The sequence below is a fragment of the Adelges cooleyi genome, unplaced genomic scaffold, assembly GCF_023614345.1.
Source record: "Adelges cooleyi isolate 19-005CV unplaced genomic scaffold, UGA_ACOO_1.1 ACOO_flye_CR_arks_rails_tigmint_CR_PRNA_574, whole genome shotgun sequence".
Classification (NCBI taxonomy): domain Eukaryota; kingdom Metazoa; phylum Arthropoda; class Insecta; order Hemiptera; family Adelgidae; genus Adelges; species Adelges cooleyi.
The window spans coordinates 7,579,564-7,826,589 of NW_026096268.1; the positions used below are offsets into that span (position 1 = coordinate 7,579,564).

At 34.0% G+C, this 247,026-nt stretch overlaps 3 protein-coding genes across 6 annotated transcripts in view; 2 read left to right on the forward strand and 1 right to left on the reverse strand.

The window, feature by feature from the left end:
- The window catches only part of LOC126842899 (CD63 antigen-like), a 20,967-nt gene extending 20,282 nt beyond the window's left edge, over positions 1–685 (forward strand). Inside the window, exon 5 of the mRNA XM_050580117.1 lies at positions 1–685. This exon is cut by the window's left edge and continues 33 nt beyond it. Within this exon, the coding sequence (XP_050436074.1) occupies positions 1–42 (42 nt within the window). The 3' untranslated portion in view covers positions 43–685.
- Positions 686–7,781: 7,096 nt separating this feature from the next.
- On the reverse strand, positions 7,782–235,327 carry LOC126843596 (uncharacterized). 3 transcript variants are annotated; one of them, XM_050581208.1, is made up of 14 exons: positions 234,946–235,327; positions 132,795–132,917; positions 123,977–124,271; positions 86,154–86,264; positions 43,096–43,229; positions 23,637–23,727; positions 13,397–13,486; positions 13,101–13,259; positions 12,487–12,666; positions 12,271–12,409; positions 12,009–12,204; positions 10,160–11,645; positions 8,785–9,055; positions 7,782–8,640 (listed from the first exon to the last, which is right to left on the reverse strand). In XM_050581208.1, the coding sequence occupies exons 1-14, from the start codon at positions 234,984–234,986 to the stop codon at positions 8,375–8,377; spliced, it is 3,582 nt and encodes a 1,193-aa protein (XP_050437165.1). In that variant the 5' UTR covers positions 234,987–235,327; the 3' UTR covers positions 7,782–8,374. The 3 variants fall into 3 exon arrangements, with proteins under 3 accessions (XP_050437165.1, XP_050437166.1, XP_050437167.1); XM_050581209.1 differs by lacking the exon at positions 234,946–235,327 and adding an exon at positions 177,328–177,380; XM_050581210.1 differs by lacking the exons at positions 86,154–86,264; positions 123,977–124,271; positions 132,795–132,917; positions 234,946–235,327 and adding an exon at positions 50,434–50,688.
- A 2,262-nt stretch (positions 235,328–237,589) lies between these two features.
- LOC126843597 (FACT complex subunit Ssrp1) lies at positions 237,590–242,063 on the forward strand. 2 transcript variants are annotated; one of them, XM_050581212.1, is made up of 13 exons: positions 237,591–237,782; positions 237,984–238,169; positions 238,241–238,456; positions 238,542–238,720; positions 238,804–239,043; positions 239,124–239,252; positions 240,220–240,511; positions 240,575–240,750; positions 240,812–240,920; positions 240,985–241,179; positions 241,255–241,515; positions 241,592–241,633; positions 241,816–242,063. In XM_050581212.1, exons 1-13 carry the CDS (start codon positions 237,642–237,644, stop codon positions 241,930–241,932), a joined length of 2,283 nt encoding a protein of 760 aa, XP_050437169.1. In that variant the 5' UTR covers positions 237,591–237,641; the 3' UTR covers positions 241,933–242,063. The 2 variants fall into 2 exon arrangements, with proteins under 2 accessions (XP_050437170.1, XP_050437169.1); XM_050581213.1 differs by lacking the exon at positions 241,592–241,633 and having other exon boundaries at positions 237,590–237,782.
- Positions 242,064–247,026: the final 4,963 nt, after the last annotated feature.

Below are 247,026 nucleotides of genomic sequence, written 5' to 3' on the forward strand. Positions count from 1 at the left end.
AGTAGCATAAAGAACGAGGAACGCAGACAAGGCTATGCTTAAGTATTCGCTGGAATCATAGTTTTCTGTCACATTTCATTCACGTCCCAAACGTTAATAATAATAATAATAATATTATTAAGTACACAAGACTATACCCGTTTCTCTGTTTTGGTTTTCTCCTACACATAAGTCTACAACGATACACAATCGCCGGACAATTTCACAAATACATTTTATATCATTATTTGTTTGTATAATTTATAGAAATGATAATTATTTATATTTATAGTGTATAAGTTAACGATAATCGTGTTGTGTGTACAATACAGGCATTTAGTTGAGTGTTTTTCTTTTTATATAAAAAAATTCTAGCACTAAAAATTCTAGTGTTGGCAAGTTGAATATAATATTTTATAAGTATATAACGTTACAATTTATTATTATTATTTTATATATTTCTATATTAAATTATTATCATTATTATTGTACAGATAGAAAACAACAACACTGAACTAGTATAAATTCATTATTTTGTTGTTAAATCTAATGATAATATAAGTTATGTACAATTCGCACGTGTCCTCGTCCGTTTGTTGGCGACCGTGTAGCTTTTATTTTTGTTTTTGTCACTTAATTTTAAAGCTTTAAGTTTGTTTAGCTTGATTTAAAAATAAAAAAAATCTATAACCTTATATAGTTATAATTTGACTGTTTTTATTTAGTTTGTACTAGCGTTTGAGTATCTAACATTTATTAGAAATCTTACAACGAAAACCGTTATAATGACATCATGTATAATATCAACATTATAATTTATAATAATAGATGAACCATTTATTGTGGTTTTCTTTTGTGAACGTAAAGCTCTAACAGATGTCTAGAATTATTGCATATTTCACTGTTATCTCCAGTGATGATTCCAAACAAATATTATTATGATTGTTTATTTAATTACAACAAATACTGTATAATTTAGATTGGATATGTATTCATATCCAAATTATAAAAAAAAAACATGATCAAATATTATCCAGTACCTATAATATTAAGTGGAGTTTTCATCGACTTTAGCGCCACCACCTAGGCGACCTCCCAGCATTTGTATTAACAATATTTGTCACCATACTTGTAATAGTGGATACACTATTATATTAATATTGGATGTAGCTTTGCCATTTTTTTAAAATAGTGTTAAATTCATTAAAGATATCGTCATCGATTAAATTTAGCGTATCGACTACGTTTTGTCTTATCGATTGAAAATTTGTCATGTGAAAGTCGAGGTTTTCTTTGAAACCAAAACTGTTTTTACATTCAACATATATGGTTTAAAATCATAATTTTCATACATTTTTTTTGTATTTTGGAGATTACTTTTAAATGATTTAAAAATATATATTCTTCGGTAGTATTTTTGATCAAATTACAATAAATAACGTGATACTTTAAATAGCAAATTTGCCTAGGGTAGGTCAGAAATATTTTAAAAGATATAAGAATGAATATTATTAAATAAAGAACAATTTTAACGAGTAAGAGTAACATTTTTCAACAAATTTTTTTTAGACAATTCCAAATGCCTTGTGTTGATTAAACATTGTAACTAAAAACAAACAATTGTATTTTTGAGAAAACATTTTATTCAAATGATAAAATTAACATGTGGCTAAAAGTAACATTCGTAGGTACCGTTAGTTAGTTTATTATAAGTACAGTATAGATAATGTAAAAATTATATGGTTTGAAAATTTAACATTGGCAACTCTATAACCTTAAAAATAACATAATATATTGTGATTTCAAAAACAAATGTAAGTCCACAAAAATATTTGTAAATGATTCAAACTAATTAATATATATTATAAACAAATTATAATAACATTGATTGATTTATAATGATTAATTTTAAAACAACAAATGAATTATTCTAAAAGACTTAAGAAGCTGTCTTAACAAACGTATCAATTACATTACTTAGGCAGGTTATTAATTTATATATGTATTCTATCATTATTAGATGATTCCATTTAAACTGTTTAAACTCTACAGTTAAAAAACGACAATTAATCAAGTTTTTCTGCAGTTTTAAAATTCAAAAACATCGAAATACGATCGCTATAGTCATTGAAAAACTTCAAGTACGATTGAAGTAATTTCAACTCCAATGAATCTTCAAACATTCTATTAATCGCATCACTTATCGATTTAGACCTACCTACGAGCATAAACATAACGATTCGTGGCTTTATATCTACAGGTGGGATATTTAATGATGAACATACAGAATCTAGTTCATTTTTGACTTTTCCAACAATATCATATTTAGGTTCAAAGCGATAGCGATGGCTTTTTTTATTATGTAATAATTCATTTTCAAAAAGTGTATATAGCTCATTGAAGACACTATCCTTTAAATTCAATTTATCCATAACGTTTGATAAAAACAGTTTGAACCTTGATATGTCAGAAATGAGATTTGGGGTATATTCATTCATTATGGCACTATTATGATATTTTGTAATTCTTAGTTCTATCAGGAATTTCCAAGTGATTCGAAGGCAAATAAATCTAAGTATGTCAATCATCATAAAATTAAGTTTTCCGAACATTAGTAATCCTCTCAATCCTTGGTTTTTAGAAATCTCTAAATGAGGCTTCATTGCTTGATTCAATGCTTCCCATGTACCTTCTTCCATATAAATAAAATAATATGATTCAAAATTGTTTTGAATCTTAATATATTTTTCGTCGATTACGTTTTTTAAATAAATTGTAGTGATCTTTGGGTTGATAACACTTTTAAGACCCTTTTCCAGATTGCCTTCGTGTGAATTGTTAAGCGATTTTTTATTATTAAATATTAACTTACGTGCGCGAGAATGAGAATATAACTTTTCAGGATTTATGTTGAAACGATTTTTACCTTTACAATTTGACTCGAGATATTTGTTGAGTTCAGTAATAACAAAACGATTTTGCTGCATTATGTTTTTTTGAATACCGCTTAGTCTCCACCGTGTTATCAAAGGTATTTGGAAGTAATTGTTCATGGTAAATGCGTGATTGTAAACTAACCATATTTCATTCATCTGTATTCCATTTACATCGAAAAAAGAGCTTACCATTTTCACGGATTCTTCTAAGAACGAAATAAAATCGGGTTTTAGTGAAAAATAGTTTTGTTTTTTAAAATTGTTGTAGACTATTAAAAAATGTAAATGTGCACTGAAAAGATTTCCACATTTAAGTTGGTCGAATTTGAAAATTATTGCTTGCCTTAGTTTTTCAATAGACAAACTAGCGTAATCGGGTGATAACTCATCGTTTTGCATCTCATACCCAGTATTAAGTAATTTTACTTGATTCCATTGTGTTAGGAGTTCTGCATGTTCATCGCACGACATTGATGTCAGTTTGAATATGAAAATTAAACATATTACACTGTACTTAGTGAAAACCATTTTCGTTTTGTTATATTTCTACAATTCAACTATAATTGTATATTAATTTAATAGATCCAAAATAAAATTGCAAACAAGTAACCTTATAGAACAGAAAGTACAAAGTGTGTGTATTTTGGAGATAAATATTCGAATAGATTATACATGTTTATATTAAATTATATAAGTTCAATTGTTTATCTAAATACACATTATTTTAAATAAATTTGTTTGTTTATGTATAATTTACAAGTGTTTTATTGATTATTGGTTTTGATACGAAGCTGCAAGGAATTGGTTTTACAGTGTTACGTTTATTTTAGTTGGTTTCGTAAGTGTACATATATTTTAGGAATAAAGAATATGCTAAGAATCGTGCTGGATTATTAATTGCGTTTTATGAAACCAGCAAAGATGAATCATTTTTCTTTGTTACTAAGCATTTAAAAAAAATATATTTTATTTTATAGTTGTGGAGTAATTTTTGATAATAATCAAATAATAAACCATTAGTAAAAGAAGTTTACAATTTTTCGATGACATTCGATTTGCTATCACCGTTTATAGCAATGCTTAGGTAATTGAAAAAGATCAGTTATTAAGGAATTTTATGTATATTTTTTATTCATACCTATTCTGTTGGAGGTTTAAGGGTTTTGTACAGTCTAAATTTATTTTGTGTAAAAAACAAAACAATAAAAAATCTGCATTAATTTACATTGTTGTAATTCCTACAAATATTGTACCTTTTTGATTGGATGTGTTTTCAATTCCTGCTAATAACCCAAAGTTCTATTTTATCAAGTAAAAAGACCGTTTCAATTAAATCTGAGCCGGTGCGACACATTTTTCATATCCATATTATAAAAAAACAATGATCAAATATTATCCGTTGATAACATTTTCAAGGCCTTTTACCACATTGTAATCATGGAAATTGTTTAGCGATTTTTTATTATCAAGTATTAGCTTACTTACGTGAGGAAGAAAATTTGTATTGTTCTTTAAAATAGAAAAATTCACTTCAATGCTTTCTAACGCAGCAGAATTTTTTCTGAAAATATTGTCACCGTCACAATTTTTTTCGAGATATTTTTCGAGTTCAGTAATAACGAATGATTTTGCTGCATCATGTTTTTCGGGATATTGGACAGTCCCCATCGACTTACCGAAAGTAAATGGAAGGAGTTGTTTATAGTGAACGCATGATAGTAAAGCAGCCATAATTCAGTCATCTGTATTTCTCTAACATCGAAAAACAAGCTAACCATTTTCACGGATTCTTCTAAGAATAAAATCAAATCGCTTTTTAGTAAATAATAGTCTTTTTGTTGAAAATTTTTTTCTACTACTGAAAAATGGAAATGTGCACAAAACAGATAACTACATTTGAGTTGGTCGAATCTGGAAATTATGGCTTGCCTTACTTCCTTGTTAGATAAATCAACTGGTGCCAACTCATCGTTCTGCGTGTCATACCCAGTCTTAAGTGAACTTACTTGATTCCACTGTGTTAGTAATTTTGCACGTTCTTCCGTTGAATTATCTCCGCACAACAGCGTCTTGTGTTGGAGTATGAAAAATATAAATAGGACACAAATCTTTGTGATGAAAATCATTTTCTATAATAGGTCAAAAAATTTACGAACTAGCAACCATCAAGAACGGGGACTTTGTACTGCATGTTTGTTTTGTTGGGTACAGATTTGAATAACATACTTTTCTGAAAATATTTAACTTAATACGTGAACGACAAGTATTTTTTGTTTTCGATATTGCGCTGAAATGGTATAAGTTGAAACATTTTTATGTTTTTGTATTTTTTTTATATGTTTTCGATCACGTTTGTTTTAGCCGCCTAACCACCATCTAACAATTCAATACAAGACACCAATAAAAAAAATAAATTAAATATAAATAAATATAAATTGCTATATGAGCCTATTTTTCTTAAAATTTTTCGAAAAAATGTGTTCAATACGTTCGAGCTTATTGAAAATTTTGTTTTATAAGACATAATTTACAATTGAATTTCTATAGTTTAAAATACAAAACTTCTTATTATCCCCACTACAATTGACACTACCTCCAAAATCCTTCTCCGCAGCCGAAGTGACAAAATTGAAATGAACTGTTAACACTTTTAATAATGGGTTTTTTTCTCTTTAGCGAATGTTATTCTGTTTAAACGCGTATCGGTGAATCAAATTATGACCCAAAAACCTCAAAATTTGATATTAAAACACTTGTTGAAACTTACGGGTAATCGTGGATTTGATTTTGGCCACTCGATTGATTACTACCTAGATATTTAACTGTATTTCTATAAAATTTTACAATATTATAACGTTTTTTTATGAATCAGCCAACCATTACAAGAAACTATTAATTAAAAAAACATAACTCCACTAAATTGGCCTAAGAAAATGTATTTCTAAAGTTAGACCTACGAAAAAACTCAGGATGTTCGTGTCGGGAACAGAGTCAGACGGACTTTAGTTTTTCTAGTCGAGTCGTTCACTCTGACACATAGCCTGATTAACCTTTTTAACGCATTGCCAACCGTAGTCATCGCACTCCTTATGATCTCTGCTTTGGCATTGACCACTTGGAACAGTCCGATCACAGCTCTAACGGGCTTCGACAGCATGGAGTGTAAGGTAGACGTCATGTTTCTGACACGGTCAAGCGTGGCAATAGCAATGGCGATCACCCTGTCTTGGATATCTCCCGGGCTCGAGGGCGATGCCAGGGGGGCTGCATTTGAGGGTTCGGGCACGGTAGATTGTCTTCCGGTGGATTTCGATAGACCCGGATCTACTGAGGGCAATGACTTGTCGCCCCTATTTTTCGTCTTCTCGAGACGCTCAGCACCTTCCAACCCTTCCGTTAAGGTGGCAATCGAGACTTTATCTCCGCTTCGCACTTTGTTGTACAATCCGTTCAATTCCATTAATTCGAACCTGCGAAAGTGTTCAGAGCTAAGCTAGAAGCGGTTGGCCTTAGAATCCATCGCTACAGACACCGATCAGATATCTGTAGCCACGATTTAAGGTAATACTCTAATAAATTTAATCCAAAAAACATATATTTCGAATAACTACTAGTGCTCCTATCGGTGATTCAAGATAACCATTCAGAAAATCATCTATTGGTAGCTGAGCAAACTCAGTTAAAAGTATCCACACTTCATGCAAATACATCAATACATGGATATGTCCTGTTTAAGACTATATATTGCAAGGAAATTATAGATCGGATAATGATAGCGGTTTGGTAACCATATTATCTTAAATCGTGCCCACGTGACCTAACCTGACCGAGACACTCGTATAACCTCCATGGGGACTACCGCAAATTTTTGGGGAAGCCACCCTATTTTTGTCCAGAAACAAGAATCAGAAGAGTCGGGGAGCTTCGTAAAACAATGTCAAGTCTGGTACTTGAGGGTCATTTGCAGTCTTCGCTTTTGGCGCATCATCTCGGTCAGTCGAACTGCGCAGGAGTCGAGCTTCTTCTGGATTGAATCCAACCGGGTGTTCTTGAACCCGGCTATTCGGTTGGCCATTACCTGCAGCTGTACGACAGGTGGAATTACCGGTTGGCCCTGTAGATCGTCTAACGCTTCGGTCCATACTTTTTTGGGTTTTTTCGGAAATAAGGCAGCAGGGTTTGCACCCATCACTACCAGTTTGGCGGCCAGGTCTTCCCTAATCATCAGCAGCACTATGAATCCGATCAACGTACCACAAACTACATACGAAACGAGTGTGAAAATATTTAATAAAATCGCCACAATCATAACCGAACGACAGACAAGTCGTGTCAGATACAGAAGTCACTTTTCATTTTCTATAAAATTAGAGTTCAAAATTTTCGTTTTAGATTTTTTTTAAATCATACACAATACTGACAGTTGTTTACAGCGTTGTCACGGTTAAATCTTTAGCGGTGCTTGAAACAAAAACGGATCAGTCGACATTCATAATTTAAGTTTATTTTACTATTAACGTTTTACCTTGATTGTTTTCGATAACTATAAGGCCAATAGATAATAACTAAAAACAAAATGTTTAAATGTCTTGGAAGTATATTAATACGAAATTATATTTAAAATGTTATGTTGATATTTATACAATAAATCTTATTTTAGTCCGAAATGCACAAGTAAATTTGAATGAAATAATTTAGTGTCATGGTGTGTCTGCTAAAATCATAATTAAATACTTCATAAACGGTAGATACAATCTTTGATTGTATTATTTGATCATTTGAGTGTTTAAGTAACTACACTAATGTTGAGATGGAACGATACCTAAGCATGATATGATGTAGTAAAATGAAATAAATTGCACAAAATTAAACATAAATCAAACGGTTTTATTTTGTACAAAAAGAAAACATGTCATAAGTTTACATATCGAGTCTAAATACTTAATTCTAAAAAAGAAAAAAAAACATTTTTTTTTTTTTTAGGTACAAGCACAGACTACCACCGCGAGTAAGCCGAGGTGTTAAAATCAATTATTCTGTTTAAAAATTATAATATTGTATTTTACCCTACGGATATATAAAATTTTATTTCGTGTTAATATCACACAAACAAAATAATTTAAAAACAAATAAAATATCATCGGTAAGTACAACGATGAACGTTGACAACAGGTAACCTAGGAGCGCTTAAAAAAAAAAAAAAACAATATAATATACTGTACACGACAATAGTAATAGTAATAATAATTGCAATAATATATTATTTAAAATAAATTTACACCTTTATATTATATATAATAATAATATATTGTAATAGCGTATCATTTTGTAAAAAATAATAATACAATTTGTTTAGTTTCTTAAAGGATTTCTTGGTGTGTAAATCCTAATAAGACACACTGTAGTAAACGATACAGATAAATCGGGAGGGAGGGAGGAGGGTCAAGCGTCGAGGACGTTCATTCGGAGTCGCCGCAAGAGTCGCTCAAGGACAAGCCGGAAAACCGGCGGTGGAGCGAGCCGTTTTGCTTGACGGCGGCTGGCGGGTCGCCGGAATCGGTGCTCAGCGAAGTGGTGGACAGTTCCTCGAGGAAGTCGAAGTTGGCGATGGCCTCGCGTTCCTTGTCGCCGAACCGGACGAAGAAGTCGCTGCGGCCCACGATGGACTGCCTGAGGCCGGCGGTCGGACACCGGATCACGCCGAAACCGTCCCGGATCGCCGAAGCTATAAGCAATAAGAAAACAACAAGCGTGAGAACCGCGTTTAACCGTATTATACATTGTTTGATTACACCTTTCGGCCGTGAATTCAATAAAAAATAAAAATAAAATAGTTAGACGTCCCATAAATTTGTCGTACGTCTCTCACCTTTTTTCTGTCTGCGAACGCGGTGCAGCCTGTGCAATTGGTTGTACGACTCGACGTTAGCACCGTCGACGGCCACCGCCGCCGCTCTGGTCGCGACGCACGTATGACCGCCACCGACGTCGGTCGTCCGCTCGTTGTCCGAACTGCTGTCGTCCGCTTCGCTACAGCTGCCGGACGAACTGCTGTCCACGCTGCTGTTGGACGGCGCGCTGGTACTGCTCGACGAGCTCCGGCTGGACGCCAACATCACGTCCAGCAGATTGGCCCTTTCCTGTGGACACAAAACGGCACGGCGGTCATTCATCGTGTGGTTTTTTTGTGTTATAGACTCAAAAAACAAAATCCAAAATCTAAGTACACCGTTAGTCGTCTACAGCGAAACGAGTATAAATACACAGTAAACAAAATCACAACAGAACGACATGCAATATTATTGAATACCGATTGCCAAGGTGACAAAAACGATAGTACACGCCAACTGACAAAGTAACAAAGATTTGTCATTCTCTCTCTTAAAAAACGCCACAATCGGGTTAGGTCGAACAATGAAAGTACAGCTAATGTAGACGATTATAGGCATAGGTAACATTAACGAACGCCATTGTTCAAAAAACGATACGAGATCGGTTCATCATAACATTGTTGGTCATTAAAAAAATATTTAACCCGGGTACCAATTTTCGGAAACTGAGAAATTATTGAAAAACAGTATCTAAACGCTATTGTGTACGGTAAAAACCGTTTGTCCGGCTTACAAATGACACCGCGTGTGGACGGTTTATTTGTTGTGACCATTATAAAATGTTAAACGTACAAATCGATTTTTAATGTCACGATTGCGGCTGATAAAACGCCATTAAGTTTAACGGCCCGTCGCAAGCATATTGCTTATTGATTTTCAATAACGGTAAATTGTACACACGGAGCACAACAATATTATCAGTTCCGATCAGACAAGAAAGTCTAAAAAAACGAGACGTAAAGGATTTTTGTTTTTGAAATGATATTTTAACGACCGAAAATGAAGCTGAAAATTGCCGAAAATAGTACATTTTGTGTTTAACAAGTATTATGATTTACATGCTGTGGTGATGCCAAAAATACCATCGCAAACACGGTGTAGTAAAGTTAGAAAGGCCAAATGAATAATGTAATGATTACCAACAACGACTGATAAATAATGCACGAGACAGAGACGAGAACTGTTAAACGTCGAGGGAGAGACTTTGTGAATAATATAAACCGAAAGCAAGACGTTGAATTAAGACCGCTGCGATATGTCAGAATTTTGCTTGTCTTGGAAAAACGGTTAAGTTCAATGGCAAAACAATCATAATGCATTATTGAATAATTGATTCAATGGCAAAATGTTCACCTTGGGGTCGGCGAAATCGATGTCCCGCTCGAGGTGCACCCAACCGGTGGGACAACAGCAAGCGGCGTCCAGGTCGGTTTGCAGCGGAGACGTCCGTTCGGCGGACATGGGCGACACGGTCATGCCATCGACGGGCGAACCGGAAGAACGGTGACCGCCGGTGTCGCCGACCACCATCCGGTTGAGTTGTTCGATGAAGTCTTTGGACGACGTCGGCCACAGCACGGTTTCGCCGGTGCACACGCTGCTGGAATCGAGACGGCCGGAAGACGGCTGTGGCGACGTTGACTTGGCCGACGAGTCTTCGTCCTCTTCGGGCACGGTGCGCAACAGTGCCGCGGTAGACGACGAAGACGTGCCGATCGGCGAGGACAGAGTCGACGGCCGGTACTGCGAACGGACCGGCGAGTGTTCGTCTTCGGGCAAACACTCGATTTCGACGTCACTGCCGCATAGTCCGCTGTCTTTGGAATTGAGCAGGTTGTCGCTATAGCTGTTGCTGACGGCCGCGGCCGACGGTTCGGGAGGACCGGCCGGTTTTGGGGTAGGTTCGACCACGTCTTCGGCCTGTCTGGTCAAACAGTATTGTTGCTGTTCCGCGATAAAGTCCAACACGCTCTGCAGCGCCTGTTCGCGTTCTTGCACGGCCATATCGGCGGGCCGCAGGTGTTCGCAGCAGCCAGTCACGCTCCTCGACGATGTGGACGCCAAGCTCTTGGAACTCTCGAACTTGACCAGCCGGTAAAAGTCTCGCGTGAAGTCGGTGCCGGCGATGGGCCCGGGCGGCGGCAACAAGTCGACGCTGTCGCAACAGCTCATCGATGACCGTTTCGACGGCGGCGTGTCGGCGGGCACGTATTCGTCCGCGCTCGACCAGGAATCGCCGCCCGGTGAACCGGTGTTCCGGCTAAAGTGGTGCCACGACAGTACGTCTTTGGTGGACAAACACTTATCGACACCACCACCGCCGTTGTCATCGACCCCGGCGTCCCACCGGCGAGGGTCGCCGTCGACGTCCGAACCGCCGTCCTCTTCGATACAGGGCAACGACTGTGGTTTGCCACCACCGTCGGCGGCCAATTTTTTCCATGCGCCGCCCGCACCACCACCGCCGTCGGCCGTCGCGTCCTCCATGCTCCAGTCCTCCAGCTCGGCCGCGTCGTATTCCATCCGTTGCTGTATGGCCGTCCGCGTCTCGTCCAGCCGCAGCCAGTGCTGCACGTAGTCCATGTCCCACAGTTCGCCGCCGCTGTACCACGACGTGCGGTCCTCGTCGTCGGCCAAAGCGGCGGCCGTTCCCGACGCTTTGGCCGCGGTGGCCAGTTTCAGGAACAGGTGCGAGTCCGAGTAGCTGCGCATGATGTGCTGCACATTCGGCACGTTCGATAGACAGCGCAGCGGCGGGTAACTGTGCCGCGGGTTGATGAAGCTGAACGACAGGCTGAGCGGCAAAAATATCACGTCCGTGTCTTCGCTGTTCGTTACTCTGAAAACAAAAAACAGTCGTTACTATAAAAAAAGCCAGTACAGTGAGGTCGGGACATAGTGGATCATTATGGGCAGGGGTCCGTAAGAATTATTAAAACTTAAAGTCATTGGCGGAGATCAGGAGGAGGGCTTAGGATTTTAAAAACCTTAAAACTTTTAATTAGTGCTTCATTTAATTGGATTTCAACAAACATCACTTAAAAATAAATGTAGGTATTTTGAAAAATACTATTTTAAGTGTTAAGGTTTTCAAGTATTCCAACCCCTGATCTCCGCGAATGATGAAATTGATAAAATAGTCTGTAAATAGTAAATGTTATTGCAATGATAATAGCTGTCTGGTCGAGTTGTGGTTTATTACCTGGAGCACGGCGAAGATTCCATGAGAGCGTTGGATTCGTTCTCGTTGGCTTCTTTCACGTCCTCCAGACCTTTGGTCGACGGGGCTTCGGTGGTGCCTTGCACGTCGCTGGACATGGTCGAGTACCCTTCGTCACGGTTACCGCTCTCGGGCGTCTCGTCTCCAAGCACTCGGTCGCATTTCGAAGATTCTTCGGCTGTGTCCGAGACAATAACGAAAATTATAAATTCAAAATTTTTAACAATATTTTAACAATACTCACCGTTGCGTGAACAAGATATTTCCAGGTTCAACGACTGCGGTCTGTGATAGGAAAACGCCTGCCGACCGACGTCGCCGTTGGCGAGTTTCTTAAGTCCTTTGGTAAGATCACAGCTGGCCGGCCGTTCGATGGACATTTTCTGAAAGCCACACAAAACGTCAATACCAGCTATTTTTGATTAAGTCCGGGAAACGCAGAAGCAGGCTAGAAGCTTACCAACGAGGGCGAACGATGAATATCGAACACCACGGACCTGGTCTCGGCCACGGGCATGACGGCCGGTGTGTAAGTGATTTTTTGCCCTAAACGCTGCACCAAAAGAGTGGACAGCGCACAGTTGCCGGTTTCCAACTCTTTGACTCTGTGCTGCAACGACGATATCTCTTCGCGCAAACCCTGATCGAACAACATGTGATTAGGCGATTAGCATCTTAATGCAATGAATGTCAATCGGTGCAAAATCATTGGACTTGCAAGAGTAATGCTAATCGTGGGGAAAGGACAATACAATCGGCATGGTAACACTTGATTTCTACTTTGGGAATATGGAATGAATATGAACGTAAGGATAAGTTTTAGGGTGTATCTGGAATTAGCCTCATTAATATTCCTTGACCCTTTTCCGGACAGCGATGAGAAACAGCTGATTATAGCTAGAAGAGGTGAGGATTTTGTAGATAGAGCGTGGGTAGTAAGGGAATTCATTGTTTTTCATAGCTAATTCACTAGATGTCGCTCCGGTTATAAGAGTATTAAATGATTTGGTGGAAGGTGCTACATCTGCAAGGAGGAGCTGTGGGCGATTTACTTCATCTCAGACGTGTACGTACCTTTTGCGACAGGACCGCTTTGACCACTTGTTTGGCCACGTCGTCCAGACACCTCTCGTACTGTTTGCGCTGCTGTTCGCCTTCCCTCTCGATGCGACTCTTCTCGTGCTCCAGTATCCTCAGGCGTTCGACCAGCGCCTTTTGTACCTGACTAATGCCCTGCGCAAACAAACAAACGTCGTATCCGATTACCAAAAGGAGATTTTGAGACAACAACCCCTCGGGGGGGGGGGGGGGGACAATGGTCTCTCTCTATCTAAAATACCAAACAATTTTGTCGGTCGTTCGACGCTTACCGTGGCCTCGAGCGTGTTGATCTGTTTCTTTAGCGTTTCGTTTTCGATTTTCAACTTGGTGATGGCGTTTTGCAATTGCAGTATTTGGTTCTGGAACATCAAAAAGACACAGCGTTAATGGAGTGGGTATATCACACACAACGTGTGTGGCCTCCGGGGAGGAGACCGCCGCGACGACGTTTTTTTGACAATAATTTGTTTTTTTCGCACAAATAGACATGTAAGACGCCGCCGCCCCGGTGAAGTCTCGCGGTTAGGTTTTGTGTAATATATTAATACTCCAGCCGACCGCATTAGAACGTGACGGTGGAAGATTTATAGACCTCCCGGCCGCCACGACGGTTTTCGGATGATTCGCCAAGACCCAAGAGAAGTGCCAAGGAGAAGAAGTAAAATAAAATAAAATATATTATAAACAAACGTCATTAATCTTGGCGTCCAATTTTACCCGCATACAGCAGAGGAGAGGGGGTACGAATAAATAAATAAATTGATATCCGCGGTTCTTACCGTATACCTTATCTCATCCGCATAACGATATCCCTATCCCCCCGTCCGGACGCTCATCGATCAGACAGAAAAGAAAGGTAATAATTTCCCTTTGTCTAAGCGACGAGGACCGAAGGCGGTGAAGAGTTTACACGTGACATTTCATTGCTTTTTATTTTCCCAAAGCGGTTTTCCGAAAAAACTAATAAATATTAAAAGTATTTACAGTTATACACCAACGTCACTTGTACCACGACCGCACTTCAATAATAATTACAGGTACATGTATAGTTTTTTCAAATGTATATTTTTCGCTATCGGATTAAAACAAAAAAACAAACGGACCTACTGCGAGCGACGCTTAAGTACGACGACCATCCCTCGGTGGTAAATTATTATTTTCATATTTTTGTCATACTCCGGACACGAAAGGCGGTTGTAATTTATAGCGTTCGCGTGACGTAAACGCATATAGAGCCACACAACCGAGTTGTTTGCCTTTGCCCACTAAACATATCATAACCATAATAATATAAAATAAATGCAAAAATCGCGATAAATATTGTGTTTTTATTTTCGATTTCAGAGTCGGTTCAACTGTTGCCGGCCAATTTCACATTAATAAAACGGTACACTTAAACTCAACCGAACGCATGTAAAATATTGTACAAAAACTACACACATTTTCTACTGTAATTACACACAATTGTACGAATCGGCTAACACCGCGTTTTTTTTGAATTTCAAAAGAAAGTACCAACGGAAACGGTCAACGCTTTAATGTCGATGTGATGATAACACTATGCGGAAATTAACATAATGCATACACTCTTGTGCTCGCTTGTGCTGTTGATCATAAATAAATGTGCAAACTTTTTCAGCCGTAAAGCTTTTAACATAATGGAAATGAATAATAGTTGTGACGCGTTACACGCGTTATTATTATAATATATACATAAGAGAGCTGTGTATATATACTGTCGGACAACCCGCCATATTTTCTTTAAATAAATTCATATTTATGATGATTCGCGCCAAAGTCGAGTGCTGTTACACAAATGCATTTTGCATGTAAAATTGCTATCCGTTTCGAAACGCGAACTCGTTGATTGCCGTATTATATTTTCATGCAAATATTGACACAAACAAATTGGCAAAAAAAAATCTCGTGTGTGATGTGAAATGGAAACTGTACCGTAGTTATCGATTTGTTAAGCAGATAACGACAACTAATAATAATAATAAAACAAAATGTCATTTTCAGATGCTCAACGCAGCCCGATCGGCTGAACCGGAAGTTCCAACGCCTATCACAACCGGAAGTAGTGAACAGTATATCGCATCTTTATTTGCAGAGTTTCAACAATTTCACATGATTGTTTTGCACGCTTCAAAATGTAAAATAAAATTACTTAAAACGTTTTGTCGTCGAATTTGTTTCTACTTCAATAGCAAATAATAACATTAGCAAACAAGCTTTGGGTAATAATTTAATTTGGAATAATTGTCTTCAGTGACCATTGTAGGAAAAATGCAAGATGTTTATTACAACATTCTATTTAGTTAGAAAAAATACATTTAATTTAATTCAAAACGCCAATTTAGTTATTAAAGAATTTATTTCTAATTACCAGATGTTATAAAGTAATTTAAAAATGTATGTATATTTACTTATTTTTCTTTTTATAAATTTGTTTTGTGCTTTTGGTCAGTGTACAAAGTGTGTCGAGTAGAGGACACGAAATGTTAACACAAACACACGGACTTGTCTTTGAACGGGTTTTTTGGCAGTATGGAGAGGACGGATATTTTTCCCAGGATCGTAAAGTCTCCGGGGATTTGGTCGGTAGGGGAAGAGTGGTGTGGGGGGGGGGGCGTAAGTATGGCGAGCAGATGTCCCCGGGACTGTATGGCCGGTCCGACCGGAACTACAATATAAATACTACTCGGTTAACACCTGCCCCGAGCCGCCGAGGATAATAGTACAGAGATAATGATTATATTGGCAAAAAAAAATTACCCCGAGATTAGATCTCGTTTACAAAGCCAAAGCGGGGGGGAAAACCGGCACGACGTTATACCGCGGGGGTGTTTTTTGTCTGTACCGGGCAAACAAATATATATATATATACATATATACATATGTAGTTATAGAAAACACTATTATACGCTAGGCCGGATTGGCTTTGTCAAAGGGGAATCGCGTAGACCGTGGAGGCTGCAAACAATTACCATAATATACGATAAACGTGATGTTGTACAAGTTTGTATCATATTGAAACGGTTAGGTCAGGGATGCGTTATAACCGACGGCAAAATCATAATAATTCGTTCGCAAAGAGGAAACGATAAAATTAAATATTAAAAAAACACTTTTTGTAGTTTACTGAAATAGATAAAAAAAAAAAAAAAAAAACGTTGAATTTAAGTGCAATTATAAATATTTAAATTAGAAAAGCGGAGGCGTTATGCTAATTTTTGAAGAAAAAAAATTACTTGTTTATCAATTTATTTCTAATTATAACAATATATTTTACGTGGAACGGCTTTAAGTCTTAAGGCGACTTAAAGGAATATTTATTGGATAGATTAAACTATTTAAGAAGAAACAAATAGAGAGAGGAAAGAAAATGAAACGAGCAGTTCTCAAACTTGGCTGTACATACATTGTATAGTTTAGTTTTTAGTAACATGAGTTTGAAAAAAACACACACTCACATCATTGTAGATTTTAATACCTTATCATCTCCGCGTTGAAGCTACAATACTTGGCTTGTATTGATTCCATTAGGGAAAATTAAAATGACTAAAGTAACTGGTTAAACAAACCAAAAGTCAGCTCTTTGTAAAAATAATTTTAGTGGCAGTTTCAAATTTAATAACTCTAAATCCTAACTATATCCTATGTGTATAACAAAATAGTTTACATACTACTAAAATTAAATTTCTTAATTTACACTTTTATGTAGTCTCACACAGCATAATTTCGTTAGCCAAACAAAAGTGTTTGGGAACCGCGCTTGGACGTTTGATGACTTTTCCCAAACGGTTACTATTTCGAAAGAAATAGGAATGGCTGTTCTTTGAAACGAATGATGATGGTAATAATACACCTGAAATCGGCGAGCACTGTCAGGGTTTAATAGGACTTGGCGTTATTGGTAAAGTTTCCAGGAAAAACATCATCGTTGTATGTATACTTTGTGCGTACGGGCTCGCCTGGGCACAATTATCGGGTCGTAAAAACCTTTCGGATCGATTAGCTCTGACACACAAATAATACTTTTTACAATCATCATCACGACTGCTCGCATACTGCTTAATAATGTACAACAGACTTGCGAAGGAGGAGAAAAGGGGAGATAGATCCGGCTGTATTCCCTAACCGGCGGTTTCGCTTATTTACCTGCACGCGCTAACGACGGTAGACTTCCTGCACGTAAACACTACAAGGCGCAATCCGGAACTACTATGCATTTGATAATTATTACACGGTCTTATCTAATATTAATCCCAGGGCCGCCGGTTAAGTGTAGGACCTAAAATCTCAGACCACAGTGTAATCCGCGCACGGTGTACACCGCACAAGACTCGAACCTCGAAGGATAGACAATCGAGAAAACAGTTAAGTGGGGTAGGGGCATGGGGGGTGGGGGGCACAGATCTACAGAATTATTACAACTGAAAATGATGGCATCTGCCAATGTGTAGATGCTAGAATCACAAACATTGATGATAAAAGCATTGCAAACTCTTCACACCGTCTAATGGACCCCAATCAAACGAAATTAACAGATCTCTGCAATAACGGTGGCCGTTGTTTATCGAAATACGTTGGCGTTTATTGGCAACAGTAGACTATTATAGGGATGAATCTTAATTTTCACAGCACCAGAGTATCATGCCGGCTCCGGATAAGGTTGTGTAGCGGGTGTTAAGGGGAGAGGAGCGGATGCGACAGCTGGGCTCCCCTTTTTTGGACGCGCATAAACGTCGACAGCATTTTTTTTTTTTTACGAATTTATTAAACGCGTTATATTATATAGCACACACACACACACACACATACGGGCACACATATAATAAATACATATATATAAACTGAGATGATAATGGCGCCCTTCTAGACACTCCCTGTCTAATTTCGAGCGGCATAATATGAAGACCTCGCGAATTCGCACCATGCGCAGTTTTTTTAATGTTATTATTATTATCAGAGTCGACGGATCGTACTTTTGCCCCATACGCCGCCATGATCGATTCGGTTTCAAAAAAACATATTTTCCTCCGTTTTTTCTGCCCCTCTAGACGTGTTATATCGACGCTATCTGCGTTCAGTGCAACTGCTCTTCCATCGATTCTCCAACAACACCTTTAGAGCAAACGGCGCGGCGCTCTTGTCTTCGGCGCGTTCAAGCTTTATCTCTGCGCTTAAAACTCCATACAGTCCATTAAATTCAAGTCGAAAACTTCCCGGTTCGTCGCCGTACATGATTTACTCCATAAATGAATCAAAATACGATTTCCATTTGGCGTATCGGTCGCTGGAAATCAAATATATGATTGCGACGGCACGAAGTGCGTGGTTGGCCGACACTAATGGACGAAGAGTTGATGGTAAATTCGGTTTCGCGTGGTCACCGACATTAGGGCGAGCTTATTAAGTACGTTTTCCAAAAAAGGGTTAGGTCGGACCTTTTGGAAATTGAATGAATGCGTAAACAGTTTACAAGGAGATTACTTGCGTACACGTCCGGGAGGTCAACCCGCGACAATGATAATTATAGTGGAATATGTTAAGGTGAACTCTAGGTAAAGGGGTGACGGCTAAATAAATCTCAGGACCGTGTCGACAACCAAGTATGTGGAATACATTGAGCCTAAGGGAGAAACTGTTACCGCCGGCAGTGAGCGAATGAGGTATATCATATATCGTTATCGACTGTATTAATAAGTTTGGGGCGTGTGCGTTTTATGGGTTCGACGGGAATTTTATAGTCCAAGGAATGATCGTATTAAGTTGGAGTATTAAATTGGGCATAGTCGTTTTATTTACGCGTGGCTTATTGTTTTTAATTCAATTCATAACGGCGCGGGCAAGTCGAATACGTGCGAGGGAAAATTAACAGCCGCGTTTGCGCCCTATTCCCCGTCGCATCCTTTCCGGGTCCTCCCCTTCGTTTCCCTCTTCTCCCGTTCATCGTGCTACCACCGCACCGGCTAAGGGGGAGAGTTCCATATAACTAACGACTTCGGGGGCAAACTGCAGCGGCCAATGCGCACACAAGTCACCGAGTGTTAATTAGCCGAGGATTTCCAAACAAACTTTACTACACTGGGCCGCAACACCTTCATATACAATACTTATAACCCATTAGCCCCGATAGGTACCGTATCCCGACAATGAATCGCTTAACGAGCGCATTCCGGCGACATTGATGGCCGTTTTATTACGGTAAATTAATAGTCTTATCGATTATATAGGTAGGTCGAAGGACGAAGCCGAAACTTTTGCGTTGTGTGCTTAAGGTTGACCCTCGAATCACCCTGTCCAAGTCCTGTGGGCACACCACGACTGCAAACATATTTGCGGTCCGTTTCATAATAACTGTTAAAAGTTGTTGTTTTACACACAAAGGTTATTCGTCATGGGAAACCGATTTAATTTGTTTTTTTGGAAATAGCTTAAATGACAGCATAGACCGTCATCAAACAATGTGACACGTGTCGGTCATGCATGACTAGCGCGTTTTGAACTTGCTGTGGGAATTTTTCTTCCGTTTGTAGTTTGAACGCACCAACGACGGTAATTAATACTTCAACGCTAATCCATATAGGCTTACGTCGAATTAAATTGGACCCCGGGCAAAGTCGGCGGGAAGTCAATTAATCAGGAACAACCGCCGCAACAATATGTATTAAATTCCTAACCATTGTGGAACGCGCTGACTGATGTCTACAATATAATTGGCGTTTCCGAAATAGACTTCCAGAGTCCAAGTTTTCTCGTAAAACATATTCTCCTAATTATATTCTTTTACATTGACAAATACGTTGACCGAAGTGACTCTAAAGACTCTTCTCTTGAAATAAGTGCACCTTTGTAGGGTTCCTTTTTGAAGACATTTTAGTTTATGTTATTTTAATTTTTTTCCAGAGCTATCTACTTTTAACGCTTAACTTTTTAAATAAAAAACTGACCGACAGACTGTTTCGCAAAAAAAATGTATACTGTCTCAAACCGTTATGCGCCATTTTGTCAGCGATGACACAGCGGGATCTCTATATTGATCTGCGAAACTTGTGTCGTCCGTGTGGTTTTACTTTTTGTCAATCTCCCAAAATGTTTGAAATGAAACATACGCCCTAAAAACGCCACGGGGGATGACGACGACCGGAATGATTTGTATTTGTGTACACACTAAACACTCGGTTAATGAACGGCCAACGCAAATATGTATACAGAACCCCCTCTGCGATTTTTTTCGTCAGAGATAATATAAGGGTTTTTACAATTATTTTTCAAGAGAGTAATTTCATATTATGCCGACATGATTAAAACGCCTGTACACGTTCCTCGTCAGCCAGGGTTGGCTCATAAACCAAAACGTCCGGCTAGGTTTGCTCAGCTGTTCGGTTGTTGGTCGGACGGTCAAGGATGCGACCGTGGTCGTGGTTGGATGGTGTTTCGAAATCTACGACCCTCCCCTTCTGCTGCCCCCGGAGGAGGGGTCACCGTTAAATCGCGAATAACTGTGTGAAATAAAATAAATATTAACTAAGGCTAATAATGATATTTTTAGGGGTGTCTCTATATGTGATGTTATATTGTCGTGTGTGGCCAAATAACAAGCAGGAGAATACAATATACAGGGTGGTAGTGTGGTGGCGGTGGTGGCAGTCACACGCAGGATTTGGGGTCCGGTAATGAAGCGACGGTGGTGCACGTCCCTCGGGATAAAGGAGAAGGGAAGCTGTTGTGTCGGTAGTGGCAGGATACGTGGTTGGCCGGCCGGCTGAACGCGAATATAAAATAGGCAATAAAATTGCTTTTCGGGATACAAACACACACAGACTAATTCATTACAGACTATATCTCGTTCTAGGACGGAAACGACCATCGACAACATTGCTATACATAACTTCATAGGTAGATACTGTAGGCGGTAGGGTAATTACCCAATAATATATATATATATCAATAGGAAACCGCCAAACATTGAATTCAGTCTAGCCTATAGGAAATTATAAACTTGATTATGTAAATAATTGCTGCGCTACATCATTGCCAAATACTTTCCAACATTAGAGCACAGAAATCAATTTGAAACATTCGCCGTACACAATAATAGCTGTTTCTAACGCTGACCCCTTCCAAATTGTCCGCCTGAAAACTGTGGTCTATCACGCTTAAGGTTCCCCTTGCAACCCCTTTGCACCCAACAGTAACAACAACAACAACAACCGGAAACGGCCGTAAATCCTGTCCGGGTTTCAAAATAATTGTTTTTCTTTGTGTAAACCGCGGTACGTGCGCTGCTTATGGAGCAGATTAATACGTTAAATTTTCGTGCCCACACTAGGGGGGTGACTAATTTTCTTAAAGAGCCGATCCGCAGATTGCCACGCGGCCGTTTTATACAGTTTTCAACGACGAAACGGCAACGGTAATGTATAAAATATTTTAATTGAACCTAAGGCAATCGTAAAACGTGTATAGGGCGCGCACACATACCACAAAAATAAAAAATCCGTTTTCCGTCAAACTTCCGAAATTAATATCGTTAAAAGGGTAGGTATACAATATAGAGCCCGGGAAAGTTTTAACCGTTCGGAGCACGTGTACTCGGGGGACTTGAGCGCTGGCAACTTGTTTTGACGTTTCGGCCAACGGCAGGCTGTAAACGCAACCCTTGTGTTTTTATCGGGTATTTCATTGAAACAATTTCCAGCTTATCTAAACGTGCGCCGGTCGCGTTTTGTCGTGCACATAAAAAAATTACTAAAATAACCGTAGATCTACAACATTTATGGGATTTCAGTCAGACAACGCGAGCTGTGCCCCCACAAAGAGATCCGCACGATTGAAGTGAACCGAACCGATTATGTGTGGTTAATTAGTTGTGATTAGGAGGACATCACAATATGGGCATGCGGCAAGGGATGCTTTCTATTTCTTAGTAAAAATATGTCATTGTTGGTTTATAGTACATAATATTATTCCATGTCTTTGGAGGGGCCAGAGGTATTTTGCGTGTGTGGTCTTATTCGATAAGTCTTGGTACAACCCACAGTGGAGTTTCACGACCAAACACTGCGGCTTTGTACACAGTGTACACACCGTGGAAGGGAAGCGGAGCCGGGGTATTATACGAACAAGAACAGGGGCGCGGTTATCGTCTCACCCCACAAAAAAACGCGGTATGAACCCGGAAAAAAAACTTTTAAACGGTTATGGCCCGTGAACCGTTCGCCGGAGATATGATTGTAATACATACCGAGAGATTCATAAAAACGAGCTTATCTATAATCCGCAGACCACGCGGAGAGGGTGGTGTGTACGAAAATTAAAAGACACTATACAACTACCCTTGTCGCAGCCCTCGGTTAAGTGGTAGACAAATTTACTACACGATCCAGACCTATGCCAAAAGCTCTGCGGCACAGAGGAGGAGCTTATATGGTTTCTTTCTCGAAGCCCCAATACTTCCAAGTCCATTTCCTTCGCCATCGAGGCCTAACCGTTTGCACCGCTTGTGCTATTACCACAACACCCGGAGTTTGTTAACATCTATCGTTCGACACCCCCTCTCGTGTGTGTGTGTATTTGCAATGCCCAAGGGGTTCTTAAGCGACCCGTCGTCTCGTCTGGGTCCGACAAGAACCGCGCGCACTATATCATTTGGCAGACACGCACTACACACGTCCGAGGGTTTCCGCAATTAATTCCGTATTCCCCGTGTCTGCTGTTTGTGCTGTGTTAGATGTGCCCCAAACGTTTCGTTTACAACAACTACGCAGAGCAGTACACCGACCACCAGACGAGGATGACGTCATTGTGTTTGTGTGTTGTCATACAACCGCCACAATCGATATACTCGCTGTAAACCCCTTTTTTTTGACAAGCTTGACAACACAGACTGACGCGGGAAGAGACCGGTTGGGGCCGGGGGGGGGGGGAATAAAAGAAAACAATAAACCCTCGGTGCTAAACGCGAAAACCGAATTCGGTTCTAAAAAAAAAGGGTCACGTTCACCGAGGGCATTGGAGAGACTGTGCACATCACCCTAATTTTGGCAGCCGCTCTAGGATTTCTTTGTATGTATGTGTGGGAGTATTGTACGGCCCGGAGCGGTCGATTAAAACATAACGAGTGGCGCAAATTCAATTTCCAACAATATTGAAAGAAACCTCGTTTGATAATAATCAAATCGGTCTCCCCCTTTACATGCGGAGACCGTCATAACGTCGTTTTTATCGACGCCTTATCTCGTTGCCCGCCCCTTGCAAGACTACTACTGGCCACGATTTAAGATGATATGGTTACCCGTCGGCCTACGACAATATTCTCATTCCACGGCCCTGAAAAACATCTGTTTCGATAGTTCATACGATTAGTGACAGTTGTTTTGGCGTTTATAAACTGCCCGCAGACTTCAGTCGATCCTGGGCCCTTGGCGACCATCGTTAACTCCACCCCCTCCTCTCTCTTACGCCATGTAAATTATTATTATTATTATGGAAACTTACTTCGTAGGAGTTGGCCGCAGAGTGACGGTCTTGTTTCAATTGTTCGAACTTGGATTTGTACTGCAGCAACGTCCGTACGGTTTCTTCCATTCTGTAAAATAATTTAAAAAAAAAAACAATAAGTGTTTATTGTCACATTGAAATCGATATATGAGCGTTGGCAACGTGTGGTGAGGGCGAAACCGAGTAGAAGTTTATGATTTTACCCTACGGAAGCGGCAAGAGGATAAAAAAAAATAAGTACAACGTCGCTCTCTGTGTCGGATGTAGATATCGGTTTTGTGTATTGTTTACAGCCTCGGCGCGGAACCGTCGAAGGAGAAAATTGAGTAGAAATTGAAAATGCTAAAAAGTGTTGGGTAAAAAAAAAAAGTGAATGAAATACAGACCTGGCTGGCTCGGCCGGATATGGGAAAATGATAATAAAATAAAATCGTCTGGTCGTGTATCGCACACACACACACACACACACCACTTGCAAGTGCTATACGACAGAAGCGAAAAAAATTATTATTTATTTATTTTAAAAAAAATATATATATACATAATATATTTAATAAATACAGAAAGTATGCGCAGTTCTTGGGCGGTTCACTTTATCCGACGTTCAAACGGTGTCGATTATATTATGTATTTTTTTTTTCGAGGGAAAATATAAAAAATTGTCCAAAGGCGCTCACGGTATGATATAAAATAGCCTATTATATTATTATGTCTTTATTATGAAGTGCTTTGGGAAACGTTAAATGGAGGCGGGCGAAATGCACGGTATTAAATAATAATAAAAGGAAAATATTATGTAATTTTATGGAAAAAATAAAATTTGCAATTTTCTCGCATCGACAGAGACACTGTGCTGTCGCATAATACATTACACGGTGCAAAAAATTATTTGTATGTAAGCTTTTTATATTATATTAAATATTATTAACCCTCCCCCGCTGTAGGAAAAACAAATTGTAAAATTAGCCATCTTGGCCGTCTTGGCGTGATCCCCGTTTTGCGAGACAAACTCTAAAATCAAGTATCGACCGGCTAATAAACGTTATTGACTAGATTATTATTATTATAATGAAATCGTCATCGGATAATTTAATAATACTCTCCAAAAGAGGGTCGTCCCGCTGGCGAGAGGCTCATTAAAATCCGTGAGTCATGTTTGGCAAATCCTTTACCCTTCTTTTATTTTTTTATCATACACTGTCGTTGCACCGGGTTCGTTAATATTGCAATAATAATAATGACGATGACGATAATGGTAAAATTGAATATTATAATACACAAAATATAAGTTAATAGTAACATTGGGAAACCCCTTGGGAAAATCACTGGGCAACGTCGCGGGTTTTCTTTAGGGCCAATGATTTTGTTTTCATTCATTCGACGATGACTTTTATTCGGTTCTTTGGTAACCGTCGCCGAAAAATAATCGAGTTTTCCAATAGCGATTAACCGGAATGACAAAACCAAAAGTGCACTCACAAGTACAAGTAAGTTGTGTTTAAATTTAATAACAAAAAAAAATACAGGGAAAAGCTCTTTGCGCCAAGACAAGCCGTCGCCACGACAAATATATGTTATATTTATTTTATTTAGTTATTTAAATCCAACCCGGTCGTCGGCGATAAATTGTTATTTTTCATTCAAGCGAATCGCGTTAATCATAATAATAGTAATTAAAGTTAATCACAAATTGTTCATCAACTCAAAAACACCGTCGACGAACAACCGACCCCTCCCCCTGCCCTTTAGTCGAATTATCGTTGATTCAAAAATCTTTTGCGAAGCATACACGAGATAAATAATATTAATGTGCAATTTACATAATGACACATTGAGGCGTCTTGTCCGTGAGTAATTAGCGAGGGAGCGTTATGAGGGAATTTGATGGATGACTTTTGAAACAAAATCAAAAAACGCCATTTTGTCTGTAATTAAATCATGTATTTATGAGAAAAAAGGGTTTTGAAGAAAACAAATCTACCTATAGCATCCTACAAGACCATGATGATATTTTTTTTTATGCAAACTTTATAAACTTCAGTTTACTTGTTTTAAAAGTTTTTGGAAATTAAGCAACCTCACCTTGAGCGTTTTATTCGATGAACAATAAACCTTATTAAAGTTGAACGATTACAGAATTTTCATTACTAAAAAAAACTTTTCGGCTTCGACGCTGAGCTGACTAAAGGTGTTGTTTTTAATTGAAAGCCGTTGTTGTTTTTACCGTCTAATCGGGGGGTTTCCACAATTTAAAACAACTTGGATTTATTTTCTTTAAGTAGGACGTCGTTCGCTATCAAATGGTTTCAGTGTGCATGAACGTCGATTATAGGTTTATGAGAACTTATGTATGAAAACATTACACGTGGCCGATGTAGGTCTTCTTAAAGTTGTGTGTAATATGAAACCAGTTAAGCTGTCCAACAACGCGCATAGTACCTGAACCAATAAATTGACTTAACACCGACACAGTTTATTTCATTTGCCGATAAATGTAAAAATATTACCAGTGGAGTGTAGGTCACGTCATGAGTATAATATATTAAAGTAGCGTTTGTTAAATTAAGTTTAGGAAGGAGATCGTAGACTTATAGAGCAACAAGTAAATAGACCGGGGTAATTTAAGTGTTAGAATGAAGTGTGTCTGAACAAGACGGAAACAGGCCACAAGTAAATCGAATATAGAATTTTTCAGAGGAACCAGCAATAGTACATATGAATACTAGTGTTGGTAATGGTGTCAGTTCGACCAAACTAGGAAACAGTTGAAATAAGGTAGCAAAATCTCTAAGAAACCGTGTAAATAATATTAAGGATTTAAATGGTAGGATAATGTGAGAATTGAATAAAAATAAACATACAAATGTCGCCATCTAAACGTCTTGAGCACTTTTTTTTTTTATGTACAGTTTCCGTGTTTACTTTCCGTCGAAACGCGTTTCCGGTAAATGAAAATTTATATACATTACAATATATTCCATCTCAGAGAACGCATTGAGTTATAATCTAGTACCATATATAGTTCAACGACAGCTAGCTGCTGTAAGAAATATCTTTGAAGGCTATAAGTTTTGCGCTTCAGACTTCCGGTTCGGGGTGGTTCGAAATTGAATTCAAGCATAGACACACAGATAACACCGCCGTCGGTCGTTCCGGCAACACGGGAAATTAACTTCCGATGTTTGAAATTCCTCCGAGCACGTGTAACAGAGACAAAGACCATGGTATCTAGCCAGCGAATGGCGAGCAAAACACAACCCTTTGCATATTATTATTACTATTATTATTGGGCCGTGAGTATACATATATAGAGCCGGCTGTATTATACAGAGAAATAATTCCTACACAGTGTTGTGCGCGCAACCGGAAAAGGAATTTCTGGGCGAGCAATACCGTTTTAATTAGTCTGCTGACTGTGCGGTAGGTGCTGTCTGTAACGAACGAACTGTTCTTTATTGCAACACGACAATGTGTATAATATGTATATATATATATTATCTACAAAGAGTACAAGTACACTCGTAATGACTAGTATATTAACATCATGCGGATATAGACTGGGTCGTCGACGTTTCAAAAACTTTGCACCACCTTCCGGGGTTAACAGTAATAATTTCTATCTCTTATGCTAGGTAGTTAAAGATGCCGCATTGAGAATCTACAGGGAACTGAAAAGACTGACCAATTACAGAGAAGAGTGGAGGGAGTATGGAAGAATGCTGTAGAACCCACCTTAGGGTTGATTACTAAAGAAGAAGACGCTTGGTATGATTATATTGAGCCGGCCATTTCAAAAACTACGCATATAACGTTTTTAACAATTATTCTGAGTTTAAAATGGAGTTTTGTAAATTATTCCTTTTTTCAAATGCCATTGCCTACTTCGAGTATTAGGAATAGGAATAAGGATGGTAGTATTTATGACATCATAGAAAGGCGAGCAAAGTATTCCCGTGCGCATATTTTTGTGTACAAACAACACATCATGTACCATTAAATAATATTTAAAAAAAAAATCCGTTCATACACAGCAGAAACTACAAGTCCAAAACATAGTTTGTGGTTTTCTCATAAAATCAGAAAAACGTTACAAGTGTCTGGATCAATTGACGGTTAGTCGAGGAACCAGGAATGTTCGTTTAGTAAAGTATAATAAGACTGTTAATGACTTTGGGATGGTGCGCGCGGTATGCTTTGAGGTGGCCGGCTAAATTAACAGGTATATAAGAGTTCCTTTAGGATTAAATTTTTAAACGAATTAATACCATACCGAGTGCTTTGTGTGACGGAATGCGGGCGCGGGGTGCTTAAACTCGAAATGAAAAATCGATATTGTCTCGAAAGAAGTTTTCCACGAACTTACTTTGGGCTATTATCGCAGTCGTCTACGGCCAGTGCGATTCACACAGGCAGGTCGGATCGAATTTATCGTTTGCCAAAGTCGTCGTGAATCTTTAATACGTTGTTTAAGCGGGCTAAAGTACCTACGTTTTTTTATCTTCTCTCCGCCCTTTACTCGGCTAATGCACATTTTAAAGAAAATGGCCATTCTCCCAACGGCCAGACGATTTACAATTGACGTTTCGACAGAGTTTACAGTGGCGAAAAGCGTGCACAACACATTATTATCCGTATTGTATATTATACCTTTTGAATAACTATTATACTTGGCCGGCGTCGTTAGAATTTTCAGACCGTTTAACCCGTTTATATTTGGGGCAAAAAAATAAAATAAAACGTTACCACCCCGCAAATGTATCGGCAATAAATCCGGCTTCTTTCAACGTGTCACCGGCAACCGCCACGGCTGTAAATCATTAATAGCTCTACTCTCTCTCTCTCTCTCTCTCTCGTGCACACGTGTACATGCAATATTATCGTACCGCGATATCATTTGTAAACTTCAGAGAAACTTAAACTTATCTGCGCTGTGGATTTTCGCGCTCCGTTGCTGATTACGTTATAACATATAACTTTGTCGAGGAGTTCACTGCGGTTACCGTGAAAACACCAAAAGCGCAGTTAATGGATTCAAAGCGCAGAGACCGCGTTTATCCAAGTCGAAAACGGCAGTAATTTTGTGGGCCGAGTAATTTATATTATTATGTGTAATTAAAGGCAAGTCACTCGGCGACCAAAAGCGATGGCGATTAATATTCCATCGATATTATTAGATTATGGTCCGTGGTATTCCCCTCAGACGAACGTTTTATTCTTTAAAAAAATAAAGGAAATTTCCGTAGAGATTCTGCCCCCTCGTTTACTACTATAAAACCATAGCTTTGTATCTGAGACCACTGACTACTGCTGCTCTACAAGCGACCGGAATCAGCCAATAAGTTCGTCCGGAAGCAGCGACCGGCCGGCGAAACTTAAGTTGTGCGCCGATGGCTTTTAACGCCATATAGCAAGTTTACAGCCGGCTGGAGTGATAATAATATATTCCCACGGCATAGTCACCGGCGGCGAAAATCCAACCGATCCTATGTGAAACTTGTGTGTGGGAAGTAACCGACGAAAGTTTTAAACGGCTCCGGCAACAAAAGAATTTACCCGACTGGGAAGTTTGTACACCACAAACGTCGTTCGAATACTTTTCAAACGGTTATCGGGTACGGTTTAATCCGGTGTTAAACGCCAAGATACAAAAGTGGCTATTATTATGAAGAAGGGTCAAACTCGTAGTTGGCAGCAACGCGGTCGTGACGAAGGTTGATTTAAAATATATAATTTGACATTGAAATCGGTGTGACGTTTAGGAGCTGATCCAAAGTCCTAACCGTTGTGCGCCATTATATTATTACCGGAAAGCGTTTTCTCAAACACTAACAAACCATATTATTACCGTATCCGCTTGTCTTCTGACCGGTTGGTGACGTCGTTCCGGTGGCAAGACACTTTAATTATTATTATCATATTATTGTAGTTTGTTGACAAAGGGCGCCGAACAAATACCGATAAAACTTTTGGCCGTCAAACGATACACCCGAGGACAATGTCTTAGAGTTTAACTAAACGATACAGAGTTTTATTTTTTTTTTATACTTCAATATTTTTTATGACAGCTTTAGCCGGAAATCGGGTGGCCTTTTCAAGGTTTTTTTTTTTTGGATGTTATGGCGTTTACCCGGAAGGCGCATATAGTATTCCTCGGAGAGAGTCGCCGGATAAGGGCCGTAGGCTCCAGAATCGCGGTCGGACAAAGTTTGTAGCAACAGCAAAAGGGGACGGTCGGGTGTATGGAAAATCGCGTTTAAGTGCACACAAATACATGTATGTATATGCCTACATCACATAATCCACCGCCGACCGGTCGAATATAATATAGCCGGCAGCTGTATTATCTATCCCGATAACTCCCGGCAAGATTTTTACGACGATCCGGGCCACCGATAAAAAACAAAAGGATAAAATATATACCAAACAGAAACAAGAAAATATAAGAAACACTCATGTTATGACCTAACACGCAACAGAGCACCCGTATCCTGACCGTCCATCCGTAGGATATTTTTAACGATTAATATTTGTTTAGTTTTGTTTCTGTTTTAATTTCACTAAAAATCCGAAGTAGACTATCCGAGTTGGCGGTTACTCGGCGATTAGACGTGCTTAGATTTATGTACACAGCAACGACAACCGTTGGGCTATTATCCCTCGAACGATCAGAAGCGACGAGCACGAGTTTGGCAAGTCATACATTGAACTGTATTTGACTTGTGTACTCACACACACTCGACTTACGGGTTGTTGCGCGGGTGTGATTTCAACGGCAAACAGCCGGAGGGGCTTATAAACAAGTAAAAAAAAAAAAATCGCCCTCCCCTGCGAACCGAATGTGTGTGTTTTGTTTGCTCCAACGCTTTTGCCCGCAGAAACAAGGGGACGAAATCCGCCGTCGTCTCAGGTGCACCGGCGATTACGTTGAGCTGTCAGATTATATAAAATACACACAAGCGCAATGACATGATAAAACGTCGTCGGCCGAATTCGATTTCCTCCCCTTACACAACGCGGCTTAACCCGTTACTCCGTGCTAGGGGAGGCAGAAGAGTCGCCCGTTTCCCGTACAAAGTATTTAATTTGTTTTTGACGAAAAAACCCTTTTTACCGAGGCCCGTCCACGCGGGGACAAAGTTAATGAAGGTGTCACGGACATACGACGGCGATGATTTATTTGCAAACGCACTCCGTTCCCCTTGCAAATGGAACTGGCCACTTTTTTTTTTCTTCTGCTGCACTTTGGACTCTCGATGCAAAGTTGAAAATGGTTACAAACAATAATTGTAGGTACACAACAGGAAATGGAGAGAGAGAGAGAGAGAGAAATATTCACTGTCCTCCTAAAGAGAAACGCAGTCAACGCCAAATTTAAAAAATTGAGATTATTTCATAAGCCGGGTAATTGGATAGTTTAGTGCTTATTTTTCCTAAGGTCAAACGCAGTAAGTACAAAACAAAACTTTCAATATTTTCAAGGTGCAAAACAAAGAAATAATATTTTCCCAAAAACTTGACTTTTGGAGATACCACATGTCTGAGGGCAGTAGTACACTGGGCGTTCACACGAGTTGCTGCTTGTTTGTGGGATGGTTTTTGGGTTGTTAACAAATTTGGAAATCGAGAGCCCTCGATGGCGAGGGGGGCCGACGGAAACGGTCAACTTCGGTAATGACTATGCGCACACACACCGGAAACCGGCTGTATAATAAAGGTACCCCATCATTATATTATTATTACTATAGTAATTGTTCATCGACGAGACCCGAATCGTTTTCGACGTGTGTACACCATAAACACCGCTGTGATATGAAGGCGAACGCCGTAATGGAAACGCCTTTGTTGTTTTGTATATAAATATAATATAATAATTGTTTAGTTTGCTCACGAAGGACTCTAGTTTGTCAGACTTTTCATTCCAATGCACTGTGTAACGGTATGGGGCGATTCGCCATACTTTCAGTTTACTTGTACCTTGTTTTAACTAATATAATACATAATTCGTGCGCGACTATGCGGTATTTTTTTTGACATTTGTTTTTTCCATAGCATAATATATCTGTATTCCATAAATGTACAATAAGTTTCAACAAGTTTAGTTTGAAGCTATTCCATTGTGAGACACAAAGTCTGGCTTCTGGAAGTATAAACTCGAGTGTTGCGCGTGGCCTAGTTTGGTGAAATTAATTTTGTAAGAAAGACAATAAACCGACTGATTATTATGAACGACCAAAGTTGTTGTGCTCTTGTGTATACATTTTTCATAGTACAACCGTATTAACATAATATGTATATTGAGTTACAAGCGCTAAGATTTCATTAACACTGGTAAACTTTCTAATCGATAAGTCGACAAGCAGAAGGGCGATTGATGTGATCTGTTAACAATCAATAACTATGGCAATGAGATTTTTTCGTGTCCTTCGAGGGAGACACTAAATAACACGGTTCGACAAAACTTAGGGTGGGTTTTGACCAAAGGACGAATAGATTTTTTGACGAGAAATCCAAATTAGTATTCAAAAAATCTACCGGATGAAGTTAGATCAAACCCCACCCTAAATTTTGTCGAACCGTGTAAATCGGTTTCCCCTCGTGGCATGCGTCTTTGACTCCTAACGGAACCTCCCTTTCCGTGTTGTCGGGTTTGAAAAGAAAAAAATAACCGGATTACTTAAAACATAATCCGTTGGCTCTCGATTATTGCACCACATGCAGAGTTAACGCGCTGGGAAAACCCATGGCCGGAACATCATGTGATGCGAGGAGATCCGTCCGTGGGAGAGGTCATCTGTTAATGAAACTATGGCCGAACATCATCCGAAACGAATGCTTAATGAAAGCCCATTACTTCGGTCGGCCCATAACTTTTTCACTGCCGCCGTATTATGAGCGGAATCCGCCGGCACACGTACCTTTTTTTTTTTTATAGACCTTTTTAGTGCGAGGGGAAGAGAAAATGCAAAGAAAAAGAACAAGCCGAGGGGCAGGCACTTGATGTCCGCCCCCCCCTCCCGACAAAAAGGTCGTATAATTCCCCTTTTGGGTCTCCGCTCTCCCTGGGCCGGTCCCCTATATTCTATGCTTTTTAAGTGCGGCACCTGCAGCAACCGGGTCCGGGAGAGATTGCTCGCTTACCCTGCACAAAGTCCTAACCGCCGTCCGCCGACGACAATGGCACAAGATAGGTGTATACGAAAATCGACGTTAAGTAGTCAAGGGTACTTACAGCTCCGGTTAGTAGTAAGATGGAAATACGTTTTTTTTATACGCGTCTGCCGCCGTCCAATACTTTTGGGAGGATTTTTTACGATAGTTTTCTTACTCTGTATCCTTAAGAACACCCCCCCCCCCCATCCTCCTTTCCTATTTGGTCCTCGGCAGGGGATTCATTAAGTCGACCATGCAGGTGGGTAGACCCGAAAAACCCTTTTAGGATATGACGGGCTCGGACGTGTGTACTTACTATATCGGCGAACGAGGGGGAGTACATCTTTTACCGGCAGTGATAAAATGTCATCAAGCCCGTCCATTAACGCATCGCATTTTTCTACCGCGCTTTAATTATCAAAATTCCACGAGGGGACACGTCTCCGCTGGAACCGTAAGGCTCTCTATGAATTCGGTACACAGCTCGTCATTTAATAGAAACGTTTAAGTCGAACAGCCCCACGAGGAAACCTAAAAACTCTTATAGGATACAAATTGAAATTTTGCACAAAAAAAACCGCCCTTTTCTTCACCGTTTAAAGTCAACCCTAATAAATTAGTATTAAATAAAAACATTTTACTAATTGAAAATAACAGTTTGTAAGAATGTTGTCTATTATCAGTTAATTCTTAGCCCAAATAATTTTGAAGAAATATGAATGTAATTAGCGGCATAGATGATGGTTATTGGAAAATAAAAGCGTTAGCTGTTTTTGGTCTAGAAACTTCTAACCTAATGAAACGATTCAGAATGTTTTCATTCTATAATAGTATTTTTTTTTTATACATTTACAATATTTTCAAAGTTAACTCTTAACTGTTAAAGGCCGCCTTATTTTTCATCATTATTTTATGATCCTTTTATCGTCGCAATAAAATAAACGCTGTGATCGCGTTAAAATTGTTTTGATTTTAAACAATAACAATAATAATGATGTTCAATGACTATGAGTATATATAATATTATTTTAGTACAAGCACATTGGTGGGTTTCGCGGGCACGTCCCTTGGGAATTTCTACAGATGAGCTGATTTAAACGCACAGTTGCCGTCATCCCTGCTACTATCACCGCCGCGGGTGGGTAATAAAATACATATTATATTATATATTATTATATTATACACACAACCGAGATGAGCCCGAGGTCGAAGCTCACTCAGCATGGGCACAACGCAAGTTATTAAACGACAAATAATAATAATGATAATAACGCAAGAGAGACGTTCAAAGAGCCTAAGTGCTACACCGAGCACATTATTCGCGGTCGGTCGGATAGAACCAACGTCGTTAATTAAAAAATAAGGGATAGCATAAAAAAATACATCCTGTACGATAAACATAAATATATATATTGTAGTTTTAATTCGGTTAAAAAAAATCATAAAAAAAATGACATTAAACCGTACGGGCGCGCGATTTAGGGTCGACAATAACACACTGTTAACGCAACAACGTTTATTTAAGTCCTGGGGAAAAAAACTAAAATAAAAAAACCTGATTTAATTATGGAAAATAATACATAACAATAAACGCCATCCGAAACTCGATTGTGTTTTGTGAATCAATTGAATTAACTCTCCTCCGCAGTTGTTATCTGTGGGTTATTGAACGGAGAGCCCCACCACACAAAAAAAAAAAAAAAACCTTTCTTGATTTTTACATTATTTTTTTTCTTTAAAATTACAATCTTCTACTCATAGTACAATCGCAGGTCGAGTTCGTCTCTATTCGGCTGCCTAGGGCTAATCACGAACAAAGGCTCCCTACGAATGGGGTGGGTATGAATTATTTAGATGGAATAAAAATATCTTAAGAGGCCCGGCGCCTCTAGGCGGATAGTATTGTCGGCAAAAACTGATTTGTAAAACGGTTCAAATAATTCATTTTTAAACAGAGACAAATAATATTGTACTCTACGAATAAACTCTAACAAATATGTCTTTTATGCTTCAAAAAAATAAGTACAACTGATCCGCTTGATTCGGAGTCGGCAACGGGTTTTTGATACGGCCGTCCCTCGAGGTTTCATTAAAGCATTTTAGATATTATTATTACTTTTTTCTGAAAAGATATAATATTTTAACGAAATCCCTTAAGGAATAAGAAATCACAAAGCAAAAGGGTTACAACATTACTACTAAAATCTTGACAGGTCAATCACTATAAAACTTTTCGATTACCTAGATTTGTAGGGGAAAAACTGATTACCGTGAATAAAATTAAAAACGCCAAACGACAGAAAAGTTTATGAAAACAAATGTATACATATTGTACAGAGCTTGCAAAGCCCTATTTAAGGGAAGGTGCTGGGAGGCAGAAACCCTCCCCAAAATGGTTTTTTCGACAATGACTAGTTAAAAAAAAAAAATCATATCAATCCTCTGGATGCGAATAAATATAATAGACAATTTGAGACGCTTCTCCGAAAAATTGGTCGAGCAGTAGTCTTGATGACATGTATATAGCCTAGTATCAGTCAGGAACACAGTGCAATGCCTACTGGTACAAGATGGATCTGTAACTACCGTGCTAAGTACGGTGAAGTGTCATTGGAGGGTAACGGCAGCGGTCGAGTGATTAATGACGGCGGCAGGAGATCTCTATAAGAATCGGTGGACTTTCAAGACGGTCGCCCCGGGACGGTGTTGGCCGGAGATTTTAATCGGTGGTGAGGACTTGATATTTTTTTGTCGTTTTTTTGCTCCACTCGAAAGTCAGATGTACGGTATTTGCAATGAGGGGAAAAAACGCGACCGATCGCCCTCGAAATTCGAAAAGACCCTCGGGCCGACTTGCAGGTCCTCTCTATAAAATATATCTAAATTATGGGCACCGAATGTTTATGACAGCCTGCAGCCGAGGTAATTTGTCTAACTGTTCACCGATAAGTACTCTTCGGAGAGGGCGGGCAACCGTTTTCAATAGGCCCCCTCACCCTCCCCTACCGAGCTCTAAAGTCGACGGTTAAACGGCACTTGCTAGCCGGTACTTGTTCTTCATTCCAAACCCCAACACTTCCGGCCGTTGTACATGTGATATATTGTTATTAGAAATTCTTTTGGACTAGGCCTCTTCGTTTTTTTTTTGTCTTTTTCCACTCACATGACGGCCAACAGATTTGATATATTCAAATGAAATGTTTTTGTGTTTTCACCAAGTTCACCGCCAAGAGACCGCCGGAATGTCTTTTTGTTGTCCCCCGTGCATTCCGTACCGTCGGGAAAGGTAATTTATGTGATTCCCCTGACTTTTTAGTTTTCCCCACAATTTTATTAAAATAGTAACCCGAGAAAACTGCAGACGGAATTTTACCGGGTGCCCGTTGAAACGTAGGTACTATGCCACTCCGGTTAGGTTGGCAGCACTAGTCGAGTGAACCGGGTTTTAAACATGAGGTTTTGTACTTGAAAAATCAATAACATTTAAATGTGGGTTTCTTTTTAGCATTTCAATTTAGTATAGTTTTAATTTATAGAGGATAGGATAAAACGGCGGTTGATAAATTTATGGACACTGTATAATGGCATTGCCCTTCATGCGGTTTTCTCCAACGAATAAATAAATTAGTTAAGAATATTACGTAGGTATGTATTGGGTATTGATATTGGTAAAAGTGTTTAGAAAGAACACATATTGACATGACGGACAAATGTATAAGCCAACAGTCTAGTCGACCGGACTTGGCTATGCACCTGCGAAACCGACAAATAAATATTTACGACTTAACTAAAAAATTGTTTTAAAAAAATATGTCAGTCGACGTGTCGTAATTTAGTGCCATGTTGCAACAATAAATAGCTACAAGTCCAACACGTTTTTTAGCCTTACAAGTTTTTTTACAATGTTTTCATTGTATTAATTACGTTTTTTTGTTGGTCTTTTATGAGTTTTTTACATTTGTACCGACAGCATTATTTGTCCATTAGTCGTCGGCAAACAAACAGTAATCAACTGTGAACTTGAAACTGCTCGGCTGTGATGTGTCCGTTATGTACTATGTCACTATGACCCAAATAATGTGTAGGTAATATTATAATCCGAAATAACAAGTATAATATTATGTGCATGTGCTAGCCACTACAATCTAGTCAACGTGTATCTATAACGATAAAAAGTAAATCATAATACCAAAAATTATTGTGTTCAATTTCCAGACGCCAACAAGTCCTTCCAAATGTCTTTTGGACAAATATTGGACCCCCTAAACGACTAACGCCCCTTATACCTATAATAGTAGCAATATTGACTGTAGGAAAAAGCTCTGCCTAAGAGTTTTGAAAAATTAAACCGTTTAATTTTGTATAGACTTCTGAGCGAATCGTTTTCCACGCAATAACGACCACGGCGATTATACACTTACTAAAGCAGTCAAACGGCGATGCACTACCCAAATTTTGAAAAGCCAGTCGCATGCGGTTCGTGACAAAGTCCAATAAGACTTGTGAGAGGGGAGGAAACCGAAAAACTGTCGACTCGGTTTAGTTAATGCAAAGGAGGCGGATGGTTGGGTAGCAGCAGTTGCCTTCGGTTGACTTAAAGGGTCAAACAAAGTTTTACCGGGCGAAAAACAATAACGCTTTTTTTATTTGACTTTTCCCGGCGCTGGACCGCGAGACGAACAATACACTTGAAGAGATTCTTTTTTCAAAAAGTATTTAAGTATTGCAATTTCGTTTGAGCGCGGGTACACGTGCTTATATACTCGGTCGCCATCGCGTGATGTTCGCCTTGTGTTCAATCATTCGTATCGAAGAGCACGCACCGCAACGGCTGTACATATTATTATTGTTCAGTATACTTATGTGTGTGTGTGTACAACGATAATACCATACTTATACTTGAACGCACGACACGAGTAAGTATAGGTACACGGGCAGGGCTTACGGTGTATCGCTGGAGCCGTGGGCACGCATCAATCACCGCGACTGCACCGGCAATGACAACGGCTTCACGACTCGCCCATAACTTACAGCGGCCGTCTCGGCGTTATACTTATACTTATAAAATATGTTATACTTGGAATATCGTACGGAAGAAAAGGGAAAGAAATCACACTCGAAAGGCCCGTCGCGTCCGGTTGTGGACCCGTCACACAAGCTGAGACCTCATTTTTGCGTTTAACCGGTCGAGAAGGTTAAGCACAAAATTATAATTTATTATTATAATGCATGTACAGTAGTGTAGGTTAAACGCACATAAAATGTAAGCTCAACCATTGTAAAAAAAAAAAAATGTAAAATAATAAGCGGGTGTCAGCTCGAAAAGGCATCGTTAACAAAACAGAATATATTATCATGTTGTACTTTAAATTGAATATTAAGCGTAAACAACGCCTTATTCGTCATTGGGATATGGGATATAGATCCCTCCCTTACCCCCTGTTCTTGAGCTAAGGAGTGAAATGGCCGAAGAAAATAAATTATCATTGTTTAAAATTTATCTTGATTGAGTTACATTAAATGGGCATCTATCCCGCCCCTCTTAAATATGCAACTTAATTAGACAGTGTATAGTAATCAATCGCTTTTGACTTGGCACGATTAACATTGAATAAATGTTATTTTATTTGTTGTGAAGACTTTACTTTTTTTTATATATTTTTTCACGTCTCATAAAGTTATCGTTAATGCTTTTCGGTTGTATACAATTTCACTTGATTATTCTTTACACAATGTTACTGGGTAATTATTTAAGGGTATAATGTAATTTTGCTATCAGTTTTCATTAATTAGACTCATTTAATATCCGGCACAGCCTATTGGCTTTGTAGGTAACCAACAAATGTCAAAATTATATTGTATATTATTGTTATTAGAAATAAACATAATTGTTATTATTATAAATAGCCATCTGTTAACTATCGTATGTATCATGCAAAAAGTGTCACTTAGAATAGAATTTACTTCTTTAATAATATCTTCTCATAGCTGATGTGGTATTCTACTGGGTCAGGTTAGGTCGAGTCATCATATTAACTCAATAAACCCACAACACGGTAACATGACGTTGTGATTAATGATTTCTCGCCTAGTAAGTAATAATAAAAAAAAACATTTATGGGTACAAGTTTTATATATTTTTTTGGGTAGGCGGATTAGTGGCAGTGGCAATACGGTGGCCGGGTTCGAAAGCAATTACCTACTACATGTTATTTGTATGTACAACGTGACGGCAATTACATATCCGGAAGGACTTTTATACAACAGATGGTGGACTGTAATCGTTTAGGCTTGTGTTTGTGCACTGGCGGGCGAGTATATAACAAACGACCGGCGTACGAAATAAGATGCCGGTAAACACCGCCAAGACGTTGATGGTGGCGGGGTGGAAACGCGAACTTCGGGCCGACCCTCAACAAAACCGTGGCCGTGAAAAGAAGAAACGCAATAAAATATTATGTCTTGCACTCGAACGAGGGTGCCGGAAGTCGATATCCGGGGGACCTATTTGCTTTTGCGCTGCCATTATCCTAGCACCGGTTTTCCCGGTGTAATGGTAGGCAGACCACCGCTGCCGGTAACGTCTACACGACATTATCCTAGGAGACGCGTTTTTATTGTCTTAGAGAGTCTCCGTTTGAAGGGCGAAGGGACAACTGACAATCCACAGCGACCGCACTTTGGAAAAAATAAAAGGCCAATGTCGGAAGCGAAAGTCCTATCAATGTGGTTAACATCGTTTTCGAAACACCCAAATTAACAACTGTCGATCGAAGCCTTAACGGTAGGTTAACTACGGTGGGACCTTGCTGTTTTTTAATTGGTGTAAGGACCAAAATAAACATACTGAAAATAACTACGAGTTATTTAAAATATTAAAGGCGTTTTTTTAAAACTAGTTGTGCTAAAACAATTCTAAAGTCTGATCGAGCAAAAAAAAAAAAGACTCCAAAGAAGTAATAACAGTAGTTGGGTTTTCTTTTATTCAAAACCTTTATCACAAATACCCTTGCCCTGAAGAGACTGCTCCGGTCGGGTTCTGTAGATTCATATATAAAAGGAAATATTATAGTCTTTAAAAGTGACGAGCCAACCAGTGACAATTTGTTTTTTTTACACTCTTTAAATGCATTAATTTAATGAATTTTGTTCGACAACTGTGCAGGTGTTGGGAAACAATGAACGAACTACGCGCTAAATTCTAGTAAACAATAAGAGATCCGGTTAACAACAGCTGTACTAACACGGAGCGACGGTTTAAAAGAGTTTGTGCAAATATTTTGGCAAATGAAATACAGCAACGACAGTGGTGTTAACTTAAACCTTACTATTAAAACGCATGTACAACGGTGTATACTTGTCAGTGTCTACTCGGCGGTCGGTGCTGTTCGAGAAAAATAGCTAACACAGCGGCTGTTGATAATAATAATATATAAATTTAATGGTGTACGCCCTTCCAGCCGTCTGTCGCAGCTTTATAGGTGTACCACACGACGGTTCTCGCTTGGCCCTCCTCCGAGAAGCCCCTTTTCGCCCCCGTCAACTGTATATTTTCTATTTCTGGGCATAATAATAATATTTTGGTGGGCAGGCAGCATCATAATACACATATTCAAAACAGACGTCTACGGCAGACGTTTATTATTTATACATTACACACACACACACACACACCTCTCTAACGACTGGAGATTTAGTGTCCCGTGTGTGTGTGTTTGTGTGCGTTTTATACCTAAAAACATTGGAAAAAAAATAATTGATTCATTTCCTAGCCGGGTGATGCTGCCCAGTATAATCTCCACGTATGCCTAGAAATAATTACTTACCGGTCACCGTATTTCACCCACCTTCGTCTCAAAAAAAATGAAAAAAGGAAGAAACCGAAATGTGAATGTGAAGGCGACGATTAGAATTTTCCGGTGGATAACGCTTTGGAGAGAGTAGGTTTTCGCCGCCGAATAAATGGCCCGTGCCGAGGACCTTTGCCCCGTGAAAATATCCCCAAAGGGCTGTGTGGACGAGAAAGGGGTTGTGGCAAAATGCCGTATAATTAATATTCAAGGCGCGCCAGGCGACTATGGGGAATTTTCGCATTGCTCCGAAATTATTATTATTATTATAATTGTTCATACTATTGCAGTGCACGCAGACGGCAGATGAGAGAATGAGCCGTTGTGCTTGCCACCCACACACCCGGCGGAAAGGTGTAAAACCGCGAGATTTATGTAAACGTTTTAATTGAGATTTCGTCGGTATATATATGGCTAATGGTTTTTCTTTACTTTTGTTTTCCACCGTCGAACAGCACGGTAAACGGCGGCAGCTGCCAGGTGCTCCAAACCACCGTTAAGCGCACTTATTATGTACACACCTCCTACTTACATCTACTAAATCACCGGTTGTGACACCCCACAACACGTGTCGACGAACCCGCTCGTTAATTTATTCAAACAATGCGGTGTTTTTTTTTTTGATATTGTTAATTTATGTAATATTTTTTTATCTAAAAATAAAGGCGTGACAAACCGTTTCTCTATAAGTACTGTATAAACGTGCCGCTCTACGGTTTAGGATGCTTGTTGTTGTGGTGCAATACCAAAAACGGAGGACAATAGCCGGTGTAGGATTGATCGATAGTCAGAACGCGGCGCCGTCAGAGATTTACTATCGTCAGCATTGACTATTTGAATTGAAGTTTAAACACTTTTACAGTAGCAAAACCGTGCAGTTCGGTGTTAAGAATGAAGGGTCACAACATGTGCAATAGAGGACTTGAATTTTATACAACGTGTCAAGTGCCAGTTTTGAGTTGTTGCCGCACACGCTATTTATCAGAATTCGAATTGACCAAAGCGGGGTTTACATAGTTACCTTGGCTTAGATTTTAGTATAATATAATCTAGGTATGGACATAATCGGATGGAGTTCTCTGGCAGACTAATGTACATATAGCCTGGATCGGGTGGTCGCAGTAAGTAAAATAGAGTCGATAAGGATTATCACACTGTCGCTCGCCTTTTGGATTGCCTCGTTGCCGAGTACAGGACATTATATGGTTTTTACTCTAGACCCCCACAATTGGTTATTAAGTCCCGTATCAGACCAATGCTGGCCTTATCAGAGTTCTCACACGGCTAAACGATTCAACAAATCTGCACTTGTACGCGTTTTATCGCGCCGGCCGAAATTTAATCAAATTCAACGGTGCAGTCGTTTGGCATATTTTACTATTGGATTAGAACGACAGTCGGTTGTGGAAGTCGAGATCAGTTTTATCTTTATAAACGGAGTTTGGGGAGGAGGTGAGGTGGATTTAAACGGAATCGGCAGCAGCGTTGCCGTTTTAGGGAAAACGCGGCAGAGACAATAATTATGTAAATTCTCGGACGGTTTTGCGGGCGATCGTCCGATAAAAACTAGCAGGAGCAGAAGATAAGGTTTAAAACGGATTTTGCTCGGTACACGGTGACTATCGAAAGACATAAAGTACAAGTATAAGTACGGGCGCCCAAAGTCTTTCTTTTTTCCCCTTCTAAACGACCGGCGGCTGACCATCACCAGGATTACCTTAGCTGCACGTCCCATCTATCAGCTCGCTTTGTCTCTGTCTGCTGCGACGGTAATAATTATTATTAAGTCTGGCGAAAAGTGTAAAAGAGGTGCTCGATTTATCACGGCTGTCCTATGCGGGCGACTACGGGGTTGGCTTTGTGCCCGCACCGCGTTGATAATATTCGTGCGGTTGAAAATCCTCTGGAAACGTCCCCCCTCAAGGATTGTTAGAAAAGGCGCCAGAAAAAGTCCACCGGGGCGGTCTTGGGTTTTTTCCCGAAATCCTAGGCCGAAAGCACAAATGGTCGCGTGCAAATCCCAAATGAAAAAAAGCCAAGGCGTATATTCCTATTTAATGGGAAAACCGTGTCTTTGTGTCGAATAAAAAGCCGAGCGAATATTGGCGCTTTTTAAACAGAACAAAGGAAACCCGAATCCGACGAAACACTTGCCCCCGATAAGTTATTATCACTGCTGTTAATAAACAACACACCGAAGCGTTTCACCGATGCCTCCAATCTGACGCCGATACGGTTCGAAATACCAATCTTGTCGTAGAAAGTAAAAATATTTATAACATAATGTGTAACAGTATCAAATTATAAACCATGATGAATACGTTTTTTAAACAACCGCAAACGAGCGAATGCATTCTCCGGGGTCGTGATGTTGTGTACTTGAAACTTTTGTACTTATCATTTTTGCCGCCCACGCTCTTATTAAGCAACCTTAATATGACTGGCTGGATACTTACTTGGAGAAGTCTCTCTGCAAAGATGACAACTTGGCCCGGCATCGGTCCGCCTCGCAACTGGTACCTTTGAGTCTGGCCTCAGTGTCCAACCGCAAACGCCTTTCTCTGTCCACATCCCTCTGCAACCACTCTCGCTGTAAGCAAACGAATAAAACATTAATATCACCACTGTCTTGGAACACATACCATATTATTATATTCCGAATAGATAATAAAAAATAAAAAACCAACACGGTGGCGCGACAACCCGGATACACCACATTTAATGGATCGTAAATAATTCCATCCAAAGCAAACCAATGTACACTGGTATGAGCACACAAAATAACGCGTCAAATAATATGTCAGCATTATCGTTATTATTATTATTGTTTTTGTTGCCATATTAATATTTATGGTGCGCACTTACAGCGTTGTCGTCGTCGACAATGGCCATATGAATATTTATGCAACACTAGCTGCCGTATTGTGTAAAGGTACGCTCGTGTGTTCAGTGCATCCTCGTTATATATGGACCATTAGTCTTGTGTTAACAAACAAAAAAAAATGAATGAAATCGGTCCGACTCCATCATCTCTTGTGTTGCGTTATCTCTTATCGCATCAGAAATAACGATAGATTTTCGACTGATAACGCGCAGTGCTGACTTTTGGAATTGATTCATAGGTTTATTTTTTTTTAAAAAACTCACATTTTTCACATACCGGTGCAGGGTCAGACTGGTCGACTGTGGTCGGTTTAGTATATACTAATCTATCAAACTGTAATCTCTACTTACAATCATCGACAGTAGAAAATTATTGTTTAAAAATAAACGATTAGGTAAAACATGAGACACCATTGTACTAGTGCACCGTGTACCAATCAACATAACGTTATATACGCTGTCTGATTGTGTTGACCCGACCATTTTAGTCGTTGATTTTACGATCCTTCGCACGTTTATGCTATATTGTAAATCTCAGACGACGGTGTACAGAAGGAAGGTTTACATTAGTGCTAGTATAATTATTATTGCTGTTGTCTGCGGTAGGTAAAACAACGACCGACACCGCATATTTCGCTTGTCATTGTAATTCATAACAACAAAAATAATTATTATTATTATCTCGAAAGCATTTCAGCAGTGCTGCCGGACGACCGCACATGTTTTATATGCCAACCGGACAACCGCAAAACATTAGTCATGCGTCCGTCAGCGACTTAAATTACACACCAGAAGAACGCAAACACTTGAGGGAAAGGTCGACCAAAAGATTATCCACGGTGGCCGAGACAATCTAAAATCAACATCGAGCATGATAACACACCGTCTAGATCTCTTACACCTTAGATCCTCTCTGCTTAAGTATTTAGATGCTAGTCGTTGTGATGGGGCACATAGACTTAAGTTTCCGAATCGAGTCTTATTCAATGGCGTAGGTGCGATTAATTTTCTTCTCTAAAAATGATAACTTTGCTAAGACGTTATATTTAAGATCTTGAAGTTTGAAACTACACAATGTGGGTTCGAAGCCATTGTTTATCGTCGTCCTCGACAACTGGATGAAAGATTTACAATTGATTGGAATCAGCTTAAACTGGTGCTCAAGTTTGAAATTTAACTATACAAAATGGAAATTTTTAATTATCTGCTTAATAACACTACAAAATTGAATGTTAATAGGATCTCGGTTGTTGTCATCGACCCTTTTGAATAATATAATATAATACTTGACGGCTGCCGTCGGGGAGCAGCATTTGAAGAGCGTTTTTCTCCTGACTAGACACGTTGTTCCCCTACCGGAAACTAGTTCAAAAGGTATTTAACGAACACCCGGCAAAACTATTGGACAAATTAAACCGTTTTGTCCGTGTAATCATTTTTCCTGCGGCTAAACTTTTACTCGAAAAGGTCGCGCATTTTGTAAAACCAAAGAAATAAAATACTAACTTGGTGAAATGAAGTAATAATTTTTGGAAAACGCCACAAACCTGTGTGCGCGGAGGTGTAAAAGTTTTTCAGTCTTACCATTTTTTTTTTGGGTGGGTGCGCTTGCTGTATGACTCGTAATGCCTGCACGATGCTGTTGTACTAAAGGGAAAAAAATGTTTTCGAAACTTGATTCCTACCGGGTTCGACCAGCCGTAGTATCGCATTACGAGCGGGCGACAGACGTCATCGGCAGGACAACAAGACAGAGGATAACATAGCACTATACAATATACCCGCCCACAGAGCTGGATGTATGTCCCTTTTTGTATTTTTTAGGAGAGGTGAAGGAGAGAGAAGAAGAGCATTTTTCGTACATATCATAATTTTTATCGGGCCCTTCCGCCCGACTTGTTCGACGTGTTCTGGTTGATTAACCATCCACCGCCGCATTTTGCTGCCTTTTTTTTTTGTGTGTGTATTCTCTTCCCATCGTTTCACGTCTTTAGTACGGATTCGGCGAGGCTTAAGCTAATAAAGTCACCACCGTTTCGTCTCGTGTATTAAATAGTAGAAACTTTTTGCGAGACCTGTCATAGTGCGTCATCGTAACTACACTACCGAGTGAAGTGCCCTCGCGATCTAACCGGGCTACGAACTCACAAAAATGCCCACCGCCGAAAATTCGATATCAATTACTATAATAAATGACACTTTCAAAAATCGAACGCATCCACCACTACTTCTAATTTTTATACCGAGGGTCTTTTAACGTGTCTCGTGCACACACACACACACTATTAGCATAGTCATTTTGGGGGATGCCACGGAGACCGGTTGACAATGTCACATAACAACAAAAACGCATATTGGTCTTTTACATTTTTTTTTTAAGTGGTCTAAATATCAGGATCTAAAAACGGATTTTTTTTTTTAGTAGTAGTCTTATTCACGCTTTGATGTTTTTTTTAGTACTTAAACACATCACGGCCTTGACGGTACACGTGGCGCGGAAAGGGAGGACTGCACGTGGTCGTGTCCAGGGTGAGTAACGTCATTTTTATTCGTTTCTATTTTAAGAAAACGGAATGTCGGCTATGCCCATACGTCTCGGACAATATACAAAATATACACGGCCTCGTTTACACTGTGTCGTACAAACAAGTACCGGAGAAAACGAGACAATAAATTATTCGTCACTAATTGCTGGCACGCCGAATTTGTAAGGCTTACATTGCCCACGAGGTCTTGAATTAACGTACAAATCAGTTGGCAGACCGTCGGTTTTGTGATCAATTTTCAGCACCTGGATTTGACAGGTTTTCTTAAATGTGACATTGCAGCACGCGTTCCACGCCCTTCTAGCGTCTCGGCAAAGTTGTTATTTTCTTAAAAAAAAAAAGTAATACAAATCGCACCCGGTTTGACGAGCCTTGTACGTTGGCAGAGGGTGCTTTTTGCAAAACTATCCATCCGACAAACGAGGCTGCTTGTTTTGTACGACTATAATTGAACCGCGAGGGAATCCATCCAAGTCGCATAATATTTTAACGTCAAACAACGGAAAAGAGGAAAAAATTGATATTATGTGACTAACTGGAAAATAAAATGTAAAATAACGAATACTTGAGCGGTCCCCAGAATTATATTTTGTAATGATGCATGATGACAATGAAATCCAGCGATGAGTGTGAGAAATTAAATGCGAAAAATTCGAAACTACCGGTATTAAATATGTACATAATAATATATTCCAGATACGCGCACTTAAGACTCGCTGTAAAAGGATACTCGTCGAAAGTGTGCTGTAAAAGTCGCTTGACAATAGCAGACACCCGTCGCAACACGCCCATAATTTATCGCTGATCATCAGCTCTCCGTTGGAAGTTTTAATATACATTATTATAGTACCCTCGAGCGACTCGAGTAGCATAGGAACAAAAAAAAAAAGAATCTTCTCAGAAGCTCACGGACGACACTTCCAGGCGCGTTTTTAATGGAAGCGACCGCAGCACATCGATGCAGTTAAAAAAAATGAATTCCAGCAAAAAAAAAATAGAATAAATAAAAAAAGACAATTCTTCAGTATTGTAATATCCTTTGATCACCAACGTCAAACGATATATTATTATTGAACACACTTCAGGAGTATTCGAGAGGATCCTATCTTTGACGCGCTTCCGATTTCAGGTTATTGTTTGGAAAATGTTCAAAAAAAGATCAAAACATTTTTTTGTTTTAGATATGGTTGAAAACTTATTTGTCGTGCCACGGAAACGAAAATAGACGCTAAAACACATTCCACATAGCACAAACAATACAAAATGGTCGAAATTCAATACTAAGCAGATCATTTTTCTTGATACTTTAGGGCTAAGAAGTTCCATGATAGACGAGGAAGCGCAACAACTTAATAAGAATAATAAGACAACACTGTTCGTTTCGGAAGGCTGAACTTGATTTTCGGATTATGTCAACACAAGCCGTCGTCGTCGACGGATATAATATGATGTCATTAATCAGCGCACGGAATTACCGAAAAAATATTATGCAAAAACGCGACGTTCCGTTAAGTTGGCGAGATTAGATTTCTTTTTCTTTTAGTTATACTCATCCTCTTTGCCTATCCGGAAAATCCCAAAAGAAAGTGATCAGGCAAGCGATCATCCGTGATTCACCTGTAGTGTGACGTCACATCAAATATAACGTACATCTCGTTTGCTCGCTGATGATGTCTTCGGGACAGATAAGCAATTTGAAATTGTGGCAGAAGGGAGAAAGGTGGGGGAAAGTCTTGAACGCTGCGTTGATGAAATTGTTAGACATTTACTGTGAGTGTTTGTTAGATAACGTATCGAATAATTACTTTGTATTCAATCATAAACCAAACAAAAAACCAACAAAAATGATGGCGGTTAATTGATTTCCACACGTTTCGGATGATCTGAGATCATTGTATAACGCAGAGATAATGGGCGCTCTTTGTTTATCATAGCCGGTACACATAATGCACATTAGGAGAGACGTGATACGTGTCACCGATCCCTCTAAAGGCGCCAGGCAGACGCCTTTGGATTCGAGAACAAACTTTTACACGACCCCTTAAGGCGCGCCAAAGGATTATCTGTATTATGATAACCCGACGGTATTCAATGTCCACAATCACATTAAAGACCACGATTGTTGACCTACATCAGTGTATTGTGTTGAAAACGTTAAAACCCAAAAGTTTTCACCAAAAGTTCTCAAAGAATATCGCCGTTATTGTTGACGATGGCGTTTCTGGCACATTCTCCAACACGGTTCTTTGACATTCAAACCCTACTTATGCGGTTTCTTTTCACTAACGCTTAGCCAAACTTTAGCCTCGTGTCGTCCGGTCGAGTAATGCACAGCCAGAAGAGTGTACAATATCAGTTGTATGCAAGTCTCGTTTCACTTGACACGGACAAAGAAAACTACAAAAATAAATCTCAAAACTTCTCAGCCCACCACGATGGACTGTACGATTCTGCAACGCAGAATCTTCCGGGTTGTGAATTATTATAATGAATATTATATTAATAAATGCAAGCGCAAATATGGTTTATGATTTTCATAATATATTTTTTATCTCATAAAGTACTGATTGTATTCCAAATTATCATTGGCGTCCTACGAATTCTGATTGCACAGTATATAAGTTTTAAATTAATGAAAACTTACCATTTAAAGTCAACTCGTATGCAACGTTTTTGTTTTTTAAAATTTAAAATTCAGTTGACAATTTACAAAATTACTCCACAAAACTAGGGCTTGTGAGATAAAGTGGGTAAACAAATTCAAGTTAAACTATTATTATTTAGTAACGCGTTGATGTTTAGCATTGTGATTTTTTATCGATAAATTTCTTAGAAATTACAAAACGGTAGTTGTAAATTGAGCGAATGTGAATTTTTCTACAATTTTATGGCTTTTCAAAAATCATTATTATCTTATCTTTAACAATAATTATGACTATTATATTATTTTAACAGAATGACCAAGACCGTCCTTGGCTGATTTTCTGGCGCGTCAACGATGCTAAAACATTATTTTTTTTATAACATTTAACAGTCTAAAATAAGAGATGTTATGGATTTCCGCTGATTAGCCGAGTGGATGGGTCATCGCCGGATATATTTTAGAGACCGGTTAGATAATAATATTTATAATTAAAAACAAACAGAAATGTTTTATTGCGGCTTGTGACCGACGACGAATGTCGTAAAAACTAATATTAGCCTAATTAATATTAACGGTGGTATTCTGAGCACGCGACCAAATCCACCGCGTGTGCTTTGTGCACAACGAAGAATGTGTATTATTATTATTATTATCATTAAAATAATATATTATAATAATATGCACACACACGATGTAAACACCGGCAACTAAGCTATTCAGTGTTCACCGGGGCACATGTGGCCGACAAATGTAAAATAGCCTAAGCCTATGATTTTTTTTCCGGGTTGGTATCGTCTGACAAGCGAGTAAAAAATAAAAAAAAAATAAAATGATTTAAAAAACACCGACCTTTGTATCGGGGGAGACACACGTTTTACGATTGGAGTTTTACTGATCGACCGGCACAAAAAGTGTTCCTAACGGTTTGTCCCGGCTACAGCAGCTGTTGCACCCGGCTCTCGGTTCACTAACAACGATATTATCATAATCATATTATGTACTCTACCAGCAGACTACTGGCCACTGTCTGTGCAAGCTTGGCAATAAAAAAAATGTACTTACAGTTCTTTTTTTTTCATCCCTAGCAAGTTCAACTCGCTATACTGAAAACTTTTGCCACTTTTTCCCGTGCTTTTTATGCAGGTAACCAAATTTATAGCGCCTTAAAAGAATGGAAACTTGACATCAAAAAGATATTGTCTAAGAAACGTCTACCGTGCGATGCGTTGTACGATCAAGACAAATAGAAACGCTGTGGACAATTTTTATGTATAACAACATTAAACAAATTGGATGGTCGAGGCCACGTCTAAATGGATTAAATATAATATTTATCAAAGTTTTACTAATAGAAACATATTTGATTGGTCAGTTATTTATATAAAAAAAATTGTTCTACAAACAGACCAATAAAATTGCAACGAAAACTGAGAAGGTTTCGGTTTTGTCAAGATGTGTTCTTTTTTGTGTCTAACGTCGCCACAACTTAGTGTAATGTTCTAAATAATTGTCGTTGGATGATTTTTATGGATTTTTCCAGATGTAGATCAATATCGTTAGGTCAATGATTTTTCCACGCCTCTGCAAGCGCGTTTAAAGTGAACAGCGTCTAGACATTTTTAAACTTGAGCAACCCAAGCGCGTGCCCCGTCTCGCCGGCTTCGCAGGTCGGGCTCGGCGGGTGTCTTAAGCGTAACAAGAAAATATTAGCTCGGACTCACGTTTCTCCCTTTGGACAAGTTAGTTCCCATGCCATGAGTGTGACCACCGCGGCAGGCCACGTTGCTATCCCGGTGGTGCTCACATCGCGTATCCGTTAGCGAAGAAATCGTGCCGGCCGGAACGAACGCGAAACACCGCAGATTCGTCGTCGATATAATAATAATAATTAGTATTGTACAAGAAAAATTTCACGTTTACGACTTGTTAATTTTCTTATCTACAATGAACACAGTCCGCGGTCTGCCCGGCACACGTTCGGTTTCCTACTGAACGGTCCGACGGCGACCGGCGGCGGTGGCGTTGGCACACGCTGCTGGCGCACGCGGTGGCAATTTTTCCCTTATTAGTCGAGTAAAAATAAAAGCCCGTCCGGACCACGTTTACCCCCCCCCCATTTATCCCCCCCACCCATTTTCGCCCATAGATACTGACGGGACGTCAGTATCTATTAAAACATACATTAAAGGTGTAGCCGCTAAGCTCACGTGTGCACGGTCGTCGTCCGGAGACCGTCTTGTTGTGCCGTGAATATTGTCGATGTGACAAATTAATATATTAATAAAAAAATAAAAAACTTCAAAGCTTCGAACCGGCTACGATGGTAATTGAAATAAAAAATAAAAATCGACATTGAAAATGATGAGAGCATGTTGCGAATAATATGGAAAAAAAAACTAAGTGCTACTCGATAGTAAAAGAAATAATAGATATTCTTCTTAGCTTTAATAAACACCATTACCATCTTAATTTTCGATATTCTCTACTATAGGACCACAGGAGATACAAAAGAGATGAGCTTAACAGAAAGATAACAAATATGAACTAAATACAATTTTAGCTAAATTTTCCTTTAGCCACGCAAATATCTTTAACCCATGAAAGGATTTGGTTATTTAGGGTCTTTATGGAATCACTTTGGTATATAGAGGTGCAGTGAAGAGTTTCAGAGCTTTAAAGGGCCTCTACAACTGCATATTTTTGGTCGAAAACCACTCATGCTAATTCAAATGTATACCATAATACCTTCAGAAAATTATTACTACTATTTTTAATATTTGTTTCAAACCTACTCATGAAAACTTCCGCTAAGAAAGATGATAATGGATTACCCATCGCTGTGCCTTCAGTTTGTGCAAAGAAATCCTATTCTGAAACTGAAATACATTTCTACTCAAAACGATAATTTTGTTAATTTTATTAATTCATTGATTTTATCTTTTTCTATATTTAAATTATTTAACCAATCTATTAACAAACCTATTGTTATATTAATGGGAATACTTGGAAATAGAGATACCACGTCGAAAGATATCAGCCTGTCGTTTGGTTGGATTTTGTAATTAGCTGGCTTGTTAACTAGTTCAATGTTGTTCCTCTAACAATCAAATTTCTTAAAAGATGAAAAAACTTTAACTAAATACTTAGATAAATTATAAATTGGAGCATTCATATTTGGTACAATAAGTCTCATAGTGTTTCCTGGTTTGTAAATTTTTGGTAAAGTATATAATTTCGGCAATTAAGGATATTTTGAAACCCTAATAAGAAACCTACTTATTTCCTCAATTATAAGTTTTGAATTATGAATTACGTTGGTAACTCCTCTAATCATTTTACTTAAGGGATTCTTTCCTAATTCTTTATATGCGCCTTCATTAATCATTTCTGCATTTTTTTTATAAAGACCTGTTATTAATGTACGGGTGTAATCAAGTAAATATAATTACCCGACGCTTTTGTCGGGTGAACTGCAATTAAGGTGCTCTATAACGTTTAATCGAGGCTCTTTAGTTATATAAATAAAGCGTCCTAAGACGCACAATGCTCCAGCTCTATTTTTTTTTTTTAAGTTAAAAATGAATAACAAACCTCTTCACCTATTTTTAAAACGACAAACGCCATAGTTGACGGTTCAATACAAACATAATATTATGTACAGAGTGTACGATGCCTTGATGGTAGCACTGGAAGAGTTGTCCGTCAGTTTGCTCTGAACAATACCACAGTTGTTGGAAATATTTTACTTGAATTTCACTATGTTTTAAGAACATAAAAAAAAAAATGCACTATTTTAGTGTAAGCCAATTGTTGAATAAATGTAAATAACTAAAAAGCAATTATATTTTTATTTAGCAGAAATAATATTTAAACACAATTATGATACAGCATGCACACCTTACAAATGTACACTACATCGTCTACTACTAAGGATACAATTATTGTAATGATAATAATAATATTTTATGTAAGAAATAACATTCACACGATTCACCAAATCAAACATATTTTAATAGTACAATTTCGTTTTTTTACAAGTACAATCGATTTATTGTAAAATCAAAATAAATATATATGTTTTAAAAATTGTACATTAATGACTAAATAACCGTAATAATAATAACATGTATTCTGATATCGAAGATTGTTATCTACTATTGTAAGTCCGCCATAATAATTGTAAATGATTCAAAATGATGAACATTATTTTAAATTATTGCCAGTATAACAACAATAGTATTTTAAAGAAAATCTTTTATTTAAATTTTAAAATTATCATAAAACACAAACTTAATATAAGCCTTTAAAAACTATTATTATTACAGTATTTTTTACGAATACATTAAACTCTATAAAAACAATAAAATATGGATATATGTTTAAAATGTTAACGACAAAATAACATTATACTTTCTGATATCGAAGATAATAGAAAGTCCAAAAAAACAGTAGTTCCTAATTCATAATTATTAACATATATTATAAATAGGATATAATTAATTAAAAAACCTTTAAATTAATATTTATTAGAGAAAAACAAGATGTGTTTTAACAAAAGTGTCAATTACATTGAAGAAGGTTATTAGATTTTTTATTCTAAATCGAGTTTTCTCGGTAAATTAAACATATTTTAATTTTTATTACATGACTTATATTTTTTACTATAGCGATTGTTTTAAAAATGTAACTTTAACGACGAAATAAACTACCGAAAATACGGTATTCTCTATGTTTTAGAATATAATAATAATTAATGAACTTAAAAAACCTGTAGTTAATTCAAAATAGTTAATTAATAAAAAACCTTTAAAAATTATTGCTAATGCAAATTTACTCAATTCTGCAGTAAAAAAACAACATTTAAACATGTTGTACTGCAGTTTAAGAATTCAAAAACATCGAAATACGATCGCTATAGTCATTGATAAACTTTATGTAAGATTGATATAAATCGAATTCAAGAGAACCTCTATTATAGTACATGGCAATGTCCTTAATAACTGTGCTTGCTTTAACCGAAAGGCGATTAACTGATGACATATCAACTAACAGTGGGATATTTAAAACACGGCATACCGTATCATGCTCACATTTGAATTTTCTAAACATATAGCTTGTGTTTTGTTTATAATGATCTGCACCTTCTTTTAAGATGCTATTAAGTTCATAGAAGATATCGTCTTGGTTTAAATGTAAACTCTTAATAACGTCTGGTAATACCGACTGAAAATCTTTAATTAATAAATTAATGTCTTTTTCTGTGTTATTGTCGGTGTTAAATTTATCATCTGGGTTTAGCTGTGAGTTTATCATGTGATTTATTTGAATTATGAATTCAAAAGTGAGTCGTAACAACATGAATCTAAAAATATCAACAATCATAATATTAAGTTTTCCAAACATGAGTAACGCTTCCAACCCGTTATTTTTAGGAAACTTTAAATAATGACTCATCGATTGATTCAATGCATCCCAAATGTCTCTATCCATAATTAAACCTGGATAATTTGGAAATATTTCTAAGAACTGATTATATTTTTCGTCAATTGCGTTTTTTTAAAAAGTTTCACTGATATTTGTGTTGATAAATCCGTTAAATCCTTTTCTCAGATTATGGTCATGTAAATCGTTTAGCAATTTTTTGTTATCAACAATTACCTTATGTGCATAAGAACGAGAATATTTACTGTTCATTAAAGTAGGATCCCCTTCAATGCGTTCTAACATGAAAATATTGTCATCGTAACATTTTGCCTTGAGATATCTGTCGAGTTCAGTAATAACAAAATGATTCTGCTTCATCAAATGTTTCGGAACACCTTTTTGGCCCATTCGTCTTATCAAATTTAAACTGAAGTGGTTATACATGGCGAATGAGTGAATGTAAACTAACCATACTTCAGACATCTGTAGTCTTTTTACATCGAAAAAAGAGCTAACCATTGTCACGGATTCTTCTAAGTAAAAAGTCCAACTGTTTTTTAGTGAATCGTCTGTTTGAAACATTTTGTCGACTACTGAAAAATGAAAATGGGCGCTTGAAAGATAACCGCATTTAAGTAGGTCGAATCTGGTAGATATGTTTTCCCTTAATTCTTTATTGGATAAACTAGATAAATTGGGTCTCAACACATCGTTGTCATAGCCATTTTTAAACGAACTTACTTGCTTCCACTGTCTTACTAGTTTTTCATGCTCGACCAGTTCATTTTCTTCGCACAACAGCGGTTGATGTTGGATTATGAAAATTATAAATACGACACAACATTTCGTGAAAATCATTTTAGTAATGCTGGTCATTTTCCAATATCATACAAGACAATTAATCTTGTATACAATAAACTTAAGTTTTTTTTAAAACCTAGTGGCCTTTCAGATGCAAAAATATGTAGAACGAGCAACGTAATATACGAGAACTATGTAGTGAATGTTTTTCTGTGTTGGATAGAATTGAAAATATTATACACCACGTCTTAACATTTTCTAAACCAAATATTTTTTTTTTTTATTAAATAAAGTCCGCGACAGCTGTGGTCATTGGACTGTCATTATTTTACATAATTAAATAACAATCTTATGCATTATATATGAGTAATTATATGAAAGAAACAGTTATATTTTTAAATTTTGTTGATAAGCCAAACCAAATATTATTGAGTTTTGTACAGTCGTTTGTCTTTCCTATGACGTCAATCAAAAGTGTTTTTGTTTTCGGTTTCGATACGCGATACAATTTAGTATTGGTTTTATGGTGTACAATTTTCCGAGTTGTTGTTTTTCACAACTAAACCGACATCTTCACAACACACGTTACCGAAAGGGGCAAAAATAATAATTCTACCTTCAAAATCGGCTAAAAAACTCACTAGAAAACAAATAGCATATTTAAACGTAAAAATATGTGGCCCTATTGACTTTTACACACTTTTCGCGACAACAATTTTCAACATTAGGGTCAAAACTTTTCAACATTTTTACTAGGGGGGGAGGGTTAGTTTGTATCTATAAAACATTATATATACCAATTATTTCATAGTCAAACTTTATTTTTACTTCTATTTAATTCAAATAAACTGCACGAATATCTAACTATATTTTATTTTATTTGTTGGTATAACTGAACAACATTGTTTTTATGTTCACACGTTTTAGACGTGGTCAATTGTTTTTTTATAAATACTTAATAAGTAATAATACAAATAGGAATACCTATCTAAAATAGATTTGTATTTTATGCATCGAGTTATGTTTTTTTTGATAAATTTTGTACAGCAATATTTTATGATTTTTAGCTGTTTCAACTATATAATTTTAACTATGATCGTCCATGACATTGTGTTGTACTACAAAGAATATTGGGATGTATCTAAAAATATATATTTGGATGTGAAAGTAACAAAAAAGTGCCTATTACCAATAATAAATTTAAGCAAATATTATTTTTTTTAGAACAATGTAAAATATAATTGATTGAAACAACTCGGTTGTTAAGACTTACATTTTTATTCCTGTTTGAAGAGATATCTTAATTCGCCGTCTTACTGACCATCATGGCTGGATGTAGTTTTTATTTTAATTTTTTTTTTAATATTATTCTTAATCTACGTGTATTGTTTTTGTACAACGTCACAGCATGTCCCCCTGTGTATAATTTATTGCCTCTGTAAACCGCACACGTTCAGGGGTAAAAGAATTAAGAAATGATTAAATTCCCGTCGAACAAAAAGTTTGGTTTTTCGCTTAAGTACTATTTACATTAGACGGTTGCGGCATAGGTGGTCGAACTTTGTGTGGAACGGTGAAATTATTATTATTATTAAATAATATACTAAAATCCAATAAGGCCCGGAGGCAGAGTTCTTTTTTATTACACACACTATGTGCCGTTTAGGATTAGATTTACAGACTAAACTTTTACTCTTAATATTTTGTTTTTAATATCTATACCCAGCGAGCGAGCGACTCGAGGAAAACGTTTTATTTTTATTGTTACTGTTATTATTTTTGTGTTTTTTACTCTATCGGTTTTCTCGAATAAAACGGATTTTAGTTGCGATACTTTCACTTATCTCCGGGACGGGTGTCGATAAAAAACAGTTAAACCAACTTCGGGGAGGCAACCAATAACGTCTCGGCAGCGACGTTAAAAGCGTTAAAGCACATTAGGTTTTTTTATACTTTTCCAATAAAGACCGGCGCGCGCTATCCGAGTATATTATCAAACTGCAAGTCCAAGGCGAAAGGCGATTAAACTTTTTGTACCAGTCCGCATCGTACACAGTTAACGTTGTACTTTATATCGATTGACAATATTTAACTTGGCTATACAGAGTGGTCCGTCTAGATACTTGTTACCTTCAACCTTGTTAGCAAACGCGAACCGATTGGTGGTGGAAATAAGCTTTTGGCACCCTTACATACAATACTATTTTAAGTTAGGTTTTGCAAACCAACACGTGGTCATGGTCTGCTGCAAGATCCTAACCGGCCGGCCAATACACTTATTGTTGGCCGTGGAATACTTGTGTTTGTTGTGTACTGTAACTACTTAATGTCGTGCACGCCGTCGCGGTCGACGACAACTTGATGTGTTTACCCTTTGCTGGGGCGACAACGCGTTGCTTGTAATTATTTACATATATAGTATTGTGCGGGTGAATTTGTACTTGGGTGGCATTCGGCCGGGACCAACAGCTGAACAAGCCTGCACGTGAGCTCAATATTAATTTATCAATACCGTTTATGTATTTATGTACACGCAATATCGATTTTATACATATTTTTTTTAAATACCCAAATAGGCTCGACAGTATTGTCGGTGTTGTTGTTTGTTTTAATTGAGCTTTATCGGAGCGTTACTACTCGTGTGTGTGTGTGTGTGTGTTTTTTTAAAAATTATACTCCTCTATTGCTAAGCCCCGAGTGTTGAGGGGTGGGGAGGTGTGTGGTAGTGGTAGTGGATATGGTGGTTACCGTGGTCTGCGGGTGGTCCCCTTTGAAAACAACTGCGGCATTATACTACATTTCATCACACAATAATTGTTTTAATCTTCCGAACCGCCGTTTACTCTTTACCCCCCCCCCCCCCGTTCACGGACAATTTGTGAAATAAAACACGTTGTTATACGACCCGAAATTGTACGGTCGTCTCGAGACGGCACAGAGGACGGATAGCCCCATAAACTAAGACTAATTTGTCGTCGTTAAACTCATGTCGAGTACGGCGCTGTAGACAATTACTTTTTTTCCACCCGAAACGAATAAAAGTCCAAAACGCTGTTGCCGTGGTTATTTCATAAACCATTACAACGTTGCTGACGATTGTGTACTTGTTCAGCTGTTGTCCACTTGTCAACTGTTAAAACAAGACAAAAACAGTACACTTTTACCTGACCAAAATAAAGACTAGCTCCTTAAGTCGTTGAAATCGAGCGAATGAAAAACAAAAGTAACAGCGGATGTAATAAATTAAAATACGAAGTGCTACTTAAATGCCAAACGATTTAAGAAAAATCCAAAACAAACAAATGTATTATAAAAATGTTTCATCATTAATAATATGTCCTGTAAAATATGTATAAAAATACTTAAAAAATTATACACTGCGCTTTTGAGGCAATTGCAAGAATGTGTTTTGTTATAATATTATTATTTCACAAGTATTAAATATATATATATCTAAGCAAGTGTACTTATGTGTCAACCGCATACTGTCCACAAAGGTATATTTTTTTTCTTTAGTCGCTTTCGTTTACCATATTATTCTGGTGTCTGACCCCGTTTTGCCAAAGTTCAATTTTGGAAAAAAGAGCTAAAAAACTGGCAAACGCTCGTGTCAGTTTGCGTTACGTTTTAGACGGTTTAGAATAATGAAATTTCCTTTAGGATGTTTTCCATAATATATTGTTGATGTATGTGTATGTGTGGCCTTACAATGGCGCCCTCCCGCGAGTTTATACCCTCGTACTGACAGACCTCAAACGGACCAGTCAACATGCATTAGCTACTTGATTACTCTGTCCGGGATTAATCAAAAACCACGGCCATCCGTTTGGTCCAAACGATAGGTTTCCATACAAAGGCATGGTATACAAATCGAGTTCCAAATTTCGAAATTCTCCTCCTTACAAAGGACTCGCACAAATTCATTGACAAACTAGTCGCCAAATCCATCAGGTTAACCTAACGTAACCGCAAGACGACCGTCGTTAACGGTTGGTCTGCAAGTGGCAAATTACTTATGCCAATTATTGCCGTCGTAAACTTTAAATTAAACAATTTAATTCCTTTTTTTTGGGGGGGTAAATCGCTTATGTGACGATCGGCCGTCATAAAAAGTTTCGGATCGTTTGGACTTGCAAAACAAAAGCGGTACTGAGAAAAATAAAAATAATATACCTAATTATGCGAGTAGGGCTTTCAGAAATTGCCAGTTTTTCTTTCTAACCGCACGAGCCATTTAACGCGTGAGCTCACCATCTCCGAAGGCGAACACACTTAAACTCGAAACTGTTATTATTACAAATTGCTCGAACAAAGTAAGTCCAAGTTTTTGACAAACGTCGCCCATTTAGGCTGCCGGCGGTATGACTCATAACAACTTTAGTTACTAACGTGTACTTGTGATCTCGGCGAGCGGTCATACAAGGTCAAAACCAATACGGGCCAAGAGTCTTTAAACCAAAAAAAGAAAATATATCTAAAAAACCGGCGTTCACATATTGTAATGTAATAGCCCAGCTGGTTTCCCACCCTCCCGACACAGCAGCTCGCGCACAGATGGCCATACAATTTACAAACACAGCATCACTGTTGAGTACGGCTAGCATAAGGTTACCCCGGTATCGTTTTACCGGCTGCCACAATTATATACTTGTGTCCTGAGAGGTACCTCTCCCTTCAAGGTCAGCACAATCACGAGGGCTAATGTCTGGTTGAGTTTCGGACAAATCGATTATGTCCACCTTGTCACCTCGTCGACCCGTGTAACCGTACACCGCCGACCAGGTACACAAATTCGGTATACTACGCAGAACCCATATACCCTACAAGCAGATAATATGGTCTTTTCTTAAGTGGTCGACTATCCTAGCGACTGCGGGATCAGAAAAAACGACCACTTCCGTTTAGGGTGCCACCGATACATTTTCATAGACAACACGGCTATCGTCTCGGCTCTCCCTTCGGGTAAACACAACTGCAATAAATCCCGCGTGCACAGTATCTAAATTGCTTTTGTTAGTGACCATTAGTTTGACACGAGCACCCAACGAGATAACGCCGGCCAAACACTTGACAATTATTCAACATTTAAAAATATTCCTAAAACTCTAGGCAATTGGACATTGTCTATATTGTCTGAACCAATAAATAACATAGACAATCGGTTGTGCTTGAGCTATGCGCTCGATAGTTTCTGGTTTATATTGAAATATTTCACCAAGCGCTCCACAAGAATGTAAGTCGTAGAAAAATAAAGTAAAAGAATCGTGAGACGTAAACTCAATACGACGTTGGTGGTTTGTATCAAAGCTCCGGACGAAATTCAATTAAGGAATCGTCGAAACGGAGCGTGTCAAAAGGGTTTAACTTTAAAGGTTTCGACGGATCCAATTGTGTTACTCGCGTTACTACCGGGTTTTGTAGACATTTTTTTGAGATTTGAAACCCTAGACTAGCTCTGTACATCTACTGCATTCGTTCGACCATACCCGGGCCGTCGTCGTCTATTTTGTCGTCACAGCGCTTAACAAAGGAGCGTACTTAAATCTAAACTATAAAAACTACATTTTAGTGTTGTGCGCTTTTAACACTCGAACGATCAACTCGGCACGGCCGGGATGGGATTTATTACACGTTCAGGTGCGCGTTTATTCTACCAAAAAGTACATAATATAATATATAATATGTGCCGTATCATTTTACTAGGTATCGTTAAATCATGAAAACGATATCCCCCGCCCGATATTCGCTAAACGGAAATTACATTACAAAAAAAAAAAAAAAAATAAGATATTAAAGTATCGAAGAAGACAGCGTATATGTATTGGTATATTTTTTTATCGTTTGAATATAAAATCGGATCGTTGCGCGCGCGAAAGCCAAGCTCAGAATCTTCGAATTCAAACGCTAAAGGTTAAGCTGCTGGTAAATGTATTTGTTTTATGTTTTCGAAAAACAAACGCCGCATGTTTTACGATAAAGCGATATATTTTATTTGCCCAGCCCTTGCGATGACTTATCGATTTCAATATAATAAAACCTCATCAGGGCGCATAGACGCTCCCAAAAGAAATAAAGCGTTGAAAAATGTAAAATGTATTTGTTTATAATTTTAAAAATCGATTATTGTGCAATTGTTTGCACTAATCGAGATGTTTGATAACTTTCGAAAAATGGACAAACCATTAGAACAGCTGTAGCAGTTTTTAAAAATAGAAATTCCCATATTACATCACAAATATTCGAATAAGAGAACTTACGGATTCGCCCGCAAGGTCACGCTGTTTCCAATCGTTTGACGCTATTATTAAATCGTAGGCTTATCGTTCAGTTACTATTGATTACAAAACCGTATTGCAAACAGATCTTAAAAAACCAAATCCTACCGGCTGAATATCTCTGCGGTAGACGCAGTGCGCCGAGTGTCTTAATGGATCGAATCACATCAGCTGTCGGGGAAATAATAATTAACGGTCCGACGGTATTTTATAGGTTTTTATAGGATTATCGAAAAACTGTTTTTTAACGATAGCCATCCGTTTTGTTCGAGTCCGGCTAACGCTTTTCCGCTAACAAAGCGTACATACGAGGGGTGTGGGGGGGGGGTGGTTGTGAAAAAAGTCACCCTATTATATACGGTCTGGCGTTGTGGATTACTCGAAAATCACGTAGGGGGAACCCTGGACGGGCCTTGTTTGTTATTAATTAGAGAGTCGACAGGTCTGTCGGAATCGATACGACTGTGTTCACATAATTATTGATGCCTGCGGGGAGGTTGTGAGAGTTGCGTGCAACGTGCAACTCGCACGAGACCGTTGGCCGTCGTTGTTTATCTTGCGGTATATCGGTTACCATATTACGTACCTACGACCTCTAACCGACTGTTGCGGGTAACCATGGATACCACACACTACCCGGCTGCCGGATGCCACGCGGTGGTTGGGTATTGTGTTTTGACGGTGGCGAAACAATACACCTACATAGGACGCACGAAACAAAAATGATAGCGTCTCCATTTGGCTGGATGTCCGGAAGGCGTTTTGCCAGCGCAGCGTGACAGAGGAAACGACGATCCACGGCTTATACTCCTTCAACCGTCACTAAACAGTCCGGCGGCCCGAAAAATGTTAAAGAGGAGAGCTGCACACGACATGTTGATGTTTCCAACGTTTTATTTATGGAGAGCGAGCATTGTGTGTTTACCCGGCATCTACGGGGGCGAAACGCGCTAATGAAACTAAATATCCATGAGAGACGTTTACCCCAGTGACAGTGCAGTGCGTAATAGGATCTTGGGGCGGTGGAACGATGAGGGAGGGCCATTGCGCGCAGGGGAAGAAGAAGCGTGGTTTTAATGACACGAACAACGGTACACAAATAGCCGAGGGGCGATGGGAAGAACGGCACGGCTCTGTATGTACTACCGAAGGAGGGGAGGCAACAAAGCCCGTGAGGAGAGGGTGGGGAAAATCATAAGTTCGCCGGATTGCCGGAGAAGCGTCGGTAAATAATTTCGTGTCGACGATGCAGATGTTCTTGTAGAAACAGCTACCTAAATTCGCCAAAATTCTACACAACGCTTAACCTCCTCGTCGAAAGTCATTGGCTTGTTTAGTTCAGTCTAAACGGTTGCTGCTCCTGTGCATCTATAAACAGTTGTGTATTGTTGACCGATGGTGTGTCAGCAATGTGCAGAACGTGACAGCGCGCGTAAACGGTCTTGGGCTGACGAATACTCATCGACGACAGTTTATTATTCATACAGATACACACGTTGATCACGTGTCTAGTCAATGACCTACCCAAGATTGTGGTTTGATAGCCTAATAGCAGAAAAATAAACCTGAAATTCAATTGGACCTTTTATCTCCTGCACTTAACTCTTAAATTCTTGTCAATTCTTCCTTGGCCGTTAGTGTAAGTTGTACGTCTCTACTACAATAGAATAATCGTATTCGGTCGATATGGCCAAGATAGAAAACAGATACCAAACGGCCGTTCATAAAACATCAGGTCTGGTGTACCTACTGGGTGTGTACACCGTGGTAACCGTCCTAATGTAATTTCCACGGTTGTGATAAACAGTTATGCGGTACTTAGCCGAAATTAAATACCGTCTGGACGCACAAATCGATAAGCCATCGAGTCGGGGGAGGGGGGGAGGAGGTTTTTTTTTATACAAACACATACACCGTATCTCTATTGTTCTACATTATAAAGTTATGCGAGTCGGGGGGCGTTAATTTTTATCACGGTAATTGTTTTTTACTAGCTTTTGTTGGGACCGACGACGTTAAAAATATGTATACACGTCTGGTGTACAACGTTGGCGTTAATATCGAATCCTTTTTTTTTGCCCCCCCCCGCCCGCAGCCGAGTGTGTGAACCTATAGAATCGGAAGGGATTTTTTTTATGTATTTTTTTTTTTACTGAAATGATGTAATTGTACCAGCCCCGGCGGTATTGAATGCGCGACGAAAACATGCATTCAGCAACAGCAGGATGTTATCGTTGCAGATTTAAAATATTATACAAGAGCCTACCGCTAACCCCGCCGCCCGTCCGGACTTGTGTAATGTGTTTATTTTTTTTTATCCGGAAGGCCCACCCACACACGAGAAGCATACGTTCTTATTACATTGTGCAAGCGTTGTACGCGTTTTGCATTCCGCAATGCATTCGTTTAATGGAAAATTACGGATACGAGGGAGGCAGACACACACGCATAGATAGAGAGGACTACTATTTTCCGGCGACGTCACGTATCTCTGGAAAAACTCCCCTTTGTCTCCGCCGAAGCCCGTGCAGCCGTTTTCGTTCAATTTCGATAATGTTTTTTACATATTATTTTGGTATTATTTTTTTGCTTTACTTTGGTCTCGCATGATTCGGTTCGTTTTTGGGATGCCTACAAGAGCGTACTTTTTTTAATATATTATTATATTAAAGCTATATACTTCGGTGTTATTGCAAATGACAAACACTCACGTGCGCGTTAATTCATTTAACAGACAAGCGGGCGCTGGAAAAAATACAGTTTTTATTCGTTTAAATGTTCACTTTAAGACACTCCGAGTTGAGGAGGATTTCGGTTTGCTTACACTTTTAGCAACTACATTGCTGTAGTAGGGAGTGTACCATATTATACCTAATTTTATCTAATCTATGGCTGTGAACTTTTGGATCATATTCTAACTTTTAAGCAAACACAGTTTTCAATAAAAAATTAAAGATACTTTTAAATCGTTTCCTTAACATTTGTACAACTGCAACTGGGCGTTTTGCCGAACGACCGTCGTGTGTCGTCTTCAGGAGAACATGACAGATTTTTTCATGTCGCTGTTGTCATCACGGTCTGCTATAGCGAGAGCGGCCAAGTAATTATTGTGTGTACGCCGATGTATTAATAACAAACCGCGTAACCGTGACCTCGGTCGTGGTGGAGGTAAAAACAACGACCGAGCAATCAATCAAAACGGTCGAGAGTGTGTTCCAGTCAATCATTGAACAGGTTTTATATTTAGAACCGACCGAGGCGTTTGGACACATACACATGCGCTACAACCAAATGTAAAATGAGTATTTGATACCCGAAAACCTACGATCCCTCTATTTTTAAACTAGAGCAGAACCTTTAAGAACTCTCTCGGCCGATGGTTAAACGAATAACAAGTGCAAAACAGTTTAAAAAAACATATCTAACATCAAAACAGAACAATAAGGGGTATTTTCCATCACCGAAGAAAATTTTGTAAGGTTGCTCATTCAAAACAGACATGTAAAACTGAGGGACTTATCGTGGTAAGTTCTATACACATTGGGAATTTCTGCAATGTAAAAAATAAAAAATCGTATGGTTTTTTAGAAAGCGATAATTATTTGTCATCTAAGATAGAATGAACAAGAGGGGAAAATTATGCGTAAGCCCTACAAAATTGATTCTTTATTTTATGAGCATCAAATTAGTTTCAATTCCATAATAGTTTTTTTAATTTTGGAATAATAAACATATACAACTTATACTTTGTTATAAAAAATAATAAAATGAAAAAAACATTTCTGTACTTAGTCTTATTGGCAGCAAGTTGATCGTTGCTTCGCCAGCTCAGAAGACAGATTTTCAATGAAGTAAACGGTAAAAGGCCCGAATAAAGTAAACTTTGTTGAAGCGTTGTTGATAAGATTAGCGTGAGGAAGCCGATCAAAACGCTCGAATAACCTAACCGAGATGTCAGCTCAAGTTGTCATTCGGCAAAATGATTTTTTCTTTATTTCCGAGACGAACGGTAATGGGAATTCAGTTTTGACGCATTTCCATTTCGCTAAGCGAAAAATAATTTAGGTTTAAAAGCAAAGCAATGTCTACTCGACGAACCCCCGAAGAGCGACTTTGTCATAAACCCGACAGGTAAAAAGAACTCTGGGGATTTCATAAAAAAAAAAAAACGTATTACTAACTTGTATTGAAAGCCTAAAAACGTCATGCGTAAAATTATAAACTATTTTCTTACTGTAAGCTAATAAGAAACCTTAATGTTTATTTATTAAGCGAAATCTTACAAAATGACAACTAGTTTTGAATAAATTTAACGTCAATTAACTTAATTGACGTTAAATAAAAACAAAACTTATTTATTTATAACTTATACTGAATCAGGGATAATTAAAATATCGTTAGGAAAATAAAACAATGCCTGCTATACTTGCTAATTGCTTAAATAAAGCGTTGACCGAAAGCTTCTTAATATCAACCAGTACATTTTTCACAAAGAATCATTATCGTTTATGATTAGATTAGTAGGTCGGAAACCCGTTTGAGATGACTATTAACAACTGTTGACTTCAAGTGGTTTTTTTCGGATCCGATTGGAAGGTAGGCGGTGATTTCAAGACCGGCCAGCAAATAGCAGTATGCGCGGACGACTTGTGCCGTCATTATTGGCATATCATATTTTGTCGAATAATAAAAAAATAAGAAGATATTGTTGTAGCGCGCGTAAAGGAGCTGTCGGGTGGATATGAAAATGCATAGCGAGGGGACGGCGTGCCAGGTGGAATTCGCTTTCACCTTATTAAAACGAGGGAGAGACACACACACACATACACTCCAAGACGGAAGGGTGGCCGCGCTTTTCAAGGATACGCCCGTAAAGCGTCGCGTGCGGAGAAGACGACGACGGGGTATCTTTTAATCTAAGTTCTGAAAAAAAAATATCAAAAAAAAAAGAGTATAAACTACACAGGCGGGATCGAACGGCCAGGGGAAAAGAACGGTATCCGCTTAAGGGCGCACTTGGGAGGGACAGTATTTTCGGTACACAAACTTACCGGCCGAGGTGAACACTACAGGAGCGTTTCTCAGATTTGTTTGACCGAATTGACTACCGAGTCTTTGATGTCTACCATAACTGTTCGCCAGCGTCTGTCCTTGCCCGCGTTTAATCCTTAGCGGGGTGTAAAATTAATTATTCAGAGACGAGATTATACATTTTATTATAAACTCCCAAAGAGAGCGCGGCTACCGATTTTGACGAATGGCGCGAGTCACATACAAAGCCGAAGCCGGAAATTCTTGAGTAGGTATTCGGTATTCCACTTGTGTGCGCTCGCTTATTAGTTATTACGACGGTTTCGGATATTAATTAAAGTGAAAACTTTTCCATCAACACAACATTGTTGCAGCAAAGCGACGGGTAGTGTGATTAAGACAGAGCACATACAAGCACACCCGGAGACGGATTGTTCAGCAGCACCAACCCCATTTTGGACAAACCTTTTCCCGGAGATTATTCTGATAAAATGGTTTAGTTAGTAATAGACCTCTAAAGTGTGTATGTTTTATTATTATGTTTTATGTCTAGAAAAAAAAAATGTTTGGGACTCTATTTTAGATAAGGATGGATTAAGATACATGTATAAATAACATGTTATTCTGATAAATCATCTGGTGTAACAATAACACAAAACACTAAGCTGGAAAATGTTTAAAGTTAACTGTACAAGTTTTAGCAGAAAAAAGTTCTGAACACCATTTAGGCCGAATTTGAAAAACACATTAAGCCGTATAAAAGTGAAACGGAAGAAAAAATCAATAATAACAAACGAAATTTTAAAAACTTGATTGAAATAAATAAATTAAAAATTGTTTTGGTTCAATAAATTATAAAAGTCAGAATAAACTGGCTTTTCAAATTAATATTAGGCTCTATAACATTAAAACACTTGAAACGATTTCATTCACTGTGCATAATTTAACGATTTGCTTACATTCACTTCTCTACACCAAAATTCGTGAACAGAATCATACCGTCCGAGCAAACTCCGAGCTCGGTTTATTTGTTTCTCCAAAATCTCTGAATTAATTAAGATACTTAAACGATCCCGTTGACTCGCTTCTTATTTGTTCTATTTAAAGATTACACAGCATTAAAATATGAAATATTATTTACAAACTCATTTACCCGGGACTCGAGGCTCCTAATTAAAACAATTATCATAATTGAATTATTAATCCCACCTGGACGAGATAATGATTTATATTTATTTTCGTTAAAAACTACTATTTTAAAATAGTCTAATGTATTTAACATGTATGGAATGGTATCTAGCTAAGAGTTAACGCTAAATATAAGCTGAGTTTGGTTTTGGACGGTGCAAAGTAAAATTGGAAAACCAAATTCAAAGGTTTTTTTATGCGATACAACCAGCAAACTGCTTGAAAGTCGTTCGAAATATTGAAAATTCAAATTGAACTTTCATTTCAAACGTTATATTGTTGTTTTCAATATGCGCGCGTGGAATTAGGTGTGAAAACTTTTCGGTGCAAATAACACAACGCCTCTCTGGGGATGCTTACGGTTTCAAATTTCACAAAAGCAAAAATAAAATACCTACCTCATTTTGGATCAAACGGGGGCAAAAAAATACTGCATCACAATTCGATCAGTGTTGGAAAGTAACGGCCCCTTCCAGTTAGAATGCTTTTTATTGCAAGAGGTTGCTTTGAGAGTAAATTTTTAGCGTTTGTTAGATAACAAAGTCTGTTTGCATGATACGGCAAGTATTGTGGTTAGTAAGTTATTGTCTATTGAGTAAGTTAGTAGGCGCAGTTTGTGTTGTGACGGCGTTTCGTGTATGCAATATCGGTGCACGTGTGCGTGCCAGTGACATGCGCCTTGGGTCTTAGGTTTAATGTCGTATGAACGTGGGGAGAAAAATGTTATTGTTTCGCCGCCAAGGTTCCCAAGGGTGGAATAAAGCAGTCGCGGGGCTTAGGGGGGTAAAAAGTTAAAAGATCCCCGACATCGCAAGACAAATGCGCGCCGACACCCTCGCATAGGTGTGCAGTGCATGCAGCTGCAGTGGGTAGAGATTGGCAAAATATGGAAAGTACAATACAAAATAAACACATACAGCAGAAAAAAACGCCTTTACCAGTTCACCATTTACCACCTGTACACGTTCTGTGAATGTGTAGTGAGCAAATTATAGCTGCAAGGTTAACAAGGTTATTGCTGAAAATTCACTTCGGCCAAGAGGACTAACTCATCCCGAAAATGAGTCCTTATTTTGTCACTGTCGACAGCGCACAAGCAAAGTTGGTAATCAAAATTATTTTGACTAATATTGTTTTTGAGTTGAGCAAAAGTAAGTATCTAATCGGATGGGCAAATGCTGACTGAAAGATTAATTTGTTAGAGTCAGCCCGATAATAAAAAAATAAAACTGAAACAATAATAGGAAAACTGTAGCTTAAATATGAAAAGTTTTTTACTCAAAAACAATATCTAAACAACATGAAAATCAATTACTTATGGTAGAACGTATGAAAGTTCGTCGAGTGTCTTCCGGTTGAACAGATCCGTTTTCAGTATTAAATCAGGATGGGTAGTACCCTCCTCTGTAACAGTTTGTTGTGTGATGGGAGACACACTTATTGGTGGATCTCGAGAATGTTTGCTACATGTTTTAATAAACCTGTCTACTACACTTTGAAACGGCGTGAAGTATGTAAACTATACGACTCGAGCCAGCTAAAGTTTGGCGATTTCGGCATTGATTTATGAGCTACACATTTCTTCAGTTGAACGTCAAAAGTATCGTCAATGTCAATTGGGGTGGTCTCTGCAAAATAGCTGCGCTTCATTTTCAGGGGGACGTTGTATCTATATGTATATAGTATTCGAAAGTACTCCATTGTATAATCCGGACGATTACAGCGTTCTTAAGGACCGGGTACACTCGTATATTATCATAATAGTCGCCGCGTATGACTACTGCGGGGTATTCCCAGACTCAGCTTCTCCCCTTGGCCCCTTGGACCCTCCCCTGGTCGTGTGACCGCGGCCGCAGAAAGTTTTGCCGAGTCTGTTCCAAAAACCGGCGACGGCTATTGAAAATTCGCCCACGATCCGGCTTTTATGTCCGTTATTTATACTACTGCACTTTAAACGGCTCTCTCGGTAATCATAAACTCTCGGTGCCGGAACAAAACGTTATACGTGTGCTCTTCTCACAAGACCCGCGCCCTCCAGCCCTTTGCAAAGTCACAGAGGAGGTACGGAAGTTGGCCGTTATGATTTTGGGCGCCAAACATTATTATTATTATTATAAGACCGCGCCTCCCCCGTCGGGTTCCTATCTAGTGTTTACCCGGCATCGCATCTTGGTCGCACGGACAAAGTTTTAATCCGGAAAAAGTCGATCGGCAAATTGTATACCATAAAAGAAATTATAAAAGTTTTACGACGGAGGAGAGGGAGTTTAATCGAAACGAACACTCTTGGCGGTCTGACCCGGGACATCGCATAATTAAATACGTTTAGGTCATATTTTTGAATCTAAGAAAAAAAAATAACCGAGGAAAATGTTATTTTATCAATAAAAAACTTTGACAAAAAAAAAGTCCTAAATTATCCAAAAGGTATACATTGGTGAAAAAAAATGTATTATTTATTGTTATATTGTTACACGTGGTATGGTTGTCCCGTGACCGCGGTAACCCACGTGCGGTTGGTTGTGATTGCGGCGTATAAAAGGTTAAGGCAGCGGGTATAAAGTTATTAATAGACAATAACTCGAGGAATTACAACCATTAAACGATACCCGTATTAGCCGTATATAAATTATGCAAAAGCGGTTTTAGCATTTAAACCCAACGTCGTTAGGAAGGAAGGACGGCATACCCTTTATTTATTAAGGAGTTGGGTAGAGGCAATTTTTTTGCAACATTTTAATTTAAACGTTACCTAAGACGTGTAGTTGTTACCTATTATAGTTCAGTAATTAGCAATGTTTTTTCGGTTGTTAATTTACCACTTTTGAATGATTATGAAAAACTCATCAACGAGGCCACCTCGGATGTTCTATCTCTATACGGAACCAAGTCGGTGCCAAAATTTTGCTGGCAACAACTCGGTCATCAAAAACCGGATAACACCAACAGAGATAGGTGCGCTGGTTGGTACATAATATTATTATATCTTGTAATTATTATTATCATGCTATAGTGTGTGTGTGTGTGCATCGTTTCAAACGAATGAAAGTGAAAACCTCGAGGGTGTAATTGCCGAAGAAAATGTACATAACCGTGGACGAGGGTAGGTGGTCATTTTCTCCGGCCCACCTGTTATGTATGGGTTTCATTCCCCGGTGCAGCTCGCCTAACCGGCGTGCCATCGTCGCTAATTAATAGCCGCCAAACGTGTGTGTGCAGTAGTATTATAACCGTGCAAAGGGTTCCGTTGGTAGTTTTTTTTATTCCTTTATTACTTTGAGACACGAGCACACAAACAACAACGGACCGCCCCCGGGACGGTAGTGGTGACGGTGAAATTAATAACGAAAAAAAAAATAATGTAAAAGAGGCGCAAGTTTCCTGCATATTTCGCTGTCGGTCCAGGGATAGGGCGGGTTGTGCGATATCATTATTATTGTTATCTGCAGGGGGCTTTGTTTGAAAATAGATAATGGCGCAGACGGTCCAGTCGGGGTAGGCGGAGGCGTGTAACAAAAGAAGAAGAACATATATTATTATCAGCACACAAAAGACGGGCGATGAAAGGCAAGTTTTTTTCTCCAGTTAAAAAAAAAATGTATACAATATTAAAAGTTGAGTAAATCATCTCGAACTCTGTGAACATTCAGCGCCAGAAGAATCGGTAAAAAAAAAAAAATTTGATTTGATGATAACAAACTGGCGTTCTATTGTCTCATTTTATGTCTACCGGTTGAATCAGTTTTGCAATAACGGATTTATGAATACTAGCCACACCTACTTGCACTGATTTTAATAGTCAACACTACGGCCCCAGATTAGATAACACCAAACCGTGCACTCTATATTGAAATCAGTGTAAGAGTAACCAAAAGTAGGCAAAAATATTCTTTATATCCGGTTAGGCCGTCAGAGCAAAGTTTAATGTGCGCACGCGTTAACTTTGATATCGATGGTTTTTATCCCCGGCCGTTATTTTTAATTAAAAAATAAATATACTTATTTATTGTCAACGAGCTTTTCCGATTAAAACCTTTTAGGACAGTAAAATATAAATCCTGTGTTTTTAACAATATGATGTTGTAACAGTTGGCAGACCGTTTGAGACCAAAAACCGCTATTATTATTTTTCTGTCCGACTCGCCCAACCGATGCGTTAGGACAAACCAGAAATTGGATTTTAAAGCATAATAAATAATATAATACAAAAGCACTTAAATTACATGGTCAAAAATATTAGATTGCAAATCGTAAACATTCTTTAACAATACTGGATTATTAATAGAAATAACTACAAAAAAATAATTGGCAAATTAGTTTAAAATACTATGTAACATAAAGCAATTAGCAACAAAACGATTAGAAAAATTATCATTCTTTACAAAAGGTCAAATTGCCATATTGATGAGCTACTTTTGGTTAAATAAATAAATACTCATCAAAGATTCTTCAACCGAGATAATGATGCACTTGGAGTCTGAGACGATAAACAATAAACATACATATTTCGGTTGTTGTCATAGTCCAAACACACAAAAACCATTTTTCTTCGATGATAGTACTGATCTATAGATGACACCCATTTAATATGCTACCGATGACAGTGCAAAATGAATATTAAAAAAATATATATATACTGATTTAAAAGATATTCAGTAAGACACTATGATTTTTTTATTTCTACATTACATATTATTGTCTTATTTTGCATTTGTCAATACAGTTCAGACCATTCGACCAGACCGTGTATTTTCAACACTTTCTACTGCACTGTGTTTTTAAAAAGATGTTCCCCCAAACATTTTATACCGTTATAGCTGTTATTTTTAAAATGTATTATATATTTTCACACTTATAAAAGTATATTCTTTTTTAATGGACTTTTATTATTCTTTTCCCCTTTGGCCTTTGCTCTGCGCATGTTTTATGCATACCGGCCAAAGAACAGACAGACGGAGAGCTGGTCGTTTTAACATATATTATAAGATTTAAAAAAATATAAATAAATAATGCCCAAACCGCCGGGTGCAACAGCCACATACCTACATGTATTTGATTTTCTATGACCATACATAGTCTATCGCTTCGGCCGGGGTAGAATAAGGGCCCGGGTTAGGTTTTGTATGTATTATATTCTACGTATGAATTATTTATAAGTACAGTTTTCCACCACCGTGTTAAAAACAATCGAATGGTCGTTGGATTTCCGCCCGTTTGACGTACGGCCCGCACTCAGACCGGACAGTGAAAAACTCTTGTGGAAATCCGGCGGTGGTCGACCGTCCGCCAAAGGGCTTTTAAACCGAACGACCGCGGCCGTTTAAACGGTGTGTAAACCTTCGAGGTGAAAAACTGTGTGTACATGTGTATATATAGGTATATAATTCATTATTAATCTCCCGTGTAAGGGATAGCGTGACCGAGTTAATGTACATATCGGCGGGCAGCCCCCCGACGAGAGTTTAAGTAATTGAAGGGCCGGTGATAAACGACAGCGGTGTCGGAGGCGACCAAGTCCTGCTTACAAAAGGTCGTCGTACACAATATATTATATTTTGTACACGCCTAAATAGATCTTTCCCGGAGATCTTAACAATAGAAAAACATAATAATTTTAAATAAAAAATAAGTTTGAACACGTCAAACATACTTTACAAAGTTATTTCGTAGAAGGAAAAAATAATGTTTTTGCTTATGAGACTTATTCTCTTAACTTTACTTAATAGGCTCCACTTAAAAGCCTCCCCCCTCCTAGTCGGTAGTGTGAATACAGGGTTTATAGAAAAATGTCTATATTTTGGTTGTAATAATTTTTCGATGGATAGAATCATTTTTTTTTTTTTTTTTATATTTCAATGTACTTTTAAACGTTATAGTGGAATGAGTTCACGAAAATTGAAAAAAATTCTTAAGCACACGAAGTTTTCCTATGTTTTTCTGAGTTTTCCTCAATTTTCCAAATTTATTCTGATTATGATGATTTTTAAACCAATTAAATAAAAGCCCACCCGACTTAATCTGACTGCATTCTAGTTTACAGCATAAAAAATTACCTACATTTACTTGAAATAGTTTTATGATAATGGCACAAAAGTTAAAAAAAATTACTAAATAATATAAAATATATTCATGTACAATCGTTTTCAAAATACATTGTATTTTTAATATTTGCCACTTAACGTGGAAAAAGCATAATAAAATTATTTACATTTCTGAATAATAGCTCTATATATGCTGTATAGGGCGTTTATATTTTTTCAGTCGACCGCTAATCGGCTAAAAAAACACAATATCAATAACGCGTTTCAGCTGATATTTATTGTTTTAGACTATATTATTATAAACATTGTTTATGCGATAACACTAGTGTTGTTGACTGTTGTTTTAAACGCCACAGCTCGACGGGGTTAGGTTTATTTTGTTTTCAATAATAATTTATGTACACTCAATAATGAAAATAATAATATGTACTTTTTAATCCGCTTACAGGTTAAACGATTAAACCCGTGCCAAAGATTAATTATTGCCAACGTTGACCAGCCGAGTATAATTATTATTTAAAAAAAAAAAAAGTTACACACTGTTTTCGACATGTTGCCCTTAAACGTTTGGAAAATAATATATTATCATAACGATAATAATAATAATTTATCTTCCTGTGTACACTATATTATGGAACAAGGTTTGTCCGTTAATCATTATTAACAAAAAAAAAAAATTACTAAAAAACGAAGAAAATATCAATTTTTGCGACTGCTTTAATAAAGATTTCACTTTTATTTTGATTTTTTTTACTGAAATATTATACTTAATAGTTTGCGAAAAGATCATTTATCTTTTCAGTTAATTGTATTCTCGACCCGACAGCGTTAATTATTCAAACGATTAATCGGGTAACCGAGTTAAAATTTCAAAAAACAAATCTAAATAAATAATTAACTTATACTTGCGTTGTTGCCCGGTTGATACTCTCGGTATCTTTAACCCGCGACCCCTTTACTTTCGAAACATTATACATAACATTGTACTGTATATAGCTCTTAACCCAAAACTTCTTTAATACATTTATTATTACCTTGGAATCGACTTTATACTTATATACTCGTCGTTGTTCATCCGAGTGCGTTATCCGGCCGGCAAGTTAGTTAGCGCCAATTCTAAAGTAAAGCAGTGAGGAGAATCGCATAAATTTCGAATTTACCGTCCGGCCCTCGGCTAAAAAAAAACTTTCGGTTTGTTTGAGCGTTAATAATGCACGGCTAACGCTTGAAAAGAAGATAATATTTCTTATTCTTGGCATTTATATACAAATATATTATTGTGTTGTGCCCCGTTGATTTTCAAAGGTGTGCCCTTCTCTCTCGCATTGCCTAACCTAACTTGGCGTCTTAGCGGCTCATCGGTAGAACATACAGCATATATTATGAAACCTTGGTGGAGTCTTAGAGTAAAACATTTTGCGAGATAAATGCCATATAACTGTCAAATCGTTCGACCATATTGTCAAAAGTCACATTAGATGAAACTCAAACCAATACAACCTTAGGTACTATAGTGAAGTAAGCATAGAAGGATTAAAACCGATATGGCAACGCAATGACCAAAAACGTCTTCACTGTTCAGCGGGTGGTTAAATATAACATGATAAATAAGCTCCTCTTCTCCCTATAGTCTGAAATATAATTGTTTTTTTTTCTTCAAGATAATGTTATTTTCTCACTAAACAGACTGACTTTAGTCCTACAGTTAAAACATACCATAATAGAAAAAAGACAACCAGAGATTGCCTGCAACGGTTGGGCGCAATAACGAGCAAATCTTGTTGTTCTCGCAGAATGTGTACAATAGGTTTAAAGTAAATATTATGAAAATGTTGAACAGGAGACGTTAAACGCAGTATTAAAGTCAATAAAAAACACAGCCGGAGCAGCTTAAGACGCATTGTGCAAAGTAAACGAACCGTTAAAAAAATTATAAACAAATGCAGTTTAGGTTTTCCCGGCAGTGCGTAGCGCAAGACACTTATATTTGATACACTATATATTATTATAAGTATAAATGTATATACATTGAAGATATTAAAATTTAAACAGTGCAATAAATTTCAAAACAGAAACGCTTTACACACCAAAGGAGTCGGAAATATAATTTATATTATTACAGTTCGGTTAAACGGCTCGAAGGTATATCATTATACATATTATACACCATAAACATGATTTGCAAACGCTATTATTATTTGTTTGCAACTATCTCACTTGCAAAATACCGCTTTTGTGTTTTCTATAATTTCCCGGTGGGGAATAATTTGAAATGCGGTATTTAAACTTATGTATAGAATAAGAGACAAAGTCACTCATAGCTTGTCTCTTGCTCAATATAATTGCATCTGAAAGCAATGGAAATTTATATTTAAAGATTTTTCTTGTCGAAACTAAACGCAAGTATCAGCTATGTAAATGAGTTGTTTGAGGGGAAACAACTAAAAAAAACTTAATCTAATGTATACAACGGTGGAAGTGATTAAACTGGATGATCTAATCCGTCGCAGTTGCACAGTTTACATTATTATAATATCCTAGTCACGATTACATTATTCTCGGAGTAATTTAATTTCAAAAGGATTATAAAGACGGTTCCGTTTCTCTTAAAGTCTTATCTTCAACGGTGTGTTTTGTCAAGAGTTTTTTTCCAACAGAAATACACGGCGTTTATTATTCTAATATAAATTATGTACGTCCTTATCTTTAACGTGAACGTATTATTATTACCGTTGTTGTGAAGCCGCGTAATCGTGCAACACAACACAGTGTGCACACAACGACTTAAGTCACAAATATACACAAAAGTAAGTACACACAAGGAAATATGCGTCAACACGCTTCCGATTTTTTTCTCTCTAAAAAAAAAAAATATAACACCACATAAACAGTAACGCAATACGTTTTGGGCCAAACAAAATTCTTATGTTATTATTTTTTAACATTTTGTTTTTCAGTCATAATGCAAAAATACTTTCCAGTTTTTTTGGTAATATTAAAGTACCGTATAAAAAATTCCGCAAGCTTTTATATTGAAACAAAAGACAAATTAAAACTATTATAAAAAGCCTCGCCTTTTATTAAAAACAATATATATATATATGTATATTTTTTTCATCGAACTTCAAATAAACCCTAAATACCGAAGGGTATATTTTAATTTTGAACACAAAGCTTGTTTTTAATAACTGAATATCAAAAAACCGCCGAGGCTTTCTGTGGCCAATTAATTATTTTTACAAATTATTTAATTGGCATAATTTGTAGGTTATTGACCGTTTGCGCACAACTTCAACGTCAGTTTTAATTTTGTACAACATAAAACGCCGAAGACTTACAAAGTAAATTATACAATACTTATTATGAAATTACTGTTGGAACGGGTTTCTTAAAAAAAATCAATGGAAAGAAGTACGTTTCACGAGGGACATTCAAAAGAGTTCATTAAGGGAATTGAAAGCGGTTTGTGCTTTTGGACGTTTTGGACTAAGGAGCCTAACAAAATGTTGAATTCTTTGGCTAATTTATAAAGTAATGCTGAAAACGGATTTTAAAATTTTTGCTTTTTTGATTTACGAAAAATTCGTTGAAGCCGTTTCAATATTGAAATATTTTTTGAACTGCAAAACAACTGAATTCGTTAAATGATACTCATATTATTATACAGACCAGCTACCGGTAATTAGTTCAACGGACAAAACAAAACAACATGGTTGTATCAAAATGCATGGAAAGGTCGAGAGTTAACAGCTGTAAGTGGGTATTTCCGATGGATTTTCCTAGATTTTACTAAGAATTTACTAATTCGTTTTATAATCAACACTCGAGTCCACTTGGAATCGACCGAATAAGAGACACTTCGACCTCGCCGGTACAAGCACCGTCTGCGGTGGATAGCAAATATTTCACAGTAGTTTCTTTTGTTTTCTTTTCAAAATGAATCTCATCTCGGACACTACGTTACGCGGTTACCGGGACAAGACACGCTATATAATGTACTGTGCAGTGTAACAATATCCGTGTACAAGTGCGGTCTATGCCGGCTTAGGTGTGTGTGGTGTAAATTGTAATAACCGGAGAGCCGATGTAAGTGTAAAAAACGACCGCTTGTTTCCTCCGGGGAAGACGGCGACAGACGTGAGAGCATTAGGGTGAGAGAGAGAAAGAGAGATAGGTAGAGAGACAAGACCAAATAAAAAAAACAAACACAGCCTGGGCTCAGATCGTATACTGTGTAGTGTGTACGCAACAAGTACAACGCAACCGTGTACAGGGCACGACACGGATGTGCAAAATCAATTTCTTCCTAGACCGTTTCCCACGAAGATGATTGTGTGTGTATTTGCCAATAAAATACATAAAAGGACAGCGTGACACCGTCGACAAGTGCAATAACGACGAAATGGACAAATACCGAGATTCATATACACCATTTACTGTGCCGGTGGTACTACCTTTGTTCGAGGCATGTTCTACCATCAGTACAGTTTTTTTTGTTTTTATTTTTTTACGAAATAAATCTCATCTACTTAATTTTTCGTCGACGGACCGTTTTCGTATATGAAAATAAAAAATTACCGACTTGGATTTGGTAAATGGTCCGCCATTTAAATAGGTTTTATTCAAAGTTTTCGGCAACGCGAAGCCGTGCAAACGAAAGAGAGAGTAATTCAAAAGTGTCGAGTGGTAAGTCTTTTAAAGTTAAAAAATAACGAGAGATTTTTCAACCGAGGCTCGTGCGGCAAACAAAAGTAAATTGTTTGAACCGCAATGATTACTTCCACTCGATTTGATTACTGAAATCTCCAAAAAAAAAAGAAGACTTTAAAACGCCAAAACGCCTTTTACTTTAACTAAGCGGATTTTTGATTTGCTAGCTGACATTTCCAAAAACGTGATTGAGAGTTGAATATGATTTTTAATTGGCTACAACGACACTTAGTTTTTAAATTTGAGTACCCAAAATACGAGGGGGGCTCCCTCTATCTTACAAGCCCTGATTAGATTAAATTTTTAACAGTGTTCGGTGTAAACGGTTGTCGGATAAAACCTTAAGCGTTTCACAAGCATAATAAATATCACTTCGCGGCAACTGGTTAATCAAACGTCAGATGTGCATTGTGTACTACTGACGGATAACAGTATCACCGGTTGACATTCCTCGCGTGTCTATGTGATTTCCTAAGATAACAATATTACAATGAATGCATCTGTCGGACAATTAGATAACTTTAAAATGGGTTAGGTTCGACTGCGGTGGCGGTTGGAGCTTTGTATAATAGGTACAATCGGAGGTCAAAGGCCGTGACAAGCGCTGGCTGAGAAAAGACTAATGATTGTCTGAGCGTCAACGGCAGCGGATAAAAAAACCTTGAGCTGATGACGGACTACAATGTACATAGAAAAAAGAAACCGGAGGTGCCGAGAAATTAAACGCCTATTGATGATGTCTACCATATAGACACACAGTAATAGTATGCGGTAATGGCCTGGCGTGGCAGTAGCAGCAGAGGGAAGGTCACGGAGAAAAGCGCGTTGGGACAAAAAAAATAAAAGGCGTTTCGAATGAAATCAAGACACGAGAACAAAAATCAAATAAAATGTACTCCCGGTTATCGTCGCAGGGTTCAAAGCGGTCTATAAAACAAAATAATCCGTTTAAACAACGACAGAGAAATAAAACCGCGCCGGCGAATCTGTTTTATTGTTCACTAGACAGACAGTGATAATTTACAACGGTCTTAAATACAGTTTATATATTATAATAATATACAAGAGCATTCCGACATTGCACGTGGCCCGATTGGCTTCCTTTGCAGAGAGCGCAGATTTACATAAGTCCATCGACGGTTTTACCAAGACGGGTGTGCGTCGAAAAGAACTTTGACCAGAGCCGACAGGTACACTATTAAGATAATTATTGTTATTTGTGTTTCGCCAATGAAAACCTTTTTTTCCTAAACCCAAGTACGATTTCCAAAGTTCTCGTTGTGATTGACAAACGTGATGTTTAAAAATGACTCTAACATAATGCTTTCCTTTCGGCCCGCCTGTGTGTGTGTGCATCACGTCACATCCGAAGCAACAGCCCGGAAACAAGGATCAAAGATCACGAACACGCCCTCACGAACCCCATTAGACCTGACAGCAAACTATATTTTGGTTGTCGGTAAAAAAAAAATCAAATTCCTTTTACCGCACAAAGCGATGCGTTAAGATGACCGTAGGACACACTTATAGTGACGCTGTCGAATAATAGAACAGAAAAAAAGTGTTGATGTGCAGTTAGGCAAAGTCAATTGAATGCAGTAATAAATTTAAATAATTTGAATAGTACAATATCATTGTCAATCTTATGTTATTCGTTGTCTATTCCTTTAACTAGGAACTATGATGAAAACATAGTTTTCTTTTAGTGTCCATAAAAAAATATCTAAGATGGCTGTGACTTTAAAATTGGTTGGAAAATTAAAAAAAATTGCCAACCCCTGTGCAGGGGGTTGCAAGTTTTTTAGCAGTATGTTTAGGACCTTTCATTTGGAAAAAATTGCTAGGAGTCAGAATTCATAATATGTATCTATAACTTACTAGACGTAGAAAAAATTCGGGAATACTTTTTTTAATTGCCGGAAAAATGTTTTACGCCAGATGTTAATCTTAAAAAAAAAAATTATCAAATAATGCCAATATTTTTACAGATACTATTTAGAGTGGTCCCAGTAATTTTTGGTTGCTCAAGTACCAGTTTTAGGTTTTAATTACATTTTTCAAAAGTGAATTTATCACATTCAGTCAGCTCGGTCAACTAAATTCCCAACCCCAATTGTAATGGCTTTTTCTTTTGTGAATATCCGTCGATAGCCTTACTTAAGATTAGGTTACTATTTGTTTAATTGACTATTAAAGGCAGTAGTTAAAAACATATCTATGCGCACAAATCGTATGTAAATAGTATATCCGATTCGATAACATTTTCAAGTTTTGACAATTCGCTATGCCCTTCGAATTTTCAACGTAAAAAGTAACATTAAGATGTGCACAAAAGAAAAAATGTGAAATTCAAACATTGACAATTTTATTTACATATTGTTTTTGTCGTTAGATCGACGTATTTTTCTGCTTGAATTTATGAATATTTATCGATGGAAAAAAAAATGTACTAAGCCATTCAAATGTGTGCACGAGTGCCGAAATTGTATGATTTTCGAAAACATTTTCAATTTATTATAACCGTTGAATTTTCTGTTATCTATAAAATTGCACATGGAAAATCCCGAAATTTCGACAACCCACCGGGAGAAATGCTGAAAGTTTTAAAAATTTTATTTGGCGCAAATTTAAGATATTAGAACTGAAAATTAGCCTAAAGGCAGGTCTAACAACCATCATATAACACGTGTAGAAAAAAAATATCCACACCTACGCTTTATCGATGTAACTTAAAAGTAGGACAACGAATGATACGAATTTTGGTTGTACCTATATATTTTTAAATCATATATCCATTCATAGTAATTTGATAAATTATGGATAATTAGGGACACGTGTATAGGCATATATTTCAATCAAAATAACGCAAAGATTTCTAGTAATTTCAACCTAAAAAATACACTTAGTTAACTCAATGTAAATGGTCACTAAGTAAAAAAAAAAAAAAAAGAAATGTTTCAACATAAGCTTTAAAATACGTGATATAATAATACATCTAGTATCTGTTTTCAGATTAGCGACCTTATTGCCATTTGTTCGCAAGTTTATATATTCTTATAGAGTGGATGACAGTAAAAAAAAAACCTGTAAGGTAAGTAAAAAAAAAAACATTTACTATTCATCTAGAAGTTTTTTTTTTGATAAAACTCTTGTGCATAAAAACTCATCAATTATCAATTAAGAAATTATAATGCGACTACTAAAACTAAGTGTTGGATTAACTAATTTGTGTTAGTTCGACTTTGACACCTTTTCAGCAAACCATTGCGTTTTGTTTTTTTTGTTTTTTAGCACACCGACTCGAATAATATACTTTGGTGAAGACCGTGGGGAAAAAATTAAAAATATAAACTGATATATGACTAGACTAAGACCATAGAATTTACTAGGTAGCTATCGGGTCATAAGACATATATAGATCATAAGACAGATGTGGTACACGAGACGGGGGTTAAGTAAACATTGTATAGTGTGACAAATGCGCCGAGATTAAAAAAAAAGCCATAGTATATTGTTATAATATATGGTAAACAATTCCAATTTTTTGTTTTTTTGGTTTAGCCGTGTACGCTTTGGAGTGGCAAATCGACTACTTTTGCCGATATCTAAGTGCGGCCATGTATTTTTTCGCCAACAGAATGCGATTTAAACGTTCCGTTTGGTCGGTGGCGCGTTAAATCGGTCCCGAATTGACAAAAAGCTGTGGCGGCGAAGCGCTATTGAGGAAGAAAGCTCTTTTTTTAATGGCCACTAGATTTATCCATTTCCCGAGTAAGAGGGAATAAAAATGAGAAAAACAACAGAGACGCCGTGGCGAGATAGGGGAGTGTGCAATACAAAAAAAAAAGAAGCTTTTCTATTGCAGAGCAAAGAAAAAAAATATATATATATTTAATATCAGTTGGTCAGTTTCTGGTCGTAGGCCGGACTGTCCGTTCCAGCCTCGCCGCTATCGGACGCGTTCATCTAATTTAACGTTTCTATTTTCTCGTTTATTCCGTACGACTTGTTTTTAAACGATTTTCTGAGACGTTAAACTCCTCACGTTAGGCCGACCGTGTACGTTCATAGCATGTAAACAACATGGTCTCGCAAACGACTTTTGGAAAACTAATACGGAACCGGCGACTCTTCTCCAAATGGCCCAGATCATTTCTGACCAGAAGACACCTTAGACCAAACCTATCTATCATCAAGTGTCTCGCAAAACTGAATCCAGAATTTCGATATTTCTTCTGAAGTTATCGCCTAACAAAATGATTAAAAAAAAAAATTATATAGTCATATTATCTTTGAAGTATTTATAACTCATCAAACATACTATAAAAAACCTACGTTTTCTTACAATTATCAAGAAGGTTATATAAGACCATTTGACCTGTTTGACAAAACATTTTGTGAATCTGTTTATGAATCCTCTAAGATATTGATAACAAAATTAAATCTTTTAAAACCATCGAGACGTTTTTTTTTTTATTAAATCTATAACATTTTTTATACGTCTTATATTGGCTCGGACGAAGTGTAGTTTTTTTGGGCCTAAACTTGGTCTCCATTCTGCCGCTGTTTCTAGCACAAGCGTTTGGGCGATATTGGCCACGGATAAAGTGGTCATTTTTCTTTCGGTCGCTAACGGCCGCTAACAATATATTTATCGTTTTCTAAAAAAAGAAAAAACTCCCCTGCAAACTATTTTCCTCCCTGCTTTTTTTTTTTGTTTGTTATAAATTGGATTGGCCGCGTTAGAACGGTGTACTCGCATACAAACAACAAATACATTCCTATATATATGTATTGTCACCCCTCCCATTACCGAGAGGTTTTCGCCCGAAAGTCCTAAGAGAAAAAGGAGAAAGTGAAGGTGGAGTAGGGGGAAATATAAGAAGAAGTAATTTATATTAAAGACGAAGGGATTCGGGCGACTTACGATTGTATTTCCTATAGTTACGGCCTTTATTTTCCTCGGCCGTGATATAGAGAACTCGGCGGCCGCCTTTGATGATTGATGCTTTCCCGGGAAAATCCTTCTCCACGGCGGCCGGATGTTGTTCAAAGGAATTCCGCGGGGTTACAATCCAAGTATACAAACATACATACACACGGGTAGGTAAGACGGCCCTCATAGAAGGGAACCACCGACGGTATTTACCGGCTTATACCGCACGCGGTTCGTTGGCTTCCTGTTCGGGCGCGATAAATTTCCAGATAGAGAGAGAGAGAGTGTGTGTGTGTGTGTGCTGTGGCTAGACTCTTAAAAACGGGATTGCTTTTGAAAACGTAAATCAAAATTCAACTATACACTCGGGCGAGGGCGAATAAAGCTTAGGTACGCGTCCGCCGAGGGAGAATAGCGGTTTTTATTTCTTCCGAAATTAAGTTTACACGTGAACGGGCCAGGATCACCGTTCTATAACGTCCAAAAGATTAGATTTATTAACATAAAGAAAACATACGAAAAGAGCAGAAATGATATTTCATAGAGTACAGGCATGACGGCTGGAAGTCAAAAGTCACAAACCGTCCACTTCGTCAAACTTACTGATACGTCCGGGACTGAACGAGAGAAAGTAAGCAAGTGGGTTCTTATATTGCTGCCGTTGTACGAACCAAGCACAAGAGTGTAAAACAGCCGCCGACAAGTATTGTGTCGTTAAAATATTTATAAGCTATTTTTCCGGACGAACAAGTCGCGCTCCATGAATTTTTATCAAACGATTATCCGGCGGGTCCGATACGCAGCAATAGGGTGGTGGTACACACGACCGATACCCTTTGTGAGCCGAACACTTTGCTTCCCCAAAGTATTATACACACCTGTATATAATGTAATCCCGGACGCGTTTTGCATAACGTAATTATAGCCATAAATCGACAGCGGCCCAGAGAGGGGACGCGGCCAGGAGAGCATTCAAATACAGTATAAATCCGTAGTCCTTTAATCGAAAACCGGCAAGGTTAATTTCGGACTGGAATAATATACCGACCGGATTCGCGACACACATGCAAGTCGAAACTTTGGCTCGTGTTACAGTTGTGAGCATTTACTTAGCTAGACCAAACGCTCGTGTGGGTATTTTTTTGTTTTGGCAATTGAGTTGACCAACGGCCGTAAAGTCCAATTAAAACTACAACTTCAAACGAAACTTGAACCGCACGCATTAAGACTTTGCGCCGTCGTTGTTGTTAATCTCTTCGGGTTACACAGAAACGGCTTATCGTATAAATTCTACCAAGATCCGTCCAAGAGATTTCATATCTTCTTCCGTTATAGTCGTACATGACTAATCCACCCAACAATATGACCGTTTAAGCAAAAACTAATTATGTCCAGAAATTTTGTTGGCAACACCATAGCTGTTATTAATAGTATGCTATTATGCTCCTTAAATAAATTGATCTTAATATGCAATCTTATCTTGATGCAAACTATTTCTTTTGCGATTACGAATCATATTATCCTGTTTAAACTGACTTGCTTTTAACGACGAGGATAAATAGTAAAAATCTCCATCGAACATGTATGGTATTTTTGTTTTTAATTAGAAGCTTTCTGTCTCGAAAAAGAATGCATTTACACGGTTTTGTTTGCAAAGTCAATATCTGCGATTAGTTAATTCCGTCGACGAGATGTTCGTCAACTGTATATAATAACGCTATGCACATTATTATACATGTTCAGCAAACAAGGGATTTCCGGTCATTGTTGCGTCGTTATCCTTTTCGGTGTTGAGCTTTTGACGCTGTGCAGGGCGGTACTACCTTTATTGTTTCGGACAAACCGAACGGAGCACTTTTCAAAATTAAAAGAGGGGGCGGCACGTCAAACATACGAACATGAGGCATCGTATAAAAATAATCCTAAAGCTCTTTGTTGTCTTTGTACCTATATCGGTTACAAGCCGATGACGCGCTTACAAATTAATTACATTTTCTTCTTACCGAAAAAAACCGTAAAAAAAATTCAAACCCTACACTACCCAAAACCGTCCGGCGAGACAACTCGATTACAAGTTAAGATAAAGTATTGGTTTCGACTATGATAGGAAAAACTATTGTCGTGAGTTATGCGCGCCAAACGTTGTGCGATTTGGCAAAGTAAGCGAATTCTGAGTTGTCCAAAATATGTTTTATGCGCTGAGAGAAGAAAGAAAAAGAATTGACCCGCCGGCCCATATTTTATTATTATTATTATATGCTATACCACACGAATTCTATGTATAAATCATGCGTCGTTGACAGTCCGGGAGACCTCCGGAAAATTTAAATCCTTTTCAAATATAGATTTAAAAGATAGCAAAAGTTTTTGTTGCTCTCCCCCATCTCCTATTTTTGTCAACCGTCGGTGGCACCAAACTTTTATTTATTACCGATGTTGACACAACAGAAATTATTACTATTTCCATATTATTATCAGCTACTCTAGCCGTCGGGAAATATTTTCCCCGTAACTACTCACGGTGTCCGCATAGAAACCAAACCACCAGGCACCATAGTCCGTAATTCTGTTTCTGTTATCGAGGTTAAGTCCGGAATAAACGAAGATAGGTTTTTTTTGGTTTTTGCTTGACATGGGAAAAACATAAGCCGTTGTCTTGTATCCAATATGAAAAAAACCGTTCCCTATAGTCTAATTCGACTCAATTCGTTTAACGTGTAGAATATATTGTATTATTTTCCGGTACCGTATAGGGGAAGAGAGTCCGCGATAAAGATCAACGGGGAAGGCGACGTTTGCCGGAGAATTCAATATCGGCGGCCAGCACCCACAAAAGAGCTGCAGCACAAAAGGCTACACGGTTTTGTGTCGTCATGACAACGTGGGCAACCCTCATTTGCTTAACTGACCGACCGCTACTCGCTTCCCTCCGCCGAAGAATGATGATGATAATAGTAATAATAACATGCCACGTTTTCACGTCAGATCAGATACATGTGTGTCCGCTATAGACTATATTGCTTTGCAACACTTACCCGAGCCAGCTGCTTTTGAAGTTTGGAGTTCAACGTTTTTTCTCGCTGAGCGTTTCTGCGCTCGGTCACCAATTCCGATTCCAGTTGTACGATCTTCGCTTCCAAGTACTCCTGAAAGACAAATAAAAATAATTTAGAATTAGCATCGGATCATGTGTATGAAATCACAGACTGTACAATAACTTATTGATTGACTAATGAAAGTTGGTCCTTCGCACCAGACTACAAAACAAAATACCAATACGGGGAAAACAGTCGGATATCTATTTTACAACCGGTGTTCATCATTTGTTATCAAAGAACAGAGGGCCAAAAGCATAAAGACGAATGCATTCCTGTACGGTTTTTCGTTTGAGAAGAATGACTTACGGAGTTGATGGACCGGAAGTATCAATTGAATTTGTGAAAGAGGAAAACATTGTTGTTCGGTAAAAAAAAAAAGGGTCTGACGATGGCAAACGCGTCCGCCATATAAGAATCTAATAACGTCGTCCGAAAAAGGGCGACACAGGTGACTTGAAAAAAATCAATCACATATAAAGTAGATTGCAAAAAAAACAGTATCTGCTTTTTGAAATCGGAAGTCAATCGTTAACGGATTTCCAAGTCGCTTTTTAATTTGCGCAGAGATCTCCAAATATTGGTATTTTCAACATAATTTATGATTAAGTACTATGACCCTTATTTTTTAGCAATTACAGTCTTTGTGTGTGTATCGTTTTCAACAGTATCCAACGTTTTAAAACGTGGTACAATTTTGCTCAAACAATAATTATTGTCATGTGGTTTTCAAGCACCGGCCTTTTCCTGTGTGAAAGTTAATCGCGACCACTCAAATCCAAATTTTAGCATCATCTTACCGTGACCACAGTGTTGTCAGCAAACGATGCATCAGTGTTTTGATACGAATTTTGTAAGAAACATTGAGCATAATTAATAGCGTTTTGTAGCCCCCTAAACGCCCTGATCTATACTATTATGGAAATTAAATACGAACACCGGTGTTGTCACATCAAAGTGTTGCTACGCTGCGATTCAATTATTGAGAGGAGAGACCTTATGGTATTATGAAACACGGTCGGGGTTCGTTTTGCTTGTCAGACAAAGTGACGGGGCGAGACAAGGGTACGACGAGCTAAGTCCCGGACGCCGAACACTGTGAAATAGACGACCGTAAGAATAGGGAAAACGGGATTTTCAGGCTCTGTAATTGGACGGATTGCAGTACACGTTGACAAACGATTGCAACAGCCGTGGATGTGCCTGGCCGGGGAAGTAAAGATTTTCGGGATGCCATCAATAACGGTGCATTAATAAGTTGGCTGCTTAAACGGGAATTTGTCAAAACTAAGTGTCCCGGCAAAACCTTTTTCTGGGCGCTAACTTGATAATAAGTACACGGCTACGGTAGTGTTATGTGTACTATATTGTATTGTTCTATAATATGCTCGAGTTGTTGTTATACATCATTTTTCAATTGTCAGCAAGGCAGGACGACAATACAATCCGTGTACCCTCCGGGAATCGCGTCTTCTCTTGTTTTAGCAATTCCCCGGACGACCGCCGCTAAGATTAATCGATCCAAGGTCCGAGGTCGTCGATCACCGAGACAATATCCCATCGGACGTCCAAACGCCGTGGACCGTACAAAATACACCGACAACGAGCACACGTTAAATTGCCTAATAAAAACCATCGACAGATATCGTCTCGAAGACATTGCGACGATCCTGTGATCGACTTCCAGATCTCCAATAAACCATACACAGGTCTCAAACCATTAAGTCAGCTCTGCGGGTCGAGGTTAACTGACTATCAGATTTACAATTAGTCGCAGTGTCCGTCAAGAGAACGCGGCCAATGATGAATGACAATTGACCGTTTCCATTGAAATAGCTATTCACGTTGGACGTGATGTTTTTAAATTATTGGAATCTTTTGAGTTAAATACATTCAACGAAATTATCTGATACAAATTGGCCAATTATTCACATGTTAACAGAACAATCCATGTGCCATCTTCTTTGAAGAAGTTTGCAGTCTTCTTGGAAATTGTAACCGAATAATTGGATGAAGTCAAATATAGAATTCCTAAAAGTATCTGGCGTGGGTATCTGTGCAATATATTTACACAGAATAACTGCAGTAAATATTATGATATAGAGAGATTTACAAGGAAATGCGATACTTGAGAGTTGTAGGTATCTAATAATAATTTACCTAGAAATCCGTTGGCGTTTTTCTTCCTAAAATAAATGCTGTCAAACATTTTCAGTGTAAAATAATGTGTGAAAACTCGGGGCAACAACCAGACATATTCATTTTTATGAAAAATTTGGTTTTTCAGGGGAAATGATCTACATTTTGTGAAAAAAACAGTCAAATTAGACTATCACTTACAAATATAATACAAAACGCATTATCTCCAGCCAGTGTTAGTGTAAATGGGATAAAGAATTTTATTCATGTCTGATTGTTGCTGCATTTGATTTTCTGTATCCGACAAACATATAAACGACCGTGTCTACAATAAAAAACGGTCGGCAAAATCCAAGTAGTACAAAACGCGTTTTCAAATAAAACCGGCAAAACCTTATACTTAATGTGTGACGCTGAAATTTCTAGTCGTTTTTCAGAGTCCAATTATTATGAAAACCGTCGAAGCGAGTTGCCAGTACTGAGAAACGTCAAAAATTTAACGAGAAAGCTAACCCTTTGAAGTTTCCGTACACCCTCGTGCGTTTAACGCCAACGAAATTGGAAAAGTCATCCGGCGACGACAGTAACAAGTCATAAGTCTGTACTTCCCTAATAAAACATTTATATATTTTTTTCAGTTCCGCTTGAGCGTCACTCTTACATAACGCTAAAATGTAATACAACAACAAATGAATATTGCCATTAACAGTACATTAAAGTACAGCACAAACGGTGTTATTATCACAGCGCTGACGTTTTTTTTTTTTTTAGCATTTTGTAAACTAATGTAGAAAAAACTTTTTTATTATTATTGACAAACATCTTATTAACAAACCGTTTCGAATCTTCAGTTTCACTTTCGAGTAAATAACAACAAAAACTACAGAATAACAATAAAAAATTACCAATATTAAATGTTGGAAATGAAATGCAATATTGAAAGCTTCTTGCATTTTCGGCGAATAAGATTTTTTTTTCTATTTTCTTTGTTAAAGGTACTTTATTTGCTTGGTCGGAGAGACCAGGGCAAAATACATAATATTAAGACTGCCGCTTTGATGAATAATTCAATGAAATCCATTTTCCAAACTATTCGCAGCCGTTTCAATCGACAATAAAATATCGAGTAGGTAAACAATACAATATATTATTATAATCCCGTGCGAGGCTGTATCGAATAGAGCCGCGTCCGTTGGGTAAATACTTGCAATAAACAATCAGTTTAATTGAACACTAGACAGTCATAATTGTTGATGATTGATTGGTACGATGGAACATTAACATTGTAAATCGACTAGTGGTAAACTAAAGGTGGTTTACACAGTTACATAGAAAATCTTAAGTAACACATACTAGTATCGGGTCGGTCGATTCAGTTAAGATAATAACATTGAACAAACATCAGAGGAAACGACGATTGGGTTTAACTGCAAAACGTTGATGAACAAACAATTGATATGTGTTGATATTCTCAGCTAGGCAGCACGACACTGTTGTTGTACCAAGTCAGGAGAACGATCCGATAAAGGCATGTGAAAATTATGTGTTTAAGTAGCACAACTGCTGCTGTGATAGCCAGGTATCGCAGGGTGTAAAACTGTATATGCAGGTGTTCGAGGTACACTAACCCAAGTAGGAATACGGTATAACGTTATACCTTATAATACCGTATAATAACACACCGTGAGATTTACAACGTGTGTGTGTGTGTGTTATTAAACGACGCTCATCCGTGTGTTCTGATACGATGTAATGGTAAAAGATATTAATATAGCGCATGTAGGTAATGATGATAATAATAATAATAATAACATGAGGCTGTTTAACACTGTATGTACAAAGCAAACGGTAAAATAACGGCTCTGGGCGACCTAGAAGCTCGAGGGGGAGGGAGAAACGTTAAGTCCAAGGGTTAACTTAATGTAAATATGCGTCGCGCCATCGCCCAGGTGCATTGGTACGGGATTAATGGACCCTGAGCGTTGTTATTTGTACACGAGCAAACTGCACACGAGATAACGCCGTCAGCGACCGGGGGAGGGTTGACGACCCGATGGGTTTGTTTGATTATGGTATAGTCTCTGAGTAAACATTCAACCAGACAACGTCTGATAATTATTATTCATAATATTTCACCAGGAGCAACCTAGTACAAAGTCGTTCATTAGATCTCTCTCTGGCTCGCCAAAAGCTGTTCGTCAAAGATTTGCCAAACAGTATAGCTGTTACTAGTGATAAGGAGTCATCACATGATCCAATATATCCCGTCGGATACCTTTTTCTATAAAGTCAGGTGAATAAGTTCTATAACCGTTTTGAAACCTAATATTATGTTTTTCATAGATTGCGGTTTTTAAAGAAGTTGTAGTGATCATTGCGTTGATAATATTTTAGGGCCTTTTTCTAGATTGTAATCATAGAAAATTGTGTAGCAATACTTTATTGGAAAATATTAACTCACGTGAGTACGAGGAAATTTGTTATTCTTTTTTAAATAAAAATTTGCTACAATGTGTCTTAACTTTCCAGAATTTGAGCTGGTCAAATATTATCCAGTATAATATTATGTGGAGTATTATCATCGGCTTAAGCGCCACTATCTAGGTCACCTCCGGGTAATCATATTACTGTTATCATAGTACAATAATAAGCGACACATCTGTGTCGATAATGATAACGTATCGAAAATGAATAATCTCACAAGTCTCAGACAATATTATTATTACTATTTTATTGTTTCATGTGTGTTATTAGAATCAAACACCGACGAGTGATAATAAAATATTTGTTTAAAAAATAAACAAATAAAAAGATCGGTAACATTGTATTTTATGTTTTCCTGTAAGGTAAGATTCCAATAAAATAGTATTGTACCATATTTTAAATTATTACTTCTTTTCATTGCGGCATCAGTTCAGCGTTGTTTTTTTGGCCTTGACAGGCAGCTCAATAGTATGAGTCTTGCGGTACAATGTATTTCAATTTTTATTTTTTATGTGTCTTAGCCTACTGTTGTGTAAATAATTTAAAACGCGGGCTAACCTGAAAAGTGTAATGAATAATACCAGGTAAACTTGTGTTTGTGTATATTTTATTTACACACGAAGGGCCTGTCTATGTCATCGTTTTGGGCATGACACCATTAGGATAAAAAATACGATAGAACCAATGTATTTTAATTATTTACACTGAAGCTGAACAATTTTTTTAACCCCCTAAGAACAACTGTTCTTAGTAGTATTAAAGAGAGTTTGAAAAAAAAAATGTTGGCCCATCCCAAACCAATATTTTATAATAACTAATTGTTTTGTATGACCACTTCTATACAAAAGAACCTGTATGGTTTAAAATCAGTATTTTTATACATTTTATTTTATTTTAAAGACTACTTTAAAATGTTTAAATAATATATTTTCTTTGGTAGTGCTTTTAATCAAGCTACAATAAATGTATTGATACTTTAAATAGAAATTTAAAAGATATAAGAAAGAATTTTTTTAAAAAACAACAACTATAGGGAGTAAAAGCGATATATTTAAACAAATTTTTTTTTCAGACAATCCTAATAACCGTGTGTTTAGTAAAAAAATAAACTAAAACAAACAACTGTATTTTGAAGAAAATATTTTATTTTAATGATCAAATTAACATGTGGCTAATCAACTATATTTTATATGAAAAGTATCATTCGTACAATTAGTTAGTTTTTTATAAGTACAGTATATTTTATATGAAAATATGTTTTAAAAATTCAACATTGACAACTATATTATAACCTTATACATTGTGGTTTTGAAGACAACTGTAAGTCCACAAAAACATTTGTAAATTATATAAAATAATTAATATAGATTATAATAAACTTAGTTGATTTATAGTGATTAATTTAAAAACAACAAATTAATTATTCTAAGAGACTTAAGAAAGTGTCTCAACAAACGTATCAATCATATTTAATTAGATATGTTATTATTTATATATTAAAAACTGTTTAAATTCTGCAGTTAAAATACGACATTTAATCTAGATTTTCTACAGTTTTAGTATTCAAAAACATCGAAATACGATCGCTATAGTCGTTAATAAACTTCAGGTACGATTGAAGTAATTTAAACTCCAATGAATCTTCAAACATTCTATTAATCACTACACTAATCGATTTAGACCTACCTACGAGCATAGACATAACGATTCGTGGCCTTATATCATGAGGAGGTGGGATATTTAATGATGAAGATACAGAATCTAGTTCTATTTTTACTTTCCCAACCATATCATAATTAGGTTTAAAGAGATAGTCATGGTTTTTTTCATAACGTAATAAATCAGTTTCAAAAATTGTATATAGTTCATTGAAGACACTATCCTTTAAATTTAATTTATCAATAACGTTTGATAACAACGATTGGAACATTAATATGTCAGAGAAGAGATATTTTTTTACTTCTTGAGGTATTTGCTTAGATTTTTGTACGCCATCCTCATTTTTAGGTGTTTTAATGATGGCACAAAAATGATATTTTTGAAGACTTAGTTCTACTAGGATTTTCCAAATGATTCGAAGACAAATAAATCTAAGTATGTCAATAATCATAACGTTAAGTTTTCCGAACATGAGTAATCCTCTCAAACCTTCATTTTTAGGAATCTCTAAATGAGGCTTCATTGCTTGATCCAATATATCCCATGTATCTTCATCCATATAAAGTTTTAATGATCCAAAATTGTTTCGAAACTTAATATATTTTTCGTTGATTGCGGTTTTTAAATAAGTTGCAGTGATCTTTGGGTTGATAACACTTTTAAGGCCCTTTTCTAGATTGTCCTCGTGTGAATTGTTAAGCAAATTTTTATTATCAAGTATTACCTCACATGCGTGAGTATACGTATCTAACTTTTCAGAATTTTTGTTAAAACGATTTTTACTTTTACAACTTAAATCGAGATATTTGTTGAGCTCAGTAATAACAAAACGATTTTGCTGCATTATATTTTTCTGAAGACCGCATAGTCTCCACCGTGTTGTCAAAGGTAATTGGAAGTAATTGCTCATGGTAAATGCGTGATTGTAAACTAACCATATTTCATTCATCTGTATTCCATTTACATCGAAAAAAGAGCTAACCATTTTCACGGATTCTTCTAAGAACATAATAATTTCGGGTTTTGGTGATAATTGGCTTCGTATTTTAAAATATTTGTCGACTATTAAAAAATGTAAATGTGCACTGAAAAGATTTCCACATTTAAGTTGATTGAATTTGAAAATTATTGCTTTCCTAAGTTCTTCTATAGATAAACTAGCGTAATCGGGTGATAACTCATCGTTTTGCGTCTCATATCCAGTATAAAGTAATCTTACTTGATTCCACTGTGATAGTAGTTCTGCATGTTCATCGCACGACATTGAAGTCAGTTTAAATATGAAAATTAAACTTATTACACAATATTTTGTGAAAACCATTTTTGTAATGTTGTATTTTTATATGTTGTATTTCTACAATCCAACTATAATTGTATAATATATTTAATAGATCTTAAACAAAATTACAAACGAGTATTCTTATAGAACAGAAAGTACAAAGTGTGTGTTTTCTGAATTCGAATATATTATACCAAAGTTCAATTGTGTATTAATGTTGATACACATTATTTTGAACACATTTTCATATATTTTTATGTATGACGTATTTTGAAATATACTAACCAAATACGGCTTAGGTTTGTAAATAATCTGGCACACTAGCAAAACTACACAGTGTTAAGTACAATGCAATGTAGCCTTGTGATTTTGAATTAAATGGGTGAACTGTTAAAAGATAGAACCAATATATTTTAATTATTTACACTGAAGCCAAACAATTAATTTTAATAAAAAGATAAAAAAAGAGATTGGGGTGGTCTGAAAAATTTTTTTAACCCCGAAGAACAACTGTTCTTAGTAGTATTAAAGAGAGTTTGAAAAAAAAAAAATGTTGGCCCATCCCAAACCAATATTTTATAATAACTAATTTTTTTTTATGTCCACTTCTATACAAAAGAACCTGTATGGTTTAAAATCAGTATTTTTATATATTTTATTTTAAAGATTACTTTAAAATGTTTAAATAATATTTTTTTTTTGGTAGTGCTTTTAATCAAGCTACAATAAATGTCTTGATACTTTAAATAGTAATTTAAAAGATATAAGAAAGAATTTTATATAAAAAACAACAACTATAGGGAGTAAAAGCGATATATTTCAACAAATTTTTTTTTTCAGACAATCCCAATAACTTTGTGTTTAGTAAAAAAATAAAACTAAAACAAACAACTGTATTTTAAAGAAAATATTTTATTTTAATGATAAAATTAACATGTGGCTAGTCAACTATATTTTATATGAAAAGTATCATTCATATATTTAGTTAGTTTTTTATTAGTACAGTATATTTTATGTGAAAATATGTTTTGAAAATTCAACATTGTCAACTATATTATAACCTTATACATTGTGGTTTTAAAGACAACAGTAAGTCCACAAAAATATTTGTAAATTATATAAAATAATTAATATAATTTATAAATAGATTATAATAACGTTAGTTAATTTATAGTGATTAATTTAAAAACAACAAATTAATTATTCTAAGAGACTAGAGAAGCTGTCCCAACAAACGTATCAATCACATTAACTAGGCATGTTATTATTTTATATATTTATGTATTTTATCATTATTAGATGATTCCATAGGAACTGTTTAAATTCTGCAGTTAAAAGACGACATACAATCAAGTTTTTCTGCAGTTTTAGTTTCCAAAAACATCGAAATACGATTGCTATAGTCGTTAATAAACTTCAGGTAAGATTGAAGTAATTTAAACTCCAAAGAATCTTCAAAAATTTTTTTAATCGTTTCACTTATCGATGTAGCCACAGATAAGTGGTGAGACATAGGGTATTGTGGCCTTATACTTAAAAGAGGTGGGATATTTAATGATGAAGATACAGAATCTAGTTTATCTTTGACTTTTCTAACAATAGTATAACTAGGTTTAAAGCGATAGCTTTGGTTATTTTCATAACGTAATAAATCAGTTTCAAAATGTATATATAGTTCATTGAAGACACTATCCTTTAAATTTAATTTTTCAATAACGGTTAATAAAAACGGTTGAAGTTTTGACATGTAAGAGATGAGATTATTTATTACTTCTTGAGGTGTTTGCTTAGGTTCCTGTATGCCATCCTCATTTTTACGTGTTTTAATGAAAATAGAAAAATTATATTTTATAAGACTTAGTTCTACCAGGATTTTCCAAGTGTTTAGAAGACAAATAAATCTAAATATGTCAATAATCATAACGTTAAGTTTTCCGAACATGAGTAATCCTCTCAATCCTTGATTTTTAGAAATCTCCAAATGAGGCTTCATTGCTTGGTCCAATATGTGCCATGTATCTTCATCCATATAAAATATTACATCTGATCTAAAACTGTTTTGAAACTTAATATATTTTTCGTTGATTGCGGTTTTTAAATAAGTTGCAGTGATCTTTGGGTTGATAACACTTTTAAGGCCTTTTTTCAGATTGTCCTCGTGTGAATTGTTAAACAAATTTTTATTATCAAGTATTACCTCACATGCGTGAGTATACGTATCTAACTTTTCAGAATTTTTGTTGAAACGATTTTTACCTTTACAACTTAAATCGAGATATTTTTTGAGTTCAGTAATGACAAAACGATTTTGCTTCATTATATTTTTCTGTATACCGCATAGTCTCCACCGTATTATAAAAGGTATTTCGAAGTAATTGTTCATGGTAAATGCGTGATTGTAAACTAACCATATTTCATTCATCTGTATTCCTTTTACATCAAAAAAAGAGCTAACCATTTTCACGGATTCTTCCAAGAACATAATAATATCGGATTTTAGTGAAAAATGGCTTTGTATTTTAAAATGTTTGTCGACTATTAAAAAATGTAAATGTGCACTGAAAAGATATCCACATTTAAGTTGATCGAATTTGAAAATCATTGCTTGCCTTAGTTCTTCATTAGATAACCTAGCGTTATCAGGTGATAATTCATCGTTTTCCGTGTCATACCCAGTATTAAGTAATCTTACTTGATTCCACTGTGATAGTAGTTCTGCATGTTCATCGCACGACATTGAAGTCAGTTTGAATATGAAAATTAAACATATTACACAGTATTTTTTGAAAACCATTTTCGTTATGTTGTATTTCTATACGATACAATCCAAATTTAACTATATAGTTTATTATTTATTAGATTCAAAATAAAACTACAAACGAGTATCTTTATAGAACCGTAAGTACAAAGTATGTGTTTTTTGGACGAAGATATTCGAATAGATTATAGCGAAGTTCAATTGTTTATCTAAGTACGCGTCATTTTGAACAAATTTCTTCTATACATCATTTACAAGTGTTTTATTGATTATTGGTTTTGATACGAATATCTGCAAGGGTATTGGTTTTACAGTGTTACGTTTCTTTTTATTGGTTTTGTAAGTGTACATATCTTTCTCATTTAAGTTCTTCGAATTGTACTCGTATATGATTCATAAGTTTCGTATATTTTAATGTAGACCCACTTCGATGTATGTATTTTGAAATATACTAACCGATTACGGCTTAGGTTCCTAAATAATCTGGCACACTATCAAAACTACACAGTGTTAAGTTCAATGTAATGTAACCTTGTGATTTTGAACAAAATCGGTTAGCTGTTCAAAATACACAAATGATCAAGTTTTTGGACAAAAAGCCAACTAATAATGAATAAAACTAATCTAATATTTTTTACTTATTTACACACCTTGGGCTGAAGCTCAAAAAAATAAATAAATGGATGCACACACTATTGGTTAATTTTAACGTATCAATAAAGTTGAGCAACATCAGTTGAATATTTTTTATGTAATGTTTGAGGGTTTCTTCGAGTTTAGGACTGTTATTACATTCCTCAAATTCGTTTTGTTTTTTAATTATTATATTATTTAGTTGATTTATGAATTCCAAATGGTCCGTGACAATATAAATCTAAATTTGTCAAAAATCATAAAACTAAGTTTTCCAAACATCCTTCCAATCCATGATTTTTAGAAAACTCTAAAATTTGTATCTATTTGTACCGTTTTTCAAAGCGGTAATTGAATAGGATTTGCCGACAAAATTACAAGAAACCTACACCTCTGGTCTACAGTAAATTAGTTTTCTTGTCTATTTTACAGCTGATATAATTATGGTAAGTGTGGAATGTACACAAAACCTACATTATAAATTTAATGCTGCAGGAGCTTACGGGCGCCGAAAAAACAAACCTATTGTCATCCGAGTTGGACGGAATAAAATAGACTAAAAAATAAATGTTAAAACTGTATTATTTTTTAACAAGACAATATTGTAATTGTTTAGTGGGTGCGTGTGGAGGGTTTATATTCGAACTAAATGATGGAAACTCGCACAGCTCGAGAACAAGTCAAAAAGAAATAATTTAGATTAATAGGCGCACTCAGAGGTCGAGACGCAGCAGACGAATTACCAGAGAGAAAGAGTATTTTTTTTTCTTTTTTATTAGCCGAGGGCGGTTCATGTTGCAACCCCTTCACGAAAAATACATATTATTATGTATAATTATCATGTTTCCCGTTATTAATATTATTTGCCTTGCCGCACTCGCCCGTTTATATAACGGCACTGTGATTTAAAACAACGATTAATGGAATCATAAAAAAAAAATAATAATAATAATTTTTAAATTATAATGTTTTGTGGTACTTATGTAAGATATTTAATATTATTACTTGATCAGATTAAATTTAAAAACTATTACAACGCGTCAAACAAAATCGATTTTGATGAAACCCTTCTATCTAAGCTTACCTTTCGTAGTACGCCAGTTCTGGCGGTCCTGTGTCTTCACCGTACATCATCTTTTTTTGTATTTATATACATATATGATCAAAACATTACAAAGAACAAAAAGAAACTGCGAGCGCACTTTCAGATCCGCCGCTTGTTGCTCGGATGGATTACGGACGTGGTAATTTTTTTCTCCTTGTGTAGACTCTTCCAAAACGTTTCAAAGAGAGAGTCTCGTCATTTCGTCGGATTAAAAAGAGTATAACGTTATAATATATATATATTTTGCGGTTTTTTTTTTATCAAAAAGGGTGCGCTCCGGGTTTTCAGGAGCGTTTAGGTGGAAATATATTATATTAACGGACTTAAACAGAAGTAACAAAAAAAATAAATAAAAATGGAGTTGGGGTGGAACGAAAAAAAATGAAGCACCCGAAATCTGTCATTGTCGTTTGGACGGGAAGACCACGGTCTCCTCGTTAAGTTCCTTAACTCATTCAAGTCCCCGTGGGAGGGAAAGTAATTAAAACTATATAAATAAAAAAAAAACAAAGCTACAAACCGCATCGGTTCCTTGAAGTCTCGAGAATTCCATCAAAGATGAACGGAAAATAGTTCTAAACACAACAATCGTAGGCATTCAATTAAATGTTGCTTTATGGAAATCCATCTTAACGGTTGAATATTAAGACACTTGCGCCGCGCATACATAAAATTTAAATCAAGTAATTCCACTTTTGTTCAAAGCTGATAAACTATTTTTTTATTATATGCACAGTGCGTCGATCGCGATTCTATATTATAAATGAAAGCGTTATCTTTCGCTTCAAACTGCACATCCGTAAATAGGTATAAATTGAAACGATATCAGCAGTACAATAATAACACTGAATGGCGTTAATAAAATCTTGGCGTTGCTCGAAAGCTGTCGACGGGATTACCGACAAAGCCGGCAAATGCCTCGTTTTCTCAGTCTCTCTTCTTGGTCTTAAGAATACTATTACTATACGATTCAAATTGGATAAACAGACATTTTCCAACGACAGTGTTTTATCACACTGTCGCGAATGCAGTTGTCTGGTGTGATATGACACTTCCGGATGATCTTCTTGGTATTAGGCGAGAAGAAGTGGCTTTGTTTAAATGCGAACGTAAGGTAACAAATAATTTTACTAATTGAAACCTATCCGCCATATATATATATATATATATATATATTATTATCAGCGGATAAAAGCCGAGCTTAGCAGCTTTTGCAAAAATAATAAAATATCAAAACCAGCGGGTACAACAAAAGGAGAATAATGAGAAAACCTGGACAAACCATTCGACAGTTTGTGTTTGCATTACAATAATATCTGTGCTAATAGCTTTCACATATTCTGCCGTTTTTATCTACCAGGTTAGGTTAGGTTAGATAATTCAAGCACTCGGTATATTTCCTTTATAGATGTTATTGACTTTCCGTTTGGCACCAATTATTAGAATGATTTGGTAGTACTCACAGTGATACTCAACACAATATGCAATGCATATTCCATCTGTAATGAATCCTCTACAATTCTCTTTGTCCCGTGTTAATTTTGCTAAAATTATATGAATGATTTTTCGAAATAAAGAAACGTAGTGTAACGTCACAACAGACCGTCTCAGCGACCGCCCACGACATCATTATAAAATATGTGTTGCAATGGGTCGTTTGCATGTTTCGCGTCGTTGAGAAAAAAATCACACAAAACAAAAGCTCACCATAACTCAGACGGTTTGTCTTTGGTGCGTTATTTTTTTTACTATTATTCGTCTTTTTAGCTGTTAAATAAACAAAACAAAAAAGTGCCGGCCGTCGTGGGTAACGGTTTGTCCGGTGTAAGAGCAGAATATGCTGTCTTGGAATTTATTGCCTACCGTCACGGAATCCGGCGGCGGTTGTGCAGGTTCTTGCGACAACGTGGGAAAAACATCTTATACTCTTATTATATTATTATCATCCTCATGCGGTCGTTTTGTATTGCACGGTCAGACTGTATACATGATCTCATCTCGCCTGGGCTTCCACCTGGGAAGATTCCAGTATAATTCCATTGAGAATGTCACTGGCAATCGTTACAATTATCAAAACCCCGTGGATAATTGATCAGTTTTTTTTTATCATACCGCCAAAAGCAACGCGGCAAACCGTTTGTAAATTGTGGAAAAAAAACCACACTCGAAAAAGGTACGATTAACCGCGTTTGATCAGATCACATAGTAATTTCTATTATATATTTTGTTATCTTGGTCTGTTCCAAGGGCAATATGAATATTCATATTGGACACCAACGTTGTGCGACGGCTCTGAGGGTGGTGGGAGCTGTTCTCCTCGAGACTAACAGAATATTCATCTCATTATGTATTCTGCTAGCCGGCAAAGGGTGTTTTTCCGCTAGACTTTCTTTTGATATTGTACCACGCGCGTGCCGAGTAACAATATTTGTTTGCAAACAGAAAAGCTGTAGCAAAAAAAAAAACAAACACTAATAGCACAATTTACTCGGTCCCTTTTTTCTCAACTCAAAAAGACACATAAATAATTAAAATACAACCGTTTAACAATAAGTGGAATTCTCTAAACAAAAAAAGGACTATATTATCTGTTTCTTTGATGGAAAAAAATGCGCTGTCAAACGAAGGCCGATAACTAAATCTTTGTAAACATTAAATGCAGTTTTGACTGACAGCAGATTGTTTTTTTTCTGCAATTATTATTGGTATAATGACGTTACTTACTCCGATATAATAACGCTACATAATAATATATACTACTCACTACTATGACTAATCCGAATGGATTGGCACTGAAGGGTGGTTTTATTTTCTATTTTCTGTTCACATATAAAATGTATAATTTTCCGAGCGGAAATAAAAAAACACTACTCGCTCAGCGTCAATTCGGTTTTGCATACTTAACTAGAAAGCGCAAAAAGGCAAATCCGACCACAGCGAATCGTCATAATGGGAATTTTTATTTTTTAAACCCCTCTCTCCCCAAATGAAAAAGGTGGCTAGGAAAATACGGTACTCGCTACGTTGGCCGTTTACGTTTAATTTATAATGATATGATCAAATGGATCCATTACTATCAGGGCTCGGAAATTTTAGCACTGAAAAAAATAGAAAATATTTTTGAACGCTTTAGTATACACTTTAAAATACTAAAATTTTCGCATCCAATAAATAGCACCATCTAAGTATTGGGAAATATGCAAAATAAAATCTCTAAAAAAATGCATGTATATGTGCAAAAAATTGCGAAAAAAAACAATTTCGCTTACGACATCAGGTAAGTGTGAAAGAAAATTTGTATCTTACCTGAGATGTTTTAAGATTTACCAATGTATAAATAAAAAACCCATTCGTTAAAAGTTTAAAAGGAACGTACAAACACACGTCGGCTAACAATGTTTTTTTCTTTTTTCCTTTTTTATAATTATTATAAGCCTGTCGGCGGCCGTGTAGACGCATAAATCATTGATATTCAAATGTCGTTTCGCCGCTGCCGGTTCTGGAAGCGGTTTTTCGCTGGAGTGGAAACGTGCCAAGAAAAAACTTCAAAGTACACCGTGAAAACAATTATTTTCCTCTGAACGGCAAGAGAGAGAAAGAGAAAAAATAAGTAAAACGCTTGTATTTATTTTTGACTTTTTGGAATAATCAAACAGTGTGTAATTGGGAAAAATATCGATTCAGTATTACAACTCAGAACATATTCTCTGCTTTTGATTGAATAGCCACAGTCAACGACATCTTATATAGTAATTTTCAGATCTTAAATTGCAATGACTTTAAATTGGCAAGTCTGTATTCTATTATTCATTTTTAGTCTTGACGACTATGGTTTTTCAGAACCGAAGAATACATTAGCCAAATAGTAATTCAGACAAAACTACTAGTCTCCTGAGATTTAAGTATCCAACTAGTATTGACCCGAAAACCACCCCCCCCCTTTTTGGTGGTAGCGTTTTATCATGATAAAAGTAAAAACAAAACAGCCAAACCAAACAATCGTATTTCTCTCATTGCCTTTTTTACGTTATTATTTTTAATCAACTCCGAAATTGTTTATAACAAAGAAAATCTGTCGTTTAAAAAAAATACCGTAAAAAAAAAAAGATGATTTTTTTTTTCAACAGTCATCTTTAATTTTTAAATGGAAATTAAAAAAAAATAATAATAATAACAACGAATCGCTTCAGAGGCAAAGTGAATCGCCATAAAACGCCAACAAAAGTTTCTGAAATTTAATTTCGTATGATTTAATAACAAAAATATGCGTTTGTCGGTTTTTTATAAACAGAAGTTTTTTCTATAGTAAATAAGAAGAAGCCACGAAGACAATTATTATTTTAAAAAACAATATATATTTTTTAATAAACTTAAAAAAAAAAATACATTGAAACCAGTGTAATATTTAAAGACTCCTATTAGGTTTTTTTTTTGTTATTATAAAAATCAATAAATTGGCAAACAAAAATGTTGAAAAATGAAAATTTCTAACTATAGCAAACACTTTTTCTACGGTCGAGGTCGAGTATAATATTCATCTTGGTAATGAAAAAGAAAAACAATATGCTATAAAAACGACGGTGTACACAACTTAAGTTTATAATAATTAAAAAACACGTAAATGAAAAACGACTATCCGAGAGAGCACGTCGTAAAACAAGCTTTTATAAGACTTTTCATAAAACATGCAAAGTTTATTAATAAAGTCAAAGTTAACGGTTAAATTATAAAAACGGTTACAATCAACGCCGTAAACTCGAGTAATTTCAAATTTTGATCCGTTTGAACGGAAACCAAAGCAAATCTCGAATAACTAAATTTCTACTACCGAAACGGTTTAGGTAGGACTTGATTTATTTCAGATTTAGGTCACAGTGGACTTTATAATGATTAAAATAAACGCACATTTTCAAAAAAAAATTTATTTGAATCGCTTAAAGAACATACTATTTTTTCAATACTAAAACGCGCAATTCAAAACGTTAACGTTTGCTTTTATATATGTTTTTTTTTGTTTTTTACTCAGCCGGTGCCGACAAACAAACCGATGATGATTGACACTGTTTAATTATAAACATACACCGTCTTACAATATATTTTAAGTGTTTCCTTCGTCCCCGGTCGTACCATTCCCATTCCCATTCCGGTTTCCGACAAATGGATCTCTTCTGCCGCACCGGGGAAGTGACGTTTTCCCTTGGATACCTTCCAACGATAATACCAAACTACGTCGTCCGGACAATAATAATAATAATACTAATACTTTACAAACGGCCACATTTGTATATGTTTTTTTTAAGTCCACCTTCGCCATCGCAGAAGCAACACTTGGCCGGAGGCCATAATTAAGCAAAAAAAAAGCGACAAACGAGGGCTTTCGACCGACCGACCGAAACACAATAAGATAAAACTAAGACACAAACTAACACATGTAAGTGTAAATTACCAGTGAAGAATAAATTCGGTTATCAATAAAGTAAAAACTCAATTTAGTATAAACTCAGTACAATATAGCTCAATTTGGTGGTATGCATTATCTAGATAAATATTATTCAGATGTTATTAATTTTGCACTATTTAGATTTTAAAAAAAGGTTCTAAAAACAACCATCTAGATAATTCATATCTAAATACTCGGGGATTTTTATTAAACAAATTTTGTAAATTACTTTTTAATTTTAACTCCACAAGTAAAATTATTAGGTTTATATTCATAACAACAAGAAAAATCTACAGCAACAACAAATAACAGACAGTATAATACATCTGAGCACAGAATAATCAGTACAACTCAGTAATCAACACAATCTGGTCGATGTTAGGTTAGCTGATTGCTGGAGGAAGTCTCAATGAACTTGAATGTTTTTATTCGTCATTGTTAAACGTTTACAACGAGTATTTCGGTCTTCAGTGGAACCTTGGCACATATAAGTCAACCGGTTCAGCGTGGACTCGGTCAAAACCCAGCACAGATTGATAGCAGCAGTGGTAGAAATGTTAAAACAAAAAACCACCCACAACGTCCAACGGTCAAATCACAATAATTAACTTCGAACTAACGTTTTGTGAAGTCACGGGACTTCATGTCCGGAGGGGATACTATCAACCGTATACCGAGTAAGCACACAATAGGTAATTGGAAACCTTTTTCTCCCATGTAAATTAAAACGGTCGCGACAAAAATAATAATGTAATTAATGTTAAATTATACTTCTCTCCTCTCATTTCTTCCATTCCTATTATATTGCCTTTTTTTGTCATTTTATTTACAAATTGTGTTACAATTTCATTTTCAACTGCGACGGGTTTGAATTTGTTTTACGACCGTTATCTATACATTCACAAACATACACATAATATCATATTATAATATTTATTGAAGGTACTCTCGGCTTCATACCAGAGTGGCCGTTTCATATGAGTGTCGTCGGTTGGAATTTCTTTTTTGTTTGTCTCTCGTTTTTAGTCGTTTTCAACGCTAACAAATTAATTAAAAAAAAAAAAAGGTTAACTTATTATAATTACGGATCCTTTTTTTTACCGTTTTAAATTTGTAATTTAAAAAATAAATGAGTTGGTACGAACAGACTTAGGAAATCAACTATATTCGTTCGGTATGATAATAATATTATTATTATAAGGGAAAACTTAACAACAACAAAAAAAAACACAATTATTCGTGCCAGAACAGAGCACGTGCGATCCACGTGATAAAAAAAACAGACAAAAAAGATGAAATCCGATGACAGTTATTTTTACAGCTACCCGTTTCCGTTGCGGCGAAAATTTATTATTTTTGTCATAAATTATTCTTTTGAATAAACATAAATAAACGTTGAATTTTTACTGAAAGCATTATTGTGCACACGACTTCCGTTCCAAAAATCTCAAACGGTTTGATTTCTAGCCAAGGTCATGTGAGTTTGATTTAGTCTACTCATGTATAGGTTGATTTTTCTGGCACTTTTAGCCAGCCAACACCTGTATCGTCCTCAGCCTCAACTCATATTATTCGCAATTACCTTTTGCCGTCTTTGCTTTTTGGGTAGACGTTTTCTATACTAGAACTATTTTCGACGTTCACGGTTAGTATACGATATTATTATGCTTCTTGCTACTTCTCGAGACTACCTCCAAACGCGGAACAGTAATTTACTCTGCATGTGTGTTGTGACCGCAACTGGGATGCATAAGACGTCGATTATCGTTACTTCGGTCGGTTGCAGAGAACGGGGCGAATCATTTAATGCCACACTTGTCGTCGTGGGACAATACGACGATGCCTGGTGGTAGTTCCGGTACTTCCGGATCGAAGAGGCGCACACCAAAGTCATTAGGTAAACTCTAGATTTGGTTTCCGGTCGTTTTGACGCGGAAACGGTAAAAGAACGGCGATCGGCACGGCCATTAACCGTGTGAAATCGGCTTAACGTGAAAACTGCAAAAGTTACCGAAAAACATAAATGTATTCCTCGAGGCCTTTTCCACGCTTTCCAGTACCCAATATCGGTTGACTGGTACTAAAATTGTATGCATATTAAGTTACTAAATCGCAAGAACCGCTTATCTAGTACAGAGATAATCAATTTTGAAGCAGAATTCTGTTTGTTTATTTCCAATACTAATTTTTTTGTGACTGACTTTGAAAAGTGTATTATTTACTGAATAGTCTTGAATTATGTTTAAAACAACAAATTATAAAGTGTCAAATATATAAATATAAATATTGATATAAATCAAGAAGGGGAAATACTGCGATTGATGTACCTATTAGAGCAAAATTCTATGAATATCTTTTCTATCCATTCAATTAATGACGATGAGTCATACAGATATGGAGACCGAACGTTTAATCGAGAAAGGGATGTAATTTTGACGAGTGACTGACACGGTATTCGTGAGCTTTCCGCTAAACGTTAAACATCGCCCAGAGAGCTTAAATACCCTAAATTTAATGCTACTCGATCGCATACCAGTAATACTATACAATCTCTCTCTCCCTGTTCTATTAAATAAAAAACTGTCCGACGGATCCACTATCGCATCTGTGAAGGCATTCATCACTGTAATGCCCCTCGTTGCAACAATAACAACAAGTATAATAATTATCATAGCGGTTATTATGATATTTTTTTCTTCTTCTGCTGTTCCGGAGCCTCCGGCTTAAATCGAACGAAACGGAAACGACACGACGCGAGTTTCCGGTTTCCTCCTGGACGAATTTGTATAAAAGCACTTGGCTGTGGTGGCCGGTGTGCGGGGTCGAGAGGCCGGAGATAATATTAACAGCGAGCGGCGATGCGTTTTGCAACAAAACAAGACCCTCGTCGTAGTCGTCGAGGATATTTTAATAATCTCCAGACCCGGAGATTTAATTAGTTTTTCTCTTTTCCACCGCCACCGTGTAGGCGGCCCCTAAGACTATGTGCTGTTGAAAATAACATGCACATTACAAACGCCAGATAAAGACCGCATTAGAGGAGTGCATCGTTTGTTGTCGGAAAATCCGTCGTTCCGGCTTCCTGAAGAACTTTGGCGAATTATTTTTGCTATTAGCACCAAGTCGCGTTGAATCACAGTCCACAGAGCTCATCAGGGAGGTATCAAAAATCATTTAACGTAGGTGCATACGAGATCCACTATATATATATATATATATGTCTAATCTATTTTCATTTGCAAATATAACTCCAAACAGGGGTTTTCCAACCAACAGAACAAATGGGGTAGATAGTTTTTGAAAAATGATGCACAACCAGTTTATTTTATAAGCTTATTGACGACCCGATGGCCTGTTAACACCTCAAAAATGTAGGACTACACGTGTTAACGTGACACGAATAGCTTTTATTGCGTTTTTCCCTGAAATTCGGTCGAAAAATAAAATAATTTCATTGTCGTGCGTTTATGCATTAAAAAAAATATATGTTAAATACTCATACATCCTAATTGCGTTGAAAAATAATAACCCGGAATGGGATATTATGTTTAATAACGCTCGTCGTTTGTGAACACACGAGACACGCCCACTAAAATAACGTTCATAGTGGTTTATGGTCGGGTCAATTTTTTTATACAATAATAGTAGTTATTTTAATTTAGGTTTAACCGAGCTATTTCGTGTACTCTGAAACAACAAAAAAACTTGGAGGGAAAAAATCGGTCAAAGTATAATTTAATAATCCGTTTTTGGCGGCTGAAAAAATTAAGTCTTAATTATTACCTTTACATAACCCGAGGTGCGTTTTCATGTGGGCGCGTGGGCTGTACTTTTCACACTTAAAAAAATTAAATTAAATTACCACATCGAATAACTGGGTTGCTTACATAGTTCAAAGGAAATAAAATGTATATGTATGAATATAATTAGGCGATAAATTGCTGCAAGGTTTTCACGCACAATTTCACCGGGCCATTACGATCCTCTTCATATAGTTAAGTGCTATGCCTCTTGTCGTTAGGCCCGCGATGGTAATACTAATAATAATAGTAATAATAACAATAAAATGTTTTACTATGCCAAAAAACAAATTTGTAGGCATGTCCCACCAAAAATGATCACAAAAAAAAAGAATGTTGTGCGCTTAAGAACTAACATATTTTGATCCTGAGAAATCGATATGGCCTCTTAAATTTTCTCAAGTAAAACCATAGTAATATTTGTCATTCAATTTGTTTTTAATATATTTTAAATAGCCGCATAACAACGCTGTCAGGCTTTAATTTAATTTTTTTGTACCGAGTTTTTGTGTCAGCTCGAATAATTTAATTATGTTTTATCGGCAATAAGAGTATTACTTTTTTTTTTTAATTTTTGTCGAACAGATTTATTTTTTGTTTTTTTTTAACAGGTGAACGAGTAAGCCTTGTTAAGTTGTAGTTATGACTCCCAAATGACTGAGTGGGGGAGGATGAAATGCCTGTCGGCACTCAGCCCCTCTTATAGAACCACTGGGCCTTTTTTCTTCTTCTTGAGAACAACGTTATCCGTCCAAAAAGTCAAACCCGTCGTTCACTCATTCGCTAATATACACGGGTAACGACCGGGTAAAGACAGTTGTATATATTAATATGTGTTTAAAAAGGACATTAGACGGCGTTGGTGGTGGTTAAAAGACGGTCAGGTTAAGAACGTACCTACGTGCAAGAACGCATTCGGCGCAGTCACTGCAGTCACTTTGGACAAATAAAACGGCCATTAAGAACAAACGGAGACGAATAGTGTTTTATCTACACGTTGTTCGACACCGTGTAGAGAAGCCATTTTTTTTTTTTGAAAATTAAAAAGGATTTTTTTTTTTGGTACACAAGACACGTTTGCGGTGCGCGTGAGCCGACAACTCTAATGACGTCCGAGCTAAAGTCTCCCCACAAGACAATCTCATCAAACACAATAATAATTATATTCATGTCTGTCGGTTTGTGTGTTGCACGTGCGTCGCCCGCGTTCGGCTTGTGTATGTACATCATTAGCTATGTGGATTTTTTAAAAAATAAACATTTTTTTTTTTAATCACTCCAACGCCATTAGGATAGGATCCCGCCGGGATGCAACCGACCAGGCCTCCCAAGAGTTTATCGGTAAAGTTTTTGAGATACAGTTCTCCGGCTTGGCCACGAGGGGTGGCACTCCTCGTATCAACATCCCCATGTGTGTGTGTGTACATTAACCCTTTTGTGTTGGTCCCCAAGACTTGAACAAGCGCCGGTCGTAATATTGTATATTAATATTAATATAACTCGTCCGAAACATCCATTCGTCATTACAATATACAGGCATAAGACACGAGACGAGACGCATTTGCCTATACACACTATGTAAAAGGGGTGACAATACAATATTATAAATCAATCGTTTGCGATGTGAAAATGGATACTTGAATTTAAAAAAAATAATAATAATTAGAGCTTCCGAGAGACCGAGTTAACCGTTTAGTATGGCATACAGCGTCAGAACACAACAGCTTTGAAAAATCTGAAAACTACAGTAGTAAATACCAATGGGCAATTTTTTCCTTAAAACTGTACCAGGCGTAATCTACAATGGCATGATTATGTTAAGTTTAGTAAAAAAAACACTATCCTGACAAATGTAAAAATCAACTACTAATATAAAGTTTGAACGGTTAGGTAAAAATTCATTTTTGGATTTAGATCCCTGGAAAAAAAATCAAATATTGACTCCCTAAAAGCTAGCTAGTGACGGTATTATATTTTAATCAAGGGTCAAATTTATGAATTTGCTTTTATTATTTTTTAATTTTGACTTATTATTCGAGATTTACACGAATAAATGAAACTAAAAATAAACTACACATAATAATTACATACCATATTATACATTAATAGCTGGTAAATTAGTATGCATAGTTTTACAAAATTGTTAAGAATTTAAGTTTTTTTATTATTTTATTGCTTAAACACAATTAATCGCTGTTACCCAAGTAGATATTTAAATAGCAGCACTCGGAATGTATTTTACAACGCTGAGTCGATAATGTTATAACTATTTATGTAAAGCACTTTAGGGTCAATGTGTACCTAACATACATGCCATATTACAATTGTTTTATCATATTATAACACTGTATTGTGCTAAACTATAAAACAATAATTGTTGAACCCGCATAGTATAATGGCAATAAGCGTTGTTGACCGAATCAAATGCGGTCACGGTCTGGCCCGCAGTCGACTTAGTGTGTATTTTAATATTAGTGTTAAGTTTTATAAGCATCTCGATAAGAACCTGCATAACAAACTTATTCAGTAATATTTTATTAGCATAGCTTTTAAAACTGTATCCACTTAAGCGGGTTATAAATTCTTTAGAGGAAAAAAAATTGTACAAACAAGTACCAGGAAATAATACAAAGTATATTCATTAAGCGTGCGACGAATATAATGTCTTGAAAAACCACCAATAAGATCTGGGCGAGTATTTGTAAATTGCACGTACAAACCGATAAATGGTTTCAATAAAAAAATATGTTATAATTTTACAGTGAGCTTGTAACAGATAAAAATAACAATAAAATGTTGTGTTATAAATGATATAGTTCACCTTTTCCAAACGTTTCTATAGCTAGTAGATTTTGCAAATATTATCATAATATTAGAAAGCTACATTTCTGACGCCTGTTTGTACCCTTTTTACCTTGCCCGGCAACCTAAGTACGAAACCGACCTTTGGGTCTGAGCAAACCGGCTCCTTTGTGCGCTCCTCCTGTTAGACGCTGTACGACGATATCCAACCAAATCGTTCCATTCTAAAGGGTTCCCCATTGGGACCGAACACAAACGCGGTGGACTTAACGTCCGAAGGCCAGAGTATGGCGTTTTTTTATTGTATATTATGTTCTCTATATTCCTGACTGGATAATGACACTTGATAAACCCCGGTCGCAAAGGGCTAGTTTTTTTAACAATTTTTTTTTTTGTACCCGTCCAAACCCCGATCATTGGCACGCTCAGTGGACATTAAAAAAAAAACGCCATAACGCTCTCGGGCTTTTCACCGATCAATCACGACCTTTGTGGTCGGGCCTTTTCAATAAACACGGGCAACGACAGGCACGCGTACAACTCTATGATATAACACACTGGCCGTAATAACACAAAACGACCGCACTAATGGGTTTTCCCCGTGGCAAATTTACCGTCATCCCCTACAGATACAGAAGACACAAAAGCCACCAAAGTACGACCGTTCCGGACGATGTGTGTAAATCGTCTAGGACAAAAAAAAATCTGGCGATATTACATTATTACAACAGTGTAATATACATAAATTGGGTGTAGGTGAAGATGTGTCAAGAAAAATACAAAAAAATATATATACACAGACAATATAGAGAAAAAGGAAATTCCATAACGCCATGTGTGCCGTGGCAGTTCAGAATAGTGGTAGGCTGAGGGGCGGTAGAGGGGGTTACCCATTATATTGCATTTTCCGCCCCTCCACGCCTGCCGTTTTGCCGGCGTAGATAAGAGCAAAAAAAATCCTGTGTCGTACTTGTGTCTTTTTTGACAAACACGAAAAAAAAAAAAACACTACACATATAAATAACGTTATATTATTGTTCGCGTCAAAAGATAATAATACGTGTCAGTTTCAATGGCCGACCATAGCCGTGTGTACCCCACCCTCCCTGCCCCCAGAGAAGATATTGAACAAATCGCCAACCCTGGCGGACGTGGAAAATAAAAAACCCACCCCGTGGACCAAGCGAGTTTTTAGCAGTTGTTGTGTTGTCATTGTTAGCAGCGAAAAAATGATAAAGAAAATAAAACTAACACTATGGCTGCAGAGTTAACATTTTTTTTTTAGAATATGTCTTAGGGTACTTGTATAATGATTATAATAATATGTGTGTTTCACGCATAAGTTGACCGACCGTTCGGATTACACTGTCAATAAAGCGCTTTTTTTTTAAACCAGCAACTTAACTTACCTATAAAATATCTAACCATATCCAATAAAAGTAATAATATGTTCTGTTGGAAACTGAATTAAGACGTTTATACATTAACGGCAACATATACATATATTAGTATAGATTTTTCTGCGTCCTACATAGTGTTTGGATGGGATATTAAATTATATTATGCCGGCGTCGGCTCATCATCAACATTAACCGGGTTTAAATTTTCAGTAACAATAATAATAATTGTTTTTGTGTGGCACTGTCGGCTACCACCGGTGTGTGTTAATTTTTTCTGGGCAACGAAGGCAGTAGAAATAATAAAAAAGAAAATCCGGACCGACGGCTGTGAACAACGGTTAGGTAAATAATTATTTTAGGGAAGAACCATAATAATTATTAATATGGACAGCTATTGTTCTAACGGCGTCCCCGGCCCATAATATATCTAACTCCGGTCCGGTTAGGTATCCACATTGTGCATCACTATACACAACAATGTGCGCGGGCACGTCTCCGGCAATTTGTTAGCCCGTTCGTTAAGTACACACACACACATACCGGCTCGTCTAGTTTTGGGCAAGTGGAAAATTGAATTTATCGTTAAACACTGTGTGTAGTACGATTATATTATTATTATTGTTATTATGTACGACCGAACCCCGTGCACGAGCCCCGTTCAAATACTTCAACTGAAGAGTGGCTCTCGCTTTTTCAAAAATCGATACAAAAGTCGCCGTTTCATTACAATAGCCAAACGATTTTGTCGTCGACGACACGAGAAATTGGTCCACGGCTCCGGTTAGGTCAACGCTAGCATCGTCTTCCCTAAGGATTAAAATAGCCCACAAAAAAACGGTTTGTAAGTTTGGCTCCTGAAAAGAATTTTTCATTTTCTACTACTTAGAAAAAATAAAACGTTTGAGACGGTTTTGCATCCAAGGTCCCTCTTTTTAGCTCCTCCTCTAGCTTTTGTTATAAATATCAATACAATTCAATTATAATGTTTTTCTCTTTTTTTTTGTCAGAGATTCCAGAGAAAAGAAGACATATTTTTTAATTTCATACAATCCACATCTGTTTAAGATATTTCTATTCCTAAGTATCATTTTAAAATAAGAATAATTTTTTTTGCACCTATATTCGTTTACAGTATCTAATTGGATTCAACTGGATGAGCTGCTGTATGTTTTTTTTCACCCAATGTCTTCTCAATAGGTTTTTTTTCTAAATTACAAATTAGACTTACAGTTACTACATTAACAACAGTAGGCCTAGTATTTTACTGAAGCGGACTGTCTCGCTTTTGTGTCGAAGATAGCGCAAGTATTACTAGCTGGGCAAACAGCAACGGGCCAAATCAAATTATCGCCTTGAAATTAAATTGCATTTTTCCACTCCACTGGATCTTCACACCGTCACAGCACAGCAAAGGCAGTACTCGGACGACGATATCCGAATGCGATTAAATAAAAAATGAAATAAAACAACGGCCGTAAAGGTGAATTATTAGGTACAACGGTGTAGTTTATGTACTGGAAAAATGTAACGTTATTATCGGTTAAACGATTTTAATTATAAAAAGAAAATTTGTTTTATAAAAATGGTTATTTATTTCTATGTTGTTTTCTACAATCATTATGTATATAAATAGTAACTTTCAACGGCCGACACTTGGGCCAAATCTTATTCTACAAAAAAAAAAAACAGAAGACCACCTAAGCGGTTCTTCAGCCAAGTACAAATGTGTAATAATTTAAACGATTTGTTATTATTTTTTAAAGAGACTATCAGTGAACTCATTGCCAGCGACGATTTAAAATGGTCGATTTCCAAAAACAAAAAATATGACCCTTCGCTTTGACTAGTGTAGTATTTTTTAAAAATAATTACAGTCATTACGCAAAAAAAAGTGTTTTTTTGTTTAACCTAATCCGGAATGACCCGACAGACTTAGACCTGAGTAGTCGTCCTAAGCAGGTACTGTTTGCCGAATGGATATTATTCACCGGCAGAGATTCGTTAAACGCAGACAAACGAATGGGGCGCTATGTACACCGTATGTGATCGACAGCATTACTAATCCAATTGACGGACCCTCTTATTGAATTTATTTTTTTTGCATTTTTTACATTTTACACAAACAAGCCGTCACGAAATACAACAACCGATCAAAACGCGCGCGCTAATTGCTAACGTCATTAGACACACGTTTGTTTGTGACACATCAACGCCAAACACCGTTCACCGTAACAGACTTAACACAATGGACAAACGATGATGAAATTCGATTCAAAGCCGTCGGGGCGAGTAGTACGGATAATAGTATGCTTTTGAACATATTCGACAACTAGATTTTTCCCTTTGTAACGACATTATCGCACCCATGAAAATATGCAAATGCTTCTTGACATTGGATCCCGAGGGACCCTGTCAAGTCTGTTCGTACATAAACACTACCAGATTGTTACAACTTACACTTCACCGTTAAAAAAAACATAAATATTTTGGTCTGTAAACCCTCTCTCAGTCTTTGCTTTTCATAATTCATGCCAGCTCAAAATAATGATGAGTACCTCTGTGGTGATGAAACCATTAAAATGTACATTTGAACAAAGCCCACCTTTATTCAGGTACAACTTCTCGTTCCAATGACGTCGATATTTGCCTAACATTAGTAATTTGAACAAGCTGTTCCGTCGATTGGGTTGTTTTTAAAATTGAAATTTTTCTTCATGTTCGAAAATGTAATTTCCACGGTCATTCGAAATTAGTAGTTAACTAGTTGCTGTTTATGTATTTTTGTTTTCATTTCTAACGTCAGATATATGTACACACAATAGGTAATAATAATGTAAATTGAACTAAACAGATTACATTATTGCCACCAGCCAGCCGGTTCCATCCTGCACGACGGCGTCGGCAGCCCAAAACCGCATTAGTCAGGAAAACCGGAAGTAATGCGAACGATGACGAGGCTCTTTGTTGCTGAATATTATTACGTCCCTTTTCGGTGGTTTCCCCTATTTTTTTTTCCATTCAAGTCCGTTCAAAAGTCATTTTTTTCCTGATGGCGAAGCCCGGTGGGGCGTTGAAGTTGATAGGGGGGGGGAAGTCGACGGCGAAATAAAGAAAATCACCGAAAAGATGGAAGATCTTAAAGCCACTTGTGTATATCCGTGTATATATATATATATATATATATATATATTTATATTCTGCTGGATTTTTTTTTTATTTCCACCGCCTTTAGCTACCATTATTTCTTTAAAGACGTCATTTTTCCAGCAAACGTACAATGGCTTTTTTTTTCTAATGCTCGCTTAAAGGTCTCTCTTTTTTTTTTTACATTTAACAGTACAGTTACGGTACTGCAGTTACACACTGCAACGCACGCTGGCATAATATAAAATTATATATATATATTATTTGTACTTGAATCTCCGGTGACTTTTTATACAATTTCGAATGTACCGAATTGTACATCATACACAGTGAACATAATATATTATATTATATTCATAGACCAATTGCTACAATGAAAAATAGCCCCGAGGGGCAACCGTGTAGAGACCGTTCCGGATCCGGTCGACCGCATAACAGTGGAATAGGATTTTGTAAATAATATGATTTCAATAACTGCTGGCAAGCCGATAATAAACATTAGCTGATTAATGTCCCCGTCGAAATCACAGCCAGCCGGGGTGGTCTCAAGACGGTTGGAAAAAAAATCCAAAATGGCTTTTACGACTTTTATGGTGTCCTCTCCGCCGTCGCCCATAAAGCTTGCCCCGCCATATATTATTATACACACTGAAGTCCGCCGATCCGATGGGCAAAACTCTATATACTTACATAATATTAAAGGCGGCGCTAATACGATTCGTATGAAGATGTAGTGGCCGTTACAATCGCGAGGGCGTTATACTTAAGTGTAATAAATAAACACAGCCGATACGGCAGCATCGTTCACAGAGCTTAAGTGTTTTAGTGTTTTTCGCCAAATCAGCGACTGACGATTTATCACGAATATGACGGCTAAGGCGACGCTCACCGTCCACGCACACATAACGCCAGAAATCTTGTTACCCATTTTGAAATCATAAAATTTCACTTGAAAAAAAATAAATATCTTATCTCCGGCTATGCAAATTATTATCGCTCAATTACCTTTTTCCGTAGATGACGTTTGCCAAAATAGACAGATAGGTACTGTCATGGTGCAGTGCTTGTATGGTCTGAATCCAAAAGACGAATCAACGTCTTCGCCAAAACCCTCCCTCGACAATTACACTGTAGTAATAGCATCGGTGCACAGTATATTAGAGTCACCTAAAACGCCTAACATAATCCCCCGAACACAGACTCGGCCGACCTAATCCGGCCAACCCGGAGAGTCGACCTCGCCCCCTAAGTATATATAATATAAATAAAAGGATTACTCGTCGACAATCTAAAACAGTCTACAGTACACGCCGACTGGCAAACACACTCACTTACTGCCGGTTAAATCCGTTATGTGCGCGATTTTGAATTACGACCCGAATGCCGGTACGGTGCACGCCAAGGTCCCAGAGGACTTTCTTTATCCTCTTACCGCTCTCCCGAACGACGACGTCGTCGCCGAAGTCCCTCAGGACGGAACGGGCAACCTCGGAGGGAGCACACACACACACACACATAGGATAGAAGAACGCGCGACTAATTGTTTTTTTTAGGTAGATACACAATATAGGGACAAAAACCTCACACGCTAGAGCGGTAAAAAATTGATTTCGTTTCCACGTGCACGTGATGAGCTTATTGAAAACGCAATTCCCTCGAACGGCGGTAAACGGATTCGTCGATAAACCGTTCTGTCGACGGCACCGTATGGCCTTTTTTTTTTGTACTATTACTATTATGCGTAAATTGGCTTAATGTAAAAACCTCGTTACAGCAGTACAGCCGAACGAAAGAACGCAGCGTGCAGGATTGATCTATCTTCCCCTAAGAGCTTATGTCTATGCCTGCCTTAAGCCTAAGCCTCATCATTGTCGTTAAAGCCAAAAGCTAACCTACCGGTCATAAGCAGTTTCCTTGGGTGTCTTGTAATTTGCACAACTAGTGTGTCATATACCGCTCTGCTGTCCAAGTAACTTTGTCTTCCTAAAATTTATGGTTTTGATGATCACCCTCTTTTTTTTTATTCAGTAGCTAGTATCTGATTGTTTGCTTTCTACGCTGTCCAGCTGGTTTTGTAATTCTTCTCCAAAACCACATTTCTGCAGCTGTTTCTCTGGGATCCACGCTTGACACCAATAAGTCAAGATGCTAGAATATATTTGAGAACTTTTTCTTTGTAGTGCTTGACAGATTTTTGATTTACTAATAGGTTTCGTTTCTTCTGGAAGGCTAGTTTAGCAAGTGCTAACTAGTGCTTTGACTACCCAAATACAAATAAGTACTATTACTGCTAGTAGTGGATTTACTTTATGGCACGTGTATGACTTAATATCTCATCAAGTTATAGCACTATTAGGTAACTTGTGCGTGTAGTAAACTAGGCCAATAAAAGCAGAATTAAAGGTCAAGAGTGTCAAACCCATGTCGCTTTCCCTAGCTATTTTGCATGAGACTAAAAAGTAGTAGGTCGTTAGTTTTGTTGTACCGGTAACACTGATGCGTTTATGGACATTGGATCACTGATCGCCGCACGTGTGACTTTGGTTGTAATATGTTTGTGTGTCGATGGTTGTCTGACAACGGGTAGTCCCAGTGTGTGTTTGTTTGGAATCAGATATCGGTTTCAGTAACGGCAATACGTTAAATAAGCCCGTGTCGTCTCGGTTGTTGTTAATTAAAATACTCGAAACGGGCACGTGAGATGAAAGTCAAAGTACCTACGCCTTTTTTTTAATATTATTATTATTATTATATTTATACCCGAGACACGGTTGCTTTGGCCGTTTACACGCCGTGCACCACGCTGCGATGCAATTAAATAAACATCCAAGCTAATAGTAATAACCGTTGGCCGTTATCATCTCGAGTCTAGTATATAAAGCAATAAAACGTCCGCTGGCCTTGGAAATGAGTTTCAGATTTCTCTACAGTTCGGTAAGTGTAAAGGAAAACAATGCTTCGTCAAACCCAAAACGTGCATAATAATAATATTAGTCGAGACCATAAACGTTAGTATAATATTATTGTTCAAAATGGAGCGTTTTACCGCAACAAATGTGTCGACTTTGATTAGCTATTAACCAATGATAAGGCTCAATTTAGACCCATAAGAGCAGCTCAACTTTCTGCACCGCCGTTTATGTCTTGTCAGACGAATCAGCCAAGTTGAGAAACTCATTAAAGATGAAATTATACCAACGTTTTCTAAACTTGTTTTATTTTAATTTGCTTTATTAGTCAAAATTGATCTAAATATTAAACTGAAGCGACTGACCGCAATAATTTAGCCCAATCATGGAAGAAATGATAGTGTCTTTCCTTTATTTTAAATGCCAATTGAAAAATAACAGATTGGTAAAATAACCGGCTAAGGAAAAAACAACCAGGAAATTACATTACAAATTGATTGTGTTCACTTCGGCTATGAAAAGTGTGGATCTGGTCGTTGTCCAGATCCATAGATCCACGTCACGGTATGACGTCTTAAAAGAGTTTTCATTTTTAACTTTTATAGTAGTAGTTCCCAAAAAACGCACCTCGTGTGGGTTATTTCGCGAGCGACGGAAGTTTTTCCAATAAAGTTATACTTTGACCGTTTAGAGCGTTTACAAAAGCTACTACTGCACGCGATATTGTTAATAAAAACCCTATAGGTACGATATTATGTTGGCGGCAAAAAGGCGCTACCGGTATATTATTATTTTTGAAAACAGCAAGTATTACTTTCGACTGTACCGGAGTGAACATTGTTTATTTGTTTCCATGCCTATTCGAGGCATTGGCTATAATATTATGGCGAGGGGTATCCGAATTCGCCAGGGTGCTGTACGCAGGTTTTACGATTCATACGTGTGATCCTCCTTTATGACCATCACGTCATTGACCTCGTTCGGTACCAAAACAATTTTTGATCATGCCGGCGAAAAACGTTATTATCGTTGTGTCAACCCATGACCGAAACGTGAGAAAATAGTATGACAGAGTAAGAAGCTTGGCGAGAACAGCCAAGCTGTATTATTTTTTATTTTGTATCCGTAAACGTGATCATATTATTGTGGAATCGACGAACTTGGAATACCAAATAGGTACTACAAAATATATGTTGATTTATATTGTACAATTCTTGACAAGTGTCTTAATTGGTTATTATTGATCACAATAAGCAATAAACGCTTCAATTCGTTTTTAAAAAAGATATCAGTACAGATAGTGTAGAACGATTACACTGTTGTTTTGTTTAAAGTCGTTCAAGTAGAAGCAAAGAGCTGAGGCAGTTGGATATCATCTGATTATTTTATGTGGCCAAGTGGATCCACTGAAATTTGAACGACGTTCTTAGAGAGCAAAGAAAACGTGATCCGACGACAACATTAACCGAGCGTGGAAGATAAATAAATAAAGTTTGCTATCTCGAGATGCCTCTACTGCTGCTTACAGATGTTTTATTTTTTTAAGTACTTCACTGCGGGTGGAGGGTTCACTGGTTTACACAGCTCCGGTTCCGGTCGCCTTACAAGAAAAACTGATTGAAATCGTTACACGGCCGGAGAACAAAGGATATCGTTTATATTGTGTACTGTTTAATCGGATAACGAATAGGATCGAGCAGAGGAGAAAACCCGTATTGTTCTCCATCTGTTGGGCGTTTGGGAATATTAATTTGTTCATCGCTTTAGATTAGTTTTCCAACGCCGCGGTCTGAGTTTTGTGTATTCTTCTTATTATTATTATTTACCGTCGATAAACCAATCTGTTTTACTTTGAATCAATCCAAACCGAGCCCGGACGTCCGTCACTACTCCCACAGCATAATCAATCCCGGTATAGATTTTTCCACTTTCGACAAGTCGGTCGAGACTATGAGCTTACGAAAATCAAAACGAATTTTTTATAGGTTTCCAAGCCGCCCTACCATCGATCAGATAAAACCAGAGATATTGAAGCAATGCGATTGCTGAAAATTTAAACAAACCAAAACCCTTCTCAACTTATGAACTGTGTATTCTTTATCTCGACGATGAACATAGACAATAAAAGAATAGATAGGACATCGATCTTATCGCCTGAGATAACATTTTTAAGCTAATTCGGGGTACTTTATTTTCACATACATTTGCACAATAAATAATTATAGTTTATTAAAAATATCGAGCAATCAACAATTAAATAATAATATATCTGTCTTATACACGTACATACACGTGTGACCACACTCTGCACTGCCAGGAAATGCCATAAAACGGTCGGCGTAACGTTAAAACTGCAAAACGCCACAACCGGGAAAGAGAAAGAGGGGTTTATTCAATATATGTATATATATATATATATATATATTATAATAATATAGCACATATATGATCAGTTTTATCGCTTGAGGGATAGACAAAACTATAAATCTTAACGGAATAACATATACATATTATAAACGACTACTATATTGAATAACATTACCGGGCTAGACCTTAGGATGGGGGATGTCATGCGATTTTCAAGGTCCAACGAATCCGAAATTTATATTTTGAGTTTTGATAGAAAAAAAAAGCTGCAGCCGTTAGCTGTACTTGCCGGTTGTAAGTTGTGTGACTTGTGCCGAGTATAGAGAAAACAATATAATCGGCTAATGCGCGACACTACTCGACTTTAATAATAATAATCAATCCAAAGGCGTAAAGTGGTATTTTTATTGCTTGCACCGTCAAACGATAAATTAATGACCGTATACATAGCAACTAAATACACACTTTGAACGGTATTTACGACCCCTAGAGCATATATAGATCATTGATGACCGACGGAGCCTATACTATGCTATGTGTTATCGCCAACGACTCTCCCTCGTCCAATAAAACGATGATACAGATAAAGCCGTCGCAATTAGTATAATGTTATTAAACTTGAGCTAACGGCATTTTCCGAGTAGAGAGTATCCGAGAAAATGTATGAAATACTACTAATCGACAGAGTAGAAAAAATATTAAAGCCGTTAACAATGCAAAACGAATAAAAGTTTTGAGTACAGATTTCATGGAAAGTAAAGTGATGTTAGGTTACTTTTCCATGATCAATGTTAGATTAGGCGATGATAACATGATGATAACTCTGTTATATTGTTGATCAATCATAGAGAAAACAATAAATACCATGGACAATACAATAACTGTTTGCAAAAAGGGTAGTATAAAATGCTGAAATTCTTGCAAGTCAGATTATTGCCCCGCGGATATAGATTTACCGTGACTCGTTGCAAAGTCTATTTTTGGACGGCAAAACCCAAAGAAGATGACCGCCACTTTTTTCCGCGAGTAGCATTTACTTTGTTAATTATTATTATTGAATGTCGACGGTCCGATGGAAAGTCTTCTGAAAACGAATCGACCTCAATAAAAAAAAATAAAAAACGCTATTGATTTGCCCGGATAAGAAAACAATCCCGGACAAGTTCATCGCGCGCGCGTTTGCATTTTAAACAATAACTTAATCTCAACGTGATTACGCCTTCGGGCCGTTTGAAAGTAGATGGCGCAACGCTTTTGTGAGACACCACGTATTGGCCATTATACCTAGTATTATAATGTCATTTACACAGACCGGAATGATTAGCCTAAGGAGATTAATGTTCTTCGGCGTAATCGTTTAAAAGAAAAAATGTCACCGTCCTCAACTGGGCAAATCACTTTTGATCATAATGCGTACCGCACTGTGACGGCAGTTGGTAATATTCTCACGTGTCCGGCTTTCCCAACGATTTATTATCTTCCAGTCGATCACCTTGAATCAATTTTATTTTATAAGACCTATAATTGACCAATTACGGTAATTTCATTGTTCTAGCTTCGATTCGGAACTGAAAAGATTTTGTTTTTACAATGATGTGTTTTTTTTATTTTTGTGTGTCTGAGCTCACGATATCCTTTTAAACCGTTGAACCGATTTCTTCATGCGGCCAGTCTATAGATCAGAAATCGAACCTTCAAAAAGTTCACCCTTTTCCATTCAAATTCGAGAATGAATGTACATATTTTCAACTTAAAATTACGGTGCTCTAATACTTAAAAAAAACTAAATAGTCAAATTAGTGCCAAATTTGTTTGAGATATGCTTTAGGTACATAGTACTAACGATAAAAAATGTTATAGCCTTTTCACTTAGAACGGGTGGAAACTTTTTTCTTTTTAACATTTTTCAGTAGAATTTTAGGGATTAGGTTTGAAAATTAGACCAAAGGTCGATTGAGCGGATATATCATATACAATTTTCTCAAAAGTCTGTTTTAAAACTTGTTTTTAATAAGGAAAACCCCCTCTTTTGTGCGCCTACTAGATTTGTTTTCTTTTGAAATTCTCTGATTTCCCCATTTTTATTCTTTACAAAATAATCTTCATAGTCTGGTGGGCTCCGACCGAATAGGTTGTGTATGTGTTCTGCTAACGTCTTCTCATCGTTACCGCGTTAGAATTGCCTATCTGTTGCGCCGTCCGAACATGCGTTTGCCGCATATTATAGCAAGCATTGTAAATGGATACGCGGTACAGAAACCGATGCGGCAGAAATAACCCCCGGGACTTGATTATTATACCATAGCCGTGGAAGTTTTCGGCGAGAGGATATTATAACGGCTGAAAGTTTGACGGAAAACCACTGGAGTTCGCACTGTATAATAATCCATTACCGTTGTGAGTGTAATACACCGCAGAAGACCTTTTTGACGAATACATCACACGGTGGGAATCGAAAACCGTGTAGTTCGGCCTGAAAGTTGGTTGTCGGCTGATTGTGAAATCAGATGATGCTATAAGCTGCTATGCGCCACGTCGGGAGGGAAGGTTTTTGAAAAGCACCTCTGCTAGAATATTGCATCTCGCGTCGAGATAAAATACACTAACTACACCAGAAGGGCGAGAATTATATACGGTATAATGTTCCAAATTGAAAACTTTCACTACGCGCACAAGATTTCCGTATACAGCCGGCTTAAAATAATTTCACGACGAGAGGCTTAAATCCGCATATTTTGTTTTGTCGGAGCGCGGCTTAAGTATAACGCGAAGGCAACACAAACTCATGAAAGTCAAAAAGGAGGACACCGCCGCCGATGTATACTTGAGCGCGAAATGGCAGAAATTATGCATATTAATTGAATTTTTTACCAAATTAAATTTAATTCCCTGGCGAACACTTACAGTTGGACCATTTCAATTTTAGGATTTGTACTTCTCGTTAAACAAATAAATAAACAGCCACAACTAATACATTTTACTTATAAAGTTATTAAAAGCAATCATATTAGATCCACTAGTAAAAATATAATACAATCCGAGCATTAAAACTATACATTCCCTGGTAAATTTAAAGCAGCAGTTGTAGCTTCATTGTTCTAAGAAGTAAATCGGACAGATATAGGCCAATATCGATGATTGATTATTTTACAAAACTTGAAATTTCAATTCGATACAGACTGTAATATTAAAAACACAAACAAAAAGAAATAAAAAAACAAGCGTGTCCACCTTGGTCAATACTTGAATCACTGAATCGTAATTTAGGATGTGGCCCTTAAAAGAAAAAAAATAAGGAGAAATTGAAGGCCAGCGTACAAGACGAACGAGTAAATCGTTTGAAATCTTACATTTGTTTTTTCATCGCCGACCTTGCCAGTACAACAGTATCGATTTTCGCGGTCGATTATAAAATATCAAGAGGACGTAATACCCCCCCTCCTCTTATCTATATACTACGGAGTTTGGTAAAGGAGAATTTTTTATAAAATCTTAATTCAAAGGTTAAACCGCCATGTGTAACATTATTAGTACAATAAATTGAATTTTCTGATTGGTATTTTGAAAAACGCTTATTACGAGGTTCCCTCGAAAACCTATTTTTCTTATTAAAAGTGTTTTATCTCTAAAACTGTCACTTTGAAAGATCTGTTTCGTGTAAACATGTTTACACCATTGATAATCTTCGACGAGACGGCCCCTCCTTCGAAATATAACTAAAATCTAGATTTTTGATTTCTTCGTTCACAAGGTAAGGCGGTATACAACTAAACGTGCAAAACGACCTTTTGGCAAACCGACAGGACGGTCCATTTGGCGCACTCTATCCACAGCGTTTACTCACCTTCAGATAGTCCTGTTTCTCTTCGCCGCAATCTACCGGAGACTTGACGAATTCGATCCGACCGCCCTCGATGCATATGTTAGGGGCGGTAGTCGCGCCACCACCGCCGCCAAGGGTGGCAGCTTTGTTGCCCGAACGACTTCCGGCTCCAATAGGTGGCGACACTGATTCCGGTTTGCTGCAAACATTTCCGTTGTAGATGGAAATTTTCGAATCCGAAGACACCGAAATCGGTTTTAGAGTGTCGTAGGTCACCGAATAGTGCGAACCATCGTCGTGCACCGGATACAATTGTCTGCCAAACAAACAAACAAATCCAAAATCAAAGTTTATCCAAAAGAGTACAATATTTAAATCACAAAAGTACATTGTAAAAAAACACAATAGAAAATAGTGATAATAATAATAATAACTAAAATAAGAGTAAAACGCGCAATAAGCCGTAGTTTAGATAAATATTTAATATAGTTTAAATTAGATAGGGAATCAAATCAGCTTTTTTCTCTAAGTGAAATACAGGATTGTTTTCTGACTTTGGGCAGTTGATATGGATAGGTTTTCTTTAAAATAGTAATAATATCTATATTATTACCATTAGACTATTGTCTTTGTGAAAAGACCTAACGCGACGTACCTCGTGACACCTGACAACTTATATTAATTATTAACGTGGCTTTTATGGCCTTTATCGTTCAAAAGTCTACTTATACGATCGATAACGCGCACACTCAAGTCCACCGACTGAATTATTTGTTAGTTCCATTAGCGTGGGTAGACAATTCATAATTTCCAATGAGCGCATTGTGCTTTGTGTGTGCAGCTGACATTTCTAGTTAAACGCCAAAGGAATATTGTGTATTGTAATAAATAACTATACTGAAATGATTGCGCAATTTGTTAAGTTCAACGAAGTAGGTTGCATGCGATTCCGAAATCTAAACTAACATAATCTAGATGGGGAAGCATATAGGGTGATCCATTAAGGGTAAGACACTCACTTTCTCCTAAAAAAATCGCAATTTTGAAATTTTTTTTATTGAACACATTTTTGGTGTTTGTTTTTTTATAACACAAACAATTTTTCGTTTATAAAGTTGAGCGCAGTTATTTTATAAAAACTTAGATGGTTTAATAATTAAATATTGTTACGAAATTGCGCTAAACATATTATTGACAGGGGTTATATTGTGTAGATGCATAATTTGGTTCTTTGAAGTAATTAAAACCATTGCGGTGAGAAGAAAAGAGTTTCTAGAATTTATCCTTAAGGGAGTACAATAGTTGTTATGTACGTTATATTATACAACAAGCAGAAAATGTAATTTTTATTATGGTCTGTGAGGTTTTTTTTTCATATTTTCTCTTACACTTAACATTTTAAACTTCAAAGAACATTGTAATAAATCCCGAAAGCCATTAAATCTGCTGCAAGAATTGCACGCCAAGCAATACATAAACATCAAGTTAAATTTATTGTGTTCAAGTATGTATTATATTTCCATTACATTTTGCATTGTCGGAAGACGACACCATACCGATCGTATGAGATGGAAGTGCATTAAATAATGTTCACTCGATTTTTAGATTTTTTTCAAGTCCTGCCAGAGCAAAGCCCGCGCAAGAGTAGACTATTTCTTGGTGAGTTTTGACAACAAAACCGCAAGTTAATATTATAAAATACATCACACATTTTTTAACCTGCTCTGGCTCGCGTTTATTTGAGTGGAAAAACCAAAACAATTCCAATCTAATTACAATCGACCGCAGTGTTTTCGTTCACTCGAGAAATGACGCTAATAGTCATAATATTGTTAGCCGCATGGCACCGCGTGGGCTTCGACTTTTATTATCGTTGCACTCGAAGATTACGTACAAGGAAAGATGTATAAAAAGTAATTATTATTATTATTGTTGTTGTTACAACCGTGTAGGAGTACTATACGTTGGTCATGAGCCCACCACGGTCGTACCCCGTGATTTTAATGTGTTTTTGTGCGTTTGACGACGACAGTAATAATATTTTTATAAACGTGACAAAGCCGGCCCAGAGTAACGCATTTCTCCTTATCACTAGTCCTATTCGAAATACCATATTGTAAGTAAAATATGTACCCAAAAGTTAACAGGGAAAACACAATTGAGTGTCTTACGTCAAACGGATCACCCTGTATAATGATGACGTCGGTTTTACTCGATACTTTAGTAAACTAGGGAAACGACAATGTGAGTCCAGAAGTTATCGATCGCCGACGAGGAACCGTAATAACATAAGTAAAAGTGTTGTGTTTTTGGCGGTCGCAGCTGTTTTTGGCGGCCGAGGGTGTGCGCCATGACCGGGGATTAGTATAACCGTTAACCGTATTGCAGGGGTCGTTTATGCGGCAATGACCTTGGACTGTGTGTGCGCCGTCGCCGGGCATACCCTTTTGGCGGTGGCCTTAAAGGACACGAGCTAAGCATTGGCAATAACAATGTGTGTTAATGTGTTTTATAATTATTATCATGACCGAAGCGATTTTGACATTAATATAGGTTTTTATCCTCCTTGTAAGGGGAAAAAAACCCATTTGGGAGGTCGCTTAAATTCGGAAGCAGTTATACCGTCGAACATGTTATTATCATAACGTTGTGTTTTGACAGTGGTATAATTTATGATTTCCACTGCACCGAAGTCGTCGGCGATGGAGATTCGAAACGGAATATCATATTTTTTTGTACCGTGGGCGATTCATAATAAATGGTATTTTTTTTATTGCCCAAACGGAATAAAATAAAAACTTCTCAGTAGACATTTACTCTAGTCACAGAACGGGTTGATTGTGATAGAAAATACATCTATAATAAACTATTACGTTACCATATTATATAAACTTGTAGACTTTGACTGGTCAAGCGTCGAAATTATCATTCCATCAAGTATAGGTAAAAGGTGTGTATTGTGTCGATTTGAATAACTCGAGACACAGAAAAACAGAAGGTTAGCTGTGACTTGTCATCAAAATAACCTGTATTAGGTAATAGTGTAAATATTACAAAAAAATAATAATTAATAAACTCATCATTTCGAACGACGCACGAGGTTCACTTTAGCCTTACTATTATTATTATTGACTAATGTCGATGAAACGTCATTAACCAAACCGGTTTGCCCAACGACGACGCTTGCGGTTTGTACAACTTATACCTAAGTAGAAACTTACAATTTTGTTGAGATTGGAAACGGTCTGTTTTTTTTAAAAACTTTTTCAGTAGGTTAGATTGGTGGAAAATAACTTTATCTAAGCTTTACATAGTTCTAGGTCTTTATATGATTGTTTTCTTTTGTTTATCTGGAATGATCACAAAACAGTAATAACTGATATTAATAAGTATGAAGGGGAAAAATTTCACTCAAACCATAAAATTAACCTGAACAAAAAAATGACCTCATTGAAATCGATTTAGACTAGTTTTTTTTTTTATCAAATATTGTCCCAGTTTTTATAACCAACAAGCTCTTCTGTACAATAATAGTACAATAGAAACCGAACGGCCGACCACAGTACCTAAAGGCTTTGACCTATATAATAGCAACAATATGATTATTGTTATTTTGTTTAGAGCGAATCACTCCGAGCGGTTCAATTACCATCGATGATGTGTGTCAAGCTAAAAAGTCTGCAATGGCCAATGCTCCTTCACTATATTATTATGGTACATTGGTGTGTATGTAACTCATATACACATTTATATTATGGTATATTTGTATCAGTTAATAGCGCTGATTAAATAAACCTTGTTGTCGACACGTTGCATTTAAAATTCAAAATAAAAATATACAGGAAAATCGTTGGTGTTAGATGTACGTCTTGTTTTTATAATTTTTATCCGATTATACTTGTTTGATGCAGAAAAAACACTGTGTTATGGCTACTAATGGTTTTTATAATCAGAGAAAAAAACAACTTTTCAACAAACTTTGTAAAATGTTGAATAGGTAATTTTGCCATACGTTTACCTTTTTATTATTTAAAAAAAAAACTATACTTTCATTAAAACTCAATTTATGTTTTTAACATAAAATCGTTTCTATAGACGGTAAACTAAATTACTTTGGCCTCTTCGCCCTTCGGTATAACGTTTACCGTCGCGCACGTTACTGTAAAATAAATAATAATAAAAGACGGCTCGTGCAGTAAATCTTATAGATATAGAAATACAAATACACAGAGGGTCTTTGGCTTGGCCACAGCAGCATTGAAACACACACAAAATCACACATAATTTAAAGCTTTCCTCTGTTGTGAGTTGATAATACCGATATTCATTTTTTTTATTCAAACTAAACAAAACTCTAACAGCCACCTCCGTTTTTAAGAGTTTTTTTTTTTGGCTCCTTAAGTGGTTTAAAACACTATTTTACCAGAAAAATTGTTATACACAAATAATTCGATATTTTTCCTACTGTATTTACTCGGTTTGTAGATTATTTAAAGAGTCTTCGGTTATTTATTTGCATACAAATAAAAATATACAAAAGCTCTAAAAAAACAGACTTGTGTTTACTCGCCATTCTCATACATCGATTCTGTTATAAAACGTGTGTGCTCACGAGACACAATATGTGTCCTTGTAACCTAAAGCTGAAATCGAATAGTTGTTTTTCTTATTAAATTTGTAAAGAAGAGTTTAGGAATTATATTATTATTGTATTCGCAAGCAAAACGCCCACAATGAGCCGAGCATGTTATTTTGTTTGTTCGGCACACATTATAATATTATTATCTCTCAACCCCAAACGATAATAATAATTTTATGTCCGTTTCGTGGGAACGTCAAGAAGATGGCAAAAAAATAACACGTTTTTTTCTTTCTTCAAAAGACATGATTGATAGTCGCATAAAGTGTAACCACATCAAATCCAAGTCGCAGACGTGTGTGTGGTTTACAATTTAATGGATTTCTGTGTAATACTTAAGGCGCATCGCTTTAACTCATCCTTAGCTCACTACCGGTGGGAATTATTAAAGCCTCATAAGACGTTAAAAAAAAAACGGAAAATTCAAAGAAATAATATTGTTTGGGAATGTTAAGTTTTGAACAATCACATTCGAAATTGAATGCACTAATAAAACATCATAATAATTTATATTAAAACATAATATTAATACTGTAAAAGTTCCATTGAAATATTCAAAAACCAATTTAAATTATCTAATTAGACGGCGCGGCGTTGACACTTGAGGATGATAATCAGTTATAGTTAATTGATCTCGTTTATAATTTATATAATATCTGTACCTTAGATCTGAGTGCGCAAATACATATTATAATGGTTCATCATTTATTATTCAAAATACTGACAGACGGTCCTCGAATGTAGCGAAATGGTTTTTGTTTCAGACATTCGAGTAAGACAACTCCATAACAATACTTAGTGGTTCCCAGTTATCATTCTTGAAATTACATTTAATATTATAACTTGAAAACAATACTATTCATGAAAACGAAAGCTGTAATTTCTAAAGTTCAGTATTTTATTAGATTAAAAAAAACCAGTTATCACCTTGCACCACTTGCACCCCCCAAACCTTACCTTGAGTACCTTATCACAAATCTAATTGCGATTGTTTTAACGTTTTAAGTGTTGAGAAAGGGTAAGCGGTGTAGGATTCAGATGAAATAATTAGCGCGGTCGATAAAAGTGGAATGCTAACAAAACTATATTAGTGTTATAAAACAATTTTGCTATCCAATTTTGCGCGGCCCTTTTAAAACATATTTCCCTTTGACAAAATAAAACCATACCTATCCACTCCTGGCCCTAACCTTAACCCGCCTAGAAACAAGTAAGTTGGACTCCGTTTGCCTTAATGATGAAATACAAAACAAATAGACAAAATGATTGTACCTGTTCGCTGTTCACATACAGATTTTCTCTTTTCTTTTGGCTTTGATGTACCTACCTACCTCAGCTGTAATGACAAATGACCGTGTGTATTTTTTTACTACTTTTACCTACCGCCGGGTCTTTAATAATATCATGTAATATCATCGGTCAACCCGTCCGAAGGGGTTTGCATCCGATGACGGATATCTCACACCGCATGACGTCGTCAGCACGATGAAAGGCCGCATGAGTCACACACACAGACTCCACTGGGAACACATTACACATCACAAGAGGGATCGTCACCCTATATATTTGTATATATTATTATATTTAACCGAGTGACCGACTGAGTGTGTGTGTGTGTGGACTTAGACACCATTACCGTAAACGTTTAATGTCCTATTGACAAGGCACAATGACAACGCACGTACATCGTAAATGGATTCCGTCCAGACGATGTGACGCTGCTGTCTAGGGTAGACGATTCGAAAAATAAAAAACTAATAGTATATAATATTTTTAAATTTAACCGACAAGAGGTAGACGACGGATGACTTTCTAATTTTTTTTTAAATTATTTATTTACCGTATACCTCCTGAGAAGGATTATATTTTATCCCCAAGGAACTGCCGCCATATAATATTGTAAAGATCATAAAGCCGGTACACCAAACTCCAAAGAGCGCAAGATTACTCGTTCAAAGCTAATAACTGCAAAGTTTTCGAACAATAATATGCTCTGGGAGTTATTAATTAAACATCCGTATATTTTGGCAGCCAATGCGAATAGTAAAACGTGAAATTCGAACTGGCAAAATCTCTTCAAACGATATATTTATACTTACACGGTTTTAAGTTTTACCGCGGCTGAACATGGCAGTTTTGAAAACAAATTTAATTTGCATAAAATGTATAAATGTGCGTTTGCACTATACCTTAGAAAACCCATTTTGTACTTACTCAAGAGGTAAATCTCGATGAATTCAAAACAACCAAGTTTTCAGGGCAGGATTAAAAAAAAAACCCAAAACCTTTTATAAATAATAAAAATCAAATAAATATAATAATTGAAATTAATTTATCGAACAATTTGTTGAGATATTTTTTAATTACTTTTGACCATTATTTTTTTAATATAGATTTTGAAACATATTTCGATAGGAGAAAATTCAAATTTCTACCATGACATAATTCATTTAAAATATTAAAATTTACTTTTTACACTCATCGTGATTTGCCTGTTTCGAAATTTTGAAGGTAAAAACTATTCTATTAACATCTCAAGGTGTATTTTTTCAGAATGAAACGCGGTTCAGTCAAATAATTTTTGGCTTAATCTTTTCTCATAAAAAATGACTTTTGATGTCAAACTAATAACACCAAAATTCTTTGAAGTGGCCAACAAAAGATGTGTGTTGCAATCCATCACAGATGTTAATTAAAGTTTGTTTCGGGATCTGCCCACGTGTCAGTAATAATACCTATATTAAAAAATATAAATTACATAAAAAGACTATTGTGCACATTTATTAGTTGCAGTCCAGACGCGTATTGACCTCTTTACGACCGAGGCGAGGACTGTGTGTTTTGTTTTCAAAATAGACCGAACCCCGTTATTTTTCAATTTTGAATCCACCTAAATTTAGTTTAAAATAATAATATTGTTTTCGTACACACACCAGACGAACCCAGAAATGGCTAACAATACTGTTTTGATTGAGAAATAACATGATATATTTGTTATGCTATACACGTTTGCCCGGGCCAAAATAAATGTTTTTGTTTCACTTACCATATTATACTTGTATTGACTATACACACATGACATGCTACAATGGATAAAAAAAATCCGTCATAACAGTGGATTGTAATTTTCAAAACACTATTCATCGCAATGTAACTAAAGAAATACATTTCCCGAGTATTGTGTAATGCAATCTTTGCGTTATTGAATATATTTTCCTATTTTTGTTTATTTAGTGAACGCGCAAATTGCAAACGTATTGTTAGCAACTATCTCAATTGTAAGATAACTTTAAATAAATACAGAGAACTTGATACTGATGTTATGACATCTAAATGTGCTACAAAAAGTAGTTAAAGCACAATTTAAAAAAAATGTTACTCATGTAATCCTCTTAAATCTCAATCGAATCGTACTTCTGATTTATTTAAATTAGGATTGATTTAAATACAAAAGTAATTACAGAACAAACCTGACTACTTATATCTTGTACTCGGTTAAACAAAACCACTTTGCTGGCTAATGTTTCGTTCGGATTGCTGGCGTGGAGTGCGGCTCTTAACTTTTTCAGGGGTGGCGAATATTCAACTAAACACACCATTAGAGCATGCAAGTTGTGTCCTATAGATTTTTTTTTATCAAACCATTTTGCTGATTTTATCATTTTTAACTTGCCCCTTATTGGAGACATTTGTTGCCTTATGAACTGTTTTTCCCATTAGCCTTTGTGCTCTGCGAATTAAGTCCGGAAATAAATGTCAACCTTGATCTAATAAAAATTGTCTAAGTATAGTCAATAGTTTTTTTTACGCGTACAACATGAACACAAAAAATCGTTAGATACGGTTCGTAATGAATTTCAAATTAGATTAATCTGATAATGTTAATTTAACGCATATCTTTTGTGATCACAAATAGTCTATTGCGCTGTACTTTTATTATTTTTTTTTTTTTGCATATTTTCTTTACATTGTACACCATAGTAAATCAGTTATTGTTTGACTTCAGCTTATATGCCCACGCTGCATGTACACACTAACACCGCAAGTGACGGACACACTTGTATCCCATCAGGACAGCAGTATGGACTATAGTAATATTTGTACATAACAATAATGCTATGTAAAAGAAGGTTTTTTTTTAACAAGGCGGTTCGTTAAGGTACTTAATTGCCGTCACTAAACAAAAAATGTTTAATTTACCTGGCTGCACACAATTTGTCAATGTGGGTGTCCGGCAGTACATAGGCGTTGATCGGTTCTGAGTATAATTCGTTGCCGCAGTTCAACATGAGATCGTCGACGTGTTCGCCGCTTTTGGAAACCCTAAAACACATATTTTGAAAATTAATTATCGTCGACAAAGCATGGAACCGCTTTCAGTGTATTATTATTATTATAAGATTTCACTCATTAGGTCGATTAGATGCAATCGACGAGGCGCTGCAGTTAGACGCTGCTGCCAAAAAAACAACCGTCGAATCCGGAAGATGCGATTTAAAAATATTCAAATTAAATACAATAATAAATCTTCTCGTTTTGCCTGGTTCGTTAAAAACCGCCGTGTTCACCCAGTGTCGTTTTTCAAAGCGGTTCGAACGCGTATACGGGCAGATTTTTACAAGCATAAAGTATATATTTACAGCCACATTATTCAAATCAAGTGCGGCGCGACGTGACAACCGAAAATGAATACATTAGAAATAATAATAATATTAATAATTCATTACCTAATCGGTCTATTTAGGCCATCGAAACCGGAATGGTTCGAAGATAAAAATAACTCTTATATGATAATAATATAACGATAATTTATCAATAGCTTATCCGAGCATGGACAACACCGGGAGCAGCAGTATACACTCATATATTATCATTAAAAACGCAGCTATTTTTTCCATAGGATATGTTAATGCTACCGTATAACCCACTGAACTCCTTCTCTCAGTCACCACCATTTCCACTCTTAAGTATTTTATTTTAGACCTAACTCGCCTTAAGTGTCTCCATCTCCAATGCCCCCATTAATCGCCCTGGATTAACTGCTAAAATTTAAACATTGGCTCGGTGCCTAACCCTAGCCTTCTTTATGTTGGAATCTAATTGATATTTCATTAACGATACGACCCAGACAATTTTTATTTTTGAGTCTCAAAGAATCTTAAATTTTTCAATAACTTGCATTCAATCATTTCATGAAGAGGATGCTTTTACAACCACAATTTAAAAATAACTTAGTGTAAGAAAGCCAGCGAGAAGAAAAATATGTCATGTGTACAAATGAGTCAAATGTAATAATATTTCTCTAAGATGTCGAGAAAATATTTTCTTTCCTCGTGTTCACTATATTTAAGACATATTTACAAGTGTATATCTGTTTTGCTCACAGAAAATCACATCACCTCACTATAATGAGCGGCTTACTTTTATACTTACGGTATGAAATGCAAAAAATTTTTTTTTTTTTTTGAGGGAACGGGGTGCTAATTTCAAAACTAGGGAAACTTGACACACAAGAGTGCATTCAATATTGTGTTTGTTACGATTATTTTTTGATTGAAAATATCAAGCGGGTCCAAAGTCTTGGGTCCGGCCTAGCGCGTGGGTGTTGGGAAATTTAAAATTTACTTTTAATAACAACATATTATGATTTATGTGTACCATCGCACGTGTATTGACGGCCCACGATGGTGGTAATAATTAATATTTTAGCCGGCAGTGTAAAATAATATGGCGGAACCATTAGAACCGTTTTGGATGGCATTATATTTTAAGAAGCTATTTATCATCGGCGGCCGCACACGTCACACGGCGCTTCTATAATATTATACTCTATTTAATGTTATTACAACCATTAGACGAATCGGTTTATGTGTTCAAAACAAATTTCCTAGCACCGAGATTGTTGCGCTCGATTCTTGTCTACTATACACACACACACACGCGGATTAAACATTAAGAAAATCACCTTATCAACTGCGGCCGTGTTGTGTAAACCGACCGCGTGTAACACGTGAAAAGCATTATGTTAAGTCGTTAAAATAATACATACATACATATTATACCGTACACGTACGCGGGTGAATTAATGACATATGAATGGGTTACATAAAAAAAAAAAAAAAAGCCGGATAAATTAGATAAGCGACCTCATGACGGACGTGAGAGAAGAGTGTAGCTGTTGGATGCAACAAACAACGGTGTACTTATTATTTTATTTGTCTGTGAATAGATAAAACTGTTTGAAGATTATAAACTCGTGTAGGGAGCACGGGAAAAAAAATATGCGGTAGCCGTGTCTATGTGCTATAATGGTACATTGATTGTGTTGTAATTATTTACAAGTCAGAGCCCATTGTCGTTATTTTAACGGAGCGGATAATTGTCGAAAAAGACGTTTTAATAGGTACACTAAGTATTATACCGATGGCGTTGCGCACAGGACAGGTGTCATAAGTGCATATTTTCGAGACAATTAGTTATGTCTTGAAATAGATGTCCACTAGCACGTCTTACGCGCTGTGTACGAATATTGGTAGTCAGAAATAATTATAATAATATACTAGAGGTCATTTAAGTGGATTCACTACACATATTTAAAACTAATTAGAAATGATAATTTCAATAATAAACTAGTTGTGTAAAAAAAAAAAACAATGTTTAATTGTTGTGTTATTTGCCGTCTGTTGATATTAAACTACTATTAAACGATTGAGCATATTATTGCAACACAATTATTAATCATTAATATGTATTTTGATCGGCCGTCAGTCTGAAATAATATTATCAATTATCGACACCCGGATAACGTGTATTAGTATAATTTTTAATTGCTTAATCGACTTGTCATTATAGAGTAATAAAGTATTATTTCTTTTATAGGCAAGTCTTATAAAAATAAATATGTTTTATTGTATGTGTAAAATTTAAATTTGTATTCAAATTTGTTATTGTGTTTTGGTGAGTATGCGAAAATCCGTAACGGATCGAACTTTTAAATTTAATTTTTTATTTTTAATATACACTTTGTTTTGCCATTTTTATTTTTCACTCTATACAAGTGTTGCGCTCTTTAAACCCCAACAATAAACCGTATTACCAAAAATCTTAAAACTAGCGCTTTTCATAATACTTTTAGCTTAATTTTTTAGAGAGGTATTTGTTGAAAATAAAATAAATGTAGCACTAATTTTAAGTTTTAAATATTTTAGAATCCCAAGCCCCCTTCTGATCTCCTCCAATACAACAGGACTAGAGGTCCTTAGTTATTTTAGTTCTTGGACACTTAGTTGAGTTTCATCTGGTTAGGTGAAAATCACGATCCGCTGCAGTAAACTAATGGTATTAATATGAATTATTATAATGATATATTATTTAGGTAACACATAAAATAGGTAAAATATCTTGTTAGCCTGCACCAGACGTGTTCGTATTAAACATTAATAACACAAAATAGCGTTTCCGCGATTAATAATGATTATTATTATTATTTCTCGAGCTCGATGAACGACTAACGGACTGAGTAGGTATAGCCGACGATAGAAAATACATAATTATTATTATACACCGAGTACCTATACATAAATATTGGGTAATAGGAACGATGAGTTACACGAAATCAGCGTACAAGGATATTATGATTATCACACGGTCGAAGTGATTATCAACAAGAAAATATAGACTCGAGTAAGTTAAGCCAAGTAGAATGGAACAAAATAATTCATTTTTTATAATACGCGGAATTGCCTGCGCTGGTGTTAAAATGTAGTTCAATATTTGCCATATTATCGTACTTACTTGACTTAATGTACTTCTAAATATTTCCAATATTTTATAAAACAATTTTTCGAAACGTTCAATTTCGTGCAAATAAAAATAACATAGTTAAAAAATGTTCAAAACTGTTTAAATTTTGTTCAAAATATTCGACAGTTGGTTTTGTTTTTTTTTATATGTGTTACACTGAACAGTGTTCGAATGAAAGTACTTAATACTCGTGTGTCTTGACAACAAACAAATGATTATTATGCATAATATATATATATTACCATTGCGGCTAATGAAATGATAATACTTGGTTTGTATGACTGTAACTGACTGAATGATACTTTTGGTTTATTACCATTAAATTACTTTTGAAGTTTTGGCTTAGGTTTCAGTGTGGACGAATCCAAACGGTCGCTACGCTTTCACCTGAATGTAAATGCACTTCATTTGTAATAACTGTTTTACATTATTATTTTAATTATCGAATTATCCGTCGTAGTAAATACGATCCATCGAATCTCTATTGTTTTATTTTGTTTTAATTATCACAGAGCACAGCCCAAAGCAAATTATGTTACTCATAAACCAATAGCGTCCATTATGTTTTATACACACAGCCAGCGTGGCAGTCTCCTAAGCACAAATGAGAATTAAATATTTTCTGAATCCTTCCTTTTACGGAGGCGGTGAAATCGGTGTCAAATTCATATTGTATTGTTCTTCTTATTGTGTTGGCCACAACCAGGACCGCAATTACACTTGTAGAAACCTTTTTTTCTAATCTAATAATATTATATTATTGTATGCATTGCAATATGCAACCTAACCATTTTTTATATGGATTATAAGTAGCTGATGTTCGCTAAGAATTAATTAGTCTTATTTATATTTTTTTAAACAAAGTATATCTTATTACAGTCTGGAATTTGGATTGTAAAACTAAGCTGCTGAACCGCGTTTCGCTGATCGTAATAACGTATGAAATGCATCGATGGTTTGATGGAAAATGAAATTATATTGCAAATAATTCATGAATCGTTTTTAAATTTATAATATTATTAATGCAGGTGACGTTGCAAGTTAGTTTGAGATGGGTTTTGAATAAATTACAATAAAACGGAGGTTCGGATAATAATGATTCTTTTGTGGCGGCGCTAAGTCTGTGCGGTTCAAAAAAGCCATTGTAAACAATTGGAAAATTGATCGAGCACCTTACCTATACCGTCAAAGTACAGGTTAGGCGAGAACCGGCGCTTTCGAAGCTCCGGGTAGATTTATTTTCCGGTCTGGTTTCAATAAACTCTTGACGGCTGTTGGAAAATCTCCATCAATCAACGAAACTTGTCAGGAAAGGTGGGGGGGGGGGTGTTTTTTTGTATTGTTAGTTACCGTTCTGGAAATAATAAGTTTTCAATCCGTCACGAACGGGGTTGTATTGAAATAACCAAAAAAGTCCAGGGGTTCGTTGGCGTTTTCTATATTATATATATTTCAGGCTATAATATTATCATTATTATTATTATTACTATAAAGTGAGGCGATATTAAAAAAGCTTTGTGTAAAAATAAAAATTTGAAAAAAAATCACTTAACAACAATAACTTAACGGATAAAAGAAGACTGTATAATACTGTTTTTGGCGCCATCCGTCCGAGCGTAAGCGGACAGTGAAAGCCGACCGATTGTCTGCTCTGCCGCTTGGCCGTAATCAACGAAACGCTATTATATTCTTGTAATATATTATATTATATAGAAATATAGAAACTTATTTGTATTTTTGTGGGTTACCCGATTGTCCGGCCAAAGAGGAAATAACAAAGCCCCGAAACTATATTATTATAATAATATACTACTGCAACGCACTTTCGTTGGCCGCGAAATTTCAGTCACATCAAAACCTATCCAATCAATAATGATAATAATAATAATTTGAACAACTTAAAACGTTTTAACGAGTCATCCCCGCATTTATAGTATTAATATTATGATTTCGATGGGCTCTAAGAAATTTTCCATTAAAAAGCTCCTTCTTTTATTCTCTTATTTTCCATTTCACTTTCTTGTCAAATGCACAAAATAAATGTTTGCAAAAGCCCGCAGACAAACATTAAAAACACTGGTGGCGACAAAATAATATGGCGTTATTATTGTTTCCATTTTATTTTTTATAAGGTAGAAACGATTTCACATATAAAATAGACGGATTCGTTGGAGTGTTAAATTTAAATAATTGAGAAAGTTTAAGACTTAAATGCTGTACAATTCGACCTCGTTCAGAGAGGAAAGTTTCAGAAATGAGCGTTCCCCAAAATGGTTGTGCTCACTTGAAGTGCTTGTAACGAGCTGTCTTCAAATTATTTTTTTAAACTTACAAATGACGAAAACGACTGAAAAGTTCATTTTCTCTTGTAAACTTCACGTTTATAACAAATTTTTCAATACTCTGCCCTAAGTACATATTTAGCTTCAGTAGATTATACCGGTGCACTTGAGATAATAATCAAAAAGCTTTAGGCTATTGAGTGAAAAAATGTAATAATAATCTTTTTATAGTTCTATAAAAAAATTAATCTAATTGCTAATAATTCTAATTTAGAGGAAAAAGGCACATATTACCAGTATTCGTTGATTTTGAGGGATAATTGGTGATTTTAGCAACTTTGGATGACTTCTATTATAAAGATGTCGGTTAGGCGGTTAAAACATCCGTGTTCGAAAACACATAAAACGCATAATAAAAACCAATACTGAAATGGTATATATTGATATAAAAACCTAAAACACTTTTGATTGCCTTAGTAAACAATATATTTTTAAAATAATATGTTATTCTATGTTAATTCACGATAAGACTTGGAGTAAATGGGTGCTTTTTAGCAATTTTTATTATAAATATGTTGACTATGTCGTCAAAACAAGCGTATACTAAAACACAAAATAAACAAATACGACTTAAAACCATTACGTTTTCAACACTATATCAAAAACATAAAACAATTGTGATTGCCAAATAGTTTGTTGTTTAAATCTATATTAACAAAATAGTGTACAGTACAGAGTTCCCGTTCTATATGGTTGCTAGTTTGTAATTTTTTTAATCTATAATTGATTTCATAAAACATTATTTGAAAATGATTTTCGCAAAATTCTGTTTGCTTATAATAATTTTCATAATCCAACATAAGAAGCTCTTGGGCGAAGAAAATGAAAAGGACATACATGAAAAACTACTAAAACAATGGAATCAAGTAAGGCCATTTAATACTGGGTATAAGACGAAGAACGATGAGTTGGCAACTAATTTCGCTATTTTATCTACCGAACAACTAAGACAAGCAATAGTTGATAAATTCGGCCAACTTAAATGTGGCTGTCTTTACAGCGCACATTTTAATTTTTCAATAGCCGACAATATGTTTAAAGAAAAAAACCATTTATTACTAAAAAGACGTTCGAATTTATTTTTAGAAGAATCCCTGACAATGGTTAGCATATTTGTCAATATAAAAGAAGTAACGATGACTGAAATATGGTTTGTTTACTATCACGCACGTTTAATAAACAGCTACTTCAATCCACCAAAAAATATGAAGTTGAGCGTTTCGTGTTTGGAGATAATTATGGAACAGAATCATTTTGTTCTAACTGAACTCGACAGATACTTCCAGCAAAATTGTAGCAATGAAAATATTTTCTATATAAAATCTAATAAGTCAAAGCGCTATTTTTGTATTCTTAACACCGTAAAACATATTTATTCAGACACACTTAAGGTGTTGCTTGCTAAAAAAAATTCGCTATTTACGCATATGCATGAGTACAATCTAGCAAAAAGCCTTACAAGTTTTGTCAAATAAAACATCATTGAAAAATATCTGAGAAAAGAAATCCAAGAAAAACATAATAAGTTTCACAATAAATTTATATTATTATCTCTTGAGCGTATGGAAAGCCGCATTTGCATTAAATTGCAACAAGTATTGTATGATTCCTACACGGAGTTTGATAAATATTATTATGGGTTCAAAAAATTACTGATTTTCAGACAACACGATTTAAATATTATTCATATAATAAAATTGATGTGGTGTCAGATCACTTGGAATTTCTTAAAAGAAATAAATCAAATAATCGACGACAATTTTCCCCCAAATAAATCTTTAGCTTCGTGGATGCAAAACACTCCTAAAGACTTCGAAAAAAACCTCTATTATTACATATTAGAATTCCAAAATGCATTATCAAACGTTATTAATAAATTAAATTTAAAAGATAGTGTTTTCTATGAACTGAATACCATTTGAGGCAGTGATTTATCATGCTATACGAAAGACAATAGCTGTCGCTTTGAGGCTAAACATAATATGGTTGAAAAAGTCCAATATGAACTTGAAAATGTATCTTTGTTATTGAATATCCCACCTTCATATTATGATGCACAAAAACGAGAAAGTATAAAGGAGCTTTTAGAATTTACTAACTCGTTAAGAAACGGCATTAATAATGTCTTTTTTGATTTGTTCGAATTTGAATTACTTGAATCTTACTTGAAAATTATCGGTGACTATAGCCATCGTATTTCCATGTTTTTGAATTCTAAACCTATAACACAACAAGTTTTAAATGCTGATGAACATCTTGAATAATCTAAGCTGTCGATATGGAAACATTCAATGAAGATAGAATACATAAATACAAAAATTACTGACTTGCCTCAATGTAATTAATACTTTTATTAAAATAGCTTTTTATGTGTTTTAGAAGTACTAATTTGTGGTTCTATAACTAATTACGTCTTATTTATAATATACTATTTCAATTGTTTAAAATCATGTACAGCTATTGTTTGTGGGTTTACTGTTATCTACGATTATAAATTAAATAATATTATTTAGGTCGCAAATTTACTATAGTAATAAAATGTCGTTTAATAAATTTTGTTTTATGGTTATTTTATCACTCGAATAAAAGATTTTCTTCAAAATACTATTGATTGTTCTGTTTACTTTTATTTAACAATAGATTTACACTGAGTCCAGAGCATCTAGTTTTTTGGTTCAGTGGTTAAAATACAACCGTGTTCAAAAACAAATAAAAGTCTATATGGAAATAATTGATTATATTCTATTTAATTGTGTAAAGCGATACGTTTTTTAACACAAAAACGGCAACCACGATGTAAAACAATGAACGGATTAAACTTAAAATAGATTGAAATTATAAAAATTGATTAAAACAACTTGTTTCTCAAATATTGTCTACATTAACATTTTTAAAAACGGATGGTTTTCAATTCCTTATCACTGATTTAAGCGATTTTGAACTTCTTATACGAACACTAATGTTTTATTATTTAATAATTCATTGAAAAAACAATTATTTTTCGATAATTATAAAAAAAACTTTAGTCTAACTGATGTATTTTATTCAATACAATGTATTAAATATTTTGTTTTAAAGGCTTAGTGAGAAGAAATGATTCATTTTTACTCATTTCATATAACACACTAAATAAATGAGCATGTATGTACATTATTCCTAAAATATATGATGTACACCTACAAAACCAATAAAGAAAAACGTAACACTGTAAAACCAATACCCTTGCGGCTTCGTATCAAGACCAATAATCAATAAAATACTTGTAAATGATTTATAAAAAATAATATGTTTGCAACAATGCGTTATTTAGATAAACAATTGAACTTCGGTATAATCTATTCGAATATGTACAGCCAAATAACACACAATTTGTACTTTCCGTAAAATAAGAATGATCGTTTAACAACATAACGAAAATGGATTTCACAAAGTATAGTGTAGTATGTTTAATTTTTATATTCAAACTGCAGTCAATGTCTTGCGACGAACATGCAGAAATACTATCACAATGGAATCAAGTAAGATTACTTAATACTGGGTATGAGACAAAAAACAATGAGTTGGTGCCCGATTACACTAGTTTATCTATTGAAGAACTAAGGCAAGTAATAATTTCCAAATATGACCAACTTATATGCGGTTATCTTTTCAGTACATACTTCCATTTCTTAATAATCAATAAAATGTTTCACGCAGAAATATACTATTTACTAAAAAACCGTTTGATTTTGTTCTTAGAAGAATCCGTGAAAATGGTTAGGTCTGTTTTTGACGTAAAAGGAGTACGGATGACTGAAATATGGTTAGTTTACTATCACGCATTTACCATGAATAACTACTTCCATTATCCAACAGAACAACAGTTGAGTGATTTCTTTTTGGAAAAAACTATGGATCAAAATCATTTTGTACTTGTTGAGCTCAAGAGATATATCGATACAAACTGTCCCGGTGATAATATTTTCAGCATAAATTCTGGTATGTTTAATCGCATTGAAAATATTTTTTCTTCGTCAAAGAATAAGGTATGTTCTTGTCTTCTCGCACGGAAGCTAATATTTGATAATAAAAATTCGCTAAACAATTTACACGAGGTCAATCTGGAAGTTTTATCAAGTGTTATCAATCAAAAGATCAATAAAACACTTTTAAAAACCGCAATCGACGAAAAATATATTATGTTTCGAAACCGTTTTATAAAATATAAGCCTTTTTTTATCGAAATAGACATTTGGAATATATTGGATCAAAAAATGAGGACTCATTTAGAGATTTCTAAAAATCAGGAATTGAGAGGATTACTCAAGTTCGGAAAACTTAATTGTATGTCTATTAACATACTAAAATTTATGTGGTATCGAATTACTTTGAACTTCCTGACAGAAATAAATAGTATAATATACTATCAATATGACCCAATTATTGAAACATGTTCTCCAAATGATAATAACACACCTCAAGACATAGGAAAAAACCTCAACTCTTACATAGAAAGATTCCAACCGTTGCTATCAAACGTCATTGATAAAATGAATTTAAATGATGGAACCCTCTATGAACTGTATACTTTATTTAACATTGATTTATCACATTATCGAAATAACAACAGCTATCGTTTTACAGAAAAATGTTATTTGGCTAAAAAAGTAAAAAATGAACTTGATTCTGTATGTTCATCATTAAATATCCCACCTTCATGTTGCAGTATAAATAACCGATGGTATATGTTTTGGATTATAAGTAAGGTTCATATAATAAGTAAAGAGATTAGTATAGTCTTTGAAGATTCCGTGAAATTTAAATTACTTCAATCGTACTTAAATTTTATAAGTGACTATAACGGTCGTATATCCATGTTTTTGGATTCATTATACGCAAATAAACACGATTAAATGTAATTTTTTACGCATAATATTTACATTAATATTCTGTTCTAGTAAAAAATGCAACTGTATATTTTCATATTTGTTTGATTTGTAACATGTTAATTTTATCTCTTAAATTTGTCATTTCAATAAAAAACCATTTATTACCAAAAAGACGTTCGAATTTATTCTTAGAAGAATACCTGACAATGGTTAGCATATTTGTCAATATAAAAGAAGTAACGATGACTGAAATAGGGTTAGTTTACTATCACGCACGTTTAATAAACAGCTACTTCAATCCACCAAAAAATGTGAAGTTGAGCGTTTCGTGTTTGGAGATAATTATGGAACAGAATCATTTTGTTCTAACTGAACTCGACAGATACTTCCAGCAAAATTGTAGCAATGAAAATATTTTCTATATAAAATCTAAAAAGTCAAAGCGCTTTTTTTGTATACTTAACACCGTACAGAATTTTTTATTCAGGCACACTTGAGGTGTTGCTTGTTAAACAATTTTCGCTAATTAAGCAAATGCATGAGTACAATCTAGCAATTGGCCTTACAAGTTTTGTCAAATATAACATCACTGAAAAATATCTGAGAACGTCTTTTTTATAATATACTATTTTAGTTGTTTTAAATCGCGTGCATTTTTTGTTTGTGGTTTTACTGTTATCTACGATTATAAAATAAATAATATTACTTAGGTCGCAACTTTAGTATTAATAAAATGTCGTTTAATGAATTATTATATTTTATTTTATGGTAATTGTATCACTCAAATAAAAGATTTTCTTCAAAGACTATTTATTGTTATGTTTACTTTTATTCAAAAATAAATTTACACTGAGTCAGAGCATCCAGGTATTTATCTTTGGTTCAGTGGTTAAAATACAGCCGTGTTCGAAAACACATAAAATACAATAAACAACTGAAAATATAACGATTTAAACAAATACCCTTTTAGTTCCATATGGAAAAATAAAAACACTTGCTATTGACGTATTAAGTAAAATATTTTTATAATACTATGTTTTTTTTTATGTAGGTCGACGATAAAACTTGGAGTATAATTTGTTTGAATGTGTACCTAACAAAATAGGGATGCCGTTAAGTTCCGGAAAATATTGTCACAGACGATTGATTCACAATAGTGAATCCAAACATACCTATGACCTTAGCTAGACCGGTGCCTGGCTAATACTAAATAACATACTTATAGATCATTTAACCCGATAGTAGTGTTGTGGAGTGTAAAAAATCTGTACTGTTTACCTGAGTCTCGTCGGGACAGAAATTATTTTAGCAAATTTTTGATCAGATTAATATCGAGTTGATATACAAAATAGAGCACTCCGGTTTACAGAGGCGGATACTAGGTAGGGAGATAGAATACCATTTGTTTATTAACAAAATCACAAATAAAAATACTAAAAAATATAAATTTATAAATTTAATCTGTTTATCTGTTGGACGCTTTTTTTTATACTTTTCAACACTATATCGAAAACAGCCAAAACCAAAATTTCATGTGACTAACTTACAATTAATAAACAATATATTTTTTTAATAATATGTTATTATATGTAGGTTAACGATAAGACTTGGAGTAAATGGGTTCTTTTTAGCAATTTGTATTATAAAGACGTTGACTATGTCGTCAAAACATCCGTATACCAAAAGACAAAATAAACAAAAACGACCTTAAAACAATACTTTTTCAACACTATATCGAAAAAAAAAACACTTGTGATTGCCAAGTAATGTTGTTTAAATCTGTATTCACAAAGTAACATACAGTACAGAGTTCCCGTTCTTTATGGTTGCTAGTTTGCAATTGTTTGAACCTACTATAGATTTTATAAAACTTTAATTGGCACTGTAGTATCATATTGGAAAACGACATTACGAAAATGATTTTTACAAAATGTTGTTTCCTTATTATAATTCTCATAATCCAACATAAGAAGCTCTTGGCCGATGAAAAAGAAAAGGGCAAACAGGCGAAAATGCTAAAACAATTGCATCAAGTAAGTTCATTTAAGACCGGTTATGAGACGCTGAACGATGAGTTGGCAACTGATTTCGCTAGTTTATCTACCGGACAACTAGGAAAAGCAATAATTTATAAATTCGGTCAACTTAATGTGGTTATCTTTACAGTGCACATTTTATTTATTCAATTGCCCACAAAATGTTTCAAACAAAAAACTCTTCTATACTATAAAGCCGTTCGATGTTATTCTTAAAAGAATCCGTGACAATGGGTAGCTCTTTATTCAATAAAATCTAACCATATATTTTCGGTTCTTTAAACTCCATTTACATCAAAAAATGACTTAAACATTTTCGCGGATTCTTCTAAGAATAAAATCAAACGGCTTTTTAGTAAATAACAGAATTCTGCGTGAAACATTTTGTCGACTATTAAAAAATGGAAGTATGTACTGAAAAGATAACCGCATATAAGTTGGTCGAATCTGGAGTTTATTGCTTGCCTTGGTTGTTCTGTAGATAATCTAGCGTAATATGATGTATTTTTATATGATACTATCCAACTATAATTCTTGTATATCTAAATAACGCATTATTGTGAACATAGTTTTTTTTATGCATCATTTACAAGTGTTTTAGTGATTATTGGTTTTGATACGAATCTGCAAGGGTATTAGTTTTACAGTGTTACGTTTTTCTATATTGGTTTTGTAAGTGTAACATAATATACCATAATCTAGTCATCCTTAAAAAATTATATTATTATAAAAATTTGCTAAATAACCATCTGCGTAAGGACACTCTGGTAAAAGGCCTCAGGAGTTTTATCAATTAAAACACAACCAAATCTTAATTATTACCTTATTTATATTAATCATTTTGAGTCATGTACAACTGATTTTGTGATCTTAATGTTATCTTCGAAATCAGAATATATAATGTTATTTTTAAGGTTATTTAGTCATCATTAAGTCAAATTTAGTAGTAAAAAAACGCTACTGTACGAGTAATACTGTTTAATATGTTGGATTTGCAACATGTTAATTGTATTTCTCAAATAAAATATAATCTTCATCGATACAATAATTTTATCCTTAGTGATAGACGTAAATATATTGAATAAGTTACAGATTTTCAATGGTTAGTTTACCAGTGTAGTTTTAGTAAACTAAATTTTTTCAATGTAATCATAAAACGTATAGTCCATTTAGATTTATTTAGTCGTCCCAACAAATCTAACTTAAACACCGAAAATTCTTATTTTTTTTTCGTTATATTTATATACAGGAAAAATCGATTAAAACTGTTAAATGTTGGTCCCTTTTATATTAATTTGTTATTTTGGACCAAACAACAGCCAGACCATTTTTGAATACTTTTGTGAACTTTTTACACTATTACTAGGTAAAGCTAGTTAACTATGGTTAGCTGTGCAATAATTATTGGAAAAACGATTATACTTATTCTATTATAAAAAACTATATCTTAATTGATATTTTTTTTTTGAAATAGTGAGAAGCAAATGATTTATTTTTACTCGTTTCATAAAACGCATATATAATAATTCGGCATGAATATTGTTTATTCCTAAAAGATTTGTACACTGACAAAACCAAAAAAAAATACTTTTGAATGTCGTATACAAAAACATATGTTCACAATAATGCGTTAGGTACCTATTTTGTTAAACAATAGAACTTCGATTACCTACTCTATGGGAATATGTACCATAAAAACAGACATTATGTACTTTCTGTTCTTAAGAATAACTCGTTTGTAGTTTTATTTTGTACCTATTAAACATAATAAAAACTCATAGTTGGATTGTTTCATATAAAAGTACAAAATCATGAAAATGGTTTTCACAAAAAATGAGGTAGTATGATAAATTTTTATAATTTTCAAATTGCAGTCAATATCGTTCGGCGAACATGCAGAACTACTAACACAATGGAATCAAGTAAGTTTATTTCATACTGGGTATGACACGCAGAACGATGAGTTGGCACCCGATTACGCTAGTTTATCTAATGAAGAACTAAGGCAAGCAATAACTTCCAGATTCGATCAACTTAAATGTGGAAATCTTTACAGTGCGCATTTCCATTTTTCAATAGTCGACAAAATTTTTCAAACACGAGACTTTTTTTTACTAAAACCCGATTTGATTACATTCTTAGACGAATCAGTGAAAATGGTTAGCTATTTTTTCGACGTAAAAGGATTACAGATGAATGAAGTATGGTTAGTTTACAATCAAGCAGTTACCATGAACAGCTACTTCCAATTACCTTTGGTGGTACAACGGATGCCATGGTGTATTCAGAAAAATATAATGCAGCAAAATCATTTTGTGGTTATTGAACTCAACAAATATCTCGAGAAAAATTGTTACGGTGAAAATACTTTCGACATACATTTTGAAAAGTTAGGTACATATTCTAGTTCTAGCGCACATGAATTAATACTTGATAATAAAAAATTGCTAAACATTTTACACGAGCTCAATCTAGAAAAAGGTCTTAACAATTTTATCAACCCAAAGATCAATGAAACTCTCTTAAGAAAAGCTATAGACGAAAAATATATTTTGTTTCAAAACCGTTTCCGATCGTATGCACCTTGGTTTATGGATAAAAAAAATTGGAACATATTAGACCAAACAATGAAGCCTTATTTAAAGATATCTAAAAATCATGGATTGAAAGGATTACTCATGTTCCGAAGACTTAATTTTATGATTATTGACATACTTAGATTTACTTGGTTTCGGTTGACTTGGGAATTCCTGACAGAATTAAATCAAATAATAATCGAACATTTTGACCCAATTGAAACGTTTGCTCCAAAAAATGATAAAACACCTGAAGACATAGGAAAAAACATTAACAATTACATAACAAGATTCCAACAGCTTTTATCAAACGTGATTGATAAACTGAATTTAAATGATGGTATCTTCAATGAGTTGTACAACGTTTTTGAAACTGATTTATTACGTTATCAAGAAAACAAAAGGTATCGCTTTAAAGCTAAAAACGATATAGTAAGAAAAGTCAAATATGAAGTAGATTCTGTATCTTCAGCATTTTTTTATATCCCACCTTCGTTTTATAGTATAAAGACACGATACATTATGATTTGGAATTTATCTAAAGCTAAGTTGATAAGTTTTGAGATTGATAAAGTCTTTGAAGATTCGATGGAATATAAATTACTTGAATCGTTCTTGAAGTTTATCAGTGACTATAGAGATCATATATCGATTTTTTTGATTTCCTAAACTGCAGAATACCTTGATGAAATGTTGCTTTTAAACTCCAGAATTTCAAAATTTCATATAGCATATCTTAAAGATGATATGCCATATATGATAGATATTATTTTTTTTTAAAGTTTCGTTAAGCTTTGAAAAATATAAATTTAAAGGTTTTATAATTAATAATTATCCTATTTATAATATATAATTATCATTTTGGGTCATGTAAAACTATTTTTGTGGATCTACTGTTATCTTCAAAATCAAAATGTATAACGTTCTTTTTAAGGTTACTAAGTCGTTATAGTTAGTATATAAGTGTTATAACAGTTGTATTTTGATGTTTTTCAATTCTGAAACTGCAGAAAGTCATGTTCTAAATCTTGTTTTTTAATTATAGAATTTAAACAGTCTATATGGAAACAATTGATTATATTCAATTTATAATTAATAATAATCATTGGAAATTGTGTACAACTATTTTTGTGGTCTTACTGTTTTCTTCGAAATCGGAATGTATAATTTTATTTCTAAGTGAAGAGTTGTATTTCAATGTTACATTATATCTGTACCAGTTAAAATAAGTCTACTGTGCCAATAATAATGTGTGATATGTTTGGTTTTCCACATATTAATTATATTTCTCAAATAAAATAGAATCTTCATGAATACAAGATTTTTGTCTATATAATATAATGTATGGTCATAGTTACCCAAATACTGTAAATAACTATAAAATGAAAATATTGTCATTGCCAGTTGACTGTTGATTCACTCACACATAGCAAACTGGAAATTGACTACGGTCAAAGTGTAATTTTACTCATTTTTGGGAGTTTTCCTTGATTAAAAAAAAGTTTGACTACAGATGCGTTTTACTATTTTACTAAATTTTTCTACACATACGAAAAACTGAATTATTTAAATGAAAATCGGTTTGCCAATTTATAACTCAATAAAGAGGCCAAAAAATTCATATATTTTTACAAAATTGAAATTGGATCAGACAAAGTTTCACAATTTTGTTACAGCGATACGTTTTTTAACACAAAAACGGCAATATCTAAACAATGAACGGATTAAACTTAAAATACATTGAAATTATAGAAATTGATTAAAACAACTTGTTTTTTATACATTGTCTACATTAAACTCTTTAAAAGCGGATCGTTTTCAATTCCTTATCATTGATTCATACAATAGTTGTAAATCTGTAGATATTGAACTTCTTATACGAACACTGATGTTTTACTATTTAATAATTCATTGAAAAACAATTATTTTTCGTTATTTTAAAAAAAACTACAGCCTAATTGATATATTTTATTTAATACTATGTTTTGAATATTTTATTATAAAGGCACGACGAGTAGAAAATAAATCATTTTTACTCGTTTCATAAAACACAATAAATTGATAAGCATGCATATACATTATATCTAAATTTATTTATACTTACAAAACCAATAGTCAATAAAACACTTGTAAATGATTCATAAAAAAATAATACGTTCAAAATGATGCGTTATTTAGATAAACAATTGAACTTCGGTATAATCTATTCGAATATGTGCAGCCAAGTAACACACAATTTGTACTTTCCGTAAAATAAGAATAATCGTTTAACAACATAACGAAAATGGATTTCACAAAATATAGTGTAGTATGTTTAATTTTTATATTCAAACTGCAGTCAATGTCTTGCGACGAACATGCAGAAATACTATCACAGTGGAATCAAGTAAGATTACTTAATACTGGGTATGAGACGAAAAACAATGAGTTGGTGCCCGATTACACTTGTTTATCTATTGAAGAACTAAGGCAAGCAATAATTTCCAAATTCGACCAACTTATATGCGGTTATCTTTTCAGCACATACTTCCATTTCTTAATAATCGACAAAATGTTTCACGCAGAAATGTATTATTTACTAAAAAACCGTTTGATTTTGTTCTTAGAAGAATCCGTGAAAATGGTTAGGTCTGTTTTTGGTGTAAAAGGAGTACGGATGACTGAAATATGGTTAGTTTACTATCACGCATTTACCATGAATAACTACTTCCATTATCCAACAGAACAACAGTTGAGTGATTTCTTTTTGGAAAAAACTATGGATCAAAATCATTTTGTACTTGTTGAGCTCAAGAGATATATCGATACAAACTGTCCCGGTGATAATATTTTCAGCATAAATTCTGGTATGTTTAATCGCATTGAAAATATTTTTTCTTCGTCAAAGAATAAGGTTTGTTCTGGTCTTCTTGCACGGAAGCTAATATTTGATAATAAAAAATCGCTAAACAAATTACACAAGGTCAATCTGAAACTTTTATCAAATGTTATCAACCAAAAGATCAATAAAACACTTTTAAAAACCGCAATCGACGAAAAATATATATTTTTTCGAAACCGTTTTAAAACATATTCTCCTGACTTTGTAGAAAAAGACATTTGGAATATATTGGATCAAAAAATGAAGACTCATTTAGAGATTTCTAAAAATCAGGAATTGAAAGGATTACTCAAGTTCGGAAAACTTAATTGTATGTCTATTGACATACTAAAATTTATTTGGTATCGAATTACTCTGAAATTCCTGACAGAATTAAATCATCAAATATACTATCAATATGACCCAATTATTGGAACATGTGCTCCAAATGAGAATAACACACCTCAGGACATAGGAAAAAAGCTCAACTCTTACATAGAAAGATTCCAACCGTTTCTATCAAACGTTATTGATAAATTGAATTTAAATAATGGTACCTTCAATGAGCTGTATACTATATTCAACATTGATTTATCACATTATCAAAAAAACAACGGCTATCGCTTTAAAGAAAAACATAACTTGGTTAGAAAAGTCAAAAATGAATTAGATTCTGTATGTTCATCATTAAACATCTCACGTTCATGTTGCAGTATAAAGAAATTATGGTATATGTTTTGGATTATAAGTAAGGTTCATATAATAAGTGATGAGATTAGTATAGTCTTTGAAGATTCCGTGGAATTTAAATTACTTCAATCGTACTTAAATTTTATCAGCGACTATAGCGGTCGTATTTCGATGTTTTTGGATTATATTATTACATTATATGTAGAAAAACTTGATTAAATGTGTTTTTTTACGCATCATTTTTACATTAATATACTGTTCTAGTAAAAAAAAACGCAGCTGTATATTTTCATATGAACTGTTTGATTTGTAACACGTTAATTTTATCTCTTAAATAAAATATTTTCTTTAAAATACAATTGTTCCTATTAGTTACATATTTTATTTAACTCTATGCTTACATCGAGCTTATGTATCTATTAAAGAATGTCTAAAAAAGTTTTGCTTTTACGCCACTTAATTGTTCTTTGTATCATAAAAGTAAATTTTGCTAATCTAGTGCTAATTTAGTAAAATATATTGGTATTTTACTATTTTTTATCTTTAGGGTTTCTTGCCCAAAACTTTCTAATTTTTGACAGCTAATCGAGTTCATTACTTATCGGATCTGCAAATTTATAATAATAAAACGCTAAGTTACTTAAATGGATTACTAAATATAATGATAGCATCTCTCCTTCGCATCGAAACTAAAAGGAGCTTCAATAGGATATAAAGAGGTTTTGATTCGTTGCATTTATACAGCAACAACTTTTAAATTATAGTAGACAACCGCTTCGTGTGTAAAAAGTATACACAAACACAAGTCTACATGGCATTACTCATTACACTGTACAAGTTCACCTGTGTTCCAAATTATTTATGACCCTATGCTGCATTACTTAGAAATACATAAATCGACTAGCGCCTACAGTACGGTATTATTGGTATTGGTTTGGATTGTTTTTGTAGGTGTCGATATTTGCAAAATTCGGTTGTTGTCGAGATTTAGGTTAAAATGTTAAAATAAAATCGTAAGCTTAGACACATAAAAGATAAACAAAGAAAAAAATTGCACTGTAAGACTCATACTATTGAGCTGCCTATCGAAGCAAAATATAAGAATACTTATAGATGATATAATAAAAAGAACTAATAATTTAAAAAATTGTGCAATACTAATTTATTGGAATCTCACCTTACTGGAAAACATATACTACAAAGTATGTGACAAACTTACATTACATTAAATATAACACTGTGTAGCTTGGCTTGTGTCTCTGATTATTCATTAACCTAAGCCGTAATCGGTTAATATATTTCTAAATACATACATCGATTGGCGCATACAATGCAATAACATTTGAACATCATTCATTATTGATATACTATCATTATTCAGGTGGGAGGCTAATTACTAAACTATGATAATAATAATATGGGTGACATTATTTGATAATATCTTTCTATAGTTCTTGTCTGAATGTAAAATATAATTTATCATATTAATGGATACCTATAAAAAAAATGTAACTTATTGCTCATCTCAAAGAAAGTGTATAAAGCCACATTTTGAAGAAGAATGGGTGATTTTAGCATCTTCTGGTAACTTGTATTATAAAGATGTTTTTGGTTAAATCACAACCATGTTTCAAATCACAGAAAAAAACCAAAGGAAAACATAACAACGTAAAACCAATACCATTTCAGCAAGATACCGAGTGAACAAAAAACACTTGTAGTTGATTTCAAACGTAAAAAATGTTTAAAATAACAGTATGTTATTCGAATCTATACTTAAATAAAAAACATACAGTTAGATGTTCCCGTACTTTATGGTTGCTAGTTTGTAAATGTTTTGAATCTATTATAGATTTTATAAAACTTTAATTAGTTTCCATCATACTGCAAAACGACATTGCAGAAATGATATTCACAAAATTGTATTTCCTTATCACAATTTTCATATTCCAACATAAGACGCTCTTGGGAGAAGAAAATCAAAAGCACGAACATGTAAGACTACTGAAACAATGGAAACAAGTAAGTTCATTTAATACTGGGTATAGTAAACAGGACAGCAAGTTGGCAACTGATTTATCTACCGGACAACTAAGGCAAGCGATAATGTCCAAATTCAACCAAGTCAAATGCGGTTTGCTTTTTAGTGCACATTTACATTTTTCAATAGTCGACCATATTTTTCGAGCAGAAGACTATTGTTTACTAACAAACCGTTTGACTTCATTCTTAGAAGAATCCGTGAAAATGGTCAGCTCTTTTTTCGATGTAAAAGGAATACAGATGAATGAAGTATGGTTGGTTTACAATCACGCATTTACAATGAATAACTACTTCAGTCAAATGAGAAAACAAGAGTCGTGTGGTATTAAAATACTGGATATTATGAATCAAAATTATTTTGTTATTACTGAACTCAGCAAACATCTCGAAACAAATTGTGACGATGGCAACATTTTCAGCATACAATCTGGTAATTTAGAACGCATTGAAGACAATTATTTTTCATTTGTAAACATGAAGCGTTTCATTGGTTTAAGCACACGTGAGACACCAACAAAAAATAGATATTCTTGTTCTCGCGCATGTAAGATATTAAAAGTTAATAAAAATTATACGCTAAACAAGCGTTTGTATAAGGACAATTTGTTAAAAGGTCTTGACAATTTTATCAACCCAAAAATTACTAAAATATATTTAAAAAAGGCAATCGACGAAGGATATAAAAAGTTAAAACTCCATATTTATAATTATTCATCCAGGTTTATGTTAAAACATATTTGGACTACATTGAGGCAAACAATGTATCGTTATTTAAAGTTTTCCAGCAATCGCGGATTGAGACGATTACTCATGTACGGACAATTTTATTTGATACATATTGAAACACTTAGATTTCAGTGGATTCGACTCACTTGGGAATTTCTTACAGAAATAAATCGTATAATACACGACCATTATGATCCCCTTATTGAAATATTTGCACCAGATCAGGATAACATAGGAAGGTACCTTGAAACTAGCATATCAAATTTCCAACCGTTTTTATCAATCGTTATTGAAAAATTGACTTTTAGTGATAGCTGCTACGACCTACTACTACAACTACATGCTATTTTTAAAACTGAATTATATCTTTATAGAAAAAACCACAGCTATCGCTTTGAAGCTAAAGTTAATATGACTAAAAAATTCCAATATGAACTAAAAAATATATCTTCATCATTAGAGATCCCAACATCATATTGTTATATAAAGCCGGACACCGATATGCATTCAATGATAAATGATGCTCACTTGACAAGTAATGTGCTTAAGGATAACTTTGAAGATTCGTTGGAATTTAAATTACTTTACTCGTTCTTGGAGTATATCAGTGCATATAACAGTCGTATTTTGATGTTTTTGAATTCTGAAACTGCAGAAAGCCACGTTATAAATCTTGTTTTTTAATTTTAGAATTTAAACACTCTATGTGGAAATAATTGTTTATATTCTATTTATGATCAATAATAAAACAATTTAATCGTGTACAACTATTTTTGTAGTCTTATTGTTTTGTTCGAAATCGTTAATGGTAAAATATTAAAACATATATCTTATTTTTTCAATTTTACATTAAATCAACTGTAGTAGTAAAAAAACGGTACTGTGTGAATAATACTGTATAATATATTTGGTTTGCCACATGTTAATTTTATTTCTCAAATAAAATATTATCCTCATGGGTACAAGAATTTTATCCTAAGTGGCGATATATTATTATTTAAAAGGCTTAGTGAGAAGCCAATTAATCATTTTTTCTCGTTTCATAAAACGCAATAAATAATTCGGCATAAATATTCTTTTTTTTTAAAAGATGTAAACAATAAAACCAATAAAACAAATGTAACACTGTAAAACAATACCCTTGCAGCTTTAAATCATAACGAATAATAAATTATACACTTGCAAATGACTGTAAAAAGGAAAAAATTTTCACAATAACGATTCATATAATTAAACAATAATTGAACTTTTGTGTAACCAATTTGAATATGTACATCCAAAAAACACACACTTTGTACTTTTTGTTCTAAAAGTTTCTCGATTGTAATTTTATTTTGGATCTATTAAATATATTATACAATTATTATAGTTGGATTGTAAAAATACAACATAACGAAAATAGTTTTCAACAAATACACTGTACTATATTTAATTTTATACTTAAACTACGATCAATGTCGTGCGACGAACTACTAACACAGTGGAATCAAGTATATTCATTAACTACTGGGTATGCGACGCAAAACGATATTTTGGCGGCAACCGATTTTGCTAGATTATCTAATGAAGATCTAAGGCAAGCAATAACTTCCAGATTCAGCCAACTTAAATGCGGATATCTTTTCAGTGCGCGTTTCCATTATTCCTTAGTCGGCCAAATTTTTCAATCACTAAACTATTTTTAACTAAAACCCGATTTGAATTCATTCTTAGAAGAATCCGTGAAAATAGTTAGCTCTTTTTTCGACATTAAAGAAATACAGATGAATGAAGTATGGTTGGTTTACAATCACGCATTTACCATGAACAATTACATCCGAATACCTATGACAATACGGTGGAGACTATGCAATATTCAGAAAAATATAATAAAGCAAAATCGTTTTGTTGTTACTGAACTCAACAAATATCTTGATTCAAATTGTATCGGTGAAAATATTTTCAACATTAACTCCGGTAAGTAATCCACTAAAACGGAATTGACTAAAAAGTCAAAGTTAAAAAAAATGGAAATGATCGAAATTGATTAAAACAGCTTATTTTTTAAATATCGTCAACATAAAATTCCTTAAAAACTTCTAAACATTGTTTAGGGAATAAACTATAAAATGCAGTAAATTAAATATATTTTTTTGAAATGCTTAGTAAGAAAGAAAAATGATTAATTTTTACTGGTTTCATAAAATGCAATAAACAATTCAGCATTATATTTATTCTTAAAAGATATGTACATATAAAAACCAATAAAAAAACAGTAACACTATAAAACCAATACTCTTACAACTTTGAATTATAACTCGTTATAAATTAAACATTTGTAAACGACATATAAACAAAAGTATGTTTACAATGATGCGTTATTTAATCAAAAAAATATTGAACTTTGGAATAATTTATTCGAATTTGTACTTCCAAAAACACATACTTTGTACTGTCTGTTCTATAAGGTTACTCGTTTGTAGTTTTATTTTGGATATATTATACAACTATTATAGTTGGATTGTAGAAATACAACATATTAATATCATATTAAAATACAACATTACGAAAATGGTTTTCACAAAATACTGTGTAATATGTTTAATATTCATATTCAAACTGACTTCAATGTCGTGCGATGAACATGCAGAACTACTATCACAGTGGAATCAAGTAAGGTTACTTAATACTGGGTATGACACGGAAAACGATGAGTTATCACCCGATTACGCTAGTTTATCTAATGAAGAACTAAGGCAAGCAATAAACTCCAGATTCGACCAACTTAAATGTGGATGTCTTTTTAGTGCACATTTACATTTTTCAATAGTCGACAAAATTTTTCAAACACGAAACTATTTTTCACTAAAATACCATTTAATTTCGTTCTTAGAAGAATCCGTGAAAATGGTTAACTCATTTTTCGATGTAAAAGGAATACAGATGAATGAAATATGGTTAGTTTACAATCACGCATTTGCCATGAACAATTACATCCAAATACCTATGACAATACGGTGGAGACTATGCAATATTCAGAAAAATATAATAAAGCAAAATCGTTTTGTTGTTACTGAACTCAACAAATATCTTGATTCAAATTGTATCGGTGAAAATATTTTCAACATTAACTCTGGTAAGTTCGAACACTTTGTAGCAAATTTGTATTTAAAAAAAGAAAACAAATTTTCTTTTACTCAGTCACGTGAGATAATATTTGATAATAAAATATTGTTAAACAATTTATATGATTACAATCTGGAAAAGGGCCTTAAAAGTTTTATCAACCCAAAGATCACTTCAACTTATTTAAAAAACGCAATCGACGAAAAATATATTAAGTTTCAAAACAGTTTTAAATCGGTGTATTTGATGGAAGACGATGCTTGGCATATATTGAATCAAGCAATGAAGCCTCATTTAGAGATTTCTAAAAATCAAGGATTGGAAGGATTGCTTATGTTCGGAAAACTTAATTTTCTGATTATTGACATAATTCGATTTATTTGTCTTCAAATCACTTGGAAATTTCTGACAGATATAAGTATTATAAGATATAGTTATTGTTGCCGATTTGATAGAGATGATCCTAGCACACCTCCAAACATAGAAAACGAACTCGTCTCTTACATGTCAAAGTTCCAACCGTTTTTATCAACCGTTATTGATAAATTAAATTTAAAAGATAGTGTCTTCAATGAACTGTATACAATTTTTAAAACTGAATTATCACGTTTTGAAGAAAACCATGACTATCGCTTTGAACCTGAATATACTATAGTTGTAAAAGTAAAAAATGAACTAGATTCTTTGTCTTCATCATTAAACATCCCACCATTAAGTATAAGGCCACGAAGCAATGTTATTTCATTTTTAATAGTGGCTGAAGCGATAAGTGATGAGATTAAGAAAATCTTTGAAGATTCGTTGGAGTTTAAATTACTACAATCGTACTTGAAGTTTATTAACGACTATAGGGATCGTATTTCGATGTTTTTAAATATTAAAACTGAAGAAAAACTTGATTAAATTTCTTTTTTTAACTGTAAAATTTAAACAGTTTATATGAAATCATCTAATAATGATAGAATACATAATAATATATAAATTAATAATTTGCTAATTAATGTAATTGATACGTTTGTTGAGACAGCTTCTTAAATCTCTTAGAATAATTCATTATTTGTTTTAAAATTAATCACTTTAAACCAACTAAGGTTATTATAATCTAGTTATAGTATATATTAATTTTTTTGAATCATTTACAAATATTTTTGTGGACTTACAGTTGTCTTTGAAATCACAATATATAATGTTATTTTTAAGGTAATATAGTATTATAATTTAATTGTTTAGCTTCAGTGTAAATAAAAAAAATATATTGGTTCAATTTTACTTGTTATTCATTTGTTATACATAGTTTTATGCCCTAAACTTTATAACTTTGAATAGCCGATCAATTTCATTAGAAATCGGATCTGTACATCAGTTATCATGCAACGTCGAGTTACTTAAATGGATAAGAACTTGCCAAAATTAAAAAAAAAAAATTTCAATAGGATAAAAAAAAAAAAAATGTTCATTCGTTGCCTTGAGGCGACGATGACTTGAACAGGCCCTTCGTGTGTAAATATAATATACACAAACACAAGTTTACCGGGTATTACTCTTTACAGTTTTTAGGTTTACCCACGTTCCAAATTATTTATGACCCTAAGCTGTACACTTGGATATACATTTCAAAATACATATGTGAACTAGCACTGATAATTCAATACTATTTGTATTAGTTTGGATTTGTTCTTTTAAGTGTTGTCTGTTGTCTGTGTTGATATTTGCAAATTTTAGTAACTTGTTATGTCAAGATATCGGTTCAATTGTTAAAACACAACAGTAGGCTAATACACATAAAAAATAAATAAAGAAATACATTGCACCGAAAGACTCATACTATTGAGCTGCCTGTCGAAGCCAAGAAAAAAAACGCTGAATAATAATTCTGTGGCTTGGAGCAAGAAGGGCCAATGTCACTTTTTGCAACTTTCGGAAAATGAGCTTTGAAGTTTTTATTTTCCATTAGGCTCTATGTTAATTTTTTTATAAAATTCTTCATGAGTGATTCATTTTTTGGCCTCAGAGTGTGATTTTTTCACAGTATATAAAGAATGATTCAATTTTTGCAATTAGTGGACTAACTCCTTTATGCACAAAATTGACATTGGCCCTTCTAGCTCCAAGCTACAGAATTATAGATGACGTAATAAAAGAAATAATTTCAAATGGTACAGTACTAGTTTATTGGAATCTTAAAAAACATAAAATACAATGTCGCGCACAAATTTTTAGAATGATCCCCACTAAAAGACATATCCAGCATGACCAAAATATATTAAATACTTCCATTCTGTAGAACCATTTAGGTTCTTTGGCTACTTTACTAAGTAAACTCGTAATCGGGGTTTTTTTTTTGCTACTTTAATGAAAAAAATTGAGTTTTAATATTCAATATTTTTCTTTAATTACGAATAATTAAATTTTTTTAATGAAAATTGGTTACCCAAAAGAGTTCAACAAATTCACTCGCCGAATTTATTTAATACCACTAAAATATAATTTATTAAAAGGTTAACGTTAAAAAAAATTGAAATGATCGAAATTAATTAAAACAACTAATTTTTAAATATCGTCTTCATAAAATGCCTTAAAAACTACTCGTTTTCAATTCCATAAACATTTTTATAAACGGTGGTAGCAAATCGAATGTCATCGAAAAACTGTAAACTTCTTTTACTAGTGGGCTAGTAAGTATAAATTGAATGAATAAAAGATCATAATTTGTTAATTATAAAAAAATACTGTATAACTATAAAAAAAATGATTCATCTTTACTAGTTTCATAAAACGCAATAAAAAATCTGGCATGGATATTTTTTATTCCTAAAAGTTAAATAAACTTACAAAACCAATATAGATTAATGTAATACTGTAAAATCAATACCCTTGCAGCTTTGTGTAATCACTAATGATAAATTATACTTTTGTAAATGTCGTATAAACAAAAATATGTTTACAATAATGGGTTATTTAATCAAACAAAAACCGAACTTTGGTATCATATATTCGAATACGTACGTCCAAAAAACACATACTTTGTACTTTCTGTTCGATAAAGTTCTCGTTCGTAATTTTGTTTTGGATCTATTAATACTCTATACAATTATAGTTGGATTGTATCATATAGAAATACAACATAAGTCATACATACGTATTCTTATGTTTAGAAATGGACCTACAAAACAATTAAATAATATAAAAAATTGACCTGGGATAGGCCAAAAATACTTTTTTTCAAACACACTAATACCACCAAGAACAATAGGGGGTTAAAACAATTGTTTAGACCACCAAAATCTCTTTATTTTTTTTTTTATTATAATTCAATTTTTAAGCTTCAGTTTAGATAAATAAAATATATTAGTTTTACCCTATTTGTTATTCTAGTGGTTTCATGCCCAAAACTTTATAATTTTGAACAGCTGATCGATTTCATTTGGATTTTCATCAAAAATAGCATGATAAAAAAAATCCAATATGAATACAATAGTGTATCCACTGGTTTGAGTATCTCACCGTTAACAAATATGGTGACAAATTTTAACTATAGTTCGCTATCAGATAAATGCAAAATCATTTATTCGTGATAAAATTAAGTTGTACTTTGAGGATTCGTTTGAATTTAAATTATATTAATCGTACTTGAAGGTTATCAGTGAAAAGCAACATTGTATTTGGATGTTATTGAATTCTAAGACAGTAAAAAGCCATGTTTTAAATCTTGTATTTAAACAGTCGACGCATCGATGCAATGAATGATTTTGTTAAAATGGTAATAGAAATAATTATTAAAGGTTTTGGAATTAACTATTTTAAATTCACTACGAGTATTTAAAGTTGACTATTTATTATATTTAAAAAACTAAGTGAAGACTATATTTTCGGAAATTTATTTCGTCATTAAAGTTAAACGTTTAAAACAATAGTAATTGTAAAAAACATAAGGCTTGTAATAAAATATGTTTGATTTACCGAAAGCACTAGATAAATTGTTGTCTTCCAACTGTTTTATTGTAAAATGGTAATATAATATTTTGTTTAAAATACAATTGTTTTTAAATTTTTTTTCGCCTATTGATACACACCGAGTAGCATCGCTTGTGTCTGAAGGTTATGAATCACATACGATTCAAAATAAGAAGTCCAGAATAAGTATAAGCGTTCGTTGTTATTTTGATGAACCGACCATAAATAATTACAATAACTTGCCCCTGAATTTTGCAAATATTATGTAGGTATTAATCATTTCAATTTAAATTTAGATAAATATTACTCAGATGGTTGGCTTATTGTTATACTATGATATTAACAATACTATGATTACCCGCGTGATATTCTAGATACAATTGCTCGGAGGTGGCCTACACGGTGGTGCTTAAGTCGATGAATACTCCACATAATATTATACTGGATAATATTTGATCGTGGTCTTTTTGCTTGATATAATATAACTTTGAGTTATTAGCAGGAGTTGAAAACATATCCAATCAGAAAAAAAAATTTAAGCAATTATAATGTGTAAAATATATTTTTTTTAAATGCTTAGTAAGAAAGAAAAATGATTCATCTTTACTGGTTTCATAAAACGTAATTAATAATCCGGCATGAGTATTCTTTATTCCTAAAAGATATGTACACTTACAAAACCAATTTAAAAACCAATACCCCTGCAGCTTCGTATCAAAACCAATAATAAAATAAAACACTTGTAAATAATGTATAAACAAAAAAATGTGTTCAAAATAATGCGTATTTAGATAAACAATTGAACTTCGGAATTATCTATTCGAATATGTACGTCCAAAAAAACACATACTTTGTACTTTCGGTTCTATAAGGTTACTCGTCTGTAGTTTTATTTTAAATCTATTAAATAGTAAACTATACAATTATATTTGAATTGTATATAATACAACCTAACGAAAATGGTTTTCACAAAATATTTTGTAATATGTTTAATTCTTATACTCAAACAGCAGTCAATGTATTACTGTGTATTGTTTACACTGACAAAACAAGAAATAAAACACTTGTGAATGTCGTATACAAACACACGTTACCTATTTAGTTAAACAATAGAACTTCGATTAATATACCTACTCTGTCGGAATATGTACCATAGAAACACACATTATGTAAGTCTGGTCTTATGAGTAACTCGTTTGAAATTGTATTTTGTACCTTTTAAATATAATAAAATCACATAAGTGTATTGTTTCATATAAGAGTACAACATAATGAAAATGGTTTTCCTTAAACATCAGATAATATGTTTAATTTTTATATTTAAACTGCAGACAATGTCGTGCGACGAACATGCAGAACTATTATCACAGTGGAATCAAGTAAGGTTACTTAATACTGGGTATGAGACGCAAAACGATGAGTTATCACCCGATTACGCTAATTTGTCTATTGAAGAACTAAAGCAAGCAATAATTTTCAAATTCGACCAACTTAAATGTGGAAATCTTTTCAGTGCACATTTACATTTTTTAATAGTCGACAAACATTTTCAAACACGAAACTATTTTTCACTAAATCCCGATTTTATTTCGTTCTTAGAAGAATCCGTTAAAATGGTTAGCTCTTTTTTCGACGTAAATGGAATACAGATGAATGAAATATGGTTAGTTTACAATCACGCATTTACCATGAACAATTACTTCCAAATACCTTTGACAACACGGTGGAAACTAAGCGATCTTCAGAAAAATATAATGCAGCAAAATCGTTTTGTTATTAATGAACTCAACAATTATTTCGTGTCAAATTGTAACGGTGAAAATCTATTCAAAATAAATCCTAAAAAGTTAGGTTCATATTATCGTTGTCAAGCGCGTAAGATAATACTTAATAATAAAAATTCGCTTAACAATTCACACGTGGGCAATCTAGGAAAAGGCCTTAAAAGCGTTATCAACCCAAAGATCACTACAACTTATTTGAAAACCGCAATCGACGAAAAATATATTAAGTTTCAAAGCCGTTTTAAATTATATACCCCTATATATATGGATGAAGATACATGGGATATATTGAATCAAGCAATGGAGCCTCATTTAGAGATTTCCAAAAATCAAGGATTGAGAGGATTACTAATGTTCGGAAAAATTAATTTTCTGATTATTGACATATTTAGATTTATTTGTCTTCGAATCACTTGGAAATTCCTGGTAGAAATAAGTCTTATAAAATATAATTATTATAACCGATTTTCTAAAGATGACATGCCTCCGTACATAGATAGAGGAGGATACACCTTTTTTTCTTCCGATCTCCTCTCTGACTTATCAATTTTCCAGCCATTTTTATCAAAATTTATCGATAAATTAAATTTAAAGGATAGTGTCTTGAATGAAGTGTATACAATTTTTGAAACTGAATTATTACGTTATGGTGAAAACCGCTGCTATCACTTTGAACCTAAATATTATATTGTTGGAAGAGTAAAAAATGAACTAGATTCTTTATGTTTATCATTAAATATCCCACCTTTCAGTATAAGGCCACGAATCCGTATTTCTGAGGTCTTTATGGTGGCTAGATCGATAAGTTGTGAGATTCCGAGAGTATTTGAAGATTCGTTGCAGTTAAACTTACTTCAATCGTACTTGAAATTTATCAATGACTATAGCGAACGGATTTCGATGTTTTTGAGTCTTAAAACTAAAAAAAAACTTGATTAAATGTCGTTTTTAACTGCAGAATTTAAACAATTTATATGGAATTATCTAATAATGATAGAATACATAATAATATATAAATTAATAACATGCCTAAGTAATGTAATTGATACGTTTGTTGAGACAGATTCTTAAGTCTCTTAGACTAATTAATTTGTTGTTTTAAAATTTATCACCATGAATCATCTAAGGTTATTATAATTTATTTATAGTATATATGAATTATTTTGAATCATTTACAAATATTTTTGTGGACTTACAGTTGTCTTTCAAATCACAATATGTAATGTTATTTTTAAGGTTATTTCGTCGTCAATGTTGAATTTTCATAACAAATAGTTTTAACAAAATAAACTAACTGTACGAATAATACTTTTCATATAAAATATATTTGATTAGCCACATGTTATTATTATCAATAAAATATAATATTTTCTTTGAAATACAATTCTTTGTTTTTAGTTTTATTTTTTAATAAATACAAGGCTTACACTCAAAATAAGGTAATAATTTTACTTTTGGGATTTTGAAATGAAAAATTTTTATAATTTTGGCCAATTAATGTACTGTACAGGTACTATTTTCTGATCTCTGGAATTGCTTAACCAAGAAATCAGTTCAGCCGTTTAAAAGATATCGTGGGTCAAGAAACAAAATAGCTGGCTCAATGGTGTAAGGGCAGTGGGTAAAATAAGAATTTCAATGTAAAAAACTGAAATTTTAATCTTTTATAAATTGAAACAACTAAAAAACTAAAAATAATTTTAAAATGTATTACGCTACGATCCATGTCCTGAAAAATTAATAAAGAATACAGATATTTTTTCAAGCTCACATATGAGTATACTTAAGAAAAGTACATTTGAATTGAATGGGTTGTATTCGACCAAAAATACCCAGTTGTATAGACCCCTTAAAAGTACGATATACTTTTAAACAGTTTCAATAGATTTTTAAGGAAAATGGACAAATAATAGGAACTTTTGGTGATGTCTTTTTTAATGTTGGTTAGGCAGTTAAAGCATCTGTGTCCAAAAAAACATAAAAAAACAATAACGGTAAACATAACAACGTGAACCAATACCCTTTTAGCTATGTATCGGAACAAAAAACACTTGTGGTTAATGTATTAAGTAAAATATTTTCAAAAAGTATATTATTCAAATCTGTACCCAACAAAATAAAAAACAGTACAGAGTTCCCGTTTATTATGATTGCTAGTACATAGTTGTTCAGATCTATTATAGATTTTTAAAAACTTTATTTAATTGGCTTCTATCATATTGGAAAACGACATAACGAAAATGATTTTCACAAAATTTTGTTTCCTCTTTATAATTTTCATAATCCAACATAAGATGCTCGTGTGCGACGGCAATCATAAAGAAGACCGTGAAAAACTACTAACAAAGTTAAAACAAGTGAGTAAACTTAATACTGGATATAAGACGCAGAACAATGATTTAGCAGTAACCGATTTCGCTAGTTTATCTAATGAAAACCTAAGGCAAGCAATAACTTCTAGATTCGACCAACTTAAATTCGGTTATCTTTTCATTGCGCATTATCAATTTTCAATTGTCGACCAAATTTTTCAAGCAGCAGACTATTCTTTACTAGTAACAGATTTGATTTCATTCTTAGACGAATCCGTGAAAATGGTTAGTACTTTTATCGATGTAAAAGGAATACAGATGTCAGAAGTGTGGTTAGTTTACAATCACACATTAACCATGAACAAATACTTCCAATTACCATTGATAACAAGGTTGATATTATGTAGTATTAAGAGAAATATAATGCAGCAAAATAATTTTGTTGTTACCGAACTTAACAATTATCTCGAGACTAATAATTGTTACGGTGAAAATAATTTTAGCATAAACTCTGGAAAGTTAGTTACATATGATCGTTCTAGCGCACGTAAGTTAATACTTGATAATAAAAATTTGCTAAACGATTCACACAAGGTCAATCTGGAAAAAGGCCTTCAAAGTTTTATTAACCCAAACATTAATGAAGCTCTTTTGAAAACCGCAATCGACGAAAAATATATTAAGTTTCGAATCCGTTTTAGAACATATTATTCATATCGTTATATAGATGAAGAAAATTGGAATATTTTGAATCAAGCAATGAAGCCTTATTTAAAGTTTTCTAAACATCATGGTTTCAAAAGATTACAAATGTTTGGAAAACTTAATTTTATGATTATGGACATATTAAGATATGTATTGTTAAGAACCACATGGCAATTCTTAATAAAACTAAATGATATGATAGCTGAAAACTATGCCCCGTATGTTCATTATAGAACCAGATTTGAATTAGAAAAAAACGTCAATTTACACATACAAAATTTTCAGCTCATACTACAAAAGGGCATTGATACATTAAATTTAAATGATGACGATATCTTCCATGAACTCAATACTATCTTGAAAAAAGGTACAATACATTATAAAGTATACAAATACTTTATAGTGGAGAAAATTAAAAATGAATATAATAGAGTATCCACTATTTTAGGTCTGCCACCATTACAATGTATGGAACCACAAAATTTAATTCGCTTCTATTTGTTATTAGTAGAAGTGTTTATTAATGAGACTAAAATTTACATTGGAGACTCACTTGAGTTTAAATTATATCAATCATACTTGAAGTTTATCGGAAACTATAGCGATCGTATTTTGATGTTTTTGAATACTGAAAATGGAGAAAACCCCGTTTAAGCGTTTTTTTAACTGCTGAATTCAAACAGCCTATGCTTCCATACAATCAATGCATTTTGTCAAACTGGTATGAGAAGTCATTTTTAAAGTTTTCTTATTAACCATTTTAAATTAACTACAGGTATGTTTAGTTAACTAATTATTGTATCCAAAAACATAGTGAATACCGTATTTTTGGGAATTTATTTCGTCGTTAAAGTGTACTTTTTAAAACAATAGCAATTGTTAAAAAGTATTAGTCTTATGATAAATTATATTTGATTTGCCAATTGTTTTCATCCAGTTGCTGTATTGTACAATGTTAATAAAATATTTCGTTTAAACCACAATCGTTTGTTTCTCTTTATTCGACAAATGGTATACACCGATAGTCTATGAATCCATTTATTTATCTTTTTTATTTTGTAGCTTCAGCCTAACGTGTGTAAATAAGTAAAATATGTTAGTTTTATTTTATTTTTTCTTAGTTTGCATTTAGTCCGAATGCTTTGTTGATCGTTTGAACAGCTAACCTATTTTATTAACCTTACGATCTCTATACCGTTCGTACGGCAAGAAAATATACACATGTTTTTTTTATAATATGTATATGAAAAATGTATTGACAATATTTATGACTCTAGCACGTCTTATAAGCGCCTTACAAATTTTGAATAATTATCTATAAAGTATTTACAATATAGGTTTTAAGTTATTTTAATTATATTTTCTTCACTTAATTCAAAACTCGTCTCCTAAATAAATGTAGGATTTTTAGTGTTTCTTTTTTGTATACACAAAAAAAAATTAGACTTTATACAGAACCACGCACTGAACTTGTGAAGAAATAATTCTTTAAATATGCAAGTTTCTGGCTTTTGTTTTAGATATCCCAATGTTGAAGGACCTGTGCAGTTAACTTCCCTTGCCTCACCTGTTAATATCATACAGAGCGAATATTTTATGAGTTAATTTATTAAGATGTTAATAATCAGCTTTAATAATCGGTCGATGTTAAAATAAGATTTCAACACAAGAAAATATTGTAAGTTGACGAAATAAAACTGCAGACATTTTTTTTACAGTTGTGGTTTCATAATCATCAACACAACAAAATCTACAGGACAATAGTAGTTTTTTTTTAAATTTAGTTTATAGGCGATTAAATACAATGTACTATCATATAATATACATACAAGGTGTTCGAAAAGTATGCAATCACCTCCGGAGTATGAGTGTTTTTATCTTCCATACTTTTTATCACACTGATATAATAAATATTTTTGTATTATATCGATCCGCTGGCAAGTATAATTCACCCAGTCGTAGACACTATACGTTTTACTCAATATAATATGCTCCTAACCGTCTGACGAGTAATTTTTTATACACACATGAATAGGTACAAGGATTGATAAGCATCAGTCACTATATAAACCGTATTTTGTATTTTTTGAAATCTGAAACTGCAGGAAAACCCGTTTAAACGTGGTTCATTAACTGCTGAATTTAAACAATCGATGCTTCGATACTGTCAACAATTTTATTGAAATGGTATTAGAAAAAATCATTAAATGTATTGTAGTTAACTATTTTGAATTAAGTACAGGTATTTTAAGGTGAATAATTATTATATTCAAAAAACAAAGTGAATTTATTTCGTCGTTATAGTTATATTTTTTAAAAAATATCAATAGTAAAAAATATATGTCTTGTAATAAAATATGTTTGATTTGTAAATTGTTTTCTTCCAATTGTTGTATTGTACAATGTCAACAAAATGTTTCGTTTAAAACACATTTTTTTGTTTTGCAAATGGTACACACCAATAGCCTGAGTATCCATTTATTTATTTATTATTATTTTTTTTTTTGGGCTTCAACCTTCAGCCCTAGGTGTGTAAATAAGTAAAAAATATTAGATTATTCATTAATAGTTGGCTTTTTGTCCAAAAACCTGGTCGTTTGTGTCTTTTGAACAGCTAACCGATTTTATTCAGTGACTCAAAATCACAAGGTTACATGAAATTAAACATAACACTGTTTAGTTTTGCTGGTGTACCAGATTATTTACAAACCTAAGCCGTAATAAACATTAAAATATACGAAGATTATGAATCATATACGAGTACAATTCGAAGAACTTAAATAAGAAAGATAATATATAATTAGAGATAAAAAATGCAATTTGGTCCATTTTTGGACCAAAAGCCAGACCATATTTTGAATACTATTGTAAACTTTTATACTATTACTAGGTAATCGTTAACTGTGTAATAATTGTTTGAATAAACGATTACACTTTTTTATGTTACAAAAAAACCTATAGCCTAATTGATATATTTTTTTTTTGAAATGCTTAGTGAGAAGCAAATGATTTATTTTTACTCGTTTTATAAAACGCAAATAATAATTCGGCATGAATATTGTTTATTCCTAAAAGATTTGTACACTGACAAAACAAGAAATAAAACACTTGTGAATGTCGTATACAAAAACACGTTACCCGTTTAGTTAAACAATAGAACTTCGATTAATATACCTACTCTGTCGGAATATGTACCATAGAAACACACATTATGTAAGTCTGGTCTTATGAGTAACTCGTTTGAAATTGTATTTTGTACCTTTTAAATAAAATAAAATCACATAATTGGATTGTTTCATGTAAAAGTACAACATGATGAAAATGGTTTTCCTTAAACATCAGATAGTATGTTTAATTTTCATATTTAAACTGCAGGCAATGTCGTGCGACGATCATGCAGAACTATTATCACAGTGGAATCAAGTAAGGTTACTTAATACTGGGTATGAGACGCAAAACGATGAGTTATCACCCGATTACGCTAGTTTATCTACAGAAGAACTTAGGGAAGCAATAATTTCCAAATTCGACCAACTTAAATGTGGAAATCTTTTCAGTGCAAAATTACATTTCTTAATAGTCGACAAACATTTTCATACACAAAACTATTTTTTATTAAAACCCAATTTTATTTTATTCTTAGAAGAATCTGTGAAAATGGTTAGCTCTTTTTTTGATGTAAATGGAATACAGATGAATGAAATATGGTTAGTTTACCATCTCGCAGTTACCATGGACAATTTCTTCAAAATGCCTTTGAATGCACGGTGGAGACTAAGTGGTATTCAGAGAAATATAATGCAGCAAAATCGTTTTGTTATTACTGAACTCAACAAATATTTCGAGTCAAATTGTAAAGGTAAAATTCAATTCTACATAAATTCTGAATTGTTAGGTACATATTCTCATTGTTACGCACGTAAGATAATTTTTGATAATAAAAAATTTTTCATCGATTCACACAAGGTCAATCTGGAAAAAGGCCTTAAGAGTTTTATCAACCCAAAGATCACTACAACTTATTTAAAAACCGTAATCGACGAAAAATATATTAAGTTTCGAAACAGTTTTGAATCATTGAAACTTTTTATGGATGAAGATACATGGGATATGTTGAATCAAGCAATGAAGCCTTATTTAGAGATTTCTGAAAATCAGGGATTGAGAGGACTACTCATGTTCGGAAAACTTGGTTTTTTGATTATGGACATACTTAGTTTCAGTTGTCTTCGAATCACGTGGAAGTTCCTGATAGAACTTAGTCTTATAAAATATAATTATCTTGCCCGATTTTCTCGAGATGAGCGTTACGCACCATGCATCGAAGAGGAACTCATCTATTTCATATCAAAATTCCAACCGTCTTTATTAAACTTTATTGATAAATTAAATTTCAAGGATAGTGTCTTCAATGAAGTGTATACAGTTCTTGAAACTGATTTAATAAGTTATGGAAAAAGCCGTTTTTATTATCGTTTTAAACCTAAATCTACTATGGTTGGAAAAGTCAAAAATGAACTAGATTCTATATGTTCGTCATTAAATATCCCACCTTTAAGTATAAGGCCACGAGGCACCATATATCGACACATAAGTGTGGCTCAGTCGATAAGTGATGAAATTAAGTACATGTTTAAAGATTTGTTGGAGTTTAACTTACTTCAATCGTACTTGAAGTTTATCAATGACTATAGCGATCGTATTTCGATGTTTTTGAATTTAAAATCTGCAGAAAAACTTAATTAAATGTCTTTGTAAGCTGCTGAATCGTTTATATGAAACCATCCAATAATGATAGTATGATAATATATAAATTAATAACATGCTAATTAATGTAGTTGATACATTTGTTGAGACAGCTTCTTAAGTCTCTTAGATCAATTAATTTGTTGTTATAAAATTAATCACTATAAATCAACTAACGTTATTATAATCTATTTATAATATACATAAATTAACTATTTTTAATCATTTACAAATATTTTTGTGGACTTACAGTCTTTGAAATCACATTATATAATGTTATTTTTAAGGTTATTTTGTTGTCGATTTTCAAAACATATTATTTTTACATTAAATATACTCTATTTATAAAAAACTAACTGTATGAATGATACTTTTCATATTATAAAATATATTTGATTAGCCACATGTTAAAATGTTTTTTATCATTAAAATAAAATATTTACTTCAAAATACAATAGTTATTAGTTTATTTTTTTGTTAAACACAAGGCTTACACCCAAGTAAATGAGACTCAGAGCCAACAAATACCAAGTATATGCGTAAAAAAAATCTTTGTTGAAAAATATTGCTCTTACTCCCTATAATTGTTCTTTATTTAATAATATTTTTTCTTATCTTTTAAAATATTTCTGGCCAATCCCATGCAAATGTACTATTTGAAGTATCAAGATGTTTATTGTAGTTTGATCAAAAATACTGCTAAAGAAAAAGCATTTTTTAACATTTAAAAGTAATATCTAAATTACAAAAAAAAATATATATATAATCAATAATACTAATTTTAAGCCGTAAATGATCATATGCTTAAAAGTGGACAAACAAAACAATAAAATATTGAGTTGATATAGGCCAAAAATATGTATTTTAATATTTTTTTTTCAAACCCATTTGAATACTACAAAATACAACTAAGGGGGTAAAAAAAATTGCTCAGACCACCCAATATCTTTATTTATCTTTCTATTATAATTTTATTATTTATCTTCAGTGTAAATAATTAAAATATATTGGTTCTATTTTTTTTGTTATCCTAATGATTTCATGCCAAAAAAATTATAATTTTGATCACCTGATCGATTTCCAAGGAAATCGGAGCTGTACATCAGTAATCATTCAACGGCGAGTTACTTAAATGGATAAGAACTTGCCAAAACTAAAAAAAAAAATTTCAATAGGAAAAAAAAAAAAAAATTTTTATTCGTTGCCTTGAGGTGACGATGACTTGAACAGGCCCTTCGTGTGTAAATAAAATTTATACAAACACAAGGTAACCTGGTATTACTCATTTCAGTTTTTAGGTTCATCCGGGTTCGAAATTATTTATGACCCTAAGCTGTACACTTGGAAAAACATTTCAAAGTACATATTTGGACTAACACTGACAATTCAATATTATTTGTATTGGTTTGGATTTGTTTTTTTAAGTGTTGATACATTACAATTTTAGTAAGTTGCGATGACAAGATATCGGTTCAATTGTTTAAACACAACAGTAGGCTAAGACACATAAATAAAGAAAGAAAAACATTGCCCCGCTAAACTGATACTATTGAGCTGCATGTTAGGCCAAAACAAAAAACGCAGAACAATTATAGATAACGTAATAAAAATAAGTAATATAATTTCAACAATAATACAACACTATATTTTAGTGGAATCTTACTTTACAGAAAAATATAAAATACAATGTTACCAATCTTATTATATAGTTATTTTTTTAACATATATTTTATTATCATTCGTTATGAAACGGTGATAACAAATCGAAAAATTGTAAACTTCTTTTACTTGTGGCCCTTTATGTATAAATTATTTAAATAAAAGTTTATACTTGGGTAATTATAAAAAAACTACAGCATAACTATAAAATGAAATATATATATTTTTTAAATAATATGCTTAGTAAGAAAGAAAAATGATTCATTTTTACCGGTTTCATAAAACGTAATAAATAATCCGGCATGAACATTCTTTATTCCTAAAATATGTGTTCACTTACAAAACCAATAAAACACTAATAAACGTTAAAAAAATGGGTTTATAGATAAACAATTAAACTTCGGTATAATCTATTCGAATATTTACTTCCAAATAACATATACTTTGTACCTTCTGTTCGATAAGGTTCTCGTTCGTAATTTTGTTTTGGATCTATTAAATACATTATACAATTATAGTTGGATTGTATCATATAGAAATACAACATAACGAAAATGGATTTTACAAAATATAGTGTAATGTGTTTAATTTTCATATTCAAACTGGCTTCAATGTCGTGCAATGAACATGCAGAACTACTATCACAGTGGAATCAAGTAAGATTACTTAATACTGGGTATGAGACGCAGAACGATGAGTTAACACCCGACTACGCTAGTTTATCTAATAAAGAACTAAGGAAAGCAATAATTTTCAAATTCGACCAACTTAAATGTGGAAATCTTTTCAGTGCACATTTACATTTTTTAATAGTCGACAAACATTTTCAAACACGAAACTATTTTTCACTAAAACCCGATTTTATTTCGTTCTTAGAAGAATCCGTGAAAATGGTTAGCTCTTTTTTCGACGTAAATGGAATACAGATGAATGAAATATGGTTAGTTTACAATCACGCATTTACCATGAACAATTACTTCCAAATACCTTTGACAACACGGTGGAGACTATGGAATATTCAGAACAATATGATGAAGCAAAATCGTTTTGTTGTTACTGAACTCAACAAATATCTCCAGACTAATAATTGTTGCGGTGAAAATATTTTCAGCATAAATTCTAGAAAGTTAGAACGCATTGTAGCAAATTTTAATTCGAAAAATAAAAACAAATTGTTTCATACTCAGGTCCGTGAGATAATATTTGATAATAAAAAATTGCTAAACAATTTATATGATTACAATCTGGAAAAGGGCCTTAAAAGTTTTATCAACCCAAAGATCACTTCAACTTATTTAAAAAACGCAATCGACGAAAAATATATTAAATTTCGAAACAGTTTTAGATCATACAACATTTTTTATACGGATAAAGTTGAATGGACAATATTGAAACGAGCAATAAAGTCTCATGTAGTGATTTCTAAAAATCAAGGTTTGAGAGGATTACTTATGTTCGGGAAACTTAATTTTCTGATCATTGACATAATTCGATTTATTTGTCTTCGAATCACTTGGAAATTCCTGACAGAAATAAGTCTTACAAAATATCATTATTGTGCCCTATTTGATCGTGATAATCCTATAACACCTCCAAACATAGAAAACGAACTCATCATTTTCATGAAATTATTCCAACCGTTTTTATTAAACGTTATTGATAAATTAAATTTAAAGGATAGTGTCTTCAATGAACTGCATACAAGTTTTGAAACTGATATATCACGTTTTGAAGAAAACCATGACTATCGCTTTGAACCTGAATATACTATAGTTGGAGAAGTCAAAAATGAACTAGATTCGTTATGTTCATCATTAAATATCCCACCATTAAGTATAAAGCCACGAATCAATATGATTTGGCACTTAGGTACCGCCAGTTCGATAAGTAAAGAGGTTACGAGAATGTTTCAAGATTCGTTGGAGTTTAACTTACTTCAATCGTACTTGAAGTTTATCAATGTCTATAGCGAACGGATTTCGATGTTTTTAAGTCAAGTAAGCTAAAACCAAAGAAAAACTTGATTAAATGTCGTTTTTTAACTGGAGAATTGAAAACCATTTATATGAAAACATCTAATTATGATAGAATACGTAATAATATATAAACTAATAACATGCTAATTAATGTAATTGATACGTTTGTTGAGACAGCTTCTTAAGTCTCTTAAAATAATTAATTTGTTGTTTTAAAATTAATCACTATAAATCAACTAACGTTATTATAATCTATTTATAATATATATTAATTATTTTTAAACAATTACAAATATTTTTGTGGACTTACAAATATGTCTTTAAAATCACAATATATAATGTTATTTTTTTTTGGTAGTCGTTGATTTTCAAAACATATAATTTTTACCTTATATATACTTTCTTCACCCTATTCAAAACTCGTCTCCTAAATAAATGTAGAATTTTTAGTGTTTCTTTTTTGTATACACAAAAAAAAGTTAGACTACAAAACCCTTCAACCGCGCACAGAACTTATGTAAAGAAATAATTCTTTACTTAGAACATATTCAAGTTTTGTTTCTGGCTTTTATTTTATGTATCCCAATGTTGGCGGACCTGTGCAGTAAACTTCCCTTGCCTTCTCTGTTAATCTCATACAGAGCGAATACTTTATGAGTTAATTTATTAAGATGTTAATAATCAGCTTTAATAATCGGTTGATGTTAAAATAAGATTTCAGCACAAGAAAATATTGTATTGCTAACTTTTTTCTTACAGTTGAGGTTTCATACTTGTAAACACAACACAATCAATAGGATATTAGTAGTTTTTTTTTAAATTCAGTTTATAGGCGATGAAATACAGTGTACTATTATATAATATAAATACAAGGTGTTCGAAAAGTATACAATCACCTCCAGAGTATGAGTGTTTCTATCTTCCATACTTTTTTTCACACTGATATAATAAATATAATATGTGTATTATATCGATTCGCTGGCAAGTATAATTCACCCAGTCGTAGACGCTATACGTTTCACTCAATTTATTATGTTCCTAACCGTCCGACGAGTTATTTTTTATACACACATGAATAGGTACAAGGATTGATAAGCATCGAGTTTTTTTTATGAACTTTGTTTTTTTTTTTTACATCTTATATCTAGATTTTAAATCACTACGACGGGTACCACGGTGTACGGGTTTAGCTTGTGTACACCAAGAAGAGTTGTCGGCGGGCACTACTGTATTATAATGATAATAAAATAATGTATTACTTGAAAGTAACTCACTAAATTACAACCGTCGGACTCATATCGAAATCGTCATCGCACGCGTGTTTTTTTTTTTTTGGAATTTGAAACTTTTTTTTTTAACTGACAAAGAAAACGTGCATCACAAACGTCCACCGCACGATATACATTATATTATATACATATTATAAAAAATTGACAATATCACTACAATGGAACATAGGTACACGTGTTTTTTATATCCACCGAGTACAGACTGGCTTATGGGTATATATTTTTTCGCCGTGTGGCAGTCAGACGGACAGTGCCCGTATGGGATAAAAAAATAGACATTAATAGTACATACATAACAAGAATAACACTTTTTAAGTATACATAGAATATCATATAGGTAAATCGGTTAGTAAACGTACTGCGCATCGAGGCTCCAGTCATGATTGCATTCGAGTGAGGCACATAGTTTTGGAGTGTTTTATTTTTATTCCTATAGAGTACTGCACCTAATATAATTTATATATATAATTTCACAACAGTACAATCTAAGGCCACTCGGCTATATTTTAATTACCATCTAAAACAGAGAGGATGTTTAACCATCCAAAATTTACCGACTGGAGACGGTATAATTTTGCGGTACGCCTAAGTGCGTTCTTAGCGAATCGGAGAGTACAATGACAGTTACGGTGACAGTCACAGACACCTCAGAGTTCGCCTGCGACATACACTTGTATGTATATATATGTATATATGTCTAGATAATATACCGTTTGCCGCGAGTCATTGTCCTTGGACAAGACCAAGGAAATTGGATGCAATAAATTGTGAATGATTTAAGACGGTCTTGCGTACGGGTTGCCAGTTGACAAAAAAAAAAAAAATATATATATATATATATTGGAAGACGGGCGGACACGGCAAAGCGCTTGTAAAGACACATTTTTTTTCTTTACTAAAGCGAAATACAACATATGGAGTTCCTGCTAGTCTGCTTGTATATGACTGACTAGCGTACATCAATCAAACGCGCGAAGGAATGTCTTGAATACATCGCCAAACACGAATTTTACTTGAAAACTGTAACGTATAACCAAAAAGGTGATCGTACTCATAACGATAGTATTATGCCAAGATTAAGGTAGCGACCACTTGACTAGCCGGAACAAACTTAACACTTGTAATAATCTTTTATCCGTCTAAACAGTCCTGGCACTAACTAGACGATTTCCTCAAGTTGGATCGACCATTTTTCGCCTCTAGATAGAAATTGTTTACAAATATTTAAGTGACACGTGTGGCGGTCGTTTTTTACTCACCCAACGCCGTTAGTCATGCAGTCAAAAAAACATGTAACTCAGTGAAAAATGTCTTACCTGAAACAAAAATAAAAAACATTATTAATTTAAACATTTCGAATTTTTTTTTAGAATAAACTGGAGTCTGGAGCTTGATTGGACACGCTTCAAATGTTCATGATAATTTTATTATAATTTAATATTGATTAAAATACTATGTTGGATCATTACGATCATAATCAATGGCAAATAAACGTTTTATATCGCATATCTAACTTTTTATCGAATACAATTACTTCAATTACACGGACAGTTATTCAATTAAGTACGCTATAATTAATATGTAAACTGTTTAATTTAAAACTACACCAAAAACGCCTTAAACACCATATCGTTAACACTATTTTCTCATTCAATCTTGTAACACATTTAAATTACACGTTCAAAAAGGTTCATTGTAAATGTTAATGTATTTAATAACTCAATGCATGTAGAACTCACGGAACAGATTAAATTTAAATAATAATTGAAGGTATACTTGACACCAGCATACTTCCATATGAGGTTTAGAGCGGCAGGTTTTATGTGTTAAATTGTTTCATTAAAACTAAAACGACAAGCGGTTAAGGGTGGTACGATGGTTGTGGAATTCAGGGGATATTGTATTCCCCTCGTCCTTAGTCTAGTGGATACCTCTTGTAATATGTGCTCGTCACGCTCTACAGCCAATATAGCAATTATACATATAAATACCTCATACACGATTATAATAATATGTCGAAAATGTCCAACAAAGTGAATGCAATGAGGTTTACAGGGCTGGAAAAAGCCGAAAATTCAGGATTTTTGAAAAAAACTGACTATGCCATTGCGGAAGGAGGTTAAAACGTCAGTGTCCAAAAACCCATAAAAAACAATAATGGTAAATATAACAACGTGAACCAATACCCTTTTAGCTATATATCGGAACAAAAAACACTTGTGGTTGATGTATCAAGGTAAATATTTTCAAAAAAGTATGTTATTCAAACCTGCACCCAACAAAATAAAAAACTGTACAGAGTTCCCGTTCATTATGGTTGCTAGTTCATAACTGTTCTGATCTATTATAGGATTTATAAAACTTTAATTGACTTGCATCATTTTGGAAAACCACATAACGAAAATGATTTTTACAAAATGTTGTTTCCTCTTTATAATTTTCATAATCCAATATCAGACGCTCTTGTGCGATGATAACAAAAAGGAAGAACATGCAAAACTACTAACACAGTTGAAACAAGTAAGTTCACTTAATACTGGATATAAGACGCAGAACGATGAGTTGGCAGTAACTGATTCCGCTGGTTTATCTAATGAAAACCTAAGGCAAGCAATAACTTCCCGGTTCGACCAATTGAAATTCAGTTATCTTTTCAGTGCACATTATCATTTTTCAATTGTCGACCAAATCTTTCAAGCAGCAGACTATTCTTTACTAATAACAAATTTGATTTCATTCTTAGACGAATCCGTGAAAAAGGTTAGCACTTTTATCGATATGAAAGGAATACAGATGTCAGAAGTATGGTTAGTTTACAATCACGCATTAACAATGAACAAATACTTCCAATTACCTTTGATAACAAGGTGGAGACTAAGTAGTCTTCAGAAAAATATAATGCAGCAAAATAATTTCGTTGTCACTGAACTCAACAAATATCTCGAGATTAATAATTATTACGGCAAAAATAATTTCAGCATAAATTCTTAAAAGTCAGATGCATATTATGATCGTTCTAGCGCATGTAAGTTAATTCTTGATAATAAAACTTTGCTAAACCAATTACATAAGGGCAATCTGGAAAATGGCCTTAAAAGTTTTATCAACCCAAACATAAATGAAGCATTTTTAAAAACCGCAATCGACGAAAAATATATTAAATTTCGACAACGTTTTAGAACATATGAATCTCGTTATATAAATAAAGAGAAGTGGGATATATTGCATAAAGCAATGAAGCCTTATTTAGAGTTTCCTAAAGTTTCCTGTTTGGAAAACTTAACTTTATGATTATTGACATATTTAGATTTGTATTATTACGAACCGCATGGCAATTCTTAATTAAACTAAATGATATAATTAAGAGAACTTATAACCCGTATGTTCATTATAATACCAGGTTTGAATTAGAAGAAAGCATCAATATTTACATTAGAGATTTTCAATTGAGATACAAAACGGTATTGATACGTTAAATTTAAATGATGACGATATCTTCCATGAATTCAATACTATTTTAAAAGAAGGTAGAAGATGTTATAGCTCATACAGAATCATTATGGTGGAAAAAATTAAAAATGAATATAATATCCACTATTTTAGGTCTGCATCCATTAAAATATATGGAACCATTAAACTTTATTAACTCCCATTGAGTTTTCGCAGAAAGATTTATTGATGAGACTAAACGTTACATTGGAGACTCACTTGAGTTTAAATTATTTCAATCATACTTGAAGTTTATCAGGGACTATAGCGATCGTATTTCGATGTTTTTGAATCTTGAAACTGCAGAAAACCTCGTTTAAATGTTGTTTTTTAACTGCTACAATCTATGCATTTTATTAAATGCATTAAATTATGGAAATGTTTTGTATTTAATTTTTTTAAATTAACTACAGGTATTTTTAGTTGACTAATTATTATATTTAAAAACATAGTGAACACCGTATTTTTTGGAAATTAATTTCACCGTTAAAGTTAAGTTTTTATAACAATAGCAATTGTTCAAAAAACAAAAGTCTTACGATTATTTATGTTTGATGAAAATTGTTTTCATCCAATTGTGGTATTGTACAATGTTAATAAAATATTTAGTTTAAAACACAATCGTTTTGTTTTTCTTTTTATGACAAATGGTACACACCGATAGTCTATGTATCCATTTATTTATATTTTTTATTTTGTAGGTTCAGCCCAACATGTGTAAATAAGTAAAATATATTATTTTTATATTATTCATTTTTATGTTGCTTTTAGTCCGAATACTTTATCATACTTTTATAATATGGATATTAAAAATGAATTGCCAATACATAGGGGTCTGGCACGGTTTTTAAAGCGCCTTACAAAGTTGTGAAAAACTTTACTTTTGTATAATTATTTAAAAAGTATTTACAATATAAGTTTTAAGTTATTATAATTAAATTTTTTTTTACTTAATTTAAAACTATGCTCTTAACCATCCGACAAGTTTTATTTTATACTCACATTAATAGGTACAAGCATTGATTGATAAGCATGGAGTTTTTTTATGAACTTTTCCATATTTTACATTGTTGAGGTTTAACAAAAAAAAAAGACTCTTCATATTTGCCACCTTCCCCCCGGGGGATAGTAGGGTCAAGGAATAGTGTTAAAGGGGTTGTCACCTGATTACAGGAACTATTACAACTATAAAGTGATCAATTCACTTTCAAATTAAGAATTTATTAAAATATTTAATTTTTTTTTTCATCATTTATAACGCATATAGGATCTATTTTTTTGAAAAAACATGTTTCTACTTCGATCAGAACTTACGTAAAAATACTCTTGTTTAAGTCTTGAATAACATTAGAATTCCTAGAATTCCTAGAATTATTTCTAGTTAAATAATTATTTCAATGAAAGTATTCATCTTAAAATGAAACAACTAAATAACAAAAAAATAATTTTAAAAATGTATTACGCCACGATCGGTGTACCTATTGAAAATGTTATGAAGAATTCAAATAATTATTTTAAAACTCAAATAGAAGTATACTTAGCATCATCACGTTTGAATAGAATGAGTTATTTTTAACCAAAAATACCCAGTTGTTGACGCCCGTTAAAGGTACTACTTAAATTATACTTAAATTTGTTTAAAAAAGTACATTATTCAAATTTGTACCCAACAAAATAAAAAACAGTACAAAGTTCCCGTTCATTATGGTTGCTATTTCATAACTGTTCTGATCTATTATAGATTTTGTAAAACTTTAATTGACTTGCATCATATTGGAAAACGACATAACGAAAATGATTTTTACAAAATGTTGTTTCCTCTTTATAATTTTCATATTCCAATATTCCATATAAGACGCTCTTGTGCGACGATAATCGTAAAGAGGACCGTGGAAAACTACTAACACAGTTGAAACAAGTGAGTAAACTTAATACTGGATATAAGACACAGAACGATGAGTTGGTAGTAACCGATTTCGCTAGTTTATCTAATGTAAACCTAAGGCAAGCAATAACTTCCAGGTTCGACCAACTGAAATTCAGTTATCTTTTCAGTGCACATTATCATTTTTCAATAGTAGACCTAAATTTTCAAACAAAAGACTATTTTGATCTAAAACCAGGTTTTATTTCATTCATAGACGAATCCGTAAAAATGGTTAGCACTTTTATAGATGTAGAAGGAATACAGATGTCAGAAGTATGGTTAGTTGATAATCACGCATTAACCTTGAACAGCTACTTCCAATTACCTTTAATAATAAAATGGATACCATGGGGGATTCAGAAAAGTATAATGAAGCAAAATAACTTTGATGTTACTGAACTTAATAAATATCTTGAGACCAATAATAGTTACGGTGAAAATAATTTCATCATAAATTCTAAAAAGTCAGATAAATATAATATGTAAAATCATCTTGAAATTTTAATTCCTATTAGGCAGTGTTCCTTGTATATGGATTTTAGAGAGTTTTTATGTATTGGAGACCGTACATAATATCATACTTAATTCCAAAATCATGAGAAAAAATGTAATTTTCATGTTTTAATTGCACAATTTTTATTGAAGTTATTATTTATACATCGACTGGCGCCTACAATGCAAAAACTTTTGTATTTACAACAAAATATACGAAGGTTATGAGTCACACACGAACATAACTGTTCATTTACTAACACATTTACATAGCACGCCTGGAAATACTGTATTATATTTTTAAGCAGTTTCAATAGTTTTTGAAGCAGAATGGACGAAGTATAGGAACTTTTGGGAATATGTTTCTTAAAGTGTTGTCGGTAAAGAGGTTAAAACATCTGTGTCCAAAAACACATAAAAAACAATAATGGTAAACATAAAAACGTGACCCTTTTAGCTCTGTATCGGAAAACAAAAAACACTTTGTTGATAATGTACTAAATCAAATATTTTCAAGATAGTATGTTATTCAAATCTGTACCCAACAAAATAAAAACAGTACAGAGTTCGCGTTCTTTATGGTTTCTAGTTCGTAATTTTTTGTAACTATTATAGATTTTATAAAACTTTATATAATTGGCTTCTATCATATTGGTAAACGACATTACGAAAATGGTTTTCACAAAATTTTGTGTGCTGTTAATAATTTTCATAATCCAACAAAAAACGCTCATGTGCGAGGAAAATGAAACAGAAACACATAAAAAACTTTTGGCACAGTGGAATGAAGTGAGAAAACTAAATACTGGGTATGAGACGCAGAACGACGGTTTAAAAATAACCGATTTTGCCAGTTTGTCTAATGAAAATCTAAGGCAAGCAATAACTTCCAGATTTAGCAAACTGAAATGCGGATATGTTTTCATTTCCATTTTTCAATTGTCAGCAACATTTTTCAATCGCGAAATTATGTTTTACTAAAACCCGATTTGATTTCATTCTCAGAAGAATCCGTGAAAATGGTTAGCTCTTTAATCGATGTAAAAGGAATACAGATGTCAGAAGTATGGTTAATTTACAATCAAGCAATTACCATAAGCAACTACTTCCAATTACCTTTGATAATACAATGGATACCATGGGGTATTCTGAAAAATATATTGGAGCAAAATCATTTTGTTGTTACTGAACTCAACAAATATCTCGAGACACATTGTTACAGTGAAAATGCTTTCAACATAAATTCTGGAAAGTTTGGTACTTATTCTCGTTCTAGCGCACGTAAGTTAATTCTTGATAATAAAACATTGCTAAACCAATTACACAAGGGAAATCTGGAAAATGGCCTTAAAAGTATTATCAATCCAAACATTAATGAAGCATTTTTAAAAACCGCAATAAACGAAACATATACTAAATTTCGAATCCATTTTAGAACATATTATTCATATCGTTATATAGATGAAGATAATTGGAATATTTTGAATCAAGCAATGAAGCCTTATTTAAAGTTTCCTAAGCATAGTGGACTCAAAGGATTACTCATGTATGGAAAACTTAATTTAATGGTTATTGACATATTAAGATTTGTATTGTTACGGATCACATGGCAATTCGTGAACCATCTAAATAATATAATTGAAACTTACTATACCCCGTATGTTCATAGTGATGAATTAGAAAGAGACTTCAATGGTTACATAAGACATTTTCAATTTAAATTACAAAACGGTATTGATTTGTTAAATTTAAATGATGACGATATCTTCTATGAACTCAATACTATCTTAAAAAAAGATATAAAACATTATAATTGGTTAGACCAAGAAATTATGGTGGAAAAAATTAAAAATGAATATAATAGAGTATCCACTGTTTTAGGTCTGCCACCGATAACATACATGGAATTACGAAAAACCAAAACTATTGAAGACCATGCGATATTAGCAGAAAGATTTATCGATGAGACTAAACGTTACATTGGAGATTCGCTTGAGTTTAAATTATATCAATCATACTTGAAGTTTATCAGGGACTATAGCGATCGTATTTCGATGTTTTTTTAATTATTAATGAATATCATTGAATTATTTAAAATTATTAAATGGTATTAAAAATAATTATTGAAATATTTTGTGATTAACTTTTTTTAATTAAATTCCCCTTTTTTATAGTTGACTTATTATTATATTCAAAAACAGAGTGAATACCGTAATTTCAGGGATATTTTTCGCCGTTTTAGTTAAATTTTTAAAACAATAGCAATTGTTAAAAACATAAGTCTTGTAATAAAACATGTTTAGTTTGCAAATTTTTCCTATGTAATTGTTGTATTGTACAATGGTAATAAAATATTTCGTTTGAAACAATTGTTTATTTTTATTTACTCAATATATGGTATACACACAAATTGACTTATTTTTTTTATTTTGTAGCTTTAATTTAAAGTGTGCAAATAAGTAAAATATGTTTTTATTATAATATGGATATGAAAAATGTATTGCCAATACATATGGCTCTAGCACGTTTTTTAAAGCGCCTTACAAAGTTGTAAAAAACGTTTGTGTTCTGTACTTTTTTTATCTTGACTTTAAATCGCTACATCGGGTACCACGGTGTACGGGCTTAGCTTGTGGAGGAGGAATTGTCGGCGGGCACTAGTGTGCAAATATTTTAATAATATTTTTATATTCATTTGAAATATATTTTCATTAGTCACACCTTCAAATAATTTGAAATAGATTTGTATTTGATCACATACTAGTATTTGGCCGTTTCAATTTTCAAATAATTTTATAATTTTAATATTATTGAATCAAAAAATTGTTTTTTAATTTGCCCAGGTCTAGTTTAAATGCAGAACGTTAGTATTTTTAATTTAATTTTTCAAAATAGCTAGAAAACTACGTGGAACGTAACTATGTTAGTACGGTAAACATTAAAATAACAATTATGTGAATGTTTTAACAATTTTATAAATGTATATGTTTTTTCATAATTTATTTTTACATAATAAGTTAGCATTTAGTTATTATTTACTCATATGATACGTTAAGACAAACACAGATATGACTTCACATACAAAACCAGAGATATTCAAACATTCAAGTATACGTATATTTTGTGTTGAACGTACAGGCAGAAAATATACAAAATACTCTCAAAAAACAACAACAAAAAAACATGCAAGTGAATCAAACTTACAACAGCCATCCCTGCAATTATATTGTACACATTTAATACTAGCTATTTATTTTGATACGACGTGCCACTTTAAAAAAGGTTCAAAGACTATTAACCTCTTGGCCAAAATACTATTATTACCCTATCGTTAAGTTTTTAAAGGTTCTCTGGCACGAAACAATCCTTTTTAAAAATGTAGATACCAAATGTGTAATATCGAACAACATGTTATATGAAAATATTTAAAACACATTTGAACATTTTGGTCATAAGAAATATCAATATGATTTGGCCAACAATACTTTTAAAAAAAATTGAAATCCTTTTCAAATGTGTATAGAGTTACAATATTATTTACATTGGTTGCGTTGTACAAAGGACCTGTTTTTGTTTTTCTGGTTTTAATTGAATTTCCCAATACATTTTCTCCGCCGTCGAAACAATATTTTTTTTCTTGATATTATATATTTATTTTTTTTTTTTTTGCTAAAACGTTACAAGATTAATTTATTCTGGTTTCTGGTTTATATTTTATAATGTTCAGGTCTAACAAAAAAAAAAAGACTTCATCTTAGTTCCCCTCCGTTTCTTATGTGTAAGTCGATAGCTGTTGTACATTTTTTTTGTTGGTTTTGCATTTTACCAAAGCTAACGACCTTACCGAACGAGTGATGTATTTTATCGACTTTTACTTACTTGCTCATACTTTGTTTACACAAGCCCACCCGCGTTGTGTGAACACCGTTTTACTAACTAATCACGGCTAATGTGTGCGTGTAATAGTGTACTATTATAGTATGATCATTAGTGAACTAGTGTAAAACAAAATATTATTAACGACTTCCACTCGTTCGTTAAGAAATTGTGTTGGTTGGACCGATGAATATATATATATATAGCGAGTAATTATAAGTCAGGTCTAAAAATATCTAAATTCCATTACCTGGCCACGAATAACACAAGTAAACATATTATCATTATTTTCATCCTCTCTCGCTAGAGAGCAGATGATGTTTGGTAAAAAAACACAGTTACACTAAGCAGTGCAAGGTAGTGTTGAGGTAGAATCTAAAAAAATGCTATTGGTGATCCGTTAAAGATAAGACTCTTGTTCTCCTAAGATAATCAAATACATTACATTTTATTTTGTGTTTTCCAGAGCTCTATCAACTTTTGAACTCAACCAGGTTAGGTATTTATATATTCTCTTATTCCTCGTTGAAGTTCTCCTTAAAGTTTTAAAAAAATGTTAGCGGGCTAGAGAAAAAAGATAAAAATTGAATATTTTCTAATATTGTAAAAAAAACTATAAAGTATCTCCATAAAAAACAACTACACAATTGTAATTATTTTAAGATATATGTATATATTATATTCCCAACTAGAAAAAAACCGTCTCGATGACGGGCCATACTGAAACTACACAATATCGAATTCTAAGGAAATAACTAAAGGAAACCGATACGGCATAGTACGTGAAGGGTTTTAAACGTGACGTGTGCTTTGTCGGGTATGCAAGTTTCCGGTTTCCTCGTGGCGTCCGCCTTAAAAAACCGGAATTTTCTTATCGTTTTTGATTATTGTCAATGTCGGTCCAAAAGACACCGACAGCAGATACAGCGATTTTCCACGTGTTGCAATACCAGCTACAGTCAGTTGTTTTGTTATATTATGGTATATTCCAAACGGAAAACTTTTCTCGTTGAAATTACATATTTACCATTTCAACGCTGAGCGAGATATAGTAAAAATAGATAATAATAAGTCTGCTATGGCGCCGATGCGGGAGGAAAATTATACAGCAATGAGCTGTTGTCATCGTCGCAGGTGGAACAAAATAGCTTTTGGGGAAAACAACAACGGTTAAAAAAAAACTATTAAAAATCCAATATCCGTTAAAATTATATGAAGTCCGTTTCCCAGTGAAAAAAAAACTTGCCGTTTGTCATTCACGAATAACACAGTGTGAATTCGGGCGAACCGAGTGAATGGCGAACTCGCAGACTAGTTGGATACCTAGTTATAATATATATATTGTGTGTATTTTGTATACTTTATTAATGACATCAAATTAAATTAACAACAATCCGGACACGGATCATCGAGCATGACGTGTTAAACGAGCATTGGATACACCGTGTTGTGATGTGTCACATGCTGATTAATAATGATATGTGTAACAGTTTGTAACGGTTAATGTACAACTTGGGCGTGGGCTGTGTAGTATTGTTATATGTATCAAATTTTGATTTTGACAAACTCCCGGAAGAAGCTCGAAATTAACACCTAAACACAGCTAGCATTTTTTCTAAAAAAAAAAATCCATATTTTCGGATTCTCATCACTAAAAGTTATTATAAAGTATTTTAAGTAAACTCGGTTATTTCACAATACCTTTAATTTATGTTAATCTCTAAATATTATTACTTTGCGGTTAACACGGTTCACACGAGTGATTATTACTAATTCCGGTTATTGATTGTTTTGTGGTTTAAACAAATAACCTTGTTAAACTGAAAACACTTGTCAAACATAGTCGGAATAAGTACTATATTTTTTCTATATTATAACAACATTTTAGAAAACAAAATCAAGACGCGACACTTAAAGGTATCTTTTGTTGTTTTCGGATCGGGTTCCAAGCTTAAGTACACAACTCGCAGACGAGCAAAAATGAAAAATTAACGTCGGCCTGTTCCGAAATAGACTCTCTTGGTGATGTAAACCTGCGCGCCTAAGTTGCAATGGGATGGCGACCGGACGCCATTCCGTCTCGGTTCAGATGAAACCACTCCAACTACCGGAGACCGTGAACAAAAATTAGATATGTATAATATATATATATAGGTATATTAATAATATTATGTGCTTTATAATAACACATAATAAACGCTGAATGTACCGTAATGGCTTGCCACCGAGCAATCGTCATCGCGGTCGTCGTACCTCTGCGGTTGTTTCTCGTTTGGGTTTTTTATTCTATTATTTTTTATTACCACTAAAAAACACCTACGACGATATTAGAGTAACTACAGTGGAGCACACGGGATTAGAGGACGGGAAGAAGACGTTAACCGAAGCGACGGGCGAGCAGCACCTACATTCGGGGTTGGTCATGCGGTGTTGGACCGGTCACGGTCTGGCGGTCCAAACGATAATAATATTATATACTTAAGGGTATTAAAAATAAGAAAAAAAAACTCCTAAGAACGTAAACGTGTACCGCAACGAGACGTTGGCACAGACGCTTGTTTACTCAACTTATAGTTAAGAAAAACAAAACCACCATCTTGAAATTTTAATTCCTATTAGGCAGTGTCCCTTGTACATGGGTTTTGGAGAGTTTTTATGTAGTGGAGACCGTCTCGAATGAGTAAAAAAAAAAATTGCCATAGCGCAGTGTACATAATATCATACTTAATTTCAAAATCACGAGCAAAAATGTCATTTTCATGTTTTAATTGCAACATTTTGTTAAATTTATTATTTATATTTTTTTTTTTATTCGGACCAGATGTTCACTCGTTAAAAATAATGTTTTAAAAGTTTTGTAATTAACTTTTTTAAACTAACTACAGGTATTTTAAGTTGACTAATAATTATTATATTCAAAAACCGAGTGAATACTGTAATTTCCGGAATTTATTTCGTCGTTAAAGTTAAATTTTTAAAACATTAACAATTGTAAAAAACATCAGTCTTGTAATGAAATATGTTTGATCTAACGAAAACACTCGATCTAGATTAAACAAATTGTTGTCTTCCAATTAGTTTATTGTACAATTATATAATATAAAATTTTGTTTAAAATACAATTGTTTTATCGAACGGCGACCACAATACAAAAACATTTGTACTAACAAAAAAATTAACGAAGGTTATGAGTCACATACGAACATAACTGTTTGTTTACTAACACATGGCACGCCTGGTAATACTATATAATATTTTTGAGCAGTTTCAATAGATTTTTAAGCAAAATGGACAAATAATAGGAACTTTTGGTGATGTCTTTTTTAATGTTGGTTAGGCAGTTAAAGCTTCTGTGTCCAAAAACACACAAAAAACAATAATGGTAAATATAACAACGTAAACCAATACCTTTTTAGCTATGTATCGGAACAAAAACCACTTGTGGTTGATGTCTTAAGGTAAATATTTTCAAAAAAGTATGTTATTCAAATCTGCACCCAACAAAATAAAAAACAGTACAGAGTTCCCGTTCATTATGGTTGCTAGTTCATAACTGTTCTGATCTATTATAGATTTGACAAAACTTTAATTGACTTGCATCATATTGGAAAACGACATAACTAAAATGATTTTTACAAAATGTTGTTTCCTCTTTATAATTTTCATATTCCAATATCAGACGCTCTTGTGCGAAGATAACAAAAAGGAAGAACATGCAAAACTACTAACACAGTTGAAACAAGTAAGTACACTTAATACTGGATATAAGACGCAGAACGATGAGTTGGCAGTAACTGATTCCGCTGGTTTATCTAATGAAAACCTAAGGCAAGCAATAATTTCCAGATTTGACCAACTGAAATTCAGTTATCTTTTCAGTGCACATTATCATTTTTCAATTGTCGACGAAATTTTTAAAGCAAAAGAAAATTTTTATCTAAACCTCGATTTGATTTCATTCTTAGACGAATCAGTGAAAATGGTTAGCACTTTTATCGATATAAAAGGAATACAGATGTCAGAAGTATGGTTAGTTTACAATCACGCATTAACGATGAACAAATACTTCCAATTACCTTTGATAACAAGGTGGAGACTAAGTAGTATTCAGAAAAATATAATGCAGCAAAATAATTTCGTTGTCACTGAACTCAACAAATATCTCGAGACTAATAATTGTTACGGCAAAAATAATTTCAGCATAAATTCTAAAAAGTCAGATGCATATTATGATCGTTCTAGCGCACGTAAGTTAATTCTTGATAATAAAACTTTGCTAAACCAATTACATAAGGGCAATCTGGAAAATGGCCTTAAAAGTTTTTTCAACCCAAACATAAATGAAGCATTTTTAAAAACCGCAATCGACGAAAAATATATTAAATTTCGAATCCATTTTAGAACATATGCATCTTGTTATGTATATAAAGATAATTGGGATACATTGAATCAAGCAATGAAGCCTTATTTAGAGTTTCCTAAACATCATGGTTTCAAAGGAGTACTCGTGTTTGGAAAACTTAACTTTATGATTATGGACATATTAAGATTTGTATTGTTACGGATCACATGGCAATTCTTAATTCAATTAAATAGTATAATTAAGAGAAACTATAACCCGTATGTTCATTGTAATACTAGATTTGAATTAGAAGTAAGCATCAATATTTACATTAAAAAATTTCAATTGAGATTACAAAACGGTATTGATTTGTTCAATTTAAATGATGACGATATCTTCCATGAACTCAATACTATGTTAAAAAAAGGTAGAAGACATTATAATAGGTTAGACCAAGAAATTATGGTGGAAAAAATTAAAAATGAATATAATAGAGTATCCACTGTTTTAGGTCTACAACCATTAAAATATATGGAACCATCAAACTTTATTTACTACCATTTGGTTACAGCAAAAGGATTTATTGATGAGACTAAACGCTACATTGGAGATTCGCTCGAGTTTAAATTATATCAATCATACTTGAAGTTTATAAGAGACTATAGCGATCGTATTTCGATGTTTTTGAATCCTGAAACTGTAGGAAAACCCGTTTAAACGTTGTTTTTTAACTGCTGAATTTAAATATCCCATGCTTCAATACAATCAAGGCATTTTGTTAAAATTATGTTAGAAATAATTATTGAAAAGTTTTACAGTTAACATTTTAAAATTAATTGCAGGTATTTTTAGTTGACTAATTATTGTATTCAAAAACATAGAGTATACCTTATTTTTTGGAAATTAATTTCACCGTTAAAGTTAAGTTTTTATAACAACAACAATTGTTAAAAAAACATAAGTCTTACGATTAATTATGTTTGATGAAAATTGTTTTCATCCAATTATGTATTGTGCAATGTTAATAAAATATTTAGTTTAAAACACAATCGTTTGTATTTATTTGTTCGACAAATGGTACACACTAAAAGTCTATGCATCCATTTATTTATCTTTTTTATTTTGTAGCTTCAGCCCAACATGTGTAAATGAGTAAAATATATTATTTTTATATTATTCATTTTTATGTTGCTTTTACTCCGAATACTGTATAATACTTTTATAATATTGATATTAAACACATATGGCTCTGGCGCGTTTTTTAAAGATCCTTACAAAGTTGTGAAAAACTTCTGAGTTCTGTACTTTTGTATAGTTATCTAAAAAGTTGTTACAATATAAGTTTCAAGTTATTTAAATTACATTTTCTTTATTAATTCAAAACTTGTTAAAAATGTTTTACTTTATATATTATGCTCTTAACCGTCCGACAAGTTATACTTTATACACACATTAATAGGTACAGGCATTGACTGATAAGTATGGAGTTTTTTATGAACTTTTTCTTATTGTACATTTTTTAAGTCTAACAAAAAAAAAGACTCTTCATATTTGCCACCTCCCCCCCGGGGAATAGTAGGGTCAGGGCATAGTGTTAAAAGGGGTGGTCACCTAATTACAGGAATTATTACGGCTATAAAATGATTAAAAAACTTTCAAATAAAGGATTTATTTAAATATTAAATATTTTTTTTTCATCTTTTATAACGCATATAGGATTTATTTTTTGAAAAAACATGTTTCTACTTCGATCAGAACTTACCTAAAAATACTCTAATTTAAGCATTGAATAACATTAGAATTCCTTCATAACATTTTCAGGGAATCGAGGAATCGTTGCACAATTTTTAAATAATTTCTAGTTAAATGAATATGTCAATGAAAGTATTCATCTTATTTAAAATGAAACAACTAAATAACAAAAAAGTAGTTTTAAAATTTATTACTTCACGTACCTATTGAAAATGTTATGAAGAATTCAAATAATTATTTCATAACTCAAACATAAGTATACTTAGCATCATTACGTTTGAATAGAATGAGATAATTTTAACCAAAAATACCCAGTTGTTGACGCCCGTTAAAGGTACTATATATTTTTAAGCAATTTCAATAGTTTTTAAAGTAAAATAGAGGAATTATAGGAACTTTTGGGGATGTGTTTCTTAATGTGTTGTCGGTAAAAACGTTAGAACATCTGTGTCTAAAAACACATAAAAAACTATAATGGTAAACATAACAACGTAAACCAATACCCTTTTAGGTATGTATCGGAACAAAAAACACTTGTGGTTGATGTATCAAGGTAAATATTTTCAAAAAAATATGTTATTCAAATCTGTACCCAACAAAATAAAAAACCGTACAGAGTTCCCGTTCATTATGATTACTAGTTTATAATTGTTCAGAACTATTATAGATTTTATAAAACTTTATTTAATTGGCTTGTATCATATTGGGAAACGTAATTACGAAAATGATTTTCACAAAATGTTGTGTCCTATTTATTATTTTCATATTCCAACATAAGACGCTCTTGTGCGACGATAATCGTAAAGAGGACCGTGGAAAACTACTAACACAGTTGAAACAAGTGAGTAAACTTAATACTGGATATAAGACACAGAACGATGAGTTGGTAGTAACCGATTTCGCTAGTTTATCTAATGAAAACCTAAGGCAAGCAATAACTTCCAGGTTCGACCAACTGAAATTCAGTTATCTTTTCAGTGCACATTATCATTTTTCAATAGTAGACCTAATTTTTCAAGCAAAAGACTATTTTGATCTAAAACCAGGTTTTATTTCATTCATAGACGAATCCGTAAAAATGGTTAGCACTTTTATAGATGTAGAAGGAATACAGATGTCAGAAGTATGGTTAGTTGATAATCACGCATTAATCTTGAACAACTACTTCCAATTACCTTTAATAATAAAATGGATACCATGGGGGATTCAGAGAAATATAATGAAGCAAAATAACTTTGTTGTTACTGAACTCAACAAATATCTTGAGACCAATAATCGTTACGGTGAAAATAATTTCAGCATAAATTCTGGAAAGTTAGTTACATATGATCGTTCTAGCGCACGTAAGTTAATACTTGATAATAAAACGTTGCTAAGCCAATTACACAAGGGCAATCTGGAAAATGGCCTTAAAAGTTTTATTAACCCAAACATTAATGAAGCTTTTTTAAAAAAAGCTATCGACGAAAAATATATTAAATTTCGAATCCGTTTTAAAACATATGCATCTCGTTATATAAATAAAGATTTTTGGGATATATTGAATAAAGCAATGAAGCCTTATTTAAAGTTTCCTAATCATCATGGATTCAAAGGAGTACTCGTGTTTGGAAAACTTAACTTTATGATAATGGACATATTAAGATTTGTATTGTTACGGATCATATGGCAATTCGTGAATCATCTAAATGTTATAATTGAAACAAACCATGCCCCGTATGGTCATTGTAAAGAATCAGAAAGAAACTTTAATGGTTACATAAAACATTTTCAATTTAAATTACAAAACGGTATTGATTTGTTAAATTTAAATGATGACGATATCTTCCATGAACTCAATACTATCTTAAAAAGAGGTATGGATCATTATAGTTCAATCCAAGACATTATTGTCGACAAAATTAAAAATGAATATAATAGGGTATCCACTGTTTTAGGTCTGCCACCGATAAATTATATGGAATTACAAAAAACCAAAACTATTGAATGCCATTCGATATCAGCAGAAAGATTTATCGATGAGACTAAACGTTGTATTGGAAATTCGCTTGAGTTTAAATTATATCAATCATACTTGAAGTTTATCAGGGACTATAGCGATCGTATGTCGATGTTTTTGAACCTCGAAACTGCAAAAAGACCAGTTTAAATGTTGTTTTTTAACTGCTACAATCTATGCATTTTATTGAATGGTATTAAAAATAATTATTGAAATGTTTTGTAATTAACTTCTTTTAATTAAATTCCCCTTTTTTTTAGTTGACTTATTATTATATTTAAAAACAGTGTGAATACCGTAATTTCAGGAATATTTTTCGTCGTTTTAGTTAAATTTTTAAAACAATAGCCATTGTTAAAAACATAAGTCTTGTAATAAAATATGTTTAGTTTGCAAATTTTTCCTATGTAATTGTTGTATTGTACAATGGTAATAAAATATTTCGTTTGAAACAATTGTTTTTTATTTATTCGACAAATGGTACACACCGAAAGTCTATGCATCCATTTATTTATCTTTTTTATTTTGTAGCTCCAGCATAACATGTGTAAATAAGTAAAATATGTTAGTTTTATTTTATTAATTCCTACTTTACATTTAGCCCGAATGGTTTTTTTTTGTCAATTTTTTTTCAAATTCGTGCAAAATAATATGTAAAAACGACACCCAGTTTAATTTTTTTTTAAACCGGCGGATATGATAAATATATTTGTCGTTATCACTGTTTTCATGTTGAAATTATTTACAAACACTAACGTGTGACATGTGGTGATCGTTTTTTACTCACCTAACGCCGTTAGTAAAGCATTAAAAAAAACATGTAATCCATTTAACAATGTCTTACCTGAAACAAAAATAAAAAAATATCATTAATTAAATGTTTTGACCTTTTTTTTTAGAATAAACTTGAGGCTAGAGCTTGATTGCTGACACACATCAAAATATTCATGATAGTTTAATTATAATTTAATAATGATTAAAATACCATTTTAGATCATTACGATCATAATCAATGGCAAATAATCGTTTTATATCGCATATCTAACTTTTTATCGGATACAATTACTTTAATTACACGGACAATTATTCAGTTAAGTACGCTATAATTAATGTGTACACTGTTTAATAAAAAACTACACCAATAACAACTCAAAAACATTTAATTATAGTACTTAACCCTACCTAGCATTATTTTTATAGTATTTAAATTACTAAGTACTCGGCTAAGTACCTAATCGCTGTATTTTTAAATATAAACTAATTATAAAAAAAACACGTTGAATCTTACTATCTGTTAGTTGTTACAACTTATTTTACGTTTACAATTTGTGTTAATGTATTTAAACGTTTAACTAATGAACTTAAATTACAAACAACTTAGTTATACATTTTATAATTTACATAAATAAACCTATAACATACGTTTGGCACTGCCCAAAAAAGAATTGTAGTTGGTAAAGTAAAGATTTATTGTAGGTTTGAAAGAAACAATTATTAATAAAAGCAAACTGATATACTGACAAACATTTTTATCAAATTGTCATTCTGAAAAGTAAACAGTTATATTCGGTACCTAAATATATAATATCGAATTTGAGGTTATAAGAAGTTAATTTTTGTTCGGTGGGTACTTAATATACTAATATATTGGCACCAACATAGTTCCATTTGGGGTTTAGAACGGCAGGTTTTTTGTGCGAAATTGTTTCATTAAAATTAAAATGTCAAGCGGATAAGGGGGGTACGACAATTGTGGAAATTTAGAGGATTTTGAATTCCCTCACCCTTGGTCTAGTAGATACCTCTTGTAATATGTGCTCGTCACTTCGACAGTCAATATAACAATTGAACATATAAATACCACAATAGCATGTCGAAAACGTTCAAAAAAGTGAATGCAACGAAGTTTACAGGGTTGGCACAAGCCGAAATATTTGGATTTTTAAATAAACTGACTGTGGCTACTGCGGGGGGGGGGGATGGGGGTCGATAAGAAAGTCATTGCGTCGACCAAAAGAGTTATTTAAGAACTATAAAAAAAACAGTATACTGCAGGACAAACGGGGTAGGTAGGCACAGAGTATAATACAACAATAGAGCTACTGTTATATTGGTGACCGTATATAAATGTAAGTATGTGTAATGTATGAAGCGTGGGCCTATCACAAACAAAATAAATCTTGGCTCCTGCAACAATACAGTGCCTGGCGTTAACAACAACGATAACATTATAGACGTCATTTAAGAAAATATTAACTAATAGAGGCAGCTAGATGGTCATTTTTTTCTCTTTGTTATTATTCTTATTTTTTTTATATACATAATACAGTTCACGTCGTGTTAAAACGGTCGCGCCGAAGTGTTCTTACGGTGTTAATATAAATGGGTTTATATGACGTATAGGATATACCTATTGTAATTTAATATTATTAACATAAAACATATAGGTATGTATATACATACATACCGAGCGGAGGCCCAACCCCGGGTACCCGAGTCCCATTACAATATTATATTGTGTATTACCGTTGTGTTTTGTTGTTATAATATGTAAATAGTAAGATTCTTAATTAACCTGAATCAATTAACGACCGATGTCGATTATCTCGGGGCTCGGATTTTAAAGCATTTACAAATGTTTAAGACCCGCAACCAAAAGTGTATACATTTTTTTAATGCATATGGTAATAGCTCTAATAGCTCTAAAATATTCCTTTAAAAACAAAAATTAGCAAAAAACAAATTGGATACCACTAAACGCTATAAAATTCATTCAAAAACGAGACACGTTCTAATCGAGTCTACAAGCTGCCATTAGTGCTGCCCACTTAGACACCCAAATACATCCGTTATGTAATAATATGCATATAATGTATATTTTTTTTCTATTCGCTATACAGTTATAATCACGTTAGGTTCTATCACTGTATGGCCTCCCTCCTCATATTATATCACCGTTTTATTTTTTCTGTATATATATGTACATATTAATGTTACTATTTGCTAATTATGCCTTGTAGCATAGATTGTAAATATTTTTTAAATCGAAAAAAAATACAGTATATTATAGTTGTCGACTGAATGCGCTCCACGAAAACGTCTAATAAGTGAAACATTCAACTCATTACAACAATAAATAAAATTCCAACGATAACGTCTTATCGATTTCGAACAAAGTAAACATAAACAAGAGCATGTTTTTTTTTTTTTTTTGTACAACAAACTAATAAACATACATTTAGAATAATTCAATCATCAAATGATTTACATGATATTAAGTAGTAGATGTATACAAAGCTATAAGCAATTGTCATCATTAATGAGCATCAACGTAGTAGTTGCAAAGGAAAAGAATGTATTTTCATAATATTCTATTCTGACAAGTGTGATGTAGGCCTTTTTAAGTGTACCAACATTTTGGCTTGAACATTCAGTGTACGGCTAACAACCGATGTCTTAGGCTAAATGCGTTTCACTGATGTTCACTGTAATGAAGAAAAAAATGCCACGTTATGTCTTACAGCCGGCACCACCTGCCTCGGATGACGTTCTCGTCGAATGAACTGTTCGAAAACCCGATCGAACGAAACGAGAGGAAAATGTACTAAAAAAATAAATACAAATAAAAAATAAGACTTCCTGCACAGTCACGCTTGGTCTTAATTTAACCTCCGACCACTGTTTTTGGTAGTCTTCGGCTGTTAAATAATAAATTGTACAAAAAGTAGCAGGGAAAATAAATACCAGCATAATGTTCGGGTGGAAGTTCAAGAATCCGGATTTTGAAACTCTTATAGTAGATTTTTTTATGCATTTCTTTGTACGATTAAAAAACAAACAATTATAACTAGACATTCATTCTAAAAAACAAATACAACAGAAGAAAATGTCAAAACCGTAACGACATGTATATAATACACAATATAGTACTCAAGTATGTTGTTAAATCATTGATTTAAAAATCATAATATAAAATCAATAGTAAGCACCATAAACAGTGAACAGTAGAAAGTCAATAAATAAAAAACAGAAATCAACATTGTAAAATCAAAAATTTGAGTTTTGGATTCTAAAATCTGGAATATGAAATCCGGATTTCAAAATCCGAAATCCGGATATCAAAAATCTGGAACCCGAAATCCGGATTTATGTCACATCACTAACACAATACACATTAGATGTCATGACTGCATATTTGCGAGAGTCGTTGTTTTATTTTATTTTTATTTTCTGGCTAGACTACCTACTTTAGGACTGTTTATTTCTACAGATTAAAACTTGAGCGAGGATAATGTCGAGTAGGCGGACCGGTACGGAAGTTGTTGGAGATTGAGCTGCATAATAATATTATGTATTATTCGTCGTGGCGATGTGATCAAATGGAATTAATGGCCATAACAACAATATCATATTAGATCAACGGTATTATCGTTGCGCGAACTTCCCGTGAATGGACAGCTGAACCTAAATGCGCGGTTGACCTACAAATTTCGAAATAGTCACTCGCAGACTCATGTGGTCACGGTACATACATATATTATGACCAATCGATTATTATTATCAAAACCCAGAAATCATTTGGACAGGAGAAACCCATTATTATCGTCGTTATTGTGGTTTTCGTCTGGCGAACCTGTTAACAAATTCATTACAATTTGGTTTTATGTGTTAGTCGGGTTCGCATAACACCTATTACCCGAACAATACGCCGCAATATCACTTGAAGCGATGTAACTACTTTGTCAAGATACAAAAACGAATTGTGATCAACGAGTTGGATACAATCGGAAAAGGATTTCTATTTACAATGTTCACATCAAATTTGATCAATAATTGTCTATACTGGACACCTTAATAAGTAGGCGATGTCCTTTGAATCGAAAAAGGTTGAAAAGGACCAGGAATACTTGAACGTTACCCGACCAGTTTTTAAAAGGAAAATTATTGCTTCGTTAAATTTATCAATAATTTAAATCCAAAATACAAACTACAAAACTGCGCCTGGCACAGTTGTTTTTATCTACGAGCTGGTCGTTCAATCTACCCGACTACTAGTAATATATTATAGTGACCTTGTTGCATTTTAAATTTGTAAAAAAAAAAAATTACAAACTACCGAAGAGACGGTTGTATATCAGAAGGGTTTTGGACGTTGCTTCGATAAGAACCGTCGACGTTGTGGGCAAAAAATAAAAAAACGCAACCATGCATGCAACAATGGCCCGGAACGCTATGGAAAATGTATAACGTCATTGTCATTGACCTTTGACGATAGTAATAATTTAAAATATAAGATGTATTGTGTTTGGTTTGTGAAACGATAAGACTGTATAATTGCGATTATGTGTCCGTCGAAATGGGTCAATCGAATCAACGTTACCGATTAAATGTCAACGGCACTTATCGTCGGTGTATACAAGACGTGCTGGCCAAGGCACAAAGACTATGACGTGAAAACTGATGGTAGCTCATTCAACCGAAAACAATAAGAACATTTTTAAAAAGACAGCTGATAAGAGACTCGCTAAGATATGTTTTTGTACCTACACATTGGTCAATTGTTATTGTAATTCTACGACCACTGTAAACCGGTACATGTAGCTCAACTGGAACTACTTTAAATACACGGCATAACATTATTAATGTAGAGCATAAGTATACAATGCACGACACAATGTCTAACACACTGCTCGCATAACTGGCGCCCAGTGCCTACGATAATTGGCGTCATGATCTCTGCACGTTAATATTATTACTATTAATAATAATAATATAATAAACCAGTAGTCCGATTTTCCCATTCATTATTATCTACACCGTGGCCCAGAGTGCAAGGGGCCAAGACCAAGAAGAAGATTATTATCTACACCACACCATTATCGGACGACCTTGTTAACGGTACTTACACCATTGTCCATTATATTACAATAATGCACGTGCAATATTTATCATTGTAACACACAAGTCAACATGCAGTGTGTTGTTCTTCTATTAGCTCGGTCGCATAGAGATCTCGACGACGATATTCACAATGGGTACACGTGCAGCCTCGAGACAACCCGAGAGGTGGAGGCGAATTTTTTTTTGTTTAGGGTAAGAATCAGCCCCATAACGCCATATTTTTGGACGAATACCAAAAATTTGCTGGGCTTAAATTAAATGTTTATAGCAGCTGTGAAAATATGTCACAACGTTAATAATTATTATTCTGAAATCCGACTTTCAGCGAAACGCAGTTGGTGCTTGAGTACGCAATAAATGTTATTGTACAATATCAGAAAACATACATTTCCTAGGAAATTCATTAATAATATTATTGCGTGATCGCATAGCTGTTGTTCGTGACAATATTAATGGAATAACGTTTTTACTTGGATTCACGCTGTAAGTACAGTTTAGTATTTCAATTAATAATAATTTGCAATAAAAAAAAAGGTGATTATTTACAAAACAAAAATGACAAACCGAACGACGTTGACAAATCGGTTTGTAATCGTTTTCCCCGTGAGTAACGTTTGTGCAGCAGTGGATATTATTTTACGAATAATAATAAGAATAATTTTAGTAACCTCGAGGAATCTCATCAGGTTCTTCATTGGCATCCATTTTGTTGATTTTGTTTTGGCGGCCACCGTGTTCGTCTAAATTTAATGGCTGGCTTCTTTTGATATTATGTCCACTATTTTGTTGCAAACGACTTGGCGATGACGTTAATTTTTTCCTCATGAACTAGTGCCAATTTTCTCAGATATTTTGTTTACCGTATCTATACTGTAGGCACAACAAATGCGAGTACTACAAAATAGATTCCATACAGATTTCCATTTTTTTTTTTTTAAATAAATGTACAAGATTTTTTATTTTTGTAAAGTACCTTCTTTGTTGGATTTTTTTTTAGATTCAAACATCACATCCATGCACTATATTATCATGTGTTATTGTGCACAAGTGTATCAGAAGAATACTCTCCGGACGTTGGTGGAAACACACGAAGGACATAAATTACGGTTGGGAGACAACCCGTGCCGCGGGCAGTGCGTGGACCGCGTTTAGGGTTCAGTGACCACGGGCTACGGGCCACAGAACGATTATTATCAATTTGAGTAGACAATTTCCAGTCCAGTTTTTTATTTTACATCCCTCGCGCCAAATGCCCGTCCGTCCGAGAGACCAGACGCAATAAATTTGTCGTCGGTCGATATCTCAATATATGTAATAATATAATAATAATAATTGGACAGACCTCCGACCAAGACGTCTCAATTATCATTATTATATTACACAACGTCACATGATACGTTTTCCTCGGACGTTCATCATTGTCATTTTTTGAATTTTTAAATGGTTTTCATTGCTTCCAGCGACAACACAACGCCGAGATGATAATAAATATCAATAATATTATATATGCGTTTTGTGCACCGGCCATTGTGATTTTTTATGCGACCGTAAAAACAGCGCAATTAAAATAATAATACAATATAATAATATATAGTTTACCAACGTTACCCGACAATGGTATTGTAACATATTATCGCCGCCCCCGCCGGAAATAGCTGGCCGTACTGACGGCTTCCGATTCGTTATGGGAACGTCTCTATGCATAGCTGTTTACCGGATATGTGTGGCGGAGATGGACGAGTGGAGTGACTAGGGTGGATAGAACAAGAAATAAAATATACTTAAAGGGGAGTCTAAGTGTTACATCAATTGTGGGGAAAACGAGAGATAGGGTTGAGATAGTAGTTCAGTGAGAGTTGTGATGAAGATATGAATGTAGAAGCAAAGAGAGGAAACGAAGGTGTAGGACTAGGGTGGCCGACCGAGATAACAGAACGTGAAACACTACTCCGCCTAAGAATCATTTGTATTTTTACAATTAATTCTCTTTAGAATCATTAATGTTTTTTCCCTCATAAAGTCAGTTCATCCTATGAAGTCTGCTGTGTGAATCTCAGATCTGATCTTTTGTATTTATCGCTATATAGTTGTGTTATTATGTAACTAGTGTTTTTGGCGGCAGGCCGTTACCTGAGGTTTAAAAATAGAGCGTAATGCGCGATTATAAAAATAATTACATTTTTTACTTCGTGTGTTGCAAAGAATTCCGTTCAAAGAGTGTATTTTTCCATACTGCAATGTGTTGTTGTTTGGTGCATCGATTAATCTTGTCGGAGGACGGTATAAATTAATATATAGAACGCTGGCGTACATTATTTTTGAACATAAAAACCTGGCACAGGACACCGACTTGTGTTGAAAACGACTCTGTCCATGATATATATATCTCATTATACCAGTGACCCAATAAAAAAGCATCAAACAAAATAATATACTTTATTGGACACGGAAAAAAGCTGTAAACAATTAACGAGATGTCAAGAGACGGATTAAGAACCCGCCAAAAAAAGTCTTGTCCGAAAAGCCACATAATAATATATGTGAGTTTGGATCGTTTGTATATTATTATAACTATTATATGGCTGTCGTCGTTCGCTACAAATAAAGACTGTTCTAACCCATTTTATTGCTTAGAACTGGCCTCGTTTTTTTGTATCTCGAGAAATTATAATTAATTTGGGCTTATAAAACATAAGCGTTGTACGGTTATTATCTAACCCAACTCCTACTTCGTTCATCTTTACTAAATGAAGTGTTAAAGGAGGTAAATCCAGTGTGAATCCAATGATATTGTTAGAGCTTTAAATATACTGATTGTACAGGATAGAATTTTTTGAAAAAATATTTTGTGATTTTGATTTTTTAGTCTTCTAGCTGATATTGTTTATCCTGTTCGCCCATCTGCTCCATGTCTTCAGTTTTCATTTTTATTTGGACGCATGTAAAAGACCCGCGGTTGCATATTTTCGAGTTAACACCAAACATTTCCTGGTCTTAAATAAAAAAAAAACAATTTTTTTGCTAACTCTAGTATTGCTAGTGACAGTGGAATAATGGTTATACCGATGGTTCACCGTCAAAACTGTGGTCTGAACCGCATGTATATCCTTTTGTTTCGACAGACGATTAAAATTGATCCGTCCAAGCTTGTTCGTGTTTCGCAGACGACCAAAAAAAAAAACAGCGTTTATTGTTATCGTTTATATTATTGTCTTTTGGCCGGGACAATTTGTCTCTTGTAGTCCGGAAAACGCTAGTTATACATTACGACGACAGCCGAGACGCAACGGGGACGGTCAGGTCTGGGGTAGGATATAAGGAGACTATTGTTCGGTCGATCCGAAAAAGACAGTAAATAAGATGATAACAGACTTGTTTTTTTTTTGTAAAAAACAACCAGATACCGCAGAGCTCTTTATTCAAATCAGAACATACCCACATTATTATTGCCAGCCGTTGCCGGTGTATACGCATGCATAACGTGTTCATCCGCAGTGATAATGTCTTGAGCCGCGAACACCCACGCACTGTTACAACTCTCAAGTAGTATACATGGCGTGTGTCGCGCATAATGAACCGGTTCCCCTATCAGGTACAGTCCCGGTCGGTCTGTCTGTCTTGTCCGTACACAATTATCCGTCTGCAGGACCTCCTGCACGCTGGCCGGTGCTTAAATATAATTCGCTTGTTTTTATTTAATTTTTTTTTTTAATGTAAAAGGCTATAATGCAATATTCCACAGAGAACAGCAAGGCTCGAGGGCACAAATAGAGTTAAAACTATTTTTATAATCAAGGGAGGGGGGACAAAAACCTATTGACTTCTTTGGTGTGTATAATAAACATGTGCAAAAAAATGCACTAAAATCTAAGATGCAAAATAGTCGTACGGGGTACGATTTAAAGTAAAACATTCAAGATGTATGCATTTTTTTGGGTCTATGAATTTTTTATTTCTTATACTTTTTTTTTGGGAGGTGTGATTTTAAAAGTGATACCGCTTATATAAAAAACGATTCGGCGTTGGCAATTAAAGCTCAAGCTATTATTTATATTTATAAGTGCAATAATGAAAATTATATTTTGGTGATTATTTTTCCTAGCTTGTCCTTGTCCTAGCGACGTCTTAAACTTTTTGCTTGATCTTATTACATCGTTTTAGTCACTTTGTTTCTGGGAATAATTTAAACAGAAACCTCGTCTTTTGTTGATTTTATAATGGGTGTTGTGTACTGAAAAGCTGTGAAACCATCGTGAAGCGAGTAAAACATTGGGCTTTGAATGTATGCAATTTATTTACCAGCCAAATCTGTTAAGTTGTCAGCTTGTCTTGATGAATGTGGCGGAAAGGAAAATTTCAAGGCTTACAAATCATGACTGATGACTTCGGTGATTATAGAGGACAAGATAAAGAATGGATACGGCGGGATTAGACAATACGGCGGAAATAACAGTTATTTTAACAATCAGTGTGATTTTCAAGATAATTTTCTAATAGGGAATTACGCGATACGATCAAACAAACTATATCACGAAATTGCTTATGCCACGAAAATACCTTTCTTCACCCTATATTTATAAAATTGTTTTTTAATTAAATTGAAAAAAAAAAATTTTACTTTTTTCTTACAAAACGACTTCTACAATTTTTGTTTATAAAAAAAAAGGTTTATGAAAAATCTGGGCAGTGTTGCTCAGGTTTTTTTTTCTAAAAGTCCATTTATATATTTAAATATCGTTAAGTTTAGTGCTAAATCGATTCCTATACAAATTTAATTAGTTATTCACTTAAAAATGTAAACTGCAGCAACTGAAAATACAATTTTTTTTTTGTTTTGAATAAGAATTAACAGACAGTGATAGTAATAGTACTACTACTAAAGAGTAGGTAAAGATTTAAGTGGATTAATTAACTTCAGAGAAACTCACTACTGATGTACTATTATTCGATTGGATGAATTATTATGCGGAAATATTCGTACAATTATACTTTAGTACAGCTACAGAAATCTAGAAATTTGATTAAAATAAATTGTTATCTTTTAAAACCGCATTAAATAAACCAGTTTGGCTTTACACGTCAATCATCATCGAAACCATCAGAAAGAATTGGAAAATGAGATACAATTTCTCGCTTGCCATAATAAACAACCTATATATTATTAAAATCACACCTCAGACACTCGAGGGCAATAATAGTAATTGAAATTGAAATACTATACTTAACAAAAACAAAAAAAAAAACTTTGTCCGTTGTAAAATATAAAGCGTAATCAATAGTTTGCTCTCCTTTTTTTTTTTTGATTCTCTATAAAATTACAAGCGTGTAATAGTGTCATACAAATGATAGTAATTGAACGCCAAATAACTGTATTTTTAATAGTTTTGAACTCTTAGAAATAATAATAAAAAAAACACTTTATAACAATTCTTTTATTTAAATATTCAGTTTATTAATTGAATTGAACACGAGTTAAAGAAAAAAAATAATATCACAAATGTGAAACGGTTCCAACACACATACAAGCCGGTTTGGAGTATTATGAAATCAAAATTAATGTATTTTCACACTATTTAAATTATAATTATGTATAATTACACTTATTAATCAAGTTTCAATATTTTTTTAATGTATTTTTAATAAATACAATATTTGATTAAACAACGTTACTTGTGCGCCTAATTAAAGTATAATGAAATCACATTAAAACACATATACATACATTTTTTTTTTATTATTATTACCACTAAATATATTTTGTCACGAGAAAAATGTATGTTAAAGATTAACTAGAAAGTTAATACTCTTGAGCCGTACCCTAATAAGCTTATGGTTTATGGAATTTGATGTTATTACATCAGTATTGTGTCCGTATAGGAGTTTTGAATACTATAATTCTACGCGTTATTCGCCGACACAGGTTTGTCCGGTAAAGTAATATAATACTATACTCGTTTATTGGTTAATGATTTTTTTTTATGAATTTGTAATCTCTACATTTATAATATCTATATTTTATAGCTCAGCCAAACCTCTACAGCAAAATCTTAGTGGTTGGCGTGCCCAGAAATAGATTTTTTGTTTCTACTCCTTCGTTGTTCAGAGTAAAGTAAAATAAAAGGCTCTACACTTCATACATTTATGATAATAATAATACACAACTAAAAGATGATTTTTTTTTCAAAATTCAAACAGACTACTAGTGTGATAACAATAGATTGGTTAACTACCACAAAAACGATACTAAGACTAATAATATAGTATAAAACGCTGCAGTGACCGCAAACTTTATGGAAACCGACCGTGTGAATGAAATGTTGTTTTAAACATCATCATCAGATATTCATTGTAATTTTTATACTGTATAATGACACGGGAACCCATGCTATAGCGGGTACAGCAATTTAGTGAAGCGTTTTAAAATCATAATACATACTGGCACAAGGTTGTGAGGATAACATGGAAACCCTAATGTAGGCAGCCTACTTAACACATCCGTGAGGATTTATATGTCATATTATTCGCTTGTTAGCGGGCAACGGGCATTTGCGGTTTTCGTTTAGTGTGTACCTAGACAAGATAATGATGATATTCGAAATAAAAGGATCCGTAAGCCGCAGCTCTAAACAGCTATATTGCGGTAATCATAACTTTACCGAAAATGCTTTCAATCTATCCAGGAACCTCCCCCCCCCCCGGTTAAGTGCCCTAACCGCGATCACGATGTGAGAATTTCAAACAAAATCTTTAAAAGCATCCTAGTCACGACGGCGACAAGACAATGGCTCGGATACACGACGACGAGATAACCGGACGGATGAAAATAAATCCAAGACATTTGTTTTTTTTTGTCGGTCCGCCAAAGACGTTTGTCACGACCTCAAATGGGTTTTCCTTGACGACACCGATTATCTTCGGGCACGTTGAAATATAATTTATTAACTAACAATATAATAACGATAATAATGGTAAAAACGACAAAATGTCCATATTATTATCACTAAAAGCGTTCCCTCGAATTTGAAGTGAAATGTAAATTGTCACCGGTCGAACTTCTGTCGAAATGTCAGTTTTAAATTAAAATTTTAATCTCATGTCAAATATTTTCCTCCCCCGGCAGGTGCTAGCTTTCCACCCCAACGGTCCGACCATTAGCATTAATAAATTATGCGTCCAAATGTAATAATGACCGATGAAGTTTATTGTCCAAAACAAGTTAAAATATACCGCAATAAACTTGCTAAATAAAAAAAAAAAGAAGTCACCAAGTGAAATGAAAAAATCTGTTATCACATTATAAATAATTGTTATGGAAAATCGTTCACAGAGGTTACAAAGTACGAAATGGCCCTTCTTGCACTTACTGACTTACATAGATAAAATATATAATATTAGCATACACCAGCCTGTACAATAGTTTGATAAATATAATGGTTCATTAAAATTTAACTAACTAATCTCGTGTTATTAAATATCTATTGATTCCTTACACCTTTGCCGATAGCCTTTGAGCATTTGATTTAATAATTAAATTTTTAAAAAAATGATTCACCTCCAAGCGTTATTTTTTTATGCGATTTTTATTATTTTCATCATTGATAATCATTTTAAATGGTTTCATTTGTAATAATTTCCAAGACCTGTGACCTCGACGACCCCACTGTGTTTTTTAGTCTATTTAGTTTTTAATTAACTTATAAAATATTATAGTTGTAAGATTACAATTTGTTTACCAATTATGATACGATTAAAAATATTTTAACAATTATATTATTGTACAATATAAACACCGTATTGTGAAAATTCGTATAATATTATGGGAATTAACAAATAATTTTAATCGCATTCATAATGGCAGAACGAGTTATTATAGCAACAATTGAAAATATTATTTATGGCCCAAGAAAAGACCAAAAAGAATAGTGGCTAAAAAAACTGTTTCATCTGACATTTCAAGACATCATAGATAACTTTTAATTTGGACAAATTCACGATAAGGAGGAGTTAATAAAAATATTTGTGACCAAGTCTTATACTAGAACCAATAGACGATGGAAAATAGTTGTACATACAGAATACAGATGCGTGTCGTCTGGCAAAAATACTTGAAAGAAAAGGGCCGTTTATGATGCATTGCTTCAATAATAGTGTAAAAAGCTGAGAACGAAGAGGATGAGAATAATGAAACACTTGTCTTTTGTTAACAGACAAAAAGTCAATTGGAAATTATTATTACATAAGTATTGAACGAGTAGGTCGTTCACATAGTTATCATGTCAATAAAATTGATGCGTCGCCAAAGAGTCAAGAGATTTGGATACTTAGATTTAAAAAAAAAACAACACACACACAAAACGATAATTTCTCAAACAGAACAATAACATCACGGTTTGTCTCATCTTGTCTGGCAATCGTTAAATAATAACTTACTATAAAATAAATAACCTATTTCTTAATTAGCATTATGCTGTATTTATTGCAAGACGCTGATCGACTTGATCACGTACATTCTTAATGGCACATTATTCAACTGCTTGAGATTATCACGGCTGGACTGCACGCACAAGTGTTACATTGGCGATGAGCAGATAAATATAAAATAACAGATATTAAATACCAATAAAAATGTACGAGATAATGCTAAAGACATGCAAACGCAGTGGCACATCAATCTACATTAGTGTAATGATTGCCATAGGGGTTATCTTTTTTTTTTTTTTTGAAAGTAGGTTTTCAATAGCGCAATACAACGTAAAGCGTGACAATTAATTTCCGAATGAGTTTAGATGTACCTACTAAATATGCTGATAACCAATGGATTACTTTAAGCTTGAAGAGGCGCAAGAGAAACGTGGAAACCCGACACAGCGCATAAGAAAAGAAAATAGGCTTATAAAATAATTCGATTAAACCCTCTCTTATGGGTTTTAAGTTCCGATTTTGGTAAGGTGGGAAAGATTATTTTGACTTTCGACCCGCCCAAGTAATAATAACCGATCCGTTGAATTATGTTGAACATTTTTTAATTGCAATATTTTAACGTTAAAGATAATACATATTTCTTTGTAAAATGTTGCATTTGCTTCGGCCCCGTTGCATTGCTGTTAGGTCAAGTTCATTTCACTCTACAACGCGTTGCAAGATTAATTGATAACGGTTCAATGTAATCTTCGGTCTTTAAATGATATTTAAGGAATCGCTAAATGACTGTAATGATTCATTAAACCCGTAATAACTAATAAACGATTAAATTATTTATTTTAGAGCTCTCTAAGAGCATACCCATAATTTTATTGAACCTAACAATGAAAATAGTAATAATTGTTTATGGCGTACCAAATTTTAGTACCTATATAAATTGCTACGGCTAGACTGTTTTACCATCTACGTCGGTTTACTGCATACCGGAATACCTTAGTATAAGTACAAAACCTTATACTGCCTTTTGTGAGCGTTTACCGTCTAACCGCAAACTTGGAAGACTAGGTATGATAATAAATAATATTACATCAAAGGCGCTTTTCCGCGGTAAGCTTTGTTGGATTTCCACGTCGAATGAATAATATAGAATCCGCCTGGGATTTGTCGATGAAACCTTTGTGAGCCTTCCTATCCCGCAAAGTCTCGCACACACAATATATTCACACGCTTGAGTAAATTATGAACAATTTTATTATTTTAGTAAAAAAACCATAACCCGTGAACGGTAGCGAATCGGACTTGGCCTAGAAATACGCTTTACCTTGAGCTCGGCTACGTTGTAATATGTAAATATGTGTACCAACGTGTAACCGCCGGTTGTATATTATTATAATGTACAGAAATCCAAAGAAAACTTTGTTCTGTTTCGATTTCACCGAGATGGTTCGATGTGTGCGGGCTCGCCGCCAACCACAATACCTATCACAGTGATAATTATTATTATTGTAATTGCGCAATAGGATTGCCCGAAGGCTCGGCCGGGATAAAGACAAAAGGTGTCGTCCACGGGCGAACGACAACGGCTGCACACGGTCGCCATATTTCCTTCTCGGGATCCCAACGAGATTCGATATAAGGAGACTCGACTTGTACACGGGAATAGCTGTTACAAGGCTGCGTACAAGTACTGCACACCACACACAGGTTAGGCCTGTACATAAAGTAACCCGGTACACGGTCCGAGGAAGTCATTAGCGCGTCCAGGTCCAGACCACCGGCGAAGGGTGACCACCGGGTCCCCTCAATACACACTTATGACGATACTAATAATAATAATATATGTACACATAATAATATGTAGCGTACGAACCAGCACAACCGTGTCGTATCCATATCGGTAGGTACATAGCAACCGTTGGCCGGGCCGAAGGCTAAGACAATAGATTAGATAGTATTAAGTAGTCGGATGGGATGTATCATGCACAGTCGTCGCAGCACACGCGGTATTATCGGTCACGAGAAATTAGAGCACGTCCGTTATCCGGCTGAAGATGGCTATTACAATGGTTTATAATACAGGAAAGGATTCGGATAATCTTACACTTCTCTTCTAAGCAATGTCGGTCATCACGACCGTCTCGATTGTGGAGTGTTTGACATTGGATTAGTCCGAAAAGTCGCTAAGTCAACCTAACCCAACAGGAACAACAGAAAGAATGCTTAGTGTTAAAGTTAAAATTAATACTTTAGGCGCGCGACGATAAGCACAAGAAAACTGAATCGTCGCGTGAGATTAAATGTTAACATCCATGCCGGATGAAAGAAAGCAGAGGACGTTTGAGAATAAAGTATGGAGAAACATTTGTGGGCCACTGTTTGGCGCATGATCAATAGAAATCAGCGGAGAGAATTCAAACGGATGTAAGACGGGTGGTGGTTAGTTTTATTAAAAGACAATGACTTAGTGATTGAGACATAAAAAGCCTCAAGGGAAGCCAAAATAAAAACCCTGTGGCAAATCTTGAAAGAGATGAACTGAGAGAAAATGTCAGGGAAAGGCATCTATGAGCGTCGGGTGTGAAAAACTGGAATGATTTACTATTGGTTAACAAATTTATTAACACAAATCGATATTAGGAAGTAATGTAAATTTTTCCCGACCAAGTGAAATCATTGGTCAGCCAATACACAAACGAACCGAACGCTTTATATAACGGTTTATCAGATCGGAATTCAATAGGTTTTTGTGTGGTGAAAAAATTATCCAATGCTACTTAATAATGTGTACAACAATAGCGATCTAGGAAGTAACGCGAATAGTTTGGAGCATTAAAAGAAAAGAAAAAAAAATAGCGGTATCACCCACGTTATTGCTAATGTTGTGAAACGAAAGCCGGCTTTATGAACTTAAAAAAATGTGTGTATTCAATTCTATATTTGAAAAATTATAACAATTAATGTTCTCATCGCATCGTCGGATGCCATCCGACCGTGGGAAAATAGTTTAAAATGTATTCGGAAACATTTTTTTAATTAATCGACCGTCGGATGCCAGAATTTGCATAAAAAATGGAATAATTATAAAATTATAACAATGCTAATATTCTAATGGGTAGCCAAATGCTGCAGGTACCGTTTTACCTATAAACCTATATTTGGCGCGTTGTAATGTAGACCTCTGCGGTTTTCCGTTCAACTCGGAAACGGTATAATATAGCTGTTATATTATTATGATCATTTGTTCCCCTTTTAACAACAAGCGTCGGGTTTCGTGCGAATTTAATATGCATGTAGAACAGTGCTAGTGGACGAGGAAACGGGTAAAAAACAACTTGGATGCGGAAGCGAAATGGACACAAAAAAAATATATAAAAAATAGTAATAATAATAATTTAAAAGCCACAATACATTTAATAAGTCCGGCTTGTTTATGGTACAGCCACTGTGTGGGCGTAAATCCAAATAAATTAACAGTATATTATGCGGTTATGCGTTTTGGAACGGACTGCCAGTGCCAGCATTTCCACAGAGGCTAATAAACTCCTCTCTCTCTCTGGAAGTTATAATATACCGATTATTATTTTTAACAAAAACAATTATCGCCTAATGCTATTGCGGCAATAAACTAACTAATTGTCGAATAAGATTTAGAAATGGGAATTTAATGCGGTAAGAAGGGGAAGACAACAACGAATTCGTGGGGGAAAAATTGGTACAAGGCTATATTTTTGTTTATTCAAATTTCAATAACACACAAGACACATAATTCCACTAACTGTAAGACGTACAATACTACAATGTAAACAAGCGTAATATATTTACAACAATAAGGTCAAAACCGTGATAAAATTAATTTAAAAAAAAATACACATAGTGTCGAGTACACGAATTGATAGTGGAATATGATCATTGAACGAGCAACGATTTGTTTTTATACACAATATTCAATAATTGCGCGGTTGTCGATTGTGTTTCAATTAAATGCAATCACGTTTAAAAATTTAAGCATTTGTTACATTTAATTAACGATTAATATTGCAAATGGTTTATGTTAACCCGCGTGGGTTCTTTTGCTGTAATTAAATTTAAAATCCCCCAAAGGTCAATGCGCCCTGTATAATAAGTCTTCCCCTTCTGAACAAGCTAAAAAAAAATTATTAAAACTCATCACTCTTCGAGGTGTCATCCCCGTTGCTGTAATAATCATTTTTTATCGCCAAAAAGGGCTTTAGCTCGTGCAAAAAAAGTTATTAGTTAAAAAGCTAATATTAACGTTAAAACATAATAATTCTAGTGCCGGCATGATCAAAATTTTTGTTTTAAAATAGTTGTTCGTCAAAAAAGGCCTAGATTTTGTTTACCGGATCTCTTGATGAATTTAAGTTCAGTTACATGAATAGTGTTATTTTTTATTTGTGTACAAGTTAAATGACTTATTGCGGTTTAGTACATTTTCCTATTGATAATCTATTTATTTTTTTTAAATCAAAGGCAAAGTCCAGCCAGAAATATGTATAAAACTAATTTTATCTAGATTTCAAACAAGAACATATTTTTAGAAAACCGTAGACCAAAAATTGTAAACTACTAATAAATAAAATGTCATGTCTCACAACTCGACTAGGTATCAACGATTTTATCAGATTCTAAAATATAAACTTGTAGTAATACAAACAGCTAGAATACGACATAATATATCAACATTACATACAATACAACACAATAATAATATTGTACTGGACATTGACACCTATAAGGAACGTGTAAATATAGACGACCGGTATTACTTAAGACGGACGACTTGCCGACGTCGAATAGAGATGGATCGGATGGACGGATCGGTTTCCGGTTTTCCGATATTATTATTATATATATATATACCTACTCACAATATACACACTTGCATTCATGAACGGCGGGGGATCGTCACGTCTTAAGATTAAGACTAGTAATATCAGTCGATTATGTGTGATGCGGTTCGCCGATCGGGTCAGTATCACGGGTATTAGCCGTCACAATATTATAACACACAGATAGGTACACATAGAATTGTACAGGGTACACAATGTCTTTGACTTGAAAGATTGGCAGGAGTCCTTTAGTTAATATGTCAAACTTTGGTTATTTATTACAAATTAATTAGCTGCTTGGTATTTATATAATTTAATTTTTTTTATTGTCTAATAACTGTTTTTATTCGTTTTCATTATTAGTTTTAATTTGTTCAAAGGATTTTAAATACGTTTGTGTAATGATAGTAATGTATAAAGATTAAACAAATGTAGATTTATTTAAGATCAATTTTAATACATGATAAAAATATATGATTTTTTTTTTTAAATTTATGTTACTTATAAAATTAAGTTAATATTTTGATAATGAACTTTTTTTTATCTAAATAAGTCATACATCAATTAATTATTTATCATCTTGTTAAAACAAATTGCCCTAATACTGTCATAGTCATTGGGAATTATAATAGCATTAGTGTACCAAGAAAGAGAGGGGAGGGTTAAACCTTTTGAACTCTTTCGAGCTCTCAAAAAATGTCGTTCTCTAAGTCCTAATGATTTTTGGTCTTTATTTTAATTGTATGAGAGCTTAAGAGCCTGAACTTCCTCGCTCCCGTCCTCCTCTAGTTGCACCATTGAAGGACTGAAGACTATATTGCACGTCTTAACTCACTTTGACTTTGGCAAAAATCAAAGGAGATAGGGAAGGGAGGATAAGGTGGCTAAGTTTACGCCCGTAAGTACTGTAAGTTTGATTTAGGATTATTAAATTCGGTGGTAATATTGTATGGCTGAAAATATAAATTCTACAAATGGATATGGCTGAGATCTTTTAACCGGATGGGTTGTTTTTTTTTCTAAGCGCATCTTTGCTTTACCCTATATACAATGAACAGTCAGCTACATTTCACAAGCAGTTCATCGATCTCGCACGGTCGAGGCCATCACGGTTACCGCAATAGTGCACAAGTCCTTTCCCAGAAATGATACCAATGTGTTATTAAATGGATGGAAAAAAAACAAAAAGGATCTCGGCGAGAGGATTATGATTTCATTACTACATTATTGTACATAACTGATAAGTATTTGTACCTGCGATTCATTCCGAACTCGATTGCGGCTGATAGAGCAAACAAGCACTAATTAAATCTTAACAGTAATTAAATTAAGTTCCTGGTATAGATCGTTTGCGTTTACTCACCGAGCAATCGAAATAGCGTGTCTCTGAATGGTAAAACGACTTACCTGAAACAAAAAATACCACAAGATATTAATTAAAACGTACAAAAGATTTTTGAATAATTGCTTAAAATATAGTCAACAACAGCTATCGTGTTAGATCATTGTGCTCGTTATCAATGATACACAGCGAAATCACAACTTCTTCTATCGAATGCAATTACTTTCAAAACAATTGGATAATTAATTACAATATATATTATATTTACAATATAACGCCTCAAAACGATCAGGTTTTTCATAATCTAAATATTTGAAAATTTTTTTTTCTCTTTAAGTTTTACCCTTAATCATTGTACAGTGCGATAAGTTAGTGTAATATATACAAGAATTTAAAACTTATAAAGTGTATAACAGTTACTACCGTGTCATACACTGTCTTACACGTTGACATATACTTAAATAACCGTCTACAAATAAAGTATAAGGTCGAAGGGTAATTTAAAACAAATGCGGCTAATGTAAACGTAAATCACACATTTTATGAATTTAATCTTGTAAATCATTAAAATTAAACGACCAATAACATATTTTAATTATACTATCCGACTTTGGTCGTTTTAACTTATTAAATACTCAATCGGTAAGTTTTCAAATGCAAATTAATTACAAAAACAAAACAGCCATCAATCTTATTCTGTTCGATATAATATAGCTTAGCCGTCACAACTTATTTAAAATCCATTTAAATTTGAAAATTATGTTAATGTATTTCTCAATGTCTAATCAACGACTAATTAAAATAACCGTAACGACCCGGCAATACATTTTTTTTGTTCGCTTGGTAACTTTTAAACAATGGAAAACGTTAGACGTGTTGTGGTAGTTTTTTTTTAGTTTTTTAACAAAAAAAAAAAAAAATGATAAATTTACTGAACCGAGTTCAATCGTTTATACGATAAAACGATATTATGAAAAAATAAAAAACACAATCGCTCTTTATTGATGTCTACGTTTTAAGATAAATTAACTCACGGTCGTTTCATATAGGGAACGATAAAGGCACGGTTAAAAATTCTACCGAGACGGACAGGTGCTTAATTAATTATTGTTTAAAAAAATAAGAAACACCTGCAAATTCTCTTCCGCCGCAGTGCCCACGCGCTGTCTACCGACGAAACGATAACCCCAAAAATGTCTTACGGTCATCGTTTTGCGGTTATCTCATTTGTGGAGGGGGAAGAAAGGTCACTACTATTTGTGTCGACCATTATTTGTATTTAATTTACATAAAAACCCTCGTGGTAACAAGTAATAGGACGATAGGGAAATGTCACAAAAAGCAGGTATACATATAACTTCAAACCAAACTAACGCTATCGTTTTGGTAGTTTTTACACCCATTAAATGACATTAGACCGGTAGTGCAATTTGTATTTAAATTTTAACTTCCCCCGAGCGGTTACAAACGACTAATCTAGCTACATTTTTAATTTGGAACGATAATAATGGCAAAGTAGATTGGATAAAGGCGTTAAGTGGCGTTTCAGTACACTAATACTGATAAGCACTTTTATCAACCGTTTTTTGCGTTATATGCCCAACAATTGTATAAAATGTGTATTTTACTAGTTCACTTTTACTAATGAAATACAAAAATCGTTATACAATATGACATTGTGTCGGTTTCCATTACAACAGACTAAGAGAAAACATCCACCATTATCGTTACACGTTCATTTTTATTCACCAAATTTAAAACAAATTTAAAAAAAAAAACATTTTATTTTAATTTTTTTATTTATTGTATTGAATGATCGAAATACATATTTTGTTCTAATATTTCACATGTTTCCTTTTTTTCGGTTTTTTATGACTGAAAAAAACTTTTAAGTAAATATATAATAAAACAAAGTAATGCCGTTTAACGGGTTCTTTAAAAAAAATCTTCATTTTAGGAAAATATACAAACAACGAATAGTTTTATCATTTTAAGAAGTGAAACTATAACTAAATACAATTTGTATTGAACCCAAAAGGGTGTAAATACATTTGTATTGATCGTGCATACAATTTAAATTAAGAGACGATAGGGGCGGTACTACCCTTGTGATTTATTAGTACCAAGTCACGACTTATATCCTACAATTAAATTCAGAACAAATAGTATGTTTTTAAACGCAAAACAATTATTGTAATTTAATTATTTTTGTAAATTGGAATATAGAAAAAAATATATATTTTCAAAACCATTTAAGCTCAGTTTTTTATTATACATAATATAATCATTTTGTTTGCGCATTGTATGAAACACTGCAAGAATAATTTGATATAATAATAATTGGAAAACATGTTATATTATGTTATTTTCAATTTTGTATACCTATATTATAAATATAATAGCACTCGAGCGCGAATTTGCAGATTATTATTATTCAACCATATACATTGTCATTTATTTCCCAAATGGATTTTTCCACCGTGTATAAGCAATAATGGTCGTTAGATATTTTCCTTATAACGCGTAGGAAATTCATTGTCGTCGGTAAAAAATACAATATTCCGCCTTTTTTTTTTCTTTGATCCGCTCGCGATGGAATCGAAATTGGTAATTTCACATAATATTTGCCTTGTTCATAATATTTTATCATGTACAACATAAAGCGGAGTATTTCCCAAATGGAATATTCGCATATTATAATAATAATATATAGGTAGGTATGTAGTAAACAGGCGAAATTAATTCACCCACGTCCAAAGAGCATGTGGGCAAATATCAAAAGCCGTTTACGATTCTCAACGCGCATATTTTGCAAAGAATACCAAATGCGAGAATTCATTATTACATACAAATTTATACCTTTTTGCCATTTGTAAAAAGATAAAAAGTGTATTGGATTTTTACCTTTTTATAATGTTAAAGTAAATGTATCGAATCGTTTTGAACAAAAAAGGATTAGCTTTATTTTAAAAAAATGTGTTTAACGGATGAAATTTGAACCTTCTATAAATTTTAAGTTTCTTTTACTTTGTAAAATGTACATACATATACTTAAACTGTCAGACTACCGTGTATTTTCGTAGAAGACTATTAGGTAATTGCATTATTTTAAACGTATACTTTGTGCCTTGTAAGATATATGTCGAAAGCTGTACATTTATTATTTTATTTAAAAAAAGTGGTTTATTTAAGAGGTATAGTTAGTAATAAAAAATAATTTCATCATCATTTTATTAGTTCCTTTTTCTTATTATTAAGGTTTTCCTGTTTTAAGGTCATCTAAACTTAAATTAAATTTTGTTTTCGGTTTTAAACAACATAACTATTTAGAAAACGTACAGTTCGTTAGGAGAACTTAAACTATATTAATTATTATCAGGAAAAACAATTATTATATTTCGAGCCGACTAATCACTGTTGAGTTTTAGAAATACAAAAAAATAAATTTATTGATTTTTGCTCCGCCCAGTTAATTATGCCGGCATGGCGTTTTTTGAATCAGATTAACCGAAAACACTATAAAACTAATCTCTTTTCTCAACAGAAATTTTCTCAAATAAACTGTGTAAATTATATTATACCCGGTTACATCTTTTCGCCGTGTAGTGTAATTATTATTATGGCTTAAAACAAACGTGACGAAGAGAGAAATCGATCGATTTCCAATAAAAAAAAAAAGTCTTGCTCGTCGACTGCCGAGGGAAATTTCAATTATTATACCTACTATAATGTGTTCCTCGGTTGGAGTTAAGGGCTGCTAAAAAATACGTGATGGGTATATTATTATCACATTGTGGACGGCTTTGTAAAAGTCGATTCGGCTGTCGATCACGACCTCTCTGGCCGTTTCGGATGAAGTGAAACGACGATGAACGGCCCCGATGGGTTTCAAATCGTGTCTTGTACAGTATAGTAACATCCGCAAAACGTCCATTATCAGTTATTATTTTTTTTTTAATCCAATCGAAAACCTGAGCGTGATCAGACTAAAATTATCACATTAGGAAAAAGTAAAAATAGGTAACAAATAACGACCAGAGAGCATCAGGAAGACGGGCCCCGGCCGAATGGATTATGGCTATTAAATATAACAGGCAATCAACGCTAACTTAGATTTTAACATGGATACTTGATTAGACTTGATTCAAGAAATTTCATGTCGCCATTTTCGTGTTACACTTTCACATGATAAGGACAAGAGAAAAGTGATAAGAAATAATATATCCATGGTTTATGTGTTACCGTGGAGCTGAGAAAATCACTAGATTCTTTTGTTTTCTTTTTTCATGTTGATTTTACTCTGTAATATACTCTAGCGCACGGTAAGTCCCATTACGATAATTGGTTAAAATAAATCCCATTCGATGCCGAAGACGGTTTATGGTATTTCCATTTTACATTAAATCGTACCTAATTCCATTACAGCGTGTCCTCGGCTAAAAAAATCCATTTTCGCGTATCTCAGCGTAGTGTGACTTAATTTTGAAGAGCTTATAACGACCAAAACAACGCGTCGTCGAATCCAAAGAGGATTACAAAAAAAATTAATCCGAAGAGAGCATTTATTTCGAATAGTCTTTGGAAGAGTTCAAGCTAGGGCTTTATCCATCGAGGATGGAATTTTAAGATTAAACTTTAATGTTGATCAACCGTTTTGTTCAACTTTTGTGTCCCAAGACTTTTAAATTTTGTACAAAGGGATATTTCATAATATAATTTTGTTCTATTATATCTGTCAAAATAGAACCTAGTAGAAAAAGTTCCATAGCAGTTTGGTCGTTAATCTAAGTATAGTGATAATACTTATCTATATTGATTAAAGTATTGTAACAAATTGAACGTTGAAGTTGGATAGGACCTAACTTAATATGTAAGCATATAATTAAATAAACAACATAATATATTATGTTGGCTATCCGGCACGAAGAAAATTAAAATTGGAATCTCAGTGATTACTATACCGTTGCCGTAAAACAAATAAAATAAAAGCCTTTTGACGGGCTATTCGTCTTGAGTCGCAGTTCAGTTACTTCTTATACATAAGATGTATGGATATTTTATGCAACGGTTCGTTTAGGGGTTTTCGAGTAAATTCATTTGTCAAATTACAGGGTTGGCCGGTTGTACACGAACTAATGGACCGAGTGGACCGATTTGATGTGGCCGAGGACAACTGCCAAGTAATTTTCAGTGTATTTTCGGTAAGTTCTTCATGTATTCAAGTATGATAATAGAAACTCGATAGCCCAGAAATGGTTCTATGGCACTGATACAAGACTCGGCCGGGTCCGTCGCCGCTGTTGTGACCTTTGTAATTCCACACTGCGTTAGGTCGGATAGCAATTTGAAAAAAAAACATTATTAACGAGAAGGCAACATTATTTTTCTAGTGTACATTAAAACAATAATGACCGTATTAACTCGAGTAGGTACTAGTTATTGTGCAGAGGCCGATGACTCGATGGAAAACAAACTCAATACATACTAAATACCGCTCAAACAATAATAATTATTATTATTATTATTATAATTCTGATCGAGTATCTTTGAGTGGCTCGTAATCACGAATAAACATCACTGCGCTCTAGATGTTATTGTATGTAAATAAAAATAAATAAAAAAGAGTACACGGATTAAGTGTAAAATCAGATTTGAAAATATGTATATATATTAAAAACGTTAAGTTGGATCTTTACAGTCATAATTTTTCAAAATATTTTTTGTGTATATCCACTGAATGGTTAAATGAATAAATAATGAATTATCCAATACAAATCCATTGTTATCAGTTTTGAATTTTAAATAAACCATGTGTTTTTTTTTCATTTTATAGACAAGCCAAAATGACATGCGTTTTTAAATGTGTTTTTTTATACAAACCGCTAAATTATAGACAATATAAGTTGTACAGTTTTTTAAATAAAATTATACAATCGCCCACGACTATACTTTAACGTTAATATTGTATTTGTTGCATATTATGTAAAGACACGTTCTTAAAAGATAGTTTTTAATTTGGAGAAATGTAGATTTTTTTCCCGTATATAAATAGGGCCAGTCAAATGTTATAACTTATTGAAACCCGCCAAAGTGGAAACCGGTCAGTGACCGATTCGGAAACCGATCTGATTAAGTTTGAGAGTTGTTGGTATTCATTTAATTAATATTTTATATTAAAAACGATTGGTAAAGAGTTTTTATAAACTCTACTACAGACCAAAGCACTGTAAACATTATCTAATGAGATTTTCTCTAGTTTATTGACAGTGTCGACCAAAAACCAATAGCAGATACGGCCAAACGTCACTGAAAAGGTTACAATAACAAAACCGATAAAGCGCTTCACCGGGTCAGACACGTTTAGATCGGTTAACACTATAAACGTACTTAAAAAAAATGTAAGTTCTAAATATTGTATTATATTTATGAAAAAAAATACGCTGTTATGTTTGTACGACATGCGAATCCGCTATTTTGAATTTCACCAAATCGGATAATGTTGGTTTGTTCAAATATAAACAATTATTATTATCGTTAATGATTATGTTAATATCGTTTACAACAATGTACTTGAGACGACGATGTGTAATTTAAAAAATAAAATGCGCAAGACATGACTGCGATAACGGCGGCTCAAGACCGTGACTCGATATGAATATGATTTTTTTTTTTTAAACAAATTTCTTATACACTCTCTCGTTTAGTGTGTGTGTGTGTAAACAATATAGCTCACTTTGCTTGAATAAAACTCGGTTATTATGGATCCAAGGTGACGTTGGCAAAATAATAATAATAAGAAATCTATTACAATGTTTTTGTATACAAATTTAGCGTACGAAAAATTGTGTGTAAACCGAATTTAATCGTTGTTACGGAAAACCGTTTAAAAACTCATTTTTCCGGATAAAATTCGATAGGTATTTGTTTTTGTATAGTACTGTATTTGTATGTACATTATGTTAATGTATTTTTTGTGCGCACCACCGTCGAATTATGCAGATTACACAAACCCACGTGACCAGCGGGAGATTTTTTTAACGCATTAAAAAAACAAAAAACAAAATTTTAAAACGTACTAAAAAAAATGTATGGCGCACAAACCCGTCATCACCTTATAGTGTATATTATAATATAGGATGTATAATATATCTGCTAGTGCGTCCGAGTAAACACAATAACATGCCCGAAAACGTATAAATTATTTTATTTTTTTACCTTCGACACGATGCTGGTAAAATATATCTTTCTCGTGAAAGTGAATCCTCACCTTCATATAGTACGTGAAGAGTAAAGATCTAAAATTTAATGTCTCGTACCTATTCGTACCACAAGAAAGGAGAACATTAGACAAACCTAACGAGACCGGAAGTAGGTGCACGTTAAGAGAAAGAGGTTGTTGCTACCCCAAAGTTTATAAGAACGGTCGTTGAGTTAACCACTAACACTATTAGATACTTGTCGTTTCTTTAGACGATACTGCTAGTCGACTTGAGTCACATTCATATAAAACTAATAAAATAATTAATACAATTTTTTTTAAAAATTGAGTTTTACAATAACATACATTTGTTTTAAATCTATAATTTAAAAATTAATTTTTCTAAGTTTTCCACCAGTGCTTTCCGGATAAATATTGTAAAAATTGAACAGTTTAAATTAAAATTTTTATTTTTTATTAAAATGCATTTTACGATCGAAGTGCGAAAAGCTACATATCAACTTCGGTAAACACAATAATGATTTTTAAACTTAAAAAAATGTTTTTTATTATTTTCTTATGAAATTCTAAACTCTGGACTAACATCGGGTTTGCACAAACTGATTTAAGCGTACATAATTTTTTTTAACATTTTTTAATTCGATAAATAACTTTGAAGGCTTCCACTGTGCTCTATCTATAACTGCTAATTAAAACTATCTATAGTTTGTTTTGTTCTTGGTGTCTCTCTTCCAGTTTATTCAGTTTGCACAACTGTTACAACGAACCCGTTAAAAGGTCGCCCCGGGCAAGCCAAAAGGTACAATTTTAAGGTGTTGGGCGCCTTTAAAGTTTCAACCGTTGTTTACGTCGCAAGGAAAATATTGTGAGTTACTATCATCGTTAAAAGAAGGCTACAAATTTAGAACAATTTAAACCTCCGATGCGTTTGAAGTGGATTTTATGCGATTTTTACGACCAGGCCGAGATAATGACGTTAACACGCGTTGTTCCGTTCATCGTTTTAAACGTCTCATTGATATAACAATAATATAATGTACTATTATAATAATATATTGTATATACAGTCGGGTAAACAATCGTCGCTGTGTTTGAAAGAGCCTGTTAATTTGTTTGTTAATTCACATGGACACGGCGAGTTCAAACAGCTGGAAAGGACGAGGGCAACGTTCTTGTTTATTAGCCGAGTCGAAAAACTAATAGCGAAACAAAGAAAAAAAAATGGCATTATAAAATATTTCTAAGCGCGTGGATATCACCCTTGAAACGCAACGCGAAAAGTAGATTTGCATAAAATATTAAAGTCAATTCTGTTATAATATATTTTGATTTACAGGGTAGACCTATGACGTTATATCTATTATATATGTTGAGTATACTACACTTTTTTTAAGTACTACTAAACGTACTTACTCCTGTTTACTCCGTTTTGTTATGTCTTCTGTGCATACAGGTTTGAATACTCTGTAAATGGTATATATGACAATCCGTTTTGATGTGCAAATTTAATTAACACCGTCACGGATCCACGTTGAATGTTTAATTATTTCCCATTCAATTTATCATACTGATCGCGTGGGCTCCGTTCGAAGGATCATAAAAATTTAATTCGCCGAAAACTAATTGAAATTTTTAAGATTCCCAAACACACTCGATCCGGTATTTATTGCGTTCAGTGTGCAATTTTTTTGTTTTACTATGAATTTAACGATTTTCTAAATTTACATTGTTCATAAACCGTAACTGGTAGGATCATTCGCCATAGTGTTTAAATTATTATGAATGTATTGAAAGACTAGCCAAGACCCACCCGCCCACACTATACAATTATTGCACAAATAAAATATAATAATACTAATAGCTACTAAAAAATTAATTGAACCTCGCGGCGCGGAGCCAGCCAATCGGATAATAATTATTATTTTGTCTATTGATTTTTTTTAGAAAAATTAAATTAATTTAAACTTCTAATATATTTTCGGAGGAGATAAATTTCACCAACAATTTGGCGTTAACGCCCAAAATAATTATTTTATTTGTGAGGTTACTCTAGTAAAACCTATAATAATAAAAAAATAGCTACAAGACAGCTTATCGTGTATGCCATAAAACGTGTTACTTTTTAAAAGTACCTACTCGAGTAAAATTAATTTACAAAATAATGATTCGTAAATGTTATTTTTATTGTTTTATAATGTCAAGGAAATATTTTTAGAACATTAAAAATATTTCAATACGATAACCCAACACTGGCCATAAAACTTATTATTAAATGTGCGAGGACACTTGAGACTTAAAGACAACAAATCGAGCACTGCTAATCGTTCAACATGTATGTAAGTATGCGATACTTATAGGTTGGTTTACTGGCGTGTGTTCGTCCAAGAGAGTGTTTGAAAACGATTAATTAATGACAATCGCTCTTTAAGACAGAAGAAGGCTTTTTTGATAATACAGCTTTTCCGAAAATTGTCTTACAGGAAAGTCACTTAGGTCAGAGTTTTTTTTTAATAACTCAATTAGTTTTTTATTTAAATAAAGGTGAAAAAAGTTTAAGCATTTTGTTTTTAAGCACTCGTTTTGGTTTTAATAATAAAGTTATTATGAAAATTTCGCCGAGACGACAGATAAAGTTATAAGTAAGTTCCTAACTGTCGGATCTGAGATCAAGAAAGCAAAGACAATTTTTTCTAAGCAAAAAAAAATTTTAAATCTCTGTCAAGGATAGTCTGTGATAGCCCGAAAAATAATTTACCTACCTAAAAAAAAGAGTCCTAATTACTGAACTACTAATTACTACACATCACGGTTTAACCACAAAATAAATTAAATAATGAAAAGCTATTGTGTAGACTAAAAACGGCGGCCATTTTCTCAATGGAAAGAAACAAAAGAATAAAATAGATGTATAAGAATAAAACAACAGCCACTGAGAAAATGGCCGAAGGTCGCGGATAATGTGTCTTATATGTATTTCCCAAGTTAAAATATCAATATTTCTATTTTGATTTTATTTGTTCTGTAGTTTAACCTTTAAGTTAAGATTTTGCGAAAAAATGCCAATACTTCACTCCTTTAAAACGGGCGAAGTGGCGTCCTTTTAATAGTTTATTTACTGCAAAACCAAACAGTGGACAATGATAATATTTCTATCATAGTCTGTATTAATGAGTTTTGAGGTCAGAACGCAATTAACCGACCGAAGGCTCTCGTTTGATCATTTATTAACGTTTCGATTAAAAAAAACGCACGGATAATCATTTTTGCATTATATAATACAATTTAGTGACGTATTGGGTTGTTGTTTTTTCTTTGTTGACAAGCAGCGTATGTCTTCTTAACAACAACAACAATAATAATAATGATACATGCAAACGCACGATGCTGTTTAGTCATCTGTTAAGTGGCAATTTGACTTTCGGACGGATCGCCGTGTCGGTTCTGGACGGGAAATAAAAAACGACAACAACGTTCGGATTGAGTAGCCGAAACAAAAAACAAACCAAGTGCGCACATCGGACGGGTTTTATGCTATAACATCATACACAAGTGCGACTGTTAACAAGTACACGACACGTGTATTTGGTCGGGTTGATTTGCATAATAAAAAATGTTCACACACAGTGTGTGCATGTGCATTGAATGCCACTGCGATTTTCCTTGAAAGCGACCAAGGCAACAGAATAATTGAAATAGGAATTTTAAAACGTTATCTTTTGCGAAAAATTCAATTTAAAAAGAACATCAACCTAGTTGTGTGCATCATCTCCCATCTCTAACTGAAAACGAAAGAGTAATGTGAAAATGCCGGTAAGACACACGATGGAGACGTTTGTTTTCTTCTACGTTGTACTTTTTTACAAAGAATACGAACCACGGTAGTGTCACGGTCGTGTTTACCAGAAATTAACATACAAGGTCCTCAACCTCTACACCAGTATAACTACCGTATGTGTAGGCAGAAATTCAAAATAATTGTTCTGTGAAAGAAGACTAATTAGCTTTTGTTTGTTCTTGCTTGAAATACTAAACATATTTTAAAGGAAACGTACACGGCGGAAAACATATGATAATTCTGAATATTATACTACTATAAAGGAACCCCGCGGAGACGCACGTCGAAAGACTCTGCGCACTTTGCCCAAAGCCCACAATTATTTCTAAATCATTTTTGGAATGTTCCAGAAGAGGATTAAAAAACTAACGAGCTGACTGCTGTACGAGTTAATAATTTAAAAAAAAATACTATTCAAAAGTTAAAACTGATTATCGACCAGTCAAAATGTTCAATAAATTATTCTTGTATTAAAAAACGTTAATAAAATAATGTTTAAAAATTAATATGCAATGTATACCTACGTTATCGTTTGAATTTCAAAAGTCGATAACGCATTGGAAAATACTAGAAAAAATTGTAATTTAGAGTCTGAGAAAATAAATGCTTCACGTTAAATGGATCATACATGTCTATTGCATAATAATTATATTGTAATTTATTTAAATCAAGATTTAAAAATTAAATTAAATTAAAGTTTGTCTACAAAGTTGTACGCGTTATAGGTGTAATTTCTGTCTACTTCTCAGACTAAAAGTCCTAAAAATACAACCAAGAATAAGTTTATGGTCTTAATTTTTTTTTTTCAAACATGGGAGTTTTTTATTTTATACGTGTTAACCCATTCCACGCACACAAACTGGCAGTAGTTTCCAACATAAATGAGTTGTTGTATGAAAGCCATTACTAATACGCCCCCCGTGTATTTTTTTGGACATAATTTATAAAAGGGTTTTTTTTAAGTACCTACAGATTTGCATACGATGATCGTTAATGGGTAGGGAAAAAACAAATAGGATTTTCCTCATTAACCGAAGAGTGGAGGTACCTAATATAATAATCTCATTGACGTACAAACCACCATAATAACACATACATTATAATATATTATTACTGTTAATAACGCATTACAGATTGAAACGCCATTGCGTGGAACTGGTTACGTTTCATTATCATATTTAAACCATTGTAGCGGTCCAACTTATATGTATAGGCCCATACACAAATTATATTATTGTATAATTTGAAACTAATCTGGCGTTTACACCGAAGCCGGGTGTATTAATATACCACCCTCTTGATTCGTGAACCGACCGGTTTATAGAATAATAATTATTATTATGTAAGTACACCGTAAAGGTGAGTTTTTTTTTTTTGGTTGTAATTAAATAGGCAATTTAGTCTCGGTTTCAGCCGAATTCTCTTACCAAGTCGCAGTACTTAACAAGACATTAAACCCGTTTGCCTTTTTTCGAAGTGCTTATACTATTTTTAACTTTGAACTGGACAATCATGTTGTACGGATATCCGCGACGGGAGCCAATGTATTTTTCTGTCGCTCTGTAATCGCCAGGAATTCGCCAAACGTCCTTGGCAATACCTTATACTTGTCACGAGCAACTCGTGTGATAAATAAAATTGCACGACTTTGCAAGAGGTGACCCACAGCAATATTGGCACCGACCGTGGACACATGCACAAACACAACCGAGTACAAACAAAGTAGGTATGTATATTTAAAAGAAAAAAAGTAACACTGTGAATGCCAGAGATTTATAACCGCCGTTAGTGTAATAAAATATAAATACTATGAGACCAGTATCCCCCCGCTTGTTTTAAATCGTTAAGACTTTTGACACATGCCAAACAAATCAAAGCACATATTATTATTTTATATCAAATACAAGCTTTGAATACAGATTTGAAGAAAAAAAACCAACACAGCAGGGACGGAACACATTGGGGTCGAAAAGTTCACAAGTTATAAATCTACTAAAAAATGTTGCCAGTGGTCGATTAGGTGCTTTATAGTATTGCAAAAAAATATATTCAATATCAACTCGTACGTGTGATTTTTAATACATTTTAACACTGGGCTCTTGGGTTGAGAGAATTAAAAAATATTTTTTAATTGGCACTGTTAGCTGTTTATAAGTATTTTTAAATACCGACAGTTGCGCGTTTAATTAAAACTCACCTGTTTCCCCAACAGAGATGTTTTAGTTAATTAGCTGATTATCACTAGACACGACCAAATCCTATCAAATGTGTCCTCTTAAAAGAACACCTTTTTTTAAATTTGATCATTATTAGTTTAAAACTAGACTATCTAGAATTCATTTTTTTATATAGTTGCAAGTAAATAAATACTTTGGTACATTTTTAGTAATCGCTGTAATGATAAAAATAAAAATATTTAGTCGAGATAGACAACAGAAATAATTACCTTTTACACATGGTTAACGGTACAAGATAATATTATGCACCTCTGAGTAAGACATATAGACAAAAATCACAAGTGTGTGTGTTTTTTTTTTTTGCTGCCACCAATTGGATTTGTGCCAACCGGGTTATTAATAACGTGTGCATCGTTTGGCACGTGAGTAGGGGCTCGGCGAAGAGTTCTTAAAAATAATAAACACTAAATTTGTGCACAGCAATGAAATGTTAATTGGCTATACGATTTTTATGCGATATTCCTCGAGACTTCCTCGATAATTCTTACAACACAGCCCGTAACGCGCCTATCTATTAAAGTTAATGTCGTTCGACGTCAACCTTTTTGTGGTATTTACAATATTAATATCACGAAGACCGTCGAGGGATTAGAAACTTTCAGTTGGTGTTTGTTTTTGCGGTGAAGCAATTATATTGTATTTCAATATTATCACAAAGTTTAGCGCCCCGAAGACAAGCCTTGAATACACCGACACCATAATATGATATTTGGAACCACAATAATGATGATTTCATAGAAATTACAAGAAAACGCGCTTTGGTAGTTTGATTACTTTGCAAGTATAAGAACACATACTATGTCTGCGTGTATAATTTGTAAAACGTTTTAAATATATTTTTTCCGAATAAATACATTTTTTTTAATGACCTAAAAAATGTATACATTCATTTTTAACTGCACGTTTAAAGTACCCGTTTATAACGTGATTAACAAAATTATGATTTTTTTTTTTCATAATAAATTCATGAAGTAACCGCGCGTGACTATTCGGCCTATCATTAAATTTTAATACTTTTACTTTTTTTCGCAATTGAAAAATGATAAATTATTATATATATATATATACATATGACCTTATATATTCATAGATCATTAATCCTCACCCCAGATGGAATGGAATATTTTTTTTTACAAGTAGTTTTTAGACTGAAACTCTGGAAATAAGACGTGTAGTGTTGTTTGTGTCAGTTTACATGTCAAATATTTTAAAAAAAAGTTATTTTTGTAGAATTTTAACAATTACCATCCCTCGAAAGTTGAACAAAATATAGATGTAGTGTATTGTTTTTTTTTTGTTTTCCTCAGAAAAATAAAATAAGATTACAAACACTGTTAATATACTTAAAAACTTTATCGCGTTTACATAGTTTTAACTGATTTTTTAATTTTAAAAATGAATAAGATAAAAGTTACCGACTATTGGCAACTTTATGTGGCATTTGGTGTGGAAACTACCTAGTCAAGCTATAAGCTCAGCTTTGCAACAATATAATATAATGAGATAATAATATACATAATGCACAACTCGTGACTGTATATCTTATTATAATATATAAATATACAAACCGTACGGAGTGTGTTGGCCCCGATAAGAATGTCGAGATTTTCGCACCCACGCGGCAGTCATTACCGATTCAATTTTGTATTGCAAATATATTCATACTAATAAATATATATATATATGTACAAATTATTATTCTTAGAGGACAAGGTGAATAATTTGCATAGCTCGTGCGTAGTTCACGCACAACAAGAGAAAGGGTCGTTCCCCGTGTTTAAGAATACACTCTTAAATAGTAGTGCATTCCCTTCCCCCTCCCCAGACAATTGTGATATAATCCACATCGGCACATTGTTAGGGTTTCTGCGATTTTTCTAGTGTATCACGATAATAATATATCAGATTTTTGTATAGATGCACTATATAAAGCCAACGGTAGGCATAACAACAATAATAATAATAGTATTATATCATGTAAACGATACAAGTGGCATTATTATAATTGTAGGTACATATTATATTGTGTTCGGTTTCCCAGGAATATTCCCATATATTGTAATACAAGTGTCCGTAACATAACGCGATACTATATTAATCACATGAGTATACTATGTAGGTATATTAATAGTGATTTTTCTTCGCCCTATCTATTGTAACAATAATAATAATACAATAGTTTCAGTCGTCCCTGCGCTCATTGTTGGTGCAGGTCAGTGTTGTCGGCCAGAAAACAATAGTGAAATTTTTGTATCCCAAGTGTTTAATTTCCAAGAGATTCTAATGGAAGCGGTAAAAAACGGCTAGAAAATCCGATTTTCCAATGTGTTTCTATTTATTCAAATACTTACTAACAAAATATTTCCAAATCGGTTTTTGAATACGATACTTAAATATGTTAATTTTTATTTAACTATGAGAAACCAAGGATTAAATTTAAGAGCTAATTTATACACAATACAAATGTACATTAAAACTGTTATTCATTCATAGTCTTCTATTCAAACTTTTTTTTCATAACTTTTTTAACTGAACTTCTAAAACTATTGTATCGGTCCTAGCTTAGTAATGAGCAATGACTAATGTCTACTCTGAATTCTCCATTAGTAAATGTGTAGTACTAATTACTGATGTTCACTTCTCGTTTAATATCTAAAATTTACATATTATTCATGTTTGTTAGTCATCAAAAACAATATTCGACGAATATTACCAGTCACTGCTCTAGAATATTCTGTTATAACCTAACTATTTCATAATTTAAAACAACAAATTTTAAAAAATCCAAAGCTCGAGCATTGAAGGTTAAGGACAAGTGCCACTTCAATAGGTACGCGTGTGCTTTTATACTGACCTTTGAACGCTGGTCGAAACAACAACAATAAAAAATGACTTAAATCGTATTTTTCGCGTTAGCTTTGAACGTTTTCGTTCATGACCATTTTGCAGTTAGTACATATTATAGTAGTAGTAGTAAACGAGTAGTAAATATACAGTAAAATGTGAGACGTTTGTCAGTACAAGAATTAATATTCGACGATTGTTTCGCGTACGCCTCCTCACAAGATGTAATTATGATAATTTTTTACATTTTTTTAAAGAAAACACACATACATGTAAGCAGTAACTCATAACAATATTGCAACCTTACCTATGCCCGTTGGCTACACGTCATGTCACCACCTTCATTGCCGTTAAGCGTTGCGTTATGCAACCGTGATACAATATATATAATATGATTATGCTAGTTATATATTTTAGCTTATCTCAACGGAACGATTTGATTTTTGCAGAATAATAGTGACAGTTTTTTTTTCAAATTTATTTTTTAGACGTTGCTTTCGCCGTGAACAAAACATGAGATAGCCAGTTGGTGGAAAATTCAAGGACGCGTTGGAAAACCACAACGTGTCTTGCACACAAAAAAGTCAAACTTGTAAATCATAACAGCTTAGATAGATATTATAATACAGGCTCGCCATTACTGCACTTACGAGCGGCTCGTTTTTACCCGTTATCGATATTTAAATCTGTCCGAGATGGTTTTTTATTTGGGTTTTTTTTTTGGTTTTTCCCCTCCGTTCCATTTGAATTTGCGTGGGCGCCTTAGGCCACCTCGGGCAGTCGTCATACATCAACCGGATAGATAAGACGGCCCCGTGTGGGACGTTGTGCTCTAAAAGCATTTGCGATAAACACCGAAAAAATAAAAACAACAACAACCTATCTCTCGTGGAGTCATGCGGTCGCCTCGCCGTGAGTGTGCAATAGTAAAGTCCAAAACGCAATTACTTCCTAATGTGTGTGTGTATACATTTCAGGCTAAAAGTTTCCAACAAGCCGCCGGTCGGCTGACCCAGTTGCCGTTAAGTTTTGAAGGTCGCCGGATGATCAATAAATTCGCATAGGCCACCATGCGACATTTTATTTTAATGTTATTTCATATATACATGTATACATCTACAGTGTTTTTCTTAAAACCCCTAAAGGCTCGCCGACGTTGTTTTTAAGAGTTTCGACCTAACAAATCGCCAAAATAAACATCCAAAACAAAAAACCACACAGAAACAGTTGCTCTGCGATGAAGCAAAACCCAGGAATATGACTTTTTCAGTAATACCCAAGTTGCTATTTACTTATATAGATTGGGTTTTTTAACAGTTCTGAAAAACATTTTATCCGAAAACTATTAAGACAGTCTGAGTGGAGAAAAAAAATTCACATCATTTGTGTAAGACACAAAAAAAAAAAAAAGAGGCTCTTAAAATGGGAATATCTTTTTTCGATAACCAAATTAATATTTGTTTGTAAAGGAAAAATTGAAAATTCCAAAAAAAAAACAACAGATTTTAACGCAATAGTATCTTACCAAATCAACTTAATAATAAATACAACAAGGTTAACTTATATGAGTAAAAGAAATTACATTAAGTAAATTAATTAATGTACTACCTACATTATGTTTACACCACTTGCTAATTAAGGTATTAAAACTGTTTTCAAGATTAAATAACCGTATGATACCATATTTATGTGTCAAGATATTTAAGACCTTTATCAAATCAAAATGAACTTTAACTACACGTGATTTCTTAGAGTCCAGCGACGTCGGTGATTTGTTAGCAGTGAGTACTCAGAAAGAAATTTGAAAACAGTGAAAAATTGTACAATTATGTACAACTAAAAAGTCACCCACGCCCTTAGGCTAACTCAGAGCTGTTTACCGAGCGGTTACTTTGTCAACATTATTTACTACAACATGAATATTTCACTCTCAGATTTAATATTAAAAAAAAAAAACACATTATACCATGCTGATTATGCGTTTTACATGGCCGTGGGCATTAGGTACAGATCAAAAATAGTATAGAGCAATTAGGTAACACCTATGCAGGTATTAGTGTATGATATAATATGGCAATACTCGGGTGTATTAATCATAATGTATTATAGGCAGATGTGTTATCCTTTATAAAAATAAACTTGAAATCGGCTTAAGAATTTATCAGTGTACCTACACTTCAGTGGTTTACACGTCGTAAGACAGTATGGCGTTATTTTAAATAACATTTTCATAAAGGCTAAAAAGTGAGATTTGGCAAAATAAAAAGTAAGTGTATATTGTTTTAACCCACCAACCCACCCTTGTTTTATAGGGGTTTGTGCATACCTGAAAAATTACTGATAATAATGAAACTAGACATTGTTTTCATAGTTTCTAGGTAGGTTTGTTAGAATTACACCTGTCTCGTATAACGCATTTATATTTGCGGCAATTACATAAACATTTCACGGCATAACGTAATAGCTGGATAAACATTTTTAATTTTTAATTGCACTCTGTATAAATAAGTAATACCACTATCGAAGGTAATGACGTTGATAAAACGAGTAAGACAGGTAGATTTAATAACTAATTTATAATAATATATACACAATGACTCGATATAAACATTGGAAAACAAAATCATCAACATTAAATTAATATAAGAAAAACGACGCACGTCACAATTGACAATACAGTATTTTTTTCAAGACTAACAAGTGCATGTAAAATTAAATATAATTATAATCAAATAAAAAATAATATTTATTCAAGATTTTAGAAGACAAGAATTTTAGTACAGTGGGGACGGGGAGGTCGTAGGCCTACAGGAATTATTACAACTGAAAGTTATGAAATCACTTTTTAATAAACGCATAAACATAAAAAGTAAAAACACATCATTGGAAAAACAATACCTTCTCGGCTTGGTATCGACGATCAAAACAATTTAAAAAAAAAAAAAAAAACTAAATCAATTTACAAAAACACTTATAATACTCGTAATATTTCTACTGCACTCTTGCTGATTTTTTTTTTTACTTAAGTAACACAATTTAACAAAAGTTGAATATGTATACATTGCTTTTCTCAAACGGAAGACATAAATTGTTTTTAGAAAAAAGAAAATAGATTAATTTTTTAACTATTCGGGTACGTTTCATTAGCACAGACTTTATACTCGAGAGAGCGTAACGTTAAGAAGATACCATTTTTTTTAACTTAATCTAATTTAGAAAACGTATATGAAAGTATAATAAAATAATTTTAGATCATATCTTACCGCTTTACATTAAACCAAATAACAGTTATTTTTTAAAACGCCAATGAATTATTATTATTCTTTATATGTAAATATATATTAATTTTTTTTTTTTTACTCGATTGTAACAGCAGATATTTTCTTGTAAAAACGTTTTTCACATTTAAATCCGTTTATCGATTAGCAATTTGTTTTATATTTGCACATTTTGAGTATGTTCTTCAAATAAAATTTTAAAAAACCTTTTTATTATTTTAAAACCCTTTGTAACCGGACCGACTACGACAATCTTATTACATTGCCAAGGAATATTATCATGTGAACCAAAAAAGAAGAAAGTGACTATTATTTCAAAGTCGAGCTTTTTATCACAAGTGATGTCTTTTTCTACATTTACTTATGATTTAAATTTCTTAAATTTCGGAGGAGATATTGAAAAAATCGTATAGTCAGCAACAAAAAACAACATTGTAACTGAACTTAACCGCATATTATTATTAGTTGTGTTTTATAGGTTCATAATTTCATAATATAAAATGTATTAGGTAATAAAAAAAACAAGTTATAAATAAACAATAATATTTAAATAGCTTGAATATTCTGCTAAATAAGAGTATTAAAATGTATATTGTAAACTGTATAAATTATAATATATTTTATTAATTTATCACTAAACTTATTCATGCGATTAAATGTTGTTATTCGATTTCGGGTTTTGAATTTTTAATAAAATAGATTAAAAAAACGAGTTAGGTATACAATGCGAGTTTTTTAAAGATAAATTAAAAATATTTGTCTTTCTATAGCATTTAACGTTTTAAATTCTGAAACTCATAAGAAGAAGTGCTTCTTCTTTTTTTGTAAGTTAGTTAAAAATCAACACAGACAGTGGTATATGAAAACTGGTTTTAATATTTTTTTTTTCATCTTTTTGAAATCTTTTATACAATATTTCGCAATAATTAATTTCACTAAATTTTCAGACCTCAACGATAGTTATTATTTAAACTTGGACAAGTTCTGTGTATCGGGTAACTCATTTGCCAAAAGTTGCGCACAGGGGTGAAATGAATATTGGCCGGGCCACGTTTTTTTTGAACCGGGCGTACCTGTTTTTGGGCTTCCACCTTTTTTTGAAAACTCCCAGCATATTGTCCTAAACGGTTTTTGGCGACTTATACGAGACGACCAAGTACAGAAGAAAAAACTATGGATTATCCTCGATCGACCGTCGCAAACTCGCGAATCACATGACCAAAAAAAAAAACGCACACACTCGACACACGGAATAAAAACGCAAAATCAAACGGTCCAAACAAAACGAAATCAAAATATAACTAGGGAAGAAAACCCGTAATCCCGCACACACGACGCGTGTTGTGCAATAATTACAAGAACAAGACGATCAACAGACGACATCGACCACCGACGACCAGCGATTGACTGACGGGAACGCGTGACGCCGGTTGCCGGTCTACCGAGTGCGGTATACTAGTGGTAACAGCTGTTCCATCGACCGGCCCGCTGCCGCCGCCATTAGCTATGATATTATCACACTGACACACTCGCCGGCGACTGACCCAGACGAGAAGTGCATTGTAATGCCCGTCCGGGTCTGCAGTTGTGTGTGTAGGCACTTTTTAATATATTTCATTCCCATTGGGACACTCGAAGGGGCAAAATTGGCCGAGGGAAGTCCCGCCTCAAATTTTCTCGGCTCCAAGTGCAAAAAACATTAGACCGCCCATACTGTCGACGCAAATCGACACTTTATAATAAAATACATCCATTGACCATTATGATATTATTAACATTAAGATATATATATATATAAAAATGAATGTACGCCTGTCTCTGTCTGTCTAGCCAACCTAAAAAATATCTACTATTATTTTAAATACATTTGATATTTAATAATAAATTAGCCCTTGCCAAATAAAACAGGTTAACATTGATTTTCGTTGCGAAAAACAGCAGTGTTACAACACACTGCTGAATTAAGTCGAGTAAACGACGAATTAGCATGGGTAAAAAATCGATTAAATAAATTGAGTAAACGAGAAAACATATTAAGTAAATGAACGGATTAGAAATTAAGTAAACGAACAAATGCAAAAGTGGTAAACGAGTAAATAAATCTAGTAATAGTGTAAGTAAATCGAGTAAATAAGTACATTGAATAAACGAGTAAAAAAAAAAAAGATCTAACGAGTAAACTTACCTATCGAGTAAGCAAATATTATAATAAATTAATAGTGTAAATGAGTAAATAATTCGAATAACGAGTAAACAATATACAAATTGAGCATTTAGCGTGACGCGTCCCGTAAAACTAGTAAATGAGCAAAGAAATCGAGTAAACAAAAAAAGTAAATAAATCAAGTAAACGGGGAAATAATTCTAGTAGTTATTGGTATTATGAGTAAATAAATTAAGAAGGTGAGTTAATGAGTAAACAAAAAACAAAGTGAGCATTTACTGTGACGCACACGAAAAAGTAAATCGTGTAAACGAAAAATAAAAGTAACAAATGAGTAAATAAGTAAATTAATTAACCTAATAAACCAATCGAGTAAGCAAATCTAGTAAATGATAAAACGAGTGAAACAAATTGGGAAAAGTAAAGAAATCGAGGTAATAAACCAAGTAAACAAAGAAATAAATTAAGTAAAGTGTAAACAGTCTAGTAAATATGTCTAGTGATGTTAACTATAGTTCTCATCAACAAAATAAGGATTTGGGAAACACTGTATGACAGTAAATTAAAAATTTGTTTATGAAAAAAATGTCAATTGCGCCTTTTTATGGTTCTCATCACTAATTCGTTTGTTGTGTTGATACTATTTAAACGGGGAGGTTCAAACGCGATAGTGTATGGGTGATATTTTTTGACAAAGTTAGTTAATATTAGCTATAAATATTAATAATGTAATCAAAAGATAACTGGAAATACTTAATATTCGTAGACGGATAAGATACTTACTAGATGAATGTTTTATATTTTATGAGTAACAGCTGTTATAATTAAAAATATACTCGTGAGATAAAACTCTAAGTCAAGTAAAACGAACATACAGCGTGACACGTCGCTCAAAACTATTAAACGAGTAAATAAACGAAGTAAACGTATAAATAATTCGAGCAAATGAGTAAATAAATCTAGTAGATGAGTAAATAAACCGATTATACGAGTAAAAAAATCTAGTCAATAAGTCGAGTAAATGAGTAAATATATCGAGTATTAGGTGTGACACCTCGCGCAGGGTTTATCATTTTTTGCAGAAATTTCTAGAGAACCAAATGCAATAAATTCTCTTTACATTGGCTTTATTGTACACGTCGGTTAACATTTTTCTATAGTTTTTAACGTTATACACCACCACCATAATATACCTTAAGTCCTTTTAACAAAACATAAAAAAATTGCATTAATTACCGTAAGTCAGTTATTGATGTTACGAAAAACGACCGTAATTACCAAGTTAAAATATGAAGTTATAAAGTATTATACTGAAGTGTCACACAAGAGTCTACCATTTGTGTAATTACTAATTTTCAAGTCCTACAACTAAAAAACAGAAGTAAAGAAAAATATGCCGGCAAATTTACCGGTTTTGTTAGATGACAAAGACGTTGTAAGCGTTGCCTTACTTATAACGTCCTTGTTTACCCGCGTTATCATGTTGTGTTATCATTTTCCCGCGTAGCACGGCGGCATTCCGTATTGTGTATAGTATGATAATCGTCATTGTACTGATTTTTATCACGCTTGCTGTAGCCGTTTAGTGTTTACTATAGTTGTTGCATGTCACAAGTGTTCGGAACGCACACTTATGTCGACAGTTTTTCAAACGTCCACAACCGAATACTTGTAGTTTATGTTTTGAATATTGCAAAAATGGATTTAGAATTCCAAGATGTCCGCGCAGAAGTCAAAGGGATCATGGTAAGTCCAATAGTCAACCCGCGTGACATTTCATTAATCATATCTTGGTTTAATTCAAGTTAAATCGACAAAAATGGTTCCTAATGTGTTCAACAACAAAAAATACTTCACTTTAGTTGTCGATAATAAAACAGTGTTTTATTTTAACATTACAAAAGTAGAACAGTCGGTAAATTGATTGTTTCGTTTGAACGATTTCAGTGTTCCGGACGTCTCAAGTTCACCGACCAGAATATCGCTTTTAAGAATGTCAAGACCGGCAAAGTAGAACAATTGACGTCTTCGGACATTGAATTCGTCAACTGGCAAAAACTAGTCGGCACGTGCGGCATAAGGATTTTCCTGAAAAATGGCAATTTACACAGATACAGTGGATTCAACGAATCCGTAAGCAAGACAAAAAAATTTACACTGTTATGATGTATATTATGTAATAGTAAAATTGTTTTATTTATTAGGATCAAGAAAAAATTGCAAAATATTTCAAAAATACGTACAAGCTAGACATGTTGGAAAAAGAACTGTCTATTAAAGGATGGAATTGGGGTAGCTCTAAATTTAACGGCGCGATTTTGAGTTTTGATATCGGTAATTTAACCGCATTCGAAATACCATTGAACAATGTATCGCAGTGTACGACCGGAAAAAACGAAGTCACGTTGGAGTTCCATCAGGTAAACATTAATAAACATACTTTCTACTAAGGTTGTTCTTAGTTTTAACGCCGACGTATTTTTATTGTCGCCGTTTCTCCATTAGAACGACGAAGCGCCAGTCAGTCTTTGCGAAATGAGATTCCACATTCCAACGGCCGAGCTGGCAGGCGATCAAGATCCTGTAGACGCTTTCCACGATCAAGTAATGAAACAAGCCAGCGTTATATCAGTGTCCGGCGATGCGATCGCTATATTCCGTGAAATGCAATGTCTCACTCCTCGGTAATTATCAAACTCGTGTTTGTTTATTTTTAATAAGTTTTACATTTAGAGTTGTAAATGATTCACAAGTTGGCATATTCCAGCGGTCGATACGACATTAAAGTGTTCCAAACGTTCTTTCAACTTCACGGCAAGACGTTTGACTACAAAATTCCGATGACTACCGTGCTCAGGCTGTTTATTTTGCCGCATAAGGACGGCCGTCAAATATTCTTTGTCGTCAGTTTGGATCCGCCCATAAAACAAGGTCAAACGCGGTACCATTATTTAGTGTTGCTGTTTAACATGGAAGACGAGACTTCTATTGAACTTCCATTCACTGAGTGAGTACTTAGGTGATCGACAACAGAAAATAACGACCATGAGGAAAATCTGTTTCTAATATTTTTGTTTTTTAAATCAGTGAAGAAATCGAGACTAAATACGCTGGAAAATTATCCAAAGAAATTAACGGTCCGACATACGAAGTTCTAGCACAGGTCATGAAAGCTATCGTTAACAGGAAAATTACTACTCCGGCCAGTTTTAAAGGGTAAGCGTTAGAAACAGCGTCATAGCTACACCGATTGAAACCAAAAATACACTAATCTTTGTACATTAGATATATTTAATTTATAGTGTTACTAAAATTATTTGGAATTTTATAAATTATATTTTTGAAACACTTAATCTCCGGCCAAAACGTGAGTTTAAATTATTAACACACTTAGTAATATAATAAGTACAAAATTAAGAACACCAATATTTTAACAATTTATTTTTGAATATTATTTTTCTTGATTTGATTTTGCTATTTATTAAAATACGTAATAATGAATAAAAAGCTGTATGGATTGTCACATCTTTAAATTTTAATAATTTTTCACCTCTAAAACTCACCTGCATTCAACTTTTTAATGAAAACCATTCAAGTTAAAATTAAATGACACATTAACATTGCTATATACCTACTGAAGGTAATTTTTTCTAGAAATAACATTTTAACTACAACACTAATTTTAGAAATATTGATTTAAATACATAAATTAAACATCTATACCCTGTTCGCCGAGAGAGCATGCCGCGACCCGACAAAAATTAGCCGTTCTGCGCATCCCCGTGCGGCACCCACGTGTGACTAGCATTCTCCCCGGAGTCCGCCCTGTCTGCCAGCCTTAGTCTTGCTGCTTAATCTTCAGTCTACATGCTCTCTCAGCGAACAGGGTATAGTTTTTTGAGTCTATTTTAATTGTTATTCGTTATATGGTTTTAATTGTACTTCGACAGTTGTAATATTTTTAATTTAACTAAATAGTTAACACAATTTCTGGAATTAAAAATTTATGGCGATTTTAAGTTCAAACTAATTTTCTTTTTTCATTTCTGCAAAAACTTACACATTAAATTCATCAAACATTTTAAAAAAACCACTACCAAAATATTTTTAAATCAAATGCTCTCTTATAAACCTACATTACGATAGTGAATGAAAATTGACATATTTTGGTTTTGTTTTCTAGACATTCGGGCACTTCAGCTATCGGCTGTTCGTACAAAGCGGCTGCCGGTTATATTTATCCTCTCGAACGAGGATTTATATACATACACAAGCCACCGATACACATTAGGTTCGAAGAAATTTCAAGTGTGAATTTCGCCAGAGGCGGAGGTAGTACACGTTCATTTGATTTTGAAATCGAACTGAAAAACGGCGTTATCCATACGTTTAGTAGCATAGAGAAAGAAGAATACGGTAGTCTGTACGATTTCATAAACGCTAAGAAATTGAGAGTGAAAAACACCGGAAAATCAGTAAATGAAAAATCAATTTTATTTGCTTGTTCGAGTCTAAAATTGCAAACGTCCAAATTTTAGGATAAACCAGCTTACACCGGAGACGACTACGGCGATTCAGACAACGAAGGCGAACCCGACGCTTACTTGGAACGCGTTAAACGTGAAGGAAAAGATCGAGACGAAGACGGCGATTCGGACTCGAGCACGGATGAAGATTTCAACCCCGACGCTCAAGAGAGCGATGTGGCCGAAGAGTAAATTTTATATTTAAAATAAATTCAGAACGTGTTTTTTTAATATCATTTTGTTTCTCAGGTTTGACAGTAACGTATCGACGACGGAATCAGAAGACGACGAAGAAGGCGGAAAGTCTAAAGAGAAAAAGAAGAAGAAGGAAAAGAAACCGAAAAGCGCTAAAACTATTGTAAGATGAAACATTTGTATAAGTTATGGTATATTCATTAATAATTTGCCCGTCTTCATTGCAGTCTGAAAAGCCGCGTAAACCGAAAAAAGCAAAGAAACCCGATGACGGTCGACCAAAGCGCGCCGCTACTGCTTATATGATATGGTTCAACGAAGCCCGTGACGAGATTAAATCGAGTAATCCAGGAATTTCTTTCGCCGAAATCGGAAAGAAAGGTGGTGAAATATGGAAAAAGATGACTTCTAGCGATAAATCGGTAAATTTACTTTTCCAGTAAAAATATAATTTGCGTTGTGGAAATATAATTGTACTTATCAAGCGAAACGTTTAGAAATATGAAGAAAAAGCCGCTAAATCTAAGGAAGAATACACAAAAGCGATGAAAGAATTCAAAGAATCCGGCGGAGGAGCCGAATCTTCTAAATCGAAATCGTCCCCATCGAAATCTGCGTCCAAAAAGTCTTCATCGATGAAAAAAGTCGTGACTCCTGTAAAGAGTGGATTGTATATTTCCAAAGAGTTTATCGAATCCAGTGACGATTCATCGTTAAGCGGGAGTGACAAAGAAAAAAGTAAAAGCAAATCAAAAAAAGTGAGCATTTTCTACCGTTATTTATCTCAAGTATAATTGATCAACAGCTATACTTAAGATATTTTTGTATTGACAGGCTTCGTCAGATGACTCGCCCAATAAAAAGAGGAAAAACAAGGTGCGATTGATTATATTTATAGAATATAAAGATTATAGTTAAAGGAAATTTAAAAAAATACTGCTAAAAAAAATGTTAAACAATAAGAAAAATAATGTTAAAAATAGTCTTGCAATCTGATACGAGTGAAGTCGAAAATATAATATAACACGTATATTAATTTTTGCAATTTATTTTTCTAGAGTTCATCTAACGAATCGAGCGAAGAAGAGAAACCCAAGTCAAAGAAAAAAAACAAAAGTGAATCCGAAGAAGACGAAAGCAGTGGAAGCGCGTCTGACGTGAGCGATTCAGATTAAAAATGTATTTGACAAAAAAAAAAAAGAAGGGAAAAAAATGCAAACTATCATATGAATTTTTTTTTTGTTCCATAATTTATTATAAGTATTTTTTTAAGTGTATTGTTAAATAAATAATTTTTAATGCTGTATTTGTTAGATAAATTTCTTATAGATGATTTTTTTCTTATTTACAAAAAAAAACCCCCAAAATCATTTGTCGCTCTTCTACGGCTTTTCTTCTAATGCGGACCAACACTAAACGGATCTTTGAATAATTTACACAACAATTACTTATTGAATTCTTCGTGTCTCAAACCAAATTATTAAAATCATTAAATTTTTTTTAGCTTACATTATTTAATTTTAGTCAACTATTTCATGGAATAAACTAGGGTAATGTGACGTTAAAATAAATCTATATCTGTAACATATTTATTATAAATATGTTATTAAAAGAAACATTAGATGAAATTTTGGTAACACAAAATACAAAATTTTAAATAGGTACACACTTGACATTAGAGGATATTTAAAATATTTAAACTTCAAATCGACAATGTAGTTATCTCTTCTTTGACCCGTTATTGACGGGTTTATTTTGTTGGTGACGTCATTAACCATTTTGATAATGGAATGAATGTAACAAAAGCAACACGTCCCAAATTTTTTTTTCAATTTACTTATAAAATCGTTCGCTGTATCCATAATTGTCTCTATGTCTGGTTTTTTACTATAATCATATTTTGACAATTAGTATTCACTAGGATTTTGCCAAGCGTTTAAAATAATATCAATCTCGAGTTCAATATATTTGATGATAACGGACTGATTATCTGGGCTATATTTTATACAATCGAAATTTAAAGAATCTTTTAAGTACCCGAAGAAATGGTCTTCGCCCAAAGCCATGGCATCCATAAAATCTGTTAAAACTGCATTGGTTCGTTTTATACTCGAGCTAAACTCGTAATTAAGATTAGATAATAGACAACGTTTAATGTGTACAAGACAACGTCCTATTTTGTTCAGCATGATTATTTTCAACAAATCAATTACCATCTGTACATACGTTCCGGTGTATGTTATATTTGATAGTCCTGGGTAATCCGTGAATTTTAACGCCACCGACTTGGCTTTTTCAATCTTTGAAGACACATCGTCCCATCATTCGGAAAGAAAATCTACAGCCAGATAAGACTGTAGATATTCTCTCAGAAAGTCATAGAGCAAATGTGGATTATACATGTTGTTAAAAAACAACTGTGATACACTATAAAACGGAGGACCGTGTTTCGAGGCGTAGTCCTTTTCAGTATTAACTTTGATTAATTCATTCAACGTTGTTTTGTTACTCTTGATTGCATTTTGTGTGGATAAATAATAATTATCCGTTTGATTATCATCTGGCAAGGTAATGACGTTTTTGTAATACTCGCAGCACTGACAATTGGTATCGAAATAATAATTGTCTTCGTAAGACAATTAAGACAAACATCTTTGTAAAATCTGTCCATTTGTTGCGCGTACATGTAAAACATCCATAGCTCATTCAGTTGGATACCTTTTTTGTAGAACAGTATGTTAATTATCTTGATTGGTTCATTAACGAATGAAATGTCATCGGGTGGGAATCGTTCAGTAGTAAGCTCTGGTTCTGGTTCCAGATACATATTCCTTGTGCAATACATATGGAAATGGGCACTGTAAATGAATCCGCATTTAACATCATTATATTTCAAGCACAAAATGTGTCTGCTATTGGGAATAGGCTCTTTAGATATTGCCGTTAATGTGTTAAACACTTCACAAACACAATAGTATCGTTTTTGTGGAATTTCCAGCGAACAATTCATTATGACAAAACATTCGATTGTAATACAAAAAATAACTTTCCACAATTTCGGTGAAACCATAATTTTAAGTTTTAGATTTTAGAAACACTGAAATAAAATAATATGTATATTATAATATGTGATGCTTATCGGACCTATACAATATTACACGTATTGTACTTTCCTTCTTAACCAAATGGATGTTTTTTTGTTCTTCGAATTTTACATTTGTCAATAATAATGTGTTACTTTTTGCGCCGTTTAGACGGTTTAAAGAACATCTGAGTACACAATTATACAATTTTAAATGGTGTGCTATATTTTCATTTATTCTTGTACATAACCGCTAGCACGTCACGTAGCAGGAAAAATTATTATAACAATAAGACAGAGAAGAAAGCTGTAAGGAAACAGAGCGGTTTTTTGTATCGAAGACAGCCAAATTTTTTAATCGGTATTAAGTCGAAATGTTTATATTATATGTTAAGCATGTCTCACGTATTGTCTTAAGCCCAATTTTCGACCACCAATCCCCACCGCCGGGGGGTTAAAATATATATATAAATATCTGAAGATAGGTCTAAAATGTACATGTTTAAAAAGTAAACTGTTGTCAAATTTTTGTTTATAACGAAAACCCAATAAATGACTTTTTTAAACATTTTTAACTCATAAAATATAAATTATAGCCCTATTAAAAAAACATTACTATTGCCACTTTTCAAATAAAAAATTAACAAATCTACCACGTTGTCAAAAGGTTAGTATTAATAGTTTATAAACAACAAAATATCTAAATGCATTTATAAACGTATACATACGTTTACACAGTATTAATTTAGCGAAATACATTTTTTGTAATTTTACAGAGAAACCCGTTTTTTGTATGTATATATTCATTAAACCAGACTTTTACAGCTAATGAATAAAAAATGTATTCACTTGAAACTAGTCCAGCCATTATTTTCAATCATAATGCTATAAATAGGAAACAAAAATAAGTAGGTTGCTATTTGATTTTTAAGAATTGAAATCCTAAAAAAAATTATCATCATTTAAATATTAAATGTATTTTTTCATCATTTAATAATAGCTAAGTGAAATAACGTACACTTTTTAATTTTAGCTATAACTATTTCATGGAACAAGTTAAGGTAAGATGACATTTAAATAACTCAATACTCGTAAAATATACTTTATAATTATTTTATTAAACAATACACCATTGCGAATTTATAATAAAACATTTTATGGGCTTATGGTAACACAAAATACGAATATTAAAATAGGTACACACTTGACATTAGAGTAGATTATAAATTTTAAAACTTCACGTCGACAATGTAGTTTCATTTCATTTCATTTCCAAATGTCAAAAATCGGGATATTTTGTTGGTCATATCACTAACCATTTTGGCGAATGAATAAATATACCGAAAAGTGAAAGAAGATCCGAATAAATTGTGTATTTTACCGACAAATTTTCTAGCCGATTCGACAATTTCATTAATTTCAGTTTCAATAGCATAATCATAAATCGACAACGAGTACTCACTAGGATATTGCTAAGTTTTCAAAATTGTATCAATTTCACGGTTAATTTGGTCGACTATAATATCTAGTTGCTTGTGATCTTTGTTTGAGCTTTTTAAATAGTCAACATTTATAGAATTGTTCATCTTTACGAAGAAATGGCCGTCGTCCAATGTCACGGTTTCTATAAAATCGGTTAAAATTGCAACAAACTCTTCTATTGACGAAGCTTGCTTTTTAAATTTGGACCGTTTAAGGGTGCTCATTGACATGATGTAACGACCAATCTTTTTCAGCATGATAAATTTCAACAAATCAATTACCATTCGTTGGTACACTCCCAAGTATACGATTCCTTCTAAACCCGTGTCAACGGCCATCGACTTGACGGTTTCAACCTTTGAGTTCACAACATCCCAATCATCTATCCCTAGATGTTCTTTCCAAAAGTCATCGAACAGAGTTGCAACAAACAACTGCGATTCACAATAAAACGGAGGACCGTGTTTCGAGGAGTAGTCCTTTTCAGTTTTAACTTTGAGTAAGTCATTCAACCTTTTTTTTGTTATCCTCGATTGCATTTTTTGCGGATGCATAATTAACCGTTGGATGTTCACCGGGGACGACGGTAATGACGTTTTTGTTAGAGTTTTCTCCGCAATTCGACCTTAAATAGTTTTCTAGTTGGGCAAATACAAAATCGTGCATCTTCCTATTCTTAGTAACTCTATCAGAATAATCAATGTCTGCAGGTTTCTCCACGATGTCTTTGTAAAAGCTGGCCATTTGTTGGGCGTGCATGTAAAACAGCCACACCTCGTTTAGTTGGATGCCTTTTTTGTTGAACAATATTTTAATCATGTTGGTTGATTCACGAGCGAATGAAAGTTCATCGGTTGGAAATCGTTTAATAAGCTCTGGTTTCGGTTCCAAACACAAATTCCTTGTCCAATACATATGGAAATGGGCACTGTTAATGAATCCGCGTTTAAGATTATTATGTTTCAAGGACGAATTTTCCCCTCTGATATTAACAATAGGTGTTTTCGATGCAGGTACTTGCGTTATTGCGCTTAACAGTTGACCAGCAGAACATTGTTCTCTTTGAGGAATGTCCGGCGTACAATTTATTTTGGCAACACATTCGATTGTAACACAAAAAATGGCTATCTACATTTTCGTCGAAATCATTTTTGTTAATTTGTACGTTTTCAAATGACGCTTTGAATATTGTATTATAACAAGTAACGCGTAATAAGATCTACATGATATTACACATTTTACATTCCTTATTATCCGCATAGATGTATTTTGTTTCATACACTTGTTAACAATAATGTGTTTTGTTGTAAAAAATATAATATTTGTACGTTGTGTTTTACCTATTTCGCCGGTTTGATGGCTTTGGATAAACAATTGAGTACACAATATTGTGGTAATTTAGCATAATCTTGTTTTTCCCGAAGGGTGTGTTAGATATTTTTTTTGCATTTTTACTTGTAGCAGGAAAAATTATTATAATACTATAACAGCGAGAAGTATGCTCTACAAAAAAAACCTTCCATGTTTTTTTTTGTGTGAAGACACGATAACTTTTTCAACTTTGGTACACTATAACTAACTTGGCGAATAACCATCGGTATTAGGTGGACATTTTTATAAAATATTTGTTAGGCATGTCTCTGTCCACGAATTGCCTCAAACCCAATTTTCTACCACCACCACCCTCCCTCCGGGTTGTTACAAG

Coding starts and splice junctions, on each gene's coding strand:
- LOC126843596 (XM_050581208.1), bottom strand. CDS start 234,986: ATGCTGGGAGTTTTCAAAAAAAGGTGGAAGCCCAAAAACAG. Junction 23,728..43,095: donor TTGCAGAGAGACTTCTCCAA/GTAAGTATCCAG, acceptor ATTATTTTACAG/AATGGAAGAAACCGTACGGA. Junction 13,487..23,636: donor CTGCGGCCAACTCCTACGAA/GTAAGTTTCCAT, acceptor TTGATGTTCCAG/AACCAAATACTGCAATTGCA.
- LOC126843597 (XM_050581212.1), top strand. CDS start 237,642: ATGTCACAAGTGTTCGGAACGCACACTTATGTCGACAGTTTTTCAAAC. Junction 240,751..240,811: donor GAGAGCGATGTGGCCGAAGA/GTAAATTTTATA, acceptor TTTGTTTCTCAG/GTTTGACAGTAACGTATCGA. Junction 241,180..241,254: donor TGACTTCTAGCGATAAATCG/GTAAATTTACTT, acceptor CGAAACGTTTAG/AAATATGAAGAAAAAGCCGC.